Consider the following 283,946-nt stretch of genomic DNA (forward strand, 5'->3'; position numbering starts at 1 on the left):
CCCTCGGCGTCAATAGTGCTTTCTAAATATCTGCTGACGTGGAAGGTTTCAAATTTGAAGCATGTATGCTAAACATTTGGTGGTTGGTTTTGCCGTTGACGGAAATGACGGAAATCAATGACGTTTTTCACACTCAAGACGCCGTGTGGTTTACGATTGCTGCGTCTGTTAATCGTGGAAACATTCTGTATCCACACACAGACACACACACTGCTTGGTGTCTCATACTTGTGGTTTGTCTCCAGAGTGCAGAGATGTCTGAGGACATTATCAGTCACAGAGAGCGACGCCGCCACCAGCAGTCTTCATCCTTAATTCTCCTCCCGCCGGACTTTCTGTTTGATGTCATTTGTACTACAGATTTGTTAAGCCTCTCGAGATTTGTGCGCGTGTCTTTTTTGTTCGTATCCTGTTGTTTCCTGTCATTACTCACACACGGGTTCCAACAAGCTTCTCTCCCCTGTAACACATTCCTGATAAACTAGCCCTGTTGGATGCGCCGCCTCCTTCAGCATCCCGCAACCATTAGCTGAGGCGATGTGCTTGATGAATGGTGTGTTTCCCTCGTCCCGTTGGCGAGAACATATTGGCCCCTTGGTAATCGATGTAAATGTAATTGAGTGACAGAGAGCCGGAGCACCTGACTCGCCAATTAAGCCGCTGTGTGGTGCATTTTCAAAGCCCGTCCCGTTCGTCAGAATAACCCAGACTTTGGGGGGAAGCGGGCGATGCTGTGTTTTAGACACTGAGCCGTCATCTCTTCAGGCAACTAACGATGGCTTCGGCAAAAGGTGAAACAACAGCAAACCTCAATTATATTATTTCCACTGCTGCAGAAGAGCAGTTTTGGAAGATAACATTTAATTGGAAAATCTGAATGAAGTTGAATGACGCACATCCGTGATTAAGTCCGCTGAAATTGTTTAGAAAATTCCAAACCATGAAATTAGAGGGAAAATGGAAGTATCAAGACTTTGACTGTGTATTTTTCTGATTGTATTAGGAGTGTTTTAGAATGACAAAGCTATCGCACGGGAACATGTCTGCTCTGTGTGAAATGATTTGTCTGGAAGAATTTAATATAGTCTGTTGCTGGAGGCCTTAACCTGAGGGATTTGCTGTAAATGATGGCGCTGTAATAAGAGGAGGGAATTAGAGTTTAAAGGTGCACCTGCGTCCCGCTGACATGTAGAAGCCTGAGCATCGCCTGTTTGTCCGTTTTGCCAACTAGATCTTTAAAGCTCTCAACGCCTTTCAATTTCCATATCATGATATCTCCTTTCACATGATAATTACAGAAATCGGGTTATGAGACGATCAGCCTCGGGTTGAGGCAAAGTCTTTAATCCTGCTTTAATATGTTGCAATATTTCTTCCAGTTGAGAAACGGAGCTAAATTTAGAAGGGAATGAATGTTTCCTCAGGAAAAACGTTATAAGCCTGTAATTTCCCAGATGTCTCGTCTGTGGGTTTTTTTTTTTTTTCACCAGTCTATTCATCAAAATACGTGCAAATATTTAACGCCCACACACGTGAGCGTAAATGCTTCCACTTTAGCCGCTGCAAGAGTCTTTGGCTCTCCAGATGTTAATCAAACCTCTTTTGGTCGATGTTCTTTTCACCTCTCAGAGCGGTGAGGCTGCACTTTTCCTCCGCGAGGGGCGAGTGTGATCTGTGTTCACAGAGCCGATGACGCTGCCCTGCGTGCCAGGACGAGCCGCGGAGACGCTCCTGTCTCATGATAGCTTTGTCACTGGGGGGAGGGGGGGCGGGGAGGCAGCGGGAGGAGATGGGAGACGGGATCTGATGTCAGTCCAACATAGGAGGGTTCACAGAGGGAGCAGCTGTCTGTGACCTTTTTAAACGGTTGTTTAGCGGCTGTGGGTGAGTGGGGAACACGGCCGTCCTCCAATCAGGAGGATTGGCGGGTCGGTCCCGGGTCCTGCTGACCGACGGGTCGACGTGTCCTTGGGCAAGACACTTTGCTCCTGTAGCTGGGACTGCTGTGTGTGGATGTTAGTTACTGATGAGCAGGTGGTCCCGTGTATGCTGCCTGTCAGCAGTGGGTGAATGGTTACATGAAGTGTTTAAGAAAAGCGTTATACAAGTACAGTGAAAAAAACATGTATATCTATTTTTTCTCAGGCAAATTTAATATATTAATAAAACCGTGCTTGATTGTTAAATAGGAAATTTATTAAAAAGAATTGCAAGTAGAGGCACGTGCGTCTACGTCTCAGTCTCCAAATGATAAATTTGATATGACACACACAAAAATGATGCTTCAAGGCTTGTCTGCTGAGAGGTCACAGACTCAATGGCGTCTTAAACTACCGTGACGAAGACAAAGCGTTAATGTCTGTCAACAAAAACAGTCAAATTGACGAAAAATGTTAGCTGAGATCCAGAATTACAGAGTTTGATCATAAAAGTACACATTAACATAAAACCAGTATGATTTACCTTAAAATTACAAATTGTCAGAATTGACATATACAAATGTATATTATTTATTTTCAGATAATTATTGTTATTTTAACTGAATTTGTATGTCATTTAAGAAAGCAGCAAAATACTGTGTAAATTAGACTTTACAGTTAAATGTAATTTACAGTTTTTGTATATAATTTTAAAAAACTACCGTAAAAAAGAATATTTTTACAGTGAATGGATGAAGGTCACAGTTACCGTTTGGTTAAATGAATGCTACCAATACGTATTTAGAAGAAATCAATTCCCCGTTGTAGTAATTATATGTAATGCATAAATGGCCTGCTTGCTAAAAGCAACAAATCAATGGATGCAACTAACACGGTTGACATTTGGCAAATGATGAATACTTGAAAAAGACAAGGGTTAGTTTAGTATTAAATAATAATTTGTCGTTGTTAGATAAATAATTAGATGATGATTGGTAAAAAATCATCAGAGAATCAGTCTAATTGGTCTAATGTCTTCAATAAATCAACCGGTTATCCGAACAGAAAGTTAAAATGAGAAATGCTTGTAAGAAGCAAGATGTCTTTTTGTTCGGTTCAGGTTTGTTTCTTCCCATAAGGACACGCATCAGCTGTAATGACTTCATTTGGTGGCCCGACTGGGACAGCTTTAAACCGATTTGGAACCAGGCAGACAGATGGCTCAACCGCGTGGATCAGTGTGACAATAAAACCAGAGCCCAAAGAATTAAATCAACCCTTGGAGTAATTACATTCAAACTGTTGGTCAACCTTTTCCATTTGCTCATCCCATTGTTATCAGGGACATCACCTGTCGGCTCCCGTGGGCAACAGGTCCACCTGTGGGGAATATGTCTGACCCGCATGCAAGGATTACGTGTCCCGTCGGACAGCAGAATGACGTCATGAGACAAAAGGTTGCCGGTCAACCTGAAATGTGCCAGAAGGAAGCACAAATGCATCCTGAAATTCATGAGCTCTGCAGTTTGAGTTCATGCAGGATCACTCAGTCAGTGTGAGTCATTCCGTGTCGGAAATTGGCTGGCGGGGGAGCACTCAACATTATTCTCCACCCGGCCATTTCAGTCACTGACGGCACACTAGATATATTAATATATTGAATGGTTTGTTAGCCAGTCACGGTTTAATGAGGAACTGAAAAGCTCCTTCTTCAAACTTTGGCAAGTTCTCCATGAAGTTGCTTAACTAACTCAGAATTTGTAGGTCGTTTTTGGGGTCTGACTCAGTGGAGCGCACACAGGCCACACTGCTGACTCATTCTACTCTGCCACACGGCTCCTTATAATCCACAGAATCGGGACAAAGACGGATCTTATCAAACAAACAAAAGGGCATCCAATACTTGCAACCTATCCTTTAATGTCCTTTTTGTTTTTGATCTGGAAAAATATTGAGGCCTAATTGGGTGCAAATGTATAGTCATTAGCTGAAGTCACTCTGCAGAGAATAACTGTGCATGAATTATTCAGGCCCTCTCTCCCATACGAGACATCAATACTTCACCATTCCCGCCACGCTGCTGTTCATTCTCATCTTCAATTGTATCCGGGCCCTGTGAAATGAAGAGTCTCCCAAATTATAAGATGTCGTGCTCAAAGAATACAAATCGTTTGTGTCCGTCTACCCGGGGTTCAACTTTCCACGCCTCCAGCTTTCCTTATTCCGACCCTTGTCCGCTGCTCTGCAGATTTAATCAGTTCTGCCCTGGTAACCCTGCTCCTTCCTCCTTCTCTCCCCCAGGATACGGCCATGCAGCCCCCAGCACAGATGGCGGGAAGGTGTTCTGCATGCTCTATGCCCTCCTGGGCATCCCTCTCACCTTGGTCATGTTCCAAAGCGTCGGTGAGAGGATCAACACCTTCGTCAGGTACCTGCTCCACCGCCTGAAGAAGTGCCTCGGCATGAGGCGCACCGAGGTCTCCATGGTCAACATGGTGATCATCGGCTTCATATCCTGCATGAGCACGCTGTGCGTCGGGGCACTGGCCTTCTCGCACTTTGAGGGATGGAGCTTCTTTCACGCTTACTACTACTGCTTCATCACGCTCACCACCATCGGCTTCGGGGACTACGTGGCGCTGCAGAGCGAGCAAGCTCTGCAGAACAAGCCGGAGTACGTGGCCTTCAGCTTCATCTACATCCTGACGGGCCTGGCTGTGATCGGGGCCTTCCTCAACTTGGCCGTGCTGCGGTTCATGACCATGAACGCCGAGGACGAGAAGCGCGACGCCGAGCAGAGGGCTCTCCTCGGTCACAACGGCCAGGCGGGGGGACACGTCCGCTGTTCCGCGGACCAGGCCTCCTGCTCCTCCGCGGCGTCCGGCTGCGGCGGAGGAGGGAGCGCGGTCGGAGGCAGCGGGGGAGGGGCGGCTAGCCGAGGTCTGCGTAACGTTTACGCCGAAGTGCTCCACTTCCAGTCCATGTGCTCCTGCCTTTGGTACAAGAGCAGGGAGAAGCTGCAGTACTCCATACCCATGATCATCCCGCGCGACTTCTCCAGCTCCGACACCTACATGGAGCAGGGGGAGGCGTTTTCAAACCCGCTGCACTCCAACGGCTGCGTGTGCAGCATGCAACGCAACTCGGGCATCAGCTCGGTTTCCACCGGTCTGCACAGCATGAACTACAGAAGACTCAATAAACGCAGGAGCTCCATCTAAACCTGGAGGATTTCATGCTTTAGCGTCCAGCCCCCACTGAGGTGCCACTTCTACCGCGGTGATGAGTTAGCTGAGGACATCAGGGGGAACTTCGGTCCCCCCGAAGCGATGTTTTCTTCTTTCTGGCCCGTGGAGAGCCCGGTGCTGCATCCTGCAGCCGCCCGTGCATTTAACCTCCAGCACAGACCATTTAGGACGGACATCGCTACGGATGTTACGGAGAAATGATGCTAACGGTTGATGGACAAGCATTCGTTACACAAGCTCTGGAGCCAGGCGAACAAAGTTTTCCTGCAGCTCAGAATTCTAATATTAACCATCATATGATTGAATTCAGTATTTTCTTTGTTCATGAGATATGTGATATATGGGAAAGGGGACAAATAACACTGTGAGACATGTTTCAAAGAGGCGTCGTGCATTATGGCCTGAAATGAAGAACTATTGTAATGATCCATCCATCAAAGTAGTCTTTGGTTGTAAGTATTATACTCACTGCAGTGAAAATGAAAAATGTATATGTTTGGACACTTAGTTCTGTAGGTGGTATCAAGGCAAAGCTTATTTTTTCAGTGAAAGATAGAAAAAACATCCTCAGTGTCTTCTCCTCCGTGTCTGTAGGTTCACGCCCAACTTTTATTTTCCGTCCATGAGAAAACTGTTCTTGACAACATTCAAATGCTGGTTTTGAAGGAGAGGGAGAGGCCACGTTCGGCTTGCACGTCTTGCTGAAGGATTGGACACTTGTAGCTGCTGTGGGAATCAAACCTGGGACAATGTCTCTTACCACTTTGTCCTCCCCGCAGACCCATTCACTATGTGTACTCACTACATAGTTTCTTCCTGCACATAAGACTGTTTTAATGTACATGTCGCTCATCACATGTTTTATATAGCACAAATATATTATGATAGCTTGACTTAGATAATGTAAGCTCACTTTTAGGGAGTCATATCTTATTCACTGCTGCACCTTAGAAGACAGTTGCATATGCTTTTGGGCATTCAGCCCACTATTCCGTTTTTAATGGAATCACATTGTGTTTTTTTGTGTGAATGATGCGCTGTAATTCAGTCTTTGGGTGTGCTATCAGTCTGCAATGTTTGACTGGATTCTGTGTTATTAGGGATTGAGAATAATAGCAGTTAACCTCACTGATAAACGGCCTCCGAGTTTGCGTCTCATGTTTGCTCCAGAAACTTCATTCATCCAAAAGAGCTCTTTATGCAGCGTTACCTTTTGTCCTTTTTTTCTAATTTTCTTGCATAATCATTATGCTTATTATCACCATTATCATTACTATTGTTACTATTGTTATTATTATTTTGTATTTTAACTTAATAATGTCTCAATATTGTATTCATATCACATTCTTTTCAGTCACATGTTCTTTGTCTTATCAGCATTGTTATTGTTATTCATCCCTCATGACCTGCAAGAGAGACTGCAGTTGGCTTTTTGTGTTATACATTTATCTGTTTTTTTTCCTCTGTCATAATAAAATATGGTTTAAATTAAAATAACAGTATATTTATTTGATAGTCAAGTGATCTAATTACTATTTTGTTGTGAGGTATGCATTTGTTTAATTTTCCCCATTGTTATGTGATATCATTTGTGTTAGTTCTCATATCATGGCTTACTAAAGGGGTGTTAATTGTTCAATTATTCACTTTGTTGAGAGATTAACAGCAGTAAGTGTTGAGAGTCAATGCCCATTGAAAAGTATATCAAGTAAAAAAGTCATTCAGGAGACTCGTTCGGGGTTCTTTACCCTCTTTTAGACTTTGTTTCCCAGCAGACAGAAACATGAAGGAAACTTTCATACAAAGTCAATGAAGGATGTGAATAGTTATCCTGTCAGGTAGGGGCAGCATAAAGTATTAAGCAACAGCTGTCTGCTGTTGGCAATAATCTATTAAATAAGGAGATTATTTATTCGAAACATTAAATACTTAACTGAAAGGGGTCGTAACGTTTTTCAAATTCTGCTGATAAATGTAAAATTAGAGGGATTGAAAGGTCATGATATGAAACCAAACCAGTGCAGCCATATATATTTGATAGCCATCACATAACTATAATAATCATCACAGAATGTCTTTCAAATTCCCCAAAACCTTACTGAAAACATAATAATGGATATTTTTTGTTTATTCAATCCGGAGTTTATTCAGCATGTTTTTAGAACTGTGTAACAGGAACAAACAGAGCAGGATACAGACATGCATGGATCCGTGAGTTTTGGGACACAAATGTCATCTGACAGGCAGCAGAAGCTCATGCTTGGTCAACCAAGCATTCCAAAGTAAACAGAACATTGTTTTTCTCTTAAGTCATGCTCAAGTTAAACAACTTTAGAGCTCCAAAAGATACATATAACAATTATAAAGATAGATCTACATATTGCAGGTAATTCACATGAAATTTAAGATCCTTCGAGGCGACAGTAGAGTAGAAAACAATCTATTAAGTACAGATAATAGAGCGGCCTCTGCAACCGAATGGCTGCTTTCACAAAGAAACCAGATTTACTTGCAGAGCGGCGAGTAATGACGATGCTCTCAAATCAAGTGTTTGTAATTTAACAACTCTAAGTGCAAAGTGGACGACAGGAAAATAAACAGCACACTTCTGTTTCTACGAAAATGTGCAAATCCTCCGTCATCATTCTCGCTTCATCATTTCCAGACAACCTCCTCCTTTATTTCATTCAAGCTTTCCCAGCCACTCTATTGTCTCCCAGTCATTATTCCACAAAATAATCTCTAGATGAGCGCTTCCCAGAGTCAGCAGAGCACATTCAGGGGATTAAATGAAAGGGGAGAGGATGATGGTTGTTGCTTGGTGGATGACGGCTTTCTAATCTCTCCAGAGCCTCAATCCTTCTCTCAACGTCCAGTGTTCAGTTCCTGTCACACCTCAATCCCATTGCATTGCCTCAATCCAACTCATTTCTCAAAACAATACTGAAAATACTGCCAGCCAGGAGCTTTATCTCACAGGTGGATGCCATCGCGGCCTGCTCCACTCTCGTTAGTTAATCAAAGGATGGTGGGCATTACCAACCAATGTGTATAAATGACGCTGTCTCGTCGCTATTTTCTTTACTGAGACCGACATCAATTAAACTCGCAAACGAATGTAACAAGATACATAAATGCATAAACCCACATGCCGATGTTCACGTGCATCAATCATTCAGAAATGTGCTACACCATCTTACACCTTAATCAACTGGACACATATTTTTAAAGCATCTGACATCCACGTTTCAGATCGGCTGTACGTCATTATTTTAACTAATGTGAGGGGAAAAGGCATCAAGCAGCAGCGATGCTGGGGAGGGCCTTATGTCATCTTGCGACATTAGTGTTGTTACATAACTGTGACCTCAGGCTTTGCAGCCAACTCCCCCCCCCCCCCAACTCCCACCACCACCACCACCACCACTTCCCATCTCCTCTATAATTATTCTGCTTCCATGGCTCCAGACACGAACCCAGCTCTGTGGCCAAACGGGCTGTCGGCGAGATGTTCTTCTGAACGCTTGATGCCGTCAGCTGATACGAGAACCGACGGGAGCACAAGCGAGATCATGAGAATCAGACCAGAAGCTGATTGTTGCTGATTCCACTGAACGCACTGACGGGCCGCAGGGACGCTGCAAAGCTGCGAGAACAATGATCTCCGGTCTGCGACACACGTGAAGCGGCCCCCGTTAAAGACGATGTCATTTAGAGAGTTTTCGGATGTTGGTCCAGATACTGCATTATACATTTTGTCCAGGTGTCCGTTTCTCTGTACCAGAAGATAATTAAAGAGCTGTATGTATTATCCTATATATTATATAGTTACTGTATATTCTTACAAAAAACAAATGAAATATGAGTGCAACTTCCAATTATTCAAATATCTCCATGAGTGGGTACTTACCAGTCGACAACCAATTAACAGTTAAAGGAGTGCGTGTGCTGCACGTCCTCTGTCCTCCTCATTCATCCGCTTTTTTAAAAATACTATGAACTGCTAATGTTCTACCATTTAGGATGTAATTTGTCCCGGCAGAACAAAAGAAAATCTTTGTTCTGCACACGTACAGGCGTTCGAGTGAAGCCTCTGTTTGATCAACAGAGGGTCTGTCTCTGATCAGAAGTGATACGCGACTAATGAGGAGCTTCGCCAGGTTGATTCGATAGAGCTGCACTGCAGAGGGAGAATCAAAAGAGAGCTCCGCTGCCCTCGGACATCAAAAGACCTGCACGTCCTGCAGCGACACCACCTGCAAAGTTCAGAGGCCTCATTGGGTCGTTGAAAACATTCAGGATTCACGCTGTTGAGGAAGAAATTGAAGAATTCACTGTTGTTTACATCCTCGATTTACATCGCTGAATATCTTTCTGCTCCACATTTTACTGAGATACACATCTAACTTTCTTCCTACCTACAGTATATTGCTTTTGAGAAACAGGTTTCATTGCGTTTGAGATTCATTCTTTTTCCATAATTTGCACACAACTTTCGTAATCGTAAACGTGTGCACATTGTAACATGCGTATTGTGAGAACCAGCTCGTATTCTATATCAATTGAGCTCCAGATGCAAGCTGTTGTGTGTTCTGGCAGATCTCAAAGCGTGACATTAAATCACTTGGGAGCAACATTGTCTGCGTTTTTGACTCCTTGCTCCTCACCCAAGGTGTGAGTAAATGATGGGAATAGGTCTCACATCGCACAATTTGGGACCGTCGTGGCACAATTTCAATTGTGCCCTTTTTCGCTACGAAAGAACCGCCCGAGAGCGTTGGAAATGTTTCTGACTTCAACGTGGATTAACATCAAATCTGCAGGGCTGCTCCTGTGTCACTTTCGATTAGGTGTCCCTAAGAAGAAGATCTCCGCAGCCCTGCACACCCTGTTAGCGTCGCAAAGCTCCTCAATGGTTAGATAATCCTGCATGAGATCAGAGCTGAAGTAAATGTTGTGAAATCCATACACAGAAACCAAAGAGGCACTCTGCACCATGTGATGTAGACACATTACTCACGGTACTAACACTAATCATCTTGTTTTTGTACACACAATCACGAGTGTCTAAGTCAAACAATATTTCTCGAACAATAAAAACCACTTACAGTGTTGTAGGCTCCATTAATACGCCATACTCAGAAATGATGGATGGTCAGAGTCTCAAGATCTTTAGAAAAGGTTTTAGCCAGTGGGAACTGTGGGAAGATCTCAAAATAGCCTTAATGGGGGTATAAAATAGAAAAAGAAAGATGCTATATGAAATAAAAAAAATTAAAAAAGAAGGATGCTTTTAACTAGAAAAAGATTTTTCTAGTTAAAAGCATCCTCAAATGAATTGCAAAAGTCACACTCCTCCCTCAAACAGTACATTGACACATGACAGATTTATTCTAATTGTGTCTATGAGTCAACAATGACATTTTGAGAAATGAATGTGATTATTAAATTAGCTCAGCAGCAGATTTACTGGTGTCCCACACAACCAAAAATAGACAAATAAAACAAGCATCTTACACGATGGGCTTATTTCACATCCTGAACATTCATTTTTACAACAAGAACATGATCTCCATGTCTGAAAGAAGAGATTGCTGCTCATGGTGAGCTATTGTTTTATTCATATGTGGTTTGAGAGAGGGAGATGGATAGATACTCAATTTATTTTCACTACAGCAGTTTTTACTGTAAACATACAGGTAAATAAATAACAGTAATAACTATAATTGGATTTTCAGAAACCTTTTTATCCCTGATGTGTTTTTTTTTTTTGTCTGGGAATTCTGTACGTTTTAGTGTTCCTTTACAGAATCCCCTCAAAGGGACAGACTTTTTAATAATAAGCCCTGCGTGTCTGATGGCTTCTATACTCGCCAAATAGGGAATTAAGGGAACAGGTTCTGGCTACGAGAACATTGGGCCCCGCTGGAGAGCGATTGCGTAACTAAAGACAGCCCTCAGAGGCTGATGCAGAATCACGACAGCGACAATTACTGTCATGGTGTGTTGCTGATACAGTGGATAATACAGGGAAGACGAGTGGACAGGGGGGACAGCGGGTCGCAGGTCAGGCGTGTCTGCGTCAGAGATTTTGTCACATTTTAACATACGCAGCATATTAAATAAATGAATTGGCTTTTTTCAAAGCAAACAGAAACGTTGTGGTCTGAAATAAAAGGTTGCAGCCTGCAGCGTGAGGACGTCTCTTTCTGCAATTAAGAGTTTTAATTAGTTTTCTTACCACTGAAGCTGATTGCAATGATTTTTATCTGATTTGTATTTTTCTTTTAATTGTAGTTTGACTTCAAGATGTGTTGCTGTTAAAAATTGAAGAAGTTGTCCATCCTTGTATGTCAATAAAAGAGCATTTATATCTAAGCGGACTTGGTTTGGGAAGGCTGGGTCCACAGTCCAGCTGTTTTCACACGCAGAGTGTGTCCTTGTGCTACTGTGGGCAAATACAAACTCCGGCTCCTGACCTCGTGTTGCTGCGAGCCCTGATCTGTCACAGAACTGTGGTGAATGATATCCTAATTACCGAAATATTAACATTCTAGAAAAGTATGTGAGTTTTCAATTCATAGTTTGGGTAAAGTCCTAATTACCAAACTAAACAAACAACTAATAAGTCCATGTGAGCCCCGGTGTTCATTTTTGTTATTACTTTGCAATGTCTTCAGGGTTTTAGTCGGCGGGCTGTTCAATTCACCGATCATGGGACATTCACATTAGTAAACCTGCCTTATTAGGTCTTTTTAATGGATCATCTTCATGCTCTCAGGTGCATTAATCTCCAGTTTCAGGTGAAACTGGTACATAAATTTGAAGTCAATTAATGGATAAATGAAAGTGGATATGTGCATACTGCAATTTCATTAATCATCCCTTCACTTTAGTTTTTAAAAAAAAACTTTTTAACTGTAGTGAACATATTCCTTTCTTGTTGTAAATAGATAATGGCAGATAGTGTAAAGCCTCTTAGTGAACACTGCTTTGGCCTTAGGTTTAACAGTGACATCCACGCAAAAATGTCCATGACTGCCACAGATGTTGTGATTCTTCAAGGGCACATTATAATCATTGTAAAATAATACAATGAAAGGTACATACTGACTCTTTTTGTTATTGCAACTTCCCTTAACTTTGCAAAGGCCGGCACTCCTGCCATGGTCTCAGAGGTGCATCATAAACATTCTATTTATTCATTACAATTATTTGCCAAAAATGTGGCTTTTCTTTTTCGTATTCTCTGTCCATCACACATCTAAACACAGAACAGTGTTTAATGGTCTGTGAAGCTTGAGGTGTAGTTTTTGAGTATGGGCCCTATTTGAATAGCCTACTTAAAACAGTTCCAAGTATTAAGCTTTAGGTATCGATCCGCCCACCGATACATTGGGTCCCTTTTGTCTCTTTTGTTTGGTCTAGAAAACACATGGCCGTGACCTTTGTTGCTGATAATTGTGAACTTATCAATAATCAAGATGTTTACAAGAAATATGGTTAAGATTGAGGGTGAACCAACTCTCTTTTTATAGTAACATTATGTCAAAATCAACTTTGCACACAGGAGGAAGGCTCACGGAGCAAAAGAGGACAGCCAGCACTGAATGAATGAATAATGAACTCAAGTCATAAGATTTCAAAACTCTGTTGTTAAATTATTGAGATGCTGAATACAACACAACTCTAGTTCTTCATTTACTTGTAGTGAGTAATTTATTTATTTCATATTATTCTGGATTATTATATTCTATTAAAACGCAGGATTTGAAAGGCTTACAATTGACATATTTAACACTATGCATTCTAGTGGAACAAGGAGTGCATATTATTTTTTAATTTTGAGCAATGTGACGCCACGTGAGGGAGAAAGAACTCTGGTCCAACTTTCTTGGATGTAGAAGTTCTGTCCGGTCTTTATCGCCCTCTGCTGTTCATCCTGGGAACCTTTAACACTTATTACTTTAAGGATCCCCTTAACAAATACGGGTGTTTAAGTAGATCTAAACTGGGGAAACAATGACAAAACAAACCATGTTACACATAGCAACAACATTTAATATATAATTAAATAAAATTAGTAAAACATTGATTTATTTTGGTCATTATTAATCTGTTGGGCCATTTCCGGCAGCACTCGGAAGCAGCGAGGCGGTGCACAAGGCGGTCAGCTGACTGGCGGCGAGTTGTCACGTGACCCACGCGGGCCGTGGAGCCTCCCACAGAACGCATTTGTGGGAATAATATTCCGCGTCTCTTCAGGCAAAGGGCGACTCGGTGGCTTCTCTGTCCCGGCATGGCGTGGACTAAATACCAGCTGTTCCTGGCGGGACTTATGCTCACGACCGGGTCCCTCAACACACTATCCGCAAAGTGAGTGCGCTTATTTAAGAAGTTAAAAGGGATATTCACTGCTGGGAGAACAAATGCCCAATGGGTGTTTCTCATCTTTATTAGCTAATTAGCTTGTTTAGTTTTAATACCGAGTGTCACCTGCATGTTTCCCACTCGTAGTTCGCTGCTAGATGCTAACGTGTTGTTAGCTAACACAAACAAACGAACCCTTATCGAGAGTTAAGGGGCGAAAGTGTGATCGAGAGGACGGAGATAGTTGAATCTATAGATTATATAGCATCTATAGATACTCTTCCCACTCGTGGCTGTAAAGGGAAATGACCTCTGGTTGTTCCGTATTGCATTACAATATTACATTAACTGTCTGTGTTTAACGAGGATGTTGTGACTCAGACACTCGTGTTTTGGGAGGTTGTGCAACGCACGCAGGTGAAGACAGATGATGACATGTTTATCTGCAGCTGACCCTTACTTTCGTTTTTCACTTGGACAGACAAACGGCAGACAATGCTGAGAAAGAAAACATGCAATTTAAGTTGGATCTTAAAATATAAGATTTATAATAACTAATTGATGATCAATCCCAGTGATTGCTAGTTTATCTTTGACTGAGAGCGAGGAAACCACATATATTTAAGGGCCTGCAGCTCAGAAATACAGAGATCGATTCATTTTTTTCTTTGTAAAACTGATCAACCATTCGATCTTTTAAACGTCAGAATGAAAGTGAAAGAGCCCTTTTATTGTCATAATATGTTAAATTTACAGTTTGAGAAGCTGTAGAGAACATTTCCCAAAGGCAACTTTGAATGTTAATACACGTAAGTCCTCTCACGTTATCGTCACGACGGGGAGAGCTTTTCTATTTCAGTACAAGCAGACAGCTTTTTTAAACTTCCCCATTAATCTGTGAAGTCAGCTCCCCTCTGACCCACTTCTCTGTCCCTCCTGCGGGTTTTCTGTCCGCTAAACAAAACTTCACACGCTGTTGACTGAATCACCGTCTGAGTTCCAACCACCCAGAGAAAGCCAGCTGAGTCACGTCAGAAACGGCCACTAACGGTTTGAGTTTCCCCCACAGTCACCTGACCCGCGGGCCTAGTCGGGCCCCCTCAGCAGGAGGTCAGGTGCAGCATGTGGACTGATACTTTTTGGTGCAAATTTCCCTCTTTCCCTTTCAAGCTTCCGCGTTGGAGACACCTGAACCGGAGCAGTCGCGGCACATTCGGGATCGAGTTCCCTTCCTGTGTTGGACGAGCTCTCGACGCGGTTGCGTTGTGAAGAAATCACGTCACGCTTGCGTTTTTTAAATGAGACGCTCACGCGCTGGTCACACTTCCTCTGCTGGTCTGATTGCGGAAACCAGGGGGGGGGGGGGGGTTGTTATGTGGGTTTAGTCATTAACTTTACAACTAACATCATTTTGTCTGACTGTCCAATATGCAAAACTAAATGTTCTTCCTCTACAGAACTCTGGTTCACGCTCGTTTTTTATGAGTTAGTTGTCGGTCAAAGGCAGCAGTTACATCAAGTAATACGAATGAAAAACGCACAGTTAGCGGTTTGACACTTATTAAGTTATTGGTGGTCAATGTCAGAAATAGTGAAAAATGTCCCGTATAATTTTCCGCAGACTAAGCTGATTTATCCAGAAATCAGAAGTCCGACCGACATTTTCCAACAAACATGTGGAGTGTAATATTATACTACATGACAGACAGCGGCAGCATCACATTTGAGAAGCTATAAGCAAATAAATGTTGATTAATCGACTTGTCTTTGCAGCTCCAGCTGTGATCCAAACCCTTTTCTATTAGACTTTACCTTGACTAACAAAGACAAGACCCATTGTAGGACATAAATTGTACTTTAAACGGCGCTTATCTCTAGCAACTTTCTTGTTTCTTGAAAAATGCACTTTTGCAAGTCGCTTTGGATAAAAGCATCAGTTAAATGACATGTAATGTACTATATGTGGTTGTGTAGAACATCAATAATAAAGTTGCAATGGCGGTTTCTTGTCCGACAGATGGGCTGACATGTTCTCTGCGAAGGGTTGCCGTGACGACCCGGACCACCCATTCACTCACCCGTTCGTACAGGTAAAGTAATGAACTGTGAAATCTATTGTATTATACTGCTTCCTACCCCCCCCCCCCCCCCCCCCCCCCCCTTATTTCCAAAAAGTAAACCATGGTGCGTCCGGCTCCCGTCCTACCTGTGCAGGCGGTGGGCATGTTCCTGGGCGAGTTCAGCTGCATCGCAGTCTTCTACCTCTTGCTGTGCCACGACAGACGACGCCCGGAGCCCCGGATGAACCCCGGCCAGAGCTTCAACCCGCTCCTCTTCTTCCCGCCCGCCATGTGTGACATGACGGCCACCTCCATCATGTATGTCGGTGAGTGACTTGTCCTCCTTTTGCCTTCCCGGATCCGTCCTCCCCTTCAAAAGGTCACAGATGACGTCGCGTTCGGTTCTTTCGTGAAAAGGGGAACTAACTTGACTCTCGTGTTTCGTTTGCAGCTCTCAACATGACCAGCGCCTCCAGCTTCCAGATGCTGCGCGGCGCCGTCATCATCTTCACCGGTCTGCTGTCCGTGGCGTTCCTGGGGCGCCGCCTGACGCCCAGCCAGTGGGTCGGCATCCTCACCACCATCCTGGGCCTGGTGATAGTGGGCCTCGCCGACTTCTTCAGCGGGCACAGCGAAGACACCCACAAACTCAGCGACATCGTCACAGGTGAGGAGGACTTTGGGCTTCCAGGTAACAGCAAAGTGTACTTCAGTGGGTTCGGCGTTTTAACTTGTTTACACTCCGCTCTTCTGTCCTGCAGGAGACCTTCTGATCATCCTGGCTCAGGTCATTGTTTCCGTGCAGATGGTGCTGGAGGAAAAGTTTGTCTACAAACATGATGTCCACCCTCTCCGGGCTGTTGGTACAGAAGGTACGGAAGCTTTTCATCTGCATTTAGATGCAAGAAATGCCAAAAGTCTGCAGCTTTTCCCACACAGCTGAGGTTAACAGGAGGAGAAAGCAGTAAAAGAAAACAAATCTCTTCAAATAATTGTATTGGTTCGAATAAAGAAAGGTTAACAAACTGGTCACACGCGCAGGCGAAGGGGCAGAATTTGATTTGACTCGTTGGAAAGCTTCAGGTCACATGTCACGCTCTTATCCCCAGGCTTCTTTGGCTTCTTCGTCCTGTCGCTGCTTCTCATCCCGATGTACTTCATCCACGTCGGCGCCTTCAGCGGGAACCCCCGGCAGGTGCTGGAGGACGCGCTCGACGCCTTCTGTCAGATCGGCCACGAGCCCCTCATCCTGCTGGCGCTGCTGGGGAACACGGTCAGCATCGCCTTCTTCAACTTCGCCGGCATCAGCGTCACCAAGGAGATCAGCGCCACCACGCGCATGGTGCTGGACAGCCTGCGCACGCTGGTCATCTGGGCGGTGAGCCTGGCGCTGGGTTGGGAGCGGTTCCAGGGCCTGCAGGTGCTGGGCTTCCTGGTGCTGCTGGCCGGCACGGCGCTGTACAACGGGCTGCACCGCCCCCTGCTGGCCAGGATACCGTGGTGCGCCGCGATGGCGAGCGCCGGGGAGCCGGAGGACGGCCCCGGTGAGAGAGAGAGGCTGCTGGGCGACGGCAGCGTGCAGAACACCGACGAGGGCTAAAAGCCTGAAGGCGGGACCATCAGAGACAATGAGCCGTTCATGAGGAGCGTCTCTTTTTTTCTTCTTTTCTTTTTAATACGGTCACATGTGACTCAATGTTTTAATATGTGGGAGTGTGCGAGCCCTTTGAAAGGAATGGTTTGGCACACAAGTAGTATCTTGTATGTACGCATGACTAAAAAGTCCCATATTTGTTCAAATGTTCCTTCGGGGGAACAGAGGGGCCAGTCCGAAGATGCTTCTGTATTATAATACAGGGTCTCTTTTTAGGCAGTGAATTCAATTCATTGAAAATGTAATGAAAATAGAACGCGTTCTAACAGGATTCGACCCTCTCATAGACTTTTTAAATCTTAAGTCGATGCAGGAGAACCACCGCTCCACCGGGCTTGATCTTTCCTCGGGTGCTGGTCGTACTGTAGATGTCCGCACACGTCGGTCTATGCAGAGTTCGTACTTTAAGATAGTGTCATTTTATCCTTAAACAAACCACTTGAACTGGCTCTTTTTTTCTAAAGCACATTTGAAGATTTATTCCGATTTTCATGAATCAGCACGTTGTTTGTGATGATTTTGTTTTTTAAGAATGGGTTTTAATTTTTTTTTTTAATGTTGATTTATTTGCCAAAGTAATGCCAACAGAAGCCGGTCTTACCGTAACTCATTTACTTTTGTAATCAAGCTTACACGTCATCTCCTTAATCTGAGTGCAGTTAAAAATACGATGTGTACAAAAATGCAGTTTTAAAAAGAACCGTGTGTATATTTGCTGATCTTAGTCTTGTTTTTACTGATGGACCTTATCGAAGCGTCTAATCTCCTAAACCAAGTGATTTTACACCTGCTTCTGTAAATGCTCTTTTTGGTAGTTTAGGGCTGTCGTGTGCACTAAGAAAAAAGGGAATGGTCATGAAATGACCCTTATGACATTAAATGGTGCATTAGCTTTTTCACTCGGGTCTTTGTTGGTCTTCAGAATACTACAGTGACTTGATGAATGGGATGTAATGTAATGACAAAAAGAGGGATTAAAAGAAAATACACTTCTCAAACAAGCTACAAAGTCTGAAATTATTCTTTGTGCTGTATAATTCCCTATGATAGTGTGTGTGTGCATTATTTGCTCCACTGAAGAGTAATTTTAAAATATTGTAATTTATGTTGTTGCCCATATTCTCGGGAATGGGAAAATTTGCTCCTTTTGATTTTTACTTTGTAGTGTCATACTAATAGAAAAAAATGATGACATGAACAAATTAACTGATGAATGAAAGTAGCGGTTTGCTTCTCAATAGTTTGGACAGACCAAAATTGAAAGCGTGCAGTGAAAAACATTTTTTTTTTTTAACATGCCTTATTTCTAACTTGAAATAACGCGGTTCCTTTTCCTAACAGCCCCGCTGGCTCTGATGAAATGAAGGATTTCAGTTGTTCAGTTTTTTTCGCAGCCAGTTTGGGGTCAAGTGTCAGCGGTCCAACACAGCTGACACCTGCCTTCACTTCCTGAGTCAACCCAACTTCCTCCCTGAAGACCGGTCTTGTGGTTTAATGGAGGTCAAAGGTCGAAAACAGGAATCCCCTGAGATCTAAAAACACAACTTCTGTCCAGCTCCCGGAGCAGAGTGAAAGAAAATGTGTTAATTGACCAAATGCACCATTAAGAAGGTGATGTCATTGCAGATAAACTAAACCCAAGTGAAAATAACTTGACTTTGAAACAACAATAGATGAATATTTTCTTATATGATAAGTCGGTACAAATTGTACATTCATTGCCGACGAGGTTAGAATAAAATAAAATAAGTGGTTAGACCTACATGTGGCACGTTGGAATAATTTAACTTGAATAGTCAGTGGTTGTTGGCTGTATAGAAGAGAACCACTGTGAGTCATTGTTAATTGATTTTGTATTTATTGTTTTTTTACTGCTTTATAATTAACGTGCGCGCTCCAACGCACACACGCGCATCGTGTGGCGCAGCAACGCATGACACGGCCGCTAGATGGCAGCACTCGCCGACATGAAATGACGCGCAGCTCTCGTGCGGCAAAACGCACAGTGAAGTCATCACACGTTGGTCTAAAATAGTCTGTGAATATGTGATAGAATTTGTATATATATATATATATATATATATATATATATATATATATATATATATATATAACCATGTGAGTTTAATATGCACTTTTCTTAAAGGGACTTATTTCATTTTAGTTGACATCGTAGGGTGTTACTGTAGGGAATATGCAGGCATATATATATATATATATATATATATATATATATAACAATATAACAATATATATATATATATATATATATATATATATATATATATATATATATATATATATATATATATATATATATGACTCGGGGTCAAACGACTGCACCTTTTTAAATATATATATATAGAGAGAGATTTTAATCTGCATTTATATAAACACGTGGAGTCACCATGGTATTTAAAAGCTTCCATTAAAGCCGCTCCTTGGGGGTGTTTACGGGGGGGGGGGGGGCAGGCCGGGGTGAGTGTGATTAGTCTACCACTCCGGTGTCCGCCTAATGACCACTTCATGTTTTAAACTCGGACTAGACGAGAGCTTAAAGCACGCTGCCACAAAAGGCGACCCAGGGCGGCAAATCACCGCTGTCATCGGTTTAATGCATCCGCCTGCGACGGAGGACCTATTTGTGCAGTTGAGTGAGCGACGGTGTAAAAGTATATCCGCCCTACTTAAAGAGCACTCGTTTCGCAGAATGGGCCATTTTTCGGATAGTTACTTCTCATAATAATGTGTTATAATTTATAATTTGATTATATTTGGTGATGTTAATCTGAATATGAAGAGTAGCTGCATCCAAAACTGCATTGGGGTAGAAGTAAAATTAAACCGCCAGGGAAAATACACACAACACTGGCCTAAAATAGTCCTTTAAAGTCATTAATGTGCCACCGAGCTTTTCCAAATCGCCTCCTGTGTTTTTATACATTCGCATTGAGCACCAGGCAACTCAATAAAAACCACATATTAAAACCTTTCATTGTAGAATGTATTCTAAAGGCATTTTGTTGAAACCAAAAGCATTTGTTCAACGTCAGTGACTATTTTTCTGTCTGCAGCTGCTTCAGTCATTCAACATGAACAGAAACAAAAGCAGTGGTGGAATTTAAGTAACAATTGTGAGGTTTTATTCTTCTTAATTTTATGCCATATTACACTTTTTTATTGTCAATTGAGCTTTAATGGTTCTTAATATTTACTTTCCAATGCACTAAAACACATATAAACTTGTAAAAAAAATAATTAAATAAAGATTTAAGCAGTTATTGTTTTGACATGTGCCTCTTTGACTTTTCCCATTGTTTAAATTGAACAAGTTAAGTGTGAAATCATCCCACATTTCATATAAATTTAATTTAGTAACATACTGTAATCCATGTCTGTGCAGAATGGACGCTAATATTATAAGTGTATTTATCTTTTCATATCTACGTCTCAGTTTCAAACTTACAAAATGTATGTTTATCTCTCCACTTATGTGTTTTAAATTGTGTAATTTATGTTATTAAATTACTTATTTTTTTAGATTGTTGCAATCAAAAGGAAAACTGCTGGTAGAAACCAGGCGAGAGGAACCGTGTTGTCACTGGGGGGAGCTGCTTGTACGTTTACTGCCTTTACGCCACCTTTAATGTTTTATGAATTCTGGACATCCACAGAGAAAAACATACATTTAAAACTGCATAAGCTGAAACAAGAGCTGGCTAAGTCGGTATACTTTACTTATACATTCTATTATATGCTGTTTTATACTTTTGCATATTTTAGATGGAAATATTGTACTTTTAACACACTATATCACAGCTTTAGGACATTTTTTAGTTTTAGTTTAGTTTTTTTAGAGTTTTTACTGAACTTATTTTGAACAGATATTTGCATACTGATATATTCCCAATATTATGAATATAAAGCCTTTTCAGTGTCACCTCACTGATATATTCTCATTTCTTATTACATTGTTTCATTAAAATAGGTAGAAGGTAGAAGATACTTGTTCCAGAGCAAAGATGAGATAGAGGAACGGAGTATCTTACTGCTTTAATGTGATTTTACTGTTGAGAACATCAGGATATGTTTCATACAAAAAACACAGGACGATGCTCTTGCATTTGAACCTAGTAAATGCAAATTTAAAATCATTTAAGTTTCTGTCATCAGTATAGTGTCTGTGTTTGAGATCGCATAAACGGGGACGGTCGTGTTTTGACTTTTTACACACATCCCTCACTTCTTCTTTCCCTTCTCTGTGGAGAAGATGGCAGGCTGCCATACAGAAGGCTGTGTACAATGGCCCAGGTCCCATTAAATCTGCGAAAGTTCCTTCCTGAGGCAAACATTGCCAGAAATAGTAATCTTGGCTTGGAGCAGGAACCTCACGAAGGGGGAGCAATAATTCTCAGCGTAATAATGGAAATCATTTAATTCTGTCCTGCGGCCTGTGATCCAGCGGGCCTCGGTCTCATTCGGCCCCCCCCCCTCCGCCCGATAAGACTTCCTGAAAAACACAGAGCGAGCAATCAGCCGACAACAATGGGCTCCGTCAGATGCTCTGAACTCCAGGTAGTCGTCGGTGCACAGCAGCACGGCTTTGTTTTCTGCACAGCGGGGGATGTGACTCCTAAAGGCTTCGACTTTTCACTTCCACGTTGTTAGTGTGAGCTGCACGGCAGAGTCAATCAGCAGAGCTCATTCGTCCACCAGGCATCTGGCTGAATTTGTGCTCGCCGTTGTCATCTTTTAACAGCGAGGCGGAGCTGTCGCTCGCGTCTTCCCGACAAACGTGTTGTGGTCTAAACACTGTTTCCTTGCAGAACAACACAACAGTCAAAGTCTTCCATTCAAAAGTATAGATGTGTTATCAGCAAAGTAAAAGGAGTCATTCTACAGGAAAAGGCCCTCTTTCACATTTATATTGTTGACATTGTTAGTAGTTCTTTCTTACTGCAGGTTGTTTAGTCCTGGATTTCTTAAACTGCAGATGTGAGGTCACATCATCAACCTGGGGATGATTAAATAAAATGGTACAGGAGTTAAACTATGCTTTTGTCTAATGTCTGTGAAATACTAGAAATGTACATCTTTGGGTGTTAAGAGTGCTAAGGTTTTCTTTAATTTAACAATTTGCAAATATTGTATTTTCTTTTTGTGTATAACGTATAGTTTCCCCCTGACACTGAAGAAGTATTATTGTAGTAGTATAAAAGTGAAATAAAGGTGAATAATGGAATCTAACAGGGCTCAGACCGAAGAGGTCATATTTCAGGTTTTACAGATGATTTAGATATCACATTTTTGTGCGTTACATGTGCCACAAGTGAATGTTTGTGTCCGGGCTCTCTTCTCGTTGATGTATGTGTCTGGGAGCCTGTGTGTGTGTGTGTGTGTGTGTGTGTGTGTGTGTGTGTGTGTGTGTGTGTGTGTGTGTGTGTGTGTGTGAGAGCCTGCGTGTGCCTTTTTTTGCACTCAAAGGTGAACGTGTGTAAGGAAAACACACAGGCTCCGCTGTTTGCAAAAAAAAATGTTGCATGCCTTTCTTGACCGTAAAAAGAACACCTTCACAATTCATTACAGTAATATGACAGGCCCACATATATCTCTTGCATCCCGGCTCTCTGCAGCAGAAAGGCCCCGCGCATCGAGCCACGGGGCCCCGGAGCGTGAAGGCTGATCTGAGGCCCGTGTTTTTTAACCGCTTCCCACTGAAGAGCTCTTCGGCACCTGAAATAACTCCTAGGCGTGCTGCGCCTGCTACATCCTCTTCCCTGGATTGTTTTGACTGTATGATGGAGGGCGAGCGTTAAATCTCTATTTTCTAATTTTACAACCCCCCCCCCCCCACCTCCGCCCACCCCACCCCCCCGGAAAAGTGTCACTCAAAAACAGCATGATAGGAGGCAGCCAGGGTCATCGGCGCTTCCGCCCGCACGGATCGAGACTTGAATGAATGCGGGGCTTCAGAAGCCATTGTTTCAACGCTTGCACGAGAAACACACTGCGGTCGAGGGGGGGGGGGTATCAAGGCACGACAGTACATGCAGGGCGGGGGGAGCAAGGGGGGGTTCAACCGACAGGTGTCGGTTATAATACAAAGCTATTGTGATTACAGATGTTATTATCATCTGGAAGCCTATTGGAGAAATGCATTCACGTTAAGGGAGTCGTTATTAAATGTAACAGCGTTGGTGGTGTTTCTGTTGTAACACGTTATTGGCCGCGGGCCCAACGTGTGAATCTTGAGGGGGGGGCTCGCGGATGAAGTGTCGCCTCTGAAGTTAATTGTGTTTTGGTTTTAGAGGAGAATCGGTTTCCTCTGTTTATTATGAGCACGGGGGCGGATTTGCGTCACCGTGCAACTTGCAGGTCGAGATAAAGTTGCACAAATATTGAAAAGGGGAAGTTCTAACAGTCGTTATATAAAAGTCCCCCCCCTCTGCTCCGGAAGAAATAAGGATTTCTGCTGTATCCTAAAATACTAAAGCAGGTCCTATTTTGGGTGCAAATCTAGCAGGAATATCCGCTCATTTAACACGAATCACAGCCCATCAACAACAGGATGCGTGGCGCTAATAGAGCCTCTCCTGGACTCGGGGTCAAACGACTGCACCTTTTTTTTGCACACAGTCCATTATTATTATTATTATTCATATTCGATTTATAATCGTGGAATCTCTTTTTTTTCTCCATTGGATTCATTCGTCCTATTTTACAGGCCAAGTGTAACATTTGAACACACGTTTCTTAAAAATTGTCCCACTGGGTTTATTGGCTCCTGGAAGAAACGTTTAATATATTTCCACAAAGAAAAGAAAAAAAAACTCACACAAGGAGGTAATCGGTATAATGCTTTGGGGCGCGGTGATTGTTGGGGCTCTTTTTAAGTGATCAATCCATCATCTCGGGGTTTTAAAAATACGAATTGTCCCCGGTCGAGTAGTGCGTGGGTGAGTGTGTGTCTGTCTGTGTGTGTGTGTGTGTTTGTGTGTGTGTGTGTGTGTGTGTGTGTGTGTGTGTGTGTGTGTGTGTGTGCGTGCGTGCGTGTTGGTTCGTTCTCATTTGGAAGGGCGTGATGTGAGCGGCCGCAGACACCCATTGGCTCGGAAAGCGACCAATCAGCTTGGGCGCAGGAGCTTCACAGCGTGGACTCACAGTGTTTGGATTCCAGAGTCGGGAAAGCGATTTTGACACTGACACAACCGAGACCGTCGCCTGCGCCTCTAACCCGCCGTACCTGCCTCGTTTTTCTTTCTTTCTTTCTCTTTTTTTTGTTGCATGCCTGTCCGTTTGTACCTTCTTCTGAGAAACGATCAGGCGCGCTAGAGGCTCCGGGATGTACACGGCCGGGCTCAACCCGTTTTACGCGTCCAACTTCAGCCTCTGGTCCGCGTACTGCGCGGGGGGCTTCGCTGTGGATACGATGAAGAAACCCTCCTTTTGCATCGCAGACATTTTGCAAGCAGGAGATGCGGAGAGCGTCCCGGGATCGTCCGCGCTCATGGTGCACATGGGACACCACCACCACCACCACCAGCAGCAGCAGCAGCAGCAGCACCAGCAGCACCACCACCGCGCGCAGCACGGCAGCTCGCCGCTGCGCCCTTCTCCCGTAGCGGCCGAGCCGTACGGCGCGAGGGTGAGTCCGGCGTCTCCGTACAACAGACATGGACTACAGCTGACATCGGTCTCCAGAACTGCGTTCAGCTCTCAGCAAGCCCCCCCGCCGTCGAGCAAGGACCTGAAATTCGGAATCGATCGGATATTGTCGACGGACTTTGACCAGAGAGGAAAGGAGAAGTCGTCATTAAGAGGTGAGGAAAGAGATTTTTGGTATACGCGCGGACTTTCAGAGTAGACATGTGGACTCCTGCGAGGCTTTCTGTCATGCCAGCTAAAGAAAACAATGAGAATTGTTTATGTTTTTTTTTTTTTTTTTTTTTTTTACCACGACACAAAATCACGTACACACTTTAAAGACAACAAACTGGAAGCACACATTCTAAAGTCAGACCCAGCTAATGGCAGACTTGTTCACGGAGTAGTTAGAGCCCAAACAGCCTGGCAACATGCACTTTTAAGAGCCCAGTGGGGAAATCCCTCTGCCCTCCTGCCCCCTCACCAGAGAGGTCAGAGGTCACGATCAGCCACAAAACAAGTGGAAGTTTGCGCACAAACACTTTAGCAGCCACACCTGAACCGAGGCTTGCACTCTGTCTGATGGTCCCTCTTAGTACTAGACCATCTTGCCCCCCCCCCCCCCCCCCCACTCTCCCCCTCCTCAGTTTGCCGGTGTGACTCATTGTTTTCCTTACTGAAGCCCATCATCTCTCGCTTCTGTAACAGATCTCACATCCATCGTTAGCTCGAACCGTCAGTCAGGGATCCACGTCCCCAATCAGCCTCCGGCCAGCCAGTACTTCTCCTGCATAGACCCCGGGATGAGCGACGGGTCCTCCATGATGAGTTCACTAGGCAGCAGCAGCAGCAGGCATTCAGGCCAGCATCAGTTTCAGGACACCTTCCCAGGTAGTCACCACATGTAGGACTGTGACAGACGGCAAAACTGGTCCAGCTCTTATGTTTCAAGGCGTCAAAAAACACCTGCAGCGAATGTTCCGTTGGTTTCTGTTCTCTTCAACCTCGTGTGTCCCCCCCCTCCCCCCCGTGTCTTATAGGTCCGTATGCCGTCCTCACTAAGGACACGATGCCACAGACGTACAAGAGGAAAAGGTCGTGGTCGAGGGCAGTGTTTTCGAACTTGCAGAGGAAAGGACTGGAGAAGAGATTTGAGATACAGAAATATGTCACCAAGCCGGACAGAAAGCAACTGGCTGCTATGCTCGGACTGACAGACGCTCAGGTAAGAAGCAGCTGACCAAACGGGACCTTTCTCGCGGCATCTTGTGTTTAGATCATGATTAATGATTTATTCAAGGTTTATTATCTTTAGTACTATCAAGACAAAAAAAAAGGTATCAAGAAACTGCCAAAGAGGTTGGTGAAGATGGGCCTTCAACATAAATAAGCATATTTCATTTGACCTGTTGAGTCATTTAAATTGTTATATTTCAAGGTTTTGTATTTGTTGGTTTTTACTGCCATTTTATTGTGGGATGCCAACCGCATGTTGCTGCTGTGTTATGTACTGTAATAGCACTACATTTTGATTACGTGTATTTTCTTTAAACTTCCCGAAGAGCAGTTATGGGCAAAACAGGGCCGAAGGGCCAAAGTCTGGCTTATTTAATAAATTACTGCAAAGGTCTTGATCGCCATTAGTCCCCCGTGGTAAAATATGAGCGGTTCAAGTTATAGCAGTTTGCTTCTTTGTTTGGATTCCTTTGTTTATAAACTATATTTTCGTGCCTCCCCGACATGCCAGATTTAAATGTTGCCGTCTCAACCTTTACAGGTTTTATAAATACTTGACAGGGCCTATAACACAGCCACCATGCGTGAGGTTAGCCACAGGCTGCTGAAACTACAAATTCCCCAAGAACCTGCGGTGAACAATGACCCGTGTGTCCTATGTGTGGCTCTGACACTGAAAAACTAATGAAATTTGAATGTGCTTCCATATTTGAAGGGGCCGATTCACAGATTCAATCATGCATAAACTTGAAGGATTGATAGGTTGTGATGTTTGCAATTTACGGCCCTTTTCAACTCATTTTTAAATGTAATATTACATTTAAAAAGGAATTAAGAATGATTGACAAAACACAGTTGGCAAACTGGTTGAGTAATTTTCTAGAGAAATGTCATCTCTATTTAAAACCGTTGGTGTATAGATTTCATCACACTTAAAGTCAAAAGAGGTTGTTGTGTGTTAAGTGTAAAAGATATTGGGAAATTAACGCAACTTATTTTTTCCTCACACAGATATTAAATAACGTGATTATGAATTTATAGTTTCTAAATTATATTCCCCACAATGACTCCTTTCTTCTTAATAAGATTCTGCTCAAGTTTCATCTGGTAACTCAAGGAAAATATTAGGGAAGCAAATAAGTGAGACTGTGCAAACACGCTGCAGTTTGCGTGTGACTGAATTGCACACAGGGACAGTCTGGCCCAACCGTGTCTCCGTGTGCTTTCAGGTGAAAGTCTGGTTCCAGAACAGGCGCATGAAGTGGAGACACTCCAAAGAGGCGCAGGCTCAGAAGGACAAGGACAAGGAGCAGCCGGACAAGGGCGCGTCCGAGTCCGGCGGCAGGGAGCACAAGGAGCCGGCCGAGGAGTCCGAGTGCGAGAGCGAGGGGCGCAGCGAGTGCGAGTCCGACGAGGCTCCCGAGGACAACTCGGACGGACACGTGGACATTGCCGAGCAAACCAACCAAACCAGCGTGATCACGAGCGGCGGCAGCGGGCCGACGAGCAGCGCGGAGGAGGCGGCCGCGGAGGCGTCTCAGATGCCGATATGAGGCCTGAAGTGAAAGAACAATGCGGGTTTTGGTTTCAAGCTTTTTTTTTTTTTTTGATAGAAGAACGACGGTGATGTTTAAATGCACCTGGAGCGTCGGTTAAGTAACACTATGCGACGTTTGCGACGTAAAAAAAAAAAAAACAGTCCCGCACCTGTCTAATTCCTGGGAACAAGTGGAGCAACCAGACGATCGGCCCGATTATTTGTTCAGTATGGTGCTTTGTTTTAACCCAGACACAACAAACATGGTGAAAATAAATAGGTTAATTTTATAATTATTTAAAAATACACAAGTGGACTTCTGGCCACCTCCAGGGCCTCCTTACTGTCGTTATCCTGTCAAGAGCTTTGTGTGCGTCATGTTTCCTCATCCGAAGGAAAGAATGCGGTTGTGAATTACGTTTTTAGCTTAAGAACCACTCGTTTCACGTGACGAATCAAATGTCGGGACATAACAGCAGTGTTCATGTATTACTTGTTTTGTCTGGATATATGGTTGTGCTATTTTGTTAATAATATTTTGCACTGAAAAATATTGTAAATAAAATGTTTCTTACTTAAAAAAATTGGATTACGAATTATTAGTTGTATTTTTATTATTTAGTTGAGGGAATTAACAAGCTATCGGAAGACACACAATTATTAGTTCTCAGCCCACTCAGTTTTAATTTTGGTTTTAAGAATGTTTTCCTTTGGCTTAATTGATTGTATTAATATTTTATTTTTGGGAAAACCCAAACCCTAAGCAAAATAAAAAACAGTTGCACGCACATTAATATGCATAACAGTTTAAAAGGAATTAATTGATTACAATTAAATCGTGAAAAAACGGAGTGTTCCAACGGACACTCTAAAAGGTTGAGGGGACCAAATCATTCTGCCATGATGAATGTAAACATCTTCTCCTTGTATAAACACATTAACTCAATGAACCAAATTCCTTCTGAGCTTGTTGCTTGTAGAAAGCGAGGGCAGAATAATTTATAGTTTGTATACATTGACTGGCTCCAGATAGCAGCGGCGACCCGGGTGAGAATATTTTATGTATCCAGACGCAGATACAATCAAGTGCTTCTCATAACCCCCCCTTCTACTGACCGGAGTCCTCCGACCTGCTTCTTTTTATTGTGACGAACAACTAAAGACCGACGTGAAAGGACAGCGTAGTGTCGAAATCTAATTTCCCAATCAGTCTTATCACCACTGTCAAGCTCTATGAGATGGGAGTGAATCCTCGTTGCTGGCGCAGCAGAGGCCCAAACCTTGCGCATGCGCAGCTCTGTCAGACCTGTTTAACGTTGTTTTAATGGCGTGATGTCATGACACGCTCACTCCCTTTACGTGTCTATTAAAGTCTAGTAATTCCATTTCATAAGGCCTGTGTTTTTAAGCTAACTTACTAACGTCCAGTCTCTTAAATTCTTATAAAAATGTCCCAATGTAGCATTGCTGTTGCAATAAGATGAGAATTTAATTTAATTTCAGCTAAAATAATCAACCAAAAATCAGTCTTAACACCACGGTGAAGAAGCCTGCAGATCCACTAAAAGTAAAAGTATAGAGATAATATACTGTGACAACTATTACAAGTGTGGTGCATTCAAATGTTCACTTTATGTTACAAATGTAACAAAATGTGCTAAAAAGTGAAATGCAATCATGCAGAGCTGATTGTGTCGGCACAGCTGGGCGGAACACATACTGACAAAAATGTACATTAGATAATTTTGACTAAATTAATTTAAGTTATTTAATGTAATGTAGTTGAGTACAATTCATGCGCTTTACGTTTCAAATGTTATGATCAAAGACGTCACCTCAAAAACGTTCAGATTACTTTTTTCTCTATTGGCCCACAAATGTGAGTCAATTAATAATACAGGCAAAGTTTTTAATATAAAATGATCCCCAAGCCGAATGCACAAAAACCCAGGACGTGACTCTATTTTCATTGATGGTCATAGTGTTGAATAGTTAATGTACATACACAGACGTGCTATGAATGTACTTCAGTACTCTTTAGATCATTTCAATTGACTTGAGTCCATTTTCTATACTTTACTTTTACTCCACTAGTATTTTTACTGCACAGCAATTGTTTTATATTTTATAGTGTTTCTCTGCATATTCAGATAATAAGTTTAAAAAAAAATCAGCTAATTAAATCTGAATTATTATCATCGTTTGAGTTGAATTGGCCCCACCTCACGAGCAGCAGTTTGGCAGACGTATCATTTTATGTTCCACTTTTTTAATATGTGTCATTCCCCATTCTGAGTACTTTTATTTCAGTACAAATGAATGCTAATACTTTTAGTACTTTTACATCAACATTAGGGTTTAAGCAACAATACCACACCACGATAAGTGCCTCAAATCTGCACATGAGTAACTTACTCATGACGGTGCTCAACTACGAAATAATGTAATTTCTCGCATCAACATTAAATAACGTGAAAGAAGCTTGACATCAAGGTTAATGTGATGGTGAATAAAACCCTGCTCCTTTTCGTTGCATTTTATCTCCGCCGGGAAACCCAGAGCCTTCTTGTTGTCATGTTAGCAGCAACATCATAGTGAGTGACCCAAAAACCTGGAACACCACGAACCCGCTCCTCCGTGGGGTCCACTTTCCTCTCCTCCGGAAAGACCACGGGCCCCAGAGAGCTGCAGTTTTCCGTTTTAGCTTCGCATCTTGAATTTCACTTTTCATATTCCCCGTTCTGCCGGGCCGGCTGCACAGTAATACCTGCTGGTCACAGGCTGCTCCTTTTTTTGAGTTATTTTACCTCCACGCTCAATCACAGTCCTCTCATAAACTAGCTCGCGATTGAGTGGACGGCACTCGTCTTAATCTTTTTAATTCACGCTGAAAAGTTGTCAGAGTTATGATGGCCAGTTTCCATGGAAGGCAGTAAAAGCACTGGGCACTTTATCAACGCAATATTAAGTGTTAAACGCTCACGTATTAAAGGTCTGGGTGGGTCGAGTCTCAAATTATGCTTGAAAAGCTATAAATTACATTAGTATTTGCAAATGTACAATAACAATAACAGTCCAAACGCTGAACATAATACCGAGGCCTTGATTTGTGAACTGTCCTAAGAACTTTATGAGCAGGACAGGAGAAAGTCCATCTGGCCTGTATTTGATGTCAGCTTTTCCCCCCTCCCTTTAAGAGCTGTCCTCTATGTCCCTCTTGGCAACCCAGGACCGGGCAACCCATAAAACAAACCAGCCTCGCAGATTTCGCCAAAACTTAACGCTTTGAAAAAGTAACTGTGTTAAACAAATTAGCTCTGAGCACAAGAAGATGGGGGGGGCGCGGGGGGGCTTCTGTCTGCAGCGGGATTAACGCGCTGAAACGCCGTGACGTCTCCGGCGCTTTGAGGCGTCGTCTCAGCTTGTTTGATAGGCTGATGGAGGTCTCTCCGCCGTTGGCATAATGCATCAGGGGAAAGACCTTTGAGTCTGCAGCCCCCCCCCCCCCCCCCACCCGCTGAAGGAATAGGGGGGAACAAAGCTACAAGATCACTCAACCACTGCTTGAGAAACTGTGGTGTGCAGAAAGATGGAAGTTGAGTTAAGAAATTCTGCTCCTTCCTCTTTTGGAAGATGACAGCGATGATAATGTCAGTTATTGTCATGATGATGCTGATGGTGACGGACATTGCGAGACTATTATTGTGAATTCACTTTTGTGGAGAGGAGAAAGTGCGTATGATCTACTTAGGTAACTTCAACATAATGGAGTTACAAGCAAAAGTCATGCGATCTGTAAAAGTACAGGATAATTTTTGAGTTTGTGTCATTCTCTCTGGTTTGGAGATTGCAACCAACTGAAGACCCCTTGTTTCACTCCTCCAAGACTTAATGTCAGCAATCAAGTTCCACCTAACTGGGAGGCCATTGGTGGTGTTACGACACTAGGAGCCGGACAGACGCAGCTCCGTGACATTAAGGTTTTGAACTTTTTGGGTCGTGAACTGTTCAATGGCACCGCCTGAAAGGTGTTAACGTCACATTGCAATGCGTTCATCATCCACGGAGCCTTTTTGCTCCATGGATAGCTCTGTTTCCCTGCAGAGGTATGTTTGTTCCATCAAATGCTGATTTATGAGATCGGCTGGATGCTCTTTTCCTAAATGACCTCTGAATCATCGGCATGAGAGCGGACTTCCCCTCGAGGCTCGCAAAAATATTATTACATGGTACAAAGCTTTAATTCGATAGCTGTTTCCATCCGCCCCATCATTTTAATCCCTTTCTCTGGAATTACCAGTATCATGTCTTTTATTTACGGCCTTTTATTCTGCAAAGAGAGTGTGTCTGAATGTCGCAATGGAGAAACAGCCAGATGCACGTTGAAGACCACGGTGCCAACAGAGGTCACGTTTAATGTACTGCAGCAAAACAATCTATATGCTTCATATAAACCCTCCAGTACCTTCAGTACCTCCAGCGTGTAAGTGTTCTTCTGAGCGTTTACACTGAGGACTGTTCAGAAGCTCCACATGCACCAAACATGTTCACCAACGTTGAAAACTGAGCCTCTCGTACAGAAGCTGTCGCCACTTTTCCAAAAAGCCACATTATTGAGTGTTTTTTTAACATGGTTGCAGTTTCCAAGCGTCTTGGCCTCACTTTCTGCACCGGGCCCTTGCCAGCACTTGGGAGTGGAGGGAGAGAGAGAGAGAGAGAGAGAGAGAGAGAGAGAGAGAGAGAAAAAAGACATCTCAAGTTAAATTTAAAGATGTGTTTCTCTTGGAAGCCAAGCTGCGCTGCCATAAACCAAGGGAGACATTTTCATGCTCCACATTTTTCATGGTTTCTCTCCGAGTTTCCTCCCTTCCTTTCTCACTCCACCTTGGCTCCAGAGTTACCTACGGCTGCACTGGCTGCGGACCACGGCCAACGGGGGCACCGCGGGGTGCCCCCCCCCCCTCCTCACCCCACTTCAACCTCCACCCAAAAAGCTCTCCTGATTTTCCTTGGATCATCCCAAGCTCTCCTTCCCCGACCCCTTCGCAAATAACACACCGCTCACACACTCGGAGCTGATGGCCAACGGTAATCAATTATGAGCTAAGTCTGACCGACCGCCCTGTTTTTTAATGTGGCCATGAAGGGAACCTTTTTATTGGTGCCTGCAGACTTGTCTCGAGCCAACCCTGTGTGGTGCGCGCTATAATTTGTGAAGGGTGCAGAGTTTGGTATTAATTAGGGCTGTGAAATGGCAGCGTTCCGACCGCCTGCCCGTTTCCGTGGAGGCTGAACTCACTGAGTGATGCACACACTGGGAGGGGGGGGGGGGGATTTGAGGAGAGCAGAAAAAGCACGAGAGAGAGGGCGTAAAAAAAAAGAAAAAAGAAGCACTTTCATTTCAGACGATCTGTCATCAGCAGCAAATTTTCACTCTGCTCTCTGAAGCCGGCGTGAGCGGCTCTCTGACTAACCGCGCGTGTTGGAGGCCAGGCATCAAATGGAGATGACTTTATGTGCGTGCAAATGAGAGTTGCTGGTGTAACCTCAGCGCGCGCGGCCTTCAGGAGCAGGAAATTATTATTATTTCTCTCGGTGATTAGAACATCATGTTGTGAGGTTAGGTTTGAGGATTTATGCATGCATTTCAAAGTGGGGGTTAGCCTGAATTGTTTTAAGCTGGTTCAACTAAAACTGATGTGAGTTAAATGATCTAAAATCAAACAACTGGGCCAAAGTGTTCCCATGAGTTGCGAAAGTGTCCGTCAGCTCGATGCTTGTATTTACAGTTTCCAGTAGATCATGTTTACATACTTTTATGTTCAAAGAAGACTTTAACTTTTCTCATTCTGTCTGCGTCTGCTTATCTGTATTCTCTGTGTGAGGCTCCAGTCTTTAAGCCCAGTCTGCTCCGATTGCGTAAAAAGAAATATTCACCTGCCAAGTTATTTCTAAAGGGGTGGTTGGAGATACTCAGCTGTAGGGGGGGGGGGGTTTCTAATGAGCCTCTATGGGAAACAGCTTTTTGGATCACATGATTTCGGATCAAGGCAGCCCACAAAAAATGACTTGGTTTTGTCATATCTTATAGTCGCAAGTTGTCTATTTGCCTTAAGTTATTAGTAAAAGGTGAGTTGATTCCACTACATTTTTAAAGTCTTACGGTGATAAATCACAAAGCAAACCTGTGTTACAGTCAGGCAGAGCCCGACACATGAAACAACCGAGGTCACCTGTGTGGCCTTTCTGAAGTGAGATGCATTTTTAAGTGTGCTGAGTATAGTCTGAGGTTTCCTCATTTCCCCTTTTTCGGCGCTTATCGGGGCTCACAGATGCTGCGTTGTAGAGAACAGCTAAAACGAAACATTCACTGTCAAAAGACCCTTTCAATCAGTAAATGAAAAGTCACCATAAAACATGTTCCCCTTTAAACTCCCAAATAGCAAACAAACAAACACACGTCTCATGACCTTTTTTTCACCGGGCTACATTTTACACTGAAGTTCTGCAAATCACCCCCCTCCCCCCCCTCCCAAAGCAAGCGGACGAAAAACTATTTTCATCATAAAAATGATTCGAAAATGCCACATTTAAGACATGATCGTTTCCTTCAGTGTGAGGGAGGCTACACGCGTTGGCGCTGGACCACCCCGAGGGACCAATCACAATCAGGCCCGTCACTCGGCTCATTGCTCGTGCCCCCTTTTACCTGATAGTGCCACTTATTATCTAACTCCGCGGTGTACCATTAGACCCGGTCGCACTCCGTTATGTATCTCTGTGTGTGTGGTGTCAACACTCCGGAGAACACACACTTTGGGCTGATACTGATGGATTACGGAGGAATTCTTCTTCGCGACTTTGCTTGTTAAGGGTAGGAGAGGGCAAGAGCGGGGAGGAAAATAAATAAGACGTCACTTGGGTTTATCTTGTTCTTGTTCCAAAACAAACAGAGCGGCGGCGGGGAGAGCGCAGCGGGGGGGGGTTGGGGCCTTGAGGGCCTTTGAGGGCTGCTGAGCATTATGCAGGCCCCTTTGATCAAAACGATCTGGATCGAGAATCGCCAGCAACCAGAGAGGAGACACGCGAGCGAGGGTGAACAGGTGATTCCCGCAAAACTCCGCTCAGTGTCACATCCCTCCCGCTTCCTTTAAAAGTGATCCCGCTGACGGATCCGGGTTGCGGCCGAGAGCTCCGAATAACCGGCCTCATTTGCATCAACGCGTTTGGAGAAAATCCGTTTCTACGACTGTGACTTTGACACACTTTAACAGAGAATATTGCTTCTACGGCTTTTACAAGGGGTCACACATTGTAAGCCTTCATGCAGGCCGGCGAGTATGAAACAAGAGTGTGAGCGCGGGCCCCAGTAACCCATGTGTGCGAGGGGTGAGAGTTCAGTTCCTGCAGGGTTTGTTTGGGAATATATGACACTGCACAGCTGGCCTAATCGTCTGTGCATATCTGACTATAAAACTTTACCGAGCGTCACCAGAGCCAGCTGCCTTTATCAGTGGAAATGGAGTAATTCCCACTCCGGCCTCAACCCCAGATCTGCCTGCGGTTTTCCCGGCGGCCCTCGTCGGGGACTGACCTGCTCTCTGCGAGGAGCATTTAGACGGCGGTTTGTACAAACATGTGTACAGATGCAGAAAGAGTCGCTTCCATTTAACGGCGCTCGCTCTAGCCAAGAAGATACGTTTAACGTTTCTGAGAGGCTTGTTTTGCTTCAGTGTATTATTATGTATCATGTGTATGACATCTGTTGCATTACTTAAAGTCATGTGAAAATGCATATCTGTTTTCGTCCTGCAAAATGAATACAAAATCTCCATGGAACATTTGCCTTATTTTTTCATAGCTTTGACCCCCAGAAAGAACACCGACATACTCACCAAGATCATCTTGTGATCTTTGCCTTTTTTTTTCAACAGACCCCTTTTAGCCAAACTGAGCCGAGCAAAGAAATGTGTGCAAGTTGTAATGTATCTAAATGATCTGAATTCAGATACTCTTTAATCCTTTACATCATGTGCATCATGTATCTTCTGGTGACATTAGGTTATTGGTTTTGACGTACTAACATGCCATTCATTCTCATTACTTGGTATAAACAAATATTACATTAAACCAATAGAGAACAACAAACTTGTGCATATAATGTGAACCGTGATGGTGTCATATGAGTCAGCAAATACAGTTCTATACTGAGCAGATACCCGGACCACACCCGGTCACTGACCACCGCTCCACTTCCCTCTCCCCTCCGTGTTCCCCTGCCCTCGCCGTCAGGCCCACAACATCCATCGGATGGTCATTACAAAGTTTTTTTTTTGTTTTTGCATTGGAATCCCCATTCCCCATCACTGTTGGTTGTTGGAGGAACAAGCCTGCGGTGTCGTGTAGCTTGTTGAGGCTATAGGGAGGGATCGCTTCCCTTACCCTCGTACCTCGCCGTACACCCCCCCTCCCCCTCCTCCCTCCTCCTCCTCCTCCTCCTCCAAACAAAAACTCACGAGGGGGGAATCCAATTAGTTAATGTCACTCTTGACACACTTCCACTTGTTTGTGGCATTCCCTCACAGATCCGCTCACTGCTGTCGAAGAGGAGCGAGGGAGAAAGTTAGAGCCGCTGTAAGTGAGGCTATTGATTGGGAGCCTTGAACGGACGGCGAGACATCTGGCTCCCATTACGGCCTGTGATGGGATCCAGGGATCCTGGGCCATCGGGCAGCACAGGCCACGCGACTTCACGGACCCATGCGACGCAGCCTGCGATTACTGGGATGGTCCGCGGGAATAGTGGTGATAAAATGTCCTCTAAAGCTGAAACAGGTTCATTGTGGATTTTCCATCATTCATAAGAGCTTGCTGCTTTACCTCCACGTGTCCAACTGGTGACGTCTTATTTTTATGAGACACGGCTGTGATCTGTTTGAGCTGGACCATAACTAAAATGCATTTTCATCATTGATCTGTTTAAATCGAATAGTTGTTGCGCGGGTAAAATATCAAAATAAAGTAATAAATATGTCCCTGCTCACGTCACCGGTGGTGCAAAATCATAATATTGACATTTGAGAAGCAGATAAGTATTACAAATGATTAATCAACTACAGTTTAATGTTATTATAGTTCAATTTCCTGCAAAATAATGCTAAAACTGCTTGGCTTTATTTTGGAAAAATATGTTGGCAGTTAGATCCATGTCTAAAATAAATCTAATATCTCTGAGGGAGGGCCGGGTTACACTGGGGCACTTTGGACTCTTGACCTCGATAATAGAAAATCATGTCTACGACCCTGAAGCTGACTTTTGCTGGTGGTATCTCTTGTTTATGGTTCGGTGTGTTTATTGAATGTGTCAGGCTTTATCCAAAAATGTTTTCAATTTTACAATTGCTTCACAGTAAAAAAGTTCAAAAGCCAACTTCTTCATCAGAAATGTGCTCAGGCCTCTTCACGGTCATTTCAATATTCACGTCTATATTTTGATTGTTTAAAAGCAGTAAACATCTTTGACAGGTCTCCTCGCACGGCTCTTGTGGCCATAGTGAAGTATTTGTAGAAATACTTCCCTTTTACTGCTTATTAAACCACGATTGTGTACTCAACCAAAGTGACTGCATTCTGTGTAGTAACAGCCATTAGGTTTCTCACAGATCTGTCGCACTCTCCTTGCAACACAAGGAGTTTTACATTTTTGCAGACATACAACCACTCGGTAATCCTGACGTTGTCTGCTGTGACCATAAAATGCAACTTGCCGCAATGTTCTTTAGCTTTTAGGGGTCTTTCTCCCTCAGGGTTAATTACACAGAGCACATGGTCCCACTGATGTTTTTACTATAAGAAAACTCAAACTGCCAAAGAGAAGTAATGGTGAAGTGTCTCCCTGCAATATCACTTATCACTGTGGCGAGATGGAGATTATTGACTTAACTGGTCTAGACATCAACAATGAGTGATTTAAAGTCCCCCTCTCAGCGTCTGAGATGTGTGTATTTTACTTAACCGGAGGTAGAAAACACCTCTTTATTTGTTCTTTCAGAAAAAGATGCCCGGCGGTGGGCTGAACAATCACGCCGCGTCGTCTCTGCTGAACAAAGACGGAAAGCCGTTGTGACTTTGATGCGCGTTGATGAGCTGGAGCGTGTCATGGTAGTAGAGTTAAACTAATCCGACACACACTGGCCGAAACGCACGTCTGCGTGTGTCACGTTTATTCAGAAGTGTAACATTATGAGCTGCACATAGTGTGCATTTATTGCAAGCCTTTAATTATGCATTGCATTACATCCAACAGGTGTTGCTTTTATGTGTTTCTGCTTTTTTTGCTTCTCCAGCATGTTTCAGACTTCTACGACAGCGTCTCATCTCGTCTACGAGCTCTCCCGTGAAGAAACGTCTCAAGTATCTAAGGGGCACGCACGTCCGTGTGTGCTTATGTGTGTTCTGCTCTGCGACATGACAGACCGGAGAGCTAAACGGCTAGGCAATAATTTACTAATGCACTCCTCAGCCAATGCTCCCTGGGTCTGTCTGCAGGCCCTGATGGATGCTGACGGCTGCCGAGATGGACTGCTGCTGATAGGGAGTGACCAGAGAGCGGCCTGATTAAAAGTAGTGGTGTGCGGCGGAGGGTGATAACCCCGATCCGTTGGTGATGAATCCACCCCGGACAGGCCGCTGTCTCATTAGGGTCCACCCTCAGCCAGGCACCGCGTGTCCAAATAAACTTTGAAACAATCCTGCTTTTATCAGCAGGATTACGCTTGTTTTCCTTTCCGCGGCTTCCCTTGTGTGGGCTCATGCGGAGCGTCCTCCCCCTCTGTCGGTCTCTATAAACTGAAGGTGTGATTCACCAGCCCTGACTTGACTTGTGTTTACACATTTCTGGGTCTATCTCCGTGAATTAATGAGCCCAACCGCGCCATTAGACAACTATTTGCCTGACTAATCTACAGCCAATATGAAATTGTGAGAAAAAGTTGAAATAATCTGCCCTTTATTTGTGCTAACGTAAACAGTGGAGTTGTTTTAAAGCACGATAACATTAAATATTGGGCCTGGGGAGGTGGATAGAAAGAGGTAGTTTACATTCTCACTGGAGTAGTCTTGATAACGGGCCAGAGGGAATATGAGCCCCTTTAAATGTGTGCATTAGTGTAATTTATTGAGCTTCCCTCTAAGCCCTGCTGCTCCTCCAGCTACTTTTCTTCTCTCCCAAACAAAAGACAGGCCAAGGCTCCAGAATGGATGGGAGTGAAAAATCATTCACAGTTGATAATCACATAAAACAAAGCCGTATTTGCTGCCTAATAAGCACAAAACGTTCCATCGGCCTCCTCCCTCCGATCGGGACGAGGCGATTCCTCCGAGCGGACCCGGGTGATTTACGCCCGGCGATTTGGAAATCCTTTTGGTTTCTTGGAGTGGGTACCAGGAGAGGGGCGGTGAGGCCCGGAGATATTATAATTCCTTGTGTATGTCTGGAAGTCATCCACACGTTCCCGAATTTTTAACCAATTTATGTCCGAACGGAATGACCCTGGGAATTAATGAGGTTCTGGCCGCCAGTTCCAGCTCCGCGAGGTCAAGTAAATCATGCTTTAGGGCTCCAGTCCTCCCCACTCTGCTCCCTCACTCTTCCCGAGTCCACATCCTGCGATAACGGAAAGACAAGGGGCCTGAGAAATACCACCTCATCGACACTCGCGTCCATCCAGCGCAACATATTTTAGAGCACGAGCGCCAACCGGCTGCAAACGCCTGCTTTTAGTGGAGACCGGCAGCTGATGAATGGGAGTGGGCGAGAGCAGTGGGACCGGAGGTCACGTTCTTCATTTCGCAGCAGATTGTTGATGTTATGCACATTTCTCTCTCCAGAGGTGCCTTTTTATTTCAATCTGGGCCAGTGTTTTTATTGGGGTATTATAAAGAGTTTTATGCTTGATTTAGCCAGGCCATTTTCTTTTGAATTAATATGCGGTGAAGCACATGCACATGAGGGAAAAGTTGACATCATTAGACATAATACCACGAAAGCTAATGGAGTAACACCTACGTAACGAGCGCGGCAAATCAATCAACCCTTTAATGCCGAAAAAATAATAATTTGTCTTTTAATTTTATAGCTGTTTAAGAGCTATAATTTTTACACATATGTTTAGTGTTTCATATTTAAGAGGAAAAAGGGTGACAACATTGTCAAACAAGCATGAAACTGGACCGCAGTTCAACACTCATGGAACATTGTGAAAGGCTGCCAAGTCCAGCGTGGCTGTGTTTTGGTCCCACTGTAACCAACACGGCAACATTTATCATCTGGGTTAATTCCCCCAGAATATATAAAGCCTGCAAAAAGCTAAATCTTGCCAGCATTTTTTTTTTTTAACAACCTTCTACGGGAGAACCGACCAAAAGTTTCCCAGTGTCGTCGTTGTTAATCATTCTGATAATAATAATATGATGAGTTAACAGGTGTCACTATCTATTTAATCTTCCTGCATCGGCATTTAAAACATTTGTTTGCAATCTCTTCAGTGTAGTCGGGTAACGCAATCTGCTCCTCATCAATCCAGCCATGACGCTAAATTACCAGAAATACTGTCCATACTGCTGTGTCGGTACGGAGATAACTGGACAGTTGCCAGTCTCAAAAGCTCTGGACTGCTTCAGAAATTCTGGCAGGGAGAGCAAATGACGGATGCTTTGTCCTGCTTACATTGTTAGCACCAGGGTGCCCTTGAGCAAGGTACTTAACCCTAAACGGTCCAGTCCAGCTGCTTAGTTTCTGTCTACGCGACGGGAAACCCCAACTATTCATACCCAGCAGATTCCATCCTGACGACATACAGTTTGGATGAAATAGAAGCGCAATATGTTTAACACACACCTGCAGGGCTTGTGAGAAACAAGCCTAAAGAGTTTCACATTGAAGTATTTCAGTATTGCGTTTTCACAAAGTACTCACAAGCCACAGGTTTAAAGAAAAATAAGCGATGGCCAAGATCCTACATTTCCCATGATGCAACTGAACACGGCCTTCTAGTGGACCCCCCCTCGGTCGCCTATAAACAGCCGCTTCTCTTGAATCCATAAATCCAGTTTGGACCTCAGGCTTCCTGTTAAAGCCTCCAGCCCGGTTGTTGGGAGCACACCCGATGACATCATCAAGGTTTTTTATTTTTCAACTTGTAGAAACTTCCCTCCACATTCACAGAAGACCTTATCAAGACTCTTCTCACCGCCCGAGTAAACTAAACCCACGGCCTTTCAAACGTATTCCGCGTTTCGCTGATAGGATTTCCGAGGGAGAACTCCCTCCTTGACCGTTTCACAACCTGAGTTCATCCGCACATTCCTTCCGTGAGCTAATACTTCACCTTGTTTATAGGATTACCTTCCCAGCAGCAGTTAGCTTAATATATGAATTAGACCCGGGCGACGACTCTGAATAAATCTGGCCCGTCGGCGGTAATCGGCGTTGCATACTTCAGGCTCTGTTAACACAAACGCCGCGGCGGTGTCAGGAGTCCACGTCGGACCCGCTGAGGAGAAGCAGTCTCGGCGCTCTCGGCTGATGGCTCCAGACAAGCACCTTGATGGCTGTAATTACTGTCATGTTCCAAAAGAGATGAGAGATACCAGGGGCCCGAATATAAGACCTGTAACGGTTGTGATATGATGGATTTTCTCCTACTTTGTTTAAAAATTCCTCGAGCTATTTGTCTGCAGCCTTGAGGAGATGATGGCTCGGAGCACTACAGTCGGTCCATTCTCCCCCTTCAGGGCACAGAAACTTCATAGTGTTTAAATCAATACGGCTGCTCGGATTCAATGTTTGCCGCCTGCTGTGAGCAGACTGGTTTCAGTAAATGTCTGTTGCGCGTGTTTACATTCTACCTAATGCACTCAGATGACACCGAATCTAAACACATTCACACAGAGACTCTGCAAAGCTCAGCTTTACTGCCACATTCCAAGTAGGTCCATCTTTATGAGTCCAGCTGCCTCCGCGCTGAAGCTTCTCACTGCTTAGCATCTAAACATAAGCAGTCGCTCGCTAAGTCAACAAAGATTTGAATTATGTTGACTTTTAGGAGAAGGAATTTTTATTGTTTTAGTGTTTAGCTGGAGGGCCCTTTACTTATGAAGTGAAAAAAAAACTGTGAAACTGCTGAAAGTGAGCGGACCTATCGTGGGTTGTTTACACGAATCAGTCAGAATCCCCCATCAAACTTTGTGTCAAACCAAACTGTCAGAAATTTGGGCCCGATGCTAAAATAAAAATATGAATTGTTGAAACAGATCCCAGGAACAGGAATGCAACAGGAATGCAAAAGCATTATTTTCTTTAGAATACCGTTGTTGAAGGCGCCATGCTGGCTGAGTGGACAGTGAAATAATCCATAATTATTGTCTCTTCTGTGGCATGAATGGAAATGAATAGAACTCAAGCAAGTCAACGCATTCATTCCACAGCAGCGGGCGTCTGCTGGTGTTTCTTCAACCCTCCTCACAACCCATTACCTGTCCTTTATCATCCCCGTCAGCTCTTGTGTTCGGATGGACCGCGGTTCAGTAAATGCGTCACAGCGGGAGCTGCCACATCCTCACCGTGAACACGCCAGAAACTTAAATATAAATGACTCCACCAATCACTTGAGGTTTTTTCCCCTCCGTTCAGCAAGACCTAAGACACCAGGGAGATGAAAATCTAATTTTTTCAAATGGGATTAAGGAACGTACAATAACAAAAAGAGGAATGAATGGGCTTACTGTGTTGAACAAAAGAGTTAAATGAAAGTCCCTGTGTGGTTTCTGCTTGACATATTCTCTATAAATGGCGGCCGCCTTATATCCATTCAGATCCATTCAGCTCCAAAGGAGGATTATTACTCATTTTTCGTGAGCCAAGTCACTGTTTGAAGTTGAAAGGATGAAAGTCTCTATTTTAAGACGGCGGTGCCCTCAATCTAGTGGGCAAAGTGAAGAGCTTGTAGTTTGTACTGGGATACAACATATCGATCGCCAACCACACAACTTCAATTCGACCACTTCTGTTGATTATATTTACATTAAGCATTGAAACCCTTAATGAAGTCAATGTTAAATTAAACCATATAAATCGGCCTATAGCATCTCTCCCCCCCCACCTCGCTGTTGAACCTCATGTGCCGGCCTTGCATTGGGGTTGACACGGTAAGGCCCCGTGTGCCTCTCCTGCTTAAGGTGAGGGGCAAATGGTGCAAGTTGCCAGCTTTCACCACAGTTTCCTGTCTCCAAGTAGCTCCGGTGCGGCAACAACACCCAACGTGCCAGAAGCACATCGATACCAAAGGAACTGTGTCCAGACCTTTTTTATAAAACTCGAACCCCAATGTGCCTGCGTAAAAATTAATAATAGGACTTGTCCAAGATTTACTCCCCGCCCGCACCCCCCACCCACGGATCTCCAGGCTCCTGGAAAACCTGGGTGGCCCGCAAAACCCGGGCCTCCCTCCGGTTTCTGATGTCAATGTCATTGCTTTTGCTCGTCCGACCGGAGCCCGACCACAAGCGTGCGGTTTGGGTCAGACAAAAAAGGGGACGCGCCGCGACGGCAGGATGCCGCTGCACGGTCGGAGGTGCGTGGTGGTGATCTCGGTCCCACGGTGGAGGCTGTTGCCGCAGAGACGGGAGGAAAAGAAGGAGGAGGACGATGATGTTACTCAAATGCGATTGTTTTCAAGTACTTCACTTTTCCAGAAATCAGAAACCACATGGTGCATTATGGTTAGTGGATGTTTTGAATTACTCCAACTACCTAGTGGTTCCTCCTTACCCAGCCCACAGAATTGTTTCAAAGTGGTTTAAAAAATTTGCTTGAGTCATTGAGTTGGATGTTGAGTAATCTGGTTTCTAAATCTACCTTTCACGTTGAGGCATGAAGGTTGTTCACTGTGCTTAATGCTGCAATTTATTCAATATGACATAACATTAGAGGCAAAACAAAAGCATTTTATTGTGGTGATGCAATAATCCCTTGACGTTTTGGTCCAATTGAAGAGCTCCTTCAGTTGTAGCTTGATGGAATCTTTTTATGTTTCCGGTGGAGTTTAAAATTTTCTCAAAAAGGGGCGTTTGATCTTCATTGAAATCAGCGTGCATCATACATATATTTTACAAGGGGTCTTAGATTATTCAAACTCATAGTTCCATGCTGTGGATGTAAGTGAGACCCGCCCTGCGGCTATCGGTCTCAGCGTTACCTCTGTACCTCAAGTTGCCACCACTTTGGGGATCCTGTGTTTTCTGCAATAACAGAGGATCTGAGGCGCATTTCCCCAAATACAGAGTATCGTAAAGAAGTAAGTGGAGGCCAAGTGGAACATTTTGTAAATCTTGTGTCACCCAAACCACAAATTTATCCGCAAGCAGGATGAATGCGCTTATTTCGCCAACAGGATATCCCTTCAGCCTGGTTCACTGCGCCGCTGATGAGGATAACAGAGGGGGCATTATTTTTTCTCAACAGCTTGGGAAGGTGATAAAGGGTTCCCAGATCCTCGCCCAGGAGTGCAGCGGCACACAGACATGCATTCACGCTTCGTCTCCCCCACAACTGGATTTGGCCAACCCGACTCTGGGTTTTTAATTGAGTTGAGATTCAGGTAAAGAACCTTTACGAGATGCAGGAGCGCCGTCAAAAGGAACTTGTGAAGTAAAGATAAAACCGGGTCTCTGGTGAGATTCTGTGTGGCAGAATGATTGAGTTTCAACGCTGTTGGCCCCCTTTAATTGGGGCTTAGCTAATAATGTGTAATGTTTAAAATGAACTCTACAAGTAGGTGTTACGTTTTTCACAGTGTGCTGTCAGCAATGTTTATTCTTTTAATAAAATTGGTTGTCACGGCATATTGTATCTGGACTGTATTTTTCCACTTTGATGTGATGCCACTTTTGAGTTTTGGCCCTTTTAAAGAAACCTGGTAGAAGCAAGACTAATTGCATTGTTATTTTCTTTCATTAAGTACTCTCTAGTTTTGTAGAATATATATATATATATATATCTGGTAAATGATTCAGGTCATGTGGCGTAGGCCTACACAGTGAGAGGTCATTTCTGCAAAAACCTACCAGAGCGTTGCGGAGGGGGTACTATCGGGTTGATAGTGAACAAACCGACGGTGCTTCTGTTCATGAGGCCCGTGGGAGCAGGAAGTGAGCCTCTCTCTGTTGTGTCAGTACGCGCTGTGGAAGTCGAAACATTTCAAACTGTCTCAGCTCCAATGACAACCACACAAACTCTATTGTCTCTTGTACTTGGTGATTAAAATGAATGATTCCTGTTTTGACTAGAAGCCCAGTTTTACTTCCCCTCCATCCTCTAACAACTGTAAATACTTGAGAGGAGCAGCTCTCTGTCGGTGTTGGATGCGTAGACATTTACAATACCCGAAGTTCTCATTTTTAATAATTTCTTGTCAAAATATGCTTTATTGAATAAGTACTTTCTGGTGGTGCGGGGGTCACATTTTCTCGCTGAATGCTTGTGGAACCAAGAGGAACAAATCGTCGAAAACCAGGACACTTGGTTTCTTTGTGGTTACAACATTGCGGCGTGAGGAGATGGAGTTTATGGTCAACTTTGTGATTTACGTTTGAGAATACAAAACACAAAAAAAACCCTCTTGTAATACGTAAGACATTTGCATGCAACTACTCAAAAGATTGCCTTGCTTTTAACTCTTTATTTGGGTAGGATTGAGGTTTGATTATGTTTTAATACAATTATCGTATTTCCATTTCTTTCTACCCACGTCGTGGGAAATACAAAAGAGATGCAGTAGCTGATGCGTTGTAGCTCCGTCAGTTAAATGATGGAATAGAGCAAAACTAATGGTGGAAAGCTGCTGTAAACACACGTTCTGTGTTGTATGAAACACACTCACAAAGTAATGAGACTTTGCTATCTTGGCGTTATAGATATCGGGTCGAGGTTTACTCCAAAAACATGCAAGATTACATTGTTTGAAAGGTTCCTGTTCTGTTCCTAAGCATTAGCCTACTATCTGCTTAAATATTCCCCGGAGTCTCCCCCATGCGTGCGTTTTTAAAGTCATACTTTGCGTTCACAGAATTAATAAATGTGCAACTTTACGGGCACTTTAAAGGCAACATTGTCAACATATTTGTGAATAACAGCACAGATTTACTAAAACGTTCAAAAATGAGGCCTCTACATTATTGCGATAATTCCCTTGACTTGTTGAGGGGAGCTGCCCCTGATTACAGTGACGGTAGAACAGAACGCTTCCTTTTTATTGCCCTGAGATCTTTCATAGACTCTGCTAGCGCTGGTAGAACTTTAAAAACGCTCCAGTCTGAGGTAGCCCATTAAAAATCCACATAAACATTAATTCTGCCAGTGGGATGTGAGATTGTGTTTCCCCGCTTGGCAGAAATGCGTTTGAAATATGTGGTTTTGAATTGGCTGAAATACTTCTCGGCCCTTGTTTCCCTTTGAAAAAGTGTGCGCTCTGGACTCTTACAGTTCGCTGTGAAAAGGAACCGGAGGCAACCCACCACCGCGGGCCCTGTCATGATGGTGACGGTTGTCTAGTCAACACAAAACCCAGAAAATCTGAGGGAGAAATGTGTCGACTGACTAGTGCAGCACATTTCATATATACTCAAGCCTGAAGATAAATAAAGGCGAGGAAAGTTATCGCCTCTAGTGCGGTGGCCCGTTTTTAAATGTGTTTTTTTTTCTTTCTGGTTGTTTTTAGGGTAAGAACTTTCTCATAATAGAAATTCATCAAAAAAAGTATTATTCCACCTTAAGTGTTAACCTGATATCTGCAGTTGCTCAGATCCATTAAAGCAAACACTGCTGTTCTGATTCCTGAAGTCTAGTTCCAGGGGTAATTTCTCTTATATAACCACAATTGTCAATGTGTGAAATACTTTTTTTTTGCCTTTGACTGGTTTTGCTTTACACACAGTAGTGTTCACTTCTTCTCCGCAGAAGGTTTCACATTTTGTCACAGTAGGAAATGCTGAATAAAATGACATTTAGATGGACACAAATTATTATAGTGAAAGACCAAGATCATGCAACTGCACAACAACTCTAGGTAAGTGTCAGCGGGTAAGTATTAACACATCGATAGAAAATATCTGTTCAGTCTACTAGTACCAATGATACATTTGCCAGGCGTGTTTGAACACTGAAATGTTGTGTTTTCAGCTTTTCCCCCCACATTCTAAGAATACACTTCATGATCTAAATTTCAGGTGCTGCGATCGTGTGGAGAGCGGGTCAGGATGATGTGAGGAGCCCGACACATGAGCAGCCCTGTGGTAAAAAGCGACTCGGCATTTCCGGCACACGCGTAGGTGCCCCCTATTGATGCTCCGCCAGCGGCCTGACCTGCAGCGGGTCAGATTTATGGGTGGGTGTTTAGCTCGTCCGTACCACTCTGCAGGGCAGAAAGAATAACACCGGGCCTCCGGCCAGGTGACGTTTCCAGTCTGGCTGCACATCACAGACTTGCTGCGGGTAAACAGAAAATGCCAAACGCACAATCACTCTCGTCTGCGTGCGGTTTACAGCCTCGCTTCATCATTACGTTCCTGAACGGTTTGGATTGAAGACTTGGGTGCTGCACTTGGTTGCCGAGGGGACGCTGTGCGCATCCGTCTGATCAAACCAGTGAATGGATTTCCATAAATGTGACATAAAGTCATCATTTCGTAATATATATCTTTTTTTTTTTTACCTTGACTTCGCTTCATCAGCCTTTAGCGACCTGTAATGCTGATGATGTTAAAACAGGAAACGATCACAATGTGTCATTATCAGAATGAGGAAGTAAAGATGCTGTGGTATCAATATAGTTTTCTCTAGAAATTATGAGTTACTACTCACCAGGGAAATGACCTTTAAGAATGAGCCCGTCTGCATCAACAACACAGGAAGGTATTTAAACAAACATTTTAAAATTCTGAGGCACATTTAATAACTTCTCAGCATGTTTATATTTACATTGCACCTCCAACAAAAAACACATATGAAATTACACAGTACGTAAAAAATGGGGAAGTGCCGTTTCTATTTTCCTGTTACATGAGCCTTGGAACATGCTTCCATCCAGCTGCTCCAGCAGCTCAACCCGAAAAGTGGTTTCACTTCTCTCTGACTCTCTGGTTTTTTCGTTTGGAGTTGCAAAATACCGATTGAGCTCGTTACCATCTATGTTACAATCACTCCCTCCAAACCGCACGTTACTCTTTCTGCAGGACTCCCGAGTCACCGACGTGTGGAGATCCGGCCGACTCGCTTGCAAAAGAAGTTTCCTTTCGCTGCACTCAAACTGACCTACCATTTGTTCTTAGTTCAACCGCATAAGTCCAATTACCTGTAATACCTAAAGTGGAAATCCCTCTTTGCTAACCGCTTACTGGTACGGCTGTGTTCTTTTCCACTGCCCCTCCCAGAGTGAACTGTGTGCGTGTTTCTCCTGCTAATGAAGTTTGACTGTCCTACCCAGAAGGCCTTCAAAATGGTTGAATCAAAATGCTTGTGAGGTCATCTAACAGCGTTTGTAATCCCCTCTCCCACCACACATTTCCAATGACGGAATGGGGGCAGGAGGGGATCTAAGTTATGTAAACCAACATTATACCCGCTTCAAATAGATGTCTATCTTGGAAAATTGCGCGCTGTTGCCCTCAGCGGTAACACTTGATATAAACTAGAAGAATAGGAAGACTGTCATTTCTTGACCCAGCATTGGTGCAGAAGCAGAGAACTTGGAGAAATGCAATGTAGGTGATCTTTGCCATAGTTGTAAAACATAAATCTTCAAACTCATGGATCCGTCATCCAAACTGGGCTCGTATTACTCTGTCTCCCCATTGCCTTAAAACAAAATGCCTCCACCAACGCAGTTTCACGACGGGTCTGGTGCATCACAAACCGAATAAATGTTACTTTCAAACTCTGTTGGATCCATGCTTGGTCAGTTGACTCATGCCAGATGTCTCTCAACAATAGATATTGTGTTGCACAACGTTCTGCCCTGTACTTACGACACTGTACGACAGTGAGTAGATTTACAGATAGATGATTAGCCATGTTCTCCTGCAGAGTGCTTGCGTTTTACCTCAGTGTGTGTGTGTGTGTGTGTGTGTGTGTGTGTGTGTGTGTGAGGAGCAGGAGGGTGGTCGAGGTGTGCGTCCCGGGGGCGGTGGGCAAAACGTTCGGGCTTTGGAAACCTTCAGGCTTCATACCGAATCCAAGCAGCACATTTGTCAACGTCAAGGAGAAAGTACTAATTTGGAGTACAGCTGTTTCCCCATTATGATGTGTTGAAACACTCAATCAGAGAGATCGCGGCGGACCAGCTTGTGTCTCCAGCCCATAATAATGCCCCATTCACGAGGTAACCAGCCTGTCTGGGCCTCCCATGGCAACGCCGGCCCGTCTGAAGTAGCAGTAAACCTCAGCTGCTCTAATTTGTAAACTAGGCGAGAGAAAAGGCCTCCGAGAGAAAGTGTGTGTGTGTGTGTGTGTGTGTGTGTGTGTGTGTGTGTGTGTGTGGATACGGTGGCGGTGGCCTTGATTGGACGGGTAGAGGTTGCCCAGCGTGAAACACCACATGTTCCTGATTGACGAAGATTGAATCAAGTGCAGTAGCAGAGACAAAGGGGCTTTCCTGCCGAGGAGAATGGGACAGGACGACCTCACTGGAGCTTAAACCGCCGGGACAAATCGATTCGCGACGAACCATTAAGAGTAGGCTCCCCAGTGCGCGCAGAGGCTCCTCCCCTGCTGTTGACGCAGGGATACACACATTTCCCCATGCATGACTTTGTCTCGGCTCTTCATTCAGGGGGAAGGCTCATTTTTATATTTTTGTCGTAAAAATAAGACTTAACAAAAGCACAGCTTCTGGGATGCCTTTGAGCAGGTGAAAAAAAAAATCGGATCCCTTAACCAGAAAGAAGAGAGAAAAAAGGCAAAAAACAACGAGGGGAAATAGAAAACACTCAACTTTGAAGTTCCCCAAAAACGCTGGCCTGTGACATTATGGCCTCTAGTGGTACGCTGGCGATTGACACAGACGGCTCAATCGTTTCCTTACAGGCGTGTGCTGCCACGTCCAGCTGGCTTTGCCATTAACACCGGGCTCTGACTGACAGAGGCCCCGGCCTTGGACTGGGCCCCGGAGGGCCTCCCCAGTACATTCAGCTCTCCTTTTAGCCTGTTGATTTACTGTCCCCGGTGGCTGCTCGTTGATCCATTTCCCCTCTCAGTTTGCTCACAGGGCACCCCGAAAACCGTCCTCCAGCAATATATTTGCTTTATGATTTCCTGAGGAGCCAATGAAGAAAAAAAACAAAACAAAGCCCCCGCTCACTGCACCTGTTGCAGTTAATGTGCAGCGGGCCGGTCGGCCTCCTCTGGCCTCCTCTGGTCTCTGGCGACTGGGGAAAAGCAGAAGGGCCGCGGTGTCACAAGCTCCATGTGGATCCTCCATTTCCCCCCAACTGGCCCAGTCGGGACTGAGCAGCGCTGGGGGACCAGGAGGGGGGGCGATAGATGGCGTATTATATGTGTGTCAGTTTAACACATGCAGGTCAAATGGGGCCCACATAGAGTCTTGCTGCGTGTGCATTATTAACATGTGTGTGGGTGTTTATGTAGCTCGGCGCCCAACATGGAAGTGACATTAATAAGGGAAAGTGATGGGAACTTGCTTACATCATTTTGGACGACGTGCAGATGTGACTGAATGGAAGGTCTCAGCCATCTTCCATCTTGCCAGGTGATGTGACCGTCACGGTATTCACATATTTTGAATAAGAACAAAAAACACCAATAAAAAATTTCCACTTTTATTTGCCCGCAAGTTGGTTTTCCAATAAAACGTAAAAACTGCAAACACAGGACTACATGGAACATGGAAATGTGTTTTGGAGAAACAGGAGCAGTGTGAATCGGGGCAGCTGAAGACAGCAGTAACATTCAGTGTGTCCGTCTCACAGCGGAATCCAGGCCCCTAATTTGACAACTAGTTACTGTTTGTTCAGCAATGCACGTTTCCTGTGTGTTGATAGATGCTTGAGCTATTTCGTGACCCCCCCCCCCCGCTTTGACCTTTTCTTTATGTCTAAACCCACAGGTAGACAGTATATACTGTCAGTAATCCTAAATCAATACGTGATGTATCTAGTAAAACTCATAATTCAAGCAAATACATTTTCATATTTTTAGAGCGATTTGGAATCTGCTAGTTTTCTTCCTCTCAGCCATTAATAGACACGGTTTGACGATTATGAGGCTCGTGTGGGGGGGTGATTGTGTTCCGCCGAGCGGGAACAGCCCCCACTTCCTCACAGCGATCCTCTGAACATGCTACATATCAACAATAGTCCATCTGAAAGCTGTCGACCGCACTGCTGGCCCAGCGCTTCCTGTTTCCTTGGAAGTGGCCCAGCGGTAAAAGTGGCCCAGTGGCTTTTAGGTCAAGACGAGAGGTGAACAGAATTATGAGAGGAAGCATGCATGTGGCAGAGGCTGCTTTTCTCAGTCATGTGTGTTTAAGTAGTAACCTGACAGAGTGAATGTATTTCAGCGTGCCCCCCCCCCTTTCTTAACTCAAGTTGTCTTCCTGATGGCAGATGCATTGGAGCTCACCCTTGCGTGTAGTTGGTGAGTGTCTGTGAGTCCTCGCCTTGTGCTTTTCCTTATGTTGTTTCCCCTCCCACCCCCCCCGTTTCTCTTTTTTCCTCCGGGCTTAAACAGTGTGTTAACCACCAGATCCCATCGCTATCAATCTTAATGGTGGTGGGTCAGTGTAAACGCACAAATGTGTAGCCTCTTTTTTTCGAGCCACAGTTTAAGAATAATTCCTCCTCCCCCCCCAAAAAAAGAGACAGAGAGAGAGAGAGAGAGAGAGAGAGAGAGAGAGAGAGAGAGAGAGAGGGAAAATATTCTGGCCCCATTAACAAAATAGGTGCTCAGAAAACAGGCCGGCCAGCCCAGAGTGATCGCTACTTCCTCAGCTTTTCCACTTCATTGATGGTTATGGGAGTTAAAACAACCGGCTTAATGGAGGCTCCGGGGCCCCCAGGGGACTAATCATGGACACGTGACTTCCTGCGGGGCTTCCATGAAAATAACTCCGTTACAATGGCCTGTGATATTAATATCAGCTTTGGGAAAGTCGGGGCGAGGGCCTCGCCATGAGCAAACAAAGAGGAATGCGCGGCATGCGAGGGGAGGGAGAAGGAGAAGAGGAAAACACGGAGAAAACGGCGGAGAAGAGACAAAGGAAAGTGAGCCGTTTGTGACGAGTGATAGCGCTGTCGTGACGTCCGCTTTTATCTCCTCTCCTCCTTCTGTTCCATGTTTTTTTTTCCGTGCAAAAAACGATTGTCCGGTGATCGCTTCCCGATTCCTTTTCCTCCAATTAGACCAGTTGGATTAAACTAAACCAAGTTCATGCACTCATTAATGAAGTGCTATTGCTCTACTAACAGATCCAGAAGGATATATTGTACGTTTTGCTGCCTGGCACCTCTGGTTGATTTTTTTTTTTTTTACTTTTAGACAAAAATAATTTTCCTTTTTTATGTTTGTACTTTAAAACATAACAAACATTTACAACTCCCTTGATTAAATCGTGTTCACAGAACTGTTACAATATGTATGGGTCAGAATGTTGTTTGTTGATATGTTGCCCCATACGCCATGCAGAGTATTAAACCCTTGATTATTAAACATGCACAGAACTAAAATACTTCATTCTTATACACAAACTCATATTCATACACGTTTATGTTATTAATGGGATAGTTGCATAAATATCTATGTGCATGAACGGATCCCATTAAAAGTATCACTAACTAGTTACAGGCATGAGCTCCATAGAATAGTGAAAAAGATTCAAAGGAAATCTAATCCAGGTTTGAGTAAAGAGATTAAACGGTCGCGTCAGTTATTGGACCAGACATTTCAACTGCCTATTAAATCGTACACATGACAGTAATGGGGACGTCAGTTTGAGGGGACGGTGTGTGTGTGTGCGTGTGTGTGTGTGTAAGTGAGATACCTGTCGGATAGATGCTTGCAGATGATTGGTTTTGGCCCGGCCTCCATTCTGCCATCTCCTCCTCCTGCCTGTAAACCTGCCACGCTGTCATTCTCCGGCTCCGCACAGCCAGTAAATCACAGCCAGCTGCATTCGGGACAATTAAACCGCAATGATTTGAGCGAGGAGGAGTTGCCCGCCTCGGTGTTCGATACCCGCCGAAGACTCCCGGAAGCCTCCTTTCGCTTCCTCCCATCGGAACGGACACACGTGCTCCTCCGATCTTACAGAGCAGCTGAACTCTTGTAAAGAAATACTCAAGTTCACTGGATCACAGGCCAGACACTTTCCTCACACAATTCCTCCTGTTGTGGGAGATTTATTGAATGAAATAACACTGGCTTTACTTTTACCCCGGCTTTTATGAATATATATATTGTTTTAACGGCGCTTTTAAATTCCTCCTACACTCCTGTAGAGGTCAGGGCTCGGTCGTCGTCTCTTTGAGGATTCAACATTACAAAACACTTCAAACGTTATCAGAAACTATTTGTCCCGGACAGGCCGTTACATTTTCTGCTGAATTATGGAAATGATATGACCAGAGAAATACAGAGGCACATTATGAAGTAGCAGGACTGAATTTAAGTCAGTATTTTGTCCATTAAGAATTTAAATCAAATTCGTGAAAAAAGATCTTCAATACTGACGTGAGTATTTGATTAATCAATAAGACACCAGCAAATAATAGTTTTAATATTTAATAATCGTTGTCGAGTCAAGCTTCTGATGGGGCTTTGCTGCTTTTATCTGGTTAAATTGTCCAAACTGTTAGTTGAGAAATTATTGTCAGATTTATCACTGTTTTTAGCTGCAGCCTTAAAATACCTCAAAGCAATGCATGGCATTCTTTTTGCGCTAAGCTGACAATTTTATATATAAAATCTGTATATACTTTTTATTGTTTTTATGTACAGTAATTTGCACATTTCTTTTTTTCTTTTGACTTCATGAATCTCAAAACCGCTGCGTTTCCAAGACGCGGTTTATCGTTTGCATTCAGCCCGGAAGCATTTTTTTAAACGCTCGATCCCAACAGCCAAAGGAGTTCAAATAAATCTGCAGAGGGATACATTAGATAGTTTATTTTTGTAATAGTTTATCTTTATTAATGGTAATTAGTAGGCATAGGATGGAAAATAGATTAGCAGGAAGGAATTTGCAGCAGCATCCCAGTGATGTTGCTCTCACATCTTTCAAGTGAAATAGTAGATGGTGGCAGCCAAGCCAAATAAAGTTCCTCCTCCAGGGTACAAATAATTATAAGTGCCATAACAGATAGAAGAGTATTTTCTTGACCTTGTCTCAAGTTTGAGAAACGGCTCAGACTTTTTGGCCCCCGAGAGCTCAGGCAGCAGAGTTCTCTCTGTCTGCAGGAGCTCTCGCCACACGGAGCCGACGTCCACACCGGATTAGAGATTACACTCCCCCACTAGGTAGGTGACCCTCTGCCAGCCGGGGGGCAACGCGTCTATGGATGTTTGGATTCAATGGTGCAGAATTCACTCACTGATTTGTTTAAAGCTTAAATCAGCTGTTTGGGAAAGAATTGTACGAGCCAAAGACTTTTTGCAACATGCGTTAAAAATGAAAATGACTTCATTCACTAACGAGCTTCTGTCACTAACAAGTGTTACATGTCAGCAGGTCGATGGACTCGCGTTCATCCAAATGTAGAGCGCAGAGAAGGATTTTGCAAACAACTGAAAACAATGTGTTTTTCAGATGTTTATTATGTCGCCTCCATTTCAATTGAATCCGAAACAAACAAGTCGATGAAAGCCAACGTCATGACGTAAGATTATATTTTCAGGGCATGATGCAGCACTTTGCTCTGAAGTCGAACAAATGAAACTTTGTTATTTTTTATTTTTATTTCAAAGGATTAATCAGTTACACGTTGCTGGGAGCGCAGCCACAGGTCGTGTGTCTTTAGTTGGCGGCCTCAGGCCTTCCTGCCTGGTGACCTCATCGGCTCTGTTGCAGGTAATGGCATAATTTCAGGAAATGCATTCTTTTAAGAATGCAAAATACTTAATTGATCCTTCCCGTCTCATAACGTTTGTAGTGTGGGAATTGAGAAGGCGGCCCATGATTCACACTCGCACATCCTACTTACTTGTTTACTTTCAACAAGCAGCTGAATTTCCCCGTCTGGCCGACAGGCGATCGCGCCTTCTCCCCCTTAACTAGAGAACCTTACGGAGGACAGAAAGAATCATACAACTTAACCTTCTCAGCCGCCTGCAGCTGGATGACACAGTCCAGGCTAGTGGGATGCATGCATTTCTCTGTATTTCAACCCCTCAGAAGAACCTCCTGTCTGTTTGAGGATGCACAGCTAATAACAAGCTCATTTTACCAGCACATTACAGCTGGAGGCCATTCTGAAAGAGGCAGGACACGCTGTACATTTAGAAAAAGAGAAGCAAATAGAATAAAGGGATGACATTTCCGTTATTTAGGTGTAAACACTCCTCTTACATTCACCATGTAGTCTCCCTGTAAACAAACCAAAGTCATCGTTCCACTCAGCTGTGTTCACAAGAATGCAACAAGTGTCCGATCTATTTACAATATTTGAAATCAGACATTTTTTACATCCCACTTGCCAGCAGTTTTCTTCTAGGCCGGGTTCCTCTCGACGCTCTCGGCGTATTATTACCACCACCAACTGTCAGCAGGGTAGCGACAGCAGGATGTATGCCATGCCGCCCACGTGCTCAAGAGATACACATCAAACGGGAAGCCACTCGTAGAAACGTGTTAAGCCAGTGTCAAAAAAGCATCATATGTGTATTAACAATGTTAATGAATGTTTTTCATTAATACGCCATTGATTCCCACAAACTACGATGTGTCTACCAAATTAAAATAAATGTTTTTAACATAATTTAATTGTGCTAATAAAAAGAAGGAAGGAATGACACAAGTGCATTTCAACTTAGTACGGATGTAATTTGTATATTAAGTTTATTAATAAATTCCAAACCCAACATTACATTATGTTTAATTCAGCAGCACTATAACGTCTGTAAATAATACTTTAGAGTAAGCATGTAAATAGTGATTTTGACATTAGCTTATTCCATGAGCCATTATAAAGGCGTCCGGTGGCACAACGTTGTGTTTTGCATGTGGCTCCCAGAACTCCATCAGCACGTCAGCCACCTGTCAGCTGAGCACCATCAGCATCTGAACTTGGCTCAGAAATAACCGCCTCATTCACTGGGGATGTGACAGATGCGTGCTTCAATGTTGATGCTGATACGCATTCGCCCCGTGCAGACTCGCGCCCCTTCACTGGTGAATACTGACACGGGGAAACTCTGGAGAGAAGTCCGAGGAGTCTGCGGTTGTGCGCCGAGTGATTTAGGATGGAGCTGGAGCTCGCTTTAGTTCTTCCTTTCTTTTTTTAAATGGGAGCTTTTCTTTTTCTGCCACCCTTTAGTTGGGATTTAATTGTCAGGAAGGGGATAGATTTATTTCCCCATAAATTACGCAAGTTTTCTGTGGTAGGACCCAGAGCATAATGTAATCTACACATGTGCACACATGTGCATTGTGAGATTGTCGATGATGTAGCTGCTTTATTTCTACACGCCATTGAGTGGAAATAAGACGCGCTTTATGTTATTTACAGGATGTATCTTAGCATTTGCTTTAGTTTTATGTGACGGCTGACACGAGATCTTGAGGAAAAAGGGCCAGAAATTGCTAATAAAAAAGGCTTTGTTTCAATAATAGAACAATCTAAAATGTTAATAGAACAGCTTATGAAATGTTTCATGTAGACTAATTTTCAGTGTTATATTCTATAAAACGAGGTATTAATCACTGACCATCAGAAACAATGCTTCATGATCTTTAAATGTTGCCACGGATTTCATCTTGGTGAGTGACTCAATCTCTCCTCTTAGAAAAGAAGCGTTTTCATTGCTCAATTTAGAAGCGAGCAGGAGACTAAATGTCTCGGTTTTGTCAGTTTTTTTTATTAAATGTCCTTTTTCTTTCTGTAAATCGTTTTTCTGCATCATGAGGAAGCTTCTGCCGCCAAAGGGCTTTAAATCCCTCAAATTTCAGCAGGAGGATTCAAAAAGGATGAAGGAAAAACTGCACATCCTTAAAAAACAACAGAGCATTTGGATTCCTTCTAGGATGAAAATCATTGAATGCTTATTGATGGTCCATAACTGACTCTGGATTCACAATCCACTATGCTAAGCTTTAAATTATAGGCAATTCTACACTATCCAATAAGAGGTTACCACTTTGAACTGTGATCCATAGTCCGAATTACATATTTTATAAGGAGAGAACGGAGAGAATGAGGAAATCAGTCAAAACCCAACTTTGTGCTCTTTATTTGTCCTGTTCTTATAACAACCCAATGCATGAGGCTGTTATCTAAGTATTAATAGCATTTTGATGTAGTTGACAGGCTCTCTCGGGGTAACGTTCAAGCACCACTGCCATATGGCGACTCAATTTTGGAAGGGCGGCTCCAGTGGATTTGAGAATGTTGTCTGGTTCTGTCGTTGCTCGTCCAACATACATGCAAGTGCGTCTTCCCCAACTCGTGTTCACGGTGGACAGTAAGGAACTGGCTAATTAAATGGGCGGACCGGCAGATAAACACATTAATGCATAAAGACACTTTAATCATTCTCTATCAACAGTCTTTAGTATTCTTATTCCAAAACCTCAGTGAAAGGGTTGATTCATAAATCAAAGTTTGAAACAATGGAAGCATTTACAACCACTTTGGTGGAGATGAACTTCACTGGCAGTATCCTTTGGAAACTGGAGCCATAAATTGTATTACTATTAAATGCTTCTAAAGGGAGTTGACAAATAGTTGACTGGGGTTGATTTTCCCCTCCTGCTCTTGGCACGGCAGCAGGGAGGAAAATTCCCCTCCTTGAAAAGTAAAAAATGCACTCACATTAGTCCTGCCAATCCATTCATCTCAATGCTGTTTGAGTGTAATTTAAGCCTTTTTAAAACGCCTGCTGAAAATACAATGTGCTTAAGGGCAGTTGCAAGCATTTTATGAGCACAATAAAATTGTCACTGCATATGGATTAGATGGATGTTGATATATACGGGTAGGACATTTTTCATGTGCATTGGTGTTTTCTGCTGATTGTTAATATATCTGCTGCTGAAGGAGTAACTAAAGGCTGAAACTACTCCGACGTTCCCCTCATTGGCATCAATCATAAACTCCTATGTGAAAAGCAACGATTGCCCCAATGAAACATTTTGGGTGAAACGTTTCTGTTTTAATCCCAGATGCAGATGCGGAAAGTAGCCAAACACAAAGGAAAACGTGTAAACGGGGGATTAAACCGTGTGTTCTGTGGGGACACAACCGGCGCGACTGTGGGTGAGTGGGGAGCACGGTCGTCCTCCAATCAAAGGGTTGTCGGTTCGATCCCAGGCCCGGCTAACCTGCATGTCGTTGTGTCCTTGGGCAAGACACTTAACCCAACATTGCTCCTGTAGCTGCGACTACAGTGTGTGAATGTTAGTTACTGATGGGCAGGTGTCACTGTGTATGGTTCTCCTGTCATCAGTGTATGAATGGGTGTGAATGGGTGAATGATGTCATGTAGTGTTAAAGCGCTTTGAGTGGTCGGAAGACTAGAAAAGCGCTATACAAGTACAGGCCATTTACCATTTACCATTTGTTTGTCTTAAACTAGTGCAAACCCACAGTGCAGTAGTATAGAGTCACTTTTACAGTTTAACAGGGGCTCATTTGATGACTTTGTCATTCGATTGGCGCACAGGTTGGATTTCAAAATGGCCACAACCATTACCGACATTTAGAGGGATACATCAAAAACTGTTTTCAGCTGAGAAAATGATGGCAACATCTGATCAGTATCCAGATTCAAGGAGGATTTCCTTTGCTTCACAGGTTCTGTCCAAGGATTTCAGGTTGAAAATCCGCCAAATTGACACGGGGAAAAATGAGCAGCGGAGCTACTGTTTGGAGTTTGGTTTAACCAGCGATGAAGCTGGTCAACCTTCGAGTGCGTTCAGCGGAGCGTCTCTCTGTCCTGCTGAGTTCATTTGCCATGTCCAAAAAATGTCAGTAGTGTTGACTACGGCACTTTCTCCTCCCTACTGACGATTGGCCGGCCAAGCTGCCGTGGGTGGAAAAGTTTTGACAGTGATTTGCCATATTTAAATTCAGACATGTCATTTAGAATACATCTCCACAGACTTTCCCTTATAAATCATTCGATCTGTGTCCTCCGTAGGACAAAAATGGAGATGTAACCATTTTTTTGACCCGCAATCCACATGTGCACCGCTATAATAACACATTTCTTACCATTCTCAAACAAACAAACAGAATTATATCCAGCACTTAGTCTTCCACTCATAAAGAAATCCCGGTGTGTAACAGGTGAATTTGGCCGGAAACAAGTTGCCACGTCTACTCCACTTTTCTGTAAACTAATGGTTTGCCTGTTTGAAGATATCATAATTACTTGTGGGGTCACTGAAAGGACGAGCTGTCATAGTTCATCCAAACCAAAACATCAATAATCTGGGAATAGCTTTAATAACGTCCTGCCGTCGGGGCCGTGCTCGTCCACCCACGAGACGGTTTTGTGGAGAGAGACTTTTCCTGCCTTTGGGTCAGCGTGATTTACGCACATGTTTACTGATGTCTTTCAGATGGTCCCGCTCGCTGGTTATTGTCTCCCACTATTAGTTCCCAGATGAATCACGAGTGGACAAATTGGGGGACGTCTCTGCGGATCTTCGATATTTATTGAGGTTACGCATCACTGTGGACCTCTCGAAAAACGGCCTCCCAAAGTAAAGGGGGGGGGGGGGGGGGGGGGGGGAACAGATGGCCCGCGGTCACGGCGTGTTTGGACATTGAAACACTTTGGTTTCACGGTGCTTTTTATGCTTTGCTGCACATTTGGTTTATATCTTGTTCAGAGATTATGGCAGGCCTCCTTTTGTCCTTCAAGATGTTAAATATATTGCAATAATGTTATTCTGAACTATTGCAAGATTTCAGTACCCGCCCCCCCACCACAACACTGTGGAAATATAACATCCTCCTGAAGATATACGATTTCTTGGTACGTTACTCTCCGGCCGTGTACTGGAGTCGCTTTGGTATTTGGCTGTAAATTCCTCACGCCAAAGCAATTCACTGTTTCTACTATTTCTTTTAAATCCCCCGATTCTATTATCCAGCTGGCAATACTCTGACGTGTTTATTTTAATAGGGCAAAAATAAATGAACCGCCGTGATTGAAGCAGATATGTAAATATTGTACCATGCGATTCACGGAGAAGGAAGCCCAGCTGATTACCTTTAAGTAAAGAATAATGACCCCCAAAGTTAAGATGACAATGAAGCCGTTTTATTAATGCATCTGTTCAACAATCTCTTTAAGTCGCAGACTACGGTGTCCTGTGAGTTTCTCTTTTTACTCACACGCCACTGTGGACTGCAGTCAGGCCACAGCACCATTTCATCAAATCAGAATCCCCTTTTTAGGGTCAAACAAATGCCTCGCTGGAAATCGGTAGAGTTTGTCTAAGGCAGTTTACTCCCCGGCTTTTATCTATTCATCATACGGTTAAGTCAGAAGAGGACTCCATAAACCACTCACTGCTGGTTTGGATACAATCTACGCACAACTCCACCCAAACCCATTTTGCCGGGACAAGCACTTGGCACGGAGCAGACGTTTTGGATGTTTTATCCCCTGAACAGGACGCCCTGTGATAGTGATCACTAACCCGCAGCGTGACTGTCTCAGGAGCAAAGAAACAGAGCTGTGGAAATAAAGCTCTCGAGATCGGTTTAAAAGCACGGCATGTGACTTTGAGTTTTCAGGGTTGTCATTTATTTTACCTCCACGTCATTTTGAATCTCATGCTTCTTTCTTTCTGCTGTTTCTAATGCAGTTTGAAGTGAAAGCAAAGGGGAATGAGCCATGTGGGGGGGGGGGGGGGGGGGGGGGGGGCGGGGTTGAGGGTGCTCTTCTAAATGGTGATACCGGAGGTTTGGCTCAGATCTTGAAAACATATGGAAACCCCCCCTTTGAAGCGCCCAGGGAGCAGCTAAGGCGGCTGCAGGACTTCTCATTGTTTACCTTTCGACCCCCCCACCCTCCTTCCTCCAAATAAAAAAGGTAAAATGTTAAAACCTCACTGGGACGCACATCGGCTCAGTTCATTATACCCGGCTAAGTGAAGACTTCCCAATTCACCCACCGCCCTACAGCCCCCCAGAGCGTCTTCTGTGCGCTTTTAAAAGTTACCAGTTAATGCCGCAAATTGGCCTGAAAAGCCAGATAGCCCCCACAAGGTTATCTAAAAAACAGCGGGCCACGGCGTGCAATGCACGTTTTTAATCAAAATGAAATATGTTTTCCTAAGTGAGTGAGTGTTGTTTCACCTCTCTCTGGCTTAATTTAAACCAAACGCTTGTGTCATTACGTTGCGTGGCTGGGAGATGACCCTCTGGAGGGAAACGCTACGGGTGAGAGGCCTGGACGTATTTATCTTCCCGTTTTTCACCTGTCTACAGATACCGTTTCCTTTTTAAGTCGAGCAGTACAGGGATTTACTGGGCTGCTTCCTTCCGGGACCCAGTGGAATACAACATTAAACTACAGGGAGGAGAGAAAACCTGTAGCGCACCAAAAAAAAAGGTATGTCAAAACCATTCTGCTCTTCCTGCAGTCTTTCCCCCCGGCCTTGCAAGTATCCTCCAAGGGCCGGAGAACATTACAGGCCTTTCAGTTTATATGAATGGACACTAACAGACTTTTTCGCCATTTTGATACGTCTAAATTCTGCAGGCATATCCTGTGGTCCATCAGGCACAGCCTTGCTTTCAATTTAGTGTCTCCCCGTGGACTCCTGTCTTGCTATTTCATGAGGAAATCGTATGGACTTTTTTTTTTATCCCCCTGTACTTTCAGCCCCTTCAAAGCCAGGGATTTTTTCTTTCTTTTTTTTTTTTACCAGGGAGGCGCACAAGCCAGCATTTGAATGAAAGAAAATTAACAAACAGCAAGGGAGAGACCTGTAGCGGATGTCCTCTCATTGTCTGTCCCATCAGTCAGATCAGTCAAAAACTAAATAAATGACCGTTTAGCTGCGACTGTACAGAAGTCTGCAAAAGCCTTTGAAAGAGGAAGAGCAGCACCTGTATTTTTATTAGGGCAGGCTTGCCTTATACTGCTCTATAAAGTTTAGACAGCCAAGGGAATCATTTCTGGTGATCTTTAGAACAGCAGTGCGCTTTACTTCACGCAAATTTGGCCCTAAAGGATTGAATGCGGAATGTTTGAAAGTGATGTCAGTGAAAAGAATTCATTTGACAGGGTAATCAGGAATAGTTATTTTATTTCATATAAGATTATTTCATACATAGCCCTCAATGGAAACCAATATCAATTCACTTTGAAATGTTATGACCAGCTGACTTAAGTATAAAAAAAATCAGGATCAATCACAGATTTCTAAAAATGGAATAAATTAATCAGCAGTGTATTGTATTGTATAGCAGTGTTATATATTACAGGCAAGCACTACATTGTACGTTAAATATATATTTGTCAAAAGAAATCACATTTTCAAATTTCCAATCACATTAAATTAAGCCTAAAAACTATTAATTTTATTATCATGTTTTAAAAAATCTGCAAAAAATCGAATGTAAGAAGTAGAACCAGGATTCATTTGGAGGTCGATTATAAAAATATTTCAGTTGAGATCTGAAAGTAGCTACTATTTCCCCAATTTTAAATGGAAATAACTTGATCCACTGTGATGTGATCAGTGTTTTCCACCGATGATTGGTCCGTCAGAATGCACTTTAACATTTTACCACATCATTTGATACAATGGAGTGTCATAAGAATCTGTAATAGCGGAGTTCTTACGTAGAATAATATTTTATTTGTACTTTCTCGCTTTCTGTTACATGATCTGACCTAATCTGAGCCAGTGCAAATGCAGTGATTCAAAACCTCAAGCCGGCCTCCAGTTTCAGCCCAGTTGTAGTAATCATATCTGCGGCAGCTGCCAGTTAATCAGAGATCTTGAGGACAAAGATTCCTCGAGGTAAACGGGCCGCTGTGGCGGCTTTCGCTGAGTGACAATTCTGTCGCCGGTGGTATTATGGACATCTATTCAAAGACTGTTTTCATTCGCCGGAGGTCATATACTGCGAACTGAAGTACGCGTGCACAATGAATTGCACCGCCAAAAAAGGGAAGAAATGGCTTTTAGTTGAGGCTCTACTGAAGAGCCACCTTTTGGACTAATTAGGACACCTCGGAATGTCCTCGTGCTGCCTGTGGTGTCTTAATAAGACGGACCTACAAGCTGCCAAAGTGCACACGGAATTAGTCCAACAGCTTTTAGAGATGACCTCACGTCGTCCTGTCGCATTCCGCCTGTGTTTTCCCCGCACATCCATGTCAGATCCTTTTCAGCAATTAGCCTTGAACTAGGAAAGACGATCAGCTCCGGTTCCCCCCGTCGGGTTGACGGTCCCTCGTCATCCTGGAGTACTTTGACTCTTTCCCCCTGCGTCCTAATTAAGACCTTAATGCTACCTCCCACGGGGATCTCGATGTCCCGCTCCCATCCGCCACATTCCCTCCATCAAAACCGTTGTGATTCTACTCCGCTTTGCACAGGTGCAAATTGCTTACATTTAGTCTACATTTGCTTTCAATCATTGGTAATCATCAAAGCTCAACCCTCCCTGACATGAGGGGAACATTTTCTTGGATGGTTTTTGGAAAGTGGCTCTTTTTTTTAAAGTAAAAAACGATTTTTCTTCACGTGCAAGACTATCGAAAACTTAACAGCGACATTGCAGCGGCTGTGTTCAAGCCTTAGTCAAAAAATGTTTTCAAAGCAAGGCTCTATTTTCACCCGAAAGGCAGCACGCAGTTAGTTGTCGTCACAAACCTCCACACTTTCACACGATGTTGATTTATTCCGACCAGGTACGGCAATAAAACTGCATACTTATTCCATTAAACCTCGCGGTGACCTTCTAACTATTGAGTTGGACCGCTGCCACATAATGTGTATAAGCTACCCAAGGCAATTACAAAGAACTGGGATTGAAAGAGAGCTGTCATTAGGATGCGCTTCCACATACCAGCCTGCAGAGTTTGGCCGCAGGCCAGGCTGGCAAATGGGGGGCCGGCTCAGCGAGGAGATTCGGGGGCCAGGCCAAGGGCCGTGGGGGATAATTAGACAGTTTTATCCCAGTTTGTTGATATAAATGTGGCTGGCTTACCCCCCTATACTTTGCTCCGTGGTAATGATCATGTCTAACAGGTGGCAGGCAAACAGACGGGGGGCATGAAATGGATCCCTCGCTTCCTGGCCGCGTCTCCTTTTTTGTTTTGTTTAGTTTCCTGGTCCAATCCGAGCTGCGTTCGGCACCGCTGTGGTGGCATTCGGGGGGCTTGTTGATGCAGGGAAGTGTTGGGGATTTGTCACCATCTCATCTCATTCTGGCTAATCTCATTCCCCCCCGGGACCCTCGCACTGAGGGCCAGCGGAGGGTTAAACAAAACACATCAGTGTGTTTAACTCAAGTGGTTTATAGAGTCGAACGAAGGAGAAAGTCGACACTCCTCTTTGGGACATGGTTTTGTCGGAAAATGTTTAAATTATTTCCCCCTCGTGCAAACTTTTTGGAATAATTTTGTCCAATAGAGGAGACATTTTTATGGCGGCATGGACACAAATCCCTCATACCCATTTCCTCCATTTTGTCTCTGTTCAGGATCTCCAAGATGTGTTTTGGTGCAACGAGCCACTAGATTGAGTCACATCTGACATCAGGGTCCGAGTAAGCTCCGCTCATCCAAATCACCCTGTGCGGGTAGGGGGGCTGTGCTGTGGAGGTATGCATGGGAAGATGCCTTGGAGACCAAGTCCAGGCTCCTGATTCACTGTCATATAATGGATCATTTGGGGGGGGAAAAGAACCAGAAAAAGTGATTCATGTGTTGGATTTCACCACCTTTCCAGCAGAGGATGCACTTTATTCTCGAACAAATACCTTTCTTAATATGGAGGTTGGAGTTGCGCAGCAGTGTGTTATTATCTCGATGTCTCTGTGGATAGCGGACGGTCGCATGTACAAGGAGAACACACGGTGAAACGTCCACAAGGCTCTTAGCGCTCTGGTTTGTGGTCGCTTGTGTGCAGCAGATTGAGGAGGCAAAGCTCCAGATTTAGGATCTCGGTCATTTCACGCCAAGCTGCAACCCTGGATTTTGTTATAATTCTTACCTTGCAAGTTGTTTTTAAAGCTTACTAACCTTAACCCTCATCTTTCTCTCATCAGAGGCTTAAAGCGTAACCCCAGCTTCAAATAGAGTTTGAAAAAACACGTTTTATGATTGCACATTTTCTTAGATCTTTTTTTTTTTCTTTCTTTTCGCTTGTGTGGTTTGGCGCTGCAAAGTGCAAACCGAATTGGTGTTGTTTTGTGGCAGGTTTGGGATTTCGCTCTGTTGCCCGTGGAGATGTCGTCAGACCTTCGGGTGACTCTGCGTGTTGGTGCTGAGGATTCAGTTGTTTTTTTTTACCAAAATGTTCAAATTTATGAATTGAGTGATTTAATGGATTAAGGGAACTGCCAGAGAGAGCAAACCAACTCCAACTGGCACCACCCACACGTCTTAATCCACCACTCTATATTTGTTTGATTGGTCGCCACAGCTGCTTCTTTTCTAGACAACAAGAGTTGTGATGGAGGTTCTCTTTAATAGCCATGCTGCTCAGTATTTATAGCGCTGTAGACGTTTACAGAACATTTCTCTCACCTCGTTGCGTCTCAAAAAGAGTTTTCCTTCTCGCTCACGAGTTCCCCTTTCTGAAAGGATCTTGGCTCACCGGGTGACGGAGGCGGTTCAGCGGCTTCAGGTCACGGCGGCGGGAAACAGAGCCGCTGTGAAGCTCCATTGCATTGCACATTGAGCGTCCTATCTAACATTTGTGTTATGAAGCATTGAGCATGAGTGACGCAAACGGACCCTGGGAGGCTTTTCTTTGTGTGAGATGCAATGACGCAAATAAACTAAACCTATATATACACACAAACCTTTTTACGTTGCCTCTTCTCACTTGGTGGTGGAAAAACCCCAAGTAGTCACTTATCCTCGATCAAATTTTGCACATTTGAGAAGCTGCAACTAGTTAAAATGTAAAATGTACATATCGATTTTGAAGGTAGTTTGACAAGTTTGCACCGTTGTTGAAGAGTAGATCTTCTGACCGTTCAGTAGAGTAAAGGGTTCTTATATTTTTTAAATACAAAGTGCCCCCCTTGTGGTGTTTCCAGGCTGTATATGTGAAGCACTTTGGCAACGTGTGTGAAAAAGAGGTAGAGAACTTAACATTTAACTCTTTTTACATTCCAAATAAAACTAAAAGCAATATCACAACTCTGCGTGATGAAATCAGCTGAGGGTTGGAAACCCGTGAAATTCAAATTTCAAGTGTGAATGTGTTTTAACGTTTAGTTTGAGAAAGACGCTAAGCTGTTCATACTTCATCATATATTAACATCCAGCTGTTGATGATGTGTCAACCTCAGCTTTCCACATCGAGCTGACTTCCAGAAATGCATTCCTCCCCTCAAGCCCCCTGCTGCCTGAACCTGAACCGGCCTGGTTTTCTTTTTGTTAGGACGTGGCTGTGATAAGAACTCTTACTTCTCCACGTCTTTGTTTCTTTTTTCAGCGCTTGTCTGCGTTGACAGATGCATCTCCGACCCAAAGGGGGCAAATATCGCTTCCACCAACCAAGCAAAGGTCTAAATTAGTCTCTTTGTCTTTGTGTTTAAATCCTGTCCGAAGGCTCTGACGTCTTCAGCCTCTGAAGAATATCGCCCCGTCATTGTCTGGAGCTGCTGGCCAGATGTTTATTTTTAGCAGACTTCTCCACCGACGCACAAACACGCACACACACACACACACACACACACACACGTTGGTACCTCTGTCTTTATGATGGCCCTTGTGTCTCCACATTTGTTAACTATCGTTTTTCAACCATTTCCACTTTTGGTTCTTGCTTTTATATCACTATTATACATCTTTGCTTTTCGATACTGATGTTAAGACAAAACAAGGACTTTGGAAGATCATCAGTGGAATAATTGACTGGACTTTCAAACACATTTCCTTTTTAATGTAAGACATCTTCTCGGAAATAACAACTGACCCCATGTGAGGCCTGTGTGGAGTTGTGACGAAAAACCATCCAATAATATCCAACCCAACAAGCAACCCACAGCTATTGCCATCGCAAAATACGACGTGAGCTAAAGCCTGAGATGCAAATGTAGCGACAGCTTCAGCGTGACTCTAAAGCATTTTCCCTAATCGAGGTTTGTACTCCTAAACTCCAACCAGAATGATTTCTCTTCTCTTCTTCATCTAAAATGACATTCGAAAGCCAAAGACGGGTTTTCCAGTCGAGTCATCCAGCCCTGAACGATGAAGCCGATAAAGTGTCACGGCCCCTCGTCCGTGCAGCTGTTAAAGCGCCATTCTCAGTGATATGTCACTTCATTTGAATCCGAGTAGCGCAGTTGACTCACATGTGCTTGAAACGCAGCCGCGCTCCCATTAACGTGTCTGTGGTGGGAAAGGACCTTGTGCAGAGGCTCTATCATTACAGCCATTATTATACTTCATCAAAATCCAAAAAGGCCAAACTGGAGATGTTGTTTCATCCACTCGCAGAGAGAGAATCACCGCGCCTTTGGCCAAAAGGAGGTTAACAAAGACAGGAAGATTAAATAATACATTCATCACGTTCTGAGAGGCCGGGGGCCAAGTTCGTGTCAAATCCATAACAAGCAAAGTATCCCCGACCCAGCTCATTTCCCCACACGCACGTCACGCTCTGCTGGAAATCTACGCAGAGGATGTATTGATCTTTCTGGTGCTTCCTTTCTCACAAGCGCACAAACAGAGCTGCTGTATCACAGGCAGCGCCGCAAAACAACAACCCCCCCCCCCCCCTCCTTCCCCCTCCCAGACCCATAAAACTAAATAATAAACTCGCCTCCTGCCAAAATAAACCAAGTACCTTTTGTGTGTGCGAAAGCCAACGTGCCGTTATTTGTTTCCCTTCACTTGAGCAGAATGGAAACAGCCCGCGTGTGTGCGTTTGGTGCAACATGCGTGTTGGAAGTGAGAAGATTATTCACATTTCTCTTCTCTTCATGACCATTTCTTTTGGGGTTGAGGCAGAAATTGTATTAGCAACAAGGTGCACATGAAGTTTTGTTCCGTTTATCTTTTTTTTTCTTTAACTCCTACGTCATTATTCTGTTATTTCTACTACTACTTCAAAGCACCAATGGGAGTCAAAAAAAAAGAAAGTCAAGTTCTACTCTAAGCTTTGTTTCTATGCGCCGAGTTAACTAGTCCCCATTATGGTCAAACTAATTGGGGGAGGTAAAAAGTGTGTGTTTGTGACAGTAGTGAGCCAACGTAACGCTGCAGAAGCTGATCCTCATGCTGGACGAGGTGGTAATCCCAGTTGGCCCCTCGGTGTTAATGGGCGACTAAGAGCCACCGCTCTTAGTCGCCCATTAACGCCGCGAGGAGGCATCATCAATTTGGAACTTGAGTAAATCTCCTGGTAATTTCTCTTTACCGTCATCTCTTCTGTAAAAATAAAAATTAAATTGAATATTCTTCGCCCAGTCTCGCCGAGGCTTCATAATTAGACAAAGGAAAATAAACCATAAGCCGTTTTGAATTAAGAAAAAGCACCCAGTTGATTAATTTGCTCCTCGGTTGAGACAGCAGCCCTGACACTGTTGATGTGTCGTGCTCTCTGCGGTTTTGTGTTTTTGTTAGTTTGCCCTGAGGCCGTCACGCTTGCTCTGATGATTGTGCTTAAACAGGAAAAAATCTTGTTTTTTACCGCTCTTGATTATTGTTTGTCCAGCCTTTTAATTGCAAGCAAGAAGTGTGTACTGTTGGATAATCAACAATCAGACACAGGAAGTAAACAAGGTCACGCATTCATCCCCAAATTAAGATTTAACCTCATTAAGCGGGACATTTTTACTGTACAAAGCACATCCTCCTCTTCCTCATGATTATTATTGTCATCGTCATAACAAACAACGATATTGTAGAAGTTATTGAAAGGTCACAAGGACTTCAGAATAATAACTGTTTTTATCTTTCTGATGAGATGTTAATTGGTACATTTGATAGGAAAAGCTGACTCCTAGTGGAGCCAGAAAGTAACTGGATTTGGGAGAAGTTGATGCTGTAGTATTTGTACAATATACAGTGTTTGTGGAGATGTCAGTGCCCCAAAGTGGAAATAACCAAGTTCAGCTCACTCTATACTTACAGTGTACACAGATATATTCAGAGGTACACAGTACTTCCTGCTCACATATCTTAAAGTATTTTGTATGTTATGTTTATACTTTTATATTCGGGATACTATCTCCACCACTGCATCATATACAGTACGCAGTTCTGTCGCTCCTCTTTGTGCTCATTTAGAAAACATAAAAAGTTTTAAAGCTACTACAAGGAACGCGTGTTTTTCGTCGATCTTGGCAGTACATGTGGAAAACCCAAATCCCGTTACCTTTAGTTTCGCTGCCGGGACGCGAGCTCTCTCCTCCCGCCGGAGCTCCGGGTCTGTCCGAAGGCCGCGGGCCTCGTCCGGGGTCTGAGCTGAAGAACTCTCTGGTGAACCTGCTGTTTGTGCAGAATCATCTTGTCTCGTTCGCTTATTGCGGCTTAATGGGGGCTAAAGTTAAAAGTTCCTCATAGTAACTTTAAGTCACTGTGGTCATCGTGAGATGAGATGAGTAGCAGCGAAAGTCCTGTTTGCCTCGTGGGCACTGGAGTCTCGGGGCCCCGTAAGGGCGTTTTATTTTGAAAAAAGGCCAGAAATTGTGATTACAATCACAGAGAGCCGCTGAAACAAGACTCCGGGAGGGATGGAGAGATTTAAAGGCTGAGTAAAAGTGTTTGCTGACTGGGTGACTTTTTGCTCTCTCTCTCTCTCTCTCTCTCTCTCTCTCTCTCACTCTCTCTCTCTCTCTCTCTCTCTCTCTCTCTCTCTCTCTCCACACACCTGGCTGCGGAGCTGGTGCCTTTCTAAACTTGGCTGCATCACAAACACGCTGCGTCTCAGGTGTTGGGTGGACGTCTCATCCCCGAGGTGCTTCCAACATGGTCAACGTTACGCTTCAAAATGTCAAAAGTACACAATGCACTTTAACATTGAGGAAGTCAAGAATCTCCTTTTTCTCTGCATTCCCGAAGACCAAAAAAAAAAAAAAAAGCATATTGTTTGGAGACGCAACAGCATTACTTTGCCAGCCACGGCTCTGACTCGATCTTTCCGCCTTTTCTCTCCGAGCCCGTCGAAAATGTGCTGCTAGCCGTTTCCAAGCCAAAGCCACTTGGCTCTGCAGAAGATGGAGGCGGCTGTGTGTGGTCTTTGATCTGGGTTTACCAACTGTAGAGAGACGGGCAGAACGGGACCAGAGGGTTGGATTAGCCAATGGTTGTAATTCAAATCCCCCGTGTTTCATGTGTGTGTTACCCCGTAAAAGAAACTCGACGATAGCACACTTCTTGTGAATTGTCCCCTGAAGATTTAGATTTAGAATTTATTGTGAATTTCGTCCCCATTCTGTAAAATATTCCCTTTACTACTTAAATAATTTGCTCGACATGCACATGGAATCCACAGGAAACAATGCGTGGGCCCGTTGGATGGAACTCAGGAAGAAGTCAGCCGAGGCTCGCAGTTTATGGACACGTTAGCCGCTAATAGCCCGACGCACCTCAATCTCCCACAGAACTGGCCTCAGATAGAGTTGCATTCTGGGTAACACGGCTGTTAGCCTTTGACCTGAAAGATAAAAGGCGTAAAATCAAAACGAAGACATCTCTGGTTCTACTGCCTTGATTTTAATCCTCTTTTTTTTCTTACTTTTATTAGAAGCAAAGTGACGAAGTGGTTCGATGTAATTTTAGCACGGCTCGTGTCTGCGTCACGTCGTGTATTTTTAAAAATCCCTGCAGGCCACAGTCACAAGTGCCTCGTTGCTTATATGAAAACGGAGAAGGGAGATATTTGCTGTCCTAATGAGCTCTGATATAAAAATAAAAAAAACAGCATACATATCTCATGGATGACAACCTGTCCTTCTCTTATTCTCCTGCACACACACACACACACGCACGCACACACACACCCTTTTGTACTTCACTTCGTTGCATCTGCCGCAGCAGAATCCCATCGGCTATCCAGTTACGGCCCGCCCGGCCAGGGCTGCATTAGTGGCGTAGGAGAGCTGTGAACAGGGAGTATCAGATGCTGTAATATGGAAATTCCTCTGTAATGCAGAGGCTGCGGGATTGTGCGATTACTTAATTCATTTAGCTGAGTAAATGTCACTGATCTGTCAAAGCACAGAGGGGACGAGGCGGGTAGTGTGTGTCTGTGTGTGTGTGTGTCTCAGGGAGTGATGGCAGTACTGTGAGCTTGTGTGTGAGCATGTAATGGCAGGCATGTGTGGTTGCTGGTGCGTGTGCGTGTTACGGATAGATGGGAGCGCGTACGGGGCCTCAGTAACAACAGGTTGGGTTTAAAGCTCCAGTTTCATGTGTCCGGGGAACAAACCATTAAGAAAGAGCGGCCCACACCTCCAGTACCCACATGACCTCTCCCAGACGCTTGATTTGTGGCTCCTGACACTTTAATTCATTGGAAAACACAAGTCAGGACCCAGGAGTTGAGTAAGTCCATTAACACTATGGAGAAGTAGTGCTTTCCAGTGCAGTGCCAGCTCTGCCACCCAGCGGGATCAAGCATGGAGACCCACTTATTTCATCGGGGTCAATATTTCCTGGACCTTTTTTACACCGAGCTTACTGACAACATAATATAAATCATTAGTATTTAAAAGTGTTAAAATAATCTTATTATGGCACCTTATTGGAGTTTGCCTTTGGTTTTTTAAAAATCAATCGCACATCAGATTCACTCCCACGATACACAATAAGCAACGTAACCATGAAATACATTTACAATGGACCATTACAAAGGACGCACAATAACACAGTAGAGCCATGTAAAACATTGACATACATATCTGTGTTTGTACGTCTGCATTCACCGCTTCGTTCACAGCGATCCATCTTAAATTGAGTAATGAGGATATTCTGCTTCACTCAATCTCTCTCACACAACTTGAAGCTATAATGTAGCTGAACTCAGCTGTTGTATCAACGGAATCCATCCTCCCCCCCGGGGAGCGACCCTCAAAAAATGATTTCATTGTCCTCTAATCCATTACGCGGAGCAGCGATGTCAGCTGAGCTGTAAATGACTCAAAACACAGCTGCTGGGGAGGGAAAGCTGGGAGGCCAATTGATCTCAAGCAAAATGGAAAAAAAAAAAAGGTGGAGTCGAAATGACTGTTAAAACTATCTGACAGATTCGATACGCTCGGCAATATGGAACAGAATTGTTCATTTGGGAACTGGGGCTGTTAAATCTTTCATCCGCAGCCTCCAGGTCGGTGGCCAGTGAGCTCTGCAGTAAAACGTCGCTTTAACCTCCAGTGTGTGTTACTGTACCTGGAAACTTTGCAGTGCCACCCCATGGACACTGGAAATACTCTCTGTGCTGCAGTTACATTTCACAATTTCATAAAAAAACATCTCGTTTTTTAAGCTTCAGCAGCAGCTACACGGCACTTTGATCTGAGGCCGCTTTACGGCACTTTGCTCTGCACCTCGGCGTTAGATCACTTTTGGCATTTCTCTTTTTCCTGCCACTTCTTTCCCTCTTTTTCCTCATTATAATCATCATTTTTAAGAGGGAAGGCAATTCCTGCTTGCTGTTATAAAACAGTTTACGGGCAGAATAGAGGACCCGGAGGAGTATCAAGGTTTAATTTATTCATCAATAAAATATTGGAAGGTTCTTACTGTATATTTGTTCTCCTCACATGTTTTAGTATATAATCAGCTACTGGAGTCGTTGTGTGTGTGTGTGTGTGTGTGTGTGTGTGTGTGTGTGTGTGTGTGTGTGTGTGTGTGTGTGTGTGTCTCAACTTTGCCAATAAAATGGTGTTATTTTCTTTCCAGAGACAGGACTTCTCTCCTCAAACGTCTCTCAAAGTCAAAGTCGTTGGCTCCGAAATATGCAAATGTGCAAATGTTTTCTCAGCAGAGCTCTCTGTTAAATGCACCAATTGTTTTTCATCCCAAGCTTCACATAAACATGAGTGACAGCGTGGCTCTGGAACCGATGCTGTTCATCCTCACATCCTCACATTCTCTATTCTCTTACCGTGTTTTTATCCTGTGCACAATTATCATGAAATCAAACTCCCAAAGACTCGTGGACGATTCCTGTATTTATATTATTTAATCGACACCCTTTCATGGGATAGTTGTTTTCTTTGCTGTAGCGCACAGAGTCGGCCTGAATCCACTGACTTTTATTTCCTTTCAGACTCTCCCTGAGAGACGGGAGCGTCCGGCCCGCGTGTTGTGGTCCCGGGGCCGAGGGGTTGTGGGGTTGTGGGGGTCTCGCAGAGGGCCACGGGAGCCTCGGAGGTCCCGGTTTTTACAGCGCAGCAGTTCATTACGTACACACCGGCCCCCGCTCGGCCGCGACTGGACTTTGTCACTTGCAGATTTATATTCTCCTCTATTAAAACTACTTTACAAGCCCACCAAGATTCCTGGAGTTGTACAGGAGAGGGGAGCAAGTGGGGAAACCCGAGAGGAGAAGCACGGAATGAAAGAATAAAGTAAGTGAGACTGCAGGAGCGAAGCATCGTTTGATGGCAGTGGGAGAGTTGGGGAAAGTGTGTGTCAGTGATGGTTCCCCTTAACGTTGAGTGTGAGCCTTGCAGATCGGTTTAGTGGAAGTCCGATCCCTGCAACGCCAAATCAGTGGCGTTAAAAGGAGAATTTGACACAATATTAGGGTCATAAGGCATCGCTAACCATTATGAAAACAACTGTGATGCTAAGATGTATTAAGAAAGTCGTATTTGCACCTGGCCAGAGTCGGATAGTCACTACTTATACGTTCAACACCAAATTAACTGTTAATAATCTAATATCTCCTTGGACCCACAAGCTCGCTGGTGTCCAAAAGAGAGCATCGTTCTTAGGATTTATCTGTTGGCAAAACTGCATTAATGTCACGCCATAGTCAGCAGGGCTTTTAAGACAACAGGGTGTCTGTACCGTCTGCAACAATGATAACTGTGTACGTCACGTCAGCTGATGTCCAGATGACCATTTCTAGAGATTTAATATATATTAAACGGTGCAAACTGGTGTTTTTAGTACAATATTAGCAAACCGAGCCTCAATTTTGAAGAGCAGATTCTGTACATCATTGTTATTAGGCATTATAATTTTATGCACCAGGGGGCTGATAGTTGAGTGCTTGGCAAAGAGGTTAAATAAAAAAATGAATGAATTAACTTTTTTTTTTAAAGTCATTTACTAATATTCCTGACACATAACTGAAACAAGCCAAAGAGGGTGCGAGGTGCCGTCTGTACCGTAGTGCTTCCTTTTGCACACAAGAGGGCGTTGTGTGCCTTTCTAAACTGCGTCATCATTGCAAAGCTTTCAGTCATACAACGAAAGGCTTGTGGATTCAGTCTCAGCGTCTCTTCCCGCTTAACTCTTATCATTCCCTCCTACCTTTCTAAAGTATTGTGGCATTAAGCAGTATTTATTATATTATTTTGCATTAGGACAAAAATCGGCCTCTCTGTCCAAAGGGCAGACGGGCTGTAACTTCAGGGATGTGGGTTATGGTTTTTATCAGCTTGCGATAAATACATATTCATTTATCACAAGCTGATAAGCCCATATTGTCATCTGTCACACTAGACACGTTTCCCCCACATTCCTGCAGCCTCTCTGCCTCGGTTGTCACGATCTGAGCGTGCATGCTGAATCACAGAGGCTAAAGATGCTTATTCGCAGCAGCAGCGTGGGTCAAGCAGTGTGGGATAAAGGTGAATCAGAAGTCAGGAAGAGGACGTGTAACGGTTCAACGGCCCTTTTTGCAATGCAAAAGAGGCAGGCATATGTCTCCCTTGTCCTCCCACCTCAGGCCTCTTGAGAAATGGTGTTTGTCAGAGTCATAAAACTGTCCCATAACCCCATAACCTCTGTAATATTCATGATCCCAAGTTTGTGCCTCGCACGACAGCTTGATAAGTGTAAGACCAGAGTCCGTTCCCATGGCTCAACCATAACAAGTACATTGTCTGCTGGGTAACCATGAGGCGAGCTATAGTCCAGACTCCCGACAACCCACGGCGGCTTGTTAATGCAGGGCCCTCATTGGTCCAGCCCAGGCGCTGGCCGAGAGCTGTCCTGCTCTGTTTACTGATGTCAGAGGCTGCAAGGAGCCCATAATAGGCAATGGCTCTCCTCAACATCACCAGCTGTTTATGAACACGGTGAAAAATGACACTTTTATTGCGCCCTCGCTGCGTCCGTCTGTCCCACCGTGCCCCGGCCTGTCCAACCTTGTCCTGTCACATCAATAGAGCACTTCTGGGTGAGAAGAGGAGGGGGGGGGTCATCTGGACGGTCATCTGGGCGGTGACGGCTGTAATGCAGAATCTCATAAACATGCATTAATCAGAGCAGAGGGCGGGTATAACTGCTGTGGCATTCAAATAAAGACAGAGGCTGGTGGAGTGATGAGTCACAGCTTGTGCTCTGGTCGAGTCGTGTCTTTCCCAAAGTCACCCACTGTGGTTTTGACAACTGGAGACAACCACATACACAACATTGACGGATGTTTTGATTCATATTTTCTAATTTAGTTTAACTGCTTCAGGAATATTCTGTGCAATGAGAGGTAAATATGTCTCCTACTTGCAGAGTCAGTATTAAAGCAAACAATCATTTTTCCATATACAAATTAAGCAGAGCAATGTGTGCCTTTGAAGGAAGTCCCCTTCCTTCTGTGTGTGGGTGTGTTGTTATCCTGGCTTCTGTTTGTTGGGGAGGTGGTTTGTGCATGCTAGTTCATGCTAGGGCATGTTAGTCTGTGTGACAGGGCGTCTATCTTACGGTGTGGAGAATTACTCGATTTATGATATAAACAACTTTCAACACAACTTTAAACATGTGAAAATTCCCAGGACTGTGGAGTTGTGAAATTATCAAACGCCACATCTGATGAAAGTTTCTGCATGTGTATGTGTGTGCGCTTCTGTTTCAAATAGCAGCAGTCAGACTATTAGACTTTTGAGCAGATATCTCTCTCTCTCTCAGGGCGGTAACATGCTGGCCGTTGACGAGTGTCGATGGAAGAGCATTCATTGGAATTATGAGAATGAAACAACTATGCTCGATACTTTCAGAATTCCATCCACCTCCATTACATCCGTCGTGCAAAACAAATACCCAAACAATGGATTCACTCATCTATCCAGCAGAGAGCAGCATTCAGCTTCCTCCCTTTCCTTACAGTGTGCACATGGCTGCAGGGAGCCTCAGCAGCCCCACTGAGAAGCTCTGTCACGTTATCGCACTGTGTGCTATTTATAAAAAACCTGATTCAGCTTCACTGATGATTCCATTCCAAAAGAAATTAGAACAAAGCACGGACAAATCCCTCTTGGGGTAGATACCAGATGAGATAAGGTACTTACAGACTTGCAGGAACATAAACTGATTTTTAATGTCGCAGCATTAAAACATGAAACTGTATTAAATGCCTGCATTTCGTGTATGTAGAGTACAACATGCTGCTATTTGGCTCATTCTGCACACTTTCTTTGCAGTGCATTGAGCCGTGAAACAGAATCCAACCATTCAGGGCTATGACATGATACCGTCTGTTCCTCGTCTCTCGCTGTTCCAACTTATTTCATTTGTTTGGTTAAATTATAGCAAAACAAGCCCAAAAAGGTTTTAGGAAAAGTTGAGCATGTATCATTAATTACTGAAGGAAAAATGCTGCACAAACTGATGGATGTTATCACATATTTACATAATGGACGGGCATCAGCACTTTATTTACATCTTCTATCAAAGGTCTGCCCCTCTTGTACCAAAAGGGCCAATGTGTAGGCTTTAGGGGGCTACAATAGCAATATAACATCATATAAAGTATGTTACCATTGATTACCTAATTACCCTTACTTTTATGTTTTGGCCTGCATAAAATGAGTCCTTCTTATCTAAATACAGAGCAGATATTTTAAAGGAGTCCACCATGTTTCTACAGCAACCCAGAGGAGACAAATCAAACACAGGCTTGTGTTTTCATAGCAACCACCGTAGTTCTCCTGCATGCTTGGCAGAGTGCAAACCTCACCACCAGATGCCACCCAATCCTACGCACTGGACCTTCTAACGTTGCCATTTTCCATCAGAATAATTAGACGTTAGAATACCGATAGCCTCGCCAGCATCACAGACATCAGCGCATTTGCTTCAAACACATTCAAACACACATGCACAAAAAATATTAATCTGATTCATTAATTTGTTCATCCTCATGCTAAGCATGGCACATAATCAGACTTTTCTTCTGCTCTCGATAACAGTTCAGCGTGCTGTCAGCTTGCTGTAGTTTCGTCCAAATACAACGTGATTAACACAGTTTAGTTTGTTTCCTCTCTCCATCATCTTGTCATTTACTTTCATTTTTTGATTCACCTTTTTTCAATCCCACCTGAGTTTTGCTCCTCTCTCGTGCAGCTGTTATGCTTTATTTTCATACTTTTTTTACTCAGGCACAGACAAATAAAGTAAATAAAGACCTGAGCGGCCGTGAGTGCGCTGATCCAGTGACTCAAATTCAATCTAAAAGAAGAGAGTCACTCTCATATCTATTCAAGGGCACACTTTTGAATGAGGTTCCGGTTACCATGGAAAAAATGTACCTCTGTCCCACAACCCAAAGCGGAGCCAGCAGCAACTCAATCCAGCGACGGCCTCGATGCCGCGCTACCTGCGACGTTACAGGTTTTGAAAAAAACGTCTCGGATGAAATGATAAACGTGTAAAAGAGTGCTGATGAATTGCGAGCTTGTTTATAGACGCCTGTTGAAGGATCTTTGTATCAGATGGGGACATAGAGGGAGCCATGACAACAGGAGGGGCCTACTGTCATCATCCCGCTGGTTTTCAGGCTTCACGATATTTTAGCCCCTGTGATTGAGTTGCAGGTTTATTAAACTCTGCAGCTGTTGTTTGTGGAGGCACCCGGCAAACAGAGTTAATTGATGGACTTATTGAGTTACACTCGCTGCATACGAAACCTCCACGGCCGAGGGTCAAGGGCACTAATATGAGCTCACTGTCGACACACAGAATACCTGGTAACAAGCTGAGTTACTGCGAGTTTGCTATGAGTTGTTGCATCTGTCCGTGCACTCATGTGCACGCACCGCACATACGTGTACAAATGTGCACTGCCGCGTGCCGGACTGAAAGGTCAGACTCTATTAATACTTCGATTTTTGAACTTGCTGCCTTCGGGCGCTCTCCGGACAGAGCAGCAAAAACTTGACATTTTCTCACCGCGGCGAGAATCAAAGATCTGACTCTCACTTTGGAAATTGCTGATATACTGCTGTGTTAGGAAATACGACCGAAGAAGAGTCAATTAACACCTACACTTGTATGCATATTTAACTTGTCCTTGTGTATGTCACTGTTATCGAAATATGGAGTGAGAAACCCCCATGGACCCATTAATCCATTTATCATGCACGTTCTTTATAATTGGTACATACGGGGGAATGAAACCAGGCATTTGTGGTGGCTTAAGAGTTTCCCTTCACGAGCTTCAAAGCATTGCAGAGGGTATAAAAGAGCATAAAGAATTTTGGAAAAAGCGATTACATGCTACGAAAAAGATTGTGCTAAAAATAACCGCGCACAAAGGGAAAAATAACATTTAAAGTGCACATACTCGGTTCGAAAAGTGAGCCAGTTTTGGATTTCTTCATCGTCTTGACTGTTAATGTGCTCCTTTTGTGCATTGTTCACTATTGAGGGAGGATGGGAGGGGTCTCACATTCGGTGTGTGGTATTTGACTACTTGCTTAAGCATTTAGCAGAAAAAATGTTCCACTGAAATGGGGTTTAAAGGATTGTTTGGGTTTGCCCCCCCCCCCCCCTCCCTCCCTCCCACAGTGCAACATAATAAGTGGGTTGAATGTGTCATGGACTGTGGTGAGGGGGTTTCCCGGGGTGTAAAGTACTGTACATGGAAAGATGAGGAGGAAGTAGGGGGGGTAGGGGGGGGCAGACAGCGTTAATGATACACTGAAGGTTCAAACCTCCACTGGGTTGGTTTAGATGGGCAGTGACTCATGAGAAGTTGCCTGGGGGGCATTTAGACAAGGAAAAACTTCAGTGAAGGGAAATTAAAAGTGTGAATAGGTATATTCATAGTGTCAAAAAACACATAACATTTAAAATACTCTTTTAATATAATTGTACTGTAACCGTGGCATAGATATAGATCCTTGATAGATAATGCAGATGTGGGGTGGTGGTGAATGTGATGCTTTGTAATCTCGAAACGTTTGTAGAATGGTGCGACCACCCTGAGCCGCCGTTGATTTGTTGGGAAAAAACAAAATGAAAACAGCAATTAAAAGGGCAGAAGAAAGAGAGAGAGTGGCAACTCGGGCCTTCAATTTCTTTCTCTCCTTTGTGCAGCAGCACCTGAGATGTCGCCGGTGTCTCATGAACAAACATGAGCATGGGCAAAACGTTCACTCTTGGTTTGCAGTGTGAACATGAAGAAAACAGGTTTAAAAATACCATTGAGGACACAGTTAATATTCTCCATGCAGCTAAAAACTAACATGAGAAGCCCATTGGGTCATTAAGCTGCCATGAACATCCCTCAGCACGTCCTCAGAGGTGACATGACGCTGTCGTGTCCTCGTCATCTCTCAATGTATTTGGAGTGTAATTGCATTTTCGCGCGCCTTACTTTTGATGCAGCTGCGCACTGCGGGTAAGCTGATATCTGATGAAAAGCTTACTGCATGTTTCCCCATCTGGTACCATGACACCTTCTACCATCCGGATGGGATCTGATGAAGTGACCTCTGCAGCTCCGCACGGACACATGTGACGTGCGTCTTGGCGTCACCGCACTGAGCCTTGAACTGTCTCATGTGCCACGAGCAATAACAAACCACCGCTGGCCTCACTCGGCAGGCTTGTGGACTCAGCTGCTCCGGATGTTATTATCTCGACGCCATTTGATATCATTTTGATCTTGCATAATAAAATGTTTCTTCATTTGTGTCTTTCTCCCTCTCTCTCTCTCTCCGTGTCCTCGCCCTCGTCTGCTCTGTAGGTGGCGTGTTTTTGCATCTGCTTATTTGCAGGGACATCACCATGGCGCCCGCGTCTCGTCCACAGATGGTAATCTCCTTGGTACGCTGTGGGAAATAGGCCGTGACCTCTTCTACTGACTCACAAGACATCCTGATATCACACGGCCGAATGTATGTGGACACTGAAACATGACACACGGATGCGAATTTTTGGACATTGTATCCCTAAACTACTGGAGTAAATACACAACCGTACCTCTTCTTGAAAAGCTTTTTTCACTAGATGAGACTTGGAACCCGGCTGCAGGAGCAACAGTGAGGTGGGTTACTGATTTTGGGAGACACGTCCTCACAGCCGATGGGCAACCCAGAGGTGCTGGAAGGAGTGCAGGTCTGAGCTCGGCACGGGTCAGTCCGGGTTTCTTACCCCAACGCGGGCTATGTGCACAGGGACCTGTTGAGAAAAAGAAAGCGCCGCGCCCAAACTGTTGCCGCGAGGTCAGAGGCTCGCTATCTTCTATGTCTTCTGAAATTGTAAAAAAAAATGTTAGCTAATGAAATCGTGAATACAAAGAAAAACGTACTGAAAAATATGAAGATGAACACATCGATATACGGAAAGGCAGTAGCCAAACAACACATTTAACTTCCTCCATCTAAAAGTGCAAAACACAACTGGACTGAGCTGAAACCGAAACAGATTGAGCACCTTCATGCTTCTATCCATGTTCCCGTTTTCTTCTCGTTGACCTTATTTGCGTCGTGCTTTGGCCCATTTAGTTGTAAAGTAAACATGAGAAGCATTGTTTTATGCATGGCTTGTAAGTGCAAAGTGCTGCTGTAGTTTCATTTAGTGAAGCTTCGGCGGGGTGACGTGCGAGCGCATCTTCCTGTGACAGCGCGAGCAGCTTTGACGGTAACCAGTGCAGCAGTCCTCAGGCTCAGAGATCCTCTCTGCTTTATTTCACCGCCGCCTCTGACTGGGAAGGATGCACGTGTGTGCGTGTGTGTGTGTGTGTGGACAAGGTAGGTCCTCCTCTCAGGCCTGTGTTGCCTAATACGTCCATGCATGGCTCGCTGGGGAGCGACGTGCAGCCGCACACAGAGATCAGGGCTATTCTGGTGCTGCCAGCCTGCCCAGTGCTGATAGGAAAGGATTAATGAGGCGGGGCACTCATTGTTTGTAATTAGAAACAACCCTAAAAACTATTTTTGTGCCTGTTCCTGTGGAGGGATCTTGACCCTCAGGCCTGCACCCCCCCCGCATCCCTTCGCCGCTGGCCATGAGGCGGTTAGACGTCTGCGAAGTCGAGGGTAAATATAGGCCCCCTAACTCCTGCAGCCTTGTGACACATGGTTCCATGGAGGGGAGCGCAGATAATTCACAACTCTGGCTGTGTCCTCCGCTGGATGCTCACGTGTGGAGAGGCGGATAGATGCTGTCTCTTAAAACGCACACAGCAGGACGGGTTTTGCTGTTATTGAAGTCATTGGGGATTCTTCTGTTGTCCTGTTTACTACCTGGCTTTGGTTTTATCGTGGGTGGGGGGCCTTGGTGCCATGAAATATTTGGCCCTCAATTTGTTGTTTCTCTTTTGATATCAGGCTGTTTTTAGATGCTCTGCCGCTGCCTCTTTTACAGCTGAAGCAGTCCTTCAACTGTCACCTGTCGACCTGGTTGATAATCCCTGCTGCACCAATATGTGTTTTTCTGGATTTTCCTTAAAAAAAAAACATTTGATGGATGATGAATTGATTAGTTGAAATTGCACCGTATTAATGTAAATACGCAATTCGCATTCCTTTTAGTTTGGCTTTTTTCTCTTCTGGAAGCATCCAGGCTGCTAAATGCTTCACTTTTATATTGCATTGTTAATTTCATCCCTTGTTTATATATAAATATCGATTATTTTAAGCACTTAAATACAACATGAGACATTGGGGCCTTTAGTGCGACACATAAAAAAAATAATAATAAATAAAGAAAATAAACCTCCAGGACGCCAAAAACCAAACTTGAAGCCTCCTTGTTTAATTCAAAGCTCACAAGTAGGGATTACAAAATTACAGTGCTTCAACAGTTCAAGGAGTAGTAGGAGAAGAGTAGAGATGACAGACCAGTTGAGGAATCTTGAGCAAGTCATGCAAAAAGGTGTGGAAGAAGGCCTCCATTATAATAGCACCCTTTGTGGAAAAAAATAAATCCATCTGTCCTTAGGTCAGTGCAAAAATAGTAATGAATAAATGCATAAAAAGAAAATAGATATATATTTATATACTGTATATACTTGACCGCTGACTACAGACACAAAGAAAGATACAGAGACTTGCGGAGTGACGCCCGTTTCCACCGGAGCCCCTGAGCCCAAAGCAGAGACTCTTAAACAAGTCAGGAAGGTAAAGAGCGCACATCAAATATGGCCGCTCGATGATGTCCTAAAACACAACCGTGTTTCCAAATCAAAGAGAACGGACCCGGATGCCTGGAGGAGCTGTCCATCAGGCAACGACCTCTACAGACAGAGCATGTGTGGGGAAAGACTTGACGGCACCAAAACGTCCACGAGTGTGTGTCGCGGACCTGCAGCACGCGGCATGCTTTGTTTTTGCAAACCAGAGGCCGGTGTACAGTACGATGGCTACATTGTTCCGTCGAGTAGATCAGTAGCTACAAAAGCCACGTGCCGCCGCGGCTGTGGGAGCCGACAGGCGGGACAAAAGGTTTCCTTTTAACATCGGCTCAGATGCTAAGCTCTCTCTCTCTCTCTCTGTTTTTTTGTTTTCGTTTTTTTAGCAAATGGTGAATTACTAGATATAAATGCAGAAGCTACAAATGTGTTGTAAATTGTTATTATATACCTTTTTTTATCATATTCAAATATATTGTGGAGCACCTGTAGACACCAATGACAACAGCAACAAAAATACAAAGTGAGGACACGTCGGTAAACAAACGTTTTTTTTCTTCTAATTTCTTTGTCGATAAGTCACACGTATAAAACTCACTTCAATCTGAGGCTGCAAACTGTCATTCATGCTTGAAATATTCGCAGAGACCTCACAAAACTATTTTTGACGATAGTTGGGTAAAGAAAGAACCTGTTACAATTTTATTTGCATAGCATGAAATTTCACATGAGGGATTTTTTTTAAGCTTATTGTCGTGAACGATGTTGTTGTAAAGCCTTTCTGGGTGCATTGTGTACTTGTGTTCACAACGCTATGAAAACTTCTTGCATTATCCTTGATGTTGCTGACGGAGACACACACGATCATTCTCAAAACGGTTGCGTGCAAATGTACTTTTGAAGATAAAATGGATCAAAAAGGGTATTGCAAAATATATTTCTCTTTTCTTTTTTTGTTTTGCTTCGACGGTAAAATCATTAGCCCTGTGCTTCATTTCAATATTTTTCTTTCATGCAAACCATGGAGAGCTGAACAAAAACCACAACCAAATATAACTGGGGAGAAAGCTGTTTCTAGTCACCTTGGTAAAATACCGGACAAAGCTCGTAACTGCCTGTTTTTTTGGCCACGCGAGGGCACATTAAAACTTCAGCGGAAGGACTACATGTTCTTTTGCGTCTTGGGAACTTTGACAGCACTTGTGATTTATCAAATCAAAACCAGATCCAAGATTTTTGCAGTTTAAATTCTCACTTAATAAATGGTCATGCACACAGTCATCTCAATAAGACAATGTCTTTGTACTGTGTGCTTGGTGATATACAGGGACTTAAAAACACGTGCATCCCACCTGGCCAAGTAGATTCCCTTTTTGTCATTTTCGCTGTCACCAGCTGAGACAGCGTAAAACTGACAAGGCTGAAATGCCAAATTTAGATCAGCAACAGTGCAAACGTCTGCAGCTCGGATCAGAAGGAAGGCAAAGTAGCAATGAGCAGGTATTCTCTTCGTATCGTATGATTATATTCAGGTGCAACAGGAGGTCAACTTCATGAGCCTGCATACCTCGACTACACTACTATTCGGTGCTTGGTTGATTCACAATTCGCGTTGGGATTCAAATTCCCCTTCAAATGCCGCCACAAGATCAGATTTACACTACGAGCATTTTAATCTCAACGCTTTGAATGCTATTTTCTAAAATTCTGCATATTAACGAGGAAGTTGTCGGGAAAGGAAATGTCACACACTCTCACACACCGAGGCCCACGAGCTGCTGTTTTTTCCCCGGGAGTTAAGATTCCACCCCGGCGCGTTCTGCATCCGTCTGCACGTGATGTTGTGCCATGCGCAGGCCCAGTGGTGACACATGAATTAAGGCATTGGTAGAGGCACAAGAACAGCACGCGACGGCAGCGCCGGGAGAGTTCACTCTACTGTAGCTTAGTGTCAGCGACGGGGACTTGTAAGAGATTAGCCAAGGGTGACACGGCTCTGCCGCACCGCCCGGCGTACCGCTGCACCGCCGTCCACGGCGGGGAAGTCCATGTTCGTTGGAAGTCTGCAACTCCGCTCTGCTACCGTACAATTGACGAAAGCACAGCTCAAAGCGTAGGGCTTCGACACGAACCAACGTGGCTACATAGGGACTCAATCGGGGTCGTTTCAACAGAGCTGGGAGCAGAAAGAAGACGGGGACCAATGACAACAGCAGCAGGCGGTAAAACTCCTCCCTTCTGTTAACTTAAACAAAACCAGTAGCCCTGTTTTACAATATTCACTGATTAGTTTAAAGTATTCTTTCCTTTGCCAGCAGCCGTGCATAAAAAAAGCTCTTATGGCTGTCAAGGTAATGTATTGCTAAAAATATATGCATATGTGGATGCAGGAATGGCAAAACGAAGATACTGAAGCAAACACACAAAATATGAATTTGTGGTTCTGCTGACTTACATAAACCCACCAGCTGCACTCAAAAATAAAACCCCACGTTCCACACGTCTGCGCCAAATATTACAGCATAACTGTATGCACCATAGACATATAGAACTGAACAACAGTAATTACATTAACGTTAAAATGGTATTTCAGCAAAGAGCAGGAAATGTTTCATTGTAATCATTACATCATTATCATTATATACATATAAGATCAGGGTCTCAGTTGCATTCCACTCTGAAATTATTGCACAGTAAGCCACTGTGGGCTTGTCATGGTCACCCCCATAAACCCCTGTATAAAAATAGAACAACAACATTAACACACCAAACAAGTCTTCATCTTTTTGTTTTGTTTTTCTTCTTTTTTTTGACAGGCACTGCCGTGGCCAACCCGCCTGAGTCTGCAAACAGAAGCTGTGTGCCACAGTGTGAGGGTTGAGAGTTCATCTGGTCAGTAATTGCCCATAAGCCCAGAGAATATCTTTTCCAAACCAATCCCCCCCCCCTCCCTTTTCTGTTCCTCTTAATCACACATGGAAGGCTTCCCGTCTTCTCCTCCTGGACTTGGGCCAAGTCCAAACAGTAGGGATTTTTTTTTTTTTTGGCATTTCTCATCACCACTGACCCAGAGCTTTGGCACTCCAGAGAGTCCAAGATGAGCACGAGGAGATTCAAGAAGAACAGAGTGGCTCTCACAGTCCGATCCGGCTCACAGAGCAGCCGGTCTCTTCCGAGATGGACAGTGAGAGTGAGTACAAGCGCGCGAGAGCCTCGAGTCCGGAGGGGGGTTTCGTTTCAGACAACGGTTTCCACGCCAATCAGCTTTGGTGTGAGGATTCGCGGCGTAATCCCGTTGTTGAGGTCCTCCTCGAACTCCAACAGCTGGCCCATGAAGTTGAGGTTCGGGGAGATGATGGGCCTCCTGGTTTTGACAAACTTGTAGGCGTCGGTCATGGTCATCCAGGTGTGCTTCATCAGATAGGCTATCACGATGGTGGCTGAACGAGACACGCCCGCCTGGCAGTGGATCAGGAGGCCCATACCTGCTTGGTGTGCCTCCTCTGCAGGAGAGGAACATTTGAAACAATTAGAACATAGTGTAGTAAATGCTTTGTTCCCTCGGGGGAAGCTTGGTCATCACACATGATAGGATACTAAAACTTCCTTTCGGATTAGTAGATAATTTGGGGAAATACAACCAACCACAATCTAAATACAACGTAAAACTGACAAAAAGTTGCATAGATACTTGTCTATACATGTAACATTTAAGAACAAAAGCACCCTTTTTGTAATTCACAGACCGATAAACATACAACAATGTAAGTTATTTCTCTAAAGTAGAGTTTGCATTGTCTCGAAAGGTCACGAGACCATTGCGTTAGCTTACACTTGAAAACAGTGGAGGTTTTCATACCGATGAACTCAAACGCCTCCTCAAAGTACTGCCGCAGGTTCTGCTTGTTGCTGTCCGTGGCGGGCAGACGCTTGTAGACGAAGAAGCCCGTGTCGTAGTGGTAGAGCGGCAGGTGGGTGGTCACGTTCAGGACGTATCCGATGTTGAAGCGCTGCAGCGGGTGGATGTCCTGAGCGTCGTGCTCGTTCCCCAGATAGAGGAAGGGCAGGATCGGCGTCAGCTCTGCGTTTTCTATGTCCGGCGTGGAGGGTAGGGAGTGAGGTAGCGGCCCGGTCAGGCCTGCAGCGGCGCCGGTGTCCAAGCCCTGGTGGAGGTGCAGCGAGTGCTCGCACAGGTTCTCGTGGCTCTGCCTGAAGCAGCTAAGGCCTCCTGTGGACGCAAAACGGAAAGATGCGTGACATAAGCTCAGGGTGAAATAAACCGACAAATAGCGCTTCATATTTACTCCATTGTTTCTGTTTTCCCCCCTTTTCGGATTGCAAACTGGACCCTGTTGGTCTCCCTGCCAGGGTTAAGAGTTCAATTCCCGGTGGAGCCCTACGCGCTAAAAATACATGCACTCACGCTTCTGTGCACCTCGCAGCACACAACAGAAACGAATAGGACAAGAAAGCTTTGCATACGCGTCTGATAAAAGCAAGGACGAGGGGCTTTAACATGTGTTTCCAGACCACAGTGTTACATTGTAGCGTAAGAGAAATGTCATCATTCGGATGATTAATCACCATCATGTGATCAGCAAGGTTTCTATTTGCAACAACTATTTAAAAAAAAAAAAAAAGAAGAGAGAAATGACCAAAACAGCTACTTGAACATTCTACACTCGCTAAATAACATGAGAACCCCACCATGATAAATGTTTAATATACTTCTCACTGGACATCTGTACTTCTCCAAATAACTGCTTTGCACCTGTTGCGGGTGATGCCAAAGTTTCCCTTCAGCACAACAGTTGTGGGGGGGGTGGAAAGTGTCAGACACCCGCGGTATCAGTTCATGTATTGTGCACTATGCAAGAGTTGACATCATGCCATGTGAGGTCATCGTACAACTTCCCCCCCTGGTGACCGGGCAGGTGGGCTCGCCAAAAAACAGCCCGATTGTTACCCGTGAACAAAGACATTAACCTGATGTTAGCTGATAGTGGAGCAGCTCTGGCTGTCACGGGATGTTGTGGTCGTAAGAAGGGGAAGTCTCTACAGGCCCCTCTGACAGCAAAGTCTACCAGAATTTGGGGAATAGATAATAGGAGGAATTTCCACTTGTATTAAAGCTGTATAAATGAAGACCATTTGATCAGTGTTTGAAAGCAAAACAATAAATCATGAAATCGTTTTTACAACACAAAACCGTAACACGTAAAATCTGTTCAGAAGGACCAGATTAAATAAATACATTTTTCTGACAACAAGATTTTAGTGGATTCTATATCCATTCATCTTAATGGTTAAATAGAAAAACTAACAGAAACATTTCTGTATTATTACCTTATAAATGTGTTGTTGTTTCAGCAGAAACAGAATGACATTAGTATTCTTTTGTTGAAGAATGTGTCCAATATTCACTCGCTTTTAGCTCTATTTTGGTCTCAACCAACTCATGAGAGGAACCCCTGGCTCTTTAGCTGCTAAATGCTCCCCTATGTTACCCTATCCTTTGTGCCTGTGCGGTGCGCTTATCAGAGCTTTTTAGAAAAAAAGGAGATTTCATCGAGAGCAGTGAGACATGGAGAAAAAAAAAGAAAAATAACAATGAGTTAAACTCCAAAGTCTCCAAAGTATGAAACAACCGTGTTTGCTTCTGCTGCTGTGATACTTGGAAGCCGACGTCTGTTGGCTCGCATCGACACACAGTGAACTTCCTGTTTTCAAACTGAACCGCAATCTTTCTTTTTCAAGTCCAACTCGGCAATTAAATAACTATTCATAGTAAACTTATGACACCAGAATCTCCGGGGGCAGCAGTTTGCTGTGAGATGAACCCTGTCGAATGGGGCCGTTTGTCACCATCAGCTGACTTAACATACTAGTGGAAAACTTTCATAAGCCACAGGCTCAGTTCCTGCTTAGAAATAACCGCATCTGCCTCGCAAAGGTCTCTCACACCGCAGACCGGCTGTTTTCAGTGCTTACCCTAAACCTTTCTGACCCTGCTGACATGTTGTTTATGGCAGCTCTGGCGGATTAAATGTAACCTGTTAGTGCTCTCGGCTTTAGAATCGCAGGGATGGAAGATGATGTGTTTACAGTTTCGCAGAGTATCAAATAGAAAAGATGTATTGCGATGAATCATAACAAAAACATGCTGGCTGGTAACTGATAAATTATTTACTTGCAAATTACCCATCCACTAGGATTTGGTTTAATGTCAACCATTGATTGATAAATATTTTGATTATGAGACATGTGACGTCATTCAAGGTCTGAAAAAGGCCTTGTGATTTAGACAAAAGTCAGGCAGAGCCCTTTGATCGAGTAAGTCTTTGCATTTTGCAAACCAGGAGAAGAGAAAGCGAGTCAGTCTGCTCGTTTCGCGGAGGAGGAGAAGAGAGGCCGAGGTGCTGTGATCTGACGGATAGACGCTGACTGGGAGGCGTCAGAAAACACTCGGCCCGGCCCCCAAAACCGACACATCGCTCCAGCTTCAAACACCCCAAACACCCAGGATAGAAAACATGGCAGCAACTGAGCGACCGCCATCTGAAAAGGCCGCCTTACTTACCAACAGCTGCTCCCGCTTCCTGCAAAAGGCTTAATTGGTGTCGTATAAAGCCTGTGAAGAGCTCGTGCATATGTCTATGCCTGAGGAATTTAGAGTCAGCGTGAATCGGCTTGATTACACGTGCAAGAATCTGTTGTAAGCGGTTTAGCTGCTGTTACGTTTCAGAACCGAGGTCGCATAATGAGAAGGCTTCAACCGGTGTGTTTACGAGTAATATCAGGTGGCCAAAACCCAAAAGGTCAAAGGCTTCGCAGGCACTATGCCTCAGCCTCAACTGATCTACTTCCTCCCAAGTCAAACTAAAGCTTCTCTCCCCTTCTCGTGCTAGATGCTAAAGCCACTTAGGAGTCACCTTTGAGGATGATTGGGTCCTTGCCCTCCCTCCTCAGCGACTCCAGGACCACGTACAGTGGCTGGGAGAAGGTCAGCCGGCCGGGGTCCATGGTGCTCTCGTCGTACACCACGATCTCTTTGGAGAAGATGCCCTTGTAAGAGTCCTTGCCCCCGCGGCAGGAGATGAGGTCCAGCACGGTGAGCTTGCCCTGCTGCAGCCGCCGCCGGCTGATCTTGTCGGAGCAGTTGATGTGCACGGCCCCCCGGATGTGGCTCTTGTTGTACTCCATGAAGGGCCGGCAGTCGATGACGACCGGCACGGGCCCCACGGGGTGTCCCATGGGGCAGCAGGTCATCCGCTTGGCCAGCTCATTGGGATGGATGACCCTCACGCATGACAGGGCCTTCGGCGTGCCCGGCGCGAGACCGGGGCCGCCCAGTGCTTCGTGGTTGCTGAGGGTGGGGGGCCCGGCATAGCTGAGGTTGGGGCTGCTGGCGCTCACCTGGCTGTGGTTGACGCTCTGGCTGTCCTTCTCATAGGTAGTCACTGAGCAGCAGCTGGCACTGCTGCATCCACACGACAACGAGCGCGTGGAGCCCTTGGATGAGGGCATATACGTTACAAGATTGGCCGTCGCCCGGATCTTCACCACGGTGGTGCTGATGACCGTCTCGCTGTTGCTGGTGGTGGTGCTGGTGGTGGTGCTGGTGGCGATGGAGTCCAGGTAGCTGGTGTCCAGGCGCAGTTGTAGTTCCTGAGGTCGGATCGGCCTTGGCAGCGCCACCACAATTCTGTCGTCAAGAGGAGATGGAGGCATGGGGACGCCGAGGGCTGGACGGGTCACGGAGAAGTCAGCGAGCCGCTCTGTGGGGGCACATTTGGATCAAAAAGTGAGGCGAGGAGGAAAATCTCGGATTAGTTTTGGCTCAATTCATTCCGCTCGCGTACGCCGATCCGGATCCAGAGCGGCGGGCCTCCCGTCGGTTTGATCAACATGCAAACTAGAAAACGGCCACTGCATTCAAATATCAGCCCCGTGTCCAATACCCGCAGGGCAACACCCGAGCTGGTGGGAAATTGTGGGTGCGCGAGACTGGCCACTGACAATGCACAGGGAAATCATTACAGGGTCTCGTGTCGCTGAAGCACTTTGAGCGTAAGTAACATGAATCATCCTCATCCAAATACTGTACTGGGTGCGCGCGTGCGTGCGCGTGCGTGCCTGTGTGTGTGATGTTGAATTTTTCATCGCAACTCTGATCTAAAGCTTTTATAAGCGAAAGAGGGAAAAGATGAAATGCTGCATCGACGCTATACGCCGCAGTCGGGTCTCTCCCCCCCTCCTCCCCCCCGACTGGAGAGGTCGGGAGTCAAAAAAAAAAAAAAAAAGAAAAGAAAAGAGGGAAGGCGATTCCTTCTGATCGGCAGCCTGGGCATTTAAGAATAATTTTTTTTAAACATGTCATCCCGGCGTGTTATGTAAAGGCGCCCGCCGAGCACCGCCTGTCCCGGCCATGGTCGCGCGTCCTTCTCGGGGCGGTGCAGGTTCGGCCGAAGCAGATATCATTCATGGCCAAATTCATTGAAGAAAGCCGGCATGAGAACGTGCCGAGAATGTGATCAGGCTTTCGGGACGAGACGAACCGATCCGACGAGCTGAACACTGAGAGGGAATAAAACCTCACGGCGCTGTTTGGAATAAAACGAAAGCCCGACGCTTGTATTTTTAGGTGAGGATTTGTAACTTTGACGCCGCGGTTGGGGTATTATAAGGAAACAGCTGTAATAAAACACTTCATTCATGTTATTAAAAAAATAATATATATATAGCCTACCAATCACCGAAATAAACTGCTCAAAATGGTAGCAGCAATTTGGTATTCCTCTTCATTAATAATAGAAGTAATTCTTTATGACCGTGCATTCTAAAAAACAACTTGTGCCTCGGACGCCGCATCTCCAACTCGCATGTCAGCTTACCGGTGTGTGTCGCGGGTGGATTTATTATCTCCGCTCGGTGACAACGTCGCCTCCATTCAGTCCGTCCCGGTGTTGTGGATCGGCAACATTTTATTTTTTAATTTTTTTAATTATTTTTTTTAGTACTTTTACCCTGCTCCCCAGAAATAATATTGAGGGAACGTGCGCCAGCCTCCAGAAGTTGCGCAGCGGGATTGACGCGAGTGCGAGCCAATGCGCGGCTCCCTTCATATTCAATCCCACCTTCTCTTTTTTTCCTCTCTCTTCCACGGCGAGGTCCGGCCCCGCGGGGGGGAGGGACTTGGCGGAGATGTCCGCCTCTGTGGATGGGGGGGGGGGGGTGAGGGGAGGAGGGGAGGAGAGAGGGGGACGTCGCTTGACACCGCCTCCCGAGTCCCAGCGAAGGAGCGGGGATGATGTCACCGGCAGCCAATCAAAAGTCTCTCCGGGAGGCTCGCGGAAGAAGACGCGGCGCTGCTGGAGGCGCTTTAACGTGGAGCAAACATGGAGGTCCAGCATGAGAACAGAAGGGGACAATGGCGGTGTGCCCGCAGAGGACATTCAAGTATAGGCAAATTGGACGCGCAGATTAGGAGTTCGACGATGTCTTTATTGGCGCAGGGTCACGTGACGCTGAAGACATTTTGACATGTCAGCAAGGAGAAGCACATGTGCAGGTGATGGAATTAGCCGGGGCTCTGTGTTGAACATGATTCACTCACTGTGATGCTTTACAAGGACATTTGAATAGAATGGAACTGTAGTGTTATTAAAAAAATGAGTGTTATGACAAGTCCAATCATTTAAATGTGTTTGCTCCTCGGTCAGTAAGCCAACCCTTCACCAAAACAAAGTTATGTTTTTTTTAGATATAGTTTCAGCTAATCGGGAAACAAACGTGACTCGCATCATTAAAATAACACAACTTTAAGGACACTTAGTCACAAAAGTCTGGCAGACTGCAGTTTGACATTTTAAAAACATCAATTGACCTTTCTTTATAAAGCTCTATCTCTAAAGTGACCAACCTCTGAATGTAAAATAATAAAACTTAACAAAAACTTCCCAATAAAGATCTGGCCTGTGTAAAACAGCCAAAGTGACCCGTGTGTGAGGCAGGGATGTAACATTATTGGTAGTAATTAGTCCTGTTGGTGTCTTTGGCAGGAATATCGTTAAGCAAGTGCCAAGCTGGCAGGCTGGACAGTCCCACATGACGGGAGGACCCATGCTGCGCTGAAAGGTTCTCGGTGGCTTCAAACCCCAAATATAATCTGAGATCTCTATTTGTCCCCGTTGGCAAAACGAAACAATGCGGGGCATGTATCATTGCCTCTCATTAGCCCCGCAGCTATTTATAAAAGGACGCAGCTGATCAAAGCCTATTCCCATTGGATTCCCAGCTTCTCCTGTTCCACTTGTGATTAAGGGTAAATGAACAACAACGAGACCCAACGTTTGCGGTTGGTTTCGTTTTTTTTCACTCAGGATCACTTTAATCGGTGTGTTTTAATCACTTTAATTGGTGTGTTACCACAGTTTTGCACTCGGCTATTTTCATTTTTGCTTTGACTCCTGCTACATTTCAGATGGAAGTGTTGTACTGCACTATACATTCTCTGATAGATGTGATTACTTTTGTAATTAAAAGATACTACACACCACTAATGATTAAGCCCAACTATTTAACAGTAAAAGCATCACAAAGTATCAAAAACGTATTTTTCCTTCTTCCCTCTTAAATGGATAAGTTGAGAACAACTGGAAGTTGAAAAAGTAATAGCTTCGCCTTCACCATCCACAACAGTGGGATGCTGCTCACATTGATGCATCACTTCTAACCATGTGAAATAAATGCGTTGGTGTAGAGTCGTTTAAAACGAGAAGCACATGAGCTCTGTCGACAGTTCAAACATTGGATGCAGCAGGACCTGAGCAGTTATGTAAATTCAACCGGTTCCACCTGCCTGGTTTCATTTGGACAAACATTTGTCAAGTGGTCCTCAAAATATTCTCTCTAGCTGGTATCAAAGATTCTACATTTAATGAGAGAGGTTTTTTTCAGTTTAGGCATGTATTAAAGAAGGTGAGAGGGGTCACCACAAAACCAGTTATTGGTAATTGTTATTTCCTGGAAGTCAGGCTGTTTCGTGGAAGCACTCAGTTGTAATTCAACTGTGGGTAAAAAAAGATTTTCTGACCCTAACCGTAGCCAGAAAGAACGAAAAGTCGGTGGTGAGATTGTAACTTGAACAAAGGCCATGTTCATCTCTAACCATTAGCAGCTGCTTTAAGCATGAATAACCACGTCTAATGCTGCTTTAATCGCTAAACGGTACATTTTAGGGGTTTTATGTTGGAAATGATAGATAGGAGATAGGTTGCTGATATAGAGTTACAGAGCATGCCTTGGTTAAAAAAATGTAAATACATTTTTGTTATGATTTGATAATTATGTTCAACGAGCCACAATGTCTAAACAGATGTTTTAATTTGTTAAAATGTTTGGGAGGTATTTTGTACAATGAGCTGTCCGTACATGTCAGAGTGGGGAAACATAAGTACCTCTTTTCGAAATGTGATGTTTAATTTCTTTTGGTGATATTGCTCTAAAACTACATTGTCTCCTCATTCTGTTTCACTGGAAACTGGGAGCAGGTCAGACTTTATGAGTCTTATTTCACTTTGAATGCTTTTTTGTGAGATCTGCTTCCTTCATAAATGTCAGCCGATGGAAAACATGACAGAGGGCGGCTTTTCACATAATGTGAGATAATGTCAAACTTTGATGCTAAAAACACAGTCAAGTGGGGGTTTTTTTTTGGGGGGGGGGGTGTCTCCGCTGGCCCGGAAAGTATGACTGATGGTGGTTGTGCTATTTGCTGCCCGAGATGAAAGACCCAAACCACTTCCTGTCTCCACCGAAGTGTAGACTCAACGTCACATTTAAAACAGCGCGCAGAGATCTCCACCCGTAACCTTGGAAACCAGTTGTCATACATATTCGAAATACCTTGGAGACGGTGTTTGACTTACAGATTATCCCATTTACTAATTGATGTCTTTTAGTTTTTAATGTCCCCGTTCGCTGCCAGCGTTTCATCCCATGTAGAAAGTGCCTTCATTCCTTATTCGGGGCAAAGGATTTAAGAAATGCGCAAATGTTGCTCCTGATGGTTTCTAAGAGGGAACGGCACAGATGGGCCCACTGCAGACTAAACAGCTTGACAAGCAACATGTCCAGCAATTGGCGAAAAGGAGACTGCCAAAGATTCAACAGCCCGTCAACCCGTGGCCTTTACTTTCTGCACATTTGTCAGCTCCCGAGTGCGTGTTGTCGTCCGTAACACGATGCAACACGCGGCTTCAAACGTGTCGGACCCCCTGGAACTTACCGGGCCGCTCTCCCTCCCATTCTAAATCATTTTTCATTAGCTTGATATGGCAATTTAATTGACTGAGCAAGACCCCTTACCGAGGGGTTACAGCTTTCCAAAACTACATTCTGTTCCGTCACTGATGCTCGAGCTGTGTGACTCTCCTCGTGAGACAACTTTCTCTGCTTTAGATATTGTAAGATTTACTGGATTGAAACACATTAACACACATTAAACAGTCAACACCAACGCTGTGTGGAATCAGACTGAATCACGTTGTCAGAAGGTGAACAAGGCGGGCTTAAGAGGCAGAGAGAGAGAGATGTCTTCATGTCACGCGAGACTCCACAATGGCGGATGAAAGAGGGAGGTGGAGCGAGACTGCAGACACGTGACGTGGGAAACCGAGCACGGGTCCTTAAACCGATCGAGTACAGTTCACTTCTCCTGCAAACAAAGGCGATGAAACACACAGGACCCGTCTCTTCCCGCACTAAAGCCTCGTACCTTGAGGCAGCTCGCTAGTTGTTGGTGCGTTTGGACAACAACTGTGCGAGTTCTCCGCTTACTCAAACTTCTTTTGCCGCTCGAAACCTCTTATTTCTCATTCTTGTGGTTTATGCGCGTCCGTCAACGCTTCTCAGCATTTCACCTCGACTGACATCACCGCTTCAACAGAAACACAATTAGATAAGATCATTCATCTATTGAGCTGCTAGCTCAATGTGTAAGGAAAGAAACATCAGTAGCAAGAGATTTAATAGCATTTCATCTGGCGACACAAACCTCCTCCACAACCATCGCACGACCCTCAAGGTTTCAAATTAAGTCTTAGAAATACTGAAATTAGCCGATGAATGTAGGCAGTGAAAATAAAAGAATCAGCCGAAGGCACAAAGTCTCTTTTAAAGTGTTGCGAGGACGTCGTTGTCTGTGACAGAGAAGCATCGTATGCAGCGAACAATAACAGCTACATCACTGGGCTCATAACAACACCATTTTCCTTCTGAGTTGGGCCGGTCTGCTCAGTATTATTCATTCACGTTGGCATGTCCCTTTGCCTGAGGGAGGTTGAATCATCCTCACGGTCACTTAGCAACAACCAAATATTGTTTAGTTAACGATCAAAAAAAAAAAATGTAAGCATTCGCTCCCCCTTGCTCACGTATACACTCTGGCATATATTTCATAAAGTCGGTGAGGAAGCGTCACTAATCTCGGCGGTGCTTGATTTGTACGTACAGTGACAGCGTGTGCTCTTGCAATTTTGGTTTACCTCATGCCCTGATGAAATCGGAGATAATGATCTCAAGAATAGCAAATATTGTCATTCTCCCTGCAGTGGGAGCCCAATTTAATTCTGACCTTATCCCAGAATGGAGGCATATCATACACATGGATGGATTTGCACGGCTGAGGGTATTAGATGATGTCTTCTGATATTTATACCCTTTGTCCGCAGTGAGTGTCTGCGTATGAGACGTCTTCTCGGAGGTCACGAACCAAACCTCTCCGAAGCGAACCTCGCGTGGAGCAACTCGTCGGAATCAAAACCCGCTGCCCTGTGAAACAAACGCAGGAATGACACAACATAAATAACAATGACTCTCCCCGCAGCCGCTGCTAATCGCATCCAAATAGCAACTGTTTCTAGGACGGGGGGGGGCGATGGGGGGGGGGGGGGGGGTCACCTGCTGCAAGGCAGTGTGGGAGCCACGTGGTCGTCCCACAGGGGGGGCTGAGGTTTTATCCTCAGTTGGCAGCTGCCTCCAAGCTTCAGGAATGGACCGCTCTGGACTACATCTGCAGTAATAACACCCTATTAGTGGATGTGAAATAGAGTCACTGGGAATGACAGAACTTGGTTATCTAGGTGTGTTTCAATGAGAAATGAAGACATTGTCGATGTTAAGGTGTTTACTGCTCATGCACACAGCTTACAGCTCCCCTGCGTTATTCTACACAAGCTGTTGCAGCTGTCAGAAATGTAAAATGCTTCACTTCCTGTATGACAGTGGAAGATTTTGGAAGGAAAAACCTCCAAAAGACAGCAGGTGTGTGGAATGGCAAAACCTCTCGTGAATCGACTATTGAATATGAGATGTGCTCAGTTGTTCAGAGAATAGTAAACACATATTTGAGAGCAGACTTTTTACCATGAGCACCATCTACTGCGAGGAGTGTTTATTGAGCCTTTTACATGGTAAAGTTTGTAAACTTAATGATTTTTAGATTTGATTGGATCATTTTCCAAATGCTTATTTCAGCGGTGAATGCGCGAAAGTACAATAATGCATCGTATGCTAATGGCTGATGCTCTTCTCCTGTTACATTTGCGAATGAATTTGCATGATAGCATCAGACTGATATCATTACAGCTGCTTTACATACTCTGGACCACTACGATGGTACACATGTAATGATTGTGTGAAAATGAACGCGTCACAGCAGCCAGATGACACGGACAATAAACTGTATGCCCACATGGCTAGATTATATTATGGTGTTGGACCAGACAAACAGGCTGTTAGGCAAACAGAAAGTGATGAACAGGACGTCACAAAGGTGACAAACCAAATCAACTGGGACCCAAATAGAAGACTTTCCCCTTTAAAGACCATATAAGAGCCGAGACTGGTTCCAATCCCAAATCACATGAATGTCGATTTTTTTAAAATTCATACTCAGTTTGCAGCTGCTTGGGTTGCTGGGATTAATATAAGTACAATAACTCAATTACTGTATACTAAAGTACATGTATTCATTTAATTGCCACATTACACCATTCAGAGGAATATCCTACTTTCTACTTGACCACTTTTACTTTTACCACTTGCTTTTGACATAAATAACATAGAATGTCCTAACATGATGCAGTAATAATCTAATCAGTAGAATACAGAGTCTCTCAAATTGGCTCCTTATTGACAAACATCCAACATGGAGTGTTATGGACCATAGTATTTCTAATCTTACTTAAGTAAAGGAAGGAAGCACTTCTTCCATCAATATCTCCTGGGGAAAAGCGGTGAGAGCTCTGTTAAGAGCTCAAGTTGGGATTTGCCACCATCAATAATTAACTTTTACAATCAGTCCTATTTGCGTGAATGGAAACAATGGAAAGTCTCTGACAGATTATGATTAAGAAGGTGCCACGTTAAACGTTATGAATTGTGAAACACGTGTCCCATGACAAAACGCGCATCTCCAAAACGTGGGCGAAGGAAAGTTGCTCTGTTTTTTAGATCTGTGAATATTCCCAGTTCAGATATTACAGTGTGGTTACATTAAAAAAAAAGGCCTCAACCAATAACAAAGCATACAATTCTTCAATTTTCAATTCTTGCTGTTCTTCTTACGGAAACAATTAATTGTGTTTTTTGGATGCATAAAGTCAACAGCATTAACTAACTTAGAAAACCTTTTAACTCTACTAAAGGAAATCCCCCCGTCCCCCTAGAGCACATCATGTGAGCCAACAATCACTGTTCTCAGATCGTCCCTCCTTTTATCGAGCTCATCTCCTCCTCGGGAAGCCTACAATGCAGGAAAGTGGATGAGTGCGCAGATGACTGGAGCGCGAGAAGGAGAAATGAAAGCAGAGAGGCAGCAGCGGAGAGTGATATGTGTCATTTGGTGATGTCATGCATCCAAGCATCCAGGGTGACAGCGGCGGCGGCGGTAACGGCCTGAGTCAGAGGATGACATCAACGCAACAAGCTGTCAGACAGGTTGGGAAAGGGCTTAGTTTCGCGCTCCCATTGTCCCGCGGTTTAATGCGGTTATTCAGCCTGATACCGGCCTCACTATTTGTTAATCTGACCTAACACACTGTTAAACACAGGACAAAGACACACAAATGGCAAATTTAAAGGCCGGCGTGGAAAGAAAAAGGCCCGTGGCGAAATGTCGGCCTGAAATACTCCACCAGAACTTTTGGAATACAAAAGAAGAGGCACAGAGTTTTGAGTTAGTAAAATGTTAATAAAAATGTATTAACAGAGAGAAGCTTGAATTCATTGATCATCGGTGTCGTGTGTTTGCTTTGAGCGCACACAAACAAATAGCGTCACTCCAAGAAGTGAAACCAACAATTAACTGATTCTTCTAACAACGAAGGTCTGTGCGGCGCGAAGCCTGATAGACTTCCATTGTTTCCCTGAAAACTATTAAACTCACACATCAATGAGCCACTCTGTTGCACCGGGTGACATGTTCCTTCATTGCAGTGGCCCGGGGGCACTGTACTTTATTGTGAGTAGAACTCGTGTCACCGTCCGGCTGCCATGCTTACTGCGCAAAATGTGTATTGATCTACGATCGAAAATTGTCACCATTTACTTCACTTAGATTAACATCAGCTGAGGATTCCTTCTGTGACCAGCTGCTGCAAAGAATTTTACATAACAAGTTTCCATTTGTGAGCAGTTTTTGAAGATTTACCTAAATAATGTTTTGGTCCTGTTTAATGCCAATTATTAACAATATACATATGTAGAATATCAGCAAAGGGTGTCCTTTAAGACAAGAACAAGGATATCATCAGTTCTTTGCGTGACCTCCTCGTGCTCATAATCACAACGCTGGCCGACTGATGTTGAGGTGTAATGTGGATTGTTTTAGTCAAGTGTTGCGGCATGCTAACATTTGGTAATCATCACTAAACACAGCGGGAAATGTCATTTCTTTTGAAAACCAAAGTAGTCGATGACGACGCCTGATGAAAAATGAGTGGATCCACGTTGTTATTGCAATTCACCCAGAGGGAAACATGTCACACATGTCATGACGAACCATCCAATGGCTCCTATAAAAACAACAAACGGTAACCTCATATACCGACACTAGTGGTATGTTCAGAACACGTTGCCATGCGACCCCTAGAGCCGACCCATCAACTTGCATCCATTGCAGTGTTAAAAGGTATTTTTCACTAATGCATTTAATAGCCTGACACCCTTCAGGCAATATCTGAATGACGGGTTGTATGTCAAAGTTGCATAATGTTGAAAGGTTCAACCACAGCATCGCGACCGACTGACCTTCAGGGGCGAGAGGAAAGGGTTGATGGAGAGAAGCATGAGTAAAGGTGCAAGTGTAAAGACAGACAGGCAGAAACTCTCCGTCTCCCACGTTGAGTCCAAATGAACCAGGCCTTTGTTTTATTTTCCAACCACAATAATGCCACACAGCAGAGGCTCGGTGCGCTGACAAACAACCCTCCTTCGGGGTCAGGCCGCGCTCAATAAAGTAACGGATAGGTACAACATGAGCCTGTGCGGACTGGTTAACAGGATAATGTAATCTTTGGGCCTACCTGGTGTTACACCTGTAGAGTTGATCGATTGCAGTGTGTGAAACTCATTTGCCGACTGCAAGTTTTTATATAAGTGTGTGTGTGGGTGTGTTGTTGGATGATATCGCCTCTCAATTGTATGAATATCTAATATGCTTTCTTTAAAAAGGGGAACAGAGATCACATGTTTACTCAAAACTCGTCTTCCCACTCCTCAGTATATTCAAAACACTCTTTCGGGGGCAGAAGAGGGCGTTCATTTACACATGATGTCATGTCACGACAAAAGAGGCCCACACGTTGAGTAAAGAGCAAGTTTGATCTTTTAGAGAATCTTCAACAATCCTAAATTTGACATGAAGGCTTTAAATCAGAAAACATGAAACGTGTTGCACTTGACTAGAGTGCCCCCTGCAGGAGAGGGCTTTAATGACTCAAATGTGTAAATACTTTATTTATGAGGCCCTTTTAAAAACTAGGTAGTTCAGTTTTACAAATAAAATAAATTAAGAAAAATAACAATGAAATTTGAAAATTCTTTCAAAGAATAAATTGTCTGTTGTTTGCTTGAGTCATCCCACTACGTCACTCTTCATCCAATACAATCATTTACATTTTAAACTGATGCAGATATGGTGCTTGCCTTATTTTTAGTCAAACCATCCAAATCCTGTAAAAAAAAATTTAAAAAAATCTGTAGATTGTGTCACTGATGTCCTGCTTTTCTTAATAATTGATGCCTGCCTGGATTTCTGTCTCGCTTCTTTCTTTCAGTAAGCTCCGCAGAGCTTGAAGGAAAGTCACAACATGGAGATTGCCACTTATCACACTCAGGCACGCAAGAAATTAAACCTCCACAGCCTGAGGGGGGATGCTCGGGTGGTCAAGGCATCATGCATTTCGGAGTCAGTACATTGCTGTTCTGCACTGCTTGTCCTCGGCCCGGTGGGTGCACATGCAACATTTCAGCAGCTAAGTAAATGACCTGTGATTGTCCAGTCCCAAGTGACAATATGGGATTAGACTTAAACGTATAAGGTGAGCTGTTTATTCCACGGACGAATCAAACTGCTCCCTGGATTTAAACAGAGCAATTTTAGGAGTCAAGGGGATCAGTTGGTGTTCACCAACCGGATCCATCCTCACAGGGGGAGCTCAGCAGAGACGCTCCTTGGCACGTACGCAGAGCTGAGACTCCCCAGAAATCCGCTCGCAGTCTTTATTCTCCTAATACATTATTGAAAGCTATTTTTGCAGCTGCATTCGAAGAACAAAGACGTTTCGCAGTTGTCACTTTCAACTCTACAGACGGAACGGGGGAGGATATTTCGGTATCTTTTTTTTTTCTTCTTCTTTTAACGTCTTCCTGAAGTTGCCCAAGACTTGACTGACTCCCCTCAAGCATTTTTCTTTTTCATAGCATCTGGAAGTGTGATTAGTGTGTTGAAAAGCTTTTGTTATCAAGTTGTTCAAAGATGTCGTCATGGCCTCGGAACACACCCATGACACGCTGGCTAGTTTGCACAAAAGCAAATGTAACTATACGATTTAAAGCTGCAGGAGTTTTATTCGTACAGTTTGATCTTAAGTTGCATTTTTGAAGATGCTGTCAACTTCACGTTCTGCTGTTTTATCTCCTTCCTGCTCGTAGCATGCAGCACTGGCGGACACATCAATATGTTAAGTCCAAAATTGCATGGTTGAATTATCACGCTCAAACCACACCAGACTTCAAATGTCTCGCAGAGTTACTCAGATGTTACACTGTCACTGTGAAAGTCTGGATTTTAGGTTACAAATCTTCAGAGCACAGCAGATCCACCAAGCGAGACCCTGAGTCACCAACTGCAGTGCGTGTGCGTGCGTGTTTGCATGCGTGTGCCAGGGGGAGGAAGGAGTGAGGCTGTCAGAGAAGGGAAAACTCAATTCATGTCAGCCTCACACACCAAAGTAACACGCAGGGTCACTCTACAGTATGCATTAAATGAAAACACCTCTACTAACACTTAGTTGTTTTTTTCTTTCTCCGCAGCAAAACAGATTCAGTCTGCGCCGATGATTAATTGCACAGCGACTACCACGCCTGTGCGTTTACAGTGGGGTTAGGCCCAAGTCGCTCCCGGAGCTGGAGGAGGTATAAAAGGCCTGTTGGAGTCATCGAATAAGCCCCTTTTTTTCCCCCCACCAGATAGACTTTACAGTTTGTCCCATCAACCCTGGGTTGCATTTCAAGATGAACATTAATCATCACAGACTTTCCTCTTAGCCTGAACAAGCTGACGGAACCAGGGGAGCCTCCTTCGTAGCTGGAAGCACCAGTGGATGTACTCAGCAGCTTGTAAATGTGTAACACTCCCGGGCTGTTAAAGTAAAAACCGAGTGTGTTCAAGTGAACAGGATAAGGAAAGGTTACATCAATAATAAATGGAATGAAGCCCTGTGAGTCGTCAGGTGCAGTATTTATATTATTCCTATCTGGTTGTTATTCCAACAAAACTAAATTACAAATATATATTGTCACATACAATAACATAATGCGGAAGGGGGATTTTATTCACGTTGCCAGTGGACACTGCAGACTTGTTAGCAGCCATGTCGCGCTGCCCCGACTGCTGCCTCAAGATGGAACAATGAGCTTATGGCTGCAACAGGGACACCTTTTGTTGCCGGTGACTCTCTATGGTACCTAATGGGGTGACTCTGACCTCAGAGGTGGATGTAGTCTGAGACTGTTCTCCAGATTCCAGGGAGAAATCAAAACCCAAACCAACCCTGTCCTTTTTTTAAATATTTAGTGAAAGACTAAAGAAATTCAAACATCACACCTCTAATGACGGACTACAATTACAACTGCAAAGCGGCTTTCAGAGACTTTTTAAAGGGTGGGAATCACTGGACAAAATGAATTTGCACTTGACGTCAAGGCGTCCTTGAGGAACCCAAACCCCCCCGCGGAGCCAATATGGAAGGAAGCAGTGAAGCATCTGTGTTGGTGGTTCAAAAACTAAAACTCCAGAGAATGTAGACCTTAAAAAGGTCACAAAAAGGACACACTCCAAAGGGGTGACCGCCTCTTAACTTTATCCTCTTCACTGCTCCCAGAGTTTTGAATTTTCAAACAACATGTGTTATGTATTCCCTGATCCCTTCTGCAGCTGCTCCTGTGGTCGGGCAAGTGCTTTGGGCTTTGGTTTATGTAATGACTGCAAAGCAACACACACACACACACACACACACACACACACACACACACACACACACTCTACGGCTCAATGAGTTGCTGCATGGCAAACATTGTGGCAAGCCGAATCGGAATCATTACAAACACTTTCACTTATTAAATTGGACTGCTGCTGGATGCAAGACTTTATTTCATGGCTTTCCTTCAGCATGGAATTTGAAGAAAAGGATAAAACATAAAGAATACCTTTAAACTAGAATGAGACTCTTGCTGCCATTAAATCGTTTACGGAAATCCCCCAGCAAACCATCATGAGCACTGACATTCAGAGCCACACTCTCACAGAATGAGGTGGTCCGGCCCTTAACGTACTGAACAAGAGCGCCACATGGTGGCCAATGTATCGTGGTGGAAAAAAAAAAACAAGAATTATAAAAAGAGAATTACATTTTTTTACATTTGCGTGTCAGTGAAGCTAAACAATATTCAACATAGTTAACATGTGAAAAAAAAATAAAGAAAAACATGAAGTCACTCGCTCTTCATTAGTGGTTGTCCGTCAAGCTGTGTATTTGAGCATTAGGCCTGTAACGAGAAAAACATTGATATATAAAAGATCAACATTATATATACAAATTTAACAAATCTGATACGCGGCCTTCCTTTTCTTCTACCATTAACAGCCATTGTTATGCAACATGAACGTCCTGCAGATTGAAGCTCTAAGAGGCTATTGAGACTTGAAGGGTGGCTTTCAATGTACATCATCCTACCAGGTAAGAGGATTTGTGTCAGTGATGCCTTCACTTTTTTAAGCGCCGGGTTCTCCTCGGAGTCTCTACTGGCGTGGAAGCGTGTGAAGTGCAGTGCAGGCCACCAGTCCTTTCTGGCAGCCATCGCTCCAGCGACTGAGTCCTTCCAGTCACACCTGTTGTGATACAACAATATACAGGTAGACTGGGATCAGCAACAGTTACTGATTTAAAAAAAAAGAACATCCAATTTTTAACTTTTTACACGTAACTGTGACTGGAGTTTTTTAATAATGGCCTCTAAAAGCTTCCACGTATCAAGGCTGCTCCTCCAGCAGGCGAAGTCGAGCATTTCCAGAATAATTCCTAAAGCTTTTTGAATGTTAGTTCTTTTCTCTGAAAAACAAAAACACATAAGTAATGAGCATTACGAAACGAGCCAGATGATATAAGGAGACGTGACGGACACATGTGCCAGGACATGATAACCAAAATATGTATTATATCAAAACTCTCATCAAAATGCTTCTTAATGTTTGCAGTCAGACGTCACGTAATCAACAATAACTCAAATGACCACTTCTTCTGCATGCATTGGATTCACTTGAACTGGGGGTATAATGAATTATCTGTCATGACTTTTCATTTGAGAAGGAATCTGCTTTCACCTGACTTAAGCAGGAGACGGCTGTACTCCAACATCAACTCATGGCTGGGGACTAATTCACAGAGGACCTACGGCATTGGGAAGTCAGGTTTTATAGATGCATTGAACAGTGTTTGTGTTTATACGTGTACATCTTATGGCACAGCTTTTAGTTCCACAAATACACATTTAGTCAGTAAATTTCAAATACAGTTATACCTTCAATACTTTCATCAGTTTTTTGTCTGGAGCATTTTGCCGCTGTAAGTACTGGTACAGATAGACGTGAGCGTTGGGATTAGGTGGATATTTGTTGTCATATGCGTAATCATTCAGGACTCTTAAAGCCTCCTCGTGGTCATCATAGTACTCCAGCATCTGCCAAAAATAAACAACCACATAACATTTAGAAAAACCGACTTTGAAATTTGAAAAACATGGAAGACCATGTCTTTTTTTTCTATTTTTTTTTGCATGCTTGGTCCAGTCTAGGAAAGTTAGTCGTTTTAAATTTCACTTCAATGGTATATCAATGATCACTTTCACTCGTCACTTTAGTCACTTCCTGTTCGCTGGTGCACTTTTATTTTTACATTTTTAACTTTAACTTATTTTAAACTAACCCATAGCGTTATATTTTATTTTATTCCTCGTGCACTGTTGTCTGGTCGTACTGTCTGCTGTTATGCACCAACCGCCAATTCAAATTCCTTGTATGACTTATTATGGCAATAAATATTTCCTGATTCCTGAAGATTGTTGCACTTAGTTCTGTTTAATGTAATATGAAACATATGCGTTTGTTCTTTTGGATCAGGCAGTTGAGAATGAGTTCTTACCTCAACGTAACTCAGTATGAAGGGATCCCAGACGCCAGGACTTCTCAAAATCGCTTTTAGATTCACAGAGGCCGCTCTGAAGAGGTTGTTCATGTCTTGGTTGTGCAACCTGTCGGGATACTCTGAAACAGTAGGGTCAGTTTACACGGAGAATTTAAACGTTTTTCAAACATCAAATTACACCAGCGAGCATTTGGTGTCAAGATTGAACCCTAATAGGATCCATAGATCTCGATCTCCTCTTATTACATCTGACTTGTAGGTGGCAGTGAGACATCATTGCTGCAAAAGTTAACCCAAGTAAACAATAGCTGCTTTGGGTGTCTGATCACCTTACCAGCGTGGTTGATGGTTGACTTTTTGTCACACCACATCACATAATCCAGTAAACCCTTGTAGGCGTGAATCAGTTCAGTCTTCTTATGCTGTATTGCCGACTCGTTCCCGTGCCTCCAACTTTCAGCGACAGACAGCTGATGCCTTGCGTCCTTGACGCGACCGTTAAGCAGCAGGTGAAAGGAATGTTCCAGAGAGATCTGGAGACGCAAATGAACCGGTCTCACTTGTCTGTCACTAATGTGTGTGCTGTCAGGCGTACTAGTCATCATACCATCAGGTAATTTTTAAATCCTGAGTGTTTCATCCGTTCATAGATGTTGTTGTAGTCTTCCATCTTTGAGTTGGGGTGATGGTGAAGGATCTCAGTGCTGATTCTCCAAATAAGCTGATGTGGAAAATGCAAAAAAAAACAGAGATAATAACAAGCATGCGGAAACGTGCATAGAGTTCTCAAATCTATTACATAAACTAATGAAAACAACTTTTTAACAATATGTTCAGCTGAAATATTTGGAATCATTGCTAATATCCTTTTTTGCTTGGACAACTGTGAAAGAGAATTAAGTTGCCTTTTCAGAAAGATTACTTGTGAAAACGTAACGTGCTGCTGCAGTTAGTTGTAGTGTAGCGATTAATGTTTGTGATACTAGCACAGACAAAACGAAACATACCTCCTTTTCCTGCACAACGGGCCCGTTTCTTGATTCCTCTAACCTTTGTGCAAAACAGGCCATATATTCTGCTGCTTCTTGCCAGCTGTGATGCAGCAGGGCTTCCCTGATCAGTCCCAGGCAGGTTCTGGTACTCTTTTGAAAACTAGAGGTTCTCTGTGTCTCTTTAGATGAAAATAAGTTATTTCATGATAAAATATGAATCCAATAGTCTTGCTATTTCTTTTTATACATAGACCACAAACCAAAACTATTTTTTCATAACAATCCAAAAGATTCTCAGGATATTTTTCAGTTGAAGAAAAAAAACAGGGGAAAAAAATGGTAGGGTTTTGGGTGATAATCTATGAAATGAGACGGTTTGTGAATGACTTCTAACACTTCTTTCATCACAGATGTTTTGCTATTCATCAGCCAACATATTCACCGATGACACACGTGTTTGTAATTTGACGATATATTTTAGCACGCATGGAAATATCCGTTTAGTTATTAGATTCTATTTTGGAAACAGGACAACTCACCTACGTGCCGGGGATTAACGACAGGGAGTTTGGAATTTGTCCTCTTTGAAGACATGTCATCTGATATATCAGCATCACCCTCGGAGTATTCATCACGCCCCAGCTCTCTTTCAATGTCATCCATAACGATCACAGCCTCAATGTCATCCATAGTGATCACAGCACTCGGCCTGTAGTTAGACGGTTGCCCTCAATCACTTGCTCAGTGAGCAACGTTCACCTTCAGGGAGAGAAAAACAAAACATTGGAAAATGATCTGGACCCCCAGACTTACTTTCAGGACATGAAGATGTCCCACTGCCTCAAGCCGATCTGAACAATTCGTTTTACTATTGAAGAATCTTGTGATTGTTTTTGAGAAAACAATCAGAAAACAGGGAAAGTCTAAAATATATACTATTTAATACAATGTTAGACAAGGAAAAGCAGCACTTTTCCAGATTTGAGAGGCTGCGACATTCACTTGCAGTTTTTCTTGATGAATTTAATAATCACGATCATCCTCGCCACCAACAAAGCTAAATCTAATAATGTATAATAACAATATTCATGTGACAGAACGTTATGTGAACGAGTTCCTACCTGAGTTGTTTCTGACCGCAGACAACGTCACGATGCTAAATGAACGGCTGAGATTAAGTCTGCACCGGTGAGCTAACACTCAAATGTAACATAAAGTACTCATTCGTACTGTGAGTCTGATGTAGAAAAACCCAGTTGCACGTGGGCTCCTATATGCTCAAACGATGGTACTTCCACATGTTAAGTATTCACTAGTGTGTTTACAGGAAGTGGACATAGAAGCTACACGCTCATTGGCTGATGTGACCGGAAAAGGCGGAGCTTCTTTTTGTTGTATTCTTCCGCCAATAAGGTTAAGGAATGGCTACTGATCCTTATAGTTCCTTCTATATTGTAAGGGGGCATAGGCGTAACCACGCAATCTTTGTGGGGGTCGTGCCCCCCCCAATATTGACAAGGTACCAATCTGCCCCCCCCTAATATACGGCAGAAAATATATAGAATACATGTCCACATATTATGACGATCAGACCGGCCGGCGGTACGGTCTGATCGTCAGCGCCCCCCGTCGGCTGTACCGTTCGCCGGTCGGATCGTCACCGCCCCCCTTTCCTGTCATTTTAATGGTTTGGCCCGCGTTCGGTCGAAGTGGGCAGTATCTGGCGCGAACCTTAAGTGAGTTTGACACCTTTAGGGTAGGGTAATGGAGGATTTTAGGTCACCTAAAAAGCGGAGAAAACCGGTGCCAGCAGCCGAGCACACGCGGTTTTTTTCAGACAGTAAATAACTTGATACCGAGCTAAATGTGTAAGCAAATAAAAGGAGTAGCCTCATAAAAGCGCGAGTCGCTGTTTTTCTGATTAAATGACATGCAGGCATCACAGAGAGAGACAGGGAAAGAGACAGGCAAGCTGAAAGCAGTGGCCAGACAGGGACAAGCTCTGGACATGCAGATGATCAGGTGAGAAATTAATGTGAAATGTAATGCAATTTAGTATTGCACATATAGACAGTCATTTTAAGTATGTGGCTAAGTAAGTGGTCTTTCTTTTTCCATTGGAAGCGATCCTATTTGCCACAGTACTACTGGCAAATAGGATCTACTACTACTTTATATCTTTGCAACTTTTGTTAAAAAGTTTTAGTTCATAATTGATTAATTATGTTTTTACCACGCTTTGTGATTTGTGATTTTTATGTTTGACGGTAATCTCCCTTTGTCATTAATAAACCTACCTATATATCCATCCATCATTTCATATACTTATGATGACAATCATCTTATTTTTAAAACTAAAAAATGCAAATAGGATCCAATATTGTTTTTTGTTTTTTTTGCACTATTCATCATCTTAACTTTATGATTAGCATCACATACAAAGTGACCTTTTTTCCCACAAGGAAAACGCTGCATCCTTGCAGCCGTTCATTCTTTTGCCACTGCGTCGGTGTGGCATCGTTTCCCCCGCGATCCCACCAAGCAGAAGGACTTTCCCTCCCGCACACATCCTGTGTAAACCCCTCGGTGCCGACACCCAGCCGGATCTGATCTGCTGACGTGTCGGCTCCTGCCTGCAGCTCCACAGCGCTCCTATACGCTCCAGCAGCAAAAGTCGAGCCAGTCCAACGAGAACCCGCCAGCATGGCAGCAAAACGCTTTTATCGACAGGGCTTGTTGTTGCTTTTATTTAATTTTATTTCAACCGCGGCCTTGGAAAAAAGGTTCTCCGACTTTAAAAGATGCGCCGACCAGGAGTGCAGCAGTAAGTTTGCTGTCTTGTTGTAGCTCACCGAGGATGCGGTCTTCCCTCATCCAGATACCCGCCGCTAGCCATAAACTGCGCCTTATCTCCAGACCTGTTGCCGGTCGATATCCGTGACCCGGCTGACCCTCCCTGCGGTGGTGCCGGTGACGCGTGGCCGTGTGCTGCTCATTGACGTCGGGGCGAGTTGGCGTTAACGTGGCCGGCCCGCTTCGGGGAGGGGGGGTTATTCGGTCGGACTGAGCCCGTGGTGTTGGCCGGTCGCCTGCTAGCTCCGGCCTGCCCGGTCGGCTGGTTAGCCGGTGGCTAATGTTAGCAGCTAATTAGCCGTTGTTGTTGGGTTTGTTTTTTAGCAAAGACTCTCTGCTAATGTTGGTAGTGAGACAAACAGTAGTAAACATTAGCTGACTGATACAGGTAGTCCCCTCTATTGATAAGCCACACTGGCGGTGGTTGTTTATTCTCTTATTGTAGCATAATGCTACCAGTTTAGTGTCCGTGTCTTTGCCAGTGGGTTTCATAAATGCTGCTGTTTTTTATCACAGTGACGTGGGTCTGTGGGCAGCTGTTCCAGCTGTTGCTGTTATTGTCACCTGAAGAAATCCACCAGCCAAAAATGCTGGTGTAATAATACTTAGTGTTGGCAGGAGGTCAAGAGGAGGAGGTGGAGGTGGTTTGGAGTCATAAAACAGTAAAGATTAGACACATAAACACTTTAAAAATAAGAAAGTTATACAAAGGTACACTCAACGTTTTAAATCTGAGGATGAGTTTGATTGTGTTAAAACTTAGAAAGCCTAACAAAATATGTTTACTCACCTCAAGAAAGTTGATTTAATAGCAAACAATAACTAATTAGTTTAATCTGATGAACCACTTCTTTTGTATTGAGGGTTTTGTTCAAGTAGTATATTTTGGGGGGTAAATTCTCAGCCAGTATTTAGAATTTCAAGTTATGTTTTTGTTGTTTATGAAACTATAAAAATTTTCTTTATGAAACTATTCTAATTCTTCCCATTGTTCTTTCACAGTGCTTCTCTGTCGGGGAAAAGCTATCAGAGATTTCTCTGGGCCGGACTGTCGTTTCCTGAAGGTCAAAAAATCAGAAACTATCTACGTTTACTACAAACTGTCAGGCAGAAGGACGGACGTATGGGCCGGAAGTGTACGTATACTCTGCTAACGATTAATTAAAAACGGATAAGCTGCTTTTATGCTTTGTTGTTATAATCCTCAACATGGTTTCTTCTTGTGTTTTGCCGCAGGTTGGAAGTAACTTTGGCTATTTTCCAAACGACCTTCTTGCAGTTAACCACCTTTACACTGACAAAGAAATTGAAGTACCATCAGAGGTAAATATTTTTTTTCAATTAGAAATGGAAAATTATTTCAAATACTCTCGGATGTTTTTTAAATCTATTTTTTTCTGTACTTCTTCTCAGGAAACAGATTTTGTTTGTTTCGACACTGGATTTGATAAGTTTGACAATTACGACATAGATTTCCTGTTAGGCTCGACCCTTGTGGAGAATGATGGCGAAAATAACTTAACATCCGAGCACATTCAATCGTCTGAGGGTGAGCAGAAAGAAACGGAGCCATCAGCAGACGAGCCGACTGACAGTGAAAATCAAACAGAGCATCATGATAACTCCGATGATCAAAGTGCCTCTTTCCTTGAACTTGAGGTGGCAACTGAATCTCCATCTCCAGAAGAAGTGCAGTCTGAAGCAGCAGCAGCAGCAGCAGCAGCTACACTTGGTGCTACTGAAAGAGGTGAAGGAGAAAACGCAGGAGTTTCCATTACTGAAAATGGGTCAGAAGGGAGTGAAACCAAAGAAACAACCACAAACTCTCAGGTAGAATCTGTGCCCGAAGGAGATTTCGCGTTCGAAAACGAACCAGTCACGATTTCTGAAAGCGTGCAAATCCCAAAGTTAAAAACAACCCTGGGAACGACGTTTGACGCCGTCGTAACCGAAGAAGAAATCACCAAGAATGTCACTCCGTACAAAGAGGAGGAGGGTGAAAACGTGGAGAATGTTCAAAAAGAAGAGTTGGCTGTTATTGCAGAAACGCCATTGCTGTCTTTTTCTGAAGACAACGCGAACGCTCCAGCACCTCCTCCCCCTACTGCTGGGGACAAACCGGAGGCTGCAGAGGAGACCAACGTGTGGACCTCCATTGGAGATGCTGTTTTTTCAGTCGTCTCCGGTGGAGAGAGGACAGAAAAGGGGTCGAGTTCAGAGGAGGAGGACGACGAGGAGGAGGACGAGGTGGAAGCAGCTGCTTCAACAACCCCTCAGATCTTTGAGGAAGAAAGTAAAGCCGTAGAGCAAAAGCAAGTACCGATAGAATCGTCAAAAGAGCCTGAGAAGATGGAGCCGGCCTTGTTTGATCACAACGACGAGAGCGACGTCGGAGTGATCGGACCTGAAGACGATGCGATAGAGCGTCACGTAGAAGCAACTACTATATCAGCGGCTCCGGTGTCACAAGAGGCTCAAAACTCTGATGTTAAAACAACAGATGAACCCATTGAGCACGACGCAAAACAAGTGGAGGAGGAAATGGAGGAAGTGTCCAGCGAGTCGGAGGTTAATGATGATAATGACGGTAGCGTTGTGATGGAGCCTGGGGAGGATTTGGACAATAAATCGGACGAAATCAAAACGGAGACGAATTTAGAAATAGCTGGAACGGAAACGGAGGAAGATCGACTCGCCGAGGAGAGCAAGTCAGAGAATCTAGTTGTGGAAGATGATGCAAAGACGGTAGATGACCACCTACCGATTCGTATAAGTGACCACTTGGTGACCGATGTAGAGAGTAATAATAACGGTCAGCCAGAATTATCTGTGGAGGGACCGGAGATTCTCGAGGAACACATTACGAACGAGGGGAAAGGCGAAGAGGAGGAGGAGGAGGAGGAGGAGGAGCTACAGAAAGAGGAGGAGAAAGAAGATTTACTTGAAGACGAAAATGCACTTTCTCTCTCGCAATCTGACCACGACGACTCCGAAGCCTCACCTGAAACGGCTCCGCCCGCTGGGACGACGCCAGAGCCGGAGTACAGCGACAGCGTGATGAGACTGACTCTGCTCCGAGACCACTTCACAGAGGAGAGCATGGCGAAGCTCCAAAGGCTTCTGGGCCTCAGTAATCTCTTCAGAGTGGAGGCCATGTTCTCCGACCTGAACACGGAGTTTCAGGCTTCCCGCCGCTCAGACGCGGGTGACATTGAAAGTGCGCTCGACATCATCCTGGAGGCCTCGGAACCCGCCATCATGGACGAGATCGAGAAGATGCTGGACAGCCGGAGCTCGAAACTGAATATTGACCAACATGCAGAAAGTGCAGAAAGAGGCGGCCCGGACGAGGAGACTCAACTGCTGGACGGCTTCCAGGAGTTCGCATTCGGCCTCCGACAGAAGTATTCTGCAGCCAACGACCGCGCGCCTTTGGTAGACAAAGCCTCAGAAACACACCACGGTAGGGTTTGTTTCACAGTTTTAAATTTGCCCTCAATTGGCCTTTTTGGTACCATTTATACAAGTGGTTTGTTTTCAGATTTCTCTGTTCTTCTAGACTTCCACCGCCCAGAAAACCCTTTCAGACAGACGTGGAAAGCCGCCTCCTTGACTATCCCTAATTGCTTGTGTGTTTTTGTTGTAGACGAACCCACAATGCAAGTAAAAGAAGACACGCCGCACACTGTTGAAGAAGACGACGACAAGGTTGACCGTGTCCCCAAAGCGGAGAGCGACGACAACGTCACAGTAACAGACGGTGAGGAAATACCGGCGGAGACTGAAGGAGACCAGGCGGTTTTGGACGAGGCACGAAGTGGACCGGATGTCGGTGCGGAGGTGGAGGAGGACGGCGGACACTTTAGTGAAAACATAGACGATCAGCCGAGCTTCAGTGCTTCAGATGAGGTGCACGAGGTCCCTCAAGCAAACCCGGAAAATCCCATATACGTGGCCCATGGTGTCGAGGTCGAGCCCTCGCCCTCAGGTTGGTACTTTTGTCTCTATAAAATGTTATTTCTCTTGCATTCCAGTTTCTCAAACCTGGAAACAGTAGTTTCTCCCTTGACCTCCATTCTAAAGGGCTTTCCTTAGATTCTTTTTTTACCTAGAATTTAATTTTTCTATTTTCTATTAATGAGCCGAGAGACTTTTTTTATGTTGTGCCCATAACACACCCAACCTGACTGACCGATTTTGTCCCACCAGGTTCTTTGGACTCCATGGAGCTGGTGTCTGAAATTCACGATGACGAAATTGGATTATTTTCAACTGCAGTGGTTTTCATGGGCTGCATCTTTTCGATGATCAGGAGCAAAATGGCAGAGTGGACCATTGAGGCAAGTCAAAAACTCTACAATGATTCTTCTACTATGATTGCTAAAGATCAGGAGAGTCCGTCTGTTCTGCCTTCCTCGGTACTTTTTACCTGTCAGGTCCACAACACGAGCGCTCGGTAGGTCTGCAAGAAAATATTCCCCATTTGTTTAAAGAAACTTAACTGAGCCGAGAGAAATGTCTTCTAACACGTGTGAAGGTGTTAATGAGTTGTTTTTTTTAAAGTTCTAATTCGGTCTAAAGATCACAACTTTACAAATATCATATTACTACAATTGTATCATCCCGCTCTCGCATATTTACAGACTATTTAAGCAGGAGTTGTCGGTCGTTACAGGATGACTATTGTGACCTGTGTATCTGGGGGAAGGTCACATTTCAGATTGCGCCTGAACGCCCCACGCCCCGCCCCCTCATCTTCTACGTCGAGTGCCGCGGCGCAGGCTGAAGTTCAACACAGCCGGAGCTTAGCTGTCCACTGGGACTACCGGCGGGCCTTGTTTGAGCTAATACTACAAAAAAAACAAGCATTACGATGCGCTGTCCGATTACTTCCCGTTGTTAAAGGCGTTTTGGGTTTTAGTTAGTGGAACCCTGCAGCTCAGCAAACGTGTCCAGCTGCTTGGTTGATTCTGTATTTGGACCGTGGAGGAAATACGACGACTCATCGGTTTTCACCGTTTAGCGTTAGCTCACTGCGGTCGCCGAGTCCTCCTCGTCACCCCTCCGCTGTCCAACGGCGTCCCCCTTTTTCGGGACGAGGGCTTCAATTCGTTTATTTTTCAGACGCCGGGGAGGCTTTTGACGGCTTTCGTTTCTGTGGCTTAGCGTTAGCTGACCGTGCGGTTTGTTTTGATGACAGCCGCCATTGACGTGCTAGCGTGCTAGCTGTCAGACCAACGCAGCGTAACGTTACCGTCTCTGGCTGAGTTCATGGAAGGAGATACTTTACCCGCAATGGACCCGGATCGCGTTAACGTGTTTTTCCTTAAGGAGCTGCATCATGTAAGTGGACATGTGGAGTTGAGTCCTGTGATGTTTTAAAGTTCGTGTTCACTTCATGTTGCACTGCTCTGCTGACGTGTTAATGAGCAATTTGGCAGATGCACGTTGACTTGGACGTTTGTCCCCAATCTACCCGCCGGACCTGATCTGGAGTAACCTTAAAGTACACGTTTGCACAATATCTTTTAACTTTTCACATGGGTCATTTTGCGGGTCTCTGTTGTTCCATTAGCACTCGTTATGTTCGGTCTTGCGTGCACTGCCACATGCTCGGTCCAAAGGTTCCTCTGGGTCTCTGAGCTCTTATTAGCATGACTCGACATTAATGAGGTACTACAATTATGCTCTATTTCGACTTTTGACACAATTCATATCAAAGTCAAGCCAAACCGACATTTCACGATCATTTTTATAACTGTAACGTGAAGCACACCTGGTTTGTAGTTGCACATTTGCCAGTATCTGATTTTGGGAGGCACGTGTGAACATCAACCCTTTATAATACGCTAAATATTATACACTTTAAGAGCTAAAGTCCAAATAATTGTTGGCTGTGACATTAGGACAATGCACGGTTAATTATTGTGTAGTTATGCTTTAACACATTGACAGGCCGTCCTGTCAGGGATGTAAACGGCGTCAGATCACATGCAGGTTAATGGTGCGTGTTGATGCAAACGCAGTATCTCTATCTAGTGTAACTAGTGGAAGTTGCCTTGAGTCTTAAGCTACTGTGGGTCTGCGATTTGGCAAATATTGACATGCCTTCTGTCTCTACTTTTAGACCCGTCTCATATTATTCACATACGGAGCGGAGAAACAAGGGTGTATCACCCCGTCATTTTGTTATGTCTTGAGACACGGACCTTCTATCTTCAAGGATTGTGTTAAACCATCATTTTTTCATCATTTCTGATTGGGTCCCTGATCATTCCTTACTGTTTTGGTTTTGTGTGTCCCGTCAGGTGATCTCCTTGCTGCCAGAGGAGTGGAAGCCAGGCGAGACCCTGTTCGGTTGTCCTTGGCAAGCCGTGCTCGTCACTGCTCTGATTGGAGTCGTGACCTTCACCCTCTTCTTCTGGAGGACCGTGTTGGCGGTAAGTGTCCCGACACTGCTGCTCCCGTCGCTGGTAAAAAGATGCGCTACGATTGTATGAGCTCGGATCTGGAAAACCCTGTTTGAGATGGACCATTAAGTGAATCAATGTTTATTATGTGTACACTGTACGGGGGGTAGAGCGGGGCGCTGGGAACCGCAAGGTTGGTGGTTCAAGTCCCGGCTGTCAAGTCAAGTCGAAGTGTCCCTGAGGAAGACACCTAACCCCTAATTGCTCCCCGGGCAAAATGTGAAAAGCCGTGGGTTTAAAGTGTAATGTAAGTCGCTTTGGATAAAAGCGTCTGCTAAATGACCTGTAATGTAATGTAATGTACACTGTTCCTGATATGGAGAAGCTATATTACTGTACGTACATGATCATATTACGGTGTTTTATTCCAAACTGTTGGACTGAAATTAAACTGACCTTTACTTAATGCCTTTCAAAATATTTGTAGGTAAAGAAGAGAGAATATCTCGGTAAGTTCTAAACCCCTTATTTGTTTAAATACTGTAATACATCACAAAATGCAACAGTGTAAAATGTAACTGACCGTACTTTCTCTTGCACTTTTGTGGACTCAGTGGATGAAAAAAGGCTAGCAGAGCAAATCGCGGCCCTCAAAAAGGAGAAAATCGACGCTCTTGCCAAAATGTCTGAACTTCAGAAACAGGTTAGCTACAACTAATATGTTATAAAATATCTGTTTTTACATTCTAATTTTTGGGACTTTCTGACTTTCTTTTTCTTTTTTGAAGACTGAACAAATGAAAGAAAATCAAAAACAGTCCACGGAAACAGTTAGTTGTACAATGAAGAGGATGCGAGACCTGGAGGTAATCACAGAGGATACTTTTTGTGTATGAACTCTTTGCTGCGAGGGGAGAGGTAGCTGCTCGACCTGTCTATGCGTTATGGACATGAAAGGTTCTCTCGTTCCCTTTCTTGCAGAGTAAAGTTTTGGAGGCCAAAACCCTGAACGAACAGATTGCTGAGGAAAAAAACAATTACTCAAAACTCCTCAAAGACGAGAGGGCGAACTCTCTGCGAAATAGCAGCAGGGTAATTGTTTGATTCTTTTCTTTTCCTTCCTGCTACGTCTTCGGCCGCCGTCTGAAATTCATAATGCCCAACGGTTTCTCTTTCAGATTGAGAAATTGGAGAAGTCAAACGAGAAGCTTCAGCTCGGCAGGAAAAAGATCCAAGAGGCTCTCGCCAAGGTACAAGTCATTGCGAAACCTTTTGTTCATTGCAAGATAAAAAAAAGGAACACTTGTGGGTTCAGCTTCTCTTTTCATCCGCACACATTGGCTACAGACGGCCGTTCTCCTGGACGAGGCAAAGATCCGCGAAGATGCCCGAAAAGTCCAGCAAAAAAGTCTCGAGAAAGATTATTCAGCACTAAAAGAAGAAAATAAAACGGTAAGATAATAAGTCTTTATTTTTCTTTTTTTTAAATGTTCTATCAACGAGTTCTGACAAAGCGCCATCGGTAAAAGTAAATTGGTTTTATTATTGGCATGGCTGACCTATGTTTGACTCGCGTTACCTCAGAATCCGTAAAAGCAAACCGCTGGACGGCAGCTGGATCTACACGCTGTCCCTTTCAATAGTCCAAACCGAGTATTTCAATCCGACGCTGTATCAAGCAGTTGAAGAAACCTGGTTTATGATGCGTACGTTTTTTTTCTGAGGCGCATTGCTGACTTGCCGGTTCTTACAGCTTAAGGCCGCCACGAAGAGCTGGGAGGACAAACACAAGGAGCTGAGCGAGCAGATTAAAGTCTTTAAAAAGTCCCAGAAAGAGCTGGAGGACTCGGTGGTGCTCAAAGATCACAACGTGGAGGTCTGGATCTTCTTCTTTTTCTTTCTTTTTTTCTTTTTAAACTGCTGTCAAAATATATACATGTATGTTCTTAACTTGCTTGATTAACCCAAACAAACACGTCTCCTGACAGGTGCTGTCTGAACTTCTGGCTGACCTGGACGCTTGTGATCTGCAAAAAAGTGACGTCAAAGTTTTAGCCAATGGCGAAGTAGCTCCTGGTCAGTCCCACTCTGAAGCTATTTCAATGAAAGCAGTCACACGATTGATTGATTGATTGATTAGATTTGAACCCAGCATGTTATTTGTTGTCAGTCACAAAGCACAAGGTGTTAATGGTCCTTCGGTGTCACTTTCAGACAAGAGATCCGCCATAAAGAACCGGATCAAACAAATGATGGATGTATCTCGGGTAAGATGTCGAATGCGACTATTAAATAAACTGTAGTTAAGAGCGAATGACAAACATTAACCGTAATGGCTTAAAAAGGTAGTGATTCCCATTTGTTTGTGTGCAGGTCCAGACCACTCTCACCGTGGTGGAGGAGGAGCGCGATCGCTTCATGACCAAACTGCTGACCGAAGAGAAGACCAGGAAGTCCCTGGAAGGTACGCCGCTCATCTCTCCCTTCTCATGGGGAAGTTGGGGGGGGGGTTGTTGTTTTTTCTTTAGGCCAAACTGCACCCACGTGTTCTTCCCGCCTCCCTCCCATCACAACCTTGTATTCCCAACAGAGCAACACGAGGAGCTGGAGCACGCGATCGCAGCCCTGAAGAGCGACAAGAGCCACGTCGAAAACCAGCTGAAGATCCTGCAGCAGAAAAACGAGATTATGGTTGAAATGTATCAGCAAAAGGAAAACGCTTTGCAACAGTAAGTGAAGCAGCAAATACGACTCGGTGCACAGTCCAGAGAGACGTGTCTTGTGAACTGGAGGGATGTGCGGGACCCCGTGAAGCCGTTGGTTTCAAGTTCCTGTGGCTCGGCAGGAGATTAACGAAGGAAGAGCTGGAGCGACGCAGCAAGGAGAGTCAGCTGTCTGAGGTGGGAGGAAAAGCTGTGGAGGCCGAGGAGCAGGTCAAAGTGTTAAGGCAACGCATTAACGAAATGGAGGGGCAGATGAAGAAGACGGAGGAAGTCTATAAAGAGCAGGTAGTTATTTGTTCCTTAATGAGCCCAGAGACATCTTGCCTAACCCTGACTGAATATCTGAATATCTTTCCCCCCCCCTTTCTGTTTTAGATAAAAGAACAGGAAAACAAAACTCACTCAAACTGGGTATGCAGCACGAAGTGGCACGGCTTATTCACGTTTGCCAATATGCTCCGAGCAGATATTTAAGATTGATAATGCACAAAAGCCGTTAAGACTCTGGCTACACACTAATTCTCCGTTGCGTTTCCAGGTTAATGCTCGTAATGCAGAGCGAGCTCTGAACCAAGAGAAGCTTGAGGCGTCAAAGCTCCGCGAAAAGTAAGTCAAAAATAGATTTATAATCACAAAGTTATTTGGATGGTTAATCCATTTTTTTTATTTGAAGCATTCACTTGTTCCAGCCCCTCAAATGAGAGGCTTTTCTATTTGTCTCTGTACACTGAGTATTGTTTGGACAAAAGGCTCCGGGGCAACTTTTCATAATTTAAAAAAAAATTAATTCGTTTTTTTTTTTTTTTACCGATGGATGTATTTAAATCTAACCAGTGTCTTCTTTTGTTTTTGTACCCAGACTGGCTGTACTCACCTCCCAGCTCAATGAGCGCCGCGCTCCCCTCTTCAGACCAAACTCCGGACAGCCTGCAGGCCCCCGCCAAGGTAAACGGGCCGCAGCGCGCGCTCTCTGTTTTCTCCCACTTCAGAGCTGACAAGGAGGACGTAGTATTCTACCGGAGTCCTGCGGGTGAACGAGAAGGACCGACGTGGCTGCACATCTGTCGTTTGAATGAGGGCTTCCTCTCCGCGTGGATTTGTAGTGTGCTGTCGCCCGTTTGTCTTCCTCTGGTAAACCGATGGTTTGATCGTGACAGGTGACTCGTACGGGCCCTCTCCCGTCAGTGGGGGTGCCCCATCCCCTCCGATAATGATAGAGGGTCCCAGGCGCCCCCCTTCTGCCCCGGTGGGGCGAAGAATTGACCCGTATGGTGAGTCCCGGTGGATTACTTTGCGTCTCTTTAACCCTCGCCACAGTTGGACATCGTGCCTTCTCTGCAGCGTTTTGTCTTTTTTTTTAAATTTCTTTCTTCTCATCCACACCTGACTTCATTTTTCTTTTCAGATCTTTCACCTTCTTGAGTTCTTTTTTCCTAGTGTGTCGTCCTCGTATCTTTTGTCTTCAGCTCCCTTTTCGACGCTCTTGTTTTGCTTCTTTCAGTCGAGTCATTTAGAAGTTTGAAGGCCCCCCAATCCTAAAAAAAAAGATTTTCTTCTCCCCTCAGGTCCGCGACCTCCATCCGACCCACACGGACGTTATCTTGAGAGCAAACACATCCCTGGCATGGGTATGTCCCCGCGCAGTCCCGCTGTTTCAGAGTTTCCTTGTTTCTTTTTTGCCGTGTTTTACAGCGACGTGCCGTTTCCCCTCTTTCAGACATGATGGGCCCCCGAAGCTCGTCCCCTGCCAACATGGATGTATCGGTAAGTCTTTGTCTCCTAAGCCAATCATTTTTTTTTTACACTTGGCTCGCTCCACCTGCAGGGCCGGAGCTCCTACCTACATCACCATTGTGTATGTCCCTGCTCTGAAACACAGGCAGTAGAGCCACAGATAAACGCAGAGACACAGGCCGAGGCCCCCACAGACAGTCCAGAGCCAGTGAGTACAGAGGACGGACAGTCCGGGAGTGTGCGAAGCTCGCCACCGCCTTTCCTAAGGCCGGTAGTCGCTGTACTGGGGATGACCTGTCGTTCTGCGTGTGGTTTCCTCTGTTCTCAAAGCACCGAGAGAAGCAGACGGCCTTTTTCATCGTGTCTAAACTTCCTTCTGCTAAAATGTGTCTTGAAAAATATTTGGCTCCTTGAATGTTGCAAGTGTGTGTCAGGGGTTGAGTGTGGGGAAAGTGGTTTGGTTTTTCATCCAAATAATGGTGTGCGGTTGCTGCCTGAGCTCTGGCTAAATCCCCTTTTGGTTTGAGGATCCGTTCGCTGCACGACTAAAGAATCTGAATCCATTTTTAATCCCGAACGGCCGACCAGTCGGGGTGACTGCATTTGAAAACACTGCTCTTTCTCATTCGCCTGTTTTTCCAGGGACCTGGATCCTTCCTAGCATCTCCGATCAGGGACTCGCCGGGCCCCATGGGCCAAGGACCCCCCCTCGGCCCCGGACCCCATGAGCCGTTCCTCCCTCCTGGCCCGCACGGCCGCCTGCCCCCTCCTGGACCTTACAGACCCCGGCCGGGCCTCTACCCCCTCCCACCAGGTCCTCACGGTCCTCTTCCTCCAAACGTAGCTCCTCGTCTCGGGCCTCCGCTGCCACCTAATGGACACCCAGGCATGCCGCAGCCTGGACCAATGGGAGGGCAGTATGGACCTCGCCCCGCCAACGGACACGCATTCCACCCCAGGCCGGCCCCCACACATGTCCTCGACCCTCGGGGTCCGTCACCGCCACACTTCCGTCCCCCGATGCCTCACCACTTCGGGCCGATGCCTCTGCAACATGGTACGTCTGCTCCCTTCTTATTATTTTCAGCACATGGTTAGTTTTTGTCCCCCTGTCCAACTGGAGAAGTATCCACTTAAGGGATGGATAAGTGTTGCTATCTTCATACTTCTTGAACAGAAGTGGTGGTTAATTAAATGATGCCTCCTCATCCTATGCTACATTAAATGCAGGACTGTTTTTCTGCTCGCCTCAGCTAAATTTCTTCCCCAAATCGTCCCATTAAGGCATCCGCGGACCTATGGGACCCCGTCCACCCGTCCCCCATGACATCCGCTACCCAGGACCACGTGACCACAACAGCCCGCCGATGAACCTGCCTCCAGGCGTCCCTCCCCAGGCCCACGGAGAGGCATACGGTCACGGCCCACCCGACGCCCTCCAGAACTCGCACGGCGGCCCCAGACAGGACCCGCATGTGAAGCAGGAGGCCCCTCAGGACTCGGCGATGGTCAAGCCTTAAAGATGTCACCGGCTATGGCAGAGGACTTGAATTTACCCCCCCCCCCCCGATCCAGCCCATCTACCACCCAGAACAAAGGTCATGATTATTTTCATATTTCAGTATGAATAAAAATTGCAAAGATCTTTATACAAAAAAAAAAATCCATGAATTAAAGCATCAATAATCAATGTGTAAAGAGGGTTCCCACTTTTCTAAACCGCTTATTGTGCAATAATAATTGAATGAGTATTTTCGTTTTTTTGTTGATCTTTTTAAAAAGTTTATAGCAATTATTTTCAAGGGACAATTTTTAAAATGTCATTTCCTGTGGAAATTATTTTTAAAAAAGGTTTAGCTTCAAGCATTTCAGGAATTCATAATTTCCCAAAGCACATGTGTAATTTGATGGCCAGATGTATAACTTATTTTACTATGTTGGTAGAACTTTTAATAATAAAGAATGTAAAAGCTGTTTGTTACGTTGCTGACTGGTTACAGTGGATGTATTTTACACTGGACCTAACTGTGTCTTAACGGCGTTTGCGCGTTTGGGAAAAAAATAAGGCATACATCTGGGCTGCTGGGACAAATATTTACTTTAGTTCATATTTGTGTGTGGAGACAGTGGTAGCATTTCATTCAGGATCAAAGACATTTTAGATTTGAACAAAGTCTTCTGGAGAGCATGAAGAACAATTCAAACAAACCCTTTCAAAGAGGATTGTTCAAAGCCTTGAGTGTAACATCAGGTTGAGCTTAACCAAACTTAGCTTGAATTACATCAGAAAATATCAGCCTTAAATGTCTGTTCTAGGTGAAAGTATCCTACAAACTGCTTTAGTTGTAGTTTATAAAAATTTAAATAGCATTGTAAATGTTACTTTGCAGTGTAAACTAAAACCGGTGACGCACACAGGAGTCTGTATATTCAGTTTGTCCCATTTTAGTTAATTTATAATCCTCAATACTGACATTATTAAAAGTACATGCTGCTTTCTTTTTAAAGTGGGGCGATGTACGTTTAAGAGGCAGTGCGTCTGTCCTCCAAATGCCATTGAATGTCTCCTATGGACAAACCACAATGTCACACCAGAGTTAATTCTCACATTTATTGAACTCATGTGAACCAGGTTCTAAACAAACAATCCAATACACACCCAAATCTGCAGACTATTAATCCTGGGTTTAGAAATCCCACTCGAAAATGTCAGCATTACTGTATATTTAAAATGATTTATAAAAGGCGAGTCCTGAATTTAACACTGATAGAACAAAGCATAACAGTGGGACACTGACTATTTTAGTATTTCATATGTATGTATGAAATTTAATGTAAAGGCCACTCTAAATGTAAAACTTGACTGGACGCACCCACATAACAGCTGACCGGCAGGATCCTTAAACTAAGTATTTTTACTAACAAATGACTTGTGAAAGGTTAATACAAAAAAAGAAATGAACCATAACAGTCTTAATTTGAGTCTAAATGGGTCTGGACTATAGAGGATTTAGGAAAAGCAAGATGGTGATAATCAACGTTTTCCCAGTGCTCATTTAGGGCCAATAGAAATCTTTGTGTTTATATCTAACAAGAAATATAAAAACAGTTGATCTTCCGGCCGGCGGGCCGACAGAACTGCTCCTGCCTTTGCAAACGCGGCGCTTATACTTGACCGGTGATCTGACAAATCAATCTACCAGAAAGAGCGAAGATGTTTGGCTGAATCCTCCCAGATGTCCCCAACCGGGCGTCAAATTATTGATCACGTTCGTTCGCGCGTTCTTTCAGAACTGGTGTTAATATACCAACTTACTTGATAGATTCCTCAGGAAGTCCCGTAGATGAGCCATTGCAACATTAAATGAACATAATAATTCACAGGAACAATATGTTTTTCATGTGAATGTGACAACATGCAGCATGCTATACACTAATGTGTATTATTACACAGGAAAACAACATTCCTGGTTTCAGCACACAGCAGGAGTGACATGGGAGGTGGTTTTGGCATCAAAGTTGCTTCAGCAGATGAACACTTAGAAACTCGCTGTTAGAAATCCGTCGGTAGTTAAGTAACGGAGAGCAGCAGTGTACCGAACTGAATCCCCTCATCCCATCTCCAAAAATCCAGAGTGACGCTGACATTAAAGTACCGTAACAGTGAGGAGCACATTGAAAACACTCATTCAATTCAATTCAATTCATTTTATTTTGTATAGCCCAAAATCGCAAATTACAAATTTGCCTCAGAGGGCTTTACAGTCTGTACACATACGACATCCTCTGTCCCGAAACCCTCCATCGGCACAGGAAAAACTCCCCACTCATGTACGGTACAATATAAAAGCAAGTAGAAATTCAGATTTATTATGTTGAATAAAATAAAACATGTCTCGGATAACATCCGCTTAGTGGAATTAATACGTCGACTGATGATATAAAACTTGAGCATTATGCATTTTCATGCAGTAAAAAAAGCACTAGTCAGCACGGTAGAGGCCATTGGGAAGTTTAAAAGAGGTCGAGCTGGTTGGTTTGAGGTATTTCCGTTCAGAGGACTTACCGTGTTCTTCTTCAAGCAAAAAAAAGCCACGTAATACTTATTAAACACTGTTTAGAATGATTAGTATACGTGAACAAATCTCTCTTCATACGCTGTAAATCAAACGTGTGATATCTTCAAGCCCAAAGCTGCTTGATTCTCTGGTTCCAGGCTACGAAAGAGAGTGTTTACAAATACTGATGTAACTTTTGTAGGTCATGGAAAGAACATATCAAAATGATAAATGTAGCTAGTACTTCCCCAACACGAAAATATATAATCTTTTGGGATGAGAGGTCATCGAGTAAACAGGAACGAAGGCTCACGAAGGATCTGGGTACCATCGGCCACGCCCTCTCCTTCGGTTTGTTTAACTTAGTTTAACTTAGTTTAACTTAGTCAAGGCAAAGCAGGAAAACAGCCACAGGAAGAAAAAAAATGCAACACGGCCGCCCCCCCCGTCAGCGCTTATGTCTGCGCGGGCTCAGACAGAACGCTCCGTTGGCCTCTCTCATCTTCTCCTTGTGCTGGGCCTGGAGCAGACCGAAGACCACCTCCGCCAGGGACATGCGTCCTCCCGTCCGCACCGCCAGGTGGGCGGCCGCCCCGCCGCGCGCCCTCTTGCTGCGCACGGTGCTGATGAAGTAGGTGCGGACTTTCCCCTGACACTCGCTCACCTGCAACGACGGCAGCGGTTCACTGAATGTGGCCCTCGGGGTTCCCTTTTCTTTCTTTTTTTGTTATTGTCGACATTCATTCACGAGTACGACCGCGGTGCTTCTGCACATCTACGCGTGTCACGCACTCGGGCGGCCTCCTGATCAGCGATGCGACTCGTTTATTCCTCTGTTGTTTCTTTTCACCAGTGGATGTCGCCTTTGTCCGACAACAAACGATTTGACCAAAGGCGTCAACCTCAGTTAAACCCTGTCTGCTACGAAACGGCACTCGGGAACGAAATTATAAGGCAACTCAAGTGCTTGTTTAGTTTTAGTGTGAAGTGTCATTCAATTGAAACAAAGCTAAAAAACAACTAAAGCGTTTAGTTCACATGGGGCCCCTGGGTAAATGAGCTATATGGATACAAAGCTTATCCACAACTAAATGTGTTTCCCTCAAGACGTACAGAGCACCAACAGCACCAACTCCGCTGATCATTACCCCAAAAGGGGGCTGGCGCCCTTCCAAAAGTCCACCTGCCACTCACCCCCTTGACAAAGATGTCTCCGCGCAGCTCCAAGACGAATCCCAATTTGGCCAGGATGGGGCGCGTGGCCTCGGGCACCTGGATGCGTCCGCTCACGCCCGTGGTGTCCATGCGGCTGGCCAGGTTCACCGTGGAGCCCCAGATGTCGTACTGCGGCTTGGTGGCGCCGATCACCCCGGCGATCACGGGCCCGTGGGCGATGCCTGTTGATCGGTGCGGCCCAGACGAGTAATGAACGCGCGTCAAATCGATGAGGGAGATGTTTGAACGAAGCATCCGTGGTTTTACGCGTGCTTGAGCGACCTACCAACGCGCAGCTGAAAGTTTTTGTCCGAGAGCCTGTTGATCTCCCTCAGGGTCTCCTGCATTGCCAGAGCAAACATGACCAGCTCACTCAGGTGGTTCCATTCATCCGTGGAGGCCTGAAGGAGACAGATAGTTGAGGGACACAAAGCTCTATAAATATATATATATATATATATATATATATATATATATATATATATATATATATATATATATATATCGCAGGCAGGTGCAGATGATGGAAGAAAACAGCAGAATATCCAGAAGAAAAAGTCCCACCTGTCTGTCGGGAGCTAAGCCCGAGGCTGCCATGTAGCAGCTCCCGATGGTCTTGATCTTCTCCACATAGTGGAAGAACGACTCCTCCAACAACTTGTGGAAAATGCAGAGAGGAAGCGCTTAGATCAATGTCATACATCACAGTAATGCATTATTTGTCCTAATGAGGCAGGTGGAGGAGTTATTCTAATGGGAATACCATAAATATATACAAACATATGTGTACTTTTATCATTTCACCTCATCAAAGCCAGCGATGATCTCGTTGAGAAGTCGCAGGCAGTCCACTCCTTCGTGTTTGATCTCTTTCTGCTCAAAGTACTCGTTGAATCCAGCGACGTAAGCAAACATGACACCGACTTCATTGTAGGACTGTGAGTAAAGCTCCTGGAAAGAAGATGATGTCATGCACTTTCATCTTTTACTTTTTCATCTCTTGGTTTCACAGGTGTATAGAAATGAATTAGTTCAGAACAACATTTAATCATCTATGCAAGACATCAACGCATGTCAATAAAGGACAATGAAATGTACAAATGTGTGTTAATGTTTGGGAAATAAAACGTAAAAAGTCCAAACAGGGAGTTTGACTCACCTTTCAAACAATAATTTGGAATAAAAAAGAAAAAATATGTACTTTACCACTATGTTAAAAACAGATAAATTGATTAACAACTGTCCCATCGGCATTTACATTTAAATAAACAGATATCATTTGGATATAGACTTGTTTTCCTCATGTTTTGTTCCTGCTCGGGTGGGAAGAGGTTGACGCAGTGATCATCTTTTCTGCACCTCATCATTCTTCCTCCGGTCCAGAAAATGTTGCGCCACATGCACCGGCAGGATGTTGTGTAAAAGACACTCGTTGTGCTCCCGCAGTTCTTTCATGTCCTCCACTTCCTGTTGGGCCTGTAGACGCCACAGGAAGTCCAGTCTGGCGGTGGCCTCCCACTGGGAAGTAAATGATGGGTAAAACGTTCAGAAGTCTCCTGCCTGTGTGCAACTTAATACTTAAACAGCGGAAATGCATTGCAAATAAGACGAGGAAACTACACTGAACAGGTGCTCAACACAGAGAAACGTCAACATTACCTGCCGTCCATTGTAGAAGACAGCAACAATAAACATGGCCATGAGAATGATGGAGATTCCTTTTATCCTGACATAGTGAGATCTGAGCAGAAGTAAATGTCCGGTGAAAGGTGGATAATAAAGATTAAAAAAACAAAGGATTTATTTTCATGACCTTTTTTGACATAATATATTCTAGATTATGTGTTTAGGAAATTCTGCACATCATCAAATATTAATGGTAATGATAATGGCATGGTAACATTATGCTTGCTACTACATTTATTTTAGAATTTTTTTATTTTATACTAATAAATGGAAAATGTTACTACTAATCTACCTAGTAGAATACAACTTATGTAGAGTTGCACCACATTGATAAACCCCAACACAAAAAGCATAATGTAATGTTGTATAAATGAACGTTTGTACCTTAAGTGATATTTAAAAATCGGGACTTCAATTTTAAGACTTTTATAATTCTACTTTACTGCATTTTATTATTGAAGTACTTCTCCACCACTGTACAAGTAAATATATACAAAGTCAACAACCAACACACTCCAAATAGCAGTAGTTGAATACTATGACATTTTTGATCCTAAGCAAAATAACTATAAACATCAAACCCAAAGTAGAAAAAACAAACTAGTGGTGGCCGGTGTATTTTTCGCGGCGACCTGTGCAGTGTATCATGGCGTGTTAGCGTGAGGAAGGCCAGGTGGATGAGGTAGGAGTAGACGGCCATCGCCAGCAGCAACACCGCCAGCTTCAGCAGAGAGTTTAGACGCAGGAACACGGCACAAGTCACCATGGCGATTACGCCACTCAATATAAAGACCTGTGGGTGAGTGGTTGAAGACAGCGAAGGAGAAAAGTATTTAGATGTCCTCACCGTCTTTATGGGTAAGAAACCTCAGATGCAAAAGGTGATCATGTTTAAATCAACACAAGGCCAAATGTTTACGTGGACAGACATTATTGTTGTCTTTTGTTAAGTGCAGATTTGAAGTGCGGCCCTCTTTACCTCCGGGTAAGAGCAGGCGGTGGGTGGAAGCGGGGCTGTGTTGGTTCTGTCCGTCGCGTCGGCCCCCCCTGTGTCTGCAAGAATGCACCACACCTGGAAACAGGAACACGGCCCAAAATATTCACATGAAAAAAAACTAAAAACTAAAAGAAAGAGTGTAGTAAAGTAACAGGAACATATTTATCATTTCAAAATACTGAATTGTATTTTGGGGATTTCATTCCATGGTGGTATAGTGACTATATATAGTTTGCTATAGAAAGGTAAAGCTGTAGCCGGGAGAGTGTGTGTGTAAAGTCAGGCGCTGTGTTGTTTAGCCTCTCACCATGTCCGTAGAGACCAGGCCAAAGTTGATGACGATGGCTGCGAGGGTGAGGAGGCTGCGCGCGCTGTTGTTCTCGTGGATCCAGCAGCACACTTCCTGCAGGGACGAAGGTGTGGATCTGAACTCTTCAGCCAGGGCCAACAGCAGCAGCAGCGTGTAGACAAACAGGAAGATGGAAAACTGGACGACAGCGGGGAACAGCCTGCAGTGGAGAACGAAGAGACGCGGGAAAGGAAGTAAAAGATAATCCAGGGGTAAAATGAAAAAGACAAGAGGATGAGCGTGAAATACATTTCAGTGAAGTGGGAATTTCACTTTTTTAAATCCTGCTCATATGACAAACAGGGCAGTACACTTTCATGACAACTGAAATATTTAGTCAGAAGAAGTTGAACGTTGATATTGCTCATTATCTTCATATAAAGACAAAAAAACATGGCTAATTTCACCTCAGGGTTTTTGTCATTCCAGTAAAACGACTAAATGTGTGTTCTTCGGTAGTGTCTCCCTACCTTGGTGCAGGAATTAGGGCCTGGGCAGCCATGAGAAAGAGGAACATGATGAAGGAGCAGACCAGGTTGGAGTTGAACATTTCATCCCTCATCTGGGAGAACTGGTAAAACCGAGAAAAAAAACCCATCAATTACATCACAGCATTCATTTATTTCCTCCCGCCAAACACCGTACCAAAACCAGCGCACGAGTACCTTGTCCTCGATGTGCGTGTCTTTGAACACCAGGGTCAGAGGGGTGATGTGCTCCCGGTGCATAATCTGGCTGCTTTGAACCTCGTTGGCGTGTTTTATGCGTTTGTTGATCTCCTTGGAGGTGGACTGCCATATGCTGGCCAGAGAGCCGTCCGTAAAGGAGGCCAGGATCTGCAGAGAACGATTAGAGCGATGTGAGGTTAATCAGGTAGCGAGGGCCCGGCGGACGCAAAGCGGTTGGGCAAACGCCTACACTGTTCAGGTCAATGGCGTTTCTGTCAAAAGGCAGCTTCGGGTTCCAGTTTTGACTGGTTTTCTGAACTTTGGGGGGCTCGGCACCACAACGTTTTCTATTTTCCTCCTGAGGGACGATGAGGAAGGTGTCAATGTTGTGTCTGAGCAGGAACTCGTTCCTGTCACGGCCGCGACCCGCTTCGGTCTCGTAGGTGCCTTCTAGACAGTCCAGGGTGGCCCTCGAGATGTGGATGCGTCTGGATGAGAGAGAACAGAAGAAGGGAAAGGGAAACAGTTTTGCAGCCTGACAACTATCAAGTTTGGGTTGTTACACTTTGCTCTGTTTACAATGTTTGAGTGTTTGGGATTTGGATCCGTGTCATAAACTGGGACCAGAAGGTCAATGCAAACACTTACCGTACCTTGTTTTTTTGATTTTGGTCATATTCTTTCAAATTGTCATGGCAAACAAATCTGAGATGAATGTAACAGTGGGATCTACATGAATTGAAGGTACTACCGAGAGACTCTAATTGTTGATTTTGGTGGTCCCACTGGACAAAAACCGGTGTCTGTCTGCAGTTGGCTGGGTGTGAGCTGAGTTATAACCAAAACAGCCAATCTTCTCATTTAGATCCATACTGAATAGTTTTATATGGTCTTTAAAGTTCCTCACAGTAACTTTTCTAAACAGTTTTTGTGGTAATCCAGGAAAAGATCGCATGGTCTCTCACCCTGGAATGCCTCCGGCTTCCAGCATGTTGGCGATGCTCACGTCCCAGGACCAGACGTCAAACTGCCATTTCTGCAGGCCCAGCACCCCACACAGGACGGAGCCCGAGTGGATCCCAATCCTCATGTCCATGTCAAAGTTCAGCTGATTCCGCATATACCTTGGTAGTAAAGCGACACGTCGGACTAATTATTGACGGCTTTAGTACATTTTCTTTGCCTAAGTGGTGAATTGGTGAAGTAAACAAGAACTGCAGTGAGTTAAGACTGACTGAATGGTGTTGATCATGTCCAGGCCCAACTCAACACAATGGCGGGCGTGGGCACGCTGTGGCTCAGGGACCCCTGACACGCAGTAGTAACAGTCTCCCAGTATCTTTATCCGCAGGCAGTGGTGCTCCTGTGATGTTAAAGGTTCCAGGTACCAGGGAAAAGACAAAAGAAGATGTTAATAGAATAGGAAATATATGTTGTTTCTTAAAAAATGAGTTGGAGTTCTCACATCTGCGAGTCGGTCAAAGCGTCCAAAGAGCTCGTTTAAGGTTCGGACCAGGTCCTGGGCCGACAGGTTCATGGACAACAAGGTGAAGCCCTTGATGTCTGCAAAAAGAATGCTGCAAAGACGAGAGAAAGAGAAAAGAATACAAACACACATAGAAATTGTAACAGCAAATCTTGTTGGGGTTTTTTGGTGCCACTAATAAGATAAGTATGTGTATAGTTGTGTGCGTACCTGACGTCTTTGTACTGGTGGATGTAGATCTTGTGCAACTCTTGAGGGTTAAGTTCATCTTCTAAAGAGATCATGTCACCAATCATCTCCAAGGCAACAAAACGAGGCAGGATCGACAGCACCAGACGCTCCTATGTGGCAACAACGACAAAAAACTCACTTATTTGACTGTGTATGGTTTAACACATTAAGCATATTCCTCCATATGCCTTATAGTCCAACCCATGGCCGTCACTGGACCTGTCTCTGGTTCTCCTGCTCGAGTTTGAGGCGACCCTCAATGCAGCGTCGCGTCTCCAGGAAGACTTGTCTTTGGGCGTGGTCTGTCAGGTAGTGGATGAACAAGCCGGCTGTGTTCATTCCAAGGTACAGCAGGCCTTTGGCAAACACCTGCATCCGAGGGGCATTTGGCGTTCATGAAATTCATCTCACCCCGTTGCGTGTGGGGTAAGAAGAGGAAATTAAATAATAACTGGGGTCTACTTCTTTTAATTAACTTGAGGGACTTCAGGGGGAAATGTAATTTGCGTGCTTGTAGGTAACATCTGGGGCTGTAAATGGGAGTAATAATTACAAACAACCTAGAACGTTGTTTCCCTTAATGGAAATAGAACATGCAAGTTCAGTAAGATTAAATGGATAAACGTGGCTTTCTGTGCAAAAGAGGCCGGTACACTCGAGAGCTTTAAAATATGGGCATGTCCGAGAAATGGGTTCATAGACAGACATATCATCTTTATAAAGTGCAGGTTCTTCTAGTTCCTCAGGGTCTGATGAATATGATCTATATCAGATGTTAAAATATAGTCCAGTTATTAATACAATAATGCTATTGATGCTACCTTTCTCAAAAGCACGGCGTCATCGTAGCAGCTCAGGATCTCCACCAGCAGGTGCAGCACCGAGGTGGTGGTGCCGGCGCACATGGCCCACAGCAGAGGCAGCGGCAGCAGCGTGTATGTGGCGAACAACGCAAACAACACGTACCATGTCGGGTCTTCCTCCAGTCCATAGGCCAGTCCTCCCAGTACCTGCGTGGTCTGCGACAACCAGCAGGCAAGGCTAGCGTAGTGAAGCTGCCGCGGGGACATGGAATCTTTCCAGGTCAACACCACGATGCACAGCGCCACCGCTAGCACCATGAAAAGGCCCGTCAGGCAGCCTCGCACAGTGTCTGTGACCGCCTCGGGCACCATTGCAAGGTACAGGACCAATATGTGCAACTTGGCCAAGGTATCGATTATATTACTGATGGCTAGAGAGTTCCGTCTTTGGCATGAGTAGTGTTGCTGGTAGAGTTTCTCCAAATCACGAGACTTAAAGGTGTGCCTCAGGCTGGGTATGTACACTCCACGAACAGTGTGGCCCCAGTCCACGAAGAAGTCGGCATCGCTGGCGTACTCGTGCAAAGAACCCCGGGCACTCTGATGGGTGCTGGTGGAGGAGCGGGACTGGGGAGGCTGCACTCTGAGCGTAGACGAGCGGCGCTTCGTGACCCCGCGGGACGCCTTGTTGCGGATTTGCCTGTTGATCTCCTCCATGTAGGTGTCCGTCACGAAGATTTTGCTCGCTGGCTCCACACCCACCTGTCAAACACAGACATCTCTTTACTGATCCTCAAACCGTTTGTTTAAATGATATTTAGGTTGGTCGGGAAATGGCTTTATGGTGGAAAGCAAACCAGTTAGCTAACAATCATCACTGAACTTTGCTTTTGGAGCGTACCCATGCAGAGAGTGTAATGTTTATTTATTCAGATCTTGAGACACGTTCATTCTGTCTGATTTAAGCTTCCATGCCAGAGAAATAACAACCCAAGAAAATGGATAATATTATAGGAAATATGTAAAAAAAAATAGAAAACAAAAGAATAGAAACTATTAAGGTGCATTTGATTGCAGATGTGTCTGCCAGATGTGTCTGCCACTATCAAGAGAGGACAAACACAGAGTTGGACTCTCACTCGGTCACGGAGGCACCGACTCACACGGTCACACATCACCGATCACACAACCTCTCCCCAGGCTTACACCTGGCAGCGATAATTCCAGTTCCACAAATCTGTGCAACAAATCTGCCGATGTCAGCGGGGATGATGGATCACCTGGGCACTGAGCTCCTGCTGGATCATGATGTGTTTTACAGCGTTCTGCCAGAGCCTCTTTTTCCGCCTCAGGCCGGGGGACAGGCTCGCGGCCACGCAGGGCGGCTCCCGCAGCTCCATGGGGGAGACCTGTGTCGTCTCAGAGAAGGTCACCATGGCGACGACCTCAGCTAACCTCATTTGTTGGTGTCGGATCAGGAGGAGGCAGCAGCCTGGAGCGAGAGCTGTGTCACACGTTGATGGTGGAAAAAAAAGAAAAAAGAAAAGATGTCAGATTTGCTTTTCTCACAATATTAACGTGGTCGTTCTCAAAAGGACGCTCCGCCATTTTAAGGTACGACTCAGGATGTGCAAAATATCCACATAACGTCTTCTGTGACTTTGGAGAAGCTTTGTCTTTGTAACCCTGATGATGTCATAAGGATGTCATCAGGATTATCTAAGGCTGAGTTTGGAGGCACATTTATACCTAAACGTTTCACCCACAAGTTAGAAGGATGTGGGTGTTCTAATGAATCATCAGCTTTCGAGTTGCACTTTGGGAAATGTTGGATCCGGGGTATCTGGAGAACGAAGCAAAATGAGGACATTTCAAGCTAAGCTGATTTCTATAATCTTTTCAATTTTACGATTTTTGAATCTGGATTCAAAAAAAAAAAAAGAAAGTAAAAACACATCATTTGCTAAATCGAGCTAAATACCATAATTTGAATCTTCACTATTTTGCCAGTGTGCAAAAGATAATTGTTTTGACCGACTTCATGGCTCTTGCTTTCCTTAAAAGGGTTTAAGCACACAAACACATAGTCATCAGCAAATGATGATTATGTGGACAGAAGCGGTTTATGCTGCACACGTTCAGCTTGTTGGGAAGAGCCACCTGGTTGCCTGCATGTGATGATGCGGCGTGTGCCAGGAGAAAGGCAGATCACCAACGAATCATCCGGTGGACAGATTTAGATTAGATTTAGAACTCTGCTGGCTGATGCAGTTCAGCTTCTCCCCGTCCGTCTGGGTCTAAAAGCTGCTGTCCCAACGACTCGCAGTCCTCCGTCAGCCACCCGGTCGTCTCAGATGGGATATGATGAAAAACTTCCCATCAGAGCATCTAAAAATATTCACCTTGTGAGTGAATGCGTTAATGTGGCAGCATCTCCAGTTACACTCGATGTATAAAGAACAATATCACAATCACGCTTGTGGCCACAACTGACCTGTATTCTTTTACATTTTGTGTATCCACTCGTCATGTCCAGCATTTTCCGCGGGATACATTCGTCCAGTCCGTCATATTCCACTTGTGCCGGATCCATTGCAGATAAATTGCACGCAAATCTGAACATTAAGGCGTAATCCATGAAAGGAGAAAATGAAAGTTGACTGTGATTTAGACTCCAAACAAAAGCAGAGAAAAGGGGGGGGACAAAGATCCGCCCACGACCTTCCGGCTGGATTGTGGGTCATCGCCACGACTGTTTTGAAAGGAAGTCAGCTCGGCCACCGAGCAGAGATGGAGGAGCGATGGAGTGCAAAGAGGATTAGTAAGTCAGCAGACACTCTGACTGCACTGCAAAGCTGAGATCGTTGGAACCGAGGCGACGGAATGAAAAATGCAACAATCTCAACCTTTGGCCGAGTCGACCACATCGTTTAAGAGCAGTGATGACCTTTTAAATTAAACAGCATTTAGAGCAGTGCTTTTTCACATCTTTCTTTTTCATTGACCCTATACTCTCATTACGCCGGCATCACTGGAATTGAAAGCTAAATTGCTGTCCCCTTATTGCTTTTGCGGACTTAGTTATGTCAGTATTCTAAAGTGCAATAGAGCCATAAGGTGAACAGATAAAAAACATTCCCCTTAAAGCTTAGGAACTCAGGCAGAAGGACGCTGAATTATCCGCCACCTGGTTTCAGCAGCCTGGGGGGATTCAACAGCAAACAGAAGATAATAAAACCGCCTTCACTAAAGTACTAAAGTAACTCATTTCAGGTGCTTCTTTGTGACTGACCAACATTACAGAAGAATATATGCGTACATGTTTTATTGGGTTTTATACACCGGCGGGCTTTGGGATATTATTAAAGGAACAAATGTGACATATTAATATGATGAAGACCACCAAAATCTGGAGCTGAGGATGTTGATTTGAATCCAGACCTTATAAAAAGGCTGTTTCCATATCGTTGGCACGGCTTAACACAAGTTCCATTTGAAGACAAATTGAAGCTATTTGACAGACATGTGTCTTATGTGTCTGGTCTTACGGATGTTAACTCTCTGTACTACATATGAAATTAATTGGACGATATCTACCTTCTCCCATTCAAAAACAATTACTTTAGCTGGACAGTGGATGATTGATGGAATATTTTCTCCACGTGCTTTCAGAAAATACTCTAAAAAAGAAGCGTACAGTATATCAGGCTGGTTAATGTTAGCGAGAACTAACATGTGTAAACAATGCACAAATGTTCCGATAATCTCGAGGCATTAGGTATTGTATTGTATTGTATCAGCATTTTGTGGTGTACATTTTTCTTGACATTTTGTTGTGTTGATTCCGAGTTGTTATTGCATCCCATAAGTTTACCTTCAACAAATGCAATGGATGATTCCATTCAGAGTCACTTGGTACAGTTAAGTACTGACCTAGTAACGGCATTCTCTTGTTTGCCGTTTCAAACATGGCAGAGCCGCAACACGGCGATAAATTACGCTGAACAACATACTCAAAGTAACCAGAAATGAAAATATGAAGAACAAGTAACAGGTGTGTTGGAAAAGACAAACAAACCTCACAGCTGATGATAAAGAGCACAGGCTATAGTCTATCAACCTACGGTTGTAAGCTGTTTAAAGATTTTGAAACTGGCTTTGCTAATTTGGTCGAGGACCTTAAGGCTGATCTAATGAGCCACCATCTGTCAAACCACGATTGCGTAACTCAGACCATTCTCGCTGATTACTGTACATCTAAAATAGGTCACCAGGTCTAAGGCAACTAGTTATGTGGTGCAATAACACATAACGCACATCAACACACCTCGATGAGGCTTGGACGGTTCGCACAAAAGAAAGCACGTTTGAATATGTTTGATGAGATGGCACTGTTACAAGAAACAATTAGATTATTCCGATGTGACATAGCATCATGTTCACGATGAGCAATTCAAGATGTTTCTAACTTTAGACTTTAAAATGTTTGCGGATAAGATGACACTTGGACCGCCTTGGAGGCCGAGTTGTGCTGTAAACTGCAAAGGTGACATGTCATGTACACCAATTAAGATTGAATGACCTTCGAAATGTTTGGGTTTTAGGTCATTTCATATGACCTCCATTAAAACAGTAAATTGACAACTATATATCAGATTCTCCTGACTCATTACTGTCACCAAGTGGTAGAAACAAAGTCTTCCTGAAGCGGGATGTCCCATCCTGACATAAAGGCTACAGACTACTGATTTTAAATATGTTTCATGTTGTTAGCTATTACAGCTGAATTGCCTTTTGGAATCAGCAATATTTAATTTGCATTGATTCCTGCATCACTTTTGGGTGTCTGGAGTCTGCAAAGGTTTGCTTAAATCAGGATATGATCTGGGAGTGTAAAAACGAATATGGGTTTTGACGTCTAGAAAAGGTCCGAATGAACAAAAGCATGTTGTCCATGACAAACAATATACAGCTGTACCTTGAAATTAATATATCTAATACACATATGTGTACACATCGCATAATCGTGTTTTGTTGACTTTTTCAACGTGTTGCTTATTTGAATAATAGATTATTCACTGTAATTCGGTTCAGTTATAACGAGGACAGCAACAGCATAATGACAGAATATTAAAGCATTTTATTTGCCCAAACAAAAGACCCGGTGCTGCTACTGAGTGGCTGTTAGCATCGCCTGTCAGCTGGAGGGACCGTAACGCTTCTATGGGTCCCCGGGCTGCCGCAACAGATGAACTTTAGTCAAGGGAGCTGAACGTTGGCTGTAACACGCATTTTAAGGATTTTAATTGTGTCCACTTCATGGTGAGTAAGGTGATTCGACGCCGATCTACGTGGTTCAGCACAGCGGGGTTCTCGTTAAGAAAAGGAAGTGAGTTAGCCATGTACCGTTAGCAGGTGTTGCTACTAGCATAGACGAGAGCTAGCTCTGGATGATTAGTTAACGTTAGCATACTTTGCTACTAGCATAGACGACAGCTAGCTCTGGATAATTAGTTAACGTTAGCATACTTTGCTACTAGCATAGAGGAAAGCTAACGAGCTGTTAGCTCTGAATAATTAGTTTACGTTAGCCGGGAGTTTATGTCTAAACCTAATCGAAAACAGGGGCGGGGAGTAAAGCATCACCTGACATGTTAAACTAACACGAAAGGACAGTTTGCCGTTAGATTAAAACCTTTAATAGCTAGCTAGCATCGCTAACGTTAGCGTTGATTTAGTTTACTGGGAACTGTCATGCTTTGGGATTTCTGTCCTCGCTGAATAACAATTGTGCATTGACGTTGCATTATTTTGCCACGGGTCAGGTGACGAAACTCCTCGTATATTGAAAGGTTGAAATTGGTGTCTAAATATAATAAAAAAAACATGCAATCGGCTAATCTTCTGAAATTGCCCACAGGCCAAAGACAATCCAGCGGTTTTCCTGAATTTTGCATCGCCGCTGGAGACGACTTGGTGCCTGAAGTGCCACTCGTCTTCCTGCCCGTGTGAACCTGGAAGAACGACGCCCCCTAGTGGCAAGAGTCCAGCATGACGGGTGAGCGACCCCTGACTACTAAACACCTGTCTGAAGGCGTTATTACAAGGCGCTCTCCCCATCTGCAAAACTGCGTGTTCCTCCCTCACTGAGCGCAAAACACTCGACTAGATCACGACTCTGGCTGCGAAATGGTGGAACGAGGTCTCTGAAGACACGAGGACCGCAGAGAGCCTTCACACCTTCCGCCGCTAAACTAAAGACACACCTCGTCAGACTCTACCTCGACTAAAAGACTAACTAATTGTAGCACTTAAATTGTACTTATAACACCACTTATCTATAGCAAATTTTAAATTGTAATCTTGGTTCTTGCTCTTCTGAGTTTGTATCCCTCAGGATCAGGAAACATTTATTGCCAAAATATGTCAGACATACCAGGAATTTCCCAATGGTTGAAATGCACTTATTGTAAGTCGCTTTGGATAAAAGGGTCAGCTAAATGACATGTAATGTAATATAAAAGTTTGATACAGCACACTGCAGGAGAAAATTAAGGCTATTTTGAGCCACTACCAAACTTCACAGTGGATCATTTGAAAAGGTAACTTATTTTTGTGACACTTGTGCGCGTGTGTTTCCGTGTGCGACCGCACAGAATTCTCTCACCAGACATTTTGCCTTTCGTCTGTATCTGCTGATTGCCGCATTCCTTGAACCTCAAACCCACTGACTGAATGGCTGTCCCACGCTCTCTCTCTCTCTCGACCCCCCCCCCCCCCCCCTCCAGTGTCTCCCATGGCTCTCTCGCCCATAGAGGGAGAAGTTGGGTGCATAGTAAGGGTCTATTGTGTTAGTGAGAAGTTTTCTGATGAGCGAGGCGCACGCAGTGAGCAGAGCTGCTGTTGAAGGACTAATCGCTAATCCCTTTGTTAATACGTCCAATCTGCCTATGTACTAATATATATTACAAAGGAGCCTCAAGACGGGGACGCGCAAGCTGGTGTTCAGAGAAGGACTCAAAGGATTTGGTAGTTTTTTTTCCAGTGTGAAACTTAAAAAAACGTCTCTGTTTGACGGCTTGACTAAGGAGGTGTGAGATTTGCGTCTTAATGTTGATCGCAACCATCTCGGGGACTCGTGGTTGATATATCTGGCATTTAGCTCATCTAGCAAGGGATTCCAGTTTGGTCAGCATTGGTACTTTTAAAAATTATTCATAGAATTTAAGAATTTTTTTTGTTTATTGGTTGCCGGTTTGTTTTTTTTGGCCTTTTTTGTTGGGAGTATTTCTGTTCCTATAAAAGCAATAGTGTGTTTGTTGGCCTGCCATGCCCCTGCCCGCGCCCGATGTCCCGGCCTCTCAGAGGCTGGCACTGGATTGTCGTACCCTCCTGGACCATCGCATTGGCAAGGGTAAGCGACAACACCGCCTCCTCTGTTCTCCTTCCTCCGTCTCTGAACAGAGGATCATTCCACGGGAACAGTTGCTTTTCCTCCACAGGGTTTTAAAAACGCATCCGGTCGCGAAAAGGAAATAACCGCTTGACTGGCTATCTTGTGGAATTTATTTAGCGTATTTGGTAGTTTGTCGAGGATGGTTGAGCACTAGAAAAGAAACGCTGGCTGTGATTGGTACCTGGCTCCCGGCTGCAAAAAGGGGGACCCATTTGAAGGAAATTCAAATTCATTTTCAGCTTTTGTTTACAGATTTCATAGGTCATAAATGCTCTCCACTCAGTACGAGAAATGCCCGCTTTTGCATTCGAAAGACCTGCTGAATAATCCACGGGGAATATTGCAGATATTGAACATCCGGCATCGGAGAACAAGGAAAACGAGGCTAGAGTGTAAAGGATTACGATGGTTATTCAAGCAATGCGATATCACACAAGATCCTTGTTATTCCAGTCACCGCCATCTTTAACTGAATGAACCCATCCTGATGTAATCCCCCACGTTCTCTCCCTGACCAATCAGAGACAGCCGAGTACTTTTGGTGATTAGCAAACCCGAGCTTCATTAGGCAACTCACACCAAGCAATCAAGTTCCGTCCTAGATGGTTCCACCTAAGACCCCCGCCCCCCACCCCTCTTGTTTTTTTGTTTTTTTTAAACGATGAGTCTGGAGGATTCATGCAATACTCTGGGGTCGCAAGAACGACAATACGCGAACCAAAAGGAAACGCTGACTTTGTGTGCTTTTTATTTCAAGCCACTCAAGCAATGACACCGCAGCATCAGCAGGTTTCCGGTCCAGCTGACCAATGGTCGTGCGTTAGAGCCAATCATGTAATCTCGCGTCCGTGGGGGGGGGGGGTGATGTGGTAGGACGTGGCGTTAGCACGGAACGGAAGAACTGTAGGTGTATAAAAAAGGGGGGCTTAGAAAGACCACTGAGGGAGGAGAGCGGTGCCGCGCGGTGGAGTGAGGAGGAGTGGGAGATCGCGTGGGTGGGAGGGAGGTCTTCTCCCGTCTCGACCCCCCCCCCCCACTGTTTCTTTCTCAGCGACTGAGAGAAAAAAAAAAGATTGGAAACGAGGCGTGTTCGTGCGGCGGCGTGTGAAAGAAAACCCAAGGTCACCACGGCACGCTTTCCTTGTGACGCGGCCGCTCTGCCCCCTGTCGTCAAAGTGTGCGCGCATTCCTCTGTGTGCGCGTGTCTGTGTGTGTGTGTGTGTGAGAGAGTGCGTAATTCAGCGCATCGAGCCAGGCGCTGCACCAATCACGGTGCGCATTTTAGCTCCAAGCGCACACGTGCAGGCATTTGTACCAGAGTGAGTGTGCGCGCGCGCGCGTTTTTGCGTGCGTCCTCGGTGCCTCTTGGCACAGCGGTGTCTCTGTATGACTGGAGCAGCTTCAGGAGGACACGCGCGTCTGTAGTGCGGGACTCCAACATCACGATCGATGTACGGTAAGAATTTCCAAACCACCGCGTCCGCCGCGCGTTCGGCAGCTCGTGCGCGTAATCCGGAGCATCCGACCGGTTTCCCGACATTCCCCCCCCCTCCTCCACCACCCATAACACGCGTTTCCTCGTAGCTGGCACACCGCAGTGGGTTCTACGGTGCAACGTCGTGGGATCCCCCGGGGAACGCGGTGCCCCGTTAAATCGGCCGAAGAGGAGACGCCGCTATGAGGATGTTTATTTTCGGTAATTGTGACTCCCGGTAGTTTGAGGTGGTGACATTCTGTTCTCTGCACTCGGCAACGCGTTCAGTCTGTTCTCTGACTCGGGCTGTGTAGGTGTTTTTATTCTCTCGTAATCCCCTTTTATTTTCTTCTGATCTTCCAGTATTTGATGTTAATCGGTGTCTGGGGAAAACAGGAAACCGGGTCTATGCGCTATTTCCAGGAGGGGCTTCTCTGTCAAACTTTGAGACCCCCCTCCACCCTCACCCCCCCCCCCCCCCCTGTTTGGTCTTTGCCGTCACCAGGACACGTTGATAAATGGTTCAGCACTAATTCAAATGGGTCCGCTTTGCTTTGAGTTTGCAGTCTGTTGGTGAGGGGGGGGGGGGGCACACTGGAAGAACGAGCTCAGCCGGTCTTCACCAGCGTCTGGAGACGCTTCTGCAGTCCCTCGTAAGCCCAGTCTCGGCGGCTGCGATTCACCGTGTGTCATGAGGTGACCCTAACCCACTGCAGCGGGGGCCGTGTTAGGCCCCCCCACCCACACACACAGGTTCCGAGTCTGACTTTCACGACAATTCATAAGAAGCCGTACACGCATTCCTCCTGCAAAGTGTGTGCGTTGAGTTTTCGGGGGAAAGATCGTGCTCATCGTGACAGAGAGCTAGAGAAGAGGAGGAGGGGGGGGGGGGGGGGGGGGGGGGGGCGTTGATTGATGTTGTGGTTACATATGCGACACACTTGAGTAGCCGAGCCATTGGCTCCTCTTCGTCACGCTTTCCCCAAACACTCGTCTCCTCAGCCGCTGACCTCCCCAAACTCACCGAGCGACGGCTGACGTGCAGATTGGCTCGCAGCTCCAATCTCTTCGCCTGTTGTCTGTTTCTTTTTTTTTTTTTTTGATGTTTCACGGAAGTGAAAGTAGCAAGCAGCAGAACTTGGTCCGCCTCTTCTCTCTTATGTAATACCCCCCCCCCTTCCCAAAGGGCAGCATGCATTGTGGACACCATGAGAAGTGTCTTGTGTTACGTGCAGGTATATGAGAGACATTGTTTAATGGTGCTCGGCTGTAAATGTGCCTACGAGTCCGGCCCAGAAACCTCGCGTGAAGATGAGGTCTAAATGTGTATCGACGGTCCCGTCACGCTCTCTTGGAGGCGCACAACCCCCAGAAATATACGCACAACCACAGAGTGTGGTTTCTGTCCCCTTTGCAGGACTACAGTTACTCTCACGTGTCCAACAGAGGTGCCTCGGGACAGCCGGTGCAGAGACGGTGGTGCACCGTTTCTTTGTAGAATCAGAGCCATCCTTCCTTCTTCCCCCCCCACCCCCCCAATGTGGAGAATAAATAGAAACCGGGTCGCAGACACGCACACATTCCTCCTGCATGGATGTGTAGCGGTGAACAAAGTTCACCACGCGGAGACGTCCGCCTCCTCTCTTATTGTCTCGTTCCGTCCGCCGACAACCAGTAGTTCCATTCTGACTTTAACGTCACTGTGTGCACAAAGTCTACGGCCCCTTAAATGTGTTGACAGCTCGCCATGCAGAGTGGGTGGATGTCGTGAGCCCCCCTCCCCCCCCCCCCGTGTGTGTGTGAGTGTGCGCGCCGTTTTCTCACTAACCCACCATTATCTACCAAAAACACTTAGCAACCCGCTTTTGTTTTATCACACAAACTCGGCACAGCTGTGAAGCTTCCCGGTGTTATCTTGGGGGGGGGGGCGGCGAAGGGGGGCCAGTGAGGCAGCCGGAGTCATTTCCGAGAGGAACGTGGTGTCGCGCCACATTTCGAAGCTTGTTAGGAGCAAATGTTAATGAATGGGGGGAAACGATTGCAGTTGCATTTTCAGAGCTGATTCATACAATTTGTATAAAGCTAAAGTGCAGCCAGAAAAGCTCCTCTGCCTTTTCTGAACATCTTCGTTTTGGGACTCTGGAGCTACTGCAGTTTGAGATGTCACAGGTTTCACCACTGTTTGAAATCAGGACAACTGTTGTAGATTTATTGATAGCGGCAATAATCATTTATTGTACGTCTGAGCGACGTCAATGTCGAACCTCCGAAAAAGCAGAATCTACTCTTCTGTCTTAAAGTGACAGAAGCTTTTATTTCTCTGAAAACGGCTCATGTTTGCAGTTAAAATGCAAATGTTCTTTTATTGCAATCAGCATGAAATAACACGTTAATTGCTACACTGAGCTGCATTGACCAGTTCAAATGTTTCGGTAACCTTTATGGCACAATATCATTACCACATTTCCCTGTGTGTAAATCATAAATAAATTAAACAAAAAAAATATATATAAATATTAATAAATATCCAAAGTACATGCAATCTCCGTATTCTCTTCTCCCTAATTCAGTGCTGACGGAGAGGACGGGACAGATTTGTGCTGGACAGAGAAGATGCAATAAGTAGCGCTAATCTGTGACTCATTCGGTGCATCACAATCCACCTCCCCCGTCACACATCCATCTTTTTTCTTGTCTCTGTCACTCTTTTTGTCCTCAACCCTTTCCCTACTGCGGGGACCTGCAGCATTTTTATTAATTCCTCTGCCGTCTCCTACGCTCTGGTGGGAGAAGGTGGTGGTGGAGGGAGGTTTGGTGGGTGCAGCAAGGAAGGGACAACGTGGATGGAGGAAGGGGGAGCGGCCTCGTTAGTGTTCCGATGTGATGGAGGAGAGCGGGGGGCGGCACTAGGAATAGGCACCCGACAGAGGGGACGGTGGGTGCAGCGGGTCTGGGTGGATTCCATCCTGCGGCCCAACAGGTCCAGTGTGCTCGGGCAGCACGTTGAACTCCAAACTCGTGGCGCCCAGCATGGTAGCTCGCTGCCGTCAGTGAGTGAGTGTGTGTGAGAATGAGATTCCAACCTGGCAGGGAGAAACCTTGAGATGAAAGCTCTAATTTAAGGCAGCCTTTGAATCTTTAATGCCTTCAGAGCTCCAGCGCTCTGGTGTAAAAGATGGTCTCCACACACACAGTACCAATATGCTTTTAAAGCCACACCGTCCTGCATTTTGGAATAATTACGTATGGCATGGAACCTATTTATTTCTGTGTGTTTGTTTTATCATCCGTACTTTATTTCAAGTGTTCCTGGTCTGAATTAGTTCTACTTTTCTTCCGTATAGTGCATTTGTCCATCACATGGAAATCAATTGTGTGGCAAAGGGGTGTTACAGCCGGAGCTTATTGCCTCCATCTGTGTGATATGTGCACAGTTGGTTCGTTCAGCATTGATTTTTCTGATTTTAGTTTGGCGGAAGTGCAGCTCGGCAGACAGCCGGTTTGGGGCGATGTAATCGCTCTGCGACGCCGAGGGTCTCGCTGTGTGAACCCAGTGGATCGCGAGGCTTTTCCCCCGGCTTTGTTGGTTTCATTGATTGAGTTGTTTACACTGAAGTGCACGCACATTTATGTACATTTAGAATTGAATACGTGGTCTTTGTGTGTCCGGGCTGCTCTACTGCATGCTGTATACAGTGTGCTGTGAGAGGGGGGGGGGGGGCGTCTGGCAACTTTTTCTTAATATCTGGTCAGCGTGCACTCAGAATGGGTTTAGGTGCCACGTCTGCTAGAAATGCTTCAATCGGTGCACCGGGCACAATACGAAAATGAATAATGAAACATCATTCTTTCGGGAGAATAAAGGGAGGAGGGATAACTGGGGAGGAAGGGAAGTAGTAGATTGTTTTGTACCATCTCTGTTTGAAGTGTCAGGTTATCAAAGCAGTCATTAAAAGCGACTGCTTTGCTTCCAGCAGAATGACCTACTTTCTGTCATCGTCCTCCGTGACCACTGTTCATAAATCCGGGGAGATGATGGGTCTTATGCAATGGGCATAAATGGTTAAATGATGCATTTTGTGTTTTTGGAGGTTATCTCCCCCCTTTTTCTTTTTCTTTTTTCCCTCTTTCTTTGGTCCCGTTATGACTCAGCACTGCTGAATTTCTTCAACCAATCACAATCCAGCCCTGTCTTTGCTGCCTAGCTTGCCTTTCTCCTCAATGCAAAGTCAGAGAAATCAATCTTCAGCGTGCTGCACTGTTCTGTTCAAGGCTCTTAGTTGCATTGAGAGAGAGAGAGAGAGAGAGAGAGAGAGAGAGAGAGAGAGCGAGAGCGGGAGGGGGGTTATTATCATCTGAGTCTTATCTTGTGTCCACATTCTTTCCAGATCGGACATTTCTCAGTCTCTTAAAGTGACTTCTCACAGTATTACCTTCTCTATTTTTCCCCGTGTGACGTTTTTAATCTTGGACCCAGTAGTTTGACTGACGGCATCACGACCCGACACTGTTTGCCCAATTTAAATTCTACATTTGGTGACTTTTGTATTCTTGCTGGGTGCCACATGACTCTGAGCTGTGGATGGATGGTCTAGTCCATCGGGTCTCTCCCTATTCAGCAGCCGACCATTTTAAAGCTTAGAATAGGATAAACGACTTCTGTCACTTGGATAAGACCCCAATGTTAATTCTGAGATCAGTGTTCATATTTGGTGCATGTTGTCACAGGAACACATGTTTTTTGTTTTTCATTTATTCTGTGGTTCACGCTCTGCGACGACCTGCCTTTCATCATTACCCACCAAATCCTTTTTTGTGATGCAGTATGCTTTTTAATGTGGAGTCATTAATAGTCACTGATAAGTGTCAGTAACTACCTGCTGGCCCTTTGGAACAAGAGGCTGATTTTAGACCTACATTACTACTTTTTAGTTTTTTTTCCAGTTACTTATGAATAAATGGTGAATAGTGGCATTGCGGAGAAGGCCTGGTGAAGAGCGCTCTTTGTTTCAGGTACATCTCTAACTGACTAACTGTCCGTCTCTGTCTGCCTTCCTCCCTGCCTCTCGTCTTCCTCAGGGGTTTGTGGTTGTTGCGGGGCGCTCAGGCCTCGGTACAAGAGACTGGTAGACAACATCTTCCCAGAAGACCCAGAGGTGAGAAATGCTTCTTTAATGATGCCTTTTTCAACGCAAACAGGAGTGTTTATTGTCTCTGTATGTTTCTACATCTGGTTCATTTCTTTTTCAGTCAGATGCCTGTAATAAGGTAAAAAACGTAATAAATATTATAATGCAAGGAGAAATCCGAAATGTCTTTTTGTCGATGGCAGCTCACTTAATTCTACCTCGCTGCAGCACTCAGTTAAGGTTACAACACAAAAAAGCTTATTGTATCTGCTGTATCTGATTAAGCTTTCTGTCAGTAGTCCCTGGAAAATGAATAAAAACACAGATATTGTTTTAGCTAAAGGGGATAAGAAAACGCTGCGTAGCCTCCATACTCAAAAACCACAAACCCTCATCTTTGCTCCTTTTCGAGGTCTGATCCAGACGAGAAAGAACTATAAGAAATGAGGTGATTTGTTGCAGAGGAAACTTTTAAGTGCCTCTTTCCTTCGGCAGTAACCCACTTTAACGCTCACATCCGTGGCCCAGTCTGCGGTTTACAAGCTCGTTTCCGTGTGTGTGTGTGTGTGTGTGTGTGTGTGTGTGTGTGTGTCCTCCCAGCATCCCAGCAGCAGGGGAATAATGGAGCCGCCCCATAACATTTAATCAAAGTCGCGCCACACTGTCCGTTGTACAGTATCTTTGTTTCCGCACTTCTCCCGGACAATTGGTGGCGAGGCGCTTGGCTTCTGTTCCATGCGTGTTATCAGGCGCAAACGCCAAAATGGCCCCACATTAGCGCGCATTACTCGATTCACTTGCCAACACTGAAAAAAAACTATGAAAAGCCTTTGCTGCTTGTTTGTTGACTCTGGAAAAACAAAACCCCCCACAAAGTCAGCTATTCCTCTAAAGGTTGTTGATTGATATCCAGCTGCCTTCTTCTTTGGCTCCGTTCTCTGCGACGTATTCAAGCCACGGGTTGTTTTCAGAGAAGCAAGCGCAGCCGTCGCCCCGTGCTTCACAGCGGAGGACTCTGACTGAAAGGGCAGGTGCGGCTAATAACATCGACGGGGTTTCACTCGGGTGTGCCAGCAAGTCACGGCAGTGAGTCGGAGTGCACAATAGGCCAGCGACCGGGGACTGACCCGGTATCTTAAATAAGCACAAAGGGTATTCGATGCTACGTATAAAATATATATAAAAACACAGTTTGGGGTCTTCAGTTCACAGTCCTGGTATTGCACGTGCTCGCCCGCTGTCAGTCATTGTGACTGTAATTATTAACACTTATTCTTTCACTAAGCAAGGCAGGTTTATTTGTAGAGCGCATTTCAACAAGGCAAAGTGCTTCACATGAAACATCAAAACAGGAGGCAAAAGCAAAGCAAATATAAAAAAACCCTGATGGAATCATTAAAACAAGCTTAAAATAGAAGAAAAATAGAAAAGGTGCAGTTCTACTACTCAAAATGTGGTTGTTCCTGACATATTCCCAGCTGATGTTTCTTTCTAACACGCCTAAGAAAATAAAATAAAACTGCTGTTTTTTTCTCTCTGGGCTTTTTTTTCTAAATGATGAATGGTGCTCTGCCGGTCAGTCATTTGCATTGCATGTCTATGTTCCTCCAGGATGCATGGAGTGGACCAATGCCAGTCCTAATGTCTTCATCATGCCACAGTCTTCTCCAATCCAACCGTAACCTTATTTACAGAGTTAACCGCGCTCATCGGTCCTGGTGTCCTTTCGGCGTTTGGCTGAATATAAACAGGATCCCGACGGGCTTAGAGGCGCTTTGCCCCCTCTCTCCTCTCCCTGACCAGACTGAAGTGGGTCAAGGGGGGAAAGTAGGTGGTGAAACTTTGTGAACCAGTTAAACTTCTTCAATTTGGGTTTTGAGGAGAAGCACACACTGTTAATGGATCAGCAGTGGTTTCCTCAGGGAAAGCAAACTGCTGCTTTCACCTTAATCAGCTGTTTCTTTGTTGAGATGAAATCCCAGATCCACGTACACCGCCTCTTACCTGAGAGTAGGACTGCCTTGGTCTTTTAGTTCTGGTCCTATTCATCCTTTTGGGTTTGTGAGCCATGCAAATGGGACCCTGAAGTGTTTTTTTGTTTTTTTTTCCTTCTCCCTGCGTCACCCTCCTAGGATGGGCTGGTGAAGGCCAACATGGAGAAGCTGACATTCTACGCCCTGTCGGCTCCGGAGAAGCTGGACCGTATCGGCGCCTACCTGTCTGAGAGGCTGTCGAGGGACGTGGCCCGACACCGATACGGGTCAGCAGCAACATTCCCAACTGTCTCTGCCCTAAAAAAAATTAAAAAAAAGAAAGAATACTGTTGGCACATTCTATTTATTATTTACCTTCTGGCCCACATGAAAGCAATAGGGAAGATGGTGCGTGAAATAGGCCTCGACGTTACAGCCCATCAAAGAGATGCTGGTTTAAACACCTGTCTGAAAGGATGCACGTCTCACTTGTCCAACATGCAACTGTTTTCATGCCATTGCACTCACACCGGGGTTATTAAAGGGTTTCTGTACAATCTGTACTGACTTTATATGCCACACAAGTTGTTGTTTTTATGACTCACGCCGAGGACGCTCTGTGATGACTCTCACCGACGCAAACAGCCTGCACAGATTATATTTGCACTTGTGTGGCTGAAATCTGTTCAATTTGTGAATTTCCATATAAACTGTTGCTAAGTGCAGTTGGACATTCAGAATATGCACCTCTGTTACTATGCCAAAGTGATATGCAAAACGTTAGCGCTGCCCGCCGGGTTGATTGGGTCATCCAGATGTTTCTGTGTCTGTTTCCCGTCCTGTTCAGGTATGTGTGCATCGCCATGGAGGCACTGGACCAGCTGCTGATGGCCTGCCACTGTCAGAGCATCAACCTGTTTGTGGAGAGTTTCCTCAAGATGGTGCGCAAGCTTCTGGAGTCGGACAAGCCCAACCTGCAGATCCTCGGAACCAACTCTGTGAGTTTGATGTAGTTGTGTACAGTTTCAAACACGTTTGGCTGTAAAAAAAAATTTAATAAGCAAAATCCATTTGCAAAGCCATAAATATGTTCAAAGATGCAATTTGGGGAATGATCCCTGCAGGGGCAGTGGTGGGGATGAGTGTCCTCTGAGTGGAAATGCGATTAGCTGCAGACCGCAGTGGCGAAGCTTTGCCGCTGTGCACAGATTGACGCGTCACGCCGGCCTCTCGCTCGAAATCTCCGCGCTGCCAGTCTCCCTTCCACGGGCCCCTTATATACCGACCCATTCATGTCACAGCGCTATTTATCGCCATCCATGGTGGAAGAGTTTTGCACTTAATTTGAAGTTTTTCATTCAGGGTGCCTTTTGTGAAGATATTGATTGTGGTTAGCTGTGATTGATCAATACTCTCATCTCGCGTGTGGAGATATACCTGTGCGAGCTAAAGCTGTAGCTCGGGGCAGCGGTTAGTTTCTCATGGGGTGCCGCTTTGTTTCGGTCGCAACAAAAATGTTTGTGGTCTTATCTGTCCTGAAGGTTAAACGATGTTCCCAAAGCTTCCGATATGAGAGAAAGAGAGAGAGAGAAACCATTTCTGCAGGAACGGAGCTGATGCATTAAGACCCGGATCAGATTCTAGGTCCTAGAAGCTGCGGGCTTCTTTTCATTCTTTTCAAGATTAATTTAGTAAACAGCAAATTGATTGAGGAGGGGCTTCTGTGGATGTTGATTTGCTACAGAGATGAAGCTATTGCTTTTATTGTTACTGCGCTAATGCAGCGTGTATTTCTGAACGTGGAACGAATGGATGTACTTTAATAACTGCTGCTGTTTGCTTTATGGTATTCTCGCTTCAGGTTGCATCTTTAAAGAAATCCAGTTTATAATTTATTAATTGGAGTGTTGTGAAGCTAAATGTCAATGTGATTAAATTGTGACATTTCCTCACCCAGTGGGAACCCCCCCCCCCCCCCCCCCCCCCCCCACTAGCCTTTTACCTTCAATGAGATGTTATGACTCTGTGGTTTCACTTTATTCAGTGAGAGACTCAGATACTATATTAGTACCTTTAAAGAGGCTTTTAAAGGAGAATCACTGTAAATGCTGTGTGAGTTGTTGGGAGTTTTAGTTTGATGTGGAAATGCCTTTTTTTTTTTTCTCAGTTTGTGAAGTTTGCCAACATAGAAGAGGATACGCCATCATACCACCGCAGTTACGACTTCTTTGTGTCTCGCTTCAGCGAGATGTGCCACTCTAGTTTCGAGGACCCGGACGTCCGCACCAAGTGAGTGGACAGATGCTTGATTGCACCAGAGGCAGAATTATTAAGGACTTTCTGTTTTTAGACTGCTTCAGAAGGTCTTCTTTTATAGACCACTGGACACATCTGTCAAAACTGAAATGATTATAATTGATGACGTCTGACGAAAATAGATGAAAGGCCGTCTTTGAACAGTTAAATATAGTGCTGCTAAATGGAAGATCAACAGGCAACACTGAGCTGTAAAGAACAGAGGAAAAAACATTTGCTAAATATAACCATATCCATTTAAAGATTCTGATTTCCGATCTTCTATTTCTGTCGCCTCCCAGGATCCGCATGGCCGGTATCAAGGGCCTGCAGGGTGTTGTGAGGAAGACCGTGAACGATGAGCTGCAGGCCAACATCTGGGACCCTCAGCACATGGACAAGATCGTCCCCTCGCTGCTCTTCAACCTGCAGAGCGGAGAGCGCACCGAGAGGTGAGTGCTGGCCGGCAGGATCAGTCAGTCAAAGAGCGGAGAATAACGTGCGTTAAACACAGCGACCCGGCCGGAGGTTGAAGCCTCTTCACACATCAGGCCGGGCTCTGCCAACACGTGTTGACAAAGTTGATGACCACGAACGAGGTCAGCGTCGACCCGCCACGCCTCGGCGCTCGGGCCCATGTGCCGTGGCCGACTGGTTTTGTCTCTCGCGCCGGGCCACATTTGTCCCGGTTGTCCCCCCCGTTGTCATTCATCATCATCATCGTCATCACGCGTCGAACCCACTGACAGGCCTTCTCGTGCTGCAGCTGTCTTTTCAGTCAGCATCCAAGGGCAAAGATGCCAATAAATGTGGAGAAAGGAAAATGTCCGGGAGCAAAAGGGGGGGGAAAGAGTGCTAAAAGGACAGAATGAACAAAAAGGGTTGAGAATAATAGCATCATAAATGAAAGATGGAGGTTGCCAGTGAGAGAAAAAGAGATGCAGTCTGCAGCCTCCCTTTGTTGGCACAACTCCACATTGTGAAATTCCCTTTGACGTCAATGTCGAGATCTGAAGGTTAGGGGAGCAGAGGGAGAGGGGAACATTTTGGCTACCGGGTGGAGGAAAGATAATAGAAAGTACGGTGACTGTAATGCGAGGCTTACTGAAAGAGCGAGCGAGACAGATGGACAGAGACAGACACGTTTCGCTCTCAGCTTCACTCCGTGTGTGTGTGTGTGTGTGTGTGTGTGTGTGTGTTGAAGCCCGTCCCTGCTGTGCGTCCTCCATCATTAGCGTCCATAAAATCCACAGTAGCCAGCGTGGTCTAATTAAACCCGCAGATGGTGCCGTTTTCTCTGCGTTAATCCCCATGAACAAGTTCAGTTAAAGATTAAACCAGGCACAGTTTTAGTAGAGTCCTCTGACAGCCGAGACTAATATCTGGAGTTTATATCCGGAGGTGCTACAATCTCTTTTACAGTGCCTCGCATAAGTACACCCCCCCCCCCACCCCCCCCCCACACACACACACACACACACACACACACAGGGATTATGTAATGGACCAACACAAAAATAATAAAAGATAATTACATGGATTTCCAAATGAGTCCATGTGTATTCATCCCATAAAGTTGTGGAGAATCATGAAGCAGGGTTAGCTTGTAAAAAAGTATCCCGAGCTTTTCACATCTCCGTAAAATGGAAAGAATACGGCACAACCCCAAACCCAAACTCACCATCCGGATCTGGAGAACATTTACCAGAGGAGCAATCGAGAGGATCGAGAAAGATCCACAGCCGAGGGGGGAGAAACCTGTCCGCTATCAGTCGTGTGCTCCACACATCTGGCCTTTTATGGAAGAGTGGCGAGAAGAAAGCTGCTGTTTATGTACTGTTTATGTGCTTGTTGAGCTCATCAAATGGGGAAAACGTCTATTTAAATCAATTTGAATTCCAGTTTGTATCAGTACAAAAGGGGGGGGGGTCCGAGGGTGTTTGAATACGTCTGCTCTAAGAACAACTGCCAGCATGGTTGGTTGGTTTTAATGAGGTGTTTACGTACCGACGAAAGCTTTTACGTCCCGTCAGCATTTTTGCCAAAGACGTTGCCTCAGCACAAAATCAACAGACAGGATCCTTTAACATTGCAGCTGCACAGGATTGTTTGAAAGTGGACGAGAGGTCTGATCGCTGCAGCTTTCAAGTCTTAAGGAGAAATATAGTCGTTAAACCAGTATTTTATTCCAGTATTTCTGTTGCTTCTGCTGTTTTTAATTGCCATTAAATAGAATCGCTTTGGACAAACTGCTGAGGGAGAAGTGCTGCAGTGACGCAGCATCCCGGGGAGTGTTTTTGTGATCGAGCCTTTTGTGAAAATGTTTGTGATACTGAATCAAATTGATTTCAATTCCTCTCTCTCTCTCTCTCTCTCTCTCTCCCTCCCCGTCTCTGCCTCTCTTCACCCCTCCTCCCTCCTTTCCCTCTCGCCTGCTTCTCTTACCTGCATCGCCAGCCGCTCCCCCTCCCCGCTGCAGGCGTCGGAGAAGGAGAAGGAGAGCCCGGTGGAGCTGACGGAGCGCTGCTTCAGGGAGCTGTTGGGACGAGCCGCCTATGGAAACATCAAGAATGCCGTCACGCCGGTTTTGATGTGAGACAACCCTCTTCCTCCCCAACTCTCCCGTCGTCCTCTTCTTTTTTTTCGTCTAATGTCGCATTGGCTACACTTGAAAGAAGGATGAATCGTTAATGCAGCGTTGCGGTGTATTTATCTGTGCGCTGATTGGCATGTGGGGGCGTGACAAGGTCAATGCAAGGTTACATAGTTGCGTCCGACAGGATGTGAGTACATGATTTTAATTGTATTATCAGTGCATTAATGTTGCGGTCTGGCTTCTATGGTTCTTTTTTATCTGTCTATTCCTTTTTTTGTATTTTGAGTTTTCATTTTGTGTGGCCACCTGTTCTTTGCCCCTCTGTGATTCTTATATCTCATTTATGTCTCGTTCAAGCTGGAAACATTAATTTGACTCCATCCTCCGCCTCTCTTTCTCTGTGTACTTTAAGACTCGGTAACAATCTTGATCCAGTTTGATGGGTCACATGATACTGATTCTTATCATCGACTGGGTTTTGCATTTTGTATCAAGATCCCAACTACATTCCACAATGAAAGGCCGAGTTAAAGCCCCACGTTTCCCTGAATCCTTTAATCATTGAATATGGACAGTAAAGTCGGCCGTACATCCTTATTTATATCACGTTTTTGCTTTTGCATTTTATCCCTACGGTATTCTTAATATGGAGTCCAAATCCCTTGCTGCTTTCCGTTATTACTGTCGGTTTATGATTACATCTTCTTCCCTCCCCTCCTGTCTGTGCTCCTCAGGCACTTGGATAACCACTCTCTATGGGAGGGGAAGACTTTTGCAGTGCGTTGCTTCAAAATCATCATGTACTCCATCCAGGTGAGTGATCCAGTGCTTACACATCCACAAACACCTCTTCAGCTCCTCTTTTATGTCTTTCACCTCGTTGACCTTAAATCCACGTCCAAATAGTGAAATCCTGAAACATTTGGTGTGATTTACTCCGATGTTTACAGTCCATGTTTTCTTCTTGTTCTCATCTTTTCTATCATGAATGGGTAACGAAATGTTCCGGTTCATGGAGTTTAAAGATGAACTAGAAGATTTAGCATGTGAAACATCCCTGTAGGTGCCTACAGGGATGCTTCTTGATGTACTCACATAGAAACGGACAACCAAGCATAACTCATAAAGGCTGTTTAAATAGAAAAAAATGTGTAAATTATTACGCTTCAACAAAACAACCTCCAACCTCCCACACACTGACTTCCCCCCGGCCCGTCTCTCAGATATGAACCTCGGAGCCATTACTCGCCGAGCACTCCGCATATCCGATGTCACTCATCACTCCCTAATCCAGCACATTGCTACCATCTGGTCAGAGGTGCACTTATGTTCTACACTTTCTGGACATCAGCTGACGTGACGTAACGCTTGTATCACTGTAACGAAGAGTACAGACTTTCTGTCCTGCTGATCATGACTGGACATTACTGGAGTTTTTCCAACAGTTTTTCTGTGTGGCTATTTACAGATCCCCATGTTTCTGGGTACTGTGGAAATCCCCCTGGGAACATAGAAATCTAATCTCATCGGCGGCATCGCCCGGTAATCCCGTAGAGAGCCGCTGCCCCTCCAATTTAAAGCCGTGAAAAACTTTCTGGTTGTATAAAAAAGTGGTGCAGCGGGACGTGTCGAGTGTTCAAAAGTCCCTCTCCCGGGGATTTGACTGGAGAGCTGAAAAACAATCTTAACAAAAAACAAGAAAAAGGAGGAAGCGCAACACCGAGGCTTCTGTCCGCGGGCGCCATCTTGGATTACTAATCCTGCAAATCAGTTTTTCCATCCATTCCTTCTCTTGTAGTCCCAGCACTCTCACTTGGTGATCCAGCAGCTCCTCGGCCACCTGGATGCTAACAGCAAGAATTCGGCCACGGTGCGCGCCGGGATAGTGGAGGTTCTGCTGGAGGCAGCCGCCATCGCAGCCAGCGGCTCCGTGGGTGAGGAGATAAGCGCGCCGTGGTCCTAAAATGGGACGATTTACAGATCGAGGGGTCGCCGTGCTGTGACCCGCGTGTGCGTGTCAGCGGGACGAGCTGCTCTTTTCATCGCCCACTTGTTTGTGCGCGCAGGCCCCACAGTGCTGGAGGTGTTCAACACGCTGCTGCGGCAGCTGCGTCTGAGTGCGGACTACGAGCTGACCGGCTCCTACGACGGCAGCACCAACATCGGCACGAAGATCATCAAAGCCCACGAGGAGAGGCAGCTGCAGGAGGCCGTCATCAGGACCATCGGTGGGTCCCTGGGGCATTAGTGTGTCTTTGTGTTGTTGGTTTGTGTCATTGTGTGTGTGTGTGGTGTCCGGAGTGCACAAAAAAAAATATCGAAGTTCAGCATGTGTTTTGGTGTGTATGTGCACTTTACATAATAAGACAAACGATTTCTTCTCGCCTGCCGCTGATCTGCTTTGAGCGCCGTGCGTCTTTAAGACTAGTGTTCGCCTTCTTTCTTTTGACGCTTCTTTCCGTCTCGTTCTCTTTTAGGTTCATTTGCCAACACTCTCCCGACATACCAGAGGTCAGAGGTCATGCTCTTCATCATGGGTAAAATCCCCGTCCCTGGGATTCACCCAGCTCTGCCCTCCTCAGGCTGCGGGTAAGTTAGATCCATGTGTTTGGGAGATTAGTGAGTTATTTCACCATATTTCCTCCTCGTGTGGACTGTACTCTGTCAGCCTGTTCAGACCTAAACGTTGGTTCCTTTGGTTTCATCTCCAGCTCTGAGGGTACCAGGATGATTCAGGTCATGTTACTCAAGTCCTTGGTCCAGGTACGTTTTCAGCCTTGCATTATTATTCATTTAAAATGTCGTTGGTCCTTTTGTGTGGTTTTTTCACTGAGCTCTAAAGTGGAAGACACCTTGCAGATTTTAAAAGTGGGATTTTTATCATTTTCTGAGAGTGATTTATACAATCCTGCTACAAGCTGTTCACCATTCCATTCAACCTCTCAATAGTTGTAGTCTTGTGAATGTTATCCCGGCATACATATTTCATTCCCCACAACCGGTGTGTGTTTTGGCAGCACTCTTAATGGTCTCAGAATTCCTCATTTTTCATTTCCTTGCACAGGTTCACACTTGTCTTCCTGTGATCCGAGGAGTGTTTGCTCTGCAGGGCTACTTTTCTGCTGCTCATTTTGAACCCAACCCTAAAATGTTGTACTTGTGAAAACAACAACAACAACCATCCATCCATTTAGATTAATTACCTTGATTTCATGTAAACAAAATCCAACATCAGAACTGCTACGTGGAACAGATCCAAACCTCACAGCCGCTCAGTCAGTGGCCTCCTCAGACTTCTTGAGACTGTTACGCGTCTTTTCCTGTCAAACCCTGTATGTGCGTCTTGGGAATGAGTTGCTGTAAAGTGTCATCGTACATCTCTCAGGTGACGGCCGGTTTCCAGACCACCAACATGCTGACGGCGCTGCCCACCTCCTTCCTGGAGCCGCTGCTCTCCTTCTTCCTGACCGAAGACCCGGAGATCCGGTTGTTGGTGCTCCAGATCCTTCTCAGTCTCATCGACCGGCACGACAACACGGCCAAGTTCAGAGACATCAGGTGTGCGGAGGAGGAGGGGCGGCTTTGCGGGAACGTGGTGGTTTTGTCGGTGTTGTAGGGGCTTTGTTTGTAGTGCGTTAATCGCTGTGCGCTCTCTCTACGCAGCATCATCTCGGACATCTCGCTGCTCAAACTCAAAGTGGACAAATGTTCCAGACAGGACAACTTGTTCATGAAAAAGGTACAACAACAGTTGAGGTGTTTTTCACTCAAGAGCTGGTTTAAATCAAGCGTGAATGAGCCGCTCAAACCCCTCTGGCCTCCTCTCACCCTGCTGACAGCACGGCCAGCAGCTGTACCGACACATCTACCTGGGCTGCAAGGAGCAGAGCAGCGGGCGGCAGCACTACGAGTCCCTCTTCGCTCTGCTGGGCATCCTCAGCGTGGAGCTGGCTAACGAAGAGGTGGTGGTGGACCTCATACGCCTGGCCCTCGCCCTGCAGGTACCCGCGCGATGCGTTGTGCTTTAGTTTAGGTGATGTGAATAGTTGTGGCAGTCGCGCTACGTAGTTATCCGCTGACACTGCACTGCCTTAATCCGATACGTTTCATAACACTGGGAAAAGATATAAAACAAACGCCACATGATGTGCTTGTAGGACGTCCGTGAGCCATTGCGGGCTGCAGAGAATTGGGTGCTGGGGTTTCTCAGGCGGGGTGGGCGGGTTGGTTGGTTCAAGAGTTCAACGTGTCTCTGTCCCCTCTGAAGGACCTGGCTCTGTCCACCGACGAGGACCTGCCCGTGTTTAACCGCTGTGCCGTTCACGCCCTCGCCGCCGCCTACCTCAACCTCATCTGCCAGCTCACCACCGTCCCAGCCTTCTGCCAGCACATCCAGGAGGTCGGCCCGGGCTTCTTTGTTCGTGTGCGTGTGCGTGTGTGTGTGTGTGTGTGTGTGTGTGTGTGTGTGAGAGTTAATACCAAGAACCCCTTTTAATAAAGTGCCTTTTCCGTCCGCCCTGCAGGTAATTGAGGTGAGACAGAAAAAAAGTCCCTACTTTCTGCCTGAGGATGTCTTCATTGATGACCCCAAGTATGAACCGGCCACGTTCCCTTCTCCTTTCTCCCAAACCATGGCACTATTTTATAAGATTTTATGTTCAGTTATGTGTGTGTGTGTGTGTGTGTGTGTGTGTGTGTGTGTGTGTGTGTATATAACATTTATATGCGTGTATCTCACTACTCTCTCTTCCTAGGCTGCTTTCTTCAGCGGAGAAGGTGGAAGGGGACGTTTTGTTCCTCCAGTCAAAGATCACTGAGGTGCTCGGAGGAAGCGGTTACAACACAGATCGGCTGGCGACGCCTTACGTCCCTCAGTACACCGGTGAGGAGCTCAAACAATACATCCGTTTTCTGTTGACACCGAGTTCACAATACAGCCGTGAGTCGTCCTCTCGCCGAGTAAATAAATAACGATACAGTTCATCAACCTGCCAGCGTGCTGCGACCCCGTGTCGGCGCTGTATTGATTCCTGTTTGTGAGATGCAGCGGGGAGCTGCTCGCCTGGAGCTAGCAGGGATTTAGTGTTTCATTGAAGGACACTTCATCAGGCCAGAGCCTTTTGCAGCTCTGAGGCTGGAGCGAGGATCATTGAAAGGTCGAGCCCGGTCTACCTCGGGGAACCTTTTACGGTGCACGTATACGTTTGTCAGACCATCAAAGGCCGCGTCTTATTCTGTACAGGTTGACTCCGCTTTTACATATTCAGCAAATGCATTAAGCTGCTGTATACGTAGTATAGTTAGTTAGTTTTCTGTTCAAGAGAAATTGAAGAAACTGACTTCGCTGTTTCCAGATGAGGACCGTCTGTCCAAGAGAAAGAGCATCGGGGAGACCGTCTCGCTGCAGGTGGAGATGGAGTCCAGGAACAGTCCAGAGAAAGAGGAGGTAGAGCGGTTTCATCAGACGTATCCTCTTTAAGGAGGTTTGAGGTACCTTGTTTGAGCGTCATGCTCAACATTTTTCTTTTCCACAGAGGACACCAGCAGAGGAGATCACATTCGAAACCCTGAAAAATGCCATTGGTACGTCCTCCCCCTTTTTGAGGGAAGTATTGGTGAAATTACATTCTGGCCGTGTACCACCATGTTTACAGCGCTCTGTTGATTTCTAGTAACGTTCGTCCTTTTTAGTTGAAACCAGTGAAGGAATTTGACTCGTTACATTCAATAAGTACAATAAGCCTGATGTTGTTTACTTGAGTATCGACATTTTCTAAATGATATCATATATCAAGTTGCTAGTTACTTTGCTTTGTTACATTAATCCAATACACAATGAGACGGGCAATGTTTTTGAGATTGATGGAGATTGATGTGGAGGTGGAAACAGTGGTGCCGTCGATGCAAAAGGAGTCTTGTCGTGTCGGTGGGATTTCGATGATGACGCATCCGGGTCTTTTATATCTTTGAGGCATTTGGTGACGGTGTAGTGGGTGTTGGGGAAGATGAAGCGGAGAACATGGTGGGATGGGAAACCGTAGTTACCAAACTACTTTTTTAGTATTTTTTTTTTTAGTTCTTCTTTCTCCCAGAGGGATTCTGCAACGTGGATGTCGCTTGTGTCTCCCCCTAGTGGACAGTGTGGGTATGGAGGAGCAGGAGAGGGAGCGGAGGAGACAAGTGGTGGAGAAGTTTCAGAAGGCCCCCTTCGAGGAGATAGCAGCACACTGTGGTGCCCGGGTACGACCAACCCCTTTCCTTCATTACCAATTCTTTAAATCCTTTAAACTCTTTGTTTTAATCTTTTGCACTATTGCACACGTTTTGCCCTTCTAGGCCACACTCCTGCAGAGCAAACTCAATCAAATCTTTGACATCACCATCAGGTAGGTTTTTGGAATATTTGAAATGGGTTTAAAAGCGACACTGATGGCGACGACGTCGAGGAGGACGTTTTGAACTCGCTGTGACGGCTTTCTCCTCCCATTCAGACCCCCGCCCAGCCCATCCGGAACCATTTCGTCAGGTTACGGCCAAAGCCAGAGTCGATCTATACCCATCTACGAGATGAAGTTCCCTGACCTGTGTGTGTACTAGACCGCCAAGCGAAGGCACACAACTATTTCCCGGTTTAAGGCCAGTGGGGATCTGGGAGGTGGAGCCGATGACTCACTGTAAAGCAAGCGGCCACAAAGGGGGAGAAACACGAGGAGAAAACCATAGTTGTGTGAAGCCAACTCAAGAACAAGCCACATCTTTATTAACTAGTTTTCCTGAGATGATTTTTGTCCAGTTGTAGCGGCCGAAACAAGCCTGCTGAAGTCGATGAACGCAGCAGTGATAACGAGAGCTTTTTTTAAAATTTAGCGCAATCCTCTGAGTTCTCTTTAAGGGTCTAAAAATTTCATTGAGTGTGAGAAGAACTGTGAGGAACAATCTGGACCATTTCCTGTGGCTTGAGAATGAATTGGCTTGTTGCATGCCAATTGTAGGACATTCTTTTGACCCGTTTGTCCCTCACAGGGTGCCATACTATCATTGATGATAAAATCCTTTTTTTTAATCCATATTGATATTTTATTTTATACCTAAATTTTATTTTCTTTCTATTGATTGCATGGCCAGGATGAGCTTGAATGAATAAGATTGCATTTTACTTTACATGTTAGTGTATTTTTGTATGTTTGAATGATGTATATGTATATTTTAGTGTTATCTTAATGAAGGTTTTACTTCCTATCGCCCTTGTTACTTTGCGCTGAACATCTATCTTCACTGTTTAGCGCTTTACCCTTTGTTTTGCCTTTTTATTGTTCAGCCAAAAGTGCTTTTTTTTTTTTTTTCATGTCTGGCATTTATTTCCTGCAACTATTTTTTTGTGCGTTTTTTCTCTATTTTAAGCCAAGTTTTAAACGAAAGGAAACTCAATCTGAGTGCTATCCTCCCAAAGTGAGTGTGCCTTACAGGTGACTCAAGTCAGAACATACACACTGCGCCACAGTCATGACCACACTAAACTTGTGAAGTGTTTACTGTGACGTTAACCCGATCGAACACTGGAAGATCATTAGGGATCCTTTATTTTCCTCCTCTCCATATAAATGTGTATATACAGAGAAATATATAAATCTTTAAGCTGATGTACAGAGCAGGGAGGTTTTTCCGTCTGTCTTTGTGTGTATAAATCCTGTATATTGATTCTTTTAGACTGCCACTGCACTAACGGTCTCCGTAAGTAAGGGAACGCGCTACTTAGTTGGCATTCGGATACGTTTGTTCAAGGTCTCGCAAGGATAACCAGCAGCACGTGAAATCAAAGCGGTCCCAGCGGACCCCCCCCCCCCAGTAGAAACCTGCATCATCTCCAAATCATTAGATCGCACGAGTGTGTGTGTGTGTGTGTGTGCTGCGAACGAATCAACGAGCGCTGAAATAATCACCGTGGTTATTACCCACCAATGCGTCTAAAAGCCATCTTTGTAAACATGAAAAAGGTATAATGGCAATAATTTTGCCTTGGTTACTTGGTAGCAGCTCCGTTGTTATTAACTGTGCACTCCTGTGGCTGTGCTGTGACGGTCCGTCTTGTGACGTTGTTATAACCCCCCCCCCCCCCCCCCCACCTGCTTCTGAGAATCAGGCTGCAGTTAATCAATGTGTTTGTCCCTGGTGGTCATGTGACACGGTCCAGTCGTTGGTTACTTTTCTTTTTTTTTTTTTTGCCCCATATAGTGTCTTCTGCGTGTTTATGTCCCCTCATGCCAGTGCATCGGATCAGTTCAACGTGTGCGCTTCGTATTTGTCTATAAGGAGATGCACGCAGACACGTTTTTTTTTGTCCATATTACCTGAGACCAAACTTTTCATACATGGCTCACGCTTTCTTTCCGCCACGTTAACCGAGAACAAGCTATCGTAGTGCAACGTGCAGCTGTCCAGGCTTCCAGTGGCACAGTGTCAAATGTCCTTCAGCATCTTGAGATGTTGCAGCAAAGACCTGTTAATCTTATCAGTGTGCTTGTCATTGCATAGTGTGACGTAATATTAGCTGACGGTAATTCAATCTTACTTTTATCATCACATGTCTGGTTAATAGATCTGTTTACAACGTAGTGCTGTAGGTCAAATCTATTCATTCGGTGAACTTTGCACTTTAAAACCTGGATAACCGAGTGACAAAGGCAGCTTTTACATGGAGAAAATGCCTTATGAGTGTCATACCTGAATCTGCATGCTAGTGATGTCACGGTGTTGTACAATAAATGTGTGTGTAACCACAACGCGTCTGCTCTGTTTCTGATTTATTTAGTTTTAAGGTGAAAGCGAAAAGCCTGCTGAAGTGGAATGTGTTTTAATAATATGATCTGCTCGAGGTGCAGGAAGCTGCCGAGTGTCATCATGCAGCGTGTGAAAATAATCCCTCAACTCCAAACACGGATGTCTTCTTAACACGGAGTGCTCAGTCACTTGCAGTATTGAGCAATCGCAAAGATTCTTTAACTCTGCTTGTAGTGTTGTTACTTGTTGTGTTGTGACCGTTGTGTTTCTGTTACACTACTTGCATCAGTACCTGCGTTGTGTGTTTGCTCTTCCGAATTAAATCCAACGTGTATTTTAGTGGCGTCTTTTCTCTCAACAGAATGTGTCCAATAGAACAAACACATGTGAACTCATACTTGTGGGCTACGTTTGCTTTAAACAGTCAGTAATTAGTTAATAAGTTGTTAGTTCGTTAATAATAGGCCTGGTGTCATTGATAATCTATGATTCATGTTAAACCTCTGTGATTATTGTCAAATCAGAGAATTGCTTTTTTTGTTTGCCAAGTACAGAACAATCTTTATTAATATAAATTACAAGGAAAGACACCACTTAATAATCGGGATTGTTTTATGTTATTTTATTTACACTCACCTCTTGCCCTGGAATGGCATTCTCTGTTTTCTTCAGACTACATGGCTCAATACTGACTAATCCAACCACACACGTTCCTAAGAAAGCTCCCAATTCAGACCAAAAAGGTCACGGGACGCCCGTCAACACAAACCCGCCTCGTTTCTCATCTTTAGTTTCGGTTTTTAATGAACAGAAACGGTTGGAGTGGAGACACTCGGCAACACGCTAACTATAGTGACAAGTGTCTGCTGTGGGTGTTAACATGCAAAGGCTATTGGGTCAACTACTCCCCCCCCCCCTCCCTGTCCCCCACCCCCCACCCCCCATCCCAATCCTCCCATCAGCCCATTCTACTCCTCTGCACGTCCTTGAGGAAAATGTTCCTGAGCAGCTTGTCCAGCTGACCTTTAGGTTTCTTCCTCGGCTGTCTCATGGTGCTGCCGTTGCGCTTGGAGGGAGGCGGGCTCCCCCATCGGAAGTGGCTCATCCGATAGGCGCCGTCCTTCCTCGCCGGCAGGCTCACCGGGGCCTGGGCCTTGTGGCCGACCCTTTGCGGAGCCTGGCCCCGACTCCCTTCCTTCAGGTCCCTCGCTTTGTACTTGTTGAGGCCCAGCTGCCTGCGAGCCAGGGCGGGGAAGCCGCGCTCGGAGGAGCCCCCTCCCTCCAGGGAGGAGGCGAACACCTTCACGGGGCGACGCTTGCGGCCCGTTGGTTTGCCCCAGCGGAAATGCTCCATGGAGTAGGAGCGCCGCGCGTCGCTGAGGCCTCTCAGGTCCGACTCTGGTATCTTGTTTTCGGAAACCAGGGCGGCCAGGATGACGCTGAGCGGGAGGTCGCCGTCGTCGCCGCTCACCTCCAGGGCCAACGCGCCGAGCCGAGGGGCCTCCGGCTGGACGGCGGATACGCAGCGGCGGATGCAGTCCTGTACGGGGGGGGAGGGGGTCAGAGAGAAACCAAGAGTTGATGGTTACACACTAACAAGCAGCATCGCTTTGAGTCCAATGATACACACAATGTTTCGGCGCAGATAGATTTCGATTTGGTTGAAGATGTTTCAATTTTTGATTTGCTCTCATTTTCTCCTCCCTGTCGGCTTGAAAAATTGAGCATTAAAGTATTTGCAGAACATTAAAAAGCAGCAAAAAAGTTGATCTTGACCACAGCTGTTTCAAAAGTCAAGAATGAAACTTTTACTTTTAGTCATTTTTTAAAAAAATCCCCTATTGATATAAACGAGGCCACGCCTTACGATGAATCTCACAGTTTGACCTACCTGTGTCTCCCCCTCGCCGTTCAGCTCATCGCATTGGGATCGGTCCAAGCACGCCGACCCAAAGCCGGGGAGGCGCGCACAAGCCACCGCCACCACCAGCAGCCACGAAAGGCTCACCATGTTCCGCCTGGTGTGGAGAACAGAAGCGCGAGTTCAGTTTGCGTCTTTGTTCGCATCTTTGAATTTATGCGAGCCGATGCCATTCGTCACCAATCCTTCTTTCGGACAGCATGTGGGATTGTTAACTGTTTATCAGTTGCAAATTTGAAAGTGCTGGATGGAAACAGGCGAGAAAATGTGCGATTGGTTACGACTGGCGGTTTGTATCCAAAAGGACTGTTTGAAGAACATTTGACTAATGCATAAGAAAGGCAGGAGGAATGTAATGGTTTGGGACCAGTAGGAAGGGGTATTTTTAGTTTCTGTACCAATTCAATGAGAAATGTCCAAACTTTTGATTGGTAGTGGATCTTATATTTGTCTCTATCTATTTTCTCTTAAAGGATTATAGAAAACCTTAAATGATCAAAAGTAGTTTTTGTGTGCATCATCGAGTTTGTGGCCGCTTCATGACGTAAGCACCTAAAAAAGTCAGTAGCATTTCACCTGTAACACTGGTCCATACGCTCTGCAGAATACGTTGTATTCAACCAAAACTACCAATGAAATCTTCAGTGCATCACTTGGCTTCATCACGCCATCCGTGCGTCTACTGGGTCCAACCAGGGCTCGTAGTGTCCAAGTGCATCGTGTTCACATCCTGTGTGTTGATCCAATAAGCAAACTACAGAATGCACTGTTGCACAACGCCGTTGTTGGCAAACCCGCAGCGCATCGCTGCCTGTACATCTGTCCCTGGTTGGTCTCCTGTACTTGCTCGCGCGCGCACATACATTCCTCGTCGCTGTTTACAAACGGAAAAAAAAAAGGTACATTCCTGGACTGGATTCCAGTTTCAGCTTGAGCTGCACGAGGGTTACGCAAGACGCCATGGCGTGCGTGTAATAAGGCAGCCCTCATTATTATTATTACGCTCGGTGTTGCTACAAACTGGGCCTCGTGCACTGCCGCTGTGAACGTCAATCCCCATCCATCACCCAGACCACTGGTAAGCATTGGAATCCTTAAATTGCTAGAACATGCTGGTGAGTTTTATTGAGAAGCTTAGACGGGAATATTATTGCCTCTGATCCATTTTCATGGATCAGAGGCAATAATAATTTATTTGTAAAAACAAACTTTTGGGTGGGAAAAGTCCCGGGTCCGGCTGGCGTGATGGTAAACAGTCAGATTAACTTAAATGATTCAATGATGTTTTGGCTGCCGGTCCAGCTGCTGTCCCGGAGTGACCCCACAGTCAAAGGATCGTAACTTTGACCCATAAAACGCTCACTTGAATCCAAAAGCCGGATGATTTCGAAATATTGCAGTGCCGAGTAATTTGAACGCCTGTGATGTTACGGATCAGTTAGAAGCTCTTGTTACAACATCGTAGCAGCTGTAATGCAAACAGGATGCAACATTCAGGTTTGCAGGTTTTTCCAAGTGATGATTTGAACTGTGTAGGATTCACGGACATGAAACCTGAGATAATTGAGGTTGAGGTGAAGGGATCAACCTATTTTACAGACTGTGGAAAGGTCACAATTAGTATCACGGATTTGAAACAGTAGAGAGTGTTTTGAGCAATATTAAACCCTGGAAGGCAGATTATTCCAAATGTCAACACTAAAAGGACCATAGATGTCTTTCATCACAGCGCTGTTGTGTCAATTCATTCACAGCTTCAGAAGCACAGCGGGCGCAGTGAGTCCTTAACGGCCCCGGGGAAGGTCTCGGCCTCTAAAAAGAATCAAAGATTACTGTTCAACGCGCTTCCTCACCGCAGGACCTTCCATACGGTCCCTAAACTACATTCCAGCCGGCCTCTGAATTTAATGGCGTAAACTTGAAGGAAACAAATAAGTAAAAGAAGTCAATGAATGCCGTCTTTTAGTTGTTCGAGGACACACGAGGATGTTGATGGGGGTAATTTAGTGTGTGAAAAGGCTCCGTTGCCCTCAGCTACGTAGACAGGGAGATCTGCATTAAAAATGACCATAAAAGTTGCTTTGTGAGATAAAGGGACCAGCAGACGTTTTGATCTGCTACTTCAAGCACATCCTCAACGCCAAGAGGAGGGAAACAGATCGCTATTGACGGAGGCTGCGTTCGTTCATTCATTCGTGGACGTATACGCAGTGCACATGTTTCAGAAAGGAGATATTCATTCTTACGTGATGACAAAGAAATTCTTTCAGGAGATGAAATACAGTCATGACGCATTTTCGTCTGGCAAACGCTCCTCTTGATCTGATTGCTGCTGCGTTCCCTTCACTCCTTCTCTCCCTCTCTCTCTGTTAAACCATCTATTTGCAAACATCAATTCTCCGATGTTTATTTTGTGGAGGCTAGATTTCCTGGAAAAACAAACTAAACTGATATGTGGTTATTCCACTGTTCCCCTGTACATTTTTCATTCTGGTGCACCGAGTTAATCTTGTTTCCTTTGTTGGGAATATGCCTCTTGTTGTTTTCCCCCTTGGTTCTGTGTAACACGGAGCGGCTCCTCGGTGGGCCATCGTCTCTCTGTAACTCAGAGGCTCTCCACTCTTCCTACATTATGACTCACTCGGCGAAGCTCTGCTCTCTGCAGAAACACTCTGCCGCGATCAAAATAGATGTAAAACCTCATGTGTCGATAAAATAGTAACTTATTATGATTAGGTCTTTAATCCAGATTTGGTGTTTGTGGCGCGTTCGTGGTATTTGAAAGACATTTTTAAAGGCAACTAGAGCATATTGTGGAAAGAACCTGAGACGTAACCGTGAATAATAAACCCGAGAAAGAAATGCATCTCTAAATCAGTAAATGTGGGTAATCGATGCACCGTCTTTACTCTGTTCAGGAAAGCGAGAAGCTAACAAGAACCAGACACAGTTTTGATTCATGCCAAACCACGAATCGACATGCAAGCTAAAGACATTTTCCTTTCTTTCCTTTTTTTTTTTTTTTTTTTACCTTTTACAGAAGCGTCGCTTCCCTCTCCTCAGTCTCTTCTGGTTTTGCTCCCTGTGTTTTTTTTTTTTTTGGTCCAGCGATCTTCCAAAAGTGAAGTGACTCCTGACTCGGATCCCCTGTGCTCCTCCTCTGCTCTCGCTCTGCTCTGCAACGAAACGCTCAGTGGGAAGAGGAGGAAAGCTCTTTTTAAAGACACATGAGTGGAGTTGGGAGTCCTCGAGGCCTTGGGGTGGGATTAAAGGAGAGGAGTCTCCTGCTCCTCTCCAAATGAGGAGGTCTGTGTAATTGCGCGTGAGGCCCACGAAGGCCACCCACGCCTCTTTTAATCAATGCTGCAGCTCAACGTCAGCACAACAACAGGTGAACCCTTAGCGAATACTACGCTGGCCTCCCCCCCCCCCCCCCCTGCATCCTCCTCTTGGGGCAATCTAACAATTCTCCTGAACGGTGGGATTATCATGATGTCTCGGTGCTCTCATTTATATCTTTTTGATTGCATCTTCACACTATCGCGTACTTGTTAAGTCGTTAAAGAAAGGGGGGAGGGGGGGGGGCCGTGGCGAGAGACACATCTTTCTGTCAAATGGGACGAGGGGTCGCGGCCAAGCGTTCAAATCGATTTGATCGATCGGGTCGTTTTTCAGTGGTCCTTGTGTGCGAGGTGCGCATGCATCCCTGCACGGAAACTTCATTAAGGAGACTTGACTCACTCGTTGAGACATCACGGCTACACAAGCACGCACACGCACACACACACACACACACACACACGCACACACACACACACACACACACACACACACACACACACACCCCGCTTCCTCAAAGAAAGATTATGCTGTTGAAAAACAAAAAACACTTTCCTCTTCCTGTGTTAAAAGACAGTTGCACACACTTCTTCAGGGAATAACACACAGAATAACTAACGCCAGCTGTTACCGTGAAAAGCAAAGTTACTGTCTGATTAAAATGTATCAATCTATGATTATTTTTTTTGTACTTTTTAATTGGAACAGTACGATTTTCTTTCCCAGACTGTCAAATTTACAACCGAGTTGTATGATTAAGCACTTTCTTTAATGACAGCAGCCAATACGTGCCTGCAGGATGAGGTCACCGAGACGCCTTATTTCATCTGCTTTCCATCATAAAACAACATGAAGTACATGAAGAGGTTCGCTGCACAAAGAAGAACAAAGAGTCTCTCCCCACGTCTCAGCCATAGCAAACTTAAATGATTGCTCCCCTCAGACAAATCAAATAATAAATACTTTCACATTTAAAAGGGAGTTTACTTTCTTGTGTTTTGAATCACTTCGCTCCTCCTTCCAATGTTATGTTAAAAAATAAAGCTCCTCCGGCAATGCATGACGCTCACTTTGAATGGCAAATGAAATGTTAAGACATATTCAAAGTTTTTTAAAGATCTTGCCGTAATGCTTCCTGGATTTACCCTCTGCACTGTTTTTCGAATTAAAAGGCCGTTGAAGGCGGTAATTAAAAGCGCACGATGATTTAAACTCATGTTTCAGAGTGTGCTGGTACCAGAGTACAGCTGGTTAAACAATAACAAGAATCAGATCCGAGACCTGGACAGTCTGAAGTGGAAGTAATTCCCTCCACTCCCCAATACAATTAAGCGACTTAACCTCCACGCGTCCGCTCCTCCGCAGGTGGCGTTTCTTCTGCTCCCGCTTGTGAATTTCAGTCATTACCGCTTATGAACGCCGAAACAAAAAGAGCATGCTCGCTCAGCCTGCCAGGCGAAGGTTATGAACAAAACGCGATGATGTAATTCATCCGACTTCCACCGTTTAATAACAATAATAACATCAACCTCCCCCCCGGACGAGGCTGTGAATCACCGACCCGCCACGACCTCCAACCGACTGTCATGTGCAGCAGTATCATCATTGTCCCAAGAGGCACTGGAAATGTCATTTGGCCCATTTACGGTATACGAGGAGCCAAATGAGTTGTTAGATCACAGGAATCCTCAATACAACGTTCTTCTTCCTGTCGTGTCCTCTGTTGCCTCGCAAGAGCATCTCGCCCCCCCCCCCCCCCCCCCAAAAAAAGATACAGGACTTCTTGTACCTTAAACTTTTCACAAGTTACAGTTGAATCGTGTGAAGTATTTACAGCTTTTCTTATTATCCGCAGATAATAACCGACCTCGATGTCAAGGTGTGCAGCTGTGCGTCATAAATATCTGCCGAGGTCACTTGGAAAGATTCCTCATAGGAGGAAGAATCCGGCGTTCGAGCGCTTGTTGACACGCCGCAGACAAAAGCTGCATTTTTTTCTTCTTCTTCTTCATCAAACCACCCGTGTGACAAAAGAAGCAGCTGTTTTTTGATTCTTAACTTGAGAGCAAACCGAGGGGAGGGGGGAGACAGGCGCGCGGGGTTCGGAGATACACGGCCTCCTTCGCCGCGTTCAAAGAGACGTCACCGAGCGGCTTTTACAATCACTCCCTCGCCTCCCAAAATATGAGCCTCCGAGAGCTGCTGCGCTTCCAGCTGCATCACTCAACTCACTCATCTCGCTCATCTCACTCATCTCGCTCATCTCACTCATCTCGCTCATCTCACTCATCTCGCTCATCTCACTCATCTCGCTCATCTCGCTCATCTCACTCAACTCACTCATCTCGCTCATCTCGCTCATCTCGCTCCTCTCACTCATCTCACTCATCTCACTCCTCTCGCTCATCTCACTCATATTGCTCATCTCACTCATCTCGCTCATCTCGCTCATCTCACTCATCTCGCTCCTCTCACTCATCTCGCTCATCTCGCTCATCTCACTCATCTCGCTCATCTCGCTCATCTCACTCATCTCGCTCATCTCGCTCATCTCGCTCCTCTCACTCATCTCACTCATCTCACTCCTCTCGCTCATCTCACTCATATTGCTCATCTCACTCATCTCGCTCATCTCGCTCATCTCACTCATCTCGCTCCTCTCACTCATCTCGCTCATCTCACTCATCTCGCTCATCTCGCTCATCTCGCTCATCTCGCTCATCTCGCTCATCTCGCTCATCTCGCTCCTCTCACTCATCTCACTCATCTCACTCCTCTCGCTCATCTCACTCATATTGCTCATCTCACTCATCTCGCTCATCTCGCTCATCTCACTCATCTCGCTCATCTCACTCATTTCGCTCATCTCGCTCATCTCGCTCATCTCACTCATCTCGCTCATCTCACTCATCTCGCTCATCTCGCGGTCTACGCTGGAGTTGCAGGTCATGAGTGCATCTACTCATGGAATCTCATTTAGAAATGACGGCACGCTCACTAATCCCTTGTCGTCATTTCTCCTAATTGCTTTCTGCCAATTCTGTCAACATTTTATTACGATTATTTTGTCTTTTTTTTTTTCCCCAGCTGTTCGCTGCACGCGACGTGTCACACGTTTTCTCCATCACTGCATTTGAAGTTCGAATAACTGAATTCGGATCGAGTGCCTCGACTTGATAATGACGCAAACATTTCATTGCGCTACTCAACTGAGCATTTAATCGATACTCGAGTGCACGTCCACCGATGTGAGAATGTGCAACTGAAAAGTCTTTGACCCAATCCTAACTGATGGCCTCCTTTCCACAACCACTCTCCCGACCTCTGGATTGTGTCATGCTTAAACACTTTGCGTACCGTGAGTCTGGACATACTCCGAGCAGATAAGCCTTGACTTTCAAAACGTTAATCCAAGTTATCACCTCATCCTCTGTGGCTTTAACGATCCACGCATTCCCGAGGACAGATGGAAGCATCCCATTGAAAAAATAAGGTCTCCTTCGTTTTTTTTTACTTTCGGAGTTTGGGGGAAAACAACCTTTTTGACTTCTTTGCAGATGAGATGAGCTCATATTTGAATTATGTAAGTGGTTTTTTAGTTATGGTTATTTAAACGGCCCTTGCCAGATGTGAATGAGTTGGACGTTCCTAGGCTGAATAAATAAAGTAATTTAATAATCTCAGTTAGAAATATATTATTGATCTAAACGGCACGTCACGTATACATAAAAAGTACTTTACATGTCTTCCTGGGTGCTTCTCAAACGCTGCAGGTATAAGTGCATACATGTATTACAGTTTTTTACAGACACATTTCTCAATACTTAGATCACTTTTTCAAAACTCTTCACACAGTGAGCACAACAGAAGTATATGTGGACTAAACTGAGGATCAATTATCATTGCTTTGGCACAAAATGCATTCACTGACTACATCTTTCAAATTTTATAATTTCTTTTCTCACTCAGACACAACAACCGCCAAAACTCTGTGTACCTGCAGGCCGATTTGCACATGCTTACACACTGTTTTCCAATCTGTTAAACTTATGTTCAAAACAATAACATAGTACAAAACTGAACGTCTCCTTGCGTTCCTGCATGATCTCTATGGAAGGGGTGTGCTAGGTGAGGAAAGGGATGCAGAAAGAAGAAGTCAGCCAACATGTATAATTGTATGGGACAATGTGGCGTTTCACCACTTCCGTGCAGCCCATCCCAGAATGGTGTCACTTTCCCTCCCACCACACTCTCCAATCCTCGACCCCATCGAGGGATTGTTTTCCTCATGGAGGTGGAAGGTTCATGACCACCATCCACATGATCAAATGTCCCTCCCTGGACGCAATGCATGCTGGATGCCTGGACATATCAGCAGAAGATGGCCAGGGATGGATCAGGCACGCCAGAAGGTTCTTCCCCAGGTGTATTGCCCTAGATGACATAAGATGTGATGTGGATGAGAACCTGTGGCCAAATAGAGAAGGCCGAGTAGATTAGCATTACTATTGTATCGGTATCAGTGGATGGTGTGTATACAAATTGTTGTATTTTGGAATTACTCAGTGCAAAACAATAAAAAATGAATAAAGGACATGAAATATATTGAAGCATTCTGCGTCATGTCTGATTAATTCCAGTAACATATATTATTATTATCTTCATTTTATTTTAATGGTTTATTCATTTATTTGCTATTTAGAACATTAGTTGTAAATGTAGTGAAATGAATATCTTATTCATAATAAACCTGATTACTTTTCTTGTTTGAAATAATGGGTCCGTCTACATCTTGGCAGCAACCCTGAGATCAACATTTAGTCTTCCCAATTCTTTCAAAATAAGGCGGCATCCCAAAGTTGAACCCAACCATCATTCTCACATTCTATTTTACGGGTTTATGAATGACTAATAGTAGTTACATAAATTGGTACTGTAGTTAATGATCATTTATTAAATCCGTTACCACCTACCAACGCTCCAACGCACTAAGGCCTGAGGGGCCTCCTTTAAGGAGCCGTTTTGATGGACTGCACTGTTTTGCCTCACAGTTGCGAAGCCTCTGAGCTGTGACTCCCTGGTTTGAAGACGAGAGGCTTCGCCCTGGTGAAAAATCCCAAGTAAAACAAATTCTGCGCTCCACCCTCAGTGTAAACAGACTATCAGTGAACTTGGGAGCATTTGGGGCCCCTGGAGCTTTAAAAGCGTTTATTCAATCAGATTATTCAACCAGTAATGAGCCAAAGAGGCGTGAATATATATATATATAGATATCCTTTGTCTCGGACCAAATGTCATTAAGGGCTTTAGATCTAGGCCGGAGGCGCCAATCAATAACAGCTATTAGTGGCCTGCGTGGCCGAGTCAAAGGTGCATCGACGCGTTCAGACAATGCAGCTCTGCACATTCGAGCTGGGTTTCACGTCAATTCAGTGATACGTGCGAATGATAAATTCAGTCAATTGTCATGAGCCGTGTTCGTTGTGTCCGCCGGTGGTTTTGTCCTCGAGGAATTTACAGGTTCTTAGAATTAGTCTCATGGATCCATCTGTGCTTTCTTTTAAACCTTCAGGGACCGGCTGAGTTGTTTCTGGAACATCACGTCGGGGTTTTGGTCACACTTAATGTCCTACATTGTATACTTAAGAGCAGTAGAGCAGACGGTGTTGAATTCCTGGGAAAGCTTATCAACCCTCCCCACCCCAGAGACTCCCCACAGTGTGCAATAACTGACATTGCTAAATAATAAAGTACACAATAACTTTGCCAATGACAATGGGCGAAATAAGAAAGGTTATATGGGGCAATCCCCCCCCCCCCCCCTCTATAATACTTCCTGCTTTTAATCTTTTTGCAGGTGCTGCCAGTTATCCATTCGTCCCCCCAACGCGAGATGTAAACTGATCCATGAGTAAAAAAGCACATGAGCCCCACTCGGTGTCGTCAACCCGCCGCAATATCAGTGAAGAAGAACAACGGGTGTGAAAGTAAAGTCTCATAACAGCAAAACGGTTTAACACTCCCACAGCATCTCCCACAGGATACCTCTCAGGAAGCACAGTCATCCGCCCGCTTAAAAATAGAAAAGGATTCAGTGTCTTTCAATACTACCTCACTATTCAGGCTACCAGAAGATGATGTGGTGCATGTGTGCTTTATCGAGAGGGGGGGGGGGGGCTCCTCGCATTTTACACTCTAGTGGGCAACTTTGTCGCGTTCCTCCTCCCTTCAAGGAAACCATAGATGTGTTTTATCCATCGCAGGAGAATCCGGGGGGGGGGCATTTCTTTAAAGTTCTTCCGTCATAGAGGTCCCAAAGGGAGCTTGTGTTATTAAGACCATTTTATCTGGTTCAGCCATGACATAGTGACATAACGGAGGGCGGGGGAGGGGGGGGGGGGGGGGGGGGGAGGATTGCGCCTGCTGTAGGGTGCAGTTTAGCCACAAGAGGCTGCAATTTGGTCACAAATAAGTGGGTTGAACTTTTTTTTTTGCTTCATTACGCAGAGACACAAACGCATTATTTTGGTTATTGTAAATATGTGACGTTACAATGTACATTTGTTTTCAACTTGTGCAGCTGAACAAGTGCTGAAGAGTGACTTCCGGGAACCACAGAAGGTTAAGCATCTTCTCATATTGAGCATCAAACAGTATTGTAAACAGAACGTTAAAAATACCTCTTTAAGAAACTCTTCCTTTATTATTTCTTGTATTGTCACTCTCCTGTGGCTCCATTAAACGTCCCTGTGATCGGCTGCAGTGATTTATTACTTCCAGTGGTAATTATAGCCTGCTTTGAAACCAGGCATAATGAGACCACTGCGGACTACTCACTCAGTCTCAAAACGACGTGACAGCAAGTGGGAGATTGTGTTCAGCAGCAAATAATCACCATTACACAACATTATTCATGGAGATATTTGTAAGCCTTTAACATCTACAACCAAACAACTCAGCGGTAACTTATGAAATCAATTTGAATAAAATACAAATTAGAAATGGAACTATTTGGGGGCATCTGCACCAAAGAAGGAATAATGGTCCTTTTCTTACCACATAAGATGTACTGTGAGTTTACCTAGTGTTATTTCTTGCTTTTTTTATGTATTAAAATGAACAACGCATTGTCTGAAAAACATTTGCCTATGCATAGCCTACTAAAGCCTACACGTTAAAAATGCATGTTATGCAAATTAATTGTTCCACCGGGGCTGTAACTCGACCCCGGCAAAAAAAGCACGAAGGGGGGGCATAAATATGCGAGTGGACCTCCTTTGTTCGACGTTTAGCCACCTCCGTGGCCCCTGTAAAACCATTAAACGAGGAGGACTTCTCCCAGGAGCCCGGCATTCCTCAGATTCCTCCAGTCTGATGTCAGAGCGGAGGGGGCGGCATCTGGACAATGCTGCCTTCAGGGCCCCCACCGTGCCTGCGACATTCGAGCTCTAATCGAGGCCGGAATTTCGCACTTTAAAATCTCTTTAGCGAAGACGGATAACATTTTTAGCGCAACGCATTTGCGTCATTTCCCGCAGTTAACAGCAAGGAATTTTGTCGATGTGTAACTGTGCAACTGCGGTAATTCGGAAGGGTTTGGCGATTTTTTTCACTATTACTACCATTTAATGTTTACGTCGGTGGGACAAACAAAGTCAATTAGCTGTCTGGTTCCGTCAAAATATACAACATGTAAATACCAGGACCCGTAAAGCCACATAATTAGTACCTCATTAGTAAACAGTGTGTACATTTTCCAAAATGTCAGCCTATGACAGGAAGTTGTTGAGCAATTAGTGGCTTTTACCATTAACTCCTCTTACACACCAAGTCACACACGACACACACCAAGTCACACACGTGGCCCCGACTCCTTTGGGTTTTCTCAAAACAAAACGCGGGACCACATCTCACCAGTTGTGCAGCCTATGGTCGGTAAGAGAATGACCTTCTCTCTCAGTTTGTACGGAATCTCCAAAACATATCCAATAATTACGGAGTAGGCAAAGAAAAGTATGAAAATCCAAATACATCCATGCATTTCCTTCCTATCATCCTGGAGTATTGTGTGACCGCTTGGCATTTCTTACCTCCACCTACTTAGAAGAGGTTTCCGAACCACTGCATCACGCCCCCTTCACTCTACAACTCCAGCAACCAACACTCCCGCCTGCTCCTGAACGCCGCATACGCTACTCTCTCCCCTTGTCCCAAACGCCTCCATTGGGCTGGAGGGACCGCTACAATAAACACACCGAAGAAGACCACGTCGCAGTTATCCACCACCAACTTTTTTCCTCCCCTCTTATTCTAATTTACTTTTGCCAACAAAGAAACCCCCAAAAACAATAAGGACGAAAAAACAGTTGGAGTCGAAGTCGCGTCGGCAGTGAGTTTGCGACTTTCCCCCCCTTTTTTTCCCCCTTCTTCTCTCCTGTGGAAAGTAGCGCTCGTGCGGTCCAGGAGCCTCTCGAGGCTTCCTGCTCCTCCGCGCCCGAAGCGGTTCCGAGGAGCATAGCGACATGTGGAGTAAGAGCCGCTCGCCGTGATTCCCCACGCGTCCCACGAGCCGAAGAGGAGTTTCTGCAGCGCGGCATGTAGCGCGAGAGACAGAGGGTGAGTTGTCCCCTCTTGCAACAAAATAGAAAGAAATGTCCTCCGGGAGACCTGTTTGTCCTCTTGTGTCCGAGACAGTCTGGCAGTCAGGGAGAACTCAGACTCAGGCCAAATAGCTCAAGCCACGTAGGGCAGACGGTTTATCCCAAATACTCTCATGCACCCCCCCCCCCCCCCCCCCCCCCTCCTCCAGATAAACATACGTTAACTAGAGACAGGGCCCCCACACTAAAAACACCAGTCAGCTTCGGCCTACTGGAGTTAGAAGAAGGTTCCTCCATGGAGCCCTCTGCAGGAGCCTCCCCTTAGGATCCAGTTTGGACATCTCTTGGGGAGGCCAAATGGGTTACATACCCCATGTACCCCCCCCCCCCCCCCTGGATTACCAACATCCCACCAGTAGTACAACTAGTACTACTACTACTACGAGGACCAGACTCGCTGACCATGGAGTCAGTCAACAAGACACCGAGGGGAGGGCAGGGGGGCGTCTCAAAGGTCACTCATGCTCTTTGCATGATGGGTTAAATGTAGCCAGGTGATGATGTCATTATCACCTTTGTTGCCCTGCACACACCCTGCGTGCGCGCCGAGCAGGCGTGTTGGTGTGAGAGTATGTTGGAGATGTGTTTGGACACGCAGCAACATTGCTGGGGAAGATAAAGGGACCAGGAGAGTTCTGTAAGGGCCGATGGAGCATAGCTGCAGGAGGCGTAGGCTGTGTGTGCGCGCACACACACGCATGTATACGCACACATCTGGCTGTCTTTATAAGCTCTAAGGCATACTGTGTAAATTATATGGTGCCAGAGCAAGTGGCTCGGAGGTACACACCGCCGTTTAAAAAAACACAAGGTTGTAGGTTCCGCGTCCCTCCGTCCTTCTCGTCCCCTCGCGGCGAGGCTTCTCCAAGAGGACGAGAGGTTGAATATCCGTGCAGGAAAAGTGGCCATTGCTCGGGTAGACGGTGGAGCTTTGCTGCAGAAGGAAGTCAGATTGTGTACGTGAGGCGAACGTGCCATTTTGCTGCTCGCGCTGCAGAGGAAGAGCGGGGCGAAGAAGGTTCTTTGTTGTGGTCGTCGCGGCAGCTCACCTGAAGGCCGGGAAATGCACAAAGCGTCGCAACGTCAAACGGTGCTTTCTCAGGAAAGGGGGCGTGACCTTCTTTCTCTCCCTACGCCCTGTTTCTCTTACTTTAATGGGGTCCAGTTTTCATCATTCTAAATCAAATACATTTGCTTTTTTTATTTGCAGCCTTAAATGTAATTGTCATGTTAGTTGCAGCTGGGTCACATTCTAATCACACAACACATTCATTGAAACACAGCAATAAGCTTAACAACGTACAAAAAAAAGTCACCCTGATACTTTGCAACAATGTAACAAACGATGTTTTGCAATCTGGGCAACTTGTGTGTGTGTGTTTCTTGTCGTGTGTTGGGCCTCGCGGTGATGCGTTTGTCAGAGTTGTGTAAGTTCTGAGCTCGCTGGCAGCCGGGCCGACAACAACAGGGCAGAACGGCGTGCTGCGACTCGCCCAACTCTCCCACACTCCGGCGTACACGCACCTACCAGGTGCGTGTCAATCACTGCTGGCTCCGCCCCCCACCTACACCCCTCCTTTGTGACAGGTCAGAGCCCCCCCCCCCACACACTCTGATCAGCCCAACAGTTGAATTTCCCCCTTAATGTGGCTCGCACGGGGGCCTAATTGTCCATAAAAGACTTCCTTTTTTTTAAGGGTGTTCCGGGGGGAGGGAGAAGCAGCAGTTTTCCTCTTGATCGGCGGTTTCTCACGCGTGAGCGTTCCTTCCCTCGCAGTCGTCGGCCGCGTCGTCGGGTGCAGCCGCGGGGAAGCAGTAGCAAACCGGCGCTGCTTTCATAGGCCTGTAAACTCCGCGACTGTGGGAAAAACACCCTGTGGCTTTTTTTTTGGGGGGGGGGGGGGATTTAAGCACGTGTGTCTGGAGTCGTGGTTGTGCGTACGGTTGTGCGAGTGTGATGTGGTTCCCAGGATGAGGAGGGGAGATGTGGGGGGGGGCATGGAAAATGTGAACAGCACTGCAGGTTTGGCCCGTGGCTGATGGCCCTGTGTTTTCTGTTGTTGAGGACAGGAGAGTCTCCCCTAATCAGCCTCGCTCCATCCCCCGTCCCCGTCCCCCCCCCCCCCCCATCGTCCCAACCAACACTGTACCAACATGATAAGAGCCTGAGAAGCGCCGGTGTTCCACCTCTTCTTCCCTCTCTCTCCACATCCTCTCTTATCTTGAGGCCTTTATTTTCTCCATCGGGCGTCGCTGCACTCCCTCCCCCCCCCCCCCCCCCCTCTCTCTCTCTCTCCCTCTCTCTCTCTCTCTCTCTCTCTCTCTCTCTCTCACATACCTCCAAACTGTCCTCGCCTTCCGTCTCCAGTTACCAAACCAACCGCGCGGTTTCACTCCTCTTTGATCCTCTGCCCTAGTGGAACATGTTTAGGCATTCACCATCTATTACCGATAACCGCGGCGCGGCGTTGCACCCCAAGAACACACATCGCCGTTGTGTTCCCGCGGCTCCCTTTTTCGAGAATGACCTTTATGGATGTGCGGACAGTCACTGTCAGTGACGTAGAAACTGGAGCATCTCATCAGTCTCCTTTTTGTATGCTGGTGCTGATGCTAACTACTTGGACGCCGCTGGGCGATCGGCTAACGCCGTGGTCGTGCTGATACTAAAAGACGACATCCCGAGCGACGGCCCCCGAGCGATCGGGGCCAACGGGCGCAGGCATGCAAGAGGAGCGTCTTCCTCACTCGCCGCACGCTAGACCTCATGTGTGCCCTCGGTTGAAACCTCTTAAACTGCTCAGAAGAGTGTGTGTGTGTGTGTGTGTGTCAAACTACAGATGAGGCTCCTTCCCTGTCTGGATGTCACCTCTGTGCGAACGCTGCGTGTTGTGTGTTTTTGACCGTTGCTGTGCGCTCATGGGGGGGCAGAGGTGTGTGTGTTTGGTTGTGTTTTTGTCTCAGACGTGGTGCTGGACAAAGAGAGAGGGGGGGGAACGAGAACGCTGGAAAGTGAGGAAGCAGATGCGCTTGGTAGGAACACACTGTCTGACCGCGCAGCTCCACCATCTGTTTGCAGCTGCTGGTGCTTGTGTGTAACAGACAGTACATTGTGTGTGTGTGTGTGTGTGTGTGTGTGTGTGTGTGTGTGTGTGTGGGAGTGGGAGTGAGTATATATAGTGGAAAAGTTTATTCCTTTAAGTCGAGGAAACGTAAAGGCAGAGTTCTATGTTTAAAAAAAAAAAAAAGAAGGAACACACACACCGTGTCGGATAACGGAGGTCTCTTCTGTCTGCCTGAGGCATGCTGGGAAAACAATGGTCGCGTACAGTGGAGTTACGCAGTTTGTGTTTTACTGCCCAGTGAAATGGGAACTCCGTCTGATCCGGGGTCAGCTCCCAGTGGCTGCTGCTTCCCAGACGGGCTTTGTCCGTGTCTATCCAGGAATGTGTGCAGACTTCAGAGCCTTATTAACCCCACACATCTAACCACTGAGCTTGGGGAGGAGGGGGGGGGGCGTTATTTAAGACATCTTTTGAAGCCCAAAAAGCCCCGATTGCACAGCATGAAGCCTCTCAGCTGTCTATAATACTTCTTTCTATTGTCAGAAAAAGCACAGCCTGAGCACAAGTACAACTTTAAGTAAATCCTGAGGAGAATTCCTTCCATGTGATCCTGGTTTTAAGCTCGTGGACCCGTAAAAAGGGACTTCGGGGCAGCGAGGCGCTTAACCCCCTTTTTTGTTTTGCCCCGGCGCTCATGTGTAACCAGGGTGGGGGGGAGGAGCCAGAGGGTGGTGTTGGTATTTCAGACGGGTGGACGAGAACCAGGGATCCGATTGATTGAGTTACACACGCTGTCGCGTCCTCAGCTCCGGGCCGCCTGCGTCTAATGGTCTTAGCAGTGGGCGACAAAGTGCTGTTTTGTTCCCGCTATTGTGTGTCTGTGAATGGAGCAAAGTGAGGGACGGGACGCCCCGAGAGGGAGAGGGACAGAGCACAAACACAGCACCCAGACCAGCAGCTCTGTTCCTCTGCAACGTCCTGATTCTCCAAGTCCATTTCCGTTGTGTTGTTTGACCTTGAGAAGAGGTCGTTTTGCTTTGCTTAAATCTCCCCGCGCACTGCGCCGAATTGGCACCCGACTCCCGCGGAGAGATGACTGGCTGTAAAACATCACACCCTGAGGGGGAGAACCTGTGTAAACATTGTTTTTTTTAACTCATTTTGCACCCGTCTTTTGTCAGCTGTTAACTCATAACACTGCACGGCTGTTAAACCGCGTTCCCATTAGTCACTGCCGCGCAACACCTGTCGGGCCCTTGGGCCCCGCCCTTGGTTCCCGCACGGAACAGTTTACCAGGAAAGAGTCACCGACTTATATCCTTGTGATCGATCTCGCTCACTTCAGTAAATGGGTCTTTGATATTCTTTTTTTGATGCTGTCCCATGAAAGGGCTGCTGAAGAGTAAACGCCGATAATGTAGCATCCAGGAGCTGTTTTTTGATTTTTAAAGGTAACTTGTAACTCATTGAAAACAACAGTTAGTCGTGATGTGTTGATGTGCTGCGTGGCCCAGAGAGCAGCTTCCTGCAATAACATTGGTGTTATTAAAAGAAATGCACATCGCCCTGGTAGCTCGTATCACAGAGGCTGCTCCTATGATTTGTGATTCACGCGGCGGTGCGGTTAAAGCGTACGCCACAAACATTTTTTCCCTTTCTTTTTTATTTTCACCTTCATGCCACACTGACCACACTCGACTGGAGGGGATGGAGAAGAAACACAACAAACCATCAGAATGGTTTTTCTGTATTTTTAGCCGAAGCTTGCCTTCCTGAAAAAGAAACAACCCTTATTCCCTCAGCTTCCCCTCTCGTTTTTTTTTCTCCATGCCACAAAATTACAATGTGCAAATTCGTAAAAAACGCACACGCCGTTTTTTTTTTCTCGCACACTGGAAATAAACACAAAGGTCGTAAGTGGATGTTGCTGCAGCGGCGTTGAGGCGTTTCTTTGTGTCGAGGAGCGGGTTCGGTCCTCCGCTATTGTCCGTCTCAAACACACACACACACTTCCAACCATGCCGATGATTACACGTCTAAACTGCTGTGTAGTCCTTTGGCTAACCTTTGCAAACCTAGCGTGTGTGTGTTTGTGTGTCTGTGTGTGTTTGTGGTGTGCTCTGTTCATGCATGTCTATGTTTGTACTCCACACAGTGAAAGTCTGCCTCTTTATTTGTGTCTTTGTGTGTTTATCTGCATCTGTAGTCCGGTTGACGGGGATCTCGCTGAAACCTTTGCGCTTTTTGGAACGTTTTTGGAAGGTTTTACCGGCCACCTGTGATGTCACTTCCTCTACGGGGGAGCGTCACGGGGGCGGGGCTTCTCTTCAGGTGGCTGTTCAAATCGCATATCGTCAAGCCAATTAATTCACCTTGAAGCCCGTGTGTGTGTGTGTGTGTGTGTGTGTGTGTGTGTGTGTGTGTGTGTGTGTGTGTGTGTGTGTGTGTGTGTGTGTGTGTGTGTGTGTGTGTGTGTGTGTGTGTGTGTGTGTGTGTGTGTGTTTGCATCAACGCCCAATAAAAAAAAAAAAATAGGATGATGCCACTTACGTTGAGCTGTCTCAGATGGATTCAGGAGTAAGGAATGTGTTATGGCTTCCAAAGGGCTCGGCTGGTACAAAAGAAAAGTGTGATTCAAACCCAGCGAGACTTGCTCGCTTGGGTCTTTTTTGCACACACACACACACACGCACACACTTTTCCTCCTTATGGTGCATACTTGCGTCAGGTGTGCTCTGTTTTTCCAGTCATGGCAGAGAGGAATCCGGGCCGGGGTCAAAGCTGACTATCAACAGCACATTGCTGAAGCCCGAGACAAGAAGCAACACGTCCACTCCATCTTTACTACCCCTCCTCCTCCCTCCCCTTTCCTCCTCCCCTGATCACTGGAGCGTTGTCATGTTGTCGGGTCTTGGTCGTTTTCATCCTCCCCTTTGTCTGTTTTTTCTCTCACTAGCATCCATTGATCCATTTTCATGCACTTTGTTTGTTGAGAAGAAGTTGTTTTTTCCTGCTGGGAAGATGTGGAGACACTTTTTTTGGGGTGGGGGGGGGGTCGTAGTACATCCTGTCTGACACCACCCTTAAAATGATTTTTTTTTTAGTCTGCCTTTCCTGTCTTTGCTTGTCTCCTTCACAATGTTGACGTTTTGTTGCAGTAATTAAGAGTTTTTACGAGTTACTCATTGACAGCGTCGGCAGTTTGGCGGCAGCGTCGGCGTGTGTGATCCTACACACGCCGGCGCTCTGCGCTCCGACGTCTGGCGCTGAGCTGCTGTGGGGCAGGGAGGCGGGAGAGAGGGGGAGATAAAAAGGAAAAGGAAAGGCCTCCCACACAGGCAGATATGAGACTTTGAGAGCTCCATTAGTTCCTCAAAGCCAGCTGCTGGGTTCAGATGGATGTCTGCGCTCGCCTGTTTGATGTCCGATCATCCGCGGCCTCACATCTCCGCCTCTGTCTCCCGGCTTCGCCCGACGCTGGGCCTCACGGGGCTGCAGAGACAGCAGCTGCCGTGACTATTTTTTTCTTCTTCTTGTTCTTCTTCTCCTGTCTGCCAGGTTTGGAAATAGGATGTTGGAAGGTTTGATAAGAGGGTTGTTTACCGTCCAGAGCAACGCGGGCCAACCGGGGGAAGTTCGGTAAAGAACCGGTAGAAGTTTCTAGTTGACTAATGCATCCCCCTTTTTGTCTTCTCTCCTTGCAGCACCTGTACATCGTCTTTTTCCTCATCGTCCTCCTCCCCCCCTCCGGACATCTTTGGGAATGGGCCAGAGCCTTGCCAGGGTGCAGCTTTCCACCCGGTGGTGCGGCGGCTGGCGTCGTGCGAGAGCGAGGAGGGCAACGGCCACGTCGTAGAGCCGGCCCACCAACCTCCCTCCCGAGTGGCCCCTTTCAACCCTTTTGACTGCGCCGTGACCTCCTGCCAGCCATGCCTTTCCGGCTGATAATGCGGCGCACCCGCCGCTACAACGTCCTGAGCAAGAACTACTTTGTGACGCGGATTCGCCTGCTGGACAGCAATGTGATTGAGTGCACTCTGTCCGTGGAGGCCACGGGGCAGGAATGCCTGGAGGCGGTGGCCCAGAGGCTGGAGCTGCGGGAGGTGAGAATTAAAAGGGTACACGCGAGCTGATGGTTGGCTTGCACTTTGCATTCTACACCGTTTTTATCTCTTATTAACACGTAAAGGCAAGGCGAGGTGATCCTAACCCTGCAAGGTTAACCTTGCAGATGCACTCAAGGTTTTAATGAAGAGTTGACGAGGTTATTAATCCATCACAAAACACCCCTCCCCCCGAGGGACACATTATCTTGGTGTTTAAAGTTTATATAGAATATCATTTGGTGTCAGCTTCTCCATACAAGTGTCACCATTGTGTCAACTAATGTCTTAAAACTAATTAAGCAAAAATAAATCAATGACAAATCAAAGAAATCACCGTGTTACAAATATCTTACATGTTGTTGTCAAATCACCCACATGCATAATGCACGTATGTGTGTGTGAGGGGCTGTGCGTCCCTCCCAACACCCCGTTGCGGCGCGGGGAAGCGCGGCCCCCTTCGTCCTCTTCCCCCCCCCCCCCTTCTTTGTGCATTTTCTCTTATTCCTTTTCCTTCTGTCCTCCTCCACATTTTGCACCACCGCGGTTCAGCCACCACCTTTGCTCTGTGCTCACGCAGGTGCGTGGCTTCGCCCGGGGGCTCATTGTTTTGTAGGTGGAGTTCCTTTGCACGTGGGACGGCAGTCTGTTGGAAGGTTGCAGTTTGTTTGACAAGTGATAGACAAAGTGAGACAGAGGAGCGGCGCACGCGTCGCGTACTCGCGTGGTGTCGTCGTATTTGCCAGGTGTCAGCGATGTTATAAATACGGTGGGCTTCACTCGGCGTGCGACCGTCCGCGTTTGCTGTCTCCCGTCTTTTGTATCTGTACCTGAGGCGTTGGGAGCGTGTGCGCTCCTGCAGCTTCTACAACTTTTCATTACAGTAGAGTCAAAGCACGCGGACAGAACAGGTGTGATGACCCACGAAAACGTCATCGTTTTTTACAATTCCAAATTACATGGCTGGCCCTGGATTGTAGTATAGGTCTAAACCCGTTTGACAAATAGCAGACAAACTTTTGCGAGATCTTTTATTGAGGGACATTCTCAGTCTGCCGGCGCGGCGCTCTGACATGCTCGTGCACGGGTTGCAAACACGGGGCCTGAGGGCGAAAACATACCCGAGAAACGGGCTTCTAACGGATTTATACCCTAAATCCAGAAGATGAGGAGCGAGATAAAAGTCAGTTTTCCAAAGAAAATAGGTATTCTTCGTCCAAGCTGGTTACAGCGCCTGTCGATGTCCTCTGCTCAACCGCGCTCTCGCATGTTTGAGCACAACGGTTTCATTTTCAAACCGCTTGATATCTGTGCACGTTGTTGCTGCTGTTTATTCAGCTGCATTTTGTTTCATTTTCTGATGGCACATGAATCTCTAGATGAAATAATAGACGAGACGCTTTTGTTTTCACTGTGCCTCTGTGAGATTGGATCACTTCCTTTCCCCCAGGGTGATCTTACCGGCATGGGTCCCGTCTAATGTTTTGTTTAATAGAGTTGACGTTAAAGGTCTAATCTGATGTGCAGGGGAAATATGTGCTGGTTAGAGTAGTCTCCTCTCTGCTCTGCTCACTTGTCCCGTATGGATTTCTCAAGTAATTAGTCATTTCTGTCCATCCCGACAACCCTTTATTTCCCATCCCAATACTTGTGTCTCCCTCCTTTACTGCCTCCCTGTTGTTTCTTGCTTCCTCCTCCTCCCTCTCCATCCCTGTCCTGTTTCCTTTTTCTCCGTCGTCTTCACCCCCTTGACCTTGTGAAACACACGCTGACCCTTCCGTCCGTCTGTTCTCTCCCCTCCTGGCTGCAGACCCATTACTTCGGGCTGTGGTTCCAGGGGAAGACCCAGGCCCCGCCACGTCGCTGGGTGGAGCTGGAGAAACCCCTCAAGAAGCAGCTGGACAAGTTTGGCAACGAGCCGCTGCTCTTTTTCGGAGTCATGTTCTACGTGCCCAGTGTTTCCCGGCTGGAGCAGGAAGCCACCAGGTAAGCGGTCTTTAGACAGAAACGCTGACGTACTCGACGGGCGCCACTTGGTTCAGGTATTAATGGGTGGAATAGGCAGAATAATTCAAATGCATCCTTGCATGTAACCATGGCCAAAATTGCATGGCAACAGGAAAAGGGGAATAGTTTAAACAACTTCCCTACCTTTTTTGGTTTCTTTTTAAAATATTTCCTGCACTTTAAAACGTGTAGTAGAAATGAAAATAATAAAATAAAATAATTTGTCCGACAATATGAGTCCCACAACTCGATGACACGCATCTGATGAAATGTGGAACATATAAGCGCTACTCAAGTTGATCTGGAAGATCCACATTCTCGTAATTATTGACAGAGAAAGATTCATTTTATTCATACAAATACTATATTTTGTCTTGTTAAAAAATGTGTTCAGTTCATATCATAACTTAACATAAATAGGTCTTAAAATATGACGGATGAGAACTCAGCCGGTGGTGCTTTAGCGAGCCAGCCAAGTTCCATTAATGAAAAATAGAGGCCGGCGTGCATAAACTGCACATCCAGCATTTCCTTTCAGTCTGATTATCAGCCGCAGTGTGTGTGAGAGAAAAAGAGTGGGAATGAGCACGTTTGGCTGCGAGAAAAGGGCGTCCGTGGGTCAGTGTGGTGTAGTGGACAGTTTGCCACCTCAGATTCTCACACACACACACACACACACACACACACACACACACACACGCGCCGATGGTCTGCGTCGCACTGAGCTGGTGAATTTGTGGCCTCTGCTTTGCTGGATGTGAGAAAGGTCAATTGCAGGTCACGCTCAGTAATTTCCTCTTCTTTTGGGAGAGAGGGGGGGGGGGGGGGGGGGGGGTAGAGAGAGAGTCAGCCAGCACCTTAAACCCTGTCCGGCTTGTTTTGGTGTGTTTGGGGTTGAAGGGGTTATGATGGGGCCTTAGGGGCAATTAAGGGAACAATGGCTGCTTCTTTTCTCAAGCCCCCCTCCCTCTCTTCTACAATCCCTCTACATAGTGTCACTCCTGCTCCTTTATCAAGAGCAGATCTCCACATCACTCCAATACCACATTTCTTTCTCTTTCTCTTCATCCTCCTTTTTTCTTTCCCTTTTTTTCCTTTTTTGTTTGTCAGGAATGTTGGCACAGCCGTCCAGCGTAGGAGGCGGACCACACATTCCTCCCCGCAGAAGTGCTGGGGGTAAAGAGGGCCGGTGTGTGTGTGTGTGTGTGTGTGTGTGTGTGTGTCGGGGGGGGGGGGGGGGTCTGGTTTACAAAACACACACAACCGCACGCACTCACCTCGCACACTCCCCGCTCAGAGGCCAGCTGCAGCCCTGTCACGAGGGTTAGTCACAATACGGCACATTGTAAGGACACACACGCTCCCGCCGGCGAGCTGTTCGCAAAGACTCCGCCCCCCTTTTCTTCACGCCAGGTCGAAAAACAAATCTTTTCAAGTTTTTTTTTTTCTTTTTTGATGAAGTTCAAAATGAATTTAATTTAAATGTCATCATTCAGGTCCTTGTTTTTCTCACACACCTGGTCTGGTGGATGCAGGAAGTAAAAGTTTGGGTTGGCAGCTCGTAGTTTGTGTGGTTTAAGTTCGCTGCGTTTCTGCTGTAACACATATATTTATGTGTCGGCGTACAGAAGTGTGTTTGTGCTTGTGAGCTGAAACACAGTGGCAGCGAGTGCAATAGCTTTGTGGGGCGCCAGTGCTTTGATTACGGTTTCACTCAACACTTTTTTGGCCGATTGGTACTTTTCGAATTAAAATGCTACGTCATACTATGTTACTGACCTCAAGGGGGGTTTTTGGTCTCTGGTTTAAAAACGCCTCTGCTGCTCATTTTAACAGCAACGGAGGTCGGAAAGCAAACTGGTGGCCCGGTTTCGACAAACAATCGTCTTCGCTTCTTTCCAGAAAGTGTTGACTCAGCGTCCCTCTGAGTAAATGAGACTTACTGAGAAAGTAATGTGAGTTTTATTATGTGGTCGGGGTCTTTGAAGTTCAGTGTTTGACTGATGTGTAACCTGATGCTAGATCTCCCTCTCTTCCTGTGCATCCATTCTTCTGCTTCTCTGTCCCACTCCGCCTGCAGCTGTGAAAATGGACCAAAGTGTGTGTGTGTGTGTGTGTGTGTGTGTGTGTGTTTGGAGGGGTCTACATATTTACACCGATTTATCAAGCAATTAGGTTAGTATTGCAGGAAAGCTGGAGCCCATGTAAACACTGTTCTCCCAGTTGCAGTCATTGCAGTTTTTTCATGTACAATCAGATGATGATGTTCTAAGAACGTCGAGTTCTTACAATGTTCTGCAAAACCCATTTCAACACAAATGAGTCTGCGATCATGATGAGTTTCCGCATGTTGTGTAGATTATATTATTATAATTCCCGAGACGGTTGACCTTATTTATTGTACTTTTTCAGTGAGCCAACATCAAGTTTTTAAGTTGACACATTTTCCTTGTCTCCCAGAAACAAGGGAATGCTGCCGTCTGCGGATAAATGCTGCTGGTAAGTGCTGTAAAAGTGCTCTAAAACTCTGAAACGCTCCAAAATGTATTTATTTGTTGCTTTTATCTTTTGTTAAAAAGTGTTTTAATTTGAGTTAAGTTGAATGACAAAGGATGATCATTGACTTTTATAACTATAAGAATTTGTAGGGCGTTTTATTGCCAGCCATGTAAACATGTAGATCAGGGTAATGCCTTACTTGTATTACTGGTCATAGCCAACTGGACCTTGTGTGTGTGTGTGTGTGTGTGTGTGTGTGTGTGTGTGTGTGTGTGTGTGTGTGTGTGTGTGTGTGTGTGTGTGTGTGTGTGTGTGTGTGTGTGTGTGTGTGTGTGTGTGTGTGGGGGGGGGGGGCAGCGGCGCTAGTATTTAGTACAAATACCAGACTTACTACTACTCACTTGTAAGTAGATATTATTATGTACCTAACCAGATTTTATACTACTATTTTTTTATCCCACTCTACACATGATGCAGACGGTTTGCGTGTGTGTGTGTGTGTGTGTGTGTGTGTGTGAAACCTTCTGCCTCTCTGATATAAAGGGGGGGGGGGGGGGTAAAGTTGCCCAGAGAGAGAAAGTGAGGAACCTAAACAGAGAGCTGTTGACCGGGGCGAGGCCAGCTGGCCTCAGCAGCCCCCAAGGCTAACGGCACCAACAGCCTTGGAATCCTAGCATTGTTCAGCTGGTTATCTCTCTCTCTCTCTCTCTCACTCACACTCACACTCACACTCACACTCACACACACACAGCTGTACTCTGTTGTGCCCCTTGCTGATTCAACACATTTCAAAGTGAAATCCTCCCGCCTCCCACACAGCCGTCTGGACGTGGGGGGGCTGAAGCATATGCACACACACACACACACTCTCGTGCGTGCATGCACACATGCTTGTTGTCCGGGCCGCTTGGACATCTGGCAGCATGTCTCGAGGCGGGCTCCAACATGCGTGGGCACATAAAGGGCCCTTTGTGCCTGTGTGGCTGCCTGCAGTGTCAGCCGAGCGCTCCGCCACGGTGGGAGTCACCGGTACCTCGTGGTGAGGGAAGCTCCGCCTCGTGTCTGCGTGTGCATTCACCTGTCGTTACAGCGTGTGGTGATGTCAATCTGACGTACGGGGGTGTGTTTCATCACTGGGACTTGGTTATGTGTGTAGGCTTGCACGTGACAAGATGGTTACGTTTTTAACCACGTTCTGTCACTTTATTGGCTCGTCAAAGAACAGACCTATATTACATAAAAACATGTTTTCTGATTCGTGTCTGTCAGTATCCATGTGCACAGTTTGGGGTTTAATTACCAAAGAGTTGTCCAGTGAAAACTCATGCAGATTACACTCTAGTTTTATTTAGTTGATTTATCTACAAAATTAGTGTATATATTCCTTTTTAATTGAAGATTTCATTGGAAGACATTGTCTTTAGATGTGGCTAGTTGCATTTCAAACACAAACATTTTCCACATGCCTTTGGATGTTGTTTTAATACCCATGCACCACTTACATCTGGCATTGAACCCAAATGCATGCTAATGCAGAGTAATTGTCAGGACTAGACAATAAAGTCACTTTTTTAAAACCAGCATTGAGGTTCTTGTACGTATAGGAAGAACACCCATCTACTCAAAGTAAAAATCTGTTGCTTCAATCAAAATTCTCACGTTAAATCTGATTATTTGTCTTGAGTTCATGAACTGTTAAATTTGGTATCCCCAATTAAATGACAATAACCGAATCATTAGCAACTTTTCGAAGAGAGCACTCCCAAGAACTGCAACGTTGGACACTGCACAACTTGAACAACGAGGTTTTGATTGACAAACTAATTAGTTTTCTTTGAAACAGTCATAGCGAAGTGCTTCTCTTATTATTCATTAGGTCGAATTTTTGGACACATTGTTGTCCTAGTCATGCTAGACAATATATATATTTCTGTTTTATCATAAAAATAAAAAGCTCCATTGTGTGGTTATCGTTGAGCCTCAGAATGAGATCCAACCATTGTGAACCTCAACATTCCCCCAGACCCCATACGGAGAGCGCCGGGAGAACACAGTTTGTAAAAACAAAGTCTACAATCATTTCCCGGGTCCTGTGTGCTGCGTGGCTCCTCCCCCCCCCCTCCACACCGCATCAGGCCCCGCCCACCGCTGCAGCCGCGCGGAGGCTGACTAATTAGGGGGTTGCCACGGGAACGGAATGGCAGCTTAGCCAACGGGGGTAATGACAGGGTGAGGGAGGAGGGCGGGGCAGATTATAGGCCTGGGAGTATGCTGAGTGGAGCTCAAAAAAGAAAAGAAGTGGGGGAGAGAATGTTGAGAGGAATATGAACATGAAAAATGAAAACAACATAGATGAGGGCATGAAACCATGATGGCACATTGATAGTTTTAAAACCGAGACGGTGTAGGAAAGAACATTCGTTAAGGAATTATCTCAAAAGTGTGTTTGACTGAATGACTAAGCACCGACCGCTCAGTCGTTCCCACATGGAAGTTTGTGTACTGCGACGGTGTGTGTGTGTTTGTGTGTGTGTGTGTGTGCGCACGAGCGCTCGTGTACGTCAGACAAAGTGCCTCACAGCCCACACCGGAAAGATTCAGCCGGTGGTCTCCACGGCAACAAACAGGAAACGTTTTTACGCAGCTGAGCCCGGTCGCCCTGACAGTGCTCTCCTCGCCGGCCCCTCCATTATCCACAAGACAAACATCCAGTTGGACTGCAGCTAAAAGTGGACAAAAGGAGCTCAGAAACTTAAGGAGCTCTGTGTGTTTCAGCCTCTGGGTTTGTAGGACTTTCACATTATGGGAGAGATGCAAGTAGCCACAACGCCCTGAACTGTGCCATCATATCAACTTACAATTGGCAAAACCGCAGTGCCCGAGTCCCCGGTGACCCTTTTCATTTGCACAGCAGTTCTCCTTATTAAACTCCTCTTTTGTCCAGCTTGTCTGGACAAACCTCAGTCCTTATTAATCACAGCTGCAAGCCGCCCGCCTGCTCGCTGTTTTGACCAAAATGCACGGGCGTATATAATCGTATAGTTCTGCCCCCTGCTGTTGCACATTGGGCATTCCTCTCAAGTCGAGTGAGTCACGGGTATTTCAGATAGAGGTGATTCACTCATTCCTCGCATGCACTCTGCAACAGGCTTCTCTGGCACTGTTTCTTAAACGGCTAACGTTTTCGCCAATACTGTCTTGACGCATACTTTCTACCAGAAGCAGATGAGCACGTCTCTGCGGTGTCTCTCTGGTCGTCTGCAGCCCGTTCGACTGCTAATGTGCCTCGGCCGCTGCTCTCCTTACTCTCTGCGGAGGAACTGAAACCCGTCATGTTTTCCAGCCTGCGTTTGTGTAAGTGGTGCTCAGAGCCAGTGTGGCTAGCTGGAAAAATAACATGAACCGCCGACCGAATTCTGAGACATTTCAGGGTTTCCGGGAGCTAAGACGAGTGCCGGTGCTCCCACCCGGCTCGTCAGACGCTATGTCAGCATGCCAATATGTCCACATTGACAATGCTGCTGCGTAGCAAGTCATCAGGCCTCATCTGACGGGGGCCCTGCGGTCCGTCTGAATATAACTCCATTGCATCTGTCCAATTATGTTCGAAATATTTCAGCTCGGACCAAAGCGGTGGACTGACCGACGGGGACGACATTGACGTCCTAAGAGCCTGCTAGTGGCTTTTACTGCCCGACGCCGACGCATTGGAATGACGCTTTTTCTTTCTTTCTTTCCTTTCCTTGTTTCTCTCAAGGTATCAGTATTACCTGCAGGTGAAGAAGGAGGTGTTGGATGGACGTCTCCACTGCACAGTGGAGCAGGGGATCAGACTAGCCGGCCTGGCGGTGCAAGGTGAGGCTCACGCATGCGTGAACAAACATCTCAAGGGAATTATCTAGCAGAGGGAGACGGGCGGCGCAGGAGAGAGGGAGCGAGCACAAACTCACACTTTCTCAGGTCATCTCGACTTCACTACCTAATATGGCTGCATACCAGAGGGAGAGCCTAGTCCACTTGAGTTCCTTTGGTATCAGTCCTAACGCGTGCACACACACACACACACACACACACACACACACACACACACACACAACCTCACTCCATCCCCTCGGTCTTGTTCCTGGGTGCTGTCTGCGTCTCCCCGGGAATGTAAACAGACAGTTTGCTTATCGCTCGTTCCAAGGTTAGCCTCAGCAGCACGAGGAAGACTCTTATCTGTCGGGAGGCGAAGATCCTCCGCTGCACCTCCCTTTGTCCGACAGGCAGCCCAACAGCACTTAAGATGGGCTCCCAGGGCCTATCTGGAGGGCAGAGCGTGTTATGGGTGTGTGGTGCAGGTGGGAGATTAGCGGCGTGCTAATTAGGTAGACGGCTACTTTTTCCGTTTATTCCAAATGAAAGAAATATTTAAGAATTTTCTACAGATAATCAGGTGACAAATTGCTTCCTGTAAAATGTGATTAAATTCTCTAAAGATTTAAACTTTTTTATTCAGAGTAAACGAACAATCTAGCAACGTTTTTAGCAAACATTCAGCAACAGACTGCATCTAACAAATAACCTCAGCGTTAATTGGAAAGATTGTGTTTATCCTTTCACGTTATCTTCACATTGTTTTTACCTTATTGTATAAACTACTCAGATAATACAAAATAAAACATATACAATGTTAATACCATCTGGAGTGTGTCAAAATACGAGCACATGGACAGACGTTTCAGAAAGCAGGATTTTTGATTTGAGAAATATTAACTTTTCCCCTCAAAGATTGTAAAACGTGTGTGTTTATTTTTCAGCTGACTTTGGAGACTTTACTCAATTCATGTCGCAGGACTTCCTGCGGGAGTATGTGCTCTTCCCAGTGGTGAGTTCTCAAACCTCCGCTTTGTGTGTGTTGTATGTGTGTGTGTGTGTGTGTGTCTTTTGTGTGTGTGTGTGTAGCCTGAAGGCACACATTCTTGTGTCACCTGTGCACCCCCCCCCCCCCCCTGCACACCTGATTGACGGTCAGTCACCGTGTTGCTGAATCTCTGTCATGAATCCTTTATCACACATTCACCTCCTCCTTGTCTGTCCTATTGGCTGCCCGTTGCGTTGCTCACTCCTTTGCTTTCCCTCAGAACTGGCCCAATGGAGACGAGGTGCTCGAGGAGTGGACCCAGAAAGTCGCCGAGGAGCACAAGAGTCACTGGTACACCTTTTTTAAATTCATTTTCCTCTGTGGGTCGGGTTCAAACCCCGTCGCAGTAAGAACTCTTTGCAAACGGGCCGCCCACGTGAGGTCGCCCTGCCAGCTTCGTTTTATTGTATTTGTTCATGTGTGTTTATGTGGAAAAAGAGCGAAGGAAAGAAGGCGCAGCGATCAGGAGATAGCCGGCGTTCGGTAATGCATCCGTCTGTGCTTTGCAGTCGAATGCAGACCGCCGAGGCTGAGCTGCTGTACATCAAGGAGGTGGAAAAACTGGACGGCTTCGGGCAGGAGAGCTTTCCTGCAAAGGTAGATGGATAACAGAACACCCTCTGCCTTCCACACACACACACACACACACACACACACAGTTTTAGAATGTGAGAAGGATGCACCTCTTCTTTATAATATTCATTCTTGTTCCACAGGACAACTACACCAACGATATTTTCATCGGTGTGTCCTTCATCGGGGTGTTTGTCAAACACAGAAACGGCAGATCCATCATGCTCCACAAGTAAGCCCCCCCCCCCCCCCTCACCTCCCCTCCTCCATCAAATGTAAATGAATATCTAAAAAGTGATGAATTGTGTGTGTGGGAAAATTCAATCCTCGTGTGCGTTTCTCTGTGTTTCCGCGTGTGTGTCAGGTGGAAGGACATTGGCACGATAGCGCACAACAAGTCAGCCATCACAGTGGAGATAACGAGCAGAGACGACACCATCATTTTTCACATGGTGAGTGTTGTGTCTGCGGGTGGTCTCAGTACACACACACACACACACACACACACACACACACGCTTTACACAAGGTTTTGAGCTGGAAGTTTAAATAGAAAAACACATTCCCAGACATCCACACACACACAGACAAATACACTGGCAACTTTTCTATAAATACGACATGTTAGTAGCAAATAACGTTTTTTTCCCTCTGTGTTTGTCCCTGCAGGAGGATATGGAAATGGCCAAGTACATAGCTCGTCTTTTCACGGCCAGACACAAATTCTACAAACAGAACAAGATCTGTGCAGAGTGAGTCCCAAGGCCGCCGGAGAGGCCAATCCGACCACCCGTATCACATATACGCCTGATCATCCGCCATTTAAAGTTTAAAATAGAGATCGCCAGCCATTCGAAGGTTGAGTCAGGAAGTGATAATACCAGAACAATCACTGACTTTTTATTTTGTGAATGATATTTTGTCTTTTTCCTTCTCTTTAGGCCCACTCACTCACCTGTACCAATCAGGAGGAGACCCACCTGGACCCACCGCCCATCTCTGGTAAAGTCGGTTGCTATGGTTCATTATCACCGGTTATTTCTCAGTGGTTTGACAGCGAATGAGACCAGCATGCCGGGGACATGAGGGGAATTTGGGAGGGAGCGCTGTGGTTAGAGATTTGTCCCCGCTCTCCCACCCGTGGAGCCTCGGCGTTAGCATGCGGCGGTGGTGCGGTGGGTGTTGTTGGAAAGTTTGCAAAGGGTGTTGCTGGGTTCGATTTCCGGTACGACAATGAAGGCAGTGGTTTGCGTCTCCCTCCCCGCTGGCCAGACAATGGCTCGGGCTAAATCTGGCACAGTTGTTGTCTGTCGGGAGAGCCGCGGGCCTCACAGCCCCGGAGTCACCTGTTATGTCCTGAAGGATTGCAATTGGACATTGTAAAGAAAACCCGGAAAACTGAAACGCGTCTTCTTAACTGCATCGAATGTGTTTCTTCGTCAGCCGCGGCCCCAGTCCTGTAATTTCCAGTCAATGCATTCCCAGTATGGAGAGCATTATCAGGACACACAGAGCTCCCAAGGTATGTGTAATACACACACACACACACACATATACTTAGTCATTTCAACTGCAGCTCACCGCTGTGCCTGCAGTGTGATTTAAGTTTTCGGCCCCCCCGATGATCTCCAGACCATTTCAATGGAGCTAATTGTGTCTTTCCCATCTGACGTGTGACTCACAGCCCATTAATTTTTTTTAACAATCTGCCAGCCAATTAGAGCCAGACGTTTGGGGTGCAGAGCAGTGACATCATTTTGTGCCTCACTCTTTCATTGACTTGTTCACACACTCATTCGGCGCTACAATCCCAAAGACCTACACCCACGTTGGCTCGACGGCAAAAAGGAGCCAGTGGAAAAAAGCTTTGTGTGGCCGTGAGATCATTTTGCAGTGTGACCTCAGGCATCTAACGCTGTTTGTGTGGATGGAGAGCGTGTGTGTGTGTGTCTGACTGCTTGTGGGCTTGAGATAGTTGCACAACAGAGCATGTTTTATTTGTTTAGTAAAGAGGAATGACATTCATACCACTTTTTCCTTCATTATGGTTGGAAGACAATATTACAAATGATTCCTGGGCCAAGTTGGTCAGCTACTGGGAGGACGTTTTCTGAATTTCTTCCAATGTGGTCGTTAGCGCCGTGAACCAGAGACAAACAACAATTACGCACTTTTGCCACATCAGACGCACCTTTTGGGTGCCACAAATACCGTTTACTGCTTCTAACCGTAAAGCGAAACGCTGCAAAACGCCCGAGCCGCCTCCAGGACACTCAACTTTACGTTTAAACTTCTCCTCTTTGTTTTGTTTGCTTAAATACAAACAACAACACTTTGATTTTTAGACAGCATCTTCCACGATGACCCCTACTACAAGTCGGAGACGAGTCTGGACCGCTGCCAGGTGGACTTTCCCTTCCGTAACGGCACCGCGCCCAACGGCAGCATGTACAGCAGCCCCAGCCTGAGCTCGCTCAACCAGTCCCAGACCTTCGTCCCCGCGTCCCCCATGTCCTCCAGCCTCAGCATCCCCGGCAGCGAGCTCATGCGCCCCGACTACATCCCCAGCCACCGGCACAGCGCCATCATTGCTCCGTCCTACCGGCCCACGCCCGAGTACGACGCCGTCATGCGGCAGAAGCGCCGCATGCCCCCCGCCCACCACGACCTGCACAGCCAATCGCTGCGCAGTCTGAACATCAGCAACGCGTGCGCTTACCGCCAGCCTGAGGCTCTGGTGTACAGCCAGCCAGAGATGAGGGAGAGGGGCCCCTATCACGGGCTGGGGCCGAGCCCGGGACCTTACGGCAAACAGGTTAAGGGGAATTATCTCTTTTTTGTTGTTGTTGTTGTTGTTTTGAAGTTCACTGCTCTCTTCTTCATTTAACGCTGTGTTCCTTGAAATCCTCTTGTCTTGCAGATCAGCTACAGTAAGCCAGTGTCGCACGGCCCCCATCAGGGAGGAGCCGCCGGCAGCCAGGGCCCGTGTCATTCCCCTTGTGTTAATGGAGGCGAGGGTGGGGGCGGAGGCGTAGGAAGCTCCATCTCTCACACGGTCAGCACGCCCGAGCTGGCGAATACCAAACAGCAGGGGAACAACGCGGGAAGCAGCGCAGCCACGGCGAACATGCTGAGAAACCACATGTCGCGGCCTCCTCCACCTTACCCCTCCAGCTCCTTCCGCCCCGCCACCAGCACGCCGGATCTGGCCAGCCACCGCCTCCGCTGCATGGGGGGCAGCAGTCCGGAGCTGGTCACCCGCATGGTGCAGCTGTCGGTCAAGACCTTCCAGCCGGACAGCTCGGCCGTGGTGCACCAGTCCCTCCAGGAGGTGAGCGAACCACTGACTGCGGCCGCTAAGCACCGCTCCACCCTGGCTAAGAGACACAGCATGGAGGTGATCAGCAGCATGAGAGGAGGTGGAGGAGGAGGGCTTGAGGGCATTGTGATGAAGAGCATAAATCCCGCCCTTCATCGGAGGAATACTCTCAGAGAACATGTAATGCCCCCTCAGCCCCAGCTCCAGCCTCCACCTCAGCAGCTGCAGGAGTTGCCCATGCAGAGGAGTTCCAAGAAATCCCCCGCGTCTTCTGCATCGCCAGCCGGGGCCTATCAGCATCAGAAGACGCTCTCCAACGCTACCATGCTCATACACAGTAGTGAGAGTGAAGAAGAGGAAGAGGAAGAGGAGAGACCTGAGCTGGATGTTCAAATCCCAGGTCTGAACGAGGACATCAGCATCAGCGCTCAGCTCCAGGCCGCTCTGGCCAAGCTGCCTAACAAACCCCCGCCAGAGTACCCTGGTCCCCCCAGACCTGTCGGCAACGTTCAGACCCGCACCCACAGTCACAACCACACTCAACACCACAACCACAACCCGGGGCCGCAGGGCAGCCAGGGGCCGATGGACCCAAACCAAGCCCTGGGGAGGGCGCACAAGGCCGGGCAGAGCCCGAGTGGCGGCGGGCCTGGATGTGGCGGCGTTGCAGGTCCCGGAGGGACGCTGACCCGGGGGGACCAGGGTGGGGTGAATGGGGCGGTTTTAGGTCCATCCATATCTGAGCCGGACCTGACCAGCGTGAAGGAGAGGGTGAGGAAGGAGCCGGTCAAGGAGAGGCCTGTGTCGGAGCTGTACTCCCTACAGGACAGCATAGTGGAGCGGGAAATAGCTCAGAGGGTAAGACAATGCTCACCATTAACAGTGACCAAAGGTCACTTTATTAATATGATATCAGGAGTAACAATATGAGCACAGGAAAATAAAAACATGATGAAGAATAATAAATAGAATAATATACTATTATATGAATGCATAATTCAAAAGATGGACTAGAATCAATAATAGTAATATATATTGAATAAAACTGTATGTGTATATATTTGAAAACATGTCTTTGCTCATCAGTGATTGTATGGAAACGGTATGTACCAGAGCTTCTAAACACCACGCGGGATCCAGACGTGAAGCGATGCAGCACATCATCCCGTCCGAGACAGAGACACACTCTCCGTGCGGATACAGTCTTACATGTTGCAGTCTGTCGTTTGCTAGCTCGCATCCTAGCTTGCGATAAGCAGTAATCCGGGGTTCAGCACCTCAGATGGCAGCACGAGGCTCCGAGTCTCACCCCCAACCCCCCCCCCCCACCCCGGGCCGCTAAAACCCTCATAAATCCCCCAGATTATTCTTCGGGTTGGTTTATATTGTGTAGTTCAACTTCATGTTAAGGCACAAACGTTTGTCCAGGTGTAAATTAAATCGTATAATCCCCTTGTTCCCGATTCATGTGAGGCGGCCGGCTGTTTATAGTCCATGACATTCAGAGATGTATTTTTATTATGGAGTCCAAAACAGTTAAATTCCCTAAAGCAGTTTATCTCCTATCTAGAGGACACCCCTGGTGACCCCCAAGCTGTTGTTTTGACTGTCCCCCAAGGGAAGGAAGGAGGTGGAGCTGTCCTGGGGGGGTGGAATAGCCTCAGAGATTAGGTGGGGTAATCCTTGGAGGATGTCGGGGCCGGACAATGTGGGTCAGAGTTGTGCTATCTCGGTAGAGAGGGGGAGAAGACGGGGGGACGGAGGGAACCCGCGTCCTGTACGGAAACCCAGACCCAATAGGTAGGTGGGAATTAACGAAGCTGAAAGAAGTAAAAAATACGCAAAAGAGGACAAAACAAGGATCAAAACAAGTGGAGCAAAGGTGGAAGTAAGATGGAAAAGAAGCAACTACTTTTAGTTGCTTCATTCAGGGCTTTTTAGTTCCCACTTTAAGACAGAATGCAAAGTGGGTCGTCACGGAGAGGTTTCGTCCTACAAACAGGAAAACGATTACGTGCACCTTAGATTGTCCCCTCCCACTTTGAAACGGTCACATGCGCGTCGTGCTCGCCGCTCGGAGGCCAGAGCGGGTCACTCAGTCTCGCAATGCTGCCGGTACCTGTAACCGTGACGCCGGGATTTTCCTCTCTCTTGAAGACGCTGGAGAGGCAGAAGATGTCCGTGGACTCCATGAAGAGGCCGCTGATGATAGCCGCGCTCAACGGCCTCTACGCGGCCCGAATGCCCGAAGACGAAGGGGCCAAGGCTTCCACCGACGAACGGGTAGGATGATTGCTCTTACTTTATCACCATATATCTGTGTATATATACATATATATGGAGTTTTATGTAGTTAATTGTGTAGTATTTTGAACGGTCAAAAAATAGCCTTTTTTCATTTGTTCTGTGGATTGACAATGATTTCATTTTTCAGTAAACTCTATTCCACCCAAACCTTTTGGGATGATTAGAATATAAATAGTTTTTCTTGTGTAAGAGTCTTTGCATCATTTTCATTTAAAGTAAAGAAAATAACTAATAAAAATAGCTCCAATGTAAAACCAATTTTGGAGGAGATTGGAGGAGTAACTTTTCAACTCTTAATTCCCACCTGTCGGGGATAAAAGCAGCTTTCGCTGTGAAACTCTCCGATAGCCGCGCTATTGGAGGCATTCCGATGTCCGTTGGCTCCCTTCCGAGTGTGGAGGTGTGAAGCGCAGCCATCGTCCAGCCGGTTGCTAAGCCGAAGGGGACGGGCCCTAAGTGGGCTGTGGAACGCGTGGCATGGTGGTGCTTATCGCCTCTAGGCCCGCCGGTATGTCAAGAATGTGACCCGGCGCAGAGCGCCACACAGAGATGCTGCCCCTCTCCAACATGACTGGCCTAATAGACACGCCCCCCCCTCCCCCCCGTACTATGCTTAGTTGGTGCTTAGAGTTCTTTTGATGTTGAGGTCAGTATTGTGCTATAAATGTCGTATAGCGTCATTATGAGGAGATTTCTGGATCCTTCTGGTCTGGACGGCCTCTCGGGTGTGGTGGAATGCAAACGAATAAAAGCCCCTTGGGAACTGAAAGAGAAACCTCCTGAATGATGTGAGTGACACCCCCCCCCCCCCCCCCCTCTCCAACCTCACCCCCTTCTCTTTTCTCTCTTTCTCTCTCTGTCTGTCCAGTGTAAGACCTTGGAGTTGAAGCTGGAGGAGGAGCGCGTCTTCACCGAGTACGAGCAGGTGCCCAAGAAGAGGGCCGACTGCGTCGTCACCACGGCGACGCTGCCCGAAAACCTGGAGCGCAACCGCTTCCGCGACGTCGTTCCTTACGAAGAGAACCGGGTCGAGCTCGTGCCGAATAAAGAGAACAACACGGGCTACATCAACGCCTCGCATATCAAGGTGTTTGCTCGGGGGGGTTCACGGGTAAAACGTTAAAGACGCGTGTGAAGGAATATCCGGGGTGGTTCCAGTTCCTCCTTTGTGCTGCTTTTCGTCTCATGCGTGAGAGTCATGAAAGACGGGAGGAGAAACGCTCTGCTAGTTAGGTGGTCGTTCCTAAGCTGCCAACGGCTCGGAGGAGAAGGATGAAAGGCCGCCGTTGGAGACTGTTTGTGCCTCTTTAAGCTCACAGAGCTCGCGGAATTCAACCGAGAATATGGTCCAAACTCCAAACCCTCCTAATTCAACCTGAGCCGCTTCTCACTGGCGTCCTATTCATGCTCAGCTGCAAACAGCGTGTGTGCACAAGCTTGAGTGCACGCATGCGTTTGCACTTCACCAAAGCGCCCGCTGCATCGCTGCCTATCACGGTGTAACCCTCTTACTTTCCCCGTCTTTTAAGGTAGCTGCCACAGAACAAAAAACCTGATTTATTCCCTATCCCATCTCTTAACACACTGTTGACAGTCACGAGGTAAATCAGCTGCGACGTGTTCCTTACGTAACGGCACTCCACAGTCGATGTGGTTGGAGTTTATTGAAGAAGGGAAGTTGTTCGGTGCCGTGTGTGGCCTTGTGATTATTAATGAGGGACCGCAAAAGAAAGACAGAGAAGAGGGGTTTTTATAAATGAAAGAAAAGACTCAAGCTGTGTTCATACTGCCCTCCAGTGGTGTGCAAGATTATTGTCTTATGAATAAGCTTTTAACATTTAATATATATTAGTTTGAAGGCATCCATTTCCGGGCAATGCAAATTTGAATTTCTTTAAAAAGTAGTTTAGCTTATTCATTCGTTTGTAGGCTGATAATCGTTTGCCCTGCAGTCCCTGTAATTGATTCTTTATGTGTGTGTGTGTGTTTTCCCAGGTGATGATCAGAGGGGAGGAGTGGCACTACATTGCCACCCAGGGTCCGCTAGCCAGCACCTGTGCCGACTTCTGGCAGATGGTCTGGGAGCAGGGGGTCAACGTCATCGCCATGGTTACTGCTGAGGAGGTACACACACACACACACACACACACACACACACACACACACACACACACACACGACACGTGCAGCGTCAGACAGCCAGTCTGTGAAATATAGGAAGACATTGAGAGTTAATGTGTGTCACTGCGTCTTTGTCTTGGTTTTTATGTATAAATGTTAGAGCTCATTATTCGTTCCTCTTTTTTTTCCTTCTCCGTCTCTTCACCCAGGAGGGCGGCCGATCCAAGAGTCACCGCTACTGGCCCAAACTCGGCTCCAAGCACAACTCAGCCACCCACGGCAAGTTTAAGGTGACCACCAAGTTCCGCACCGACTCAGGCAACTACGCCACCACGGGGTTAAAGGTCAAACACCTGCTGTCTGGCCAGGAGAGGACCGTCTGGCACCTGCAGTACACCGACTGGCCTGAGCAGGGCTGTCCCGAATACGTCCAGGGATTCCTATGTGAGTGTCATCATCGTCATCATCAGTGTTTGAGATACAAGACGCAATGTTACCGTCATTATTTATGTCTAATTAAATTAAATAGTTGCAGAAAAATCCCTCATGTCCTTGGACAAAGATTGTGATTTTAATCCGAAAGCTTAGTTCTCGCGACTCTGGTCCTCTCCCTTGCAGCCTACCTGGAGGAGATCCAGTCCGTAAGGAGACACACCAACTCCATGCTGGACACCTCAAAGAGCCTCAATCCTCCCCTGGTGGTTCACTGCAGTGCCGGGGTGGGTCGCACCGGAGTGGTCATCCTCACCGAGCTCATGATAAGCTGCCTGGAACACAACGAGGTGGGTGCACGCTGGAGTCACACGGCGCAAAGAGTTGGAATGTGCTATTTAGGATCACAGCACGCACTCTGCGACAACATACATGCGTCCTACGTGTAAAGGAATTGATACACAGCTTCGTTTTGGGGGAAAATGTGAATGAAGCATAAAGATGCGGACTGTGTTACTTAAAGGGCGAGTCCACAACCAATGGACACTTCTCCCGTGTGCCAAGACGCAGATACAAACGGCTAAACCACCCTGTCTCCTCTGTCTCTCTCTCTCTCCTTCAGCCCGTGGAGGTTCCCACCATGTTGTCAGAGCTGAGACAGCAGAGGGTGCTGATGGTGCAGACCATTTCCCAGTACACGTTTGTCTACCAGGTCCTCATTCAGTTCCTCAAGAACTCCCGCCTCATCTGAGCCCGGTACGCTGACCTTTGTACTTACGTGCCGTTGCGGAATGACACCAGCCGACGGCAATGGTCCTTCAAAAGATTCATGTTGACTTTCTATGTGGATTTACATCCAAACTCACCTCAAAGGGGGAAATGATTTGGTTGGGCCTTTACAAAAATTGACGACCATTTCTCCTAATATGTGTATGTAGTCTATCCCCCCCCCCCGGTTTAATTCTTGGACAAAAACCAACTGTATAATTTTTACCCATGTAAGCGTGTGTGTATGTGTGTGTCTTCCTTTGGATCTCCTAACAAATACTGTAAGGATTGAAATCTGTTTTTATTTTGGATCGATTCCAAACCCGTCACCCTTCTCATTCATTATTTAGCAGTATGACGCATGAACAGTAATTGGCAGCAGTATTCGTTCTATTTTACATACTCTGTAAGAGTTTGCCAAACTAAAGTATTCATTAGATCAATGTTCCAAAATGTTACTTACCTCTTCAACACAGTATTGATTAATACAGCAAAAATGTACATCGTTTACATACATATTTATTTCTATCAGGATTGTGGCGTTGACGAGCATGTTCATCCTTGAATCTTTTCACCCTTCTTTGAAGGTGTGGTTCATCTTGAATAGTGCAGCTCCTCATGATCCCATGCGTCTAATCACATGTCTCACCTAAAAGCATTTCAAAAGTCAAAAGTGTTTCTTCAGTGAATTTCATCATTTGTTAATGCATCATTTCACAGCTTGTAGTCAATAGAGAAATGTGTCTTGATACTGCGGACACTGTCTAATCTGACTCATTGTGCCTTACTGACGCGTGCAGCAGGAGAAGCTGAGGGCCCACCTTTTGTTTTGGGTTCTCAATGGGTTTGGTTTCTCTCGCATTTATATATAAATAGGTATTACAGTGTTTCCCACACTAATTTGTGGCGGTGCGCCACAGATTCAACACCGGCCGCCGCTCATTGTGTTTGGTGTATTTTTTTTAACGCTATTTAAATCACGCAGCGTATTCGTTCAGCTGCATTCCCTCTCCCTGCTCTCCCTCCATCTCTGTCACTCACTCACACACACACACACACACACACACAGCCCCTCCCCCCCGTGCACACCGCGTCTGTCTCGCATTTCATGAAAACGTCCAGCAAAATCCGTCGCTCTGACAGAAGTTTGCAGACTTTGCGCAAACAGGCTGTAACAACAAGTAGCACTACAGCTATGGGAGTTGTATGTAGTGTGAATTGTGTAGAGTTATATCTTGCGATGTGTGTTTTAGTACGACGTTTGAGTACCGTACCCCCCCCCGGGACGTTGGATCTGTGGGAAACACTGTATTACCTCTAAAGATTAAATCTTTAAATTTGTATTTACTAGTTTGTGTTTTCTTAAAGGAACGGTAATATAATAATAAGTCTCTTGTTAAGGATTTGAATACTGAAGAATACTGATGTACAAAAATATGCAGCCTTTAATATCTGATCCAAGCCCAATCAAAAAATTACAATCACGTATTTGCTTTTACGTGTTACCTTATTCTTTTTTTTTTTTCTGAATGGTAATGCGAAGTCCAGAACGACTTTCTACAGAGTATGTTTTATAAAGTTCTCTTTTCTTTTGACTTGGTACCCTAAAAATACCGTAACATAATAAACTATGCATGCATTTTTATATTTTATTGTATATATTCTCAAATAAGTAAAAGCTTTGTGCTCTCTTGACATACAAGTGTTTTGTTGCACTTCTGTTTTATTTGTGACAGTATTTCCTCACACGGCATTCCACTGTTTGTTTATATTTAATTTTCCCCCTCAATTTTCCCTTTTGGCAAAACTCCCAAATACCTTTCAGTTTGTGTACATATGTTTTGTATATGCGTTTTCAGTGCATCAAGCCTTTTGTTTTTCTGTCCCCAGACATGTATGAAGCTGTCATACTCTCTTCTTGTGTAATAAAGCCTTATTTTCTTTAAGACCGTGGCCACAAATTCATTTATTTGGGGTTCGTATCTATAATTTCCTTTTCGTTGGTGATGATGTTTGTGATGATGAGCACTCACGCAAACACAGACACATCCTCCCCGATCGGGTTACAGTCAGTTTAGCTTCAACAGGAGCCGTGTGGTGAGGCAGCTGTCCCGAGAGTCACTCAAGACACGAACGCGTCCAGCTGACAGGTTCGGTCGCAAGGCAAAAACGAGCAGGAAATCATTAACAATTTTGGATTTTCTAACGCTCAACCTCAGTGAAAAGCTCAGACGTTCCTGTTGCGCATTAAATACACGTTTGGTACAAACAAACATTCAACAAACTAATGCATTCTCACGTACATAAAGCTGATGTAAAAAGTTTAATGTCAGTTAACGTCAGTTCTAAAAAATAATAGAAAATGGCTTCGGTTCTGTAAAGCTCCTCTTCAAAGGAGGGTATGAAGTCTTTACTTTCTCCTCATTGTTGTGCCATCTCTTTGCGCAACTCTGTCAAGTAGAAGTGATCCTTCCCGTGAGCCACCTCCATGATGGCCATTGCCTGAACACACACACAGACACACAGTTTATTGGCGTTATACAACGTGTCAAACCAGCTGAAACTGCAAAAACTAAATGCTTGGTAATCTGGACTTGAAATGTAATTTTCACACTACGTTGTATTCAGGTGAACTTCGATCATCGAATGTCTGCTGGAGAATTTGTTTAAAATATTGGTTTAAAAAAAGGTCCAGTTAGCGGTGCTTTTTACCTTCTTGAAAGCGCTGACACCCGCTGAGCGCCTCTCGAGGCCCATGTACAACCGGCCCAACTTCAGATACATGGAGGACACATTCAGGGAGAACGGTGGATAGAACTTGCTGCATTGGAAAGAGAGCAAACATGCTGATGAGCTTTCCATCATTGCTTTTAAAGAGACAATTATCTGTGACCCACGACGCCATCGGTAAGCGTCCGTGCTCTCGTCACCTGTAGTGCTTGATGATCTTCTCGCCGTACCGGAGAGCTCCTTCTGGGTCCTCCATGTAGAGACAAACCCCCATGGCCTGGTACATCACGTGGACCATGTAGACATTGGCGTCCTCAAAGATGGATCCCATCTCCTCCAGGCTCTGTTCACACATCTCCAGCAACTCGCTAGGGGGTGCCATGGAGTCAAGGACCGTCTCAAAGCAAGCTGAGGTTCTACTGAAACGCCACAGGGCCTTAAGAGCCCCCCAAAGCCGCCATGCAGAGAAATATCTTCTTAAGGGAGCTCGGTGAGCGCTCATCCTACCTGCGAGTCTCCGCGAATTCAGTTTTTAAAAAAAGTGCAGGTGAGCGGTGTTACTCCGTGACAGGATGTTCTTTATGTGCTTGACGGCCCGGAACTCTCTGACGGTTTTCCTGGCGTAGCGCACCATGTTGCCGATGGCCTGCGGCTCGACGGGGTCGCTCCGCTTACGCACTCTCAACTTGGCCTTGTCCTAGAGGTGGAAGACAGGACACGGGGGGGGGGGGGGGGCCTGAAATGTCACACGCGAGTTTACGACGGCAGTATTGCATCGTGTGCTTTGGTCTCGTCCCACTCACGCCGGACTTGCTTTTACAGTCCCGGCAGTCGCAGGTGAAGTAATAGGACTCTCTCAGCCTGTTGTTGCGGTCGTCGGTTGGATACATGAGGTCTATGTAGCTGATGAGCACCTGCAGGGGGAAATCACACCGGTGACAAACACTCTTCCTTTCCACGCTCGCCTCCCTTCTTGTTTGTGTCGTGTCCAATCGGCAGGTTACGGGGGGGGGGGGCGAGTCTGAAAATAACCCCACGGGCCTCTTGAATCAGCTGCTGCATCCGCCTAAGAAACCCCTGCTTGTGCCAGGGATTCACACTCCCGTCTTCGCCTCTCAAGCTTAGCCTCCAGGGCTCGGTGGGATTTAAGATGCCGCCTCATTGTACGCTATCATGTTAAGACTCCAAAGCCACCTGCGTCCAAGGGAAGCAGCGTAACCACAAAACGATCAGGTTTGTTTGAAAGATCTATAGGAAAAATATATTGTATTGAATATTGTTGTCACTGTTAGAGTTTAACCTGCAAACCTGATCCCGATGTGCTTTGGTTGCCCGGCAACCGACAGCGGAAAGTTATTGCGCCCATAAATAAGCCCGAAATATCCCATTTATCCCATAGTCCCATTTGTGTTCATTATTAAGCTTTAGAGGTGCTGGTAGGGATTTCTTTATTACGCTCCTTGTGTCAAATCTTTATGTCCGGCCAAGTTAATCTTGGCGAGTGACATTTTTCTGAAATTCTTCTCACGAAATCGAAAAAGGCTCGGCGCCAAAATGTCGACATATTCCTTTAAACCGAAGCAGAAACCGATCAGGAAATAATCCCTGTATGTTACAAGGACGTAGTAAGAATTCAACACAAAGCGTTCGCTGTTTCTTCAATGTGTTGGAATTTCATTTTTTTAACCCCCAAATTTGGGAGGCAGCTCACAGACGGACACGTTCAGGCTGACCCCAGTGAACCCGACCCCCCCTCCCACGCCGGCTGTACCCTCTCCTCACTTCATCTCCAGGCTCCATGTTCCGCACCGCTCGAACCTGCGCCGCCGTGCCGTCGTACGTGACGATGGCGCTGGGGAGGCAGCTGTGGTTTATCAGCGCCACGCTGGGAAAGAGACGGACAGAAGGAACCCGATAAGAGAGAAAAATCACTCTGCTTTCACACCGCGGACGAGGCAGTGCTGACTAATCTACACAGGTCACGAGTGTCGCTTTAAGTATACCGGCGACCCCGTCGGCCACTTGGGAAATAGCTTCAAGTGAGCTGAGCGGGGAATTCGCTCTCGCGGCGGGGAGGCGCTTTTTAACACCTCGTGACAAACTGGAGAAGAAAAAGTTGCCTTGATAGAAATGAACAATCTGAGGAGGCAATCGCAGCTTTCAGCGCTCATGGGAAATCATGGCTGTCCTTTTTTTAAGAACAATTAAATGAACTGAGGGAACTAACACATTACGCAAAGCATCCAGAAGGAAACAAAATGAGCTTCGCAGGAAGAAGATTATTCCCTTTGTAATGTGCTGGACCTGTACGTAGAATACAGAATGTGCTCGTATGCATGTGGGTTCTTACTCTGGGTAGAGTGCAGTACCCAGGTGAGACAGCTCATCGTCCTCTATGGTGAAACCATTACAGGCCACCTGTTGAATAAATGACAAAGAAAATGCATATTACCAATCGTTAGCTGGTTTTTCATCAAAACATATATGACCTGCACGCCTTTTTTCTACCTTGACTTCAGTGGTTGTTGTCAAGCTAATTGTGAATATTACTGAATCCGTGATAAGAACAGCAAAAAAAGACTCTTATACGTATGATTATTTTTATGTGTCTGTGTGTGGTACCTGTGAGATGAGCGCGAGAAGGTCTTTGTGGTCGGGAAACTCCAAATGTTTGGAGAAGAAACGATGCAGCCCGGCGACTTCTGCCTCGTTCCTCTCTCTTTTCTCGTTGTCCACGTCCTCCACGTCTGTCGCAGGAGAAGGAGAGATGTTCAGGGTGATCCAATGCTTCTTCTGCCTATAACCTTGTCCTTACCCGGCATTGCATGCAGAGCCTCCATCGCCATGCATTTTAGGCTGCGAATGCTTTTAGTAATATGAACCACTGCTTTGGGTCGTGTGCATGCTCGGGCATCGAGACGGGACTTTTTAAAATCATTTTGAACTTAATAAAAAAACAATTTGCGTTACAGAAACTCAGTCGGCCCTCCGTGTGTTTAAAGTGCTTCTTCCCGTTCAAGTTGTTTAATGGTCTAATGGACATTCCACCCACACATGTGTAAGATAAACATATAGATGAGGCCTCGGGTGTTAATCTCAAAGCGTTGCGCTATTTTAAGAAGGCTATCTAGTGAAACTCACAGGCTCTGGACCCGTTGTGCTGAATCTGACACTTCGCGGAGCAAAGTTAAAAAACAAAATCATGCATGCGTGTTCAAGGTCAATTACTCACGTGATTGAATGTCGTCTATGAGCAAGATCTTCTCAGAAACACATCTTTCTTTCTGCGTTCTCTGCAGAAAATGGGCACGATTAACAGAAAACAAACCCCAGCGTGCGCCGGGGAAAAAAACGCAGTGCCGCTTAGTGACTGTCCAACCTTCTTGGCGAGGATCCGGGCGACCAGGCGAGAAATCTCCGACGGGCACCAGTTCTCCTTGAACGCCATCATGGCAGAGCACTCCAGCTTGTGCATGGCCCAGTCCCCTTTCTACACACAGACACACAACCCCCGTGGAAAACGTTCAGCAGCTGTTGTAAAGGAAATAAACTCTGAGCGACAATACGAGGTTCGTTTTACTTTCACTAGAATCGTGACAGTCCTGCTGCCCCTCCCTGAAAGTCCTACCTGACATTTTGCGTTGCAGTAGGAGGCTTTCTTGCACTTCCCACATCTTGCCAGCTTCTCTTTCCTGTGTGTGAAACAAACGGGGTCTATTAGCTCCTGCGTAGTAAGACAGCATCACACTCACAACGATCAATCTGCAGATGTCTGACTTGAATGCGGTGAAAGCTGTACGTCAGCATATACTTTTATGCAAGTTTCTAGCTGTTTTGTGCTCAAAGCTCCTGCTTGATTATTCTGAAACAAGAGGCAGCTGTTGTCGGCGCTGCCACTCGTAACTTATGCACCTAAGAGCTTTGAAACATTCTGTGGTATTAATAGAGCCGACCGGCTGTCTCTCTCAGCCACATTGGAAAGTAATGAAAAAGTCCATCACTTAATTTTAGCACAGTTGGCAGGGGGGTCCGAGTTCAACGAGCTGCTTAGCGGTGGGTGGACGTGATCGACGGGGATCACACACCCCCCCCCCCCCCCGGATGTAAAGTGATACTATGAGCGCTACACTGTACAGGTAGCTGTGTCTAACATAACGGATTCTCAATGTGTGCAGTTATATCCAGCTATCCACGCTCGTGGGTCCCTTTGTGTCCCGAAGCTGTGTTTTCTAAGGAGATTGAATGACTTTGTCACTTATGACTCTGCCATAAGAGGACTTGAGGAAGTTGAGGTCATGGTCTATTCATGCAAAACTAAATTTGCTTTTAAAATTGCTTTTTTACAGAATTATAGTAGCTTAGAAGTAAATCATTCATAATGAACATTACATCATCTTCCTAAATTCCTAGATTTTAAGTATCATCAAGTATCAAGTTATTACCCCATTAATTGTTTTAAACACATAACAGAATATAGAGATCATTCATCACAATGTTCAATATTTTGAACCGAACGTGCTGTGAAAAAACAGATCTCATCACATTTTTAAGACCATGTGTGTGTGTTTGGTGGTCAACAGTTAAAGTTAAAACAGACAAAAAGCCTGACACTCCAAAGCATGAGCACCACATGATGCAACAACAAAAGCAAAAGCCTTTTCTCAGCATGCAGGGATGATAAAACAATACGTGCATAACCCGTGACTCACTTAGTGAAGCAGAACTCGCAGCGGGAGCCTCTCTCCTCTCCCGACAGCACAAACGAATAGGCCGGGCTGCAGAGCACCAGCTCCCCGACTGCAAAGCCTCTGGTGACCCGGAGACCGCGTCCTTTGCCCGGACTGTCGAACCTCTCGACCCCCGCGATGCCGCCCGTCATGGTTGCTCTCCCCCACTCCTCCACCTCCGGCCACTCGGGTGCGACCGGTCTTCCTGCACAGCGAGGGAGTTGTCACGTTAACTTGTTTGGGAACGTGCGTGTTGCTGCGGGAGCGCGCACGTGCGTCAGCGCGGTGGAACTGCGAGTAGCTCAATGCAGAAATACGCACTGGTTTTAGTGTTTCATCAACGACGTTTTTACTAAGTAATATGACTCGTTTGTCTTGAAGTCCTGGTTTTATAACGTCTTATATTTATTTTTTAATGTTTTTATGCCGTGCAATACAAGCCACTGCAGTAACAACACATTCTTCCTACCAAGTGAAATACAATATAAGGCTCAGGGCTCTTCTATGGCAAACATTCACCAACTTAATCAACACATCACATATATATATATATATATATATATATATATATATATATATATATATATATATATATATATATATATATATATATAGATAGATACACAGTGTATACTGTTGCTTTTTCATGATTTTTCATTATGATTCCATCAGCTGATTGTGGACATGAATGAACATCAACTCTCTGCTTCTGCACATTTCACATCAGATGGGACTCTCCTCCAGTCATGTTCCTCATTCATCAGCCCATTGCAGCAGCTCCCTTCATCGCCACCACGGGGGGAGTGTTGGGGGGCGGGGGTGGTTAGACCTTATCTGACCTCAGCATTTCTACCCCCCCCCCCCCCCCCTCCCCTCACCCTCCACCCTCCCCCTCCTACCCCACTTCGGTGTGGTGCAATTGCTGCAGACTTTGCACTATTCTGATTTGCATGATACATTATTGTTATATTCCCGATGAAATCTCTCACGATTGAAGCACCAATTAGATTTTTTTATGACACTGTCCTGACGAATGTCACCAGCATTTCAATCCACATTGAAGACCTTATCTGGGATTTTTTCTTCATTGCTTCACACAATTTATTGCATTCAGACCAAAGTTAACATTACTGATCTTCATTGTTTGTTCTGTTTGATACGTTTTCTTTCTAAATAAATGTCTATTTAGTATTTTGTTACTTGTCTGAACTTGCCTTTTCTGGCATACTAAGTACTTTTTTGCATTCTAAGAACAACAAGGCATCGCATGTACACACATTCAGGAGCAATCGCTTACCCTCATTTCATTTGGCACAGTGCGGTCAGATAAGGCCACCTGGTGGTCAAGGCTGAGAATACATTCAACATTGATGCCCTTTCCATCACGATGCTTTTCTCTGTGTTGTGTCACTGAATAAAAATTGACCGTTCAACTGTAAACAAAAGGGCCTTTTTTCCCCACCCTGCATTATGTGGTACTTTGTTCATCATGGAGAGAGTTCAGGTCAGATGAGTAAAGAAAGAGCCCTCGAGTTCCAAACCGCGGTCGACTTTGGTCATATTGTGCCATCATGTGGGTCTCGTTTGCAAGTGCAACCTCCGACGACGGAGAAGCTCATCCACCCACGAATCAGCAGGTAGAAAGAGACTGATCGTCCAACAAGACTGGTGAAACTTCTCCCCTGAGGGGGCGGGGGGCTCGGGTCAAGAACTTGATCGTGAGTCTGAATTTCACAGAAGCAACACACGCATATCTGCTTTATCTTTGTCCCTCTCTCTGTCTCCCTGTGTCCGTCCCTCTCTGTTTCTCTCTCTCGCCCGCATACACACAATACACAAATACACCCACGCAAGATTTGTCCATCATCTGTGTCTGAAGGCTTTATCCAACCTTGCCCCAGTTTTGCCCGATTCGTTGTAATTTCATTTTTCCAGTCTTTCAATCTAAAGATTTGTTCCTCCTCATTTTTTAATAATGTGCAAGCAAGGGAGGCATGTCCCCCGGAGATTATGTCGTCGTCTTTGGCGTCTCGTCTTGATTACATCAGAGGAACCTGATTTGATTTGGAAGAAACCCCCATGTTACAGTACACGATCTGTTGGACCTCGCCGCTGTGCTGATTTCTTGCTCTGTCAGAGGGGATGATCTTGATGAATATGATCTGAAAGAGAGGGAGGCAGTGGGGGGATTAGGTGAAAGGATTATTATTTCCAATGATGAGAAATAATAAGAAACAATAAATCCTAAGTAGATTTAGTTCTCAAGGAAACCCTGTTAGGGTAAATCAATGGAATAAGAGACAGAACAGAAAAGATACAGGACAGAGGTATTAAATATAGTCGGCCTGACCGGTTTGCTCCAAGAGACCTTAACGTGAAATTTGTCTTGGTTTAGAAAAAAGTTCCCACACTATAATTACAAACTCCATATCGAAGGCGTTTGGCGCTCAAAAGTTATATTGTTCCAAAGTTTTTGTTTGAGTTTGTCTGTTCGTATTTGACTGAATCCCTTCAGGCTGTGATAGACTCACCACTGTTACACCATTTAAACATTAAAAGTAAAAACAATGCAGATTACTCACCAAATGGTTGCGAAATGCAGCCTTGGAAGAGGGAATAGCGATCAACCGTTGATGGACCCAAAATGAGTCAGTGATTATCCGATAAAATAACAGATTTTAGTTGCAGCCAGATATATTTAGGAACTTGCCAGAGATATATAGGAGCATCTTTTTATGTTTGAATACATCTTGTGTAGACTTTTATTAAGGAAGATGTTTGGTGAAAATGAAAAACAAAAAAAATCTAAATTTATCTTACAAATCTTGCGTTCCTAACCAACAACTGTTTGGGACCCTTCTGCTGTACAGACTGAGCCATTGAATTGTAGCGTGATGTTTCTGACCTTTGGATCAGGGCAGGTAGACTAACATTAGAAACCTTGCAATGGTCTGCAGTATTTTTCTCAGTCTATATACGTATATATTATTAATAAGATCCAAGGAAAGATAAACAGTGTTAGAGGGCTTATTGCAAATCTACACTTTTACCGTCTCATAATTCATGTGAACATTGTCGGCGTTCTCTTTATCAGCACCTCTCCGAGGATCAAACAGCATAAACGCTCCTTTTTACACCCCCCACAAGACACTGCGGGTGTGACTCGTGACTGTTGATGGATGTGCATTGTCACATTGGGAACCTCATAAAGCGGCAGCTGCTAATGCCTCAATTGCCACGAGGTCGGGGACGAGGGCTGTGTGTGAAATCCAGAGCGGTTAAAGAGCCGCCGCGCCACTTTGGGTCCCGCGGTGGCGGCGGACTCGGCCTCCTCACCTCACACCGGTGACCTTGTCATCGCGGGCCGTTCCCGGGCCGCCGCACTAACTAGGGGTCGTCGGCAGGGCGAGCCTGAGAGGCTGTATATGTATGTAATGGGGGCTGTAGGGGGGGGTGCATGCCAAGACCCTGTGTAATTGTGCCTTTATTCCCCCGAGCAATACGCAATGAATCTACATTCCTCGTGATGAACTCACTGACTGAGACAGTGTCTGCCGTCCCCCCCGTCAGTCAGTTAGGGAGCCGGGCCTTAAGCCTTAACCCCCCCCCTGTCTCCACTCCTGGCTGGGGGGGTGACGCCTGCCCGCCTGCTCGGCCGTCTTAGCCCGGCGGAGCCCCATCTCCCGCTGTTTATCCACTTGTCTTTGCTTTGGCTCAGGCCCGACGCGGCGGACCACTGCGGGCCGGGTGGGGGTCCGCTGCCCCGTGTCACCCACCTAAGCTCTGCTTTCACTGCAGGGCTTAGCGCCTCACCCCTCGGACGCTTTATGAGCAGACAGCTGTGCTGATCTGTCTCCCTCTGCCTTTCTCCTCGGGTTGTGTCTCATTTCTTCACTGTGACTCTCTGGGGTTGTTGGTTTGCGTCGTAATTCGCCATATGAAGAAGAGCACGAGAGGAAGGGAATCACTGGAGAGAGCTTTAAATTCATCTCTATTGGGTTGGCTTTTACTTACTCCTGAGCTGATCTCAGAGCGGATTCTATGACATTTGTCCAATATATTGTAATCTGAGGGCTGAAGACTTTTTAATATCTTAAACTAGACAGAATGTACCATCTACATAAGCTGCAACATAAAAACAGTCACAATCACAAAGTCAAGCCCTAACATCATGATGACAATCGCTCGAGACTTGAATATGGATTTTCTGAACACGTTGGGTGTTACAAAGACTGACATCCCCTTCACTCTGCATTCTTTCCATCTCCCACTTTATCCTCCCCTCTTTCTCCTCACGCCATGTGTCCCTGTCCGAACACCCGCCCTCCGTTCTCCATCTTCCTCTCCTCCTCCTCCTCCTCTTCCCCTTGCCTTCCCTGCTCCTTCTCTTTCTTGTCCTCTTCAGCCGTCCGGCTAAACTTAGAAGTGACAACAGTTGCAGGGTGACACCAAGGGCTAAATAAGAGCAGAACAATAGCTTCGCCCCTCGTCTCCTCTTCTCATCCCCCCCTTTAATAGACTGCCATTGTTCTCCCTCCTCACTGTTGCTCTTTCGGGGAGTTTGTTAGCTATGCTAATGAAGGCTGGGCTTGTGTGGGTTTAGCGAGTGGGGATTTGATGCTCTTTAACTGGGCACTTTTAGAAAGGAGGGGCGGTCGTAAGTGTGGCCGGGTAGCTATTTACCAACAGTCAAATGTCACAAGCGTGTGGTGGCGATACAGCAGTGTGTGTGTGTGTGTGTGTGTGTGTGTGTGTGTGGGGGGGGGGGGGATGTGTTACGTGTCTCATGCACAAGCTGGAATAGCCCGAAAAAATAAACTACATGCAGGAATGTGCACCACTGATCCGCCGCTGCACCGCATTTCATACGGGCGACAAGTCAGAGTCCTTGCAGAGGGAAGGAGTCGAGTAAGACAAGACGGGCAGACTGCTGTAAGAATAGTGCGGTCGGTCATCCAATCAGTCAGTAAGTCTGCAAATAGCCTGTCCGATGGCTCCTTTGAGCTTTCCTCTAAGAGGAATTCTCTTTCTCCTTGGTGTATTAATAGCGCCTGCCTGTGCATTGTTTCCTACAGTAGCAGCGTTGCAATCAAAGGAAGTTGGCCTGCTCAGTATACAAATAGTTTCCTTTGTCCCTATGTTTGGCAGGCATCAAAGAGTCAGATGTGTTTGCGTGTGTGCGGGACAGCGTGTGTCAGCGGGGCTGTAAGAGCAAGCGTGGGCATGCTTTTGGGTATTAAGTCAGGTTGTATGTTTATCTTTGCGTGTAATCGTATATGTGCAGTGAAACATCCTTAATTGTTTGTATGTGTCCGGGCGAGCGTGTCTGGAAGCCACTCGCTGACAGGGTGACCTTTCCTTCGAGAGGTCACGAGCCGTCACAGGTCGTTGGAGCGACGGTGTGTTTGTTCGTCTTTTAGGTAAAACGCGTGTTAATCTATTTTATAACCTGCTACGTTTTTTACACAATTAGCTCTGCAGGTAAATTACTTCGACAAAACTTAGTTATACTGTTCAAAAAGCCTCTTAATAGCGTTGAAATATTTTTTTCACATGTCAACGGTTCCCCTTATCAGACAAGGACATTATAATCAGATTTGTCTGATTGCTTTATAAATGCTTTTGATTAAAATGAAACGCTGTAGTCCACCTCTCAATAAAGTAATTCGCTCTATTTAAATGGAAGCCATTCATGTGAATGCTCTCCATGGCCCAATGTTTGTGTTATAATTGATGGCGCCAACCAAAATACGATGGCCTGACATTTGAAATGTCCCCGGGACTGATTCAGTGGTATGTCGGAGCCTTGACCCGTCATCCTCTGCTGTTGCCTCAAATTCCCTTTAATTGGGGATTCAGAGACCTCGGCCGACGGGCAAAACACACACACACACACACACACACACATGCACACAGACACACGTATAACGCACGCTGTTCGTCCGGTGACAAAGTGGTGGGGTCGAGGCATCATCGGTCACTTGGAGTCTGCCAGTGACTCACCAAGGGCACAATGGAATTAGTGAGATTCTCCACAATGTGACAGCTTGCTCCGGCTAAATGGTGTAATAATCTAACCCCCCTCCCACAAACCTCCAGCAGCACATGCACACATACCCACACACAACCACAGACCCCCCCCCCCCTCATACCAACTGGCACAGATAACATTGTCTTAAGCTATAAAAAAATGTTTTTTTTCCTCTCCCTCTATTGCGGTAATTATTGAATTAATGCAGATGGAGAGAGACATCTGCATGTTAAAGTGTTGGCCTCTCTCTTATGCACAGCAGATGTTCCCCTGTCATTTACTCAAATTACGCAGCTCCGAAACACAAGAGAGAGAGAGAGAGAGAGAGAGAGAGAGAGAGAGAGAGGGAGAGAGAGAGAGAGACATCCAGTAGCAAAGGCGACTCTGTCTTACAGTGCTGAGTGTGTCAGCTAGCGAATTCTGTCCTTCAAGTGTACCCGTTCTTCCCTCTAGGTGTTCCTTAATCATAACGCTTTATTTGCTTTATCACGAGGTAACTTTTTATTAAAAAAAGGCAGGGCAATTGAGGGTGTACACTTTTCAAAAATATAAGCAATCCAAAGTGACTTTACGTGAGGCAAATAAAGCACAATGATGAGTAACAAATAGAAGCAATTCAAATTGAAAACATTAAATAAAATACTGTAAACGGAGATGCAGAGCAATAATAAATTGCCAAAAATGTATGAGAGTTCATTCAGATCATTGTTAAATTAGGAGAAAAAAAGGGCTCTGGATTAGTTAAATTAAGCCTAAATCAAGTGCAGGATCTTTACCAACCAGCAACCGTTCCATTGCCCAGATAGTAATCAGAATACGGGTCGGCATGTAGTATAAATAGAACTTTTAACAAGCTGACCTTTTATTGATAGCTTAGCCCAGCAGTTGACCCGTCGACCCCCGACTGCTGGTGGGGACATTTCAGTAAAGATGAGACCAAAGGGACAACATCCTCTTGAAGATTATCTGTTGATTATTTGAACCCAGGACGAGACACAGAGGGGAGCTCTGTGTGAGTGTGTCTCCATAAGTGTGTGTGTGTGTGTGTGTGTCCCAGATGACAGATAACCAGGGGAACTTCTCCTTGGGATTATAGTTCAGGTTGGTTTGGCCTCATCTCTCCGGATTACGTTGATAAAAACATTCTTGTATTATATTTTCTGTGCTTATTGTATTAATACTCTCAGGCGGTTCCCAGAAAAAGCTCCGTCCCTCGCCTGCTTTAAGGTAATCTTCTTCCACTTGAGCTTTTAAAATGTTTCCGGGGGGGGGTTGGGTGTCTTTGTAATACCTTTTCTCTCCCACTCTTGAGGTCATAGTTAACCTCTTGTCTTCTATTCATCATACATGTGAATTAACATGTGTATCTGGGTAGTGCCGGACTGGACTTCCTTTATCAATTATTCCCACTATTGGTACAAAAAGTAATGTGAAGAGTTTGAGAATTTGCTTTGATTTCACAATTTGTCTGCTTCAGTCAGGTAACAAACGGGATGTTTGTTTCATTATTGACTGATTATTTTATTTTTTCTCAAAAATGGCAGCAATCAGAAAATTGTAGTTTTAGCAGTTTCGCAAATTAATAAAATCCTCCATTATCAAAAACCATTGGACTAATAAACGGACCAACAAATCGCTTCTACTTCACTAAAATTAATACATTTTCTACACAGAAGGAGCTGCTTCTTGGCATAGAACATGAAGAACATGTTCAAGCTGATATACATCACATTACATACACTGGTGCACGATTCACAGACATGATGGTGTTAGCTGAATCTATTAGTAAATTAATTGATTAGTCAGTTGACAGTAAATTAATCACCATCTATTTTGACAATGGATTATTTGTTTAAGCTACTTATAAAGCACACATGCTCAACATTTGCTTGTTACAGCTTTTCAAATGTGAACATTTTCTGTTTCATACCATCACATATTGATCAATTTATGGGATTTAGACTGGATTTGTCACTGGAACCAAAACAGGGAATTTCAAAAGGGCATTTTTAATACTTGGAAATTGTAACATTTAAAACTTTAAAACGAAAAGGGAAATAAAGAAAGACGTTGCAGCCCTCCGCGGCATGGATTATAAGGTCTGTCAATCATATTACTGTTTTGACCTGAGCTGGATGAGCATAAAGAGCAGAAATAAACATTTGTGATGCAACTTGTATCTCGTATCACACACACACACAAACAAAGGCTTCCCCTACCGCTCTACGAAACAATCCAGTGAAATCTGTACAACTTCCTTCTGTTCTCTAACCAAAAGCCTTAAAGCCAACAGATGCTTTCTCGTTATCGTTGCCAGTTATCACTTTTAGCCCCCCTTGATAAGACTTTACTTTCTGACCCAGATGTTAAGGAGTTCAATTTACCCGATGGACCACAAGAGCTGACGGGCAGGCGAAGGGATGAGTGAGCATCGGAAATACCCGCAGGCTTGAGAGACGAGATGTAATATGCCTTTTTTCCCTTTTTTTTTTGGCCTGGTGTTGTTTCTGAAGCGCCTTTAGCGCAGTAAGAAGCTCAGCGTCTAAAGAGGCTTTGGTACAGAGGGGGGAAAGATGGGCCATATTACAGCAAGGCCAGAAGCCTGCTTGATTAATGGGCCAGGATAATCACCTCATCAAATCACTCTCACTTATTAAATCTTGTTTAATATCGTAATGAGTGCCCTCTTGAGCTGCTTTAGTAAATTCCCCCTCTTCTCCCCTTGCTCTCCGTCGCTCTCGCTTTACCTCCTCAGCGCCTCTCTTTCCTCAGCAGCCCGTCTCCCCTCGCTCTTTCTTACCTCCTCTTTCTCGCTCCTGCATCTTTTTTTTGCCCATCAATATATATCGAGAGCAGTTGAGAGGCAAGGGATATTCTCCAAATCACGTATTACGCACCTTTAAGAAACAAGGGACAGATGTACGTCTCCTCTTCGTTTTTAGACCACACAGGAATCACTATACACTGCCCCAGTCTTTTCATTACATTTTTTTTATTCATGATAGATGACGTGCTGGATTGCATCATCATAAATCCCTGCTTTAGGAGTAATACCACTTCCCAAGGCTTTGGTACAGTGGAGTTTATGGAAACACTTCAGGTGAGGTAATATCTCTCCTGTCTCCTTCTGAGTGATTTGTGATCCCTTTCTGTAGCACCGCGACGTAGCCGCTGTTACTTCCCCGCGTGCATGTGCGCGTGACGTTTTCTGGGATGGGATTGCATCTCCTTCACTTGACCTCCGGGCTGCTACACGGTGTGCCTCGGGAGAAAACAACACGTCGTTGTCTTATTTATTGGCGTTCATGTGTGTCGGGCCAACCCGGTAGCTTCTTGGTAGCGCGGCTTCATGCTTCGTCTTGGAATATTTGTTACATTTGGTTTTACTGCTTACCTGCGCATCGCTTTCCATTGAGTTTAGGTGTCTTTCAACAGCCGCCCTCACGCAAAAGTTGGAACCGATTCGTTGCCGATTCTCTGAGGGCACGCAGGCAACAACTGGCTCAAGGTGACCAGTTCAGGCTTGAGAGGGGTGTTAGGGCGGCATCTTCCCCCCATTTTTTCCTTTATTGTTGGGGAGCAGCTGCTGTGTACCTGGACCCCATGAGTGGCGCCTGCCGGGGGTCTTGGCAAGCCAGACTCCATAGGCTTTGGATACCAGAGTGAATCAATTCTTTAAGATGACTGTCTGCGTGTCACATGGACAAGCCCAGAGTGAAGGGCTTAGGGGGGCTCTGGAGCTGGAATGCTCTTTGATGGGGGGGGCGGGAGGGGTTGGAGAATGAGGACGGAGGGGAGTAAAGGAAAATATGGGGGGGGGGGTAGTTGGTCCTATTGTTGTGCCAACGAATGCCCTTGAACGGAGATAGAGGGGTACTGTTTTTGTGCCCATGGACTCTTTTAGACTTAGGAATTTAAGGATGATGGAGCTGCGAGGGGTGATGCACATCTTACCGTCTTTACCACATGCTAACCCTAACCCTAACCCTCCCTATTGCTGTTAACATGTGCCAGCAGCTTATTTGGACGTGTAAAGGTAGACCAATTACTGGGTGGCTGATACGTAACATAACATAACAACCAAGGAACCAAACTCTTCTCAGCAGAGATTGACGGCCGAGCACAACTTGGAAAACCCGCCTGGCTCACATGCCTAACCGGTCCGCTGAGAAACCTGGGAAAATCAAGAGGAAAAAGGATGAGAAAAACAGATTGGCATATGAGCCGGCCTCCCTTCCTCCCACATTCTCACTCTCTCTTTCTCTTTCTTCCTACAACCCCTTCGGTAAACAATACACTTCGGACCGCCCCCTCCCTGCACCTCGCTACCTTGGAAAAGGCAGGTTTATTAATAGTTCAGAGCAGGGTGCTCGGGGCAAGCTGTACGAGAAGGTTAAGGATGAGGGGAGTTAGCAATCTGGGCTCAGTAAGCAGCAGCCATCTCAGTAGCAGCTTCTTTTTTAGAGAAAGAGTCTCATGGTCTTCCCGTGTCCGTATCCATTTCATGACAAATGAAATACCAAAGGCCCTGGCCAGAAACAATGGCTTGTTTGGCTGGCGAGAGGCGGTGTGGGAGGAGGTGGTGGTGGAAGGGGGGGCGGCTAAGACTGGCTTCCAGCCCCTGCAGCTGTCCCGGTTGTCACTCCTTGTCTTAAAGCTCACTCCTGGCTCAAGGCTCCAGCCCCGTGGATCAAGGGGATGTGTGTGGAACATTTGTGTGCGATTGTCTGTGCATCCTGGGCTTCGGGAGATACTGCGAGGCAATTCTCTGTACTCCGAAAAAACTGCCCCAGACCCGGACACGGAAGGAAAGTTGAACGATGTTAAGACCCCTTCGGTATGGCGCAGTACCCCCCCGGGCATGAGGTCACCAGCCTTGGTTTAGCAGCCTTTGTCCCACAGCCTGATAGACAGGAGGGGTGGCTATAGAAGACAATCATTGGGATCGGTTACAGCCATGAATGCCACTAAAGGTACAGCACTTTTTTTGTGATAATTTGGAGTTTCATCTTGGAATTACAGATTTTTTCCAAAACCAGAACATGGTGCCTCATAAAAACAAGCAGCCCATTATGCAGATTACACACCTATAAACAGTGACATCGGCGTTTGGTGATTGTTTCCCACCTCTGCTTGCCTCGCCTTAATATGAAGAATAACGTCTGTGAATCTCTTAATCGGTGTTGATAACAGGTGATACACTTTTTTATTATAGCGCTAATATTCCACAACTAGGCCGTGTGTCGCAAAGGAGAAAGACAAATCTCTTCCTGCCTCTCCCTCTCTATCTCTCCCTCTCTCACCCTTATGTCTCAGAGATTAGCCTTTGCTCAAACACCTCCTGTTCATCTAAGTAATTAAAACATTAGAATTACTGGATTATAAACTGCTTTCGATTTAATCCAGCACTCGATGCACCCACCATCTTGCCAAATGGGTCAATGGGAAATATAATGGGCCTCTGTGATTTCTGATTCAGGGATCTGGAAGAGGCAAAGGGAGCCAATAATGGCTATTAAAAGAGATGTGTGTGTGTGTGTGTGTGTGTGTGTGTGTGTGTGTGTGTGTGAGAGGGAGTGAAAGTGAGAGAGAGATCCAGAGCCCAGACTAGCTTTGCCCTGAGTGCCATCTGTCTTGGACCCACCAGACCCAGTTTTGACTGGAAGAAGCCAAAGCAGTTCAATCTCTGCCCCCAATGCACTGTTATGCAGTTGGGGGGGGGGGGGGGGGGCAGAGATTTTTGGGTTAGGGTGGTTGGCGGAATATCTCAAAGGCACCTGCAATTCTTTAACCTGCCCGGCCTCATTACTGTGCGTGTGTGTGTGTGTGTGTGTGTGTGTGCCCTTCACAAGAGCCTCCAACCTACGACAGGTGTTTGCCCCTAGGACACCCGGTGCACCCGGTTAAAGGCCGCGTGTCAATGGGAGTCATGGTCTTGCGCATACGTCATTCATCCTGCCGTCATCTTTTCCTTTGACACACGTTCTCACACGTGTTCACAAACGCTCGCGCTCATTCAGCTTTAAGGGAAGTTCCTCCCTGCTCACTTCGCCAAACTGCCTCACCTTTTTTGGCAGTAAACATGAAGGTGCGCCGTGGGGATTCACCCCTGCTGTCTTCTCACCTGCACTGTCTATTCTCGCTTTGGAGTGTCAGAATGTGCTCGGCGTGATGCGTGGCGTGAGTTTGAACACCGAGCTCGTGGAGCCCTCCTTTGTGGCCGCGAGTGTGTGTGTGTGTGAACAGTGTCTTTGGCATTTGGCATTTCCGTTCTATGCGTGTGTTCATTACGCTTTGTGTTTGTCTTTGTGTTACTCACAACAAGGGGTTCCAAGTTGACACGGCGACAGTTCTCCTCGCGGCGACAGAGGGGCCCTTCCACCCGACAACGGGGGCTTTGTCGCTCGGCTCCTCTTGGCTTGTTATGGACGTCCTTCTCTCGCTCTCTCTGTTACTCTCCCTTTTCGAGTGAGCCCATTTTCTTGTCTGAAGTCTTAATTTGGGGTACTGGCCAGTGGGGAGAGAGGCAAGGGGACCAAGGGGTGATTGCTGCAGACGGAAGGCCCTTTGTTCCTCCTTTCCCAGGCTCCTCTCTTGAGCCTCCGAGGCTCCAGTTGTGTCGGAGCCTTCCAGAGAAACAGAAGGAGAGAGAATGAGAGAGAAAGAGAGATTGGGAGGAAAACGGGGGTACAATGATCTGTCCAACTGGAATCTTCCAAAATCCACAAAACAAAGGCATGCACGCACAAACACACACACACACACACACACACACACACAGACAGGTGATATGAAGATAGAAGGAGAAGAAAGGAGGGGGGGGCGGGCGCTAATCCGAATACGACAAATTAGAAACACATAGATCTGAATATAAAAAGGGCATAAAATAAATAAAGATGATATAAGAAAAGATGATAAAAAAGATGATATAAGAACGTCAACGATGCACATACTGACCACTAGGTGTCCTCGTCACGGATGCCAAATGTGGGCGACCCAGAGTTAATCCCACATTGTGCCAGTATCTATGGAGCATGAAACCAGTGTGTTGCTCCATCCACAACAGTGTTTAATTACAAACACGCCAAGAATGAATCCATCAATCTGTGCAGTATTTAAATCCGTTTTAGAGCTTTTTCATTGGAACTGTAATCATTTCCGTGTGAAAACTTTCATTGTAGCTGCAACGATGAATCGAATGCAGGCAGACATGCATACAGATTACCGCCCTCTGTGAACAAAAGTCCAAAATAATAATATTCTGGTTTTAAGCCTGCAGTCATTTTGCAGGTGTAGGTGTCAAAGTGGTTCAAAGAGAGCGTAGCTCATTTGGTCGTTGGTAGGAGGATCGCACGGAGAAGAAATCGAAACGAGGACCTGGATTCTTGTGTTTCTTCGTCACAAAGGCTCCTCAGCATGAGCATGAAGAGTTACATCAGTGCACATGTGTGGAGATATTTACTCCAAAAAAAACTGTTCTTTTTGTTGTTGGGTCGGCGTTCTGTAAATCCCACACTGCCTTCAAGCTCTAAAAACACACGTCTCACTAATGTGAAAGCTTAAAGAAAACAATTCCAGTTGGCAAAACACACTCTTAACAGTCACTGCAAAATGTTCTTGAACCTGAGCATGTGATAACGAGTGACCACGGGGGGAGGGGGGGGGGGGGGACTTGGAGAGGGGACCTTGGGGACAGTGTCAACGTTTTCTGTGCCGGACCAGGGACAAACATTGGGCAAACATTGGGAAAGGCTGGCAGCCTTTGAGATAGAGCGCCGTTGATCCAAGACTGAGGAGCTAGAGTCCACTATCTCCCGTCTGATACAGCGGCCAAGGTCTCGCTGACACACAGGGCCACAGAACAAACACGGATACCTGAAGACAATGACCTTTGACTCCCCCCACCCACCCCCTAGCGGGAAAGGTGGAAAAAACAAGAAGTGGTGAAAGTGACTCCTGTGACTTCCTACAGGCCAAGAATGAATCAGGTGAAATGATTGCAAGTACACAGGTCATTGTACATAAAAGCGCACACACACAGTTCCAGTGGGAAACACAGATGTGTGTGTGTGTGTGTGTGTGTGTGTGTGTGTGTGTGTGTGTGTGTGTGGTGGAGGAAGCGAGAGAGTGAGTCTTCAGATGTAGCGACAGATGGTATTTGATTACTGAGCAGACGGTCGGTGTTGTACAAAGATGCTGTCTCAGCCCGACCTGAGGAGCCGTAGCCTCCGGTGAAGGCAAGCGGAGGGAGGCGGGCGGAGGACGAGAGGGAAAAGGAACACAGGAGAGAGGGGGGGCGGGGGGGAGGAAAGAAAAAGAAAGAATAAAAGCAAGCAAGCAAGAAAGAAACACAAAAGAAGCGACTCCGAAAATGAGCATCAAAGCAAAAAGAGTAAAAAGCAGTGAGGCAAGAACAAAAGAAAGAAAAAAAGAGAACAGAGCAACGGGCTGCAGCGATGGAAAGTACAACAGAGGTCATGATGAGAAAACAGCACAATGACGGAGGGAGGGAACACGCCAAGCCTCTTTTCAACCAAAGTGTATTTTTTGAAGGAGACTCACACATTCATGAAATTACAAAGAAATGTAAAATATGCGGGAAAGTGTCGTTAGGATAGAGTCTGCCATCAGTATTTAACTTTATTTTTTTCATTTCAGTTTTTGATTTTATAACGCTTCCCTAGTTTGAACAGCCACACACACTTAGTTCATTGATTGGAGCAGGGAATTCATTCTGTTGATTCAGAAATGATTTGATTGACACACAAATTATTTGATTCATTTAATCGAAACATGATTTGGTCAAGGCTTCTCAAATTGTGAGAATTTGAAATATTTTTATATTTTATTTATTTTTATGGGCTTTTGGATCGTTGGTCCAATAAAAAAGTTATTTAATTAATTTCCTTTTATAACACTTACATATAAAACATATTTTCTCGCAAATAAGCTAAAACTTTTAATCTAGAAGATAATCCTAAATAATCGTTATAGCCCTTTAGTCAACACAGGTTAAATTTGTATCAAACATTCATTACATTATTTTTATCCAGTAGATACATGTCTACACATTTGAGGCCTGCTGTCAGAGCGCTCATTAGTGCATTGAGTCACTCGGAGAAGCCAGTGATGCAGTTGAGCAAAAAGATGCACATCCATTGTGTCATTCAAATGACTTTTGTTTGCATTAAAGATTTGCCACCCTGTAAAAAGTCAGATAAAGAAACAACAAACAGCATTTGTTTTCTACGTTTTGTCATTTTTATTTCATTTTTTTATTCATTTTGCACAAGCTTGCATATATACTGCACATACATTCAGTTCATAGAGGGTGAAGGCACGAAAGGCAATTTGACTACTGGTTGTTTTTGGGCCGGGCCAAAGCGATACAGGGGGAAAAAAAATCTCAAGAGAAAATATAAAACTGCTTCAAACTAGTGTCAGCTTCCTCGCTCTCCCTCGGCCCCGTCCCGGAACAAAACAAAACAACCTTTTTTTCTTCAAAACCGTCTGTTCAGCTGCCAAGATCTCCATTTAATCATTTATCTCAATTGAATGAGGACGCTAGAATACCTTTTTTTTAAATTGTAATTTTAGGTAGATGGGGATTAGAATCTTTCAAATTGGTAATGAAATGCAGTACAGCCTTCCCTGTTTGAAAAACAAAAGAAAACAACACCAAATAAATTAGGATAAATTAAACCAATAAATTACACAAAATCTGCAAGACAAATACACACCAACAACATAAAAAAACAGCCATGTCTTGAGTTTCATTTTACAACCTGTGTGTAACTATTCAGACTGTAATGGAAACACGGCTGTTCCAGTTGGAATTACTGACTAGAATTGAATAATAATGTCATACAAAAAGCATCAACAAAACACTATTTACATAACATATTGCTAAGTTACACAAAGGCAGTATTTATCACCGTAAGTCCACATCATTGATATTTACAAAATAAGAGGAGCAATATAATAATAATAATAATAATAATAATAAAAAAAATGAATTACCACTGAAAGCATTGAGAAACAAATAACCCTTTCAAACAGGTCAGAAAACAGATCAGAGGAAATTGTCGCAACACACACACACTCACACACGCGCACACGCGCACACACCAAACACACGTTGCCAGCGCTTAATGAGAATCATTTACATGTCAGGATGGTAATCCCGGGAGGGGGGGACGGGGGGGGGGGCACAGTGTTGAGAATTGTGTCACTCACTGGTTCACAGGTTCTCATAATCGGTCTTTTCTCACGCACACACACGCACACACTCAGATACACGTCATCGACACGCACAGAATGCAAAGCGTACACAAATTCCCCCCAGAAGTCCAAACTTTTTCCAACAGTTTGAACCCGGTTAAAAAAAAAAAAAAAAAAAGAGTATAAATCACTTCTCTTTTAAACGGTCGCTGTGTACAATGTGCCACCCCCCCCCCCCCCCCCCCCCACGACACTGGCCGCCTGGTGACAAAGAGCTCCTGTCTCGCGCTCTCGGGTCAAACGCTTGTCTTTTTGGGGCGAGACCGGGTCTCTGTGACATCATCATCATCATCATCATCATCGCACCGACCTCTAGTCTAATGCATCGTTCTGTCAGCAAAAATTAAAGAAATGGATGCTGGTGCAACTTTGAGGGCACTGCCGACTGGAAACAGGCCCCTGTTAAAGGCATGGAGGGGGGGGGGGGGGGGGGGGGGCATCTCCTCTGTGGGTTTTTGGAAAAGTGGGTAAGAGTCCAGTTGGTGCGAGTGGGTCGTCACTCTTTCTTTTTGTTAAACCACTCTGACCGTTCTTACTTGTCCCTAGAAAAAGACTATACAGCTATTCTTTGTGTCATTCTTACAGTATTTACAACAGTAATATCTCATACTCTGAAACGGATTTCACGTTTAGTTTTCTGTTTTCTTGAGAAGACATAAAAAAAAAAATGCACAAAAGGTAAAGAAACCAAAAGCAAAACTGGTCACGAAACCTGCAAAGAAAAAAAGAAACTACAGCTATTGCTCCTAATCTACCAACAAGTCACTCATTCAGAATACAGATTTAAACAAAGCCATCACTAAAAATGTATTTTATAAAACAATTCAACAACAGTGCTTTCAAGGAACCTCCACTTTTGTATATATTTTTTTCCGTAGATTTATCTTTTACAATTCTTAAAAAAGGCTATATATGCATTTCAATAGTCATCCTTAAAATCAAACAATCCCCAGAGAAGAAAAAACTTGAGAAAAATATTTTCATTGCGGTATTACGGTCTCGATAATCCTTTTTGCACATAAGTCTTCATTATCCTGAATTATAATCTTTTTAGGCGCAGGAACTGTAACTTCAGGGCGGGGTTGCAGGAGGAGAGGGAGGGAGGGAGGGAGGGATGGGGGGGCGATAATAATCTGTGCATTTGATAAAAGTGTCCTTTCCTTCCCCCTTTGTTTGCGCTGCTTTAGAGCCCTCGGCTGTCGCTTTGAGACGTACACGGCCCATCTTTCAGTGAGAAACGCGTCCATCTCGCTCTCTCGGGGCTCCCGGATCTTAAGAACACTGTTCGTGGGAGGACGAGAGGCGGGTGGGGGGGACATAATGAAGGGAGTAGCTCCCTGTCGTTCTCGGCCTCCTTTTGTCAGGCGCTTTGTCTCGCTTAGACGAGTCAGCAGGTTAAGCAAGCTGCTCCTTTTGATCTTTTGGGACACGCACGCACACACACAGACACACACACACACACGCACACACACACCGTAAGATAATGTCGCCGCGGTGGAACCAACAGCCCGCTCGCACGCACTCCAGAAAGCCTTCAAGTCCTCAAACTTTCACACTAACTGCTTCTAAAAGCTCTTAAAAAGCCCGATGGGATGAAGAAAACACTAGAATGTCACGTGCAACTGCGAGTGCAACATCTGGGATTGTAATCTCTGGTACAAGTGAAAGGAACGCCGTTCAAACCAAGTGGGCCTCGCCGGGCTTCGGCGGATTCACACGTTGGGTCTTATGAAGCTGCCGGCGTGGGACGGGGTGGGGTTGGAGGGATGGGGTTGGGGGCAGAGCGGGGGGGGGCTTCAGGTGCGTGTCGCTCCTCGCTCGGTGCCTTTGTCGCCGCTCTTTGTGGCGCTGAGAGCGCCTCCATCTACCCCTGTGGTGAGTGCTCACCTCCGACCTCGTATTGTTGCATGGAGATCACTCAAAGGCAGGTGGACATGGAGGAAAGCAGCAGCGTGTGTGTGTGTGTGTGTGTGTGTTGTTTGTGGGGGAAGCTCCACTTGAAGCCGAATTAAAGAACTGTGTTTCAGCTTATATTCACCTCTCTCTCTGTCTCTCTCTGCCCTCCTTTAATACTCTTCCTCTCTGCCGTGCTTCTATTTATATGTTTTAAATGTTCTAGTGTTTCAGCAACACCGTCTTTCGACTGGCGCAGTATTCTGATGTATCCCAGTATCAACTGCTAGTGAAATAACTTCATAATGCCGTTTACGCCCGGTAACGGCTCATCACAATAAAAGCCTTCCGTGTGAACAGACTTCATTTCAAACATGATTAAGAGAACGTTGCTGTAAAAAGACCAAAAAAAGCAACCTGTGCAGTTATTCAGTTATTATCATTGTACGTTCACATATCTGTTACAACAATTTATTTTAAAGCTGAACAAGTGGCTCATTTGGTGGGAGCGGTTTGTTTATCAAAGCGGGACTGGTGAAACGTAGCCGTATAAAAACGCAGGTCACGCAGCAAAAGGCCTCCCGTGCACACTTCTACGCTGCGCGTTGCATCACTGGTTCCTGCCGCCTTACTTCTTCTCCAGCGCGGCTGCCAGACGGGTGCAACGTGGGCTTTGTCATCAAAGGCGTGCAGAAAGACCTTTTTGAGGGCCCGCCATTAAAATCCCAAATAGAAACATTTTGCAGGCGAGTTGCCCCACAGCACCAAAAAAAACTAAATAAACAAAGCAAAGTCCACCTCAGAGATGGACAAACAAAAACAAGTTCAAGGAGGGGGATGGGAAAAGGGCAAAATATTTCAGAATCTAAAGTCTTGGAATAATATTAATAGCAATAATTTATTGTTTTTTGCGAACAGCATCAAGGGACAAACAAAATCTCGAAGTGCCAATCTTCAGCAAGCAGTGATGACAAATAATAATAATCATAAACAACAACAATAATAATAATCTAAATAATAATGTACACCCAATAAACACAATGCCCTATTTGTAGGAAAAGCACACTTCAAAACATAGTAGAGCTCAGTAGCTTTATGAAACCAGTCCCGCGGACTGGTGCAGACCGAGTCCGCTCTTAGTCCAGTCAGTAGCCTCACTAGGCCGTGCTTTTGTGTGCACGTGTGTGTGTGTGTGTGTGTGTGTGTGTGTGACTGTCCTACAGGGGACATCTTCAGTAGCAAAGTCTATTGGGCACCTGCTGTGCGCAGAAAGTTCATTTGGACACCAACTGGATTGGAGGGACGCCGCTGGGGTCCAATTGAAAGTCTTTAGGGGTTCCGAGTGGTGTAAAAGGGAACCCAGCATCTCCTTCCACACACACTGTGGACTCTGTTAGTGTTGATCGTAAAACAAGCCAAACGGAGGATTTCACACGGGCCCGAAAAAGCACCCAATAAGATCAGAGTCTCTTCATTTCAGAATCATAAAAATAATAATAATAATAATAATAATAACCATCATGGGAATTATCATATAAGGACAACGAGACAATAGCTAGGTCGTTTAGGAACCGCCACAGAGGCCGCAGATTGGGAATGCTACTTCATAACTTTCATACATTCAAAAATAATTTATTTACTTTCTTTAAACAGGAAATCAAAGGAAAAGTTGAGAAAAAGGAAGAAAAAAACAACAACAAAAAAGAATATTTTTAAATTCTATGAAATCAGAGAAATTAAGCCAAAGCATCGTGCGAGAAGAAGGAGGAGGAGGAGGAGGAGGGGAATTTACTCGTGTAGAAGCTCTTGGAGACAATTGGGGGACTTGAAGACCTCGGGGACCTCGCTGTCCAGTTTGCAGATGACCTTGTAGATGGCCTTCTTCCAGGACGGGTCCACGTCTTTGCCGGCCACGATTGCGTTGAAGAACTCCCTCAGCGTGATCTCTGCCACCTCCAGGAAGCGTTCGGGGACCTTCACAGACAGCAAGGAAAGACATTTTTAGTCATTTATGGTGAAGGCGCTCAAGGAGAAAATAAACTGTAAGTCGTCAAAATCATCTATCGACTTAAAAGTAAATCATAAAAGTAAATCATGATAACCAGGGTTTTATCCGGTTTCCACAATGCGTCGCTTTTGACGACACACACACACACACAGGACCAAATAAATGTTTTCCCTTCACATCAGACGGGAAGGAGTGTTCATCTCCTCCCTCGGAAGAATATGCTCATAATTTCACAACGGATATAAAACCATGATTTTCCCGTTTGTTTAAGTACCCACTTCCTTAAAAGCCAATTGAGGCGTTGAGCCTGAGAAAAGTCACTTCTTGTGAACTCTCGGGTTTCTCACACCTCCCATTTCCCTACCAGCGACACGGCCAGCGTGACATCTTTATGAGCCCCGCTGTAAAAAAAAAAAAGAAATCCGTGATCAAACAAGAAAACGGAGCCGAGCGGCGAGAGAGGTGCTGGCCAAAGAGGAAGTACTAAATGCTTTGGGAACGGGGAGACACGCCGCCTCTTTAGTGTCCCTGACAGCAGCGCTCACCGACACCATGGAGATGATTAGTCTGGCAAAGATCTGTGACACCTTCCCCCAAGCCAACACTCTGTCACACACACACAGAGTCATGCAGGCGTGAGCACACACACACACACACACACACACACACACACACACACACACACACACACACACACCTCCTTGTGCCAAGGAGATGACACATCCTGTACAGTTCCAGAGGTCCACATAATGCTGAACAAACACACGCACGCACACACACACAAGCTACCCTGGTGTCTCTCCTCGTCTCAGAGCTCTGGGGCGACGAAGCCTTCTAGGGGTCACCTGCTTGGATAATGCTGACTGTCTCCGCGCCCGCCTCCCGTGATGCTTGCACACACACAACACACACACACACATGCACACACACACATGCCCGAATGCCTGACTGTGCGCACTCCGCTCCTCTCCTCTCCTCCAGTGTCCTGCAGATACTCATCAAGAGTGTCAGGACACGGCAAGGTTAGCGCCCACTGGAACACACACACACAAACGGACATGTACACACAGGCGTGCCTCTTTTCGCTCAGACACACACACAGACACACACACACGCGCATGCACACTTATACACACTTGGGACAGCCACCCGGCCCCCCTCGGGGTGATGAATGGAGGCTAAGATGCCCGTGTGTTTGGTGCGTGTGTGGATATCTCTGTCCACTGCTCGAGTGAGTCGTGATAAGGAGCTTGCATGCGCTTGCATGTGTGTGTGTGTGTGTGTGTATTTGAGAGCAAGAAAACACACAAGCTAACCCAATTCCCCAAATATTGAATTCCCCTCTGCTGGGACAGAAGTGCATATAATTCATTGTTTGGGCTGCTGTCTGAAATACTGGCACAATGACCCCGGTGCGAGGGCAACAATGTGTGTATGCGCCGCAAACGCCTGTGCCGGCGTGCGCAGGCTCTTCCCCAAAAAGACCTCGCCGGCGGGCCGGTGTGCGGCGCCGTTAGACGCAGGGGTGAGGGGGGGGGGTTATGCCGCATTACGAAGGATACTTCTGCATGGAATTTCTCCTGACGTTTTGACTATAAAAGGACAGCAAAACGCTGACTACAAGGAGAAAGCAATGTCAAGGAGAAAAGGGCATTGGTATTTCAGATCCTCTTGACTGAGGGAGTGAGAATGGGAGGGAGGGGGAGGGCAAACGGCGAGAGAAGGAGGGGCCGAGAAGCGTCTGAGGAGAGGGAGCGGAGTGACAGAGCAGAGGGAGTTATTCCCGTCCCAGAAGCCTTTGTTTTGGAAGTGTGTGTGAGCTGTGCATGCGACCATGCGGCCCACCGACCAGCAGTGAGCCATAACTGTTTGTCCCGCTCCATCCCCCTTCGCACTCCCCCCTCTCCCTCTCTCGCTCGCTCTCGCTCTGTCCCTCTCCTGGGTCAGCTGTTGGGCCTTTGTTGCAGAGGCATTGTGGGGGATAATCCAGTGTGGCCGTTCATTCGCTCGGCTGTCCGGTAAATGGGGGCGATCGCGTGGCTCACAATCCTTCATACATATTTCATAGGGCTTTTTAACAACTTCTCAGCAAAGCCCAAAATTACAGGACGGGAGGGGAAGGGAGGGAGCGAGGGAGGAAGGGAGGACGGGGGGAAGAAGAAGAGTAGAGATGGAGGGCTGAGTTTGTGTGAATGACTCCTGGAAAGAGGTGATGAGGGTTTATTTACACAATGCCAGCAGAATTTGAAAAATGCAATATTTTTGTCTTTGGATTTGGAAACATTTCTCCGATGCGGAATGAATCAGGACATGTTATCTTTGGCTTTTTGTGTGGCAAAATGATCTTTTGGGAAAACGATGATGAAAGCCTGCTTAGTCAGTCAGCGGCTGACAGATAACTGTGTGAAACTTTCTGTGTGATCTCGACTTCAAATGGGAATATAGACCCAATCACACTGTGCAGGTGAAGTTATTCATTTGCATTCGTGTTGCCAGACCACTTCACAATCTTGTGATGGGATTTGATCAGTGTCTCTGTACGGTAGCGCCAGAAAAACAGTCGGCCTTGTCAACAGGGTGCATTTAAAGTCTGCGATCAAAGCACAATTTTATGGTTTACGAGGTAAGCGGAAGGAAGAAACAGGACCATTAGTACAACTATATTGTAAATGTGCAAATAACCAAAGAACAGCGCGAGAAGCAGAAGGACAGAACGAAGGTTGCAGTTTGTTAGACGAGAGAAGAGAAAGAAGAAGAGATTCAACCAATTTTCTGCTCTTTGAATGTTTCAACGTTGTCTGAGATCTTAGTGAAGCATCTGTGTGGTGACGGGTACCCCCCCCAAAAAAAACATTCACCAAAACGGATGTTATTGCGACTCTTCCCCTGTGCAACACAATATGAAAGGAGGGAATCAGCAAAAGGACACAGCGGCGTTGGGTAAATGCCAATCGAGATGAAGGAATTGAAGAAACAGAGAGAAAGAAACAGGGACTTCTCGGACGAGGGGGGTCAGCGATGAGGCAGTTAATCACTCTCATTCCCCCCCGCTCTGCCTCACCCCCCCCCCCCCCCTTCATTCTCTCCATGTCCCTCTCTTGTGACAGGTTGCTTTGAGACAGAGGGATAAGCTCTTTTTCAGAGAGAGGGAATCGGATTTCCTGCTTTTTGATGAGATAATAAAATATGACGGAGGACAATAGGAGCCTGTGGACGGCTTGCAGGGACCTATTCACTCCGGCAGCGGCCCCCCCGTCTTAAGACTGCTTAGACAAACGTTTAAAAAAAGGTAGCCAGAGGCCCAAGCCCTGGAATAAAGGCTACTGTTACACACACTGTGCGCAGGTGTATATGTGTGTGTGTGTCTTTGGTTGTGTTTCGGGTAAAGCCTGAGAAATCTCTCCTCTCTCGGTGACTCAGGGTTGAGCCGTTTGTTTGGCCAACGTGTTTCTCCCTTTTGCTTTTGGGAACTGTCAGGAGATGTATTGCACCTTCTATTTACACAGCGTTGGCCAAACAAGATGAGACCCTGGAAGATAAGGCTGTGTGTGTGTGTGTGTGTGCGCAAGTGAGTGTGTGCGCTCGCTCGAGCCGCAGCCTTGAAGGATGAAACGCAGGGACACAACATAAGGCCCCCGCTGCCAGCCAGGTTAATTCCTAACCCCGACTCGGCCTGGGAATACCAACACTTCCCATGTTTTTCCCTCGCTGTATTTGTCTGCGGGTGAGAAAGGGAATTTATGGATTTTGTATTCAGCGCTGAACGCCGTTGACGTCTGACACGCTTCTGTAGCTTAAGAATATTCTCACTTCTGCTGAAAGCGAAACAAGTGTTTCAAAAAACATGAAATGGAAGTTGAGCAGGCCGCTGACATTTCAGTGAGCCAAGCCAGAGCTTCCCGAACCTCGAAAAAAAAACACAGGCCCCCGTGCCTCACGTATCTCTTCTGATCAATAATCTACAAAGGCCCCGATAAGCCCCCGGTCCACACTGTCACTTTAGGCAAACACAACCCATGTCCCCTTTTCTTCCTGCTCCCCGCGCTGCTTGTCCCCGCCCCCCCCCCCCCCCCCCCCCGCTGATAAGAACCGTGGCTGACGAGAACGGAGAACAGCGGACCCCTCGTCTCAACGGAATACTTACGCTTTCTTACATTTCTAAACCTTTAGATTTCCCTGAATCTGTCTCAAATCCTTATGAGTCAATCACTCATCTGTTTATCTCCGTGCTCAATCGTGTACTACGACGGGAAACAGGCCTCAAAGCTGAGCAAACACCAGCCACACTCAGTCCACTGATAGCCTTGTGAACAGGGAGCCTTGAGGGGCTGTTGTGTATATATGTTTGTGTGTGTGTGTGTGTCTTACTGTCTTGTGTGTGTGTGTGTGTGCTTATGTGAGAACGAGCACTAGCGTCACATGGGCTTTTCTCAAGGTGCACCTCCGCCAGGGAGTCAAGGACAGGACAGGGTCAAAGCCACTGATGAAGTCGTTTTTCTGTCCCGTCTTCCCCGCTGCCATCTTTACTTACCTCCACCCCCCCAGCCCCACCCTCACACACACACACACACACACACACACACACACACGCAGGCAGGCTGCACATTTATTTCATATCGGGGCCTCCTTTGACAACTATTTCCGCCCCTCCGGCCACCTCTCCTCGTTGCTCTGTTTAATAGAAATTGTGCTAAAGGGAGAGGGGGGGGGGGGTAACTTTATACCCACCCAGTCAACAGACAGCGAAATGATCTGTACTCAAAAGAATTGCACACAGCAGGAGAAGCCAGGAATCGAAGTCCAAGCCCTGGTTTAGAGACTTATAAATTCATCGTCTGAGATCGTGTGGCAGACACAGGCTGAGAGAAAGCCATCTGAGAGAAGAGGGGAGGGGGGGGGGGTCACAGAGCGCTGTAATGGGGCCCCCGGAGGTCAGGAAGTCAACCCGGCTCAGAGAGACAGAAAGAGCAGGAGGCAGAAGGGAAAGAAAGGAGCGAGGGAGTCTGGAAGATAGGAGCGGGACATCTGGAGAGGAAGGGAACAGAGGGAGGGAGGGAGAGGAAGAATGGAGGTGTGGGAGGAAGGAGGGTGAGGGTGGGCGGCCAAACAATAAACGACGGAGAGCAAGGAGCTGCCGCGACGGAGGATGTATAGAAGGAGAAAGGAGGGAAGGGCAAGTGGGAGAACAAGATGGCAGGAGAAGAAAGAAATATAATAAACTGCAGAATGAATTGACGGAGGGAGAGTTTGGCGTCAGCAGGGGAAATGTTTGTGTGTGTGTGTGTGTGTGTGTGTGTGTGTGTGTGTGTGTGTGTGTGTGTGTGTGTTTGAATGGGGGGGGGTTGCTTTGACACATCTGCAGCTCTGATGCACGCCCTGGTCATTTTGGCATGAGTCCCTTTGCCACGCTTCATTAGTCTCACACACACACACACACACACACACACACACAGACCAAAATGGTCCAGAAATAATGACATAATCAGCAGCTGTGCCACAGAGCAGGCTGCCCCTCGCAAGGTGACCAGGGACAGAAGGAGGGAGGAGCGTGGAGAGGAGTGGAGGAAAGCGGGCCGAGGGAGGAGGGCGGAGGGGGGGGGGGAGGGGGGTCTATACCGAGGGGGAAACCGGGAGGAGAATCAATCGCTGGACGAGCGCAGCGAGAGGGTATGTTTGTGCGAGCAGGTGAGAAAAAGGAGGGAAGCGATGGTGTTGGTTCTTTAAGTGATTCCTTGCTACGCCTGCGGCCCCACGCGCAGCTTCGGTCACTTAATCAGTGCACAGAAGGAAGTGGCTTATTCTCACACACACACACACACACACACAGACCGAGGCGTACGCCAGCGCGCAGTGAAGAAAAGACCTGTCAGGCCACGTCAAACGGGGGCCCGTGATAGTTCGCCGGCTATTCAGCGAGAAGCAGATGATCCCGCTCTCTATTCTTTTCTTCCCTTAAATCTCCTTAATAAGCCAAGACCGGTCACAAATTATGCCCATGGCCCGGGTCAGAGTTCGCTGTAATATCTGTAAAGGATCGACTGGGGAACGCCGTGACCTCACCGGTACCAAGTCTTTCAATCAGCCCTTTAACGGTCGTTTTCCTGATTAAGCTCCTGTGGTTTTCATCCTTTAAGGTCATTTCGGTTTTATTTTCTCTTGTTTTTTACCTCCATTACTTAATATCCTGCTTGTGTTACACCAGACGACGGCCCTCATTTATCTCTAAACTAAACTATCTACGTAGAATCAGAAGGTGTCAGAAGCTTGTGTGGTAATACAAAGAGTGCCTTTACTATACTTATTTTGTGCAGCTGGATATGACAAACAGCTGTACTGGGCACACGTGATAAAAACACATTGGGGAGTTCGGTGTACTTCAACCTTTTCTCTATGAGAGCGATAGGCATTAGGGGAATGACAGCAGACACTGTGCAGGGGGGGGGTTAGGGGAGGTGTGTGTGGTTGACATAAACCCACTGGCAAATTGTATTGGTTGTATTTTTGGCAGCTCAGAACTTAAATCTATACTGCCAGCTTTTCATCTCTCTCCCTCTATCTTCCACCACTTTTTGTCTTCAATCGCTCTTCAAAGAGAACCCTAGAGCCTTTTTACCGAAAGCACCGCACCTGTGAGCGCGAGCGTGTTCTTAGGAACATATGTACGTTCGTACATGTTCCTATCTGTCTCTCTGCCTGTGCATCCAGTGCAACGGCCGTGACCTTTTCACCTGAAATCCCCTGAGGTTGAAACCGGGTCAAAGACGCACACCCCACGCGCACCCCCCCCCCCCCCCCCCCCCCCCCCCCTTCCAGCAATGAAGGAGTGCAAGACAGGGAGGGGAAAAGCAGCAGGAGGAGGAGGAGGAGAAAATAGACATCAGCCTCTCTGGGCTGAGAACAAATGGAGCCCCGAGAGGGACGTGAAGAGGAGGAACGAGGGAGCGAGGGGGGAAGGAGAGGTGAAGCACACAAAGCTATGGGGCACGGCGGTTGGACAGACAGCATCTGCTCTCATCTCTCTGCGGTTCTGGTAATGGATGGAGAGTTGCAGAGACGCGAGCGAGCGGGGAAGGAGGGAGGAGGAGAAGCGGAGGAGAAGCTGGAATGCAGCCCGGTGACGGAGCGGCAGTGAAACTTTTAAAAAAGTTCTTCCGTTTCGTTACTTTTCGGCGAAGACAAACAAACAACAAGCACTGCGGCTGAGTGTGCGTCTGTGTGTGTGCGGGGGGGGGGGCGTTATCAAATTCAAATAGAAGGATGACAGACGGATGGACACACAAAAGAGGAAGGGGGACAAAAGGAGTGAGACATCTTTCCAATGGGAGAAAGAGCAGCTGATAAGAGTGGACACGCGATACCCGCATGTGTGTGTGGACGAAGGCCTCTCACCAATTTTTGCTGGTATCTCCCACTCACATAGAGATCAGATGGACTTCCTCTTTTAAAGGCCGAGGTGTGTGTGTGTGTGTGTGTGTGTCCTCTGTGGGAGGAGTGGTCACTGACAGAGGAAGCTTGGCCTCGTCTGTCTTATGGAAATCTGAGAGTTTCCCAGAGCCATCATAAAACTGCCTCTCTATTAAACCCCACCTCTCTCCCTCCCTCTCCCTCTCTCCCTCTCTCTCCCATTACCAGGTCACACACATTCCTGTCTTATGAAAGATGATGTGTGTTGTCATTGGGGGTTCAAAGACGGGCAGAGGGGGCCGGGGAGTATAAAGAAAAGGACACTAAGCGAGATTTTTCACTTGAGTCCTCACATGAAAGCGCTCCCCGCTCAAAGTCAAGGCTTTGGGAGGCCGGGTTTGTTTTCGGAAGACTTTGATGGCGATGGACGGAGCGAAAGAGAAGCGGAGAAGAAAGAGTAGAAGAGAGAGAAAGAGGGGGGGGTTGGCGAGAAAAGAGGAAAGTAGAGCCGGGGTCTAGGTAATTAACGGCAAGCTCTTTAATTACTGCTGGTGTTCATTATGCCAGAAGGAATGTGACAATTATGCCATTAAAACTTCCTAATGGGGGGAAAAAAGCGAGGGAGAGGTGGGGGGGGTGGGGGGGTTGTAGCGGAAGACATGCAAAAGAGGATGAAAGAATGAAAGGAGAGAGGCAACAGAAGGAAGAGAGAAACGACGAGAGGGAGCGAGGAGGAGGGATATGAAAGGAAAAGGGGAAACAATCGCGACAAAAGAGGAGCTTGGAGGGAGATGGGGAGCGTATTAGGCCGGCACAGTGACAGAGCAGATTAGCATCAAACAAGAAAGGCCACAGACGTGTGTGTGTGTGTGTGTGTGTGTGTGTGTGTGTGTGTGCGTGTGATCACTGAAACAGAGGACATATTCATTCCAAAGACGCCACCAAGGTGGATGGAACTTTGATGATGCAGAATCTGGCAAAGGGAAAACTGTGTGTGTGTGTGTGTGTGTGTGTGTGTGTGTGTGTGTGTGCTTGCTGAATCTGCGTAGGCTCCTGTTTCAAGTGGTGGTGCGGGCAGGTAGGGGAGGAAGTGGAGGAGGAGGTGGAGGAGGAGGAGGAGGAGGAGGAGGAGGTGGAGGAGAAAGGGGTGAGATCCACAGAAAAAGGCCTTTGGGGCATCTTGATACACACATCCAGTACATTTCCATCTCCACATTACCTCTATGACTCACGCGCACACTCACACACACACACACACACACACACGTACATAAGACATAACAAATGTGTCCGCGCACATATGTAACACACACAAACACACCACTCCCGCACCGGCATCAAACAGCAAAAGAACACAAAACCCACGCACCTGCATTCACAAACACACGAGATCACACACCAATAACACCCCCCCCCCCCCACCACACACGCACACACACCAAAAAGCCACACACAAACACTTAGCACGCAGAGTCTTCGTGCTCACCAAGGCGGTTGGGTTGTCGGGGGGAGAGGGGGGAGAGGGGGGGGGGTTAGAATTTGCATGGCTGGGCAAATTTTCCTTGTACTAAACTCTAATCAGCTCCTGTATCTCTCAGACACCTGCCCAGCGAAAAAAAAAACCTTAATATGCAAAACACCTTCGCTCCCTCGTCCGCCGCCGCAGCTCCTCGGTCCAACAGAAGACTTATTCACCTGCCTCCCTCACCCTTGTCCTCGCTGTCTGTCTTCTTGCAAATTTTCACATTTATGTATGCAAATAGGCTGTTCCCCTTAAGCCGGTTTCAACAGTAGCTTCCTGGTGCCAGGAGGGAAGAATGAGGGTTTTGTCTCATCTTTGTGAGATGTGGCGGGATGATTTATGCGTCGGAAAAGAAGAAGTTTGTCGGCGGGGGGGGTCAAACGACGGGCCTGTCACCTGCGTTTTCCGAGGTTTTTGTTCTCTTCCCGGTTCCTTGCTTCATCGCTGTAGGTGAAGAGTCGCCCTCCTCTTGGTTCAAACCCACGTCCCCGCTCGCTAATCGAAAGCTACGTGGTGAGCGGTGTTAGCGGAGGAGCAGTGTCATTTTTCTTGCTGCTACGCTCTGACCTCATATATACAAGTGCCTCTGACTGCCAGAGTCTTTCAAAGCCTCCCTTAAGAGGGCCGAAGATGGATGTGGGGAAGTGTGTGTGTGTGTGTGTGTTCGGGTGCACACAGAGGAGCCCCAGTGGACAAATAACGGACAGAGAGACAGAGATGGACGTAAACAGAGTGAAAGAGAGTGAAGCACTTTAAATGTGAGCGCTGCAAAACTCCCACTGCTCGCAAGGGCACTTCTCCCCCGCACGTCATCTCTCCCCCAACACCCCCCTTCTCTCCTTCTACCCTTCTTTCTCCCCTTCCCATTTCCCTTTCTCCCTCCCCACCTCCCTTCACCGCTTTGTCTCCGAGCTCGCGCCCTCCATCCCCTATCTATCCATCTCCCGCTTCCCCCTCTCCCCCTCTTTCTCTCCCCTTCCTCTCACTAAAACAGTAGGACGCTTAACCTTGATAACAGTGAGATTTTTTCCCCCCTCAAAGTGACACACTCACACACACACACACACACACACACACACACACACCGGAGAAGTGCTTTGCCAGCATGCCAGGCCGGTCCAAGGGACGGCTCTACCCTTCGAGGTGAACAGGACACTTGGAAATGCAGCAACAACAAAACACACACACACACACACATAGACTCGACCCCTCTAACAAACACACACACACACACACACACACACACGCTCACACAGGAAAACCCAGATCACTCCAGGTCCTTCTTAACACAAGCCTTTGAAAGGTCTATTGTCAGCTGACATTGAGAGCGCACTGGCTTTCCTGAAACACACACACACACACACACATTTTTACACATGCACGCACACAGCGGCAAAAGGAGAAGTGTGAAAAATGAAACAAATTAAAGGTGAAGTTGCCTGAAGAGAATTTATGGTTACGATACACTGGAAGACAAACACATAAACATCTCCCCACAGATAGGAAAATGAGGACAGGGAAGTGAAATGCAATTTCTCACAAAACACACACACACATACACACACACACACACAAACAGAAGTTGAGGCGCCAGTAAGGTTGTTTCCTCATTGGATGAGAGTCCCTTGTATCTTGAAAACGCTAAAAACCCGTGAAGTCCTTATATTATCGCCGCACAGTCAAAACCACGTGTCTCCAAAACTAAATTGAAGCATTTGGCTAAAAAGCTGAAAAAAGGAGGCGTTTTCTAACAGGACGGCAACGGCAAGAGACGCGCGCCAGAGGCTTGAGGCCGCGCCAGAGAGGACGCGGGGTCGCGGCGTCACTCTATAACCCGTCTGCATCCCGAGGTATCTGCTCTCACAAACAACGGCCCCCTCCCCCGGAAAAGTGCGGAAAGTGTCGGCGTTTTACCTCGAAGTCATTGGCCTTGTTGTAGTGCATGTTGAGGGCTCGGAAGAGCTCGCTGTCGCGGCTGACGCCCAGCTCCTCGACCCCGGTGACGCCATCGTTGATGGACTGGCGGGCGAACTTCTCCATCTGGATGTAGTAGAACTCCCTGAAGTTGCTGAACCACTTGATCAGCTGGGAGGTGATGCAACGATTGAACTGCAAACGAGAGACGAGGAGGAGTCAGCGCTGCTCATTTGCTAATACAAAAAAGAGGACACATGAGTGGGGTCGGTCGGCATAAATAGTCTTCATATTGAGCCGCTGGATGTTGTCGGGAGGAGAAGGTGAGGATCACAGCACGTCGTCTCACATCGGGGAGGTGAAAGCGTAAAAGGCCGAGAGAAAGATGAAAGAGCGAGAACCAGGGCGAGGACAGACGGGAGATAATAGAGACATTAAGTAAGACAGCGAGCAGGAGGGGGTGGGAGAGTGTGTGTGGTTCATCTTCTCCGCTGGGAGCAGACCTCCCCCCTATCATAACCCTGAGAGTGCAGGGAGAGGTGGAAGAAGAAGGAGGGGGGGGGGGAGACCGCAAACACATAATTGACCAGAAAAACGATTAAGTCATCATCTGAAGCGCCCTGGCTCGGAGGGGGGGAGGAGGGGGGGGCTCAAACATGTACTTAACCCCGTTCACCAATTACACCCCCGATTCTCCTCCCTCTCTGTGCGCACCTCTCGGGCAGAAAGAAAAGAGAAGAAAAAAGAAAAAAGAAAAGAGCACACAAATGAAGAAAGAGAGGGAGAGACGGAGACGATAAGGCTGTGGCTATCTGATCCGCGCCGCTCCGCTGGATTCAATAGGGCCAGCTAAACCTATTAAGAGCCTCGGCTGGTCCCAGCTCGTTTTCCGCCTGGCCTCAGCAGTGAAAACACACTGTCTAAACATTTAAACCTCTAGATAAGGACCTTGCGGGGGGGGGGGCCTCAGCTCGCTCGCCCCCTAAAACGCCCCACCGCAACGCCCTGACGTACAAATGACACCTTCACGTCTTTTCCTCAGTGATTCCCAGAAGTCACATCTCATCAATTCCCGCAATCGAGCCTGTGAAACCTTGATACCCTCAACCCTCACCCCCACACCCTCCATCCACACACACACACACACACACACACACACACACACACACACACACACAGAGGCCTCCACTCCTCCCTCCCCTCCTGCTCTTTTTGTGGCGCTGGAAGAATGGGGGGACAAAACGCTACTAAACGCTGAGCGGACTGCTCGCTGGGGAGGCAGAGCGGTTTTGACATGGAGATTAGGCTCTGGCTATTGTTCGACAACACAAACATGCACAAACGCGCACGCTCCCCGCAATCTGGGATGTAAAGTAAAACACACGCGCAGAGCACATGACGACGGGTCGGCCATCAAGGTAGTGCCGGACCAAGGGTGGGACGGGGGGCTGAGAGGAGAGGACGGGGGTGGGGGTGGGGGGCTTGCCCTTCTGGAATGATCAGCAGATGACATAATGGTGGAATGGAAAAGAATAAGTCCGCTGACATTGTTTGGTTGGGGTCTGGGAGGGTGTATGTGTGTGTGTGGGGGGAGAGGGCGGGGGAGGGGGGGGGGTCCTGGAGTGCAGGGTAGGCATAAATTGGAAAATGAGGGAGGGGGGTGCAGGTCAGCGCCGTTGGACAATGGGGTTGCGCTGGCAGGGGTGTGGGGGGGGGGGCAGAAGGTTGGAACGTGAGCAGTCAGCAAGCTGGGGTCGTGACATCGCAGTGTCAAACAAACAAACTACTGACACTTACAAATACGTCGGCTGCACGCGGCTTCTCTTAAACACGCAGAATGTAGCAGACAGCCGGAGTGTGACGGGGCGAAAAAACAACAACACACTATTTCCTGTGTAATAAACCTTTTGCTTTTGTGTATGATTGCAACATGAAGTCCCATCGGCTGCGAATCTGAGCCATCTGGCGAAGCGGCGTCGGCCTACGTCCCGCATGTGTGCATACATGCATCCGAGCGCGCGCCGCAATGAGCTGCAACATGCTGAGATTAAAGTCAGGGGAAGAGTCGCCATCGCTCATATGGGAGACCGCTGGTGTCACGGCAGCGGAGTGACGGATGGATTTGTCACTTTATTACACGGACAGCTCGGTGAGAAGATGTATTAGGTCCCGCACGGCCGAACCTCAACCGCTGCTCATTTTTCCGCACGGAGCATTCGAAAGGCACCGTGTTTACCGTGCATACAGGTAAATGTACTAAATTACATTGTATCTGCAGCAGCTGCCCCCAACTCACTCACTGGCTCGATTTCGGCAAGTGCCCCCCTGCAGCTTCCAGCAGTCTTGGCTCATTAAGTTGCTGGTGGGGGGACAGAGGCCCCCCGATAGCGGCTAAAGACGAGTGTGTTCGGTGTATGAGAAGGGAATTGGTTCAAAGGAGCACATCACTGCAGCTCCTTAATCAGAGCTGGCAGGGGTCAGCCAGCACAGACATGAGATGCAGCCTGAAAGAAATGTGTGTGTGAGCACATACGTGTGTGTGTGTGTGAGCGCCTGGCTGAGAGGCAGATGAGAGAGAGACAGCGAGAGTGTGTTTCTCACACTCACACTCAAGAGCCTGTGAAAGGTCAGCGCTTAGTGCTAACAGCACAAGATAGAAAGGGGTGCGCACGCACACACACACACACACACACACACACGCAGGCGCGCTGCTCATGCGAAGGTGCACACTTGAGTCCAGAATAGGAAAACACTCACAGGCACCGTTGGTTAAAATATATTAGTTGCCTGCCAAAAGCAGTTTCGCCGTTTTGACAGTCAGCCCCAAACTTCTGCAAACACACGCCAGCTAAATTATTAATGTGAGGTCATTTTGATTCGGGATGCAAATGTTTTCCAGAAAAAAAGAATTGGATGAAAACGTATTGAAGCGTGTTTCTCTGACAGAGCAGCGGCGGAGCAGAAAGCATACGGATGACCTCAGAGGGCAAAGCTACATCCAGAACAACCAGAGAGGAGAGCAGAAAGACAGAGAAGCCTGAACAGGCCTCTCGCTCTCCCTCTCTCCCCCTCTCTCCCCCTCTCTCTCTCTCTCCCTCTCTCTCGTAAGCCCCTTCACAGTCATGAGGGCTTTCCAACGTTTCCTGTTTTCGCAGGGGTGAATTGTGGGAGATAATCTCCGGCTGCCTATTGGCTGACTGCACACAAAAAGCGGCCCTGGAAAGCGGGCTTTTGTTACTGCCGTGACTCAAATCCAGCGGCTGGCTTTTCTTTCTCCCCGCCGAGGCACACATATACTATGCCACACCATCAGCGAAAAAAAAGAAAAGAGAAGGAATGAGATGTAGAAAAGGGAAAACTCTCCTGGCCGCCGCTACTACACAGCACACGACTGGCCCAGATACTAAAGTTTGTCGCCAAAAGAGAAATAGAGAGATAGATTAAGATTGAGTCTATTTCTTCAATACATGAAGGTTCAAACAACATATAATTAATATACAATCAACACACTGTATCTCCTTACAAAGGTTTGCTTATTTTATCACTTGACTGAATATCTTAATATCGAATCCGTGCATTAATCTGTTATAATTAATCAAACCCAGAGGGATGATACGGGCTGTCATTCACGGCACTAACAATGGTGTTTCGACAAATGTTGTCAAAACATTCTATAGACACCAAAAGTCAAAAGAAGTCACAACAGTCTTAAAGAAGCCTAATCAAGGGGAACAACAGCTACAGTGTCCCCCAGTTATTAGGGCAACCCACGTCCCACATTCATCAGATTCTTGACAGTCAAGACCTGATTAGCCTGTAAGACTTTTGTCTGAGGACAGCCACTCGCTAAGAGGCCGCCGTGGCTGCATCTAATTAGACAGGCGTCTCATTCCCATACATGTCTGTTAACTTATAGCTTGAGTCCATTGTCCTCTGCTGAAAACAAAAACAAACTAATGGGCCTCATAATCCCCTTAACTTACTTGACCTTGTTTGAGCATCTGATGAGGCCACCAAGAAGAGGCTCGGGAGTGATTAGTCCATTGAAAGTGATGAAAGCAAGTGTTCTTATATCTGAAATAGCAATTATTGCCAAATTGTCACGTCAGCCTCCTTTTCAACCCACCAACCAATCGCGTGATGAGGGAGAAATCATGTGACCCATGAGTTGGCGATTGGCGTCGAAAGCGTTGAAGAGGGGGCAGCTGGGAAAAAGGGGAACTTTTATCTTCCGATTTGAATAAGCTGGCCTGGATATGTCAAAGTGTTTACCCCTCCATATGGTCCGAGAGGGGCGCACACACACAAAACAACAACTCAAACAAACCCGGTCGCCTACACCACAACGGCCATTGTGTTGTTGTTATTTTTTACTGCAGCTTACTTATTGTGCTCTGATACGTTCATCCTCGCTACGTTTCCTAAACGGACTCGTTCTACCCTTCCTCCATCCAACCAAGCTCCCTACACCTGCTCAGATAACCACTCCTCCATCTCTAGGCTGCATCCTCTTCTCTGCCCTCTCCACCCCTCTGTTACTCATCTCGCTAAAACTCTCTCCAGCTCCCTTATGTAAAACCATTTCCTCTTCCTTTATCTTTTGCATGAAATCATACTTTAGTGAGAGAAAGAGCCTTGTTCCAGACAAGCATACGCTGTTCGAGGAAACTGTATCTGCCGCATCACAATAAATAAATGAAACATCTCCTATTAAAGCAGGTGCATTGAGAAAAGTACAGAAAACTAGAGCAGCGAGTATCACCCATCCTTACACTTGTTATACGTGTCGAAAGGACTTGCCGTCTCGATTCGGTTGAGATACAGATGAGTTTACAAGCAGCTGAACAGAGGCAGTAATGTGTACCAAAAGGAAAGAGGAAGATAATGGCAAAGGTCTGAGAACAAAAGAGAAATGTTTTGACGTACCTTGACATCAGAGAAGAACATCTTGAGCATATTGGAGCTCGGGTAGCGGGTGTAGAAAAACATTAGCTTGGCCTTCTTCAGATGATTGGGGGAGAGACCTTCTTGGATCTGAAAATTGCTTCCATTAAGGTCATTAACAATTGTTTGGAAAGGAACAACAAATGGAAAATGAAGCAAAGGCAACGATGCTAGCGCAAACACAACATCTACGTGCTAATAATGGGCTGTAAGAGCGGCAAGACGTCATCATTTGGGTGATGGGTAACCAAATTTCCTGTCAGGCATGAACACTGGGCTGCTAGAGGGAGGGGGGTTGGGGGGGGGGGCTGAAGACGGTGCACCAAAGCAAAACCATTTGCTTGTAATTAGCATCGTCCGTATCAGGTGTGAGAGCGTCACGGTAAATAAAGCGCCGGCCAGCACTACAGCCGATGCTTTTACATAAGGGGGCTCATTTCACAGTCAAAGCGAGCGAACGCCTTTGCCTACACCCTGCGCTGACCTCCACCCAAAAAAAAAAAAAAAAAAAGGAAGAAGAAAAAAGGAGACATTTGCATATCACAGACAAAGACAGCAGTTAACGCCAGTGACGGGCAAGAAAGCCTAATGGCTTGGCGACAACTCATGCCAAGCCTGAACATGACTGTTTGATATTGGCTTCATATCACTGACAAAACAAGGTCCATAAGATGGTGCCCAACACCGGCCAAGGCAACATGAAACACCCCCTCGCACTCACACAGGACATATTAAAATACGTGTCAGAGGCCTCGTCTTCCTAATGGATGGCCTGGATGGAACAGCAGAGATGATGGAGACGGGGCTGGTGGGGGCACCTTGAGGGGATAGTATGGTTCCAACCTTCAATTACATCCCCCTCCTCCTCCCTCTGCTCCACCCCTGCCCCCCAGCCTTGCTGCCGCTGCCAAACCCTTGGAGGAGCAATAGAAGGAGGAAGAGAAGGAGAAGAGGGGCTCTGAGGCTTTGGACAGCCAGTGATGGCAGGAGGGGGCGGGCGGGGGGGGCTGAAACACATCTGCGCCACCGAACGGCCCAAGCCATTTCCATGGTGAATTAACGGCCGTATAATGCATCTGATAATATCAATCTGGAGGAGAAGACATTGAAAAGGCAGCGGGGATGGGGGCGGGCTGCATGCTAAAACCTCCGGCTGTCTCAACAAGGGTTTTCATCAAGCAAGACAGGCCTTCAAATTCACACAAAAGACACAGCCCCAAGTTTTCACGAAGACTGTTTCCACGCCAGTGGACAAAATACATCGCTTGACATTGTTTACGATCTTCAGGGGTGGCTGTGATCGTTAAAACCAGTCAAGTGTCCAGATGTAGCTGTAACTATAAGAAGGCATCAGCTGCTAGATTGGATTGCCCTTGGCCTCAGGGTTGCACGGCGAAGCCAGCAAATACTGAGCCACACTGGGTTTGGCTCCTTGAAAAGCCCGTCTACTTTGTCTGATTCAGCGAGAGGGAGGGAAAGAGAGAGAGAGAGAGAGACTCGGTCGTATACGCAGCGAGGGTCTTGTGGGGGAAACCCTGGCAGGCTGGTGCTGCTCTGTCGGGCCTGGCCAAAAGAGCAGCACTTCACTCTCCACACCACACCATCTGCTCCAAGTGGAGGGGATACAATGGATCCTCAGACAGACAGAGCGAGAGCCCTTTTCTCGGTAAGGCAAGGTGGGATTTGTTTACTGTGAACGCTGCGCACTTACACTTGCATTCATTTGTTTCTGCTTTTTCAATTAGGATAAGCGTCGCTGTCCCCTTATCACTGAAATTAAAAATGATTTTAAAACAAAGACGTCAAGGCTTTAACTCCCCGGCCATAAACACAATATCACCTCCCTTCAGACGACAATTAAGAAGCTTCACATTTCCCGACGAGGGTTTTTCATTTCGAATTCACTCACAGCTTGCAAATGTAATTGTGATTGGACTTAGGGGTGGCTTACAAGGCTATTATTTTGTCATGATGGTGCACTCATACCAGGTGGCCCACTGTTTGCCTGCCACATCTGACAAGACATCATCATTCTCACAACACATCCCCAAAACCCAAAGTCATGAGAGGAAATTAGCTGCTCCACTTCCTAATTCCAGGTGTAAGGACAAGTGTATTTGGAGTCGGACTGAGAACAAATGAGGAAATTGATAGCAGCCATCTGCTCCACACCGTCGCAGAGAGCTGGTGAACTTGAACACACCTCGCAAAATGTCTGACAAGCTGTCTTTGGCTCCTGAGGCTCCGAAAAAAGAGAAAGCTACAGAATTATAAAAAAAAATCTACATCAGTGGCACATGCTATCAACCGACAGAGCAGAAATGCAAATAAAATGTCAAACTAATTATAATAAAAAAAAATGTACAAAGCTCTATTGTGTAAGTGCCAAACTTTGTTCCTAAAGCTATGTTAAAAATAAAAGAATAAAATAAATAAAAATAAATAAAAGAATAATTTTGTTGTGCCTATTATTTTTGATTAGGGCACGACATCTCTTTAAACCCTGCATTTATAAATGCTACAGTGAAAGCCACAGCATCTGGCATGTGTGGTTATTGTTTGATTGTTTTCTACTTTCCCTCGGTCTCTGCATGTCTCTCTCTCCCTTTTCTCTTTTCATCCTTCCATCGGGAGCCCGTAGAAGCAAAGGATTATGGATCTCTGGAAAGCGTTCACCCTTGGGTCAGAAGACAAGACAAGGCGAGGTAATGAAAGATAAACAGCTCGCTGCAAACACCTGTTAACGTCTGCTTCAAAGAAAAGACAGGGAGGCGAGGGGGGGGAGGGAAAACAAAAAAAGAAGTATTTGGCTGCCAAGCAACAGCCGAAAGGCCCCCCGGGCTGTTGACAGATCTTTATGAAATGAAAAAAAGGGAAAAGAAACGACAATGATTGTGGGCTTTTTACAACAGCGATGGATGATAAGAGGAACACAAGAGAAAACACAAGCAATCATAAATATACATCTTTCCAGAGTCCTCGGGCAAACCTTTTGTGACACACACACACACACAAAAAGACACGCACACACAAACACACTCGGAGGAAGGGTAGGTAGGTACTCAGGTATTCCCAATAGAAAAAACAAGGCATTCAAAGTGCTAAATATGCATATTCACTTAACTAATAATGCCACAACAGGTAAAATCTTATGGACTAATTTCTCAAGCATGTTATGAATGTTAATGACTAGAAGACAAGGACAACCAGCATGACACGGATCCAACTTTCCTTAGAGTGAAGAGGTGTGGAACGCTTAGGAACTAAGGAGGTATAGGAGAGAAGGGACTGAATGTATCTGTTTAAGCTATTTGTCCTGATTCCTTGGGGGATCCAATTCGAGCCTCCCATAGGGGAAAGCTTCTTTATCCGGAGGGCATGATTGGGGCACACTGGGGTTAAACTATAAGGGAGGCTATACAACACCATTGTGTGCCAAGTTTCAGGACGCTATCGCCCTGCTTGTTCTTTCAGGCCATTTTTATAAAAAGGAATTGGAGCAGTAAATGTCTTGGGGACCTAATCTTCGTGAGTAAGTGATATGTGACAAGAGAGCTTTTAAAGCACTTAGGACTGGCGAAGGAAGAAAAGGCTGTATGGTGGTGTGAGAAGGAAGAGGTAAGAGTATAAAAATAAATACAATGCAGTACAATGGAGAGGACAACAGCAGTGGGAGGAAAAGTGATTCATCAACATTTTTTCGGTTTCTTGGGCTACTTTCAAAAAGGCTGAAAAAGATTTGATTTTTTAACTCTTTGTTGTTCAGATGCAACGTTTCAAACCTGTCTCTACAGGGAATCACCACCTGAAACCGTTTTATCTGGTTTACACACACATGAGCTCTTTGAAACATCAGGGTCACTGTCAAACACATGCACATGTTATTGTCTTTAAACCCAGGACAAAATACGCAATTTGTTTTTAAAGGATACATTGCTGCCTGAGTAGGGTGAGATGTCCGCCATGTCCTGGAGGTCGCTGCACTCCGACTTGATGAGGGACAGGGAGAGCTCGGCCGTGCTGCCGTGGTGCGCTGGTGAACAAGAGCGATGGTGGTGGCCCAGATGGTGAGCAGATGCCATCTTGGTCCTCAGGCTGGTGGTCTCCCGGGACAGGTCCATGGAGTCTGGAGAAGAACGGTCCTTTCCCGGGTAGCCACCCGTGGGTCCACCGAGGTGACTCTGGAAAGGGTAGCCCATGAGAGGCAGCGGAAAAGGGTGTCTGAAAGATGGCGGGCTGAAGCCCATGGAGGCAGAGAGTGAGGAGGGGTGAAGGATAGGGTGGTGGTGCCCACCGTGGGCCCCCACGGCTGAGGACTGGTGGTGGTGGTGGTGCTCACTGGCTGTCTTCCTCACAACTAAGGGTATCGCCTCAGTTTGGTCGTTGGTGGGACCTGGCATCCCGGGCATGCTGGCAAAGGAGTCCAGTGGATTGGGAATGATGACATCGCCGAAGCACTGCAGCCTCTGGTTGGCGGTGTGGAAGTTGGGGTTCTCTCCATTGACAGTGGTGGGAAATCTCTCAGGTGGAATGGAAAGTGAGGGGAAGGCTTGCTGCGGTGTGGGGCGCGGAGGCTTGGCAAACACCTTAACCACTGTGTCCACCACCTGGGTCATGGCTGAATTGAGTTCCTGCTTAAGTGTTTCTGCCAGCTGTTTACCTTCAGCGTGCATGGAGGCTGGACCTCCCTGTCCTTTGCTCCGGCTGAGCCCCTCTCTCCTTGGCTTCTCTCTGTCTGTGAGCAAGGCCTGCTCCTGAAGTAAGGCCCGCGCCCTGTCCAGGAAATGGCCCGGGTCCAGGTCAGACATCTCATTGTCAGAGCGCAGGTCATCTCCGCCCCGGTCATCGCCGCCGGTGTCAGACCTACCCGGGCTGTCTTCAGACATGTTTCCTATGTCGTTGTTGAGCTCATTGTGGAGGTCGTTGTGTTCCGAGTCGTCGGTTGAGTCATAGATCTGAAAGAACTTCTCCTGCAGCTGACGCAGCTGTTTCTGCATGTCCTCCAGCTGCAGCTTCAGTTGCCGTCGCTCCTCCTGCTTCTGCTCCTTTCTCTGGCACACCAGCTGGGTGAAACTCTGTTGTTGCTGCTGAGGAAGACGCTGCTTACGCTTGTTCTCTCGGCTGCTACTGCTGCAAACTTCGCCTCCCCGTGGGCTGCTGGGGGCCTGCTGTTGAGACTGAGGTGGGGGGCAGTCCAGATCGATCTCCTGCTCTCCATCCATCTCATGGTCACGCTCATGACGGGAAGCAGCGGGTACCACCACACTGGGTGAGTGGCTCATACCACGTATAATGTTCTCTACACGGGCCCGCTTGGCACGCAGATGTTCATCGTTTAGACGTTCAATGTCAAAGGCGGCCAGGCCAGAACGACCAAAGGGTGACAAGCACTCTTGAGGGGTGCTATCATGGGAGGAGTTACTGCAGGCATCCTCCTGGGGAGCATCTGAACTCGCATTGGAGAGCCCTGATCCAGGGAAGCCGATGTCCCCTCTATCCCCCCTGTCCCCTCTTTCTCCCCTCTCAGGTCCTCCTCCATTTTTAGCCATGTTATTCTTGAGAAGCTGGGAGATAATGGTGGTGCCGGGGAACGGCATCATGGTGTCCTCGTACGAGTTGGCCCTCTTCAGTAGCTTTCGGAGTACATTGGACTTGGATTCGGTGTCGTTGGCTGACACGATGCCAGGTCCACCATGTGGCTGCACTAGAGAGCACTCCATGTTGTCAGTGTCTGATCCGTGGTGAGAGTGGGAGCTCAGAGAGTTCATGGCACTGAAAATGGCTGCTTTGGCGCGGGCAATGTTATCAGTGGTTGTTGCTGTTGTGGCTGCTGCTGTGGAGGAGGCTGTGCTGCCCACGGTCCTCTTAACACCAATGTCCACACGTCTTCGCTTGGTCTGTCTGTTCAGGAGGGAGTCGCTGTCATGGTCCGGCATCACGGGCTGCTGCTATTGGGCCATATCCCGCAAAACCTCTGGGATCAAATCCTCTGAGTACCTGTGGGTGAAAATTCACAGAACCATGACTCACCAAAGAGAAAAATACAATTGCAGAATCTAAGTCACTCAGTCACCCAGGCAGGACGTGTCCATGTCAATATAATTAAAAACTGATGGACTGAAACAATTCAAATCTATCAACCTAGAGAGGTATTTCTCAGCGGAGGGGTACATGGTTACATTTAGGCAGTTAGGACCAGTGACAAGGGGTAAGAGGGAACAAGCAAGATGGGGTCAGATTTAGGCCTCGACTCGACATTCCAGGGCAAAGTCCTACATTTTATCCTGTCCCCTGTTACACGCCGTGCGGCACTGAACCAGTTCCCACGGAACACAAAGCTGCATAAAATTATGATAATTACTTAAGTACTTGTCCTCATTTCCATTTTTGTGTGGTGTGAGCAAACATAGGAGCTATTAATTGTCTAAATAAAATGTAAAAAAGAACACGTTAAAGAGCATTTAAAGAAAAAGAAAGAAAGAGTTGACAAGGAAAGGCAATGCACCTTCTCTAGATCCTGTTACGTAAGTGAACAATTATTCGGATAATTCAAAAAAGTATCGTCATTTTAAAACATGTTTGCACATTTTGTAATTTTAAACTGCAAGTCCCATGTTCACATTCATCAATACGTCCATCATATCTTCAGCAATGGAGAGGGTGACATTAAAAAAAAACCTAAATAGGCCTATTGATTTTTGAGCCAGCGTGAGCTCACTTCTGTGTTTTTTGTTTGTCTTTTCATCTGGCAAGGCCAGTTAATTCTGCTCGAATGAATAGGTCACAAGGGTCAACTCTGGCAAGGAGCAAGTTAAAGCGCTCTTACAAAAATCCTAATGCCCCTTTGAAAGCAAAACGTTTGTACAGGCCTGCATCAATCCTGCCATGAAAGCAGCAATGGCATTGTTTTAGTCAGAGCAATGTCAGAAGCATTCACTCTCCAATTCAGTGATAATTTCAGAAATTAGTTAAACTATGACTTTGTTTGAAAAGAAAATATATATTCCTGAGGTTTGAAAATGTATGAATTTGAAAAATGTTTTGTTGCCAGCATACGTGGCAAAAGTGGTGCAAAACACATTTTTTAAGAAAAGCGTTTTACCTCAGCCCTAACTTATTTGTAAAACAATAACCAATTATAACAAATACAAAATGATTTACTTTACTCTAATTTTACAGATACTGCAAATACTGAAACGTCATTCAAATTTAAATAAAGTTAAAAATATATTTGCTATAAACGTTGAGATTATTATTATCTTACTCAGAAATGAAAAAAGACAAAACCAATTAATTACATCTGATTTCATTGACGCATATTTACGTAATCACTGCAGTTGAAAAAATAATTTGAAAATGAAGAAAAAACATTCACACACACACAACTTTGCTGCTGGTTTTGTGAGGCAGCAGAAGCAGCAGATATTTAACTAAAAAAAGAACATCTTTGTAAACTGACAAGAGTAAATATCTTAATGTGTGTGATGTTTTCCCTCCTTATATCCGCACTATTGAAGGGAAACCAGTATTTTAAATTACAACCATTTTGATAAATGGCTTTGGCTCAAGTCCTGACAGTAACATCAGCAGTTCAGACAAGAGGTGATAACCCCCCCCAAAAAAAGAAAGAATATCTTGACTTGATCGCCTCAGGACCTTAACAATGAGCTTGAAATAGTCACCAGCACCTGTCTTTGCCGACGGCGCACCTGTCTCCCATTGCCCATGCGCACTCCCCCCCCCCCCCCCCCTCTCGCCTTCTCTCGTCCGAAACCTTTCAACAATTTGACGCCTATGAACTAGACACATAAACAACGAGCTGCCCATTTGAACCCTTAAACGTCGTCGCCTTATCCCCTTCAAACCGGTTCTTCGCGTGAAACCGTTGTCATTTAAAAAAAAAAAAAAAAAAAACCTCAAACTTCAACCTTCAAACATTTCGGTTGAAAGGAAATAAACAGCAGAAAACAGCGACTGAGCTCCGGGTTTGAAACTTGAATTCAAATTGATGCACAGTTGTTGTAACTTGTGTTTGGTTAACAACGGCGATTCCTCCGCGAGGCGATTAAAAGAGCAAATAGATCTGGATGTTTCTTCGCATTTGCGATGGTCAGTGTGGACAAACTACCAAAGGGACCGAGTGGCGTTCACTTACAACAAAACACCACAACGATACAAAAGCGCCAACGCACAAGACAGAAAACGGGAGGACTGACGCGCTGCGTAAAGGAACTTAAGGAGTAAATAATAACAGGCACGAAAGAGGTACTAGAATAAAATACCCCCCACCGGACAAAGACACTACGCGGAAACTGCAAACCCACGGTTTCCAACACGCACCGGGGACCAAAACGCAGCCAAATCTCAGTTCCCGTCTGACATCGAGTTTCGAAACTCACTCCCAAACTTACTCCGAAAAGTTGCCAATCAACTGGACGTGCGCTTTGGTGCGGAAGGTTTGGGCTACTGTCCGCAAACCATCCTCGCAATAACGCGCAGGGCTCGCGCAACTCTCAGCAGACAGCAGGACGAGGAGGGGGGGGGGGGGACGAAACAGAGCAAATGATGTCCTATACGCGGGATATGGTCACATTACATGTTGACCAGCAAAACAAATGAGCCCCGTGCATTATATTTAATTCGTCAAAGGCGAGGCAGAGAGGGAGGCGTGCGAGGAAAAGGTCACTTACCCTTTAGATGAAGAGGGGACAACCTGAACTCCAACGGCACCCACAAAATGAAAATAAAAACAGCACGGCGGATTGTTGGATGCCGGGATATTGCAATTTCTCACTGAAGGTCGAGCCGTGATAAAGTCAGCGGCACGAGCGAATGGACCGAAACCGGAGAAGAAGAAAAAAAAAATATATATATAGAAGATGAGAAAAGAGCTCTGGCGCGGCGGTCTTTCCCTCTATCCTCTGCTGTGGCTAAAAGAGCGAGAGACATAGAGCGAGTACAAGAGAGAGAGAGAGAGAGAGAGAGAGAGAGGGAGAGAGAGGGCGAGACTGCGTGTTGTGCGGGTCTCCGAGGCGCACTGGATGCGGAGGACTGGATGCTGGAGCGCTCCTCCGCCACTAAGATCCACTTTAAGACGCGGCTGAAGGAAACAGGAAGACGTGCGCGTCACGGGCGGCGTGATGTAACTGTCGCTGCCCACCAATAAGAAGCGTCCGTCCGGCCCGGAGAACAACGCGCTGAACTTGACCACTGAAATGGGACTTGGGCATGCAACTAAAGAGAGAGAGGGGGAGAGAGAGAGGAGGGAGAGAGAGAGGGGGAGAGGGGGAGAAAAAAGGAAATACCACTTTTGCTAATCCATTTCTTCACAAATCAGCGACTGCGCGAGTAAGAATCCGTTACGCACTTTGACACCAAAAGCCGCAATAAAACACATAGTCCACTTGTGGGGTTTTTAATTGCAATATTCAAGTCTTGAATGGGAGAGTTTCATACTAATGGTGAAGTGTCGGGTTGATTCTGAGAGATTTCGAATAACGCGTGAACAATTTTGGGGTAAAAGAATATCTGATTTCAACCATTTCTCGATAATAACTGCTAATGAAATGCTCACATGTGTTTGCGATCAGCTTTGTGCATTTATTTACTGTATTTTAGAATACAACATGTTTAAAAAAAAGATGAATGCAGCATCGAGTGCACATTTTAGAGGAAATATATTCCTCTCGGCTGTACAATTCCAATTGAACATTTTAGAATTATTTTACATCTTCTATCTAAATGACTTTTAAGCGCTTGCGTTAATGTAAACCCTGCCACATTAATGCACGTTGTCTTCGTGAGAGTTTATTAAAACGCATTAACATTCCTTCAAGCTCACTCATGTTTTATGATTACCAACTTAATTTGAGTAATTTGAGCGTTTAATATGTTGGAATTAACAGGAATTAAAGCGCGTTTGAATTTCAGACATCAGTGTGTACATTTTGCTCTGGACCTTTTTACCTTTAGGCTCCTCAAAGGGAATAACAGTAGTCAGTCACTCGGGAATAGGAGGATCAAAGTGGCGTGTAGATATTTTACGCGCATGAGTTTTTCCTCATTGGCTGCGGCAAAGTCTATAATGTATGAACAAGCGAAGCAGCTTTGCTTTGGAACTCAGATTATCCAGCACGAGCCAGAGCTACACGTCTTTGTGAAACGCTCATTTAAGAGGCGAATATCACCACGGAACGTATGTCCCTCGGATCCACAGCCGGTCACCGAAAACGACCCCGTGCGTAAAGACCGCACGCTCATCAAAACGTATCATCAGGTGGAACGGATCGTAAAATGAAAGCCACAAATAAATACCTTTATGTTTTAATTTGAGATTAGATTTTTTTGTTCTATCTTTGAAACTTTACCACCTGTAAGGCTGAAGCTTACGGACACTGACAACGGATCCTGTGCAAATAAAAAAACTGCTCGGCGCTTCTCATTTATGGAACGATGACAGCTACTCGTCCTCGTTCTCATGTATTCCTACTAATTTGATATTTATTTTTACTTTGCAGTTTTGCGTTCTGCAAATATATTTAGGCAAAGGTGTATTAACACAAATTGTTAGCGAACACATGTGCGCAATTGTATCTTTACATAAGATAAGAAATATATGTCAATATGTCTCGATAATACATGTTCACATTCATCTGCTTCAGCCTGTGTTTCAGCAATTAGAGAGGAAAGTGTGAGCCTCGTATTAACCACATCCATAAGCCACTTACCCTTTTATTTTATAACAAACGCATACACATAATTACAATATATACATATCTAGGTATTCATGGATTTGTCATTATCATCGTTATAAATGGTGAATGCGTTTTTCAATTTGTGGAAGCCAGTAAAGAAAAAAGTTGTTCGTGCACTATTTGCTGGATAATTGTCCAGCTTTTCACTTAGGACTCATTTGTTGCACGCAGAATCTTTTTTTAAAATTTTTTTTATTCCTCCGCACAAACAGGATCCCAAAGCACGTAACTACAAATCTTATTTTCCATGTGAGCCTCAGTCAGGCGCCAAAAGGGAAAAGGCGAGTCTTTTTTTCCATGTCGCAAGCAAGAGCTTTTTAGGACGAACGAAACGCAACGAAGTCAGCAAAGTTGCGTGTCTGAAGTGCCTTTTCCAAAGCAGGTGTCCCCCACCCCCTCTCCCCTCTGCTCCCTCACCGGCCTGTGGCTGATTTGGCCTCGGCTCCCCCGGGTGCCGTCGGTGCGCACAGGCTGGAAAAACAGGCCGGACCATTAAAGAAGCGCGTGTTTGGAAAAGGAAGACTCGGGTGAGGTGTAGAGGAAACGTGTCGGTTAACACTGGCTGTTCTTATCGCGGCCCATTCCAGGTGGATCAACGCGTGTATTTATTTTAAACTCACTACCCCCCCGCCCCCCCTCACCCCCCCTCTTTTGGGTCGAGTGCGATACACCTCGATGCCCAAGACTGATAATGCGCTCTGGCATTGCGCACTGATGGCTGAATTTATTGACATATTTATTAGAGTTGGGCCTTAATGCAGAAGTACCGGGCGTGTTTAAAAACAATGTTCCTCCCGGGGGGGGGGGGGGGGGTTATGAAGGTACTTTAAAATAGAATCACGATCTGACCACAATTAAATGGTAACAAGTGCGCGCAAGTGGTGATGAAGTATCGACAGTGGCTATTTTTGGATCGACAACGGGTCAACTGACGATGAGTTAGTATTCTTAATGTTATTATTAGAGGGTTATTTCTTTTTGTCTGACGGTTGAAGGGAATTGCGTGACTAAAAATCAACAAACAAAAAAAAGCAATATCTTGAGCAGCAGCGTTTATAAAAATTAAATTGGTCATATTGGACCTGATGTGTCCTGACAACCGCTCTATTTCTTTTCAGAGCCTTTTTGAGAAATAAGAGAGAGAGACATAAGAGAGACAGAGAGAGAGAGGGGAGAGAGAGAGGGAGAGGGAGAGGGAGAGAGAGAGAGCTATTTGCGAAAACAGAAGCAGAGAGATGGTAGCGCTAAAAGCTGTTTTGTTCCGGAGAGGTCTCCGGGTCCCTGAATAAAAAGGTTTAGGAGACAGGACAGGAGGAGAGGAGTGGAGAATTCGTCCGAGTGTAATAACTGAGTGGGCGTCTGACTCTTACAGCATCTAAAGTCCTCGTCGGGCCTCCTGTCCTGCGCTTATTCCGCTTTCACCGTCAAAGATGGAGGGAAATATGTAAACCACTTCTTTGTCAAGGCAAAACCCATTTCAGACCGGGTGACGCGATAGCAGAGACGTCGGTAGTAAAATAGCAGATATTTGCATAGATGTTATTATGAGTGATATTCTTTGCAAGGATTTTGGTGGCCGGCGCATTGTGGCCCCCGGTGACCCATATTCCTATTTCTAGGCTTCAAGTAGCCTAGTGGTGATTATGGATGCGCGTGTTTGTTTGCGTGTGTGTGACTGCGTGTGTGTGTGTGTGTGTGTGTGTGTGTGTGTGTGTGTGCGTGAGAGAGAAAAAAACAGAGAGAGAGGTTCTCTAAGGGCCGTACAAAATGAGCACACATAGCATTGCACGTAAAAGCAATGTTGCATGGCCTACACAAACATTTCTCCATGAGAATCCACATGGCCAACACGTTCTCCGTCGACCGTCCCTCCCTTTCACGCACACCACAGTCCCGTTTCCAGAGCCTCCTCTCAACACTTTGCTTAAACATTAAACAAGACTCCATGTCTGGCCTGCGTGGAAATAATAGGCAATTATAAGAATGCTGCTCGGAGAGGCTGATGGGAATGTGGCTGCATTTAAACTCATTAAAAGCAAAAAACGTAATTCGTTTTGACGTTTTCTTACTGCAGAAAAACGAAGCAGCGCATCGCGCACAACAAGTCTGCGCGGAGTCAACGCGTCTTACCAGCAACCTTGAAAGTGCGCCCATTTGAAGTAATGAAGGGCGCGCGGAACACGCCGTGAACACGCGTAACAAGCACGCGCACGGTGCGCCTTGGAGGGTGCAGACGGACATGTTGGGAAAATCGCCTGGAACTGTATTAAGCTTGACGTCCTTAAAACAAACAATGGCACCATGAAATAAGGGCTTATGCGCTCAAAGTCAAAGAGCCCCCTGAGCAACTATCCCTGTTTATCTCTCTCCCTCTGTCTGACACACACACACACACACACACACACACACACACACACACACACACACACACACACACACACACACACACACACACACACACACTCACCATTTCTTGGGGGTTACACAGTCAGGCTCGCAGCTCCATTGGAGGGGACCAACTTTGCTCCTATGAACTCTCACCTGTCAACATGGAGCAGAGGACTTTACTTGGTAAACACGAAAGGACTTTAGCTGTTTACTTCTGGCGGCGACTTCGCCTTTTTTTTTTTTTTTTTTAATTCACTGCAAGGCCGCGGTCACAGCTGGTCCTGTACTATCAGTGCGAGGTCAAGTCCACGCCAAACTCCGTTCGATAATCCGAACATTTTTAACGCAGGAGGTTATTGGCCGACGTACTTTTGGCTAAATGAGACTCGAATGCCTTTTGTGACCACGCGCGCTTCATCGGCTCAATCCGGCTGTTTGGTTTGACACGAGGCCCAACTTTTGTACCTTCACTGCTCGCCGCGTCACGCGGGCTGCAGGCCTCTGTCTGCGACTGCACGCTTTAAAATAATATAAAACGTGGGCTGTGCCAGATAAGCGGCGGTCTGTTTTCACTCTTCTGATCAGTGGTAATTATGTTTGTTGGCGTGGAGGTAAGTGGTCCTCCCCGGGGGGGGCGAGGGGGGGGGCACGTATTGTACTCGACTCACTCCATGTCATAAAATAAAATTACAAGGAAAGGAGAAGATATTCTACAATAACAGAGGCGAGTCATTAAATCAAAGAGCAGCTAAATTAAATCTGAAGGAGAAAAACAAAAAAAAGCCTCACGGAAAATACATTAGGGGTATGACGGACGGACGGACGGGGGGGGGGCAGGGGGCTTTAAATAAAACGCAGGTTAATGAGATTTTAATAGCTTCTACCACCACGGCTGGTTAAGAGCAACACACACACACACACACACACACACACACACACACACACACACACACACACACACACACACACACACACACACACACACACAGCGTTTTGTAGCTGACTAAGGCTGACTAATTACTAATCATTCACCTGTTCTTCAGCCTTTCTGCACATAGTGAATTACTATAAAGAGAGGCGTGTGAAGTGGCATACGCGGCTTAAGTAGCTTTAAAGTGCTTCTCTCTCCACACATTAGCTTCAAGTTATAAGTTTAGCCCTCCACAGCAGTCTGCTCTCCTGTTACAGCGGCGGATGTTCACACGTCTTGTACCTGTTGCCACTCTTTTGTCTGGTTTATGTATCTTGGTAACCTTTGACCCCCACCGTGGACGTTGGGCATGGTAACCGGCAGGCGGCCACTATTACAGGGCGTCCTTTAGCTGGCGACCTCTGTTGACCCCTTGCTGACCTTTCACACCAGAGAAGATTCAGCTGCCTGCGGAGAGGTCAGGAGGAGGTTACCGCTGTTATATTTGTCCTGTAAACACACAAAGACAAACACACGCGTAGATTTAGGAGATGCTGGTTTTCTGGTTGCTTATCAAGGTTCAATCAAACTGGAAATGAATTAACGTATTTTCATCAAAAAAAAAAACATTAATGTAATTCAATATTTACTTTATATATAGTACCTAATAGCCTTATAAGAACATTTTAGAGGGTCAAATTTGAGTTTTTTTTAATGATCACTGTAAAATACAATACACAGGTTCAGAGGAACCACCTAATCTTTTCTCAGTTATTTCACATTTATATACATAGATATATAACTTTTACATGAGCTAAGATTGTTTTTATGTACATATGATCCAGCCGCTTTTCTATATTATGTAATCTTTGTGTGTCCCGGGTCATTAATCAGAGAAGCTTGACCGTCTATCCTCTGTTGGGCCATGCACGAACATCTTCCAAATACAGGTTAAAAACCAGCCGCCTGTAAAGTGCTCATGCACGAGCACACGCGGGAGGCCGTGCACCCTCAAGTGTGAACTGTGTACGTGTGCTCATGGTCCACGTTGATGCAAATCACCTCCCGGTGCTTTCAAAGACTTCCCGGCGGACAGAAGCGTCTGCCAGCGCTGCTATAAATCACGTTGAGGGCAAGGCACACCTTGTCCACGTCGCCCCCCCACTCCTGCGCTGAATAAACCATAACATCCTGCCTCTCGTGCTGCCCGACGCCCTCCGAGCATGACCCCAGAGAAGACCCCCCCCCCGACCTTCCCCTCCGTCCCTCCAGCGCCCTCACCTCCCCTCCTCTCGTCCTCCTCCTCCCTTCCTCCATCTCATCTCTCACCCCAGCGCCACCATTGTTCCATCTCCTCTTCTCCTCTCCAACTACACTTTATGTAAGAGTTTTTGTTGCACGTCGCTGAGTGTCGTTGGGCACAAACTCCCCCCCCCCCAACCCCCGGTTGCATCGTTGTTTAACTCCGCTCCAATGACTTCCTGCCAGAAGAGAGGGATGAAAGAAAGAAAAGAGGAGAAAGAGAACAGCAAAACAGCAGGAAGCGAGCGTTTAACAGGAGGAGGCCGACACCCTCATCCTGTCGTGTGCCGGCCTGGTTCAGGTGCTCCGGGCCGCTCGGCTTCCATCCGCACCGCTTCCCTCGGGGGGGGTGCAGAGTTTGGCTGAGAAGGTGTACCTTTCCTTCACGACCCTCTCTGGAGGAAGTATACGGTTTGGGATTTTACTGCCCAACCACAGGAGCCTATAGTGTGCAGGCTGATAATAGAGCATTAACCCCCCCACCACCACCCAACGGAGGGATAAAAGTGAACAAAGGAGAAGGAATGCGTGGCGTGGTGGGTTATCTCCTGATTATTTCCCTTCATTTTTACGGCTGCAGAGGGAGAAGCAAAGCAAACAGTCCGGCACAGCGGTTGGCACTTGGCATCCTACTTGAAGGTCTTTGAACATCACTCTGGAAAAGAAGAAAAAAAAACTTTCTGTGTTGCTTGGCTTGCAATCACACAAATGATTACCACCTCGAAAATGTAATTTCCAAGTACGAGGCTCTCGGCTGCCAATAAATTCACTGATAAGCAACACTGCGTTTTAATTTTAAAAAATCCATTTTGTTGCAGAAAGAGATAAGAGATTATTTTGGAACAAACCTTTTTGGTCATCTATAAAAATGCACGCAGGCACTAGCACGCACAAATGTGTCTCCTAAGTGGACACGCGCACGGGGACACGTCCAAATCTCTCCCTAACCCTTGTTGGCCTGCATACATCCAGCACGACGCCAGAGGAGCCTTGAGAGGGCAAGAATAGATAGGCATGTGCCTATTTGTGGCATCATCGTTGTACAGATAACAGATATCACTGTTACGCTCACACAATCACATGCACACTCATACAAGTGCGTGAGCGATCATGCACTGTGTTAGCAAACAGTTAAGTCGAAATATTTACTTACACACACACACTGGGTATGGATCAGCTACCAGCTTCTTTTACAGGGCTGCTTGCACTACGTGTGTGTGTGTGTGTGTGAATGCCACACCAGAGCTCCATGCCTCAACCATTGGCTAACCTGACTATAAATGAGCGGCACGGACACCTGTGGCGGTAGAGATCCAGTGTTGGGACATTTCCATAACAGGACGTTGTGTCTTTTGTTCTGTTGGTATGATTCACTGCTCTAAGAATAATGTCCCCTCCTCCGTCCTGCAAAGTAGCTTGATAATATTTTGCCAAATGTTTTAACTAATCTTCAAAATATAGCCTACTGCAAATGTTTTAGTTAAAGTGTTGTTTTTTGGTTGCACGCAGCAAATTAAAAAGCCCTGTCATTTTTTTTATCATCTCTTGGAGGAATCCCAAAGGTTAAAACAAAAGCTCAGCGTGCTATCACACCAAACTAAGATAATGAACACGGTAAATACATTTCCTGCCAAACACCGGCATGTTGACATTATCTCTGTTAGCTTATAGCATTTAGCCCTGCGTAGTAAATTCAAAAGTTAACGTTAGTTTCGTCGCAACGCCTCTAATAATGATGCAGGTGCGTTGAATCAGAAAAGAGTTAAAAGCCAGAAGCGTCACATGGAGAAGCTGACGGGAGCCTCGAGACGATTGAAACTAGAACCGGACCGCAACTGAGAAGCTTGAGCGGCAGCCATATTGCTCTAAGCCGAGCCTGTTTTGGAGTTCATATTTTTGAAACAATGGACATCCAGAGAGGGATTTATCACAGATAAGTGCCTCTAACCCTGCGGTATAAAATCTACAGGAAACTGATTTCAATGTGTTTTTAGTGCGGCTGTGGTGTCTATTAGAATTAGACCAACCTGTTTCACTCAAATCAAATAAATAAATGCTGCAAAACAAATAAAAAACGTTTGTTTCAGAGTCTAAAGTTCAGTAACTCCGTTAAAAGTGGCATATTGACTTTTGCATTACTCACCCACGCGGCCCTAAGCCCCCTCACACGCGCACACACTGCTGTTTTCAGTGTCTTTAGCTAAGCCAGAGGACAAGTGATGCCCAGGGCCGTTCCTGATCCTCCCGGCCTTTTCCTTGCAGGAATCTCCTCTTCCTGTGCGGAAGTTCATCGTGGTCAGTCTGACTGTCACAGGCGCCTCCCAGAGGAAAGTGACAGCGGCTTTATTCAACCGCTGACCCGTAAAGAGGACAGCGGAAGAAAAAAACAAAACACACGCGTGTGTGTGTGTGTGTGTGTGTGTGTGACCTGACTAAGGGCTTATTTTCACTGCAGTAAGGAGGTGCGATGAATCTTGTACAATCAGCACAAGCTCCGCATGTGTGTGTGTGTGTGTGTCACGCATCTAGTGTCATGTCCTTTAACCGACCCCAACGGCGTGAACGCCTCTTCCCTCCCTCCTGCTTCTTTTGTCCGTCCAGAAACAAATCATTGAACGCTCGCGTCGGCCTGGTAATGTCCTGTTATCTGCTCTCTACGCAAACAGATTTTTAATTTTCTCTCGATTTTCCACCTCAAAGTCGAGGCCTTGAAGATCGATGGATAAAAAAGGACAGAGAGATGATGCCCATCTGCTCTGATGATGTCCCTCCAACTTTGTTTGGCCATCAGCTTTTTCTCCGTCCCCGCCGGTCCCACCAGCCCCCGGAGGAGCCAAGCCACTGGCCTTTTCTTGACCCAGTTCAGGACTTCCACTCTGGGCTTTCTGATCCGTCCACTCTCCCCAGTTGGGGTTCAGCAGAGAATCCTGAGATTATCGAATGGTCACTTAAGAGGGAACGAGAGAGAGAGAGAGCGAAGTGCTGTCCACTTAGCCGAAGATTATCCTTTAAAAGGAAAAGGAGATGGAGGAGAGAAGGAGAAAAAAAGGACGTGCTTAAGAGATGGATGCAGAGCGGGCGGATGGAGGGAGAGCGAGGCCAAATGAGTCATGTGGAGATAAAGTGCGAGCGGGAGAGGGTTAACAGAAAAGCGAGTAGAGAAATACGGAAACGAGGGGAAAGTCTAAATGAAAAAGCTGAGATGGAGGTGAGGTGACGGAGAGAGAGAGGGGGGGGGAGCGGAGGACGGGCGACACAGAGAGGCAGAGATGGAGGGATAACGAGAGGAGGAAGCAGGAAGGATGAGGACAAGAGCTGGATTAAGCAGTAAAAACAGGGATTGTGAAGTGTCCACTAACTAAACTTGGTTGTTCTTGTTTTGGGCAATGGAGTGAAAATGTCAACTTCCTTCTCCACAGAGTAAGACCTGATGCAGTGTAATTACAGACTGCCGTCGTCCTAATAATTTAATGGAGTCCATTATGAGAATAATAGACTTTAACAGTGTTATTTTTATAGCCTCGCTAAAGAGGGAAGACAACATGTTGGTACCGTAAAGTCAAATGTGGCAAGAAACATGAGCAGACAGACAAATCACTTTGGCCCCATTATCATTAGAACCTCATTTAAACACAATTATTGTATTTTTTTTGGCCGTCAAGTTGAAATGCAAACATGTTACAATGGCTCATCCGACAAACATGGAGCGACATTTCTGTAGGATAGAGGAAATAAATGTTGTTTACATTCTCTTCACATTGATTTGTTTAAAGAACCTTGGGTTTATGAATGAATGGGAGTGTATGTTTTTTTTTGGGGGGGGGGGTGACCGTCGGAGAGAAGGAAACAGAGATCATTCCCCATCATTTGATTGGATCAGTGGTCCTGCCATTGTACAGTTATTGAAGCATGATGGGAAAGAGGACAATCTCAATAGAGGAAGCAACAGGGGTTCAAGGATGAGAGAGAAGGGGAGAGAGAGAGAGAGAGAGAGACAGAGACAGAGAGAGGGGTGAGTGCGAGAGACAGAGGGGGGAGGCGGGTGCCCCTCCTCCTCCTCCTCCCCATGTTAATCTCCTCATTTTCATTTCTCTTACCATGTGGGATTAGAATGATTTTATTTAAAGTGTCAGCTTGAGCTACCGGATTGAGAAATGTGGATTTCATAGGGATTATTATTACAGAGAAAATGCACACACACACACACAAACACACACACACACACACACACACACACACACACACACACACACACCGACAGATTTTTTTCTTCTCTCTCACTCACTAATGACCTGCTTGACCAACAAATGGCATTCATCCTCAAATTCAGTGCAGGGTAAATGAACAGACATTTTGATACACTTCAAAGTGTGTGTGTGTGTGTGTGTGTGTGTGTGTGTCACAGTATGTTTTTGCCAATTTGTGACATATTAAAACCCCAATTTTTCTATTTGAACCAGTCTCTGGAAATGGCAAAAGGCGCTAAAAGATTAAGATTTTAGAAGCTTTTTTGTCTTGGTCACAACGTCATACAACTTCCTGTCCCCCTCAGCCGGGACGAGTGAAACGAGGTGAACAGACTCACCAAAGCTTCACCCTTCTGTCAGATTTATCATCTAATCTACATTAGGATAAGGCTTTCAACGCTCAGGAGGAAAAAAAGAGAAGAATAAAATGAACGGCATCACCTTTTCATCCTCGGGCCAAGCCTTTCATTCCCCCTCTTCTCATTACATTAAAGGATGAGGAATGCCGTTCAGTGGATGAGCGGTATTTAAAGACACCATCCCCTTCATCTGTTTTAATTTCTCTTTATTTAAGAGACTCCCTCCTCCCTTCGCCGCTCCCTCCCTCTGTTTAATTTATCTCTATCTAAAGACTCCCTCCCGTCATCCGATTGATTGATCTCTGTCTCAGTGCAAATGACGCGGGTGAGTTAGTTGCTGCGAGCTCCCTAATCCCACCTTTGTGGTGGGGATGCGACGCCGTGACTGAGGAGGGACGTATTCGTTACAGATTCAAGCTATTGACACAAAATGGTTCCACGTTGCACAAATGTTGCGTTTATTATACACGGTGTAACATTGTTTCTTCCTCCTGACAAGCACTGAAGGGTAAACCCGAAAAACCTACACTCATGTTACCTGCTGCTCGCCCCGATTAGATTGACAGCACACACGGCATCATCTCAGCAAAGAATGCACGGTTATAGACGACGTAAATGGGCCTAATACAATAAATAGAATAAGTTTTGTTGAATCGGTGATCATTTATGGGATTTTTAGGAAGAAAATGATGCCGATTTAGAATGTATGAATTGTCATTAGAATTTGTTTCATTGTTTTCATTTGAGCTGGTGGTCTAGTTGTTTTCTGGTTTAATTCATTAATTACAATGTCGAATATTTCCTGATACACAAAGTGATGCTTTCAAAACAGGCGATATTCAGTTTTCTTTTACGTAAGATGAGAAAACATGTAAAACGTGTCAGCTGAGAAGCTAGAACATAGGGAATATCTGCAATACAATACATTGATTATCAAAAGGGGTGCAGCTTAATGTAATTGGTGCATCAACCAATTGCTCAGCTCTAAAGATCATCATCATCATCATCATCAACTCCATCATTAGGACTGACATGACCGTCGGGGTGAAAGACGGCAGAGTGCATTTCCAGGCACAAATGCAGGCGTTTAGACAAGTCATGCGGGTTTATCCGGGTGAATAACACAAACACACAACCACCAACACACACATTTTAAGAGCAAGGTCTTGGGAAGTAGGTTAAGCATGCCGGGATCACCTCTCGCTGCTCTCTCCCAGCTTAGAAGCGCTGAGAGAGCGGGGTGGGAGGGGCGGGTGACGGAGGTGGAGAGGGGGGGGGGAGAGCGAGATGGAGAAGTCTTCCAGAGGACATCTGCCACAGTGTGCAACTTGTGTGCTTCTTTTTTTTGCGGCCCACTCTGTGACCCACAGATTCTCATGGATGATTGACCAAGAACTATGAGGGTGTCAGAGGGGGCCTTAGCCCCTGCAATCGGCCTAGGAGACCCCGTACAGACCCGGTTAAGTAAAACGTGTATTATGCTCAGGCCTGAAATGCAGGATAATACGGAATCTTCAGAATTGAATCACTGTTTTTGTAGACTGTGATGGTCAAATCATGAGAAAACTACCCATTAACGGCAAAAAGTCAACTTTCAGCTGATGGGACAAAACATTTTATCAAACAACCGTATGACACGTGTGTTGCGGTTCTGTGACCATGTGTCCACATTTTGAGGATGCCTTTGGTGACGAACAGAAAAGAGCTGCACGTTGCAAAAGTGCATGAGAACATTTCTCCCCCTACCGCAGGTGTTTAAGCTGTACAGTAAACAATGAACGCTTTACACACACACATATACACACACACGCAAACACAAAAGGCTCATTGTGTGTTGCTGTGTGTCCGCTAACCCATCCATTTTAATCTGGGATTATGGTATTCCCATTGAGATGGCAATAGAGGAAACAATGCTGCATTTCATGGGAGGAAATGCACAATAATAATGTTAACACCTCAATCTGCATTATTTAAACCATAATATATGTTCTCTCTCTCGAATGAACACACACACACACACACACACCGAAAGACATACTGTGTATGTCACCAGTCCTAGTTTTGTCTCCGCTAGCCAAGCCTTGACGAACACAAATCTAATATCACTAGAAATGAAATCCAATCCAAATATTAGGGATCGTACTTGAATTGTTTAACATATTGTGTATGTGTGTATTTGTGTGCGCATGTGTGTCCGAGTGCGTAAGATAGTGCCGTGAGCATACATTGTACAGTATAACTACTCCCATGGGTTGTAATCCAACACTAAAATGATCCATTAACACACTATTAAATCCATTCTTCTCCGTCGTGTCACACTTGCATGATCCATTTGCGGCTTCGGTGCTTTGGCTTTGGTTTGAACTGATTTAAAGAAGGTGGACAAATCAGTTCAAGAAGTTTCTTAAATCCCAGAGCCATAACCCTGCAGCTGTGCATTTATATTTGGTACATTTTTAAGTCCATGACAAAACGCTATGTCATCTTTCAGTAAATTTCAATTTTACCTTTTGTATTTCATGAAGTAAAAATGATTGAGTGTCATTATGCAATCAGTAAAGCACAGATTTGATGCGGGTTGACTTAAGAGATGGAGGCCGGAGGATCGTCTCCCGTGTTTGCGAGGTGACGGCGCGCTGGTCTGTGAATAAGACCTCTGGTGATGGCTGTGTTTTCATTGTGAGGCCCCAGGTGCTGCCAGCGTCACACATGGACACCTCATGGCACCGGCGTCCGTCCAGCGGAGGGCCCAGACGTGAGGCGCGTGGCTGCGAGAGAGTGTGTGTGTGTGTGTGTGTGTGTTGACGCGTGTGCGTGCTACATTGCAGCTGTGGCTCGAGGCAGGTCAGATCCGCAAAGACCGCAGGTTCGATCGCCGGCTCCTCCAGTGCGTATGTCTGCGTTTCCTTGGGCACAACGCCAAGCCCAAAGTGTTTATTGGTGTAGATCGAGATGGTTCGGTGGCACCTTGCAAGCACGAACGTTGGGATGCAGAGTAAAGCGCCGTGAGTGTTTGGAAGTCTCGAAAGTCCATTCAACATTTACACAGCTGAAAAATAGATCTGATGTTTGTGTGCGACTCTCCTGCCTGAAGGAAGACACGCGCTGGTCTGGAATGTAGATGAGTTTAACGACGATACCCCGAAGCTAATGCTAATCCCTCGCTTCCGTATAATGTATCATGCAGTTTTAATTAATTTATTGCCAGTGAGAAGTACTGATTACCACGTAAAAATCAATTTTACCATTATCACTATATAAAGAAATAACACTAGAGCATCTTAAAGCTTTACGCAATTACCTTTTGTTGTTTGTTTCTGACCATTTACACAAGTGCGCTTTGAATTCAGGGGCATTTAATTACGGTAATAGCATAGTTGTGAGTGCATGTGTACATGCATGTATGGATGTGTTTGCGCATATGTATGCACAGCGCGCCAGCTGTCTGATCAGTAATCAGTTAGCAGTGGGCTAATGCAGCCTCCTTAACCCAGGGGCCTCATAAGACAGCCTCTGGCCCGGCCCCTCTCTCTGCCAGGGACAAATCCATTACCCAAAACAAGGACATCAAATGTCAACAAACACACAAACAGACACACACACACACACACACACAGATTGTGTATACTCGCTCCAAAGCGTATTTGATTGAAGACATTGAAGGAAATGTCTCTATGAAATGCTGCAACTGCAGAACTGGAAGAAAACACAGTAGTTACTAACAGGTTTATGTGATCCGTCGTTAGTTGAGAGAGGAAAGAGAGTTGTTAGGTATCTTTATTTTTTTTATCATTTATTTGCAAGATTTTAGAGAAGCTTCCCGAAATTCCACCATAAATCTCAAATAAAAATAAAATAAAAACATATGCCAGATAATGACAAAAACTCAAAACGTTTCATTAATTTATTTCAAACAAGTGGAGCAGGCTTTCAATAAAAAAGAAAGATTCTCCAGAGGGATCTTTGGCATTCTGTCGAATGCTCTCTGACCAAACTGCCTTTCTACAAAAGGTTAACATAAAGAGCACATAAACTGCACTGAAGACAGCCGCTCAGAAGTCGCACAAACCCAGCGGAGGCTCCCCAAGGACGCGCCGGTAAGCAGCGGCGTTTACATCTCAGCGGCGCCCGTCGCATGTACAGTGATCTGGCAGGTTCCAAGAGCTTTGATGCTCCGTCACCCAGCAGGTCGGGTGTATCGATCCCCAGGGCGGTGCCGCTTTCTGGGTTGGCCCCCGCTTTGGGTGACAGGGCCCCCCCCCCCTCCTCCCTGAAACCTCCCCTGGTGCCCGTACCCAACAGATGGCCTCAAAGAGGGACTAGAGACACGGGGCCAATATCCAGCTCTCAAACAGAGGAGCAGAGGAGCAAATGGCCTGTTAATATTTCATACAAACACTCTCACTCATCTCCGAGCAAGGAAACGGGCTGAGGGCGCAGCGTGAGTGTGTGAAGGGGAAAGTGTGTGTGTGTGTGTGTGTGTGTGTGGGATTTAAAAATCAAAGACATTTTGATGAAATATGGGTACTTCTTCCCCGCTCAGTGGCGCTTCACATATAGACTCCTTGTGCATAATCGCACACTTGTTTGTCTTTAATTTCCAGGAAGAAATGACAAAAAAAGAAGAAAAAGATTGACACAACGTCTAAAAAAACTGCTTTTGATTAAGAATTACAACCCCACTAAGTCCCCCTCTCTGCAGCACACACATGCACACAGACCTGCACACATATCCCCAATTACTCTCAGCACCAGATCCTTCCTTAAGCCTGTGCTGTATCTTTTGAGCGTAACCTGCGCGCTAATAGCCCATAACCCCTGCACAGATCAGTGGAGGTTATGCTATTTGCTGGTCGGTAATTGCCCTCTTCATCAGTACTCTGTCTGCGCAGGCAGCAACGCGGCCAGCCCCGGGGTCCTCCTGATGTCATTAATGTGTGATTAGGGCCGGTGGGGAGCAGCAGTTAGGAGGTTAAAAAGCCCCTGACAGCCCTCATCATCGGCGAGGAAGCCCTGAGACTGATGCAGGGGCCGCGCAGATGGGCGAGGGCGTGCGGCTGCCAAAGCCCTAACTTGTTATTCCTCTTCGCCTCCAAAAATTACGGCATGCTAATAAATGGCACTGACACGGGAATGCATGTGTACGGCGACACCGACGCAGGTACACACAACAGTCCTTAAAACACAAATGGAAGTAGCATCAGGCCTTCCAGATTGAGGAGGAAACAATACGACTATCAGAGAGTTTAATGCACACAAACTTTTGCCTTTTTTCTCTAAACTTCATGACACTGATTGGACTTGAAATGATGAGTTGGTCTTGGGAATATGAAGCTGACAGGTTAAATTTGACACCAGCGATCTAAACCACGAGCAAAAGTGTCTGCCTAAGTGCTCAATCACGTCACGAGTTTTAGGATTCCTTTAAGTTGTCATCTGTAATACATGAGACGATTTCCAGCGCCGACTGTGCAACAAAGTCATTAGACTGGGAGAGAAAGATGAAATATAAATCAAGCGCCTCTCTCTGCCCCCTCCCCTGTGAACAGGTGGCTGAGTTGAATGAGAGGGTGCGCTAACTTGGCTGTCACCGTGTTTTCCAACAGAACCGCTGCCTTCTAAAGCCAAACCACCGTGAATTATACATCTATGGCAGTAATTCTCTCAGAGGAGAGTGAGAGGGGGGAAAGTGAGAAGGGGGGGGGGGCTAAGAGAGTTAGAGAGATTAATGGCTGAAGCGCTTGTTTTTGACGCATGCAATCCTTGGCTCCGCTTCCCGCCTGCCGCTTGTTGGCTTTTCGGAGCACATTTATTTATTTCGTTAACAAGAGAGAGCGGCCACGTTGCTGTCACTCTCTTGGCCCTCCTGACCGCCGCAGCAGAGCCGCCATCTCCTGCGCCGCCGGCTGCGCGTTTGAACGCAACACGGAGTGGGAATATTAACAGTGCAACAAACAAAAAAAATAAGTATCACTGACGTCTTCTTTTTTCTTGTGGAATGACCTATAACCATAATGTAAAGATTTTCCAGGATTCCAAATTCCCTTCATATTACCAAACTATTTGTATGAAACAAATGTTACTCATTTAAGTACATTTTCAAACTTGTATTTTAGGAAAAGACGTAGTGATAGTAGAGATTTTCTTACTGTGGTTCCAACAGGCGCTTTAGGCATAATTGAGACGAATTATATTGATAGCACATGAATGATAATGGTTTGACATAAAATAACTTAAAACTTATGTATCTTGTGATTCTCCTTTGTGAAATCCATTTACAGCTAAAACATTTTAAAAAAGGTGCTTGAAAAAAGACCAGAAACACAATCTATGGGATTTGAAATCACATCATACCCACTGCAAGAATTCCTGCAGCTAAAGTAAAGACCTCGTGAAGTGTGATGCGAGATAAGACTGCGGCCGAGTACAATCTAAAATGAATAGTCAATCCATGGACTAATCTGTATTCAGCCTCCCGAGGGAGTCCACACAAAGCGCCCGCGCTGGCTCAGCCGATCATCTCATTCAAGTCGGTTTCAACACAGCGCAGCATGTTCCAACATAATCTGTCCGGGAGGTCGTGACCTCCGCGTCCCCTGCCTGCGGAATAAAGAGGACCTCGGGCCGGGATGACAGGAGAAGTCTTCCAAGGAGTTCATGTTACCACATGTCATAATAACAAGAAGCTACTGTTCCCCCGCCGGGCTCCTTCCCCCTTTGTCTTGGAGGGGCTCTGGACAGGGGCAGACAGGACGCGCTGGCAGAGCTGAAACTGAATATTATCATTGGGGGGAATCTTGTTTCAGGTTACCGAGCGGCTCGGCCCGGCTAGCTGAGCGCACCGCCGCTCCACCCGACGGGGCCGGGTTCACTTTCAAGCGCTCGGAGACGACTTTCACACACAGACACACACAAAGGATTCAAAGAAATCTACACGTGGTTCCTTGAGCTGCAATCTTATTAATAGGCCCAACCCGCCTTTTTTCGCAGACCCACGCTGTACATTCGCACTGCAGCGTCGACCGCTTTACCCCCCCCCCCCCCCCCGCCCCCTCCCTCCTCCTCCCCCTCCTCCCCGCACAGCCTCCATGGCGATTGAGAGGTCAATATCTCACTTTACCGTCAGCTACACTTTCCTCTGTCACTCACGGCTCCCGCTCCATTCAAGCGGCGGGTTAGCCCAACAAAGGAGACCGCGGGGGAGCTGCCCGAGCCTTCCGCTCACACGCACGCACCCACGCCGGCGCGGGCCGCGGCGCTGCTCGGGCGCTTTGTGGCCGTCCGTCAGCCGGCCTCCGGGTCCTGAAGATACCTTCAGTCAGCGAGGTCAGCTACCTGAAAAGGGGGGATTCACACGGCCCTGAAATATTGATACCTGGAGCACGGCGACCTTTTGACCTCTCCTTTACGTTCTTACGGGAGGAGTGGGGGGGGGTGGAGATGGAGGGACTGGGAGGACCGGATGTGTGAGGAGTGATCAGCTGGAGAAGCCAGTACACATGTTGGGGGTTTGTTTTGCGTCGCTGGAGTGAAAATGTACAGATTATTGTTTCAATGCACAGTAGAGCCACTATGCAGGTGTTTATTCTGGAAACACGTTTGAACAAATACCCTTTTCAACACGCGGTGCGGATAGGACGGTCAGCCTTCGACTAACAGAGATGTGAGGGGATGAGAGAGAAAGACGGGGAGGAACGGGGAGGGAACGGGTCGGTAAGTTTGACATTCCTGTGGGCGATGTGTGTCTCGTCAGTGAACGCGCTTGGATTCTCTTAACGGGAGTCGATACCCCCCTTCCGCTTCCCAAGCACTCACCGGGAGCTGAGCCGGGGTAATGCCATTGAACTGGGACAATGGGGCCTCTTAAAAGGCAGCTTTTAACTGGGCGTGCGCATGTGTGTATCAATACAGCCGATAGTTTTCCATGTAAGAAGATCAAACGCAGAGACACATGGGCGGATTCTCAGCGAAGGGGCAAACAGATAAATAAATGAAACGACTAGAGGGAGTTTATTTTAAAGACAGAGGTGTGTTTTGCTGTTGTACAACATACAGCCCCCCCCCACCCCGATGTCGTCCCCCTTTCTCTTTGCCCAGACACACATCGCTCCGTCGTAAGCTCTTCAAGTTTAAAGCACGCATTTCAAAGGCTGCTTCAGACAAACGGTCCGGCTCTTGTGCGATGGAGGGGACATCTGAGGCAGAGAGACAGAGAGGAAGGGGGGAGACAGGAGCAGGGCGAATGAAAGGGAAAGAACGAGCAGGGTTGGAGAGACAGAGGGCGCGAGGGGGAGACAGAGAAGGAGTGAGTGAGGGAGACAAGGGAAGAAAAGAAGGAGGGGGCATGATTGCACGCTTTCAACTGCCTTTTGTGGGCCTCTCTGCAGATGTCACCAGCTGTTCCCCTGCACGGAGGGTTCCAGAGCGTGGAACGTCGCCTCCGGCCCCGTCCTCAGCCACCTTTCAAGTGTCAATCAGACAGGAGGGGTGGTGGGGGTGGGGGGGGCAGGCGACCGTGGGGTGGAGGACCGGTTGAGGGAGGCAGGAGGAAGGGGGCAGTTCTGTGGAGAAGGGAGGCAAAGGGGGGGAGGAGGAGGAGGAGGGTGGGCAAGAGACTGGGCTTCGGTCACTGTCCTGAGAACAGTGCCAGCGATTCGCCATTGATTCCCCCCCCCCCCCCTCACCACTGCCCCCCTTCCAACCCGCTCGATAACAGAGAGCGGATGGAGCCAGCCGTGTGCGGCGTGCAGACAAAAGAGGCCCGTGGGCAAGGTTAGCTGGAGATCACGCCGCTTCCGCACCGCGCCACCGTTAGCCACAGTGTCAGTGATTAGCGATAGCCCAAGCCCCCCCCCCCCTCCCCTCACCAGCGCTCCTTGGTTCGGCACACGCGGGGGGGCCCGTGAGGGTGACCTACGATCAGCCGCCAATGCGTCGTACACGGGGAGCGAGAAAATTCATCGTCGCTAAACATAAAAAAAAAAGGGGGGTCTGACATGTGGAGTGATTGACACTGAGGCAAACAATGTCTAACGAGCAGGAGAAGGTGTGCTTAACACCGCTTAACCTTGGCGCGTCCAGTCGGGTGACATAACTCCGAGACACTTTTATTGACGGCATCAATATCCACCGTGCGCCGCTGTGTGTGTGTAACCTTCTGGTCCAGTCGGGGAGGATGGGGCCCGGAACATGCGGCACAAAGACATTCAATCAACCAGACGGGGTCAGTCGTGGAAACCCGTAGACAGGAACACAAACAGTTCTTCCACTGGTTTCTATTGGCAGACAAGTCCGCCGTACTCGCGTCGATGTGATATCATTCAAAGCCGGAAAAAAAAACACGCTGATCCCCCGGTTTTATTGACAGGCTAAAGTGAGAGTCACAGACTCTCAATGCATCTTATCAGGCAGCGTAAGTAGGTCCATTATACACGCTATTGCCGTTGCCCTGCTGATAACCTCTGTGCCGAGGCTGTAGAACAAAGCCCTTTGAAGAGGAGAGGAACCGGTGGATTCATGTGATTTATGTCTTTAAAAAAAAAAGATGGCTGAGCAGAGGTACCAGACCACGGCTGACCTCAGCGTTTCCTGTCACCTCCTTGTGTGTGTGTGTGTGTGTGTGTGTGTGTGTGTGTGTGTGTGCAGGAAATTATTCCTAATTGTCCAACTCAGTCGGAAAGGTTTATGAAGCACAAACATGCTTTTGTACACAGAGAGATAAGTATCATGGTTATACTGGCGAGAGAAGAAATCCTAAAATCTGTTGCATTGTTTGTGTTTGCAGACTGTCTGGCCCTGAAGCCGCGGCTTTTAAAGGCCGTGAATGAGAGGAAACTCAGTTTAAATGTAACTGCGTGTTCTGCATTGACTTGTGCTACTCTTAAGGAGCGGCTTTTCAGTAAACACATGATATCAGCTTCCTCATTTACCACTTATTTTATTACCATTTCTTTTACTGCTGAGTTGAAGTGTTATAGTAACATAGATATGGATGCCTTTTTTTTTCAATAGTGCTTATTGATCAGACTAAGCAGCAGACTTGTACTGGTTTATACTCATTATAAATTCATCAAAAAGATATTTCCCGACTGGTGAACAAGAGATGACCCCTCTTTGCTGTGTCTACATGAAACAAAAAGAGGCCAAATCGCTCCTGCCTGTCAGACATGTAGCAAAACACAACTTCAGTCGAGGGGCCAGCACTTTTTCCAAGGGGTAATATCCTTGGGCATTAATCACCCCCGTCATAAATCAAAAGAGCGCGACCACCCCTCCACTTCAACACCCCGCCACATCCCTCCTTCACTTCCCGTCCCCTCTCCCCCTTCCCCTCCCGTGCTGTGCATGTACTCTCCACAGTTAGAAAAAGTTGAAAAATCATAAATCAAAAGAACGACCTCGGCTATCCTGCCACACGCCAACACCCCCCGCCCCCTCCCTCCCTCCCTCCCCCTCCTCTGGTCCCCCCCTCCTTTTCCCCTCCTGCCACGCCATCGCCCTCTCATCCTCCTCGACCTTCTACTCATCAAAGTTCATCAAGCGCGTCAGAAATCAAGAGTCGCTTCCTCAATATTTCCTCACTGTTCCCCCCCCCCTTGATCCCTCAGATTTGTTTGCCAAACTCCCCCCGACGGAACGCTGCGGCCGGTCTGAGGTCACGAGGTCACCGCGAGGTCTCACGGCTGACCGGCTGAATGTGTCATTGTCTCACCCGGTCTGAAGCCCTGCTATCTTTGGGAGCCTGCTCACTCGCTTGAGGTGGCCCCCGTGGTCACAGAGTCCCGTGTTTTTCTGATCCCCCCCCCCCCCTCCCCCCCTTCTGCAGAAGTGAAAAATAGCAGGAAACGTAAATCTGTCATTGTCCATTCAGGAGATCACCTGTAAGGAAACGAAGCGGCCAGCAAGTGCTGACACAATCATCCCTGCGCCTAGCAACACATCCTGGTTCCGGCCCAGACGCGAGGGACCGTACAGTATGTCTGAGCTGCTCCGCTTCCTGCCCCGCAAGGCGGAGGCAGGGGGAGGGGGGATGGACGCCAGGTTATCACGGGCTGAAGGGGGAATTCTGCAGAGCACAAATAAAGACTTTTGGGATAAAGGATTAAAAAAAGGTCAGATCATATCTGACGGTCACCATTTTGCAAAAGAAGCAAACCCCAAAACACGGTGGGATAAAAAGGTCAAAGCGAATTTTGCACATTTGAGCAAAAAGCAAAAAGACTAAATTAAAAAAACAAAGAACAAAATTGTTACACAGCGAAGATGAAACCAGTTGTTTCCACGTGTTCATAAGACACTCATCTCCTGCTCTGCGTGAGTCGCAGTTGTCACGAATGTTTTTCAGCTAACTGGTGTTTTTTCTTAACCCTGACTCAGCGAACGCCTACCGTTTGATCTTCTCTGCTGTTGTGATGTGCGTGTTCCTCCCATTACAAAGGGCACCAGGAAATGGAGGCCTCAGGAGAGATGGGAGAGAGACCCTGTCTATCCTGAGCAGAAGCCATACTGGTGATTGCTACCCGGCCCTGCACCTGGTCCCAGTGACGTGCCCAGTAAACACACTTCACCCACTGACCCAATGGGGTTTTTCGGAGGCCTTTAAGCAAGCGCAACATAGTCCCTTTGTGTTGCGTTTAATGTATCTGTACGTTCTGCCACTCACACCAACCTAATGAAGCTCGATAGCACTATACTATAGTATATGTGATTCTGAGCTAATCTATTGCTTGACTGCTTAATTGCATATTTCTACGACTAAAACCTACATACATTTCTAAAAATGCTCTTTGTGATTTCTAAGTTTGGAATGAAGAATTAAGGAATCCTTGTAAGGAAATGATTAAATACTCACTTGTAATGAAAAGCTGACCAAGGTAACCAATGATTCCTTATCTGTGTATTTATTAAATTAAATTCATTTTCACAGAAATAAAACGATAAAACAGCCTGGATTATTTCAAACAGAGCTATCAACCACGTAGCTCAAATGTGACACACATTGCGACACTCTCATAGTTGTATAAAGGGCATGTTTGTTTCCATATGTTCTCTGACCCGAGAAGTCGCGGGCCAGCGGAACCCTTTATTTGTATGTGATCTCAATCACGGAAACATTTACACTCACTAAAAGTACGTGTTGAGTCGGGGCCGCAGAATCCAGTTCGGTGGCAGGGGTTCATACTGGGTGGGGGCGGAGCAACGCCGCAGCAGGGTTCGGACGTCTCGCCTTTGTGCTCGCGAGGGGTCACGTTGCAAACCGTTGGAATCAAAGACTCGCTGAAAACCTTCGACGGGCTTTTTAGTCCCTCTTTGCACCGAGGGAGCCGTGAGCTGTATCTGTATCTTTCATGCTGCCTCTGTTTACCTCTTCCTCACTCGGCGGCACTCACCTCCGTCTCCGTCTCGGGTTTACAGCAGCCCAAACCACTTTGCTCTCACCTTTTTAATTCGGGGGGGAAAAAACTGGAGAAAAAAAAAATGGTTTCAGGAAGTCTCTGTCTTCTTTTACTCTCTCTCACTCTCTCTCTCGCTCTCTCTACGCAGGGCTGCCTGCCAGCTCTGGAGGAGCTCTATTGTCCCTCGGACCAGCACCTGTCATCACAGTGTTAAAACCCAGAGCAGAGGAGCCGCATGGTGTGGGACGCCCTCAGCAGGCCACTGGATATGTGGGCAAACGCTTCAATTTGCACACACACACACACACACACACAAGCATGTGCACGTGCTCTCAAGTTATTCCTTGTTAAGTCGGGAAGGGGTATGCTGGAGGTGTCGTCGAGGTCATTGAAGCTGTGCATGTGTGTGTGTGCGCGTTTAATCCACAGAGCAAAGACAGTTTGAGCTGTTAAACAGCTGAGTGTCAAAGGGCTTTTATCAGGGTGAGTGGCGCCTGGACTGACACACAAACACACACACAAACACATTTTTTGCACCGCTCACACATTTATGTGTCATACAAATTAATCAAATTAGATTGCACATGGACACACTCGCACTATAGCGTCATAATAAATGGTGAGGAAATCATTATCAATGAAGAAAAAAACAGTTACACACACACACACACACACACACACACACACACACACACTTGTGTTCCGTCTTGCTGTCTGGGTGCAGCGGTGAAACAGCTGTTGCTACTTCTCACTTTCAAAATCATGTGACAGGGAGATGCAGCAGCGGTGCATGTGTGTATCATCACGTTGCCTGATCATGAACGCACGTCTTTACTTTCTTCTCATCTTTTCTTTTCTGTTTTTCTGACTTGAATGTAAATATTAATATAAATAGCAAATGCTTTTAATTTTAAAACATTTTTATGTTGGCTATTCTAATTAAATTATAGAAAACACAATCGCGCAATCATATTGGTATTAAATTCAATAAATGACCCTCTTAGTTATATCATTCTCAACCACAATGAATTGTCCTTATAACTGTGACTACTACACTGCATTGTATTTCCTAAAATGAGAGCATTTAACATGTCTCTCTCTCACCGGACATATTGAAGCTATTTTTGACCACAGTTCAAAAGAGCAATTATATTCACTAATTCTGCCATTACAAAGAGAGAAGCATGTAGCTGTAATATCCTCTTACACAAGATGTACTGTAGGTAGCTCAGCAAATTTAATCTGATTGAAGGGAAATAGACCAATATATATATATATATATATATATATATATATATATATATATTTCTTCTATCAAACGCAACATAGTCTCGCGTTTCAACAACTCTGTGGGCATTTTAAGTCAGTCGGTGTCATGAATGCCTGAACAGTGTTTTGTAGAAAGGCTGTTATAGCGAGACGTATAAGCTGCTTAGCATTCAGACGTCCTATGTGGTGACTGCATGTTCATGCCTCTGCAGACATGGGCTCCTTGTTCATGCACACTCACACGCACACACACACACACACACACACACACACACACACACACACAGGCCGGGTCACTCCTGCACGCAGAATCACACAGCCACTTGCACATCACAAACTCCTCCCCCAGTATAACCTACATCTTTATCTAAATAAAGGCATGTTTCAGATTATCATGCTAATGCGGTGGCATTGTTTACCAGACCACTTTCCCTTGGCCTCGTAGACCCTCCCCCCCTTCCCTCCTCCTCTCCTCCTGCTTCTCCCCCCCCCCCCCCCTCCCTATCCCCATCTCCGTGTGGACCTCCTGATTGTGCATTTGCAGCTCCCGAGTCCTCCATCCAGCATTTATCTCCTCTTATCTCCTTTTAAGTCCCTGTCGCCCCGGCCCAGAAAATGTCCGCATATTGTTGCTCAGGAGGACATAAGACGCTCTTGGCCGCACTCAAATGCTCCCAGCAGATGTTTCACCATTTGAGCGCATTTTATTGCCTGGGCCTTCTTCCTTTAAGGGGTGGAGTGGAGGGAGAAAGAATAGAATGGATGGAGGGGAGGAGGTTTTAAACATTAGAAGGCCAACAGCTGGTTGCTTCTCCCTCCCTGGGTGCATTAACCTCTTTGGCCCTCTTGCAGCATGCGCCAGTACAAGGAGCCTCTCAGCATCTGGAGCTTAAGTAGGGCAACAATATCACTGTCGCCACAATAAGGGGACAGAAAATGCTGGAAATCGGCTGTGAGATGAGGAAGAGCGGAACTTGGCACCACAGAAAAAGGCACACCAGTTTGATGTGTGTCAAAGGCGGCATGCAAAAGAGTGAGACCGGCTCTGAGAATTGATCTCACGCGAATCAGATGCAAAAATTATTGAGACACCAAATGGCATTTAGCCACTTGGTAGCATAAAGTGATCAATGAGTTTATTGTTACATTACAGGTCATTTAGCTGACGCTCTTATCCAAAGCAACATACATTGCATTTTTTAACCCATGGCTTTTTACATTTTGCCCTGGGAGCAATTAGGAGTCTTGCTCAGGGACACGTCCACATGGAGCAGCCGGGGCTCAAACCACCAACCTTGGCACCCCTGCGCCACGTCGACCCTACTGGTTGTGACGGTGTTCTACTGCTCAGAATTGACAACACACGTTTGATTTGAAGGAATAGTTTGGTAGCGATTATCTTTGTTGAGGTATTGATACGCACTGAGGTGCCTCATCTTGTTTGCGTTATTGCGCATTATTGTGAGAGCTTAACATGCATGTAAAGTCTTATTTTAAACGGCAAACAAAAAAAGAAAAGCGGAAATCATGCAGAAATAATTAATTACAAGCTGCGTGAGATGGACCTGAAGGTGCTCCTGCTTCGCACACACACACATAGACAGACACACACGAGTCAGTCGCCTTTCAGCAGGCATCACTTTGAACATCCAAAGTGTACATTTTCTTGAGTAAACAGGCCGATTGTCTGTGCCTCGCTCAACCCCTCGGCAGCTGCTTCGCCTTAAGCCATCGCTATCATCATTTACCGTCATCATCGTCATCATTATAATCATCAGCCTGCTTAAACACGAGACAACAAAGGTAGAGACGCACAATGGACCCGAGTACCTTTGAGGAACATATCAAGGCTTAGCGAGAGAAAAGACACGGGGTTTGCCGTCTTTATTTGAATAGACGGCCTTTGCCTCACGCAGGGCTCGGCCCTTTCTTCATCTTTGCTCAGTATTGGGTGTTTGTGTGCTCAAGTGAAAGGTGTGCGAGTGCGGGTGGGTGAGAGCACCACAATAGGGGCAGGTGCTCCTTAGTTTACCTTCATACCGTTTGTTAGCTCAGTGAACGGACACACAAACGCACAATGGCCAAGGAGAAGCTGTCTGTCCCCTGACACTTGCACACTCATCGGCTCTCTGTTCCTCTTCATACGGAGGAGTATCATATCGCTCGCGTCCGAAAGTGACAGCGCTTTGCCGCCGGCACGGGTAGACGACAGGCGTCCACTTCCCGCGTCGAAAAGACGCGTCGTGCTTCCGCGCTCAAACGCAGTTATTTGGCAGCTGCACAACGTCCTCTGCGCCTCTGGAGGAAGCGAAATGTCTTCTCGAGGGCTTGGAGACATTTCCAAGAGACTGAGATCTGACATCACCGCGCTGAGGATTCTGGATGGAGGTTTGTGGAACGTCAGCACCTGGTTCCCAAATTGTAACAATTCAATACAATATATATATTTCTCACAGAATCCGCATCAACTTTCCAAAACAAACACCTTAACAAATAGGCCCATTGGACACAATGAGCTGAGCAGGGATTTGTTTTCGGGGGTCTCTCACTCTCTTGGTCCACACAGGGACACACACATGCGACCCTTTGGTTCCCATGGAAACAGACGCTGGCCGTGAGGTGTGAGAGAAAGCGGCATCATCCCTAAAGGAACTTTGTTTGTGTGGTCACTCTCTCGTGGAGGATGACGTCACGTGATGGACTCCTTTGTAGGTGACTACAGTGTGTGAAGAAGGACACACTCAAGAAGGACGTGAGCTGAAGGGAGAAGACACAGTTGACCGATGTGGGACAAATACAGGAAGCTGGTATAAACCCCTTAAGACAACCTCTTTCTTCTTTTCATTCTTCATGGCTCCCAACTTTGTGAAAAGGAATGATTGATTCAGTGGCCTTTGTGAATCAATAAGGCCCATCATTTTGTGCAACTTCTGTCCTTATTGTTATTCGTTTACTCATCTTTTCTGGCCTTGCTAACCTCTCTTTCTTGAAAAACGCAAGGAGCATTGAGTCATTTTCTGGCCGCCACGGGAGATGAGGGCTGAAAATTGCAGGAGCGGACACTTCCACGGCCAAGTCTCATTCGGGCAGCACAGCTAGAAATTAATTAAAACAGGAGATGGGAGTGAGTGGGAACCCGAGAGAGAGAGACAGTGCAGACTGGAGGAGATCACGAGGAGAATACGGACACGCACAGTAAAAGGACGCGCGCAAGCCTTGTTGTTCACGCGCGTGCCGGATGGCATGCGGGCGCCAGTTGTCCTCTCTCGACTCCGCCGCGGACTCAAATCCCGGGTAAGGGTCCTTTCTCTGCCCTCCCTCCCTCGCCCCTCTTTTCTCTTTGCCATCTGTAAATCCGGGTTTCGCTACAACTTAAGCACTTAGCTGTAATCCCCATGAAGGGGCAACAGCCCCGCACAAGTCACTTTTCCACCATTAAAGGCACACAATAGGGGCGTGTTAGGGACTCACTTAAATGGATTGAGCACAAAGCCTGTGCCTGATAAGTTTTTAGCTGGGAAGAATCCGCCGTTTACACCCCTCCTTTTGTGCATTCTCTTAGATGTACTTGTCTCAACAGTCTAAGCCGATTTTATCCCCTTTTTTTTGCGTATGTTTAATTCCAGCTGCACAGAAAGGCTTTAGAATATGTCCTATTTCTTTCCTTCGCCCGCTTCCCTTCTTTTTTTTTTCAAACAAATGTCACAGTGTAAGATTTACAATGGCGGATATCTCTATCCACTTCCTACAAGCTAAACACCAGGGACGGTGGCCTCTTCTTGATATTTCCAAAGCTCTCCCTTCAAACTAAGCCACTGCTTCTAATCTTTAAATATGGCGCTTCAGCCGGACAGAAGGGAAGTATTTTTGATCCGGGCCCGTGTCCCTTGGACGAAAAAGGCTGCTGGAGGAAGTGGACTCCAGGACTCTTCAGAAAACACTAATACCCTTCATCCTCCGGGGGCAGCGGAAGAATGCGGTCCGATAACTGCTTATCGAAGCAAGAACACTGAAACACGAGCAGCCAAGAGAAACAGACGACAGAGACAAACGCGGCATTCTCTCTGCTCGCCATTTGGGTCGTGAGGGGAGCATTTTGGAAGAGACAATCCACGTTTGCCGCGTGTGAAATCAATTAGGGAGCGAGCCCGTGGAAAACCGCGGCGGGGTGATCACACGGGACGGCGACTCACCACGAACAAGTTCCAAACCGCTGGGACATTTTTGCATGTTCAAGGCCATAGGAATGAGTTTAGAGTGTAAAACAGAGGTCATCCAGCGAATGTCCGGAGACACCTGCACGTGTCCCCGCACAAGACTCGAGTCTAGTTTACTGACAAGGAACGAAAAGGCTTCACACTAAGTGGACAGAAAGATTATGCACATATTTTTAAACGTGTCCTTGCCGTTTCCCCCGTTGATCTGCTTAAAGGGTCGACGCTGTCCACCTTTGCTGGTGCTGACTCGTGTCTCCTGCCCATTTACAGTCACTCGCTCGCATTTAAGTTCAGACCAGTTGGAAAAAGCCTCTAAAGACAGTGCTATTAGTCCCACAGACGGATAAACGCAGAGCGAGAGAGAGGGACGGCGCTAAGTCGCTGAGAGCCGATCTAATCCAGAGGTTTGAGTGTTCGCCACTGCCACCATGTCTTAAAGCAGATCTCAGTAGGAGGTGGTGAGATGCTCCTCGGGGCTCAGGACTCTAATGGTTTGATTAAGCTCATCCAGCCAGGCCTGTGCTGCAGAGACTAAAACTCCATTTAAGGACCAGACAAAGACGGGACCGCCGGGACGGATAAGAGTATTAAATCTGACTGCCGGGCTCAGAAAACACACAGATGTAGACGGCACACAATGTTTACACACACAGCCAGCGTCGGTAGTGTGTGTACGCGCCTCACAGACAGCGGATTGTGTTGTTTGTGTCCACAAGTAGTGTAGTTGATTTAATTCTGTGCAGTTCAGGCTTATTTCAACATGATTCCTAATGAGATCTTTACAAGAAAGCAGAAAAAATGAAAACAAAGTAACATCACTCGGTAGACACAAGTCACAGAAATGCTCTCACACATAAATAGAATAACAAAAAACTACAGCATATCCTATGAACTGAACACTAGTATGAAGTATTTGTGAGTAAAGTAATGCTCAGCAAGCACACACGCTAGTGTGTTTCACGCGTTAAGCTTTGTTTTGGAATACAAAGGGTTAAATCCGCCAGCTCGCTCTCCCTGACTTTTCTGGCTGGGCTGTTGGGCTACTAAGTAGCAGCTGTCCACCTGGCGGAGGAAGACCCTTCTACTGACACACACACACACA

General features: G+C 45.9%; 12 protein-coding genes and 1 long non-coding RNA gene across 34 annotated transcripts in view; 7 read left to right on the plus strand and 6 right to left on the minus strand.

Annotated features, from left to right (window-relative positions):
- Window positions 1-6,661, plus strand: part of kcnk3a (potassium channel, subfamily K, member 3a) — a 24,393-nt gene extending 17,732 nt beyond the window's left edge. Inside the window, exon 2 of the mRNA XM_040161266.2 lies at window positions 4,221-6,661. Within this exon, the coding sequence (XP_040017200.1) occupies window positions 4,221-5,140 (920 nt within the window). The 3' untranslated portion in view covers window positions 5,141-6,661. The remainder of the gene's footprint in view (window positions 1-4,220) is intronic.
- Window positions 6,662-13,305: 6,644 nt separating this feature from the next.
- Window positions 13,306-18,252, plus strand: slc35f6 (solute carrier family 35 member F6). Its single transcript, XM_040160943.2, has 6 exons — window positions 13,306-13,543; window positions 15,555-15,627; window positions 15,752-15,923; window positions 16,049-16,264; window positions 16,359-16,469; window positions 16,707-18,252. The coding sequence occupies exons 1-6, from the start codon at window positions 13,467-13,469 to the stop codon at window positions 17,195-17,197; spliced, it is 1,140 nt and encodes a 379-aa protein (XP_040016877.2). The 5' UTR covers window positions 13,306-13,466; the 3' UTR covers window positions 17,198-18,252.
- Window positions 18,253-24,385: 6,133 nt separating this feature from the next.
- Window positions 24,386-28,252, plus strand: hlx1 (H2.0-like homeo box 1 (Drosophila)). 2 transcript variants are annotated; one of them, XM_040161269.2, is made up of 4 exons: window positions 24,418-25,071; window positions 25,604-25,786; window positions 25,936-26,120; window positions 27,361-28,252. In XM_040161269.2, the coding sequence occupies exons 1-4, from the start codon at window positions 24,594-24,596 to the stop codon at window positions 27,682-27,684; spliced, it is 1,170 nt and encodes a 389-aa protein (XP_040017203.2). In that variant the 5' UTR covers window positions 24,418-24,593; the 3' UTR covers window positions 27,685-28,252. The 2 variants fall into 2 exon arrangements, with proteins under 2 accessions (XP_040017205.2, XP_040017203.2); XM_040161271.2 differs by lacking the exon at window positions 25,604-25,786 and having other exon boundaries at window positions 24,386-25,071.
- A 55,061-nt stretch (window positions 28,253-83,313) lies between these two features.
- On the minus strand, window positions 83,314-91,889 carry dusp10 (dual specificity phosphatase 10). Of its 2 annotated transcripts, none has more exons than XM_040160798.2 (4): window positions 91,534-91,889; window positions 89,572-90,417; window positions 86,499-86,867; window positions 83,314-86,142 (listed from the first exon to the last, which is right to left on the minus strand). In XM_040160798.2, exons 2-4 carry the CDS (start codon window positions 90,368-90,370, stop codon window positions 85,877-85,879), a joined length of 1,434 nt encoding a protein of 477 aa, XP_040016732.1. In that variant the 5' UTR covers window positions 90,371-90,417; window positions 91,534-91,889; the 3' UTR covers window positions 83,314-85,876. The 2 variants fall into 2 exon arrangements, with proteins under 2 accessions (XP_040016732.1, XP_040016733.1); XM_040160799.2 differs by lacking the exon at window positions 91,534-91,889 and adding an exon at window positions 91,389-91,514.
- Window positions 91,890-92,010: 121 nt separating this feature from the next.
- LOC120808528 (uncharacterized) lies at window positions 92,011-93,413 on the plus strand. The gene is made up of 2 exons (XR_013453362.1): window positions 92,011-92,204; window positions 92,701-93,413. It is a non-coding gene; the product is annotated as an uncharacterized LOC120808528 (long non-coding RNA).
- A 10,130-nt stretch (window positions 93,414-103,543) lies between these two features.
- On the minus strand, window positions 103,544-115,858 carry taf1a (TATA box binding protein (TBP)-associated factor, RNA polymerase I, A). Of its 3 annotated transcripts, none has more exons than XM_078093183.1 (11): window positions 115,755-115,858; window positions 107,159-107,378; window positions 106,635-106,798; window positions 106,235-106,348; window positions 105,962-106,160; window positions 105,625-105,746; window positions 105,005-105,163; window positions 104,808-104,874; window positions 104,412-104,535; window positions 104,161-104,315; window positions 103,544-103,972 (listed from the first exon to the last, which is right to left on the minus strand). In XM_078093183.1, exons 2-11 carry the CDS (start codon window positions 107,307-107,309, stop codon window positions 103,947-103,949), a joined length of 1,281 nt encoding a protein of 426 aa, XP_077949309.1. In that variant the 5' UTR covers window positions 107,310-107,378; window positions 115,755-115,858; the 3' UTR covers window positions 103,544-103,946. The 3 variants fall into 3 exon arrangements, with proteins under 3 accessions (XP_077949309.1, XP_077949308.1, XP_040017376.1); XM_078093182.1 differs by lacking the exon at window positions 115,755-115,858 and adding an exon at window positions 109,472-109,987; XM_040161442.2 differs by lacking the exon at window positions 115,755-115,858 and adding an exon at window positions 107,741-107,984.
- mia3 (MIA SH3 domain ER export factor 3) lies at window positions 109,076-122,313 on the plus strand. 4 transcript variants are annotated; one of them, XM_040161437.2, is made up of 28 exons: window positions 109,076-109,443; window positions 110,475-110,608; window positions 110,709-110,795; window positions 110,886-112,935; window positions 113,119-113,460; window positions 113,682-113,812; window positions 115,781-115,912; window positions 116,370-116,391; window positions 116,497-116,585; window positions 116,671-116,748; window positions 116,864-116,974; window positions 117,061-117,132; window positions 117,230-117,334; window positions 117,636-117,758; window positions 117,871-117,958; window positions 118,097-118,149; window positions 118,256-118,346; window positions 118,473-118,611; window positions 118,728-118,890; window positions 118,981-119,016; window positions 119,144-119,211; window positions 119,465-119,550; window positions 119,763-119,876; window positions 120,171-120,233; window positions 120,323-120,369; window positions 120,485-120,547; window positions 120,982-121,396; window positions 121,624-122,313. In XM_040161437.2, the coding sequence occupies exons 1-28, from the start codon at window positions 109,323-109,325 to the stop codon at window positions 121,857-121,859; spliced, it is 5,259 nt and encodes a 1,752-aa protein (XP_040017371.2). In that variant the 5' UTR covers window positions 109,076-109,322; the 3' UTR covers window positions 121,860-122,313. The 4 variants fall into 4 exon arrangements, with proteins under 4 accessions (XP_040017371.2, XP_040017372.2, XP_077949304.1 ...); XM_040161438.2 differs by lacking the exon at window positions 120,485-120,547; XM_078093178.1 differs by lacking the exon at window positions 119,763-119,876.
- Window positions 122,314-124,032: 1,719 nt separating this feature from the next.
- LOC120808486 (adenylate cyclase type 8-like) lies at window positions 124,033-134,599 on the minus strand. 3 transcript variants are annotated; one of them, XM_078093180.1, is made up of 21 exons: window positions 134,341-134,599; window positions 133,113-133,336; window positions 131,851-132,594; window positions 131,249-131,398; window positions 131,009-131,139; window positions 130,778-130,889; window positions 130,548-130,675; window positions 130,278-130,436; window positions 129,563-129,800; window positions 129,310-129,480; window positions 129,115-129,215; window positions 128,603-128,804; window positions 128,278-128,370; window positions 127,931-128,091; window positions 127,272-127,353; window positions 126,972-127,130; window positions 126,417-126,563; window positions 126,177-126,269; window positions 125,899-126,013; window positions 125,592-125,794; window positions 124,033-125,061 (listed from the first exon to the last, which is right to left on the minus strand). In XM_078093180.1, exons 1-21 carry the CDS (start codon window positions 134,468-134,470, stop codon window positions 124,846-124,848), a joined length of 3,759 nt encoding a protein of 1,252 aa, XP_077949306.1. In that variant the 5' UTR covers window positions 134,471-134,599; the 3' UTR covers window positions 124,033-124,845. The 3 variants fall into 3 exon arrangements, with proteins under 3 accessions (XP_077949306.1, XP_040017373.2, XP_077949307.1); XM_040161439.2 differs by having other exon boundaries at window positions 134,327-134,596; XM_078093181.1 differs by lacking the exons at window positions 124,033-125,061; window positions 125,592-125,794; window positions 125,899-126,013 and having other exon boundaries at window positions 126,403-126,563.
- Window positions 134,600-136,983: 2,384 nt separating this feature from the next.
- efr3bb (EFR3 homolog Bb (S. cerevisiae)) lies at window positions 136,984-161,535 on the plus strand. Of its 8 annotated transcripts, none has more exons than XM_078093189.1 (24): window positions 136,984-137,154; window positions 137,753-137,890; window positions 145,842-145,918; window positions 148,024-148,151; window positions 148,712-148,862; window positions 150,032-150,153; window positions 150,462-150,611; window positions 152,617-152,751; window positions 153,490-153,568; window positions 154,554-154,689; window positions 154,822-154,983; window positions 155,233-155,344; window positions 155,467-155,518; window positions 156,141-156,313; window positions 156,419-156,494; window positions 156,595-156,756; window positions 157,023-157,154; window positions 157,279-157,346; window positions 157,510-157,637; window positions 158,110-158,201; window positions 158,290-158,338; window positions 158,889-158,995; window positions 159,092-159,141; window positions 159,247-161,535. In XM_078093189.1, exons 2-24 carry the CDS (start codon window positions 137,884-137,886, stop codon window positions 159,350-159,352), a joined length of 2,454 nt encoding a protein of 817 aa, XP_077949315.1. In that variant the 5' UTR covers window positions 136,984-137,154; window positions 137,753-137,883; the 3' UTR covers window positions 159,353-161,535. The 8 variants fall into 8 exon arrangements, with proteins under 8 accessions (XP_077949315.1, XP_077949312.1, XP_040017374.1 ...); XM_078093186.1 differs by having other exon boundaries at window positions 136,989-137,154; window positions 158,832-158,995; XM_040161440.2 differs by lacking the exons at window positions 136,984-137,154; window positions 137,753-137,890 and adding an exon at window positions 138,795-139,246 and having other exon boundaries at window positions 158,832-158,995.
- Window positions 161,536-162,140: 605 nt separating this feature from the next.
- Window positions 162,141-166,641, minus strand: LOC120808489 (pro-opiomelanocortin). Its single transcript, XM_040161445.2, has 3 exons — window positions 166,486-166,641; window positions 163,425-163,551; window positions 162,141-163,073 (listed from the first exon to the last, which is right to left on the minus strand). The coding sequence occupies exons 2-3, from the start codon at window positions 163,542-163,544 to the stop codon at window positions 162,492-162,494; spliced, it is 702 nt and encodes a 233-aa protein (XP_040017379.1). The 5' UTR covers window positions 163,545-163,551; window positions 166,486-166,641; the 3' UTR covers window positions 162,141-162,491.
- Window positions 166,642-174,654: 8,013 nt separating this feature from the next.
- Window positions 174,655-203,495, plus strand: LOC120808032 (tyrosine-protein phosphatase non-receptor type 14). Of its 2 annotated transcripts, XM_040160597.2 has the most exons (21): window positions 174,655-175,409; window positions 182,223-182,621; window positions 184,432-184,607; window positions 187,089-187,127; window positions 190,885-190,982; window positions 191,927-191,994; window positions 192,251-192,321; window positions 192,540-192,627; window positions 192,747-192,835; window positions 192,968-193,055; window positions 193,272-193,354; window positions 193,544-193,604; window positions 194,046-194,124; window positions 194,948-195,417; window positions 195,523-196,779; window positions 198,079-198,204; window positions 199,097-199,315; window positions 200,224-200,352; window positions 200,559-200,793; window positions 200,968-201,131; window positions 201,404-203,495. In XM_040160597.2, the coding sequence occupies exons 2-21, from the start codon at window positions 182,448-182,450 to the stop codon at window positions 201,530-201,532; spliced, it is 3,843 nt and encodes a 1,280-aa protein (XP_040016531.2). In that variant the 5' UTR covers window positions 174,655-175,409; window positions 182,223-182,447; the 3' UTR covers window positions 201,533-203,495. The 2 variants fall into 2 exon arrangements, with proteins under 2 accessions (XP_040016531.2, XP_040016532.2); XM_040160598.2 differs by lacking the exon at window positions 187,089-187,127 and having other exon boundaries at window positions 174,981-175,409.
- Window positions 203,496-203,853: 358 nt separating this feature from the next.
- On the minus strand, window positions 203,854-209,257 carry LOC120808033 (N-lysine methyltransferase SMYD2-B). Of its 2 annotated transcripts, none has more exons than XM_040160599.2 (12): window positions 208,989-209,257; window positions 207,908-207,971; window positions 207,659-207,769; window positions 207,512-207,572; window positions 206,902-207,026; window positions 206,630-206,697; window positions 206,062-206,164; window positions 205,083-205,193; window positions 204,856-204,976; window positions 204,480-204,654; window positions 204,262-204,370; window positions 203,854-204,051 (listed from the first exon to the last, which is right to left on the minus strand). In XM_040160599.2, the coding sequence occupies exons 1-12, from the start codon at window positions 209,156-209,158 to the stop codon at window positions 203,971-203,973; spliced, it is 1,299 nt and encodes a 432-aa protein (XP_040016533.2). In that variant the 5' UTR covers window positions 209,159-209,257; the 3' UTR covers window positions 203,854-203,970. The 2 variants fall into 2 exon arrangements, with proteins under 2 accessions (XP_040016533.2, XP_077949317.1); XM_078093191.1 differs by having other exon boundaries at window positions 206,902-207,017; window positions 208,989-209,255.
- Window positions 209,258-228,090: 18,833 nt separating this feature from the next.
- Window positions 228,091-259,872, minus strand: LOC120808164 (prospero homeobox protein 1). Of its 4 annotated transcripts, XM_078093192.1 has the most exons (6): window positions 259,359-259,872; window positions 258,225-258,298; window positions 248,936-251,000; window positions 244,986-245,093; window positions 240,060-240,254; window positions 228,091-229,185 (listed from the first exon to the last, which is right to left on the minus strand). In XM_078093192.1, exons 3-6 carry the CDS (start codon window positions 250,937-250,939, stop codon window positions 229,000-229,002), a joined length of 2,493 nt encoding a protein of 830 aa, XP_077949318.1. In that variant the 5' UTR covers window positions 250,940-251,000; window positions 258,225-258,298; window positions 259,359-259,872; the 3' UTR covers window positions 228,091-228,999. The 4 variants fall into 4 exon arrangements, with proteins under 4 accessions (XP_077949318.1, XP_077949319.1, XP_040016764.1 ...); XM_078093193.1 differs by lacking the exon at window positions 258,225-258,298 and having other exon boundaries at window positions 259,359-259,377; XM_040160830.2 differs by lacking the exons at window positions 258,225-258,298; window positions 259,359-259,872 and adding an exon at window positions 253,694-254,240.
- Between the last annotated feature and the right edge of the window lie 24,074 nt (window positions 259,873-283,946).

Source organism: Gasterosteus aculeatus, chromosome 18, assembly GCF_964276395.1.
Source record: "Gasterosteus aculeatus chromosome 18, fGasAcu3.hap1.1, whole genome shotgun sequence".
Taxonomy (NCBI): domain Eukaryota; kingdom Metazoa; phylum Chordata; class Actinopteri; order Perciformes; family Gasterosteidae; genus Gasterosteus; species Gasterosteus aculeatus.

Coding starts and splice junctions, on each gene's coding strand:
- LOC120808033 (XM_040160599.2), bottom strand. CDS start 209,158: ATGACGGGCGGCATCGCGGGGGTCGAGAGGTTCGACAGTCCGGGCAAA. Junction 207,027..207,511: donor CATAGACGACATTCAATCAC/GTGAGTAATTGA, acceptor CTCCTGCGACAG/ACGTGGAGGACGTGGACAAC. Junction 204,655..204,855: donor GGCCGTCAAGCACATAAAGA/ACATCCTGTCAC, acceptor ACTCCATGGCAC/CCCCTAGCGAGTTGCTGGAG.
- taf1a (XM_078093183.1), bottom strand. CDS start 107,309: ATGGATGACATTGAGGCTGTGATCGTTATGGATGACATTGAAAGAGAG. Junction 106,349..106,634: donor CCGTTGTGCAGGAAAAGGAG/GTATGTTTCGTT, acceptor TTTCCACATCAG/CTTATTTGGAGAATCAGCAC. Junction 104,536..104,807: donor CCGTCTCCTGCTTAAGTCAG/GTGAAAGCAGAT, acceptor TTTGTTTTTCAG/AGAAAAGAACTAACATTCAA.
- LOC120808489 (XM_040161445.2), bottom strand. CDS start 163,544: ATGGTGAGCCTTTCGTGGCTGCTGGTGGTGGCGGTGGCTTGTGCGCGC. Junction 163,074..163,424: donor ACGGCGAGGGGGAGACACAG/GTAGGTCAAACT, acceptor CCCCCCGTACAG/GACTGCATCCGCCGCTGCGT.
- LOC120808164 (XM_078093192.1), bottom strand. CDS start 250,939: ATGCCGGACCATGACAGCGACTCCCTCCTGAACAGACAGACCAAGCGA. Junction 240,255..244,985: donor TGTTCTTCTCTGATGTCAAG/GTACGTCAAAAC, acceptor TCTCGTTTGCAG/TTCAATCGTTGCATCACCTC. Junction 229,186..240,059: donor ACAAGGCCAATGACTTCGAG/GTAAAACGCCGA, acceptor CTGTCTGTGAAG/GTCCCCGAACGCTTCCTGGA.
- dusp10 (XM_040160798.2), bottom strand. CDS start 90,370: ATGCCTCCATCTCCTCTTGACGACAGAATTGTGGTGGCGCTGCCAAGG. Junction 86,868..89,571: donor GGACCCAATCATCCTCAAAG/GTGACTCCTAAG, acceptor TTGCGTCCACAG/GAGGCCTTAGCTGCTTCAGG. Junction 86,143..86,498: donor GGAGGCGTTTGAGTTCATCG/GTATGAAAACCT, acceptor CCTCTCCTGCAG/AGGAGGCACACCAAGCAGGT.
- LOC120808032 (XM_040160597.2), top strand. CDS start 182,448: ATGCCTTTCCGGCTGATAATGCGGCGCACCCGCCGCTACAACGTCCTG. Junction 192,836..192,967: donor AGATCCATCATGCTCCACAA/GTAAGCCCCCCC, acceptor CGTGTGTGTCAG/GTGGAAGGACATTGGCACGA. Junction 193,605..194,045: donor GGACCCACCGCCCATCTCTG/GTAAAGTCGGTT, acceptor TTTCTTCGTCAG/CCGCGGCCCCAGTCCTGTAA.
- efr3bb (XM_040161440.2), top strand. CDS start 139,162: ATGCCCCTGCCCGCGCCCGATGTCCCGGCCTCTCAGAGGCTGGCACTG. Junction 153,569..154,553: donor TCATCATGTACTCCATCCAG/GTGAGTGATCCA, acceptor CTTCTCTTGTAG/TCCCAGCACTCTCACTTGGT. Junction 156,495..156,594: donor ACAACTTGTTCATGAAAAAG/GTACAACAACAG, acceptor CCCTGCTGACAG/CACGGCCAGCAGCTGTACCG.
- slc35f6 (XM_040160943.2), top strand. CDS start 13,467: ATGGCGTGGACTAAATACCAGCTGTTCCTGGCGGGACTTATGCTCACG. Junction 15,628..15,751: donor TCACTCACCCGTTCGTACAG/GTAAAGTAATGA, acceptor CTACCTGTGCAG/GCGGTGGGCATGTTCCTGGG. Junction 15,924..16,048: donor CACCTCCATCATGTATGTCG/GTGAGTGACTTG, acceptor TTTCGTTTGCAG/CTCTCAACATGACCAGCGCC.
- mia3 (XM_040161437.2), top strand. CDS start 109,323: ATGGCAGCAAAACGCTTTTATCGACAGGGCTTGTTGTTGCTTTTATTT. Junction 117,133..117,229: donor TCCAAGAGGCTCTCGCCAAG/GTACAAGTCATT, acceptor CATTGGCTACAG/ACGGCCGTTCTCCTGGACGA. Junction 118,347..118,472: donor GACCAGGAAGTCCCTGGAAG/GTACGCCGCTCA, acceptor TATTCCCAACAG/AGCAACACGAGGAGCTGGAG.
- LOC120808486 (XM_078093180.1), bottom strand. CDS start 134,470: ATGGATTACGCCTTAATGTTCAGATTTGCGTGCAATTTATCTGCAATG. Junction 129,481..129,562: donor ACGCCATTGACCTGAACAGT/GTAGGCGTTTGC, acceptor CGTTCTCTGCAG/ATCCTGGCCTCCTTTACGGA. Junction 128,092..128,277: donor CCGCCTGCTCTTACCCGGAG/GTAAAGAGGGCC, acceptor ACTCACCCACAG/GTCTTTATATTGAGTGGCGT.
- hlx1 (XM_040161269.2), top strand. CDS start 24,594: ATGTACACGGCCGGGCTCAACCCGTTTTACGCGTCCAACTTCAGCCTC. Junction 25,072..25,603: donor GGAGAAGTCGTCATTAAGAG/GTGAGGAAAGAG, acceptor CTTCTGTAACAG/ATCTCACATCCATCGTTAGC. Junction 25,787..25,935: donor GTTTCAGGACACCTTCCCAG/GTAGTCACCACA, acceptor CGTGTCTTATAG/GTCCGTATGCCGTCCTCACT.